Source organism: Peromyscus californicus, unplaced genomic scaffold (genome assembly GCF_007827085.1).
Source record: "Peromyscus californicus insignis strain IS unplaced genomic scaffold, ASM782708v3 Scaffold_8__1_contigs__length_139910024, whole genome shotgun sequence".
In the NCBI taxonomy this organism is placed as follows: Eukaryota; Metazoa; Chordata; class Mammalia; order Rodentia; family Cricetidae; genus Peromyscus; species Peromyscus californicus.
Genome location: NW_026294606.1, coordinates 104,931,105 through 105,162,728, shown reverse-complemented (window position 1 = coordinate 105,162,728; position 231,624 = coordinate 104,931,105). Strand labels below are relative to the sequence as shown.

The 231,624-nt window shown below is 45.4% G+C and overlaps 5 protein-coding genes across 15 annotated transcripts; 3 read left to right on the top strand and 2 right to left on the bottom strand.

Moving 5' to 3' along the window:
- The first annotated feature begins 18,368 nt into the window (after positions 1-18,368).
- On the top strand, positions 18,369-38,810 carry Pla2g15 (phospholipase A2 group XV). 2 transcript variants are annotated; one of them, XM_052728603.1, is made up of 6 exons: positions 18,369-18,604; positions 23,541-23,697; positions 33,337-33,455; positions 33,681-33,779; positions 34,311-34,410; positions 36,967-37,189. In XM_052728603.1, the coding sequence occupies exons 1-6, from the start codon at positions 18,478-18,480 to the stop codon at positions 37,073-37,075; spliced, it is 711 nt and encodes a 236-aa protein (XP_052584563.1). In that variant the 5' UTR covers positions 18,369-18,477; the 3' UTR covers positions 37,076-37,189. The 2 variants fall into 2 exon arrangements, with proteins under 2 accessions (XP_052584563.1, XP_052584562.1); XM_052728602.1 differs by having other exon boundaries at positions 18,372-18,604; positions 34,186-34,410; positions 36,967-38,810.
- Positions 38,811-43,780: 4,970 nt separating this feature from the next.
- Slc7a6 (solute carrier family 7 member 6) lies at positions 43,781-75,454 on the top strand. Of its 6 annotated transcripts, none has more exons than XM_052727678.1 (11): positions 43,781-43,870; positions 45,816-45,857; positions 54,124-54,682; positions 65,065-65,190; positions 67,981-68,029; positions 68,712-68,835; positions 69,080-69,183; positions 69,815-69,911; positions 71,172-71,321; positions 71,995-72,178; positions 72,882-75,454. In XM_052727678.1, the coding sequence occupies exons 3-11, from the start codon at positions 54,160-54,162 to the stop codon at positions 72,974-72,976; spliced, it is 1,452 nt and encodes a 483-aa protein (XP_052583638.1). In that variant the 5' UTR covers positions 43,781-43,870; positions 45,816-45,857; positions 54,124-54,159; the 3' UTR covers positions 72,977-75,454. The 6 variants fall into 6 exon arrangements, with proteins under 6 accessions (XP_052583638.1, XP_052583635.1, XP_052583639.1 ...); XM_052727675.1 differs by having other exon boundaries at positions 67,885-68,029; XM_052727677.1 differs by lacking the exon at positions 43,781-43,870 and adding an exon at positions 44,128-44,149 and having other exon boundaries at positions 67,885-68,029.
- Positions 72,997-132,755, top strand: Prmt7 (protein arginine methyltransferase 7). Of its 3 annotated transcripts, none has more exons than XM_052727669.1 (18): positions 72,997-73,113; positions 90,193-90,387; positions 98,391-98,427; positions 102,423-102,572; positions 105,656-105,764; positions 109,185-109,297; positions 114,173-114,414; positions 114,599-114,779; positions 120,782-120,909; positions 121,504-121,639; positions 122,913-122,996; positions 123,422-123,469; positions 124,304-124,393; positions 126,845-127,006; positions 128,124-128,198; positions 131,372-131,532; positions 132,244-132,340; positions 132,546-132,755. In XM_052727669.1, the coding sequence occupies exons 2-18, from the start codon at positions 90,293-90,295 to the stop codon at positions 132,714-132,716; spliced, it is 2,079 nt and encodes a 692-aa protein (XP_052583629.1). In that variant the 5' UTR covers positions 72,997-73,113; positions 90,193-90,292; the 3' UTR covers positions 132,717-132,755. The 3 variants fall into 3 exon arrangements, with proteins under 3 accessions (XP_052583629.1, XP_052583630.1, XP_052583628.1); XM_052727670.1 differs by lacking the exon at positions 72,997-73,113 and adding an exon at positions 88,197-88,305; XM_052727668.1 differs by lacking the exon at positions 72,997-73,113 and adding an exon at positions 88,218-88,330.
- Positions 77,667-88,248, bottom strand: Slc7a6os (solute carrier family 7 member 6 opposite strand). Its single transcript, XM_052727681.1, has 5 exons — positions 87,938-88,248; positions 87,589-87,855; positions 81,769-81,978; positions 79,137-79,257; positions 77,667-78,365 (listed from the first exon to the last, which is right to left on the bottom strand). The coding sequence occupies exons 1-5, from the start codon at positions 88,127-88,129 to the stop codon at positions 78,238-78,240; spliced, it is 918 nt and encodes a 305-aa protein (XP_052583641.1). The 5' UTR covers positions 88,130-88,248; the 3' UTR covers positions 77,667-78,237.
- Positions 132,756-133,687: 932 nt separating the features above from the next.
- On the bottom strand, positions 133,688-219,047 carry Smpd3 (sphingomyelin phosphodiesterase 3). Of its 3 annotated transcripts, XM_052727672.1 has the most exons (9): positions 218,868-219,047; positions 164,527-164,588; positions 146,383-147,907; positions 141,285-141,360; positions 141,028-141,183; positions 138,985-139,074; positions 138,729-138,792; positions 136,780-136,942; positions 133,688-136,529 (listed from the first exon to the last, which is right to left on the bottom strand). In XM_052727672.1, exons 3-9 carry the CDS (start codon positions 147,697-147,699, stop codon positions 136,428-136,430), a joined length of 1,968 nt encoding a protein of 655 aa, XP_052583632.1. In that variant the 5' UTR covers positions 147,700-147,907; positions 164,527-164,588; positions 218,868-219,047; the 3' UTR covers positions 133,688-136,427. The 3 variants fall into 3 exon arrangements, with proteins under 3 accessions (XP_052583632.1, XP_052583631.1, XP_052583634.1); XM_052727671.1 differs by lacking the exon at positions 164,527-164,588; XM_052727674.1 differs by lacking the exons at positions 164,527-164,588; positions 218,868-219,047 and adding an exon at positions 153,722-153,849.
- Positions 219,048-231,624: the final 12,577 nt, after the last annotated feature.

Sequence of the window (231,624 nt, the reverse complement as noted above, 5' to 3'; positions counted from 1 at the left end):
CCCATGAGTGCAAATGTAACCATCTTATTAAATAAGAAACACAGAGCCAAATGTAGAGTTAAAAGTCCAAGAGGTCAGAGCAGTAGCTAAGAGCTGAGACTAAATCCGCCTTTTACCCCTCGCTGCCTCTGCCGTCCTTCCCCTGAGAAACAGAGCTACTTCCCGTGAGTCTGTCATTTTATTGACTTTCTGTTCTGCCTTCTCATTGGTTGTAAACCCCACCACATGACCTCCTCGTCACTGTCTGTCTATACAGACCTCCAGGTCTTCTATGGCTGGTATTGAGATTAAAGGCGTGTGTTTCCATGGTAGTGGTGTCCTTGAACACACAGAAATGATCTGCCTGTCATGTGATCGGGATTAAGGGAGTGTGCTACCACTGCCAGACTTCTGCAATGGCTTGCTATTAGCTCTGACTCCCAGGCACTTTTATTTATTAACATACAAATAAAATCACATTTTAGCACAAATAAAATATCACCATACATGAGCCCTCCCACTATGACTGAATATTGACAGAGTCCAGTCTGTGAAGGCCTATGCAAGCAACTGTCGCTGCTGTAAGTTCATGAGCACCACAGCTACATCACGTCCCTAAGACAGTGCTTTTAACACTCCTGTCTGCCTTTTCCTTGATGTTCCCTGAGCCTTGGAGGGGGCAGTGTAGGTGTCCTGTTTATGACTAAGCACTCAGTACTCACTTATTCTCAGGAACTTGACCAGCCATGAGCCTGGACAAAGGTTTAAAGTGAAAAATCCATGGAGTCTGCTCAAAGGGCAAAGGGATTTATTTATTAGAAGAGAAAAACTCATGATACAGGACAGAATTGTCGAAGGTTCTGGAGTGCTGGGGCACATTCTCACGTGGTTCCTGCTGTCCAAGTCAGTCCCACATCCAAGTCCCACAAGGGAGTGAAGGGGTGGTGAAACTGTGCATCTCAGACTTATGGGTAGCTGAGAGGCCACACCCCGGTACATACTTCAAGGTCATAGGCAGGTAGAGCAGTTACCTGCTGTGTCTCCAGGGCTGTGCCTCAGGGTCATAGAACAGCTATCCACTACATCACCCTTTTTGTCTAAATAAGAAATTTCTAACCTAATATAAAACTATACACAATAGGAACGATTATCAAGTATTGTCCAGGAGAGGGGAAAGGTAATAGCCTAAACAAAAATAGAAATATAACCAGCAAGAAAAACATCAAACAAGAGACACATACTAAAATCCAGAAATGCCCACAACATAGATAAATGGCATGTTACAGAGATTACTCCAATAGCTGTCCTATTCTAAAAAAATCTAACTTTAGCCAGGCAGCGGTGGCACATGCCTTTAATCCCAGCACTCAGGAGGCAGAGCCAGGCAGATCTCTGTGAGTTCGAGGTCAGCCTGGTCTACAGAGCTAGTCCAGGACAGGCTCCAAAACTACACAGAGAAACCCTGTCTCAAAAAACAAAAACAAAGCCGGCGGTGGTGGCCCACACCTGTAATCCCAGCACTTGGGAGGCAGAGGCAGGCGGATCTCTGTGAGTTCGAGGCCAGCCTGGTCTACAGAGCTAGTCCAGGACAGGCTCCAAAGCTACAGAGAAACCCTGTCTCGAAAAACAAAAAACAAAAAACAAAAAAAAGAAAAACAAAAACAAACAAACAAAATCTAACTTTAGTATCTGAAATGTTCTTAACTAAGATATGGGAGGACTGTAATTGTAACTATCTAGTCTTCAATCCCATCAAAGACCTGAGTAGGAACATAATAATACCTGAGAAAACAGGAAATGCAAGCATGCAATTTTTTAAAAATTTCGGGAATAGACAGAGACAGCTGGCAGCCTGGACAGTCACTTAAAGTTTCTCAGTACCATTGGGGCATCCATTTTGGCTATGGGCCTATAATATCTGATAGACCATTTTCAGAAGCAGGAATTTTGAGAGATCATCTTACCCTGTCTTGACAAGGTTCAGTAGTCTTGTGTCCTGCTCGTCCGGAAAGGACAGGGTGCATACTGTCAGCAGTCAAGGCAAGGGCAGTTCTTTGCCCAGCAGGTCATTTTGTGCCAAGAAGAAGACAAACTTCCAAATGGGGTGTCTTTGGAGTCCAGCATTCTATCAGGAGTAGATTGGTGCTGCCAAGAGCAATCATGTCTCACATCAACAGAATTCTAAGTTATCAAAACATTTAAATACCATATTCTCTAGGTCTATGAAGTGTTTGAAGATTACCTATCCATCTGACATATGTTTCTGTAAATCTGAAAAACCTAACATAACTATAGATATGACAAGCATGGATGACTGTAGTTCTATAAGTCTTATCTACCTAAATAACCTAAGGACTAAGGCTTTACATAACAAGGTAAACAGTCTGTAAATAGATGTACAGTATAAGAACAATGACCTCAAAATTGTGACAATACACAAAACATCTTAAATGGGTAGAAATGTATAGTGCAGTATGATAACAATATTTTTAATATGTATCAATATACAAAATATCCTAAACAGAGGTAGAACATACATACAATATGGTGAATATAATTTTGTATTTGTATCAATATGCAAAATGCAAAATATTTCAAATAGGAGTAGGAACATGTGTACAATATGACGATCATAGTTTTGAATTTGTGTCAATATACAAGTTATCTTTTTTTTTTTTTTTTGAGACAGGGTTTCTCTGCTCTGTGTAGCTTTGCGCCTTTCCTGGAACTTGCTTTAGAGACCAGGCTGGCCTCGAACTCACAGATATCCGCCTGCCTCTGCCTCCGGAGGGCTGGGACTAAAGGCGTGCGCCACCACCGCCCAGCTACATGGCTCAGCCGTTAAAGGCTAGGCTCACAACCAAAAATACAAGTTATCTTATATAGGAATTTAAAAATAGTTTACATTTGTATCAATATACAAGAATCCATATCAGTGCAAATTATCTAGGGCTGATAGTTTGCTAAATTAGTTTATTAGTAGATATAGTAATCTACCTTAATATCCTATACCTATCTATTCCCTTTTTCTTTCTTTTCCAAAAAGAATCCTGAGTCTAAATTTTATTGTTCCATTCCTAACTCTATAACAATTTATTCATAAACCCTGAGGAAATGAAAACTTTGGAGGAGGGGCGCTGTGTTTTGTTTTAATTGTTTCTTGTTGTTTAGGGGGCGACAGTATCTTTATGGGATCCTGTAAGAAAGCTAAATAGTTAAGTTTCAATAGGACTAGCTGTAATGTTTGTAGCTAGTCTCAGAGTAATGGGTAAAGTTATCTGAGGTTCTGGCTAGAAGTATAATAGGATGGACCATCTCATTTTGGAACTGTCCTGAAGAGTTTGCAGTCCAAAGCTGATCACTGAGTAATACCTTAGGCACAATGGCATCATTCTGGACTGGATAGAGTCATTGTTGTGGGGCCCCATCTTCCTTCTGGAAACTTTAGAAATTGCTATTGGAAAGACTAATTTTTCATTGTGGAAAACTTGAACATTATTATCAAAATGGAAAGTTTGGATTTTAGGATGATGTGAGGAACGATTCCCAGAAATCAAGGATAAGCATGGAAAGAAATAGAATCTTGACAACAATGGTCCCTAGATTATTGGTTTTTTTGTTTTTGTTTTTGTTTTTTGTCCCATATCAGTTGGCTCTTCTGATATGAGACAGGATCTCCTATTTTATATTATTTTATTTTTTTAGCAATGTGCTTGGGTTTAGAGAAGGAGAGAGCCATATTCCAACTCCAAAGTCAGCTTGATTTAGAATTGAATTGGGAACATAATTATTCTAGAGTTAAAGAGATATTGACGTTAGTTAGTGAGATATTACCCTGTAGACTATATTGGTACCAATAGGTCCTTTCCTTTTATTGTAGATGTCTGGGTTTCCAAGGTCTTATGATTTCTTCAAGATGGGTATTTCTATTATCCAATAAAGACAAAAAAAAGAACCCTGCCCCAGCCCTTATTTGTTGAGTTTTTCTTACAACTTGTACAGTTGTCATATTGGTGGATGAGCTATTACTTCTCCTCATCAAGGGCTTTCTCCTATTTGAGTTGAATTTTTATTAATTTTGTTGGTATCTATAGTTTTTCTTCTCCTGTAGAAACAAAAGCAAAAATCCCTTTTCCAAAGTAGGATGTATTCTGGCTTCCATTCCGAGATCAACACATCTTTGAAGTAAACCAGTTGGTTTAGCTCAGGAGTTATTTCTGTTGTCCAGTGTCTCTCTGCAGCTGTTGTCCCTTTCTCATCAGCACTGAGAAAATTCAAGCATTATGTAATCTATTTTTAGGATCATTGTTATTTCTTTTTGTTTATTTAGCATATCCTTTAAAGTTCAATTAGAGGGCTGGAGAGATGGCTGAGTGGCTAAAATTCGATTAGATCTTTCTATGACTGGCCTGTGAGATTGTGTAATATGTCTATAATATGCTTTATATTATAATAAACAAAAAATTGCTTCATCTTATTTGAGACATATGCTGGAGCATTGTCAGTCTTAATTTGTACAGGTATTCCAATGATGGCCATAATGTCTAAGAGGTGTGTAACTATAGAATCAGCCTTTTCAGAACTCATAGGAATTGAATAGGTGTCAATGGTATGGTGTACATATTTTAATCTTCCAAATTCTGTGAAATGAAACGTATCCATCTGTTAAATTTCATTTCTTTGTATACCTTTAGGATTGCTTCCTGCAGGTAATAGAGTTTGGTTACAAAAGGAACAAGTAGGACATTATTTTATAATTTCCTTGGCTTGTTGCCAAGTGATGGAAAAGTCCTTTTTTTTTTTTTTTTTTTTTTTGGTTTTTCGAGACAGGGTTTCTCTGTGTAGCTTTGCGCCTTTCCTGGAACTCACTTGGTAGCCCAGGCTGGCCTCGAACTCACAGCGATCCGCCTGGCTCTGCCTCCCAAGTGCTGGGATTAAAGGCGTGAGCCACCACCGCCCGACGGAAAAGTCCTTTTTTAAATCTTTGTTATTTATATGGTGTGTCTTATGAAATGCTGAGGCTTCTAGCACATTACCTATTAATAACTGATCAGTCTCATCATTACCTTTTGCTAGAGGACCTGGCAGACTCATATGGGATCTGATGTGTGTTATATATACAGAATGTTCCCTATTTCTGATGATTTCCTGTAATTGTATAAATAGTGAAGTTAATTCTGTATTATCAGGAATAAATTCAACAGTTTCAATACCTAAAACAACTCTCTGCATATTGAGAGTCAGTAACTATATTGAGAGGTTCTGTGAAGTCCATTAGTACCAGAAGAATGGCATACAGTTCAGTCTTTTGTACAGAATTGTAGGGGGTTTGAACCATTTTATTTAATCTCCTGATTTATATCCTTTTTTATGATTTATTTGCATCAGTATAGAATATGGGGACTCCAGAGATTGGTTTTTGCTCTATAATGTGAGGAAGGACTGACCCATTTAGTTCTTTTTATGAATTCTAGTCTCTTGATTTTGGGATAACAGTTGTTAATCTCTCCCAAAAAATTATTGCAGGTTCTTTGCCAGTATTCATTATCTTTCCTTAAAGAGGGCATTTCTTCACTAGTTAAAGGTACTACAATTTCTGTTGAGTCCATTCCTGTCAATTGACAAAGTCCTAATTTTCCTTTTAGAATCAAATCAGAGATCTTTTCCATATATATCTTTAATTTCTTACTCGGTTTATGTGGTAGAAATATCCATTCCAATATAATATCTTTCCTTTACATCAAAACCCCTGTGGGAGAGTGTCTGGAGGAGAATATGACCAGAATGCTTTGAAGTTCGGGATTCACAGGATCCACATGTGCCTCTCGTATTTTCTTTTCTACTAGAGCCAATTCCTTCTCTGCTTCAGCTGATAATTCTCGTGGACTGTTTAAGTCCTTGTCCCCTTTTAGGGTATTGGCTAAATTTACTAGTTCATTTTTAGGTATTCCAATGATAGTCTGTAAGTTGGAAATGCTTCCTAACAGTTTTTGAAAACCTTTGAGAGTCCACAATTGATCTCCCCTGAGTTGTAACTTTTGGGGTCTAATTTTTTGTATATCTATCTTATATCCTAAGTAATTAATAGAATCTCTTCTTTGTATTTTTTAGGGAGTAATTTCTAATCCCCAGTAAGCTTTATTTCTCTGAATATGTTTTCTAAGATATTTGACTTAAGATCAGCTAATAAGATATCATCCATATAGTCGCGGTAGTGGCGCACACCTTTAATCCCAGCACTTGGGAGGCAGAGCCAGGCAGATCTCTGTGAGTTCGAGGCCAGCCTGGTCTACAAAGCAAGTTCCAGGAAAGGTGCAAAGCTACACAGAGAAACCCTGTCTCGAAAAAAACCAAAAAAAAAAAAAAAAAGATAATCATCCATATAACGGTAAATTATAGATTGTGGAAATTGTGCATGAATTCTTTCCAATGGCTTTTGCAAGAAATATTGGCATAGGGTGGGGCTATTTAACATTCCCTGGGGGAATTCCTTCCATTGATATCTCTTGACTGGCTGAGAATTATTATAAGTAAGTACTGTGAGGGCAAATTTTTCTCTATCCTTTTCATGAAGAGGTATGGAAAAGAAAGTTTTTTAAATCAAATAACTATAATAGGCCATTTTTTGGGTAACAGAGAGGGCAAGGGCATCCCATTCTATAGGGAGCCCATAAGCCGAATTACTTTATTTATGGCCCTCAGATCTTTCAGCATTCTCTGTTTACCAGATTTCTTTTTAATAACAAATACAGGAGAATTCCAAGGGCTGGTAGATTCTTCAATATGTTGAGGATTTCACTGTTCCTGAACCAGCTGTTTTAAGGCTTGTAGTTTCTCTTGTGTCATAGCCCATTGTCTGTAGCTAGAGAGTTTCTCTCCGGGTCCCGCCAAGCCCCAGCAGTCCCGTAGCCCACTTATAAATTAAACACACAGACTCTTATATTATTTAAACTGCTCGGCCATTAGCTCAGGCCTACCATTGTCTAGCTCTTACACTTAAACTCAGCCCATCTATGTTAATCTATATGTTGTCACATGTTCTGTGGCTTTACCTGCTGCCTTTACATGCTGCTCCCTCGATGGCAGGCTGGTATCTCCTTCAGCTTCCACCTCCTAGCCTCTCTTCTCTGTTTGTCCCACCTATCCTATACTTCCTGCCTGGCTACTGGCCAATCAGTGTTTTATTTATCAATCAATCATAGCAACATATATTCACAACATACAGGACATCCCACAGCAATTGTCCAACCCAGAAAGGTTTATCAGTTAGTCATTTTAAAGGTAGGGCCATTGGTACTTCTGAGAGTTCAATGGCAGTTGTGCTCTGTTTATGTACAGCCTGAATGGTTGGTGACTGTTTTTTTAATAGTGTCTTATAATATTATTTTCAGAAACATGGATTGGTCTATATTCCATTTCTGAGACTGGAGGAATGTTTATCTGGGTATTCCATTGCTGTAATGGATCTCAGCCCCAAAGATTCATTGCTATATTAGCCATATGTGGCTTCAGCCTCACTGTCTGTCTTTCTGGCCCTATGTATTTAACCCATCTCATATTTTGTTTTATCTGAGATGGGTTTCAGTCCCTAGAAACTGGACACCTACCTCTTGAAGAGGCCAATTCGGATGCTATGATTTTGGTGTAATTATAGTCATATCTGCATCTGTGTCCATTAAGCCTTCTAGAATATTGTTTTTTGGGGGGGTTTTTTGAGACAGGGTTTCTCTGTGTAGCTTTGGGGCCTGTCCTGGAACTCGATTTGTAGACCAGAATGGTCTGGAACTCACAGAGATCTGCCTGGCTCTGCCTCCCGAGTGCTGGGATTAAAGGTGTGTGCCACCATCGCCTGGGAGGCAGAGGCAGGAGTGAGATCCAGGACAAGCACTAAAGTTACACAGAGAAACCCTGTCGCTAAACAAAACAAACAAACAAACAAACAAAAAAGGCATATGCCACCACCGCCCAGCCTAGAATAATGTTTTTAATTTGTATTCTAAGCTTTGGTCTATGTTCATTTATGGAAGTCTGTCAAAATATTCATTTTATGGTGTTCGTTGGAATTTTTGATCCATCTATCAAAACTGTTCTATCATCCAGTGTAGTATTGTTTTGTATACTAGGGATTGGGTTAATTGTCCTAGGGAGAAATTTCCTCCACAGTGACTGAATATAATTGAACCATGTTCAATTTGGGGGCCTGAGAGAAGCCCCCCTCAAGGTGTTTCCCATCGATAAAGGTTTGCCTTATATGTCTCTTGTTGATCTGTATTCATTGGTCCATTGTTGGCCTTTGCCGCTTCTTCTGCATAAGGTTGGGGTCTCCTGTTTGAGTTATTTCTAGAAAAAGCATTGTTTCTAGGAATGCCCTGTGTACAATTCCTTCTTATATGACCTGGTTTATTACAGTTAAAACATTTGGTATTTTGATGTCTCTTTCCATCTTTGGAAATCGCCTCTCCTATCCAAGCCTCTTCATCATACTTAAGAGACTCAGTATGGTTTGTGTGTTGAATCCATTCCTTTATGGGTGTTGATTTAATCTTTAAAGGTACAAGTATCCTTTTGTATTCTATATTAGCATTATTAAAAGCCAAATATTGAATTAATATTTGTCTTAATTCATGTTCTGATATTGTCTTGTTTATAGCCTTGGTCAGTCTTTGTAAAAAAATCAGTAAATGGTTCTTTTGACCCCTGGAAGACCTTTGTATATAGCTCAGTTGGTCTTTATGATTCTGGAATTTTTTCCCAAGCATTTAAGGCTGCTGTATGGCATATGGATAATGTATGCTTATCAAAGGTAGATTGTGCATTTATATAATCAAAGCGGCACTCATCAAGAATTTGATCTTGGGAGATCTCAAATCTCTAATCTTATCTTGTTGTTCAAGGGTATTTTTAGCTTTTAGATACTTTGTTGTTATTGTTGTTTTTTTTGTTGTTGTTTTTTCAAGACAGAGTTTCTCTGTGTAGCTTTGCACCTTTCCTGGAACTGGCTTTGTAGACCAGGCTAGCCTCGAACTCACAGAGATCCACCTGTCTCTGCCTCCCGAGTGCTGGGATTAAAGGCGTGCACCACCACTGCCCTGCTGATAACTTTTTTTCTATTATTTTATTTTGTGTGTATTGACATTTTGCCTGCATGCATATCTGTGCACCATATGTTTACCTGGTACCCACAGAAGCCTTAAGTCTTAAAGCCATAAGTCACCTAAAACTGGAGTTACAGGCAATTGTGAACTGCCATGTAGGTGATAGGAACTGAGCCCAGGTCCTCTAGAAGAGCAGCCAGTGCTCTTAACCACTGAGGGGTTTGTTGTTGTTTGTTTGTTTGATTGTTTAATACCTGACTGTCCTGGAACTCTATAGACCAGGCTGGCCTCAGACTCACAGAGATCCACCTGTCTTTGCCTCCCAAGTGCTGAAATTAAAGGCATGCATCATCACCACCTGGCACCAGTGAGTTTTTAAAGCTTACTTTTCAGACTCTCAGTCTCTGTCCCACCCTCACCTACCCTATCCCACTTTGCACTCTGAACCCTCTGCTGTAATTCTTTAGCTTTCTGGGCTGCTGGAGCACCAACCCACCTTTTGTCATCTTGGAAAACTACTTCTCTTCAAGTATAACAACCTTCCTTGATGCCTAGTCCAGATTGGATGCTCTGTTCCGGGCCTTTGCCTTCCGTGTTCTGGGTTGAATGGCTAATTGGATTAGAGTTTGTCCCCTCAGTGACTCCAGGAAAGCTCTGGAAGCAGAAGAATAGTGGCCTGCAGAGTCTAGGGTTTAGGGAAAAGTGATTGACATCCAAACGGGCTTAAGTTATGATCACTAAATGCTTTGGAACTCCTGGTTTTGGAAGCCCCATTATCCATTTGGTCTCCATAGGGGATCTAGAAGCACCGGTCTGTGTGAGGAAGTGGGAGGAACTGTGGAGGCTGTTGGCTGTATTCTCGTCCAAGGAAGAGAGCAAAACTGGCCTGGCATCTGCTTCTGCGTTGATTCCTACTCCCTTTGCCCAGGGTGTGCCTGCCCACAAGGATACTCTCTCTCTCTCAGAGCACCAGCTGGACCACTTCACCTCTCAGTCTTTTTTCTCCTCCTCTGAGGCAGACAGGAACTCAGCCTTTCTTGAAAGCTGTGTAGAAGGTACATCACTGATATATTTAGCACCTATATATACACATCTGTTGTGTGCTAGGAGCTTGATTTTGCAGTGACTATGGCCTAGGGGGAGCCAGACAAGGGTGCTTCAGGTGCAGTAGTCATTTCCTGGCTGAAGCCTAAATGAAGAGTTCAGCAGAGACCCCTAAATGGGGAGTTGTAGAGACCCACGGAGGTTTCCTACTAAGAAATTACTCAGGGTCTAAGAATCTGAGCTTGCTTTACCCAGCAGGGCTGCATAAGGGGATGATTTGACCATGGGCATGGTTACCAGGTGTTTGGAAGGGTGGACACTTGGCTGTGCAGTGTACTTTGATCTAGCAAGGGGGAGGTCTTTTGCCCCACCCATTGGCATTGTTATAAAAAGCCCTTTTGAATAAATGGAAAAGGCCGTTGGGTATTGACCCAGGTCCTCCCGAAGCTATCCTGTGTTTCTGTCTTTCTCCTCTTTGCTATCTTTAAATCTAATATTTTCTTATCCCTCTCTCCTCATAGGAACCCTGGAAAAGGTGGGAACTGGCCTCCCACAGGGAAGGCAGGGTGTTGTCACTGCAGCAAGCTCAGAAGTCTCCTAGGATCCTGTTCTAGCCAGCCAGGAAGTCAGACTGGAGATGAGAAGGCTAGATTAACTAGGGGAGCAGAGCCGGGCACTATTCAAGGTCTTCTTCACTCACTGGGAATGGCAGAGACATAGGAGGGCGGTGAGTTAGAGGGACAGTGAGTGGTGGGACCTAACTTCATGATTCGTGATGTCCACCTGGCATATAGAGAATATCCCTCCAGAATAAGAGCATAAATTGGAACACCAGCAGTGAAGCTATTGTGGCGGTTAGGGTAGTTTGGCTTCACAAGAGTAAACTGGAAAGACCTTGTTGACTACCTAGGTTGTAGGTTAGAAGAGCAGGGAGGTGGGGCTGCAGAGTAGTTCAGCAGTTAAGAACATGATGTTTTTGCAGAGGACACAAATTTGCTTCCCAGCATCCATTATGGGTATCTTACAACTGCCTGTAACTCATCTCCAGGGGATCCTATGCCTCTGGCCTCCAAGAGCACCTATATTCATGGGCACATACCTGCCCCCCCCCATGTAATTTAAAATAATAAAAACAAGCTGGGAGTGGTGGTGCATGTCTTTAATGCCAGCATTGGGGATGCAGAAACAGGTGGATCTCTGTGAGTTCCAGGCCAGCCTGGTCTACATGGAGAGCTCCAGGATAGTCACTACTACATAAAGAGACCCTGTCTCATAAAACCACACATATACACATGCACTATACATAACATATAAATATAATTTATAAAAATATTATATTTACATATTGCATATATGTAGATGTTGTTTCTCTGTTCCGCCAGCTGGTTCTCAAATAACTACACAGATAGCCTAGACTTGTTACTAACCAGCTCTTACATCTTAAATTAACTCATTTTTTTGGTTTTTTGAGACAGGGTTTCTCTGTAGCTTTGGAGCCTGCCTCTGCCTCCTGAGTGCTGGGATTACAGGCGTGCACCACCACCGCCCGGCCATATTTCTTATCTACACTCTACCATGTGGCGGTACCTTTTTTCAGCATAGTATAATTCATCTCCTGCTTCCTCTGTATCCTGCTGGCAACTCTCTTTGACCCTGCTCTTCTTCTTCCCAGCATCCTCTCAATTTGATTCTCCCACCTAACCTCTTTTTGCCTAGCTATTGACCATTAGCTCTTTATTAATCCAATCAGAAGGTGCCTTGGCAAAGATACATCTTCACAGTGTACAAAAAGATTATTCCATAACATATATATTCTATATTTACATATAAATAAATAAATATATTTTATTATATATCATATATGCAAATATTATTTTATATTATATATAATTTTATATTAGAATATACTTATATATTTAATATAAATAATATGTTTAGTATATTATATATACCAAAATAAATAATAAAAAAGGAATCAGGTAGTCATCCAGAGTTCAGGATAGTGTCAAGTCTGTAGATAAGAACTGAAGAGAACTGGGCACCATTAATCCCAGCACTCAGGAGGCAGAAGTAGGTGGATCTCTGGGAGTTCAAGGCCATCCTGGTCTACAGAATGAGTTCCAGGACAACCAGGGCTGTTACACAGAGAAACCCTGTCTTGCTGTCTTGAAAAACCAAAACAACAACAACAACAAAACAAAAACAAAAACCTGGCCGGGCGGTGGTGGCACACGCCTTTAATCCCAGCACTTGGGAGGCAGAGCCAGGCGGATCTCTGTGAGTTCGAGGCCAGCCTGGGCTACCAAGTGAGTTCCAGGAAAGGCGCAAAACTACACAGAGAAACCCTGCCTCGAAAAACCGAAAAAACAAAACAAAACAAAAACAAAAACCTAAAGAGATAACAGGGTCATTTATTGTGAAAGGAGGGGATTATTGGTCCTAGTTGCCCATACTAATCCAACTCTGGGGTGGCTGAAGCAGAAGAATAGTCAGCTAGAGGCCACCCTGTGTGAACAGATTTTTCTTTGGGCCACCAGCTCACAAAAAAATGACATGGAGACTTACTATTAATCATGAAAGCTGAGCCTATAGCTTAGGCTTGTCCCACTAGCTTGTGACTTTTTACTTCTCTTTCATCTTACAACTCCTGTTTCCTCTCTCTGTCCTCTGGTATCTCTCCTGCACACCTAGATTCATCTTTTCTCCTCTCCCTCTGCCTGGAAGTCGTGCCTAACCTCTTCCTGCCTAGCTACTGACCATTCAGCTCTTTATTAAACCAATCAGAAGGTACCTTGGCAAAGACACATCTTCATAGCGTACAAAAAAAGATTATTCCACAACATGTCTCCCTTTTTGTTTAAATAAAAAAGAAAGGTTTTAGTTCCAAGACAGTAAAACTATATTCAGTAAGAACAATTATCAGGGCCTGGCAGTGGTGGAGCATGCCTTTAATCCCAGCACTCAGGAGGCAGAGCCAGGCAGATCTCTGTGAGTTCAAGGCCAACCTGGTGGACAGGTACCAAAAACTACACAGAGAAATTTTGTCTCAAAAAAAAAAAAAAAAGAACAATTATTAAGTAAGAATTATATTCACAATGTCCAGTCCATTTGTATTTGGCAAATTTAGAGAAAATACTCCATTTTCTATCATATCTTGGTGAGTCTAAAGTTTTATACTTAATTCACTTTCTATCCTAACTTGTATTACCAACCCAAAACTATTTTTTTTTAGACCTCAAAACATTTTCTTAGACAGGTGGTGGTAGCGAATGCCTTTGATCCCAGCACTCAGGAGGCAAAGGCAGACAGATCTCTGTGAATTTGAGGCCAGTCTGGTCTACAGAATGAGTTCTAGGACAGGCTCCAAAGCTATACAGAGAAACCCTAACTCCAAAAACCAAAAACCAACAAAGAAAAAAATATCTGACAGACTTTTCTATGAAGCAGGAATTTTGAAGGACTGTCTTACCTTGTCTTGGCAAAGTTTAGCAGTTGTTTTCTTTTATGTCTTGATTGTCCAATTTGGATGCATTCTGTCAGCAGTTGAGGCAAAGGGCAGTTTCTTAGCTCAGAGGCTAACTTGCCACAAATGAAAGTAAACTCCATATGGAGGTTTTTCAATGCCTGCAATCCTCTTTTGGAATAAATTGGTGCTGCAAGAAGCAGACGTGACTCACTGTCAAGAAAAACCCTATGTTGTTAAAACATTAAAATGCCATATTCTGTAGGTCTTTGAAATGTTTTAAAGACTATCTATTTAAAATATTTCTCTGATTGACCTTGAAGATATACATAACATGACTATAAGTTTGATTGTTTTGGATGACTAACCACTAACATGTATTTCTTTATTATCCTAAATAGCTTTCAAGGACTAGAACTTTACATCACATTTTTAAATGAGCTGCATAGGTGCAATACCTTAAATAAGAAATAGAAACATATAATACAGTATGATAAAAATAGCCTTAAATTTGTATCAATATACAAAAATATCTTACACAAGAGCAGAAACATATATAGAGTATGTTCTAACAAAAATAACCTTAAATTTGTATCAATACAAAAATCCATACTGATGTAAAATATTTGAGATTAATAGTCCCTTTTTAGTTTAAAATAGATTCAATAATCTGCCCTTTTATCCCATCATTCCTATGCCCCTCTTCTTTTTCTTTTCAGAAAGAGATCCTTGAATGTAATCTCCCTTGCTTAGTTTCCTCCATGATCATGACCAATAACAACTTTTAACCAAGCCCCTTAAATGATGACATCCATAACCTCCTACTGACCAAAAACATCCACCCCACCTCTTGTGTTCTTAAAATTACTTCCTGTTATCTGAGGGCAATTTGGCATCTTTAGGGGACTGTGAGAAAATTAAGATAATTGTCAAGTCCTGGGGGAACTAGCTGTTTTCCAGTCTTGGTGTGATGAGGAACTTCTTGGTCTGAAGTTCTGGCTGGATAGTTTGTGAGGCTGGACCATCTCAGCCAGCAGCCTTGAAGTTGTTCTGGATGTAGAACTCTGAGGAAATTATAACAGAGGCACTCTGACAGGCTGATGATCTGGGCCACTCATTTTCACTGGTGTCTGGTCCCCTTGCTCTAAAAACACATAAACTTTCAAAAGTAACATATATATCTGTATTAATACAAGTATGGACTGTGCATTGTACATAAGCCAGCCAAAAATAATATTTTGTTTTATGTTTGAGCAGGTAAAATATACATTGCCTGTCTTGTAGTTTTTCTAGGTTTATTTCTTTATATCTGTAATCAAGATTTTCAAGCCGGGCGGTGGTGGTGCACGCCTTTAATCCCAGCACGTGGGAGGCAGAGCCAGGTGGATCTCTGTGAGTTTGAGGCCAGCCTCCTGGTCTACAAAGCAAGATCCAGGACAGGTATCAAAACACCATAGAGAAACCCTGTCTCAAAAAAAAAAAAAAAGATTTTCAGGCATGGGCTGGAGAGATGGCTTGAAGGTTAAGAACACTGGCTGCTCTTCCAGAGGTCCTGAGTTCTATTCCCAGCAACCACATGATGGCTCACAACCATCTAAAATAGGATCTGATGGTTTCTCTGGCATTCAGGTAAACATGTAGAACACTCAATACATAAAATATAAGTAAATAAAATAAAATAAAAAGATTTTCAGGCAGTCTCCCCTGATTAAACCTGATTCTCTTTAACCTTGAATGGATCCACAGCCCTTCATTTTCTGTGGAAACAATAGCATAACCTCTTCCCCAGCGCAATACATTTTCTGACTTCCATTTTAAAGTTAAGGCACTCCTAAAGTATCTAGGCTGGTTTAATTCAGCAGTCCCTCTTACAATCCTGTGGCTCTTAGCAGCTGTCATTCACTCATCAGCAATCAAAAAATTCAAAGTCAACAAAACACCATATAGGATCCAGAGTCTCTATGTATTTTCTATCTTTACTTGGCTTATCCTTTGTATTATTTTATTCTTTCTTTAAAGATTTTATCCTATTAGTTCTAAACTATTTTTTTCTATGACTGTCTACCCATTTTCTTTTCTTTTTTAAGCCTATACACATTTTTTAAACACACTGTAACCTGTTTAGTGTCGTGTCCCCCCCCATCCCCCCCCCAATCTGGATCTGTCTTTACTGAGCACCTGCAGCATTCTCTGACCACATGAGACAAATCTTAAACTGTCATGTCATCTACCCTGAGGCTCAGCTTAGCACATGGTACTGGCCCATGGTCCTAGCAGCCAGCCTGCAAGCTGTAGCCCACAGGCAGCAGCAGGAAGCAGCACCTCTATATGCAGAGTACTGGCCCACATGAGAGACCACAGGACTAGAAAGCCACATCTGGCTTCTTGTCCTGAACTTTTCTTAGCTTTCTCAGGCCCTATGTTTGGATATTTGAGGCCCACATTGGGCACCATATGTAGATGAATTTTTCTTTGGGCCACCAGCTCACAAAAAATGATAGACTTATTATTAATTATGAAAGCTTAGCCTGTAACTTAGGCTTGTCCCACCAGCTCTTATAACTTAACCCATTTATATTAATCTATATTTTGCCTCGTGGCTTTTTACCTCTCTTCGATCTTGCACCTCCTCTTTCCTCTCCGTGTCCTCTGGTGTCTCTCCCATGCCTAGATTCATCTCCTCTCCTCTCTCTCTGCCCAGAAATCCTGCCTGTCCTCTCCTGCCTAGCTATTGTCCAATTCAGCTCTTTATTATTTTTCGAGGCAGGGTTTCTCTGTGTAACAGCCCTATGGATCTCACTCATAGACCAGGCTGGCCTCAAACACACAGAAATCCACCTGCCTCTGCTTTCTGAGTGCTGGGATTAAAGGTGTGCACTACCACCGCTGGTTACAGCCAGATCTTATGGAGGCATATTTTTTCAATTGAGGTTCCCTCTTCTCAGATAACTTTTGATTGTGCCAAGTTGACATAAAACTAGCTAAGACACTGGGCTATGTAGTGAGCCTTTGCCTTAAAAAGGGGGCGGGTTTCATCTTCTGATGCTTGTATGAGTAAGGGTTGTTGCTAACAAGCTGGTGCCATCCTTTCCCCAGTAATCCCGACTCTCAACCCTTCAGGGCTTGTGGAGGTGAGACACCAGTCAACCCCAGTTGACAACAGTGACACCCTCCCGGGGGCCTGTGGTCACCTGAGACGGCTAGTTTGGCAAGATGTTTGTACTAGCCAACATCCAAGGCCTTTTCGGATCCCCTCCTCCTCTTGGCTCTGGATTTTGCACTGTCTCTAGCCTTGGCTGAGTGTCTCTATAATCCTCTACTGGGCCTTCACCAGGTTAGTCTGTAGCAACCCTCTGCCGGCGCCAGAGGTTAAGGTGGGGGAGGTGGGGCCTAAGGTTGTGGTTAGTGGGCCTTAAAATTTCCTGTTTTCTGGGGCTAGAGCAACGGCTCAATAGTTATGAGCACTGTTGCTCTTGCAGAGGACTGTAGTTTCGTTCCCAGCACCTATAACCAGCACTCACAACCGCCTGTAACTCTAATCCAGGCCAACTCTATTTGACACCCTCTTCTTCAGGCACCAGGCATGCGTGTGATGAACATACACAGGTGTGGGCAAAAATACTCATATGCGCCGGGCGGTGGTGGCGCACGCCTTTAATCCCAGCACTCGGGAGGCAGAGGCAGACGGATTTCTGTGAGTTCTGTGAGTTCGAGGCCAGCCTGGGCTACAGAGTGAGTTCCAGGAAAGGTGCAAAGCTACACAGAGAAACCCTGTCTCAAAAAACAAAACAACAACAAAAAATACTCATACCCATAAAATGAAACAAGTCTTTTTAAAAACTTCCCATTTTGCTATTAAAAACTAAGAATGACCGACTTTAACACAGGTCAGTTGTTTACCAAGAAGAGGGAAGGAAGAGGTGAAGGGTGGAACAGAAATCTTGGGACTAAGCAGTGTCCCAAGGGTGCAACTGGCGTTCAGAAGGAAGCGTGTGGAGGTTCGATTCTCAAATGCTCGGGTTAACTCTACCCCACAGAGTTGGCTTGTTACCAGTGTTGAGCCTGTGCCCAGGCTGCCTTGGCCCCAGTTCCTGGCTCAAGGCTTGTGCCCTTCTTGAGTCCCCAGGTTTGCATGGACAGGGGGTAAAGTGCCAAGGCAAGCTCCCGAGCCCCGTTCTTGGCAGGGGAAACAATATTAGACCACTTCCAATTCTAATCCGTGTGCCGCACTTACAAACCGAGTGACAGACCCTTCATTTGGAACAGGCTGAGCTAGCTCCTCCCGGACCTAGTTCTTGGGTCCCACCTGCATTTCTACCCAGAAGGCAGACAGTAGAAGTTCTCTGGGCATGGGCGGCCAAAACTGGATGCCCCTGGGGATGCCGGGGTGAAGGCTGTACCAAGGTCCTGGTCAGCTGCTGGTCACCTGAGTTCCCAAAACGAACGAACTCTCAAGGGCTCACTTCCTCTTTCCTTGCTTTTAGAGAGGTTGCTCAGTCACAGCAAATGATGGACCTCTTTTGACTCGACCTCTTTTCGGTCCCTCGAGTGTAGGAGGGCTAGGGTATCAAGGACTGTGTAGGCTACACAGTGAGGTGGGGTTGTCTAGTGGCAGAAGGATAGCTTGGAGCCAGGCGGTGCCCATCCGTCGATCGATGCGTTCGGCGCTCAGCACAGTCTAGCAGCAAGCCCAGGGGTGGGCAAGGACGGGTGGTGAGCTTGAGTGGGAGGAACGCTCCTGGCGGAGAGTTCCAATTGGCAGAGCCTTAGCAAGAGGCGGGTCCTAATTGGCTAGTGGCTGGGAGCGGTGGGGTTAAGAGCTACGCTTCGGCCCCGGCCTAGGCACGATCCCCTATCACTAAAGCAGTCCCTCGGACCTGCTGCCAGTCTCACGCCATGGATCGCCATCTCCTCACTTGTCGCGCGACCCAGCTCCGGAGTGGCCTCCTGGTGCCCCTGCTTCTGTTAATGATGCTAGCAGACCTGGCGTTCCCGGCCCAACGTCACCCCCCGGTGGTGCTGGGTGAGACTTGCGTGCGGCGGGACGGTGGGTGGGTACTGCAGGATCCAGTGCAGTCAGGGTCGGATGGGCTGACTTCCCTGTTGTGCATCTGCTTTAAGTACGATGCCCAGAGCGTTTGGGTCTCTTAACCTGGGTCGGGTCGGTTAACCCACCTCCCTTCATACTGGGCATGGGTGTGGTCAGCCACCCTCTAAAATATGAGAGCAAGGGAAAAAAGATACTGTCGGATTTCCCACTCCACCTATCTGCATCAGCTCCAAACCTTGCCTCAACATGCCCCCATTTCTTATCTGGAAAGACTGAGGCAGTTCAACCCTACTCCAGAGGGCTCCTAAATAGTCTCAGAATTGGTCTGAGTCTGCCTAGAAGGCTCTCACCCTTCTGTATTTCTCAGGGCATGGCTGGTAGCAAGTTCTGTCTTTGCTGGCCACCGAGATAATTTCCCTTTGCTCTCAGATTATGGAATGCATGGCATTGACTTTGGGGGAGAAGGCGGAATGGAGAAAGGACGGCTAAGGGAAGGGAAGACAGAGGAAAGGGTTGGGACAACAGCCATGAACAGGTGTTAGGGAGTCGGAGAGCATGCTCTACGCCCTCCCCTACAAGACCTAGTTACTCCAAGTGGTGTTGAGGCCGGGTGCAATTCCCTGCCTATTCACTCTTTGGTCCTAGACCTGGCAGCTGAACAAGAATCAACAGTGTTTCCTTATGCTAATAGGCCAGGATAAAATCTTTGGGAATCTTGGACTTGACTTGCCGCTCATCTTAAGCTAATGTTTCAGTGGCCAGCCAGGACTCCTGAGAACAGAGACATGCATATGTTACATACTTATTCTGCTGGAACATGCATTTCTGCTGTGAATTTTTTTTTTTTTTTTTGACTTTTCAAGACAGGGTTTCTCTGTGTAACAGCTCTGACGGTTCTGGAATTTACTTTGTAAACCAGGCTGGCCTCAAACTCACAGAGATCTGTTTCTCTTTCCCTCCAAAGTGTTGAGATTAAAGGCGTGTGTCACCACGTCTGCCTGTTTGGAATTTTTTTTTTTTTTTTTTTTTTTTTGGTTTTTTTCGAGACAGGGTTTCTCTGTGTAGCTTTGTGCCTTTTCCTGGAACTCACTTGGTAGCCCAGGCTGGCCTCGAACTCACAGAGATCCGCCTGGCTCTGCCTCCCGAGTGCTGGGATTACAGGCGTGCGCCACCACCGCCCGGCTGTTTGGAATATTTTAATAGGGATACTGCAGATCAGAGAAAGATAGTGTTGATTGTCAAAGTGGTAGCCGGAAAACCTCAATAGGCATTGTCAATTATGCATGGCAGCACATGACTTTAATCCCAGGAGGCAGAGGTAGGCCTATCTCTGAGTCAAGGACAGCCTGGTCTACAACACAAGTTCCAGGACAGCTAGGGCTACACAGAGAAATTCTGTCTCAAAAACAAAACAAAAATTAGGAATTCTAAGTCAGGAAATGGTCTGGGGAATTCTAGGTTCACTTGGAGATTTGCACACACTTGACCCTGCTTTTCCCAAGCTTCCAGGATGGCTCTCAGAGAGGAGGTCTGGGTGAACAGCACAGAGAATCACAGAGTCAGCTTGGGTGAATGGGTGCCTGGGAAGCCCTCTGGGAGCATGCTGGAACTAGGGTTGGTTCAAAGATGGTTCCAGGCTGGTTGGAATGGAACTGGGGGGAGGCATGTATGATGTAGAACTTGTGACTTCTTGGGTCATCTGGACTTTACCCTGGGGACCAGTGTGAAGTCACGAGTGAGCCTAAGGAATTCTAAGAATGAGGGCCTTGGCATTGGGATGACCACATACATGTTTGCCGCTTTTTTTGTTTTTTGTTTTAATTTTTTTGGGTTTTTCGAGACAGGGTTTCTCTGTGTAGTTTTGGAGTCTGTCCTGGAACTCACTCTGTAGCCCAGGCTGGCCTTGAACTCACAGATATCTGCCTGTCTCTGCTTCCCGAGTGCTGGGATTAAATGTGTGCGCCACCACCGCCTGGCTACTTTTTTTTTTTTAGGCAGAGTCTCACTCTGTAGCTCTGTCCTCTCTTTATAGATCACAGGCTGGCTTTGAACTCACAGAGATCCACCTGCCTCTGCCTCCCTAGCGCTGGGATTAAAGGCGTGCACTAGCGTGCCTGGCTTCTTTGCCATGTATTTTTGCCTGGATCGATTGGTACTAACTGTTCTCGTTAATCCATCATAGCAGAGAAGCCTCAGATTCCACAGGGATCTGAATATCTGCTCCCTCAACCTGCTCATCTTTTCAAGGATTGGGGCTGCTGCTGGTAACTCAGAGACTGCAGAGAGCCATTCCTGTTCCTAGGCACAAAGTGTGGGTCCTGAGTTAGTGGCAGAAGCATCAGAAGTCAGAAAATTGACCCCGGACAGGGAGATGGGACCTTAGGCAAACCATTGTGTTCCTCTCAGCCTCGGTTTTCTCATCTGTTAAATGAATATAAAGAGGGCCTGCAAGAGGGCTCAGTGGGCAAAGGGGATTGCCACCAAGCCTGAAGACCGAGTTCCATCCCCAGATGAAACCATTTCTGGCAAGCTGTCCTCAGCCTCCACGCATGCTGTGGTGTGCGCTTGTCTTACTTCTGTTTGTACATACACACTAAGTAAACGTGAATTTAAAATTTATATGAAGATGACCCTTCCCAGTGTTATTTGAAGTAAAAGTTCCGTGTGCAGCTCTTGTCTTGATTTCAGGCAGCAAGTCTCTCAGGAAGGGGCCATCTGCTATTTTTAGAAGCCACAGCCCAACCAGGGCAAGGGGTATCTGGTGGCTTCCTCTTTCACTCATTTTCCCTTTGGTGGATGGAGACAGTGACCAGTCCACATGTCCAGCTCACAGGCATGTCATGCAGTCTCCCATGCCAGGAATGTCCTGCTTTTGCACCCACATCATGAAGCAGGTGTCTTCATCTGCTCCCCACGATTCTGTGAAGACATTGGGGTGACACTCAGGCAAGGACGTGTGCTGTGCTGAGTTCAAAGTCACTGGGGAGGAAGGCCAAGTGGCCTTTCGTAGTGACTGTGGGTTTGAGTTTTTTTGGTTTATTTATTTATTTATATTTATATTTATTTATTTTTTGAAACAGGGTTTCTCTGTGTAAATAAGGGCTTTCCAGTACTTTACATCTCGCTTTTCATGGCGGCGGCTGGCAGTGTCTCTCCGCCTCAGCCTTCCACTTCCCAGAATTCTCCTCTCTCCTTGTCCCGCCTATACTTCCTGCCTGGCTACTGGCCAATCTATGAATCAGTCATCCACAGCAAACAGTCCTGGCTGTTTGTAGACTAGGCTAGCCTCAAATTCACAGAGATTCACCTGCCTCTGCCTCCCAAGTGCTGGGATTAAAGGGGTGTGCCACCACTACCCGGCTTTTTCGTTTGTTTTTGTTTTTTGAGACAGGGTTTCTCTGTGTAGCCTTAGCTGTTCTTGGCTGTCCTGGAACTTGCTCTGTAAGCCAGACTGGCCTCGAACTCATAGAGATCCGCCTGCCTCTGCCTCCTGAGTTCTGGGACTTTTGTGCCACTACTGCCCAGCTGACTATGGGTCTTTAAAAGGAGTTGTTTCTCTGAAGTGTCCAGAGTGTAGCCTATAGGAGGTACATGCGGCTTGTAATGTTAAGGGGAGTAAATAGATTGTGGGGCTTTAAATACTGGGAATTAAAGGAATGAGTGTGGGTTTGGTGTTGCCAGAGCCCGAGGGTCTGTGTGGACCAAAGAGATTGACAAGGTGGTATCCAGTCATGCTTGGAACTTGGTCACACCCCGGCCTGTGGCTGGTATGGCATGTTGTTGCACTTCAGCCTTCTGTAACACACCTCTCCAGCATGCTAAAGCCTTCCACAAAACCTACCCTCTGGAAGGTTCCTGTCTTTAGCAAAGCCTAGGGGCTTTGGTGGGGCCTGCTGGTACCATTGTAAGCTTCTCTCAACTGTGTTATCACGGCCTCCCTCCCACAAGCCTGTAATCCCAGCATCTGGGAGGTTGGAGGCAGGGAAAGCATGCTTTTGATACCAGCAAGACCTTGTTGAAAAAAACAACAAAAAAACGTAAGAATACCACCTCTAGATTTAACTCTTGGCCTAGCACTCTGTCTTGTGTCCCACTGCTTGGGGGTAGAAAAGACCCTGCTTGATTTTCTTTTTAGCTTGGTTTAAGCCTGGAGGGTACATATCTAATCAGGGCTGTAGCATTGGCCAAATTTTGGAGGTTCTGGAAAATTTCCATAAGTCTCAAAATCCCTTCTAGGTAGAGTGTGATCTGGTTCCATTAACCTTCTGTCTATGTAAGGGCAATCCAGGCTGAGATCTCAGTGTTAGGATTCTGTACATGCGCAGCTTGGGTCTAACGTCTTACATCACTCAGGGGAAGGGAACCACAGCTTCTCAAGGAAGTGACTGGCTTGAACCCCTTTCTGAATGGCCTGTGAGGAAGTTCCAATGAAGATCTAGGGAGGTTATTTTTATTACACGTCACCACAGAGAGTGCTCCGGGCCTCCCCACAAGCATATCAGATCAGGCCTCTCTTTAAGCCTCACAGGGTATCTGCTGGCAGGCTTCTTTCCTGTTAATGTGGCTCTTGTTTTTGTTTTGAAACAGGATCTCAGGGTATAGTCCAGATTGTGCTAGCACTCGATTGATCCTCTGGCCTCAGGCCCCTAAATCCTGGAATGACTGTTATTCACCACCATGCCTGGCTAGTAGTAGCTTTTCTATATGAAGGTGGTGTCCTGGCTTCTCTGTCACATTTCCCTATTTTTGATTTTTCCAGCCCTGGAATTGTGTCTCCACTTCGGGAGTGAATTACAAAGATGTGCCGTGGCCTCCATTACTCTGGGTGGCTCTTTTGCAAACTGCAAGGTTCTTGGGGGTCTCCAGCCTGCCAGGGCTCGGACCTATGCCTGTCTTTTTTTTCCTGCAGTGCCTGGTGATTTGGGTAACCAGCTGGAAGCAAAGCTGGACAAGCCAAAGGTCGTACACTACCTTTGCTCCAAGAGGACGGACAGCTACTTCACACTCTGGCTGAACCTTGAGCTGCTTCTGCCTGTTATCATTGACTGCTGGATTGACAATATCAGGTGGGGGCTGGCACACACAGATGGGGGACCACTGGGGGGCCTACAGAGGCCTTCTCATGCCTCAGTAGATGCAGAAGTACCCGTCTCTTCTAGGCTTTGTAGCCCTTGATCTGGTCTGGTCCGCACTAGCTGTACACTCTCAGAGGCATGACTTTCTGCTGCTGCTGCAGCTGCTCCTGTCTCCCTTCTCCAGTTCATCCTAGACTCAGGTTGTTTTGGCTAGCCCCTGCCCACAGACTCATTGTGGCTCCCTCCCTTCCTTTGCCTGAGGCTTGGCCACACCTGCCTCTCTAGCTGCTTGTTCTTCCTGCCATCAGTCTGCATCTTTTCACATTGTAATCTTCCCACATGGGGATTCTGATTTTATAGCCTTAATTGATAAATCCCCTCCCATTCACCCTTTAAAACCTGGCTTTTGAGCTGGCTCAGTGATTAAGAGCACTGGCTGCTCTTGCAGAGAACCCTAGAGCAGTGGTTCTCAACCTTCTTAACGCTGCAACCCTTTAATACAGTTCCTCATGTCTTGGTGACCCTCAACCATAAAATTATTCTATTGCTACTTTGTAACTGTAATTTCGCTCCTGTTATGAAATGTAATGAAGAGCTGATATGTGACCCCTTGGGGTCTCAATGCACAGGTTGAGAACTGCTGCCCTAGAGGTTTTGGTTTCTGGCACCCGCATGGAGGTTCACAACTGTCTGTAACTTCTGTCCCAGAGGATCTGGTGCCCTCTTTTGACTTCTTTGGGCACCAAACACATGCACAGACCATACATTCAGGCAAACACTCATGCACATAAAATAAAAAATATAAAAGTAAAAAAAAAAAAAAAAAACAAAGTAAAAAAACCCCTGGCATTTGCTGAGTGTGGTGTGGACCTGTTATCTTATTACTTTGGGAGGCCAAGGAAGGAGAATTATACTCTGTCTCCAAAAATCACCCTTCCCCAAACAAATGACTTTTTTCCCTATGCAAAATCTTCCCACCATCCCTCCCTCCAGGCCCCATATGTGCTTCCTTTAACTCTCACCAAGTACCAAATTATGTTGGCAAGGAACTGTGTTTACCGAATTCAATATAAGGGATTGCATTTTTTTCTGTTTTTTTGTTTGTTTGTTATTTCAAGATAGGGTTTCCCTGTGTAGCTTTGGAGCCTGTCCTGGAACTCTGTAGATCAGGCTGGCCTCGAACTCACAGAGATCCACTTGCCTCTGCCTCCTGAGTGCCTGGCATTTTTTTCCTGATAGAAACTGAATTTCATTACTAGTGTGGTGGATCAAAAACTAACCATTTTTACTTTGGTTAAACAGTTATAAGCTGTTTTGTGTCCTATGATCTCACTTTTTAAAAACTTGATTGATTGATGATTGACTGTGTATACAGGGGTGTGGGTATAGAGCTCAGAGGACAACTTGTACAAGTCGTTTCTCTTCTTCGACCACGTGGGTCCCAGAGACTTAACTCAGGCTTGGTGGCACGTGTCTTTACCTGCTGAGCCCATGGCGCTTTTCATATTATGCTATAACCAACCCAAACCTCTTCGGTTACTAACCACAGACATGTTTGTCAACAAGAAAGAAGGTGGGTATGGTGGTGTATCTATAATCCCAGCATTTGGGAGGGGGCTGAGGCAGGAGAATTGTCACAGTTGAAGCCAGCTTGGGCGACAGAATGGGTACCAGCCAGGGTTAAGTAGCAAAACACGGTCGCAAGACCCAAACAAACATAGACAGAAGAGATTGATTTCCTACATGTGTGAACATATCAGTGGCGTTCAGAGGATACAAAGTAAACATTTTAGCTGGATGGACTGGTGGTCCTGGTGATTTTTTTTAAATCCTTTATTTTTGACAGTTTCATATTTATGTATCTATATATATACATACAGTGTATCTTTTTTTTCTTTCTTGAAACAAGGTTTCTCTGTGTAACCTGGGCTGTTCTATAACTCACTCTGTAGACCAGGCTGGCTTTGAACTCATAGAGATCTGCCTACCTCTGCCTCCTGAGTGCTGGGATTAAAGGCGTGTGCTACCACTGCCCAGCTACAATGTATCTTTTTAAAAAATTATTTTTAGGTTTATTTACTTTATGTGTATGATTGTTTTGCCAGCATGTGTATAAATGCACTGCATTCATGCCTGCAGAAGTCAGAGGAAGGCATTAATCTACTGGAACTGAAGTTAACTGTTTCTCTTTATTTTATGTTTATGGGTGTTTTGCCTGCAGGCATGACAGTGTGTAATGCCCACAGAAGCCAGAAGAGGGTGTCATCCCCTAGGACTGGAATTACTATACAATGTATCTTCTTGTTTCTTTTTTTCAGAGCAGGGTCTCACTATGTATCTCTGGCTATCTTGGAACTCACTATGTAGAACAGGGTGGCCTGGAACTCACAGAAATCCACCTGCCTCTGCCTCCCAAGTACTGGGACTAAAGGCTTGGACCACTGCATCTGGCCTATACAAAGTATCTTTTTTTTTTTTTTTTTTTGGACAGGGTTTCTCTGTGTAGTTTTGGTGCTTGTCCTGAATCTTAGTCTGTAGACCAGGCTGGCCTCGAACTCACAGAGATCCGCTGGCTCTGCTTCCCGAGTGCTGGGATTAAAGGCCTGCACCACCACTGCCCAGTTGCAGCCAGTGCTCTTAGCCCATGTCCTTTCCTTTATTTATTTATTTATTTATTTATTTATTTATTTAAGAAGATTACATCATTTAGGGTGGGTACACATGTTATGGCATGAGTGTATAGGTCAGGGGACAATCTGAGAGCATTAATTCTTTGCCCCCACCATGTTGGTTCCAGGGATTGAACTCTCAGGTCTTAGGTCTTCAGCCTTGTGAAAAGTATCTTTATCTACTGAGCCAACTTACTAGCCCCATCTTCCTTTTCTTGCTCTCTCTCTCTTTTTTTTTTTTGAGACAGGGTTTCTCTGTTTTGTTTGTTTTGTTTTTTGAGACAGGGTTTCTCCATGTAGTTTTAGTGCCTTTCCTGGAATTCACTCTGTAGACCAGGCTGGCCTCGAACTCACAGAGATCCACCTGCCTCTGCTTTCCAGTGCTGGGATTACAGGCGTGCACCACCACTGCCCAGCAATATGAGACAGGGTTTTTCTGTGTAGCCTTGGCTGTCCTGGAACTTGCTTTCCAGCCCCAAATTTGGGCTGCCGCTGAATCAGACCCATATTCTTAAAAAACAAATTCCACATGTATGTTGTGACACACATCCACACACAATTGAACAAATACATACATTTGATTAAAAAAAATTAAACTTAAAACTTTTTTTGTGCTGGGCGGTGGTGGCGCACGTCTTTAATCCCAGCACTCGGGAGACAGAGGCAGGAGGATCTCTGTGAATCTCTGTGAGTTCGAGGCCAGCCTGGGCTACCAAGTGAGTTCCAGGAAAAGGCGCAAAGCTACACAGAGAAACCCTGTCTCGAAAAACCAAAAAAAAAACCAAACAAACAAAAAAAAATTTTTTTTTGTGGGGCTGGAGAGATGCCTCAGAGATTAAGAGCACTGGCTGCTCTTCTGTAGGATCTGGGTTCAATTCCCAGCACCCACATGGCAGCTCACAACTGTCTGTAACTCCAGTTTCAGGGGATCTCGAATGCTCACATAAATATACATGTAGGCAAAAACCCCAATGCACATAATTATAAACAAAAACAAAACCTTTTTTTTTGTTTTTGAGAGAACCAGTTGTGGTGGTGCATACCTTTAAGAGGCAGAGGGTAGATGGATGGATCTCTGTGAGTTCGAGGCCAGCCTGGTCTACAGAGTGAGTTCTGAGGTGGCCAGGGCTACATAAAAAGACACTGTCTCAAAAAGAAAAAAAAAATTTTTTTTTTTTTTTTGAGATGGATCTCTATAAATTATCAGGCTGGCCTTGAACTTTCAGTTCTTCATCAGCCTCTGGAACAGCTAGGATTTCAAGGGCAGATTAGTCAGACTTTGTGGAACATACCTGGGATTCCAGTGTTTTGGAGGCAGAAGGAGATCACTGAGAGTTCAAGGCTAGCCTGTATACAGAGCAAATTCCTAGGGCTGTATTGTGAGAACCTATCTAAAAACAAACAAAAATAACAAAAAGGAAAAAAGGAACAGTTTACGTGAAGGTGGAGGTGCTCCCTTCAGTATAGGGAAAGGGCTAGACGTGTAGCTCTTGCCTAGCATGTATGGAGTGGGGGGCTGAAGTAATGGCTCTTTCAGCGGGCCCAGGTTGCTACTGAGCACCAGTGTTGAGTGGTTCACAACTGCCTATAACCTCAGCTCCAGGAGAGCTGATGGTTGCTGGATTCCATGGGCACCTGAACACGTGTCATCGAATGTATACTTACATAAACATACAAACATTGCACATAGATTTTAAAAAGGACAGGGAGTTTTGATCCTTAGCCCCCACAAAAAGATAATGCACCCGAACATTTCCTATGGCCTTATATTGTTGTAGCCTGTCTAACCTTTGTAGCAAGTGTTACTCAGATGTGTCAACCCAGTGAATTATGATACATTTAGGGTCTTACTAGGCAGCCCTGTCTGTGCTGGAACTAACTGTGTAGATCAGGCTGGCCTCAAACTCATGGAGATCCATCCACCTGCCATGGAGTGCTGGATTAAATGCGTGCACCTCCATGCTGGGTATATTATGATACTTGATGCTAATAATAAGTGACCAAGTTGCTGGTTTATGTATTTACTAAATTATACATTCTGGTTTTTTTAAATTTTTTTAAATCAATTCTTTTTCTTTTTTTTTAGATTTATTTATTACTTATGTATACAGCATGTATGACTTCAGGCCAGAAGAGGGCACCAGTTCTCATTACAGATGGTTGTGAGCCACCATGTGGTTGCTGGGAATTGAACTCAGGACCTCTGAAAGAGCAGTCAGTGCTCTTAACCTCTAAGCCATCTCTCCAGCCCATACATTCTGTTTTTAAGATAGAATTTTACTGTGTAGACCTGGCTGGCCTGGAACTAAACGCATGTGCTAAAACACCTGACTTTACAATTCTTATTTTTATTTTATTTTATTTGGGGGGGGGCGGCTGTTGAGACAGGGTTTCTCTGTGTAGCCCTGGCTGTCCTGGAACTGCCTTTGTAGACCAAGTGGTCTTGAACTCACAGAGATCCACCTGCCTCTGCCTCCTGAGTGCTGGGATTAAAGGTGTGCGCCACCACCACCAGGCCAAATTTTATATACCATATTTCTATTTATTTTTTATTTTTATTTTATTTTTAAAATTTAGATATTTATTATACTTTTTTTTTTAAAGATTTAGCTATTTATTATATATATATATTCTGCCTGCATGTATACCTGCACGGCCAGAAGAGGGCGCCAGATCTCATTACAGATGGTTGTGAGCCACCATGTGGTTGCTGGGAATTGAACTCAGGACCTCTGGAAGAACAGTCAGTGCTCTTAACCACTGAGCCATCTCTCCAGCCCCCCATATTTTTATTTTTATTTATTTATTTTTTTTAAGATTTATTTATCTATTATGTATACAGTGTTCTGCCTACATGCCAGAAGAGGGCACCAGATCTCACTCACTATAGATGGTTGTGAGCCACCATGTGGTTGCTAGGAATTGAATTCAGGACCTCTTGAAGAGCAGCCAGTGCTCTTAACTGCTGAGCCATCTCTCTAGCCCTAAATGAATTTTTTTTTTTTTTTCAAGACAGGGTTTCTCTTTGTAGCTTTGGAGCCTGTCCTGGAACTTGTTCTGTAGACCAGGCTGGCCTCAAACTCACAGAGATCCACCTGCCTCAGCCTCCCAGTGCTGGAATTAAAGGCGTGAGCCACCACCTCCTGGCTCCATATTTTTATTATTTTGGAATGTTCTACTTACAAAACCAACAGCAATAGCAAAAACCACAAAACCCCCATTACCTGAGGTTGCTTATAACCCTATCAGGTTAAGGAAGGTAGATTTGGGGCTGAGAAAGGTAGATTTTGAGTTAGAGGCTAGCCTGGACTAGCAAGAACCTGTCTCAAAACTAAAACAAAATACAAAGTTTACTCTATTTACTATGTATTATACCAGAAGTCTCTATCCTTCTTTCTCTCAATTTAAAGGAAAAAAATAAAAAGATTTTGAGCCTGTGTTAGTGGTGCAGCCTTTAATCCCAATACTCAGGAGGTAAAAGCAGGTGGAGCTCTGAGTTCAAGGCCAGTCTGGTGTACACAGGGAGTTCCAGGTAAGGTCTTGTAACAACAACAAAGACCAACAAAACAGCAACACAAAAGGGGTTGGTAAGATGGCCCAGTAGATAAAATCACAGCAGAGAACCCAAGTTCGAGTCCCAGAACTCACATAGTGGTTCACAACCATTATAACTTCAGTTCCAAGGGATCTGATGCCATCTTTGACCCCTGCATGCACCAGGCATGCATGTGGTGCACATATGTTCATGTAGGCAAAAAAGTTATACTCATACAATTAAATAAAAAAAGGGTTGTGAGACAGGGTCCACTGTGTAGCCCAGGCTGGAACTGACAGTCTTGGCTCTTCCTCCTGAATGCTGGATCACAGGTGTGTTTTATCAGTCCTGTCTTCTCATGTGTGTATGTCTCTTGATTGCGTATTGTGTCAAGAGCACACTTGAATGAGTGTCTAACACTATCTAGATTTCTACTAGAACACTCTTGAGGGCTGCACCATAAGAAAATTGCCGAATGATGAATTTAATTTAGTCTTGAGGCAGTCCTTGGAACCGGTATTATCTTTAAACCTGTTTCACAGGAGATGAAGGTGTAACTTAGTCTATCATAATAAGACTTAGAATTTGATCCCCAGAATCACAACATTCAAAACAACAAATGTGCTTTGTAGATAAGGAAATCCGGAAGCTCAAAGAATTTATATATTAAATTGACTACAGCTATTTCATTCAGCTGATAAATCACAGAGATGATTCAAACTCAGAATTGTATTATTCTAATGTCCCCTCCCAGACAGAAATCTCTAAAGGCAGAGACTATGTTTCTGGTTTGTTTTTTTTTCTAGATTTATTTTATTATTTTATGTGTATGAGTATTTTGCTTGCATATATGTAAGTGTAGTGTATGCTGGGTGCTGTGAAAGTCAGAAGAGGACATCAGATCCCCTAGGACTGGAAGTTACAGATGGTTATGAGCTGCCATGTGGGTGCTGGGAATTGAACCTAGGTCCTCTGCAAGAGCACCAAGTTCCCCCCCTCCCCCCCCAGATAGGGTCTCTTGATATTCCTGGCCGTCCTGGAACTCACTCTGTAGACCAGGCTGGCCTCGAACTCAAATCTAACTGCCTCTGCCTCCTGAGTGCTGGGATCAAGGGCGTGTGCCACCCACCCACCCCCACTGCCTGCCCCACAACAAGTGTCTTAAAAGCTCAGCTAAATTGCTGGGGGTTGATGACACACGCCTTTAATCCCAGCACTCGGGAGGCAGAGGCAGGCCCCTGGGCTACAGGGTGAGTTCCAGGAAAGTCTCCAAAGCTACACAGAGAAACCCTGTCTCAAAAAAACCAAAAATAAAATTAAAAAAAAAAAAAAAAGAAAAGCTCAGCTGAATCAAAGAACGTAGCTGGTGCCTGGGAAATGTTGGTGCTGATTAGAACTTCATCAATTAAAAGCTTTTCCCAGAGACCCGCTAGCTGACGCCCGGGGACCCAGCCCTTCCCTGCATGTTCCTGCTGCCTCTTCATTGACTTTTCGTGTGTGTGTGTGTGTGTGTGTGTGTGTGTGTGTGTGTGTGTGTGTGTGTGTGTGTGAGACTGCAGCTATTCCTGGGCTGTTGATCTGCATTTCTATTTCTGTCCTGGAGACACGTGGCCTCAGGTGCTGCCAAGGAGGCACAGGTTGATGTTGAAAGGAGCTTTTTTGTCTTGGTTGCTCCTCTGACCTGTTTAGATTTTCATCCTGCACAAAGCTGCCTTGACTTTCCACCAGCGTTTTCTGCACTTTGCGGATTATCCGCCGGTGAGGGCGGCCCCTGGCCCCGCCATTTAGATCAATGTTGGGGTTGACAATCCTGTCAGCTTTCTGTGACTGCTTTTTTTTTTCTGTTTTTAACTATTTTAAATTTTTTTATTTTTTTTGGTTTCTCTGTGTAAAAGTCCTGGCTGTCCTGGAATTCACTTTTGTAGACCAGGCTAGCCTCGAACTCACAGAGATCCACCTGCCTCTGCCTCCTGAGTGCTGGGATTAAAGGTGTGCACCACCACCACTGCCTGGTCTAAATTTTTTTTTTATGTGTATGGATTTTCTGCCTGCCTGAGTATCTGTGTACCAGGTGTGTGCAGTACCTTTGGAGAAGAGGTGGACGAATCCTCTAGAGCTGGAGTTATAGACAGCTGTGAATCACCATGAGGGTACTTGAGAACTGAACTCTGGGTCCTCTGCAACAGCAACAAGTGTTTTTAACCACAGAGCCGTCTCTCCAGGTCTCTCTGTAACTGATCTTTAATGAGAGTAGGACTCGGGACCACCAGAAGCAGCCCTGAGTTTGGTTCTGTTTTTCATTGGAGCCATAGAAGCAATGAAATGATAGTGTCTCGAGTTAGAAGCTGCTGAATCTGTGGTCGTTTGTTACACAGCAACCAAGGACTGCCTAAGCTGGCAGTCTCCACCACTGCATTTAGGAATTGGTGGGCACGCCCTGGATGTTGTGGCTGCTGGCAGGCCGTCTGCCCCTGGAGTCCTGAGCAGGTCATGTTCATTCCCTTCCTCTTTGGATGGCATGGCTTGCGGGAGGCACTCCGGGATCCACCTGGACCCATCTGGATCTGCAGCACAGCTGTTCTCCTGCTTCTCCCCACCTGCCCCCGTCATTCCTCTGGACCTTGTCCGCCCTGGTTCCCGCCCGTTTATACAGCAGCCACAGTGCTCAGGCCCTGAGGTGGCCGTGTCTGATGTGTGCACCACTCACCACAGGCTTTGCGCCGATGTGGTAGGAGGGATGGCAGGCACTGAACCCATAGGGATGGGCCCCAACAAGAGCAGGCTGCCTCCTGAGGTCGAGTATGGTGTTGACATAGCTAGAACTGGTACTGCTTCTGCCTAGTCCAAGACCCCCATTCTAGGTGAGGGGACCCGGGAGAAGGGGATTGCTCTGGCAGGGGCCCCTGTGATTAGTGTCTGGAGTAAGGCTCGGTGCAGTTCTCATTTAGATTTGTTATTCTGTTGGGTTTTTTTTTTTTTTTTTTTGCTTGATCGTTTGAGCCCAGACTGGCCTCAAACTTAGATGTAAATGAGGATAACCTTGACTGCCTAATCTTCCTAACTCTACCTCCCAAGTCTATTTGTTTCGGTTTTTTTCCTTTTGTTTTTTTGCGACAGGGTTTCTCTGTGTAACAGTCTTGGCTGTCCTGGAACTCACTTGGTAGCCCAGGCTGGCCTCGAACTCACAGAGCTCCACCTGCCTCTGCCTCCCGAGTGCTGGGATTAAAGGCGTGCGCCGCCGCCGCCGCCGCCGCCGCCCTGCTAGCTCTGTTTTGTAAGCCTGCGTTGTTACTTTTTCATCCCGTCTATACCTCTGACCAAACCAGGGAGTGAGACTGCAGTGTGGCTAAGGTCACAGGACGGTATTGAGACATACTAAGCCCGGTGGTGCCTCCGAGCTACCAACCGGTTATCTTCTCCTGGCAGGCTGGTTTACAACAGAACAACTCGGGCCACCCAGTTTCCTGATGGCGTGGATGTGCGTGTCCCTGGCTTTGGGGAAACATTCTCTTTGGAGTTCCTAGACCCCAGCAAAAGGAATGTGGGTATGTAGCTCGGGGTCTTCAGGGCATGTCGCTGGGGGCTCTGGGCTCTGCTGGGTTTCTAGAATGTGGGAAGTACTACATTGCTTTCAAGGATTAGCCCTTGATTTGTGGGCACAGATCCCTTTACCTCTTCTTAGGGAGACAGAAGTTACAGTCTCTGTGGGTGTGCTGTGGGTGGCTAACACTGCGTATATTTTATGTAATTCTATGCATTTCTGTCTGTAGGTTCCTATTTCTATACTATGGTAGAGAGCCTTGTGGGCTGGGGCTATACACGGGGCGAAGATCTCCGAGGGGCTCCCTATGATTGGCGCCGAGCTCCAAGTAAGAAATCCCCTCCACCCCTACCCCTCTTCTGTCCCTGAGGGGCTTAGGAGGCAGGGATAAGGTAGTCTCAGCCACTAATAGGCCTTGGGCTCTCCCTCCATCTGGGCCTCTGGCATCCGGTGCAGCGGCCACAGCCACCAGCTCTGACTGGTCTTGCCTTGTCCTTTCCTATCATTCATCCCAGGACCCTCTGAGGCTTGGCAGGGGTAGAGGATAAGACCGAGGGGCAAAATGAGTCTCTTGGTCCTCTCTTCATGAACCTTTGGGGGGAACTAGTGTGCTCCTACTTAGGTTCCGACATTCTCTGCATCCCTAGTCCTGGGTCTGGCCTGTGGATTGGCCAGTGGTCCAGGTCCCAGGACACTTCTTCTAGCCTGACCCCCTGCTTGGCTCTGGCCTGCAGATGAAAATGGGCCCTACTTCTTGGCCCTCCGAGAGACGATCGAGGAGATGTACCAGATGTATGGGGGCCCCGTGGTGCTGGTCGCCCACAGCATGGGCAACATGTACACGCTCTACTTCCTGCAGCGGCAGCCTCAGGCCTGGAAGGACAAGTATATCCATGCCTTCATTTCACTGGGTGCGCCCTGGGGGGGCGTGGCCAAGACCTTGCGTGTCCTGGCCTCAGGTAAGCCCTCCCTGCTCCCTCATGGATGGCGGTTGTTCCCAGGGATGCCTCCTCCTTCTGTGGTCTATGCTGTGCCATCATCCTTCATGTCTCCATCCTGGACTAACACCCTTCTTTCTCCAGAGTGCCTTTCTATTTCATTTTGGGGGGGCCCAGTGGGATGGCTCAGTGGTTAAAGGAACTCACTATGTAAGACCAACGATCTGCGTTCAATCCCCAGAACCAGTATAAAGGTGTAAGGACAGAACAGTTCCACAAATTTGTCATCTGACCTCAACATACAGGCATGACATGTGTGCTCACACATACCGTATGCACACAATAATCAATTAAAAAGAAAAACAAGTATTTTTTCTCCAAAAGAAAATCTAATGCTGTGGCTGGTGAGGAGCCTCAGCAGGCTAAGGCCCTTGTTGCCAAGTCTGAGGACCTGAATCCGGTCCCCAGAACCCTACATGATAGAAGGAGAAAACCAACCCCCAGAGTTGTCTTCTGACCTCCACATGCACACTGTGGCACTCACACACACACTTTAAAAAAAAAAAAAAAACAATTGTGGGGCGGTGGTGTGCACGCCTCTATTCCCAGCACTTGGGAGGCAGAGGCAGGCAGATCCCCGTGAGTTCTAGGTCAGCCTGGTCTACAGAGCCAGTTCCAGGACAGCCAGGGCCACACACAGAGAAATCCTGTCTTGAAACACCACTCACCCAAAGAAAGCAATGTAAGAAAATCTAATAGTATCCTAGTCTCTCCCCTCCAGTTGACAGTCCTTGTAATCTCTGTGATCTGTTGTAATACTGTGTGTAGAGCGGCGTAACTGTTGGTCACACAGTATTTGCTTATGTGCACATACACACAGTGCTGAGGACCTAGCAGAAGGGTTTGACCCACAGTTCTTTGAGGTCCCTTCTCAAGTCTTTTTTTTTTTTTTTTAAAGATCTTTGTTTATTATGTATACAGTGTTCTGCCTGCATGAATGCCTGTAGGCCAGAAGAGGGCACCAGATCTCATTACAGATGGTTGTGAAACACAGTGTGGTTGCTGGGAATTGAACTCAGAACCTTTGGAAGAGCAGCCAGTACTCTTAACCTCTGAGCCATCTCTCCAGCCCCTCAAGTCTTTCTTACCCCATCCCCACTTTCCACCCAGGAGGAAGGCTGACAGTCATTTCCTGTTTATGAGTTTCATCTGCCTCTGCGGGCTGGCAGTACAGGGAGGAAGCAGGTGTGGGTCTGGCTGGGTCTGCTTGCCTGGCAGTTGGGAAAGTCAACCCTCCCTTGGTCCTTCTCCAGTTGTTTTTATGACTGTAGGATCCATCATCTGCAGCCATGGGGCAGGGCCTCCTGGTGCAGGAAGAGGCTACCTCCTTCTACCATGACTGAGTGGTAGCCCTGGGGCCCCCTCACTGGGGGACTGTGAGCCAGGACCATCTCAGGGTTCCTAACTTTTCCCTTTCTGCCTACCCTCACTGGTACTGCCTGACCTGCTTGCTCATATGAACGCTACAGTCAGGTCAGGTTCAAGATTTCTCCTGGTAGTGATCCTGAATTGAGTGGACAATGAGCTCATGGCTCAGACGTTTAGATACAGTGAGGATTCATCACAGTCCTATGCTCTGCTGTTCCTGGGCCTACAGGGAGCCATGTGGGTACCTTCAGAATTTGATGGGGAGTCATGGTAAGATTTCAGGCATTGACCATCTCAAAACTTTCCTGTAAAGCCCCTTAAATCTTTACCTCGGTTGTTAGGAAACTGCTGTCAACCCTAGAAAACCAGGAGTGGGAGAGAGAGAAATCCACAGACTCCTGGGGGGGGTCCCTTTCCCCGAGGATTCTAGAGGCAGCAGGCAAAGCTGAGACCCTGGGGTCAGCCAAAAAGGGCTGCTGCTTTCAGAGTATTGGATAATGGGTGATGGTAGTACTTGAACAAGTAGTAACTCCTTTCTAAGTTGCCTCCGGCCCTACAAGTCTCATTGGCTAATGGGAAGAGCTGACTCCAGCTGCAGATTTCCACCCCATTGCCTTGCTTCCAGCAAATCTGGCCTCCTGGGCCAGTGCCCAGGCTTTTAGATGGGAGGGATGAAACCAGACTGGCTGAATGCTGGTCTGGATCTAGGAAAAGAAAGGCAAGTATACAGTTCAATGTGATCAAACAAAACAAACAAATAAACAAACCCCTACCAGGCCTATTGACCTGCTGCTTCACCTTAGATAAGACTAGTGCCCACAGGTGATAAACGCTGAGCAGGGTGCCCTTTATAGATAAGCAAACATAATAAATAGCTTAAGGGGGGAGGCAAGTGCTGGCTGAATCTCTGGTGTGGAAATACATAAGGAACATGAAGATATGGTTGTATGCTTTCCACATACAGAAAAAAAAAGTAGGAAAGGAAAAAGAAAAGAAAAAGAACTAAAAGCCAGTGGTGCAGAGATGGGGATCATGATGGCGGCCAACAGTCTAAGATTCTGGAGTATTGACCATTGGTGGGTTGATGAACCTGCTGTCCATATCGTTTGCTTCCCTTGGCGCAGGTTGATCTGAGCCCTTCCCTTCCAGGAGACAACAATCGAATCCCTGTTATTGGGCCTCTGAAGATCCGGGAGCAGCAGCGGTCCGCTGTCTCCACCAGCTGGCTACTGCCATACAACTACACCTGGTCACCTGAGAAGGTATTTGTGCACACACCCACAACTAACTACACACTCCGGGACTATCGCCAGTTCTTCCGGGACATTGGATTTGAGGATGGCTGGTTCATGCGGCAGGACACAGAAGGGCTGGTGGCAGCCATGACGCCACCTGGGGTGGAGCTGCACTGCCTCTATGGGACGGGCGTCCCCACACCGGACTCTTTCTACTACGAGAGCTTTCCCGATCGTGACCCGAAGATCTGCTTTGGTGATGGTGACGGCACTGTGAACGTGGAGAATGCCCTGCAGTGCCAGGCCTGGCAGAGCCACCAGGAGCACCGAGTGTCATTGCAGGAGCTGCCAGGAAGTGAACACATTGAGATGTTAGCCAATGCCACCACCTTGGCTTATCTGAAACGCGTGCTTTTTGAGCCTTGAGTCCTGTGCCAAGCAGGGCTGCTGGATGGCTGGACCATGGAGCTGCTCTTGGGCTCTGACTGTTTCATGGCCTAGAAGCCTGGTAAAGTTCGTGACCAATATTTAAGGTCCTAGGTCCTAGGCTGTGAGGCATCTGCCTCAGGGGAATACTGTTTCTCAGCCTTCCTGTGTATCCTGGCAGTGAAGAAGGAAGAGAGAAGTGTGGATTCAAAGGACGTTTGATGGAAAGATTGCTGCTACTGATGGACTTGAGACCTCAGACTGGCTCTGTGGGCTGGCTTGAGTGACTCCTCACCCCAGTCCCCAGCTCGGGCCCTAACCTTACTGTGAGGGATGTTACTGAGCTGAGGTCCTGCCCTGGAAGGTTCCACAGTGACCCTCAGGTGACCTTCCCACACACTGGCTTCAGGTAGCCTACTGGCTGGGGTTGCTAGCTTCCCTGTGACCTCACTTGTGGATATCCTGAGTGTGGCTTCCTGGAGGCAGTCCAGCACCCCTGCAGGCAGGGCGGTTTGTTGTGTTCTCCATAATTCCTCCTGGGATATTTAGACTCCGCTCCTACCTCTCACCTCTGGCGGCATCCTACTCCTAGTACTGGATTGGGCAGCAGAGGGCCCCTCAATTCTGGTGGCCATGCCCTGGGATTTCTGAGCTCCTTGGTTGTGATGTGGATCCCCCCGCTGCAGCTGGCTCTCTTGGTTCTGGGAACTATAGTTTAAGGAGAGCAGGGCCTCCTGTCACGACCTTCTAGCTGGGTACTTGGGAAGAAAGGGAGCTCAAGGGAACAACCGTGGTTACTCAGAGCTTCCCTGAGCCGCCTTCTTGAGAACTCCACCACCATATTGCACCCTGCTGTAGGGTCTTTCTGCCACCCACTTGGGCTGGCACAAGGGTTGAGAGGTGGTAGAGTTCCTGCCCAACACGTGCTCCCACCAGGCAGCTGAATGGGTTTTAGCTTGCAGGAATTTGTCCAGAGACTTGAAAGGGTCCCCGAGAGAGCTAGGAGCATAGCGTCCCAGCTAGGGGTTTTTTGCTTGCCCCAGGGATGCTGCACGATCTCTGTGGGACAGCAGGGCTGGTGAATCTGGGCCTGTCTTAGGGACAGTGAGCCTGACTGTAGGTTGAGACTTGGGTCAGCTTTTAGGTTGGGGTCCCCAAACCACTTTCAGGCTGGACTGCATACACTGCCTTCCCATGATGATTCTGGCACTGGACTTCCCTTGTTAAGCACATTCCCAGCATCTATCCCTCACCCGGGTGGTGTGCCCCTCGCCTGGGCGCTGACCCAGCTGTACCTCGATTTTGGCAATAAAAGTATTCTGGATGCTGTAAGGTGCCCTGTTCTGCGCTGTGCATGGGAGGAGGGAGGTGTGAAGTATGAGGGTGCTATAGAGGTGGGCAGTTGGGCTGCCGCTTGGCTGGGGACTTGCCGGGGTCTCAGCCTTATGCTCTGCCTTTGCTTTACCCTCCTGTCTCCTCTGGAATCCATTTCTCCACTGGGACCAAGAAACAGACCCAGAGCTGTATCTCTTGGAGTTGGGCTCTTGTCCTCACCCTGCTTCTGCCCGATCAGCAGTCCCCAAATGATGTCCCAAAGCTGATGGTGGGGATAAAGGGTGGTCCTGCAGATGAGCGTGGTTGGGCTCTCCAGCCTCTGTCTTCCCTCAGCTTCTGGTCTCAGCGTCTTTTGAACTTGAAGGTCATTTCAGGAAGTCGCCCTTCCTTAGATTCAGCATCTTGTCTCCCTGCCTCCTGAGTCTGGACGGGAGGTCACAGTAAGAGATCAGGCACCGACCAGCTCAGCGTCACCACACGACGGCTTAGAACGTGGCTTCAGATGGTAGGAAACGATTGCTAGCCCTGAAAACCCAGGAGAAAGACACGGAAGTCCGTGGACCCCTGTGAGCCCTCCTGTTCTCAAGGATCCTAGTAGGGGGAGAGGTTAAGACTAGGACGGATGCCGGGCGGTGGTGGCGCACGCCTTTAATCCCAGCACTCGGGAGGCAGAGCCAGGCGGATCTCTGTGAGTTCGAGGCCAGCCTGGACTACCAAGTGAGTCCCAGGAAAGGCACAAAGCTACACAGAGAAACCCTGCCTCGAAAAACCAAAAAAAAAGCCTAGGACGGGCAAAGAGGGATGTGAGGAGATGATGACTAAGACATGGGAGCACGTGGAGATGGACGGATGAAGGGAGTGTCTGAGATGGGGAAGCGTGCAGAGGGATTGGGCCCCAGCCTGAACTTGTGGTGTAGAACCTGGGGCCACTGAAGATGGTTAGTTCCAAGACCAGTTTCCCAATTGAGCTGGTCAGACTAGACTCCAGGTGTTGATATACTCTGGGGCCACTAGAGGGCGATCTAAGCCTCGCTGTACCAGGTACAGACTGCAGAGTTAGCCAGACCTGGAAGGAAGGGGTGGTCAAGAGGGGGGAATGAGCTGAGGACATAGAAGCCCAGCTGTGGCACCAGCCCAAGTGTCATCCCACCTCTTTTGAGCTCTACTGGGGCCTCATTTTCAGAGATGCAGAGAAGGCACTCCACCAGCATCAGCCAATTTTCCTGAGCCTCAGCTTCCTTCCTTACTCCCTCCCTCCCTCTTCCTTCCCTCCCTCCTTCCTTCCTTCCTTCCTTCCTTCCCTCCTTCCTTCACTTATTTATTATGTATACAGTATTCTGCCTGCATGTATCCCTGCAGGCCAGAAGAGGGCACCAGATCTCCTTACAGATGGTTTTGAGCCACCATGTGGTTGCTGAGAATTGAACTCAGGACCTCTGGAAGAGCAGCCAGGGCTCTTAACCTCAGAACCATCTCTCCAGCCCCCCCCCCCCCCAGCCTCAGCTTCCTTATCTGATTAATGAGGATAAATAAATATATCCTGCAGGGATACTCCTGTAGAACAAGAATGCATGCTGATGTTGGAAAACCTCTGATCCTGTGTCTTATACATCGTGAGCTTTCAACTGATGAGCTTTATATGTGAATGTGAGACAGCAAAGCCAGAGATCTGGATGAAAGTCAGCAGGCTTCTCTATGCAGCTACTGCAAGGACAAATGGGTGGCTGTCACTGAATGGAGGGCGTGTTGGATCAAGCTCAACTGACCTAAATATATGCAGATTCACTTACACTTCCAGAGGTGTGTAAGGATGTAAGGGAATCCAGCTGCTGCCCAGGCTTCAATACCTATTGTACACATACCCCCAACACCAACAGGCGTTGTCCTGACACCTTGTCTGTGGAGCTCTAGGTAACAGGGTTTCTCCCATGGGGCAGGGAGTTTACATCAAAGGAGTAATGGTGGCCTCATATCCTGCTGCCCCACCCTCTACCCTGCCTCTTGCCTGGGTATCCGAGGGTCTGGCTGCAGGCTTGTGCTGGGAAACCCCCCTCATCCTCAGAGTGGTGCAAGAGATCACCTGTTGGTTTCTTTAGATATTCTACCATGCTCTTTCTTGATGCTGGAGCCTGAACTCGCCCCAGAGTCCCTGCCAGGCTGTTGTCTGTCTGTCTGTGTTGTCCATGGTGTTAATGACTCTTTTGATAAACTCCACACACCCAACCATCCATCTCAGGGCCCTCTTGAGCCTGCATCAGAGGCCTTTCTAGGGTTCTAAGCAGAGGATACAAAAAGGGATGGCACCAACAAGGGTTTCTCAAGGACTGTCATCCTATAGGTCTATAGGTGTTAAGTCTCAGCTCGGGACAAATGGCTAACTGAGATGCCTTTTGACATACCACATCAGACCCTGACTGCCAGGCTTTCCCAGAACCGTTCCTCCCAGTCAAGAGTCCTGGCACCTCAGCCCTTCTCACCACCCTCCTTGTCCCCTACCCTGATCCCTCCCCCACCAGCTGCTTTCCTTCCCTCAGCTTCTCTTTATAGATAAACCCAGCCATTTTGGCCATGTGCCCTCTTGGCCTCTTAGTCCTCAGCTCGTTTCCTTGTCCATCTGTCTTTCTCTGTTTCTCTCTCTCTCTTGCTCTCCCCCACTCCCTCTCATCTCATGGCCGGGTCTGTTCTGCTGGCCATGTTCAGTCTAGAGTCTTCCAGATCCCTCTGGCTGTGCCCTCCCTTGTATCTACAATAAAAACCTCTTCAGCCATGCCTAGAAGTGGTCATGTCTTCACTTTCATTCATCAGGGAGTAGAAAGGAAGGTTTTAGGAGAGTTTTTTTTTTAAGATTTATGTATTTTATGTATATGAGTGCTGTATCTGCATGTATCCCTGCACACCAGAAGAAGGAAGGCGTCCGATCTCATTATAGATGGCTGTGAGCCACCGTATGGTTTCTGGGAATTGAACTCAGGACCTCTGGAAGAGCAGCCAGCGCTTTTAACCTTTCAGCCATCTCCCCAGCCCAGTCATTACAAATTTTGCACTTAGAACAATCCAATCACGTTACAAAAGTTCACACTTTGTAGAATTTCAAAATCAGTTTACAAAACAAACATGTAAAACCCCCACCAATCTCACAGTATTTTAAGTAATTTTGGGTGGGGAATGGAGTGTGTGTGGCAGGTGCCGCAGGTTGGACTCTGAGGCAGCTGGCTGGGGATTGGCATGTAGATTGGGAAGAGAGAGGTTCAGATGCCGTTCATTTCCAGATTCCCCACGGAGTGAATGGGAGTAAGGGTTTGAGTGCCTGAACCAGGACACCTGGCTAAAATGACCGGGAAGCAGTCAGAGTGTGGTGAATCTTGGACAAGAAGATCATGGTACCACATTTTGGGGTACAGCATGTTCCCCAACCAACTAGTTTAGCCACACATAATAAACTGATAAATGGAGCTAAATTAATAGTGAAAAGCAGAAGGAGATTTATTCAATGTGAATAAATTCACTTTGGGAAGAGGGACAAAAAGATTCAGTGACTCCCCCAAGCCTGGTTTTTGGGAATCCTGATATGAAGATAGGATTTATTTACATTTTTCAAGATAGGTTTTCTCTGTGTAACTGGAACTCACTCAGTAGATCAGGCTGGCCTGAAATACACAGAGGTCTCTGCCTCCCGAACGCTGAGCTTAAAGACTTGTTCCACTTCCGGGGGGGGGGTTAAATTTTTTTATTCTTTGCTTTTGTTTTGAGACGGGGTGGGTGGTGGGTGGGGATGTCTGTGTAACCTTGGCTGACCTTGAATTTAGAGATCCACCTGCCTCTGCCTTCCGGGGGGCTCAGATTAAAGCCAGGTGTCACTAAGCCCTGCTAAATTTGTTTTTTTTTTTTAGATTTATTTTACCTTTTTATGTGTGTATGTTTTTGCCTTCCTGCGTGCATATGTACCACATTCGTGCTTGGATCCCCAAGAATTAGGGTTACAAGTGGTTACATCACGTGGGTGCTGGGAATTAAAATTCCCTCCCTCTGCCAGTGATCTTAACTACTGAGTCATCTCTTCTGCTCCCAGGATAGGGTTTAAATCTTAAACAAGAAGTTCGGAAACCAGATGTAGTCCCTTGTGAATTCCAAGTCTCTCTTTGAAGGTCCATCTGATCAGTGATAAATCTTTCTGCAAGAGGTAAGTCCCTCCTTTGATGCTTCAGACACTTCCTCTCCTAGCAGGAAATTCCTGGAGGAAATAGTGGTTTCTTGGGGTCCATTTTTTTTTTTTTTAAAGTCTGATAGCCTAAGAGGAGAGCACTACTGTCTCTTTGGAATATATTTATCCCTACCAGACAGGTCGGTTAGAGGGTCCAGTGGAATATAAAAGCAGGTCTTAGCCGGAGCGCCCGCGCTAGCAAAGAAGAAGATAACCTAGAGGGAGATAGAGGAGGCGGCTGTTCCCTGAGGGGGTGTCAGCAGGCTTGGGCGAGACCAGGACAAAGCCCCGGGCCTCCCAGGGTCGGAGTGAGTCTGAATGGCAGAGCACAGGTCCCGGGTGTGCATTTCTCCCTCGATTCCATAGGCTGAAGGCTGGGCAGCCCCGCGGGGAGGCGGTCCAGCGGTCTTTGTGTGAACTGGCTGAGGTCCCATTGGATGTGGAGTCCCCACCAAAAGCCAAGAAGGAGACGGAGCGTGGGGACCCTTTAGAGCTCCACGCGGCAGCATCTCCACGGGCTTCAAGTGGCTGCGTGCAGAGTCCGGGAGTGGCCACCCCAGGTGAGGGTGACCGGACCCCAGTCACAGTCCGCGGGGGTCCCCGGCGCGGCCTGCCGGAGGCTGCTCCTAACGGCACGCAGATCGCCTCGGGCCCCGGCGTGCTCTGGTGCCCGGAAGCCACGCCGCCGGAGGCCCCCGCTCCGAGCCGGGTCCCCAGGCGGCGCGCGCTGTCGCGATCCGGTGCGAGTGACGTGGCGTGGGCGGGGCTTGAGCGGCTGGCGGCGGCGGCGGCGGCGGCGCGACCGAGCATCCTGGCAGCGCGGCGACCCGGGGAGCTCACTGGTGGGAGCCAGGAGGTGAGGGGCTGCCTCTGGTTCTGTCCGGGGGCTGGTGCCGGGGCGGTCCGGGCCGTCCGGGGTGCCACCCGAACGCTCTGCCCGGCCGCCGTCGCCGCGGGCTGGATGCGGGCCGGAAACCGCGTGGGGCGGAGGGCGCGGGAGGGACGCGGCGGCCGAGAGGAGGACGCCGGGAGCGGGGAGCCCGGAGCCCGGAGCCGACCGCGGTGTGAGGGAGGCGTGCGCGCGCGCGCGATCGCTCGCTCGCTCGCTCGTGTGGGAAAGACCCTGGGTGGTTTTGTGAGTGTGCAAGACCCTAAGTGTGAGGGGCGCGCGGGGGGGGGGGGGACTTGTGTGTGAAAGAGAAAACTGCGAGACAGCGAGTGTGAGGGAGGGAGATCGTGTGTGTGTGTGTGTGTGTGTGTGTGTGTGTGTGTGTGTGTGTGTGTCTGCGAGTGACGGAAAAAACCCAGAGCGTGAGGAGAAGAACTGTGGGTGGGAGGGTAGGTAACTCTAGAGTGTGTGCGACCCTGGGAGAGACGGAGACGGTGAAGGAGGGCTGAGTGTGAGGGGAACGAAGGGTGGAGAGACGGAAAGACGGGGTCCTTCGCGGTCCGTGCCCGCGTGAGCCTGAGTGACCCCCGGGAGCGTAGAGACGGCGGCGGCGGCGGCGGCGGGCTGGAAGCTGTTGTGAGCGAGACCGCAAGCGAGGAGGAGGGCAGAGATTGCTGCTGGGCGGGTGTGTGAACGCAGGAATGCAGTTTCTTGGGGCTGTTGAAACCTCTGACTCGTGTTGGGACTTAGAGTGGCGAGGTATTGGCGTATGGGAACACGGTGCTCTTGGTGTGGCGCTTTTGAGTGTCTCCATATTTTGTCATCTCATTTGACCATCTCATTGTCACAAATGTCAAGACATATTTGTGAAACATTCTGAAAATTCTGCACTGAGCGCTACAGCCCAAAGGCTGCTCGCCGCGTTGTGTAATGGGTCAGTATAAATAGAAATCAACATCTAATTTAACAAGTCTTGGGGGACCAGTGGTGAACACGGGGCTGTGTGTGGGAAAGAATTCAGTCTCTGCTGTTGATGGGGGGAAAACCGCTCGGATTTGGGCAGCTAATCTTACAGGCTGTGTAGCAGGATGCTCAGCTGTTTGGCGCCTTGTTTTTGAGAGCTGCTGTGGGACTTGAAGGGTTAGCAGGAGCAGATCTGAAGCCTGCAGTCCCTTCCTGAGGTCATTTTTACCTCTTTACCTGGTGAGGCCCATCAGGAAGCTGCCCAGGCTTCCTGCGTGGTTGAGGTTCCGTTGTGGTTTCATACAGATGGCTTTTGCTCCCCGACTTTGGTCTTGGGCTGTTTTACTTGAGTTATATTTGGTTTTCCTTTCTTGGCAAATGTAAAGAAAAATCACAATCCTGATGGGGATATAGTGCCTCGGACAGTACTTTCCTCCTTACTTTGGGGAAAGCTCTGAGTGTCATCTCTAGTTCCTCAAACAAGAGAGAAAAAGACAGGAAGGCAGACGAAGACAGAAAGAAAACCTTAAGCTTGATTCCCCCGCCCCCCCTTCACCCTCTTCCTTTATTTGGCTGTGGACTTTTTTTTTTTTTTTTTTTTGACCAAATATATGTACCAGTTATGTGACTGATCTTGGAGTATCTTGATAGAGGAAATTTCCTGATTTTTATGCATTCTTGCTGTAATGTCTAGGATGTGGAGATGTAAATGATGCTCTTAGAACCTGGGACGCTGGAGCAATAGCTCCCTAGTGACTTGAGGGTAGTTTTCGGACACCAAATTTGGGCTCATCTTGTCTGTCATACCCTCTATGTGGTAGAGTTCAATTGAAGGCCGCCTTTAATGGGTATGTAAAATTTAGATTTTGCAGGAGGAAATATCATCCTGATGCTTTCTGTAAGTTAATTTTTTTTTGATCAGTAACTAAGAACTTATTCTTTGTTACAGAGATTGAATGGCCAAAACAGAGAAGTGGAATTAACCCTTACTGTAAGCATTTATTTTCTTCTTGGTACCTGACTCATTTGTGATGAAGCAACTTAAAAACCTGTGAATTTTCACTTATTTCATGACAGGTGTTACCACTCTGTTCTTCATTTATTTTTATTTATTTATTTATTGTTTTTGGTGATTTATAAAAAAGGAATCGGTTATTTGCATACTTTGTGAATATGATGCTGATAAAAAGGCTTAAAAGGCCAGCTTGGTCTCCAGAGAGCGTTCCAGGACAGCCAGGATTACACAGACAAACCCTGTCTCAATAAAAGAAAAGAGAACAAACAAACAAAATCGTAGTGTTATGAAATATCATAACACATACAGTTTGTTTGTAAATAAATTATGTATTTATGTCTTTAATTTTTTTTCAAGACTGGATTTCAATGTAGCTGGCTCAGGCTGGCCTCAAACTCTTTGTAGATGAGGATGACTTTTAACTTCTCAAGTGCTGGGATTATAAGCCTGAGCTATGATGCCTAGCTCTATTTTATGTGTGTTTTTTGTTTGATTTTGTTTTGTTTTGTTTTTCAAGACAGGGTTTCTCTGTGTAGCCCTGGCTGTCCTGGAACTCACTCTGTAGACCAGGCTGGCCCCAAATTCACAGACCTCTTCTAGTGCTGGGATTAAAGGCATAGACCACCATGCCTGGTAGGAGTCAGAGTATCTTATCCATTGTGATTGAGAGGTAAATTGTATCTCAGTTACTTGATATTCTCCATAAGATAAACATAATTTTTGTTAATTGAAAAAAAGAAGTTACAATAAACGTATTTATAACTTTCTTTGTGATTGTCTTTTTATATTAATTTACTTTTTTCTTAAAAATTGCATATGATCGTTTCCTTGTTAAATTTTCTTGAAGAAATTTTAGGGGTCTGGTAAACTTTACTACCTGCTGCAGGATTCTGGAAAATAGGATGAAATCCTGTTAGAAACTGCTGTGTTTAGCTGCAGGGTGGTAGTTCACGCTTTTAATCCCAGCACTTTGGAGACAGAAGCAGGCCACTCTGTGAGTTCCAGGCCAGCCTGGTCTACAGAGTGAGATCCAGAACAGCTAAGGATACACAGAGAAACCTTGTCTTGAAAACCCAAAAAAAGAAAAAAACAAAAACAAAAAAAAACTGCTGTGTTTTTTCTTTTTTATTAGTGCTGGGGATTCAGCCCAGGGTCTCAAGCCTCAACTCTGCTAAATATGCACTCTACCTATTCAGTCATACTCTCAGCCCCAGGGATGTGTCTTTCCATGTAGGGTGTAACATTCTTTCTTTTTTTAAGATAGATCTTTTGGGGATACATTGAATGATTTATAGAAATTGTTGAAAACAATGATTTTAGAGGTGTCAGCATGTTAGAGACTGAGACTAGTCTCTATGTATGATTTTTAATTATTGTATAAAAATTGAAGGCAGTCAACTCAGATAGGTGATTTGGTAGAATTTTGATAACCCACTTCTAATACCAGGCTTAATATTGGCTTACGATGGGCCCCTTACACCAGCAGTTTTCATCTCACTGTTTCAGAAGGCCTGCAGATCTCCGGGGATGGGATAGATAACGCAAATGAATTAAAAACTATTACTGTAGTCACGGTAACTTTTTTGTCATTATTTTCCTTCATCAGCTTTTACCTGAAAAACAAGCACAATGACAGAGAATGTCTGGTCTAAGTAATGTGTTCTAGGACAGCTTGGCTTCTGATTCAGAGTGAGACATTGTCTCAAAAGGGAAAAAAAAACATATATGTATGTTTATGTGTGTGTGTGTGTATTTTTTTTGAATGGCTGTTAACAAAAGTATCTTTTTGCTTTGTTTTATTTATATATTACTTTTAAAATTCTATTTTTTTTAAGATTTATTTTTATGTGCATTGGTGTTTTGCCTGCATGTATGTCTGTGTGAGGGTGCCAGATCCCCTGGAACTGGAATTACAGTTGTGAGCTGCCATGTGGGTGCTGGGAATTGAACCTGGGTCTTAGCAGCCAGTGCTCTTAACTGCTGAGCCATCTCTCCAGTCCCTCCATTTATTTATTTATGTGTATGTGAGTGTGGGCACAGCAGAGCCATGGATGCATGTGGAGGTCAGAGGACACCTTTAGGGAGTTGGTTCTTACCTTCCACCTTGTTGAGGCAAAATCTCTCTTGCTGATTGTTACTGTGAGCATACTCCAAGGCTACCTAGCCCACAACCTTCCTGCTGGTTCACCTATCTCAGCCTCCCATCTGGCCATCCAGTGCTGGGATTACAGACGAGCATCTGGCCTTTTCATGGATTCTGGGGATTGAACTTGGTCATCAGACTTGTGCAAGTGCTGAGCCATTTTTCTGGCCTCTTTTTTTTGAGACCTGGTCTCTCTGTGTAGTTAAGGGTATCCTTTAGTTTGTTATCTTCCTACCTTAGTCTCTCTAGCTTTTAGGATTATAGGGATGTACCACTGTGCTGGGCTCCCAGCTTTCTTTTGATTTATGCTTATGTTTGTTATTTTTTTAAAAGGAAGACTTAAAAAAAATAATTTATTTAACTTTATTTTATGTTCATTGGTGTGAAGGTGTTAGTTCCCCTGGAACTGGAGTTACAGTTACCCTGGGTTCGGTCCTCAGCTTCAAAAATAAATAAATAAATAAATAAATAAATAAATAAATAAATAAATAAATAAAGTGATTTCCTATAGTTTGCATGTTGGGATTTGCTTTGTAGTCAATCTAACACTATTAGCAGTATCTTTTACGTGGTGTATTTAGATCATTTATATTAAATATAGTTATATAATTTGATTAAAATCTGCTGTCTTAGATAGACTTGATGAATACCTGTAGTCCCAGTCCTCAGGACTCCTGCAGAGGCAGGAAGATTGCTGCAAGTTTGGGGCCAGCCTGGTATATAGACCTGTGTAATCACACCCAGCTCTCTACTGTTGGCTTATTACTTATACCTCTTTAATATTTTTTTATTGTTGCCCTAATTTTACAGTGTAAATACTTTTGCTGGCCTCCAGGATATAGGGCCATAATTATACGTTTGGCAAGTTCTCTACCACTGAGCTATACTTTAGCCTTATGAGTCTTTAATTACAGTCTACCCTTAAATAATATATTCCTTCACTGTAGTGTAAGAACTTTATAACAATATTCTCCCAATTTTTGTCACTTTTGTTTTTGTTTTTTCGAGACAGGGTTTCTCTGTGTAGTTTTGGTGCCTGTCCTGGATCTCTCTCTAGACCAGGCTGGCCTCGAACTCACAAAGATCTGCCTGGATCTGCTGGGATTAAAGGCGTGCGCCACTATTGCCCGGCTTGTCTCCTGTTCTTTATGATAGTATTGTCAGGCATTTTTCTCCTTTGTGCTGTAAACCCACACTACATTTCTGCAATTTTTGCTTCAGGCTTCATTTATAGTCTCCCTCCCCCTGCTTACTTCACATCATTTGATACTGATGTCCTACAGCTTTTATATATTTCTCATAGTTTTCTACCTTTGTTCCCCTTACTGTTGAGCTTTTTCATTAGAGCCTTTAATATATAAATCACAGTTATTTTATTGTTACTATTTGGCAGGTCTAGGATTGAACTCAGGGTCTCATGCAGTCTCTGCAAGCACCCAAACACTGAGCTATATTCCTAGACTCATTGTAGTTCTATGTTCTGCTTTTTGTGCGTATACATATGTGTGTTTGTGTAGAAGTCAGTAGTCATTTTGTGGGTTTTGTTTTTTGAGAAAGAGTCTGTGTAAGTGCTGGCTGGCCTGGTACTCAATCTGCCACCTGAGTGCTAGGACTAAAGGCTACTAGCCACTATGTCTAGCCCCCTTATGTTTTTGAGAAAGTGTCTCTCATGATTATACAGGAAGCATGGAGCTGTCTCCTCAGCTTATTTTTTGCTCTTGCTCTTTTTTTTTTTTTTTTTTTTTGAGATGTTTTGCTGTGTTATACAGACTAGTCATGAACTTCTGGGCTTAAGTGAGCCTCCTTGTCTCAGGGCCCTAAGCAGCCAGGACCACAAGCAACTGGTTGCATCTGACCGCCCCATCATAGTTATTTTGAACAGTCTATTTGATGTTTCTAATATATGGTTCCTTTCTAAGTCTGGTCATGTTGAATACCTTGCCTCTTGATAGTAGGTTGGGTTTTTTTTTTTTTTTTTTTTTTACTTTTTTTTTTTTAATTTATAATTTGTTAGTGATTGCCATAGTTTGTAGAACAGGAGAAATTTGGGGTGTATAATTTTTATTCTGAAAAATAGGCATGACTTTTGCAAGGTTGTTGGTAGAAGAGTTTGAGCCAATTATACAGAAGAATTGCGTAGGGTTTTGTTGTTGCTATGGTGCTTTAGGTAACCTTGCCTTCAAATTCCTCTGGTGTTTCTTTGTGCCTAGGGTTGGTTTGCTTTGCTATAGGGAAGACTTTTTCTCAGTTTCTCTTCTACTCTCAGCTCCAGCCCTTCTCGGTGTCCAGTTTGCTACACTCTGGTTGTCATACTGCTGTTGCTTTTTCTGGGTGCAAACTCCTAGTCGGGGTGCAGAGAGGCGCTCTTTTTGTTCTGGTTCAGCCTCAGTTTCCTTGTGTCTGGGTGGGATTGATTTTTCTGGGTTATTTTGCCGGGCACAGATGTTGTACTTCCTAGTGGTTTTGACCAGAATTTCCTGTCCCTTTCTCAGACACAAAGGATTTTTTTTTTTTTTTTCAAGATAGGGTTTCTCTGTGTAATAGTCCTGGCTGTCCTGGAATTCTCTTTGTAGACCAGGCTGGCCACGAATTCACTGAGATCTGTCTGCCCCTGCCTCCTGAGTGCTGGGATCAAAGGTGTGTGCCACTACTGCTCAGAGACACAAAAGATTTTTTGCTGTTACTTTTCTCTCTTTTGGTTTTTGAGACTGTGTATTAATTATCTCCTAATCTTTCTCAAGAATCTGGCCCAACTTTATCATAATCTGGCCCATCCTTTTATTATGTTTATATATATATATATATATTTGTGTGTGCACATGAATGCATGTGTGTAAAGGTCAGAGACAACTTGTCGTAGTTTGTTCTCTCTACCATGTGGGTTGTGGGGGTCAAAATCAGGTCATCAGGCTTGGTGACAGTGTCTCTAACCACTGGACCATCTCTCTGGCTGAAGCCTTTACATTGTATTGAAGAGTTTTATATTGTTTAGTGTAATACTTAACAGAAGGTCAGCGAGGCTTTTGGAAGAACAGCTGAAGGTCAGAGAATGCTGAGGTACAGCCAGCTGGTGAATTCTCTGACTATGAGATTTCTGCTCTCCATTCTGCCATATCACACTGTTTTGTTCTGAGGACATGATCCATACCCTTATTGATTTTGTTCATTGCTGTCTTTACATACAATTCTAGCGGATGAGGTGCTTGGCAGGTTTTCTAGAGGAATGTGAGATGGGAGTTAGATTTAGAGGAAAGGTAAGGAATGGTCTTGGGTTTTGTGGCCAAGCTAGCCAGGAATTTAGCCATCTGTCCTCAGGGAGTTTGCTGTAGTTATTTCACAATTTTGCTCTTGCGTTAAAAGAGACAGGGGTTTTAATTAACTTAGCAGAAACAGGCTCATAGTGATAATTGGAGCTGGCTATTGAATGAAGAAAAGAGCTTTCTTCTTCCTAAACTGCTTGTCCCTGATTCAGGTGCTGGGACAGCTATTCTAGGCAAGAGGTGTTCTGGGACTGTGACTGATTGTAGCACATTTTCCCAGAACAAACCACTGGGGAGTTTGTCTAGTGTATCCAGACACACTGAATAAAGCCACATCAGACGCACTAGTGCCAAGTTGTACAAGTACAAAAAGGGTACCTGGTAAGCCTCACTCTCATCTAAATTCTAATGGAATAGAAGCTGGAGTAGTCTCTAGGGCCAGGCTTTTCTGCCTATCCATATATTGAATATCGAGACCCTGAAAGTCTCTTTGTACCTCACTCTTACATGAGTGTAGACTCCTAGCTATTTACTGGATTTGTTCCCATGGAAACCTGGACTCACTTGACAGACATGTGAAACAAATATGCTTCCACATGCTTGCATAGGAAAACCTGCATAGAGCTTAGTGCCAAGAATGAGAAGTGTTCTGAAAGTCTAGTCTTATTAAAGTAGAGGTAGGCTGACTCTACTCTTCTCATGTCCCAGACAAGCCTAGGTCCAGACTCTTGGAACACACTGGGACAAGTCAAACAAGAGTTTTGGGTGGGGTCTGTGGAGGTTGGAGTTTTCCCTGAGAAGTTTGCACGCTCAAATGATCTTGGGTTCCTTTGCTTTTAGCCCTGTGAAGCAGGCCTGGTATAGACATTTTGTTTTATTTTTGTTCTTTTTTCCTCCAGCTCCCCGCCCCGCCCCCTTTTTTAGGACAGGGTCTCATTATGTAGTCAGTGCTGACTTTGAACCTGTGATCCCCACTGCTTCAACCTCCCAAGTACTGGAATTACATGTCTGTGCCACTCTGCCTAGCTTTTATTAGGAGAGGATTTTAGAAAGCTGAAGTACTGATTCCATTCTTTTTTTTTTTTAAACTTTTATTCTTCTCTCATACATTGTATCCTGACTGCAGTTTCCCCTCTCCTCCACTCTGCCTAGTCCCTCATTCCCAGATCAACTCCTGTTTCCCTTAAAAAAAAGGGCTGGAGAGATGGCTCAGAGATGAAGAGCACCGACTACTCTTCTAGAGGTCCTGAGTTCAATTCCCAGCACCCACATGGTGGCTCACAACCATCTGTAATGAGATCTGGTGCCCTCTTCTGTATACATAATAAATAAATAAATCTTTAAAAAAAACAAAAAAAGACAGGCCTCCCAGGGCTATCCACTGAACATGGCTTAACAAGATACAGTAAGACTGGACACAGACCCTTATCATAGCTAAAGGTGGCAACCCAGTAGGAGGAAAACGGTCCCAAGTACAGGCAAAAGAGTCAGAGACACCCCCCACTTCCCTTGTTGGGAGTCCAAAAAGAACACCAAGCTACACAACCATAACAAGTTAGGGTGCCCCTGGATGTCCCTTTTCCCTTCTCTCATGTAATCTTGTAATCTCCTGGATTCTTGAGAAAAGAAAAGCATTGAATCAGCCAGCAGTAATATGAGGAGTAAGGTTGTATACATGTGGTATTTGGATATGTGGTGTTTTTTTTTTTTTTTTTTTTTTTTTCTTTTTTTGAGACAAGATTTCACTGCATAGTCCTTGCTGTCCTGGAACTTACTCTATAGATCAGGCTGGCCTCGAACTCAGAGATCTGCTTGCCTCTGCCTCTCAAGTGCAGGGATTAAAGGTGTGCACCACTATGTGGGACTCAGGATCTTCTGATCTTGCCTCAATCTTCTGAGTGCTTTGATTACATTTGTGTGCTACCACACAAAGCTCTGTATTAGTGATGATATAACTCTTCTCTTAGCAGCTTCTTAACCTTCTTTCCATGTAACTGCAGATTTTTCACATGTAGTTGAATGCCTGTAGTAATCTCTATTTACAGGGCTGGAGAGATGGCTCAGTGGTTAAGAGCACCAGCTCTTCCAAAGGACTCTGGTTCAGTTCCCAGCACCTACATGGCAGTTTACAACTATCTGTAACTCCAGTTCCAGGGGATCTGGCATCCTCACACAGACATACATGCAGGCAAAACCCCAGTGTACATTAAAAAAGAAAAAAAAAAGATAGAGAAAGAAATCCCCGTTTATATAGAGCTAAGTGGCAGGATTATCTGGTATGGTCTTTCTAGTCTTTCACCAGGGTCTCACTAGTCTTTCAGGCTAGGAAGTGCCATATATCTGTTATAGGGACTCTGGTTTTTTATGAATGACAGGTTTGAGTTTTAAGCTGTTAAATGGAGGAAGAAGCTGGATGTGGTAGCACATGCCTTTAATAGTTCAGCTTGATCTACATAGTGAGTTACAGGACAGCCAGGGCTACATAGGCAGACCTTGTCTCAAACAAATGAACAAATAGAATTGAGCAAAACTAGGGAGAATCTACTGTGGATAAATACAGTTTTGCTGGCCTCTGCTTAGTAAGACAGATCCTTGTTGGAAGCTGTCATTAGGTTGGGGCTGAGCACTCACGGTGTCTTTCTTAGAAGCATTTGATACTGCCTACCTCCAATTCCCTGTGTCTGAGATTGAAACTGAAACAGGCCTGTTGTGTTGTGTGTTGCATGCTCTGCCTAAGCAGATGGTGGGCAGGGAAATCTATCTGACAGGCAGGTGTTTAACTAAGCCAGAGTCACACTAGCTCCTGCCCTAGACTTGACACACTTGTTTTCTTTGCCAGGCCACAATAAACACAGGTGTCCAGGAACCATTTACCATGGAAGCCAGGGAGATTGGGATTCCCACACCCACCTATCATCTTCTCCCCAAGGCCAACCAGCACACAGTAAAAGAAGATGCCAGCTCACCATCTCAAGGGTCTCCAGAAACTATGCAGCTGAAGAAGGAGATCTCCTTGCTGAATGGGGTCAGCCTGGTGGTGGGCAACATGATTGGCTCAGGGATCTTTGTCTCACCCAAGGGTGTTCTCAAATATACTGCTTCCTATGGGTTGTCACTAATTGTGTGGGCCATTGGTGGGCTCTTCTCTGTTGTGGGTGCCCTTTGTTATGCAGAACTGGGAACCACTATCACCAAGTCAGGGGCCAGCTATGCTTATATTCTAGAGGCCTTTGGGGGCTTCATTGCCTTTATCCGTCTGTGGGTCTCACTTTTAATTGTTGAGCCCACCAGTCAGGCCATCATCGCCATCACCTTCGCCAACTATATCATCAAGCCCTCCTTCCCCACCTGTGATCCTCCATATGCCGCCTGCCGTCTCCTTGCTGCTGCCTGCATATGTAAGTATGGGAGTAGGGCGGGGGCATATGTGGAGGTGTGGGTGCTATATTACTTGTATGGTTACTAATACCTGAATATTATATTTTGCTCTTTTGGGAGTAGGGAAGGTGTGAGGCATCATTCCTTTTGAAAAAATAATTTCATCACTTATTTGGTTCTGAGAGATAAATAAACATAAAGGATGGGGATAGGAGAAGTTTGAATCTGTGCTTTTCCTTTTCTTAGCTGCCCCATATTTCTTTTCTTTTCCTTTTTTTTTTTTTTTTTTGGATTTTTGAGACAAGGGTTCTCCGTGTGTATTCCTGCCTGTCCTGGAACTCTCTGTAGACCAGGCTGGCCTTGAACTCACAGAGATCCAGATCCACCTACCTCTGCTTCCTAAGTGCTGAGATTAAAGGTGAGCACCTCCGCCACCACCTTTATGGGCTAGCTGTCCCATATTTTTTTCTCTTCCTTGCTCTGTATGACAGCTTGGTGTACATGCCTTACCAAGGTTTTTTTTGGGGGGGTGGGGTGGGTGGGGGAGGGCCAGGTTTTTTAATGGTGTCAGTATCACTATTTGTAACTTATCTCAGGGAACAGGTCAGAATTAAGGCCTTGTTGTGCCCTCAGTTTTTCCTAAGAAACTAGTTTAAAGGCATCAATGAGGAAGTAGGCTTCCCTAGATAATGGGGTCCCAAATCCCACAGGCCACCCTCTTTCTTGTCACCGCTGCTCTTTGTGGCCTGTTGTAAGCAGCAGGCACCATCCAGATGGCCTTTCCCGCTGGTGTTTCCGATTTCTTTACACTGACTTTGTAAACAAGCTCTGCCTGCTGCCACCAAAAGGAGGATGGCTTCCATCCTGTGTGAGAGATTCCAGGGGAGCCCTGTTTATTTATTTATTTTTCTTTTAGGGGTGGAGAAAAGGATATTCAGTGTGAAATCATGGAAATGAGAGAAGATTGCTCTGAACTTAGCCAGCCTTGCAGAGCTAGTCAGCTAGCACAGAGTCTTGTGTTTCTTAGCACTGTGCTGCCAGAAGTACTTAATCATGTTCTGTTCTTTATCTCTGCTTGCAAAAACTTCGGAGATATATATATATATATATATATATATATATATATATTATAGTGTATTGACAATTTTAAAAATAGATCAGTAATACCTTTGAGTTAGCAAAAAAGTGTACTATGCCTCCTGGTTTTAAGAGTTTTGTTAAGGGCAAATAATAAAGGTGATCTCTCCATCTCCCTTGAGACAGGAAATAGATACCCCGGGAGGAGGAAGAAAGGTGGAGCTCAGCTATGTGTCCTTTTTCTTTTTTCAGCTGTCTAATAGGCTTTCACCATGGTTTCTGGATTTGCTGAAATCTTTAAAGACCAAAGTTTTAGGCAGATGTAGTGGTGCACACCTTTAATCCCAGTACTTTGAAGGCAGAGGCAGTCATTTGTGTGAGCTGAGGCTAGCCTGGTCTCTACATAGTGAGTTCCAGACTAGCCAGGGCTACATAGTAAGACCCTGTCTCAAAGCAGTCAGACAAACAAAACAAAAAGCCAATCAGTAATTTTATGAACCAGGCTTGGTAGCTCACACCCATAATCCCATTACTTGGGAAGCAGAGGCAAAAGGATTGCCAAGGCCAACTTGGGTTTCATATCAAGTACCAGACCAGCCAGGGTTACCTAGTGAAGCCCTGTCTCAAACAAGCAAATAACAACAAAAATCAGGACTGGTGAGATATCTCAGCAGGTAAAGGCACTCAACTGCTAAGGCTGACAGCCTGAATTCAATCCCTGGGACCCACGTGGTGGAAAGAGAAAACCTACTCCCACAGTTGTGCTCTGACCTCCATAAGTGAGAGTTTTCACACACATACACACACACACACACTCAAATGTAATAAAATTTAAAGATCATTTTAGAGCATCTGCATATTTTGGCATTGAGTTATACAAATTCTAGAACTGTAGAATTGTTCATGTGCTATACAGTTGCTTTTTTTTTTTTTTAAGTTTTATTTATTATGTATGCAGCATTCTGTCTACATGCATGCCTGCAGGCCAGAAGAGGGCACCAGATCTCATTACAGATGGTTGGGAGCCACCATGTGGTTGCTGGGAGTTGAACTCAGGACCCCTGGAAGAACAGCTAGTGCTCTTAACCTCTGAGCCATCTCTCCAGCCCCCTACAGTTGCTTTTTAGAAGGTTTTATACATGTGTGCTCCTGAGCATCAGATAATGAATGCATTGGCTTGACAGCCTCAGTGTGAATTCAGAGAGCAGCCACGTCTAAGGGGACTGGTATATATGATTTGGATTTTTTTTTAATTTAATTTTATTTTTTTATGTTTTGGGTGTTTTGCCTGCATCTGTGTCTATGTACCACATGTGTGTAATGCAGATTCCCTGGAACTGCAGTTACTGATGGTTGTGACCATCAGTTGGTCCTGGGAATTGAACTCGGGTCCTCTGGAAGAGCAGCCACTGCTCTTAACCACTGAACCATCTCTCCAGCTCCATGAGGTTTTTTTGTTTGTTTGTTTTAAGATTTATTTATTTATTTTTTTATCTTATACATGTATATAAGTGTTTTGCCAGAATATATACCTGTGTACCACACACCGTGTACCTGGTACCCTCAGAGGCCAGCCTAGGAGGCCAGACCCCCAGAACTGTACTTACAGATAGTTGGGAGCCACCATGTTTGTGCTGGGAACTGAGCCTGACTCTTGCAAGTGTAACAAGTGCTGTTGAATGCCGAGCCATTTCTCCAGCCCCTATAACTTTAGACACATAGAAGATTATTTTCATTTGCTCACCTCCCCACCCCGTTTTGATTCTTCCCATGTTTTCTTGAATTTATATTTTCCAAGAATTTATATTTTGATTGAAGGAGTGACATCACCTCTTTGAAATATAGCCATGGGGTTTCTGGTCCTCTCTCACTCATGGTGTATTTTCACCCAGATTTCTTAGGACCGGTATTATGAGCTCCCTTTTGCAGAAACTCAGGCATTTCCAGAATTCAGATCTGAGGGCATGAACTTGTCAGAAGTAAGGACAAGTCATAAAACCATATTGCACTCTAACCAATGAGGTGTTAGGATTCTGCTTATTTCCTTCCTTGGAACTTAGGCCATAGACTAAACTTTAAACAGCTTGGATGTGGTGAGGAGAGACTGCTTGGAATGACACTGAGAGCAGCATGATCTCAGGAGACAAAAGTTATGAGGCGAAAAATGAAAGATCTGCATTGGATCCTGCGTGAGGCTTTAGATGGGTTGGAGAATGAAGTTTGGAAATTGAGACGTTAGAGTCTACCTTGTTGGTTGGGAGATTGCACAAAGAATTTCTAGCCAGAGGTTAGAGAGATGGCTCAGCCATAAAGAACACTTAGTGTGGGCTGGAGAGATGGCTCAGAGGTGAAGAGCACTGACTGCTCTTCCAGAGGTCCTGAGTTCAATTCCTAGCAACCACATGGTGGCTCACAACCATCTGTAATGAGATCCTGGTGCCCTCTTCTGGCCTGCAGTCATACATGCTGTATACATAATAAATAAATAAATCTTTAAAAAAAAAAAAAACAAAAACACGTAGTGCTTACTGTTTGTTCTAAGAGGACTTGACTTCAGTTCCAAGTCCCTACATCAGGTGACTCACATCTCAATAACTCTAGCTCCAGGGGTAACCAGTGCCTCTCCTCCATGGTTACCCACACTCAAGTACACATAACCCATATGTAGGCACACATACACATAATTAAAAATAATAAAAATAAGTAGTTTTAAATTTTATTTATTTTTCAGACAAGGTCTCATTGTGTAACTCTGACAGTTCTAGCACTCACTATGTAGACCAGGTGGACCTTAAACTGTTTCTGTGTTCCAGGTGTAGGGATTAAAAGCTTGTGCCACTATACCTGGCTTTAGGTCTTCTTTCTTTAAAAGAAGTTATATCTATGCCAGGCTAGACAAAGTTTCATTTTAGACTATAGGATTCAGGAAGACTTCATATGTTCAGTTGTGGGGCAGAGACTATAAGATAGTTGCTCAAGGGCCAGGCTTGGCCCACAGATAGATTTGTTAGGCCTGCACAGTTTTTATTTATTTATTTAGTTGTTTGTTCATTCATTCATTTATTTATTTCTTACTCTGTAGGTCAGGGTGGCCTGGAACTTGGTAAATAATCCATGTCTACCTCAGTCTACTGAGTGCTGAGATTGCAGGCATGGGCCACCATGCCTGTCTTAATTTTTTATTTTTAAATTAAGAGGCTCAGCTGGGTGGGGGTGGGGGGTGGCACACCCCTTTAATCCCAGGACTGGGGTGGGGAGGGCAGAGGCAGGTGGATCTCTGAGTTGGAGGCTAGACTCGTCTATAGAGTGAGTTCCAGGACGGCCAGGACTACACAGAAATCCTGTCTTCAAAAACAAACAAACAAACAAACAAACAAAAATCATTAAAAAATAATAAATAAATAGGTTCACAATTCCAGCTGAAGGTCAACAGATTACAAATATGATGGCCTTCTTGCCAGTTCAGTCCCAAGACAGCACAGGATTTCACATGGCAAGAGACAGGGAGCACATTGACTCTCATCTTTTCCTATTTTTACTTATTTATTTTGTTTTTTTGAGACAGGGTTTTATTATAAATTTCTGACTTTCCCCATTTTTTTAAAGTATGTAAAGTATATATTGGTACAAAATAATGGGTTTCATTGTGTTTTCATACATGTATGTAATGTACTTCAATTGTATTCAATATTATATTTCTCTTTCTATCCTCCTTACCATTCACTGTGTTTTAAATAATTTTAATTAATTGTCAGCATTTGAAAAATTGGAATTTAGACTGGTGTAGTAACACATTTCTATAATCTCAGCCCTTGGGAGGGTGAGGCAGAAGGATTGCTTTGAGTTCAAGGCCAGTCTGGGTTATATAGTGAGGACTGGGCCAGCACAGCAAGATCATGTCTCTAACATGACAAAGAGAAAACACAATACAAAAAATTAGAGCATGCACTTTCTCTTGAAAAATCAAGAGTTCTGACAATTTGAATCCAAATTCCTGCCTCTCAGGTAGTAACCTGTTTAAACAGCTGTTGCTACTTTTAAATGTAGTATGTGCGCCCCGTCCACTGCTGGAATTTTCTGGTTTCTCACTTCATAACCAGGCTTGTTGGCTTTCCCATTTGTATTTCTTTTTTTCTTTTCTTTTTTTTTTTTTTGAGATGTGGTCTCACTTGGTAGCCCTGGTTGGCCTAGAATTCTCTATATAGACCAGGCTGGCCTGAACTTCACAGAGATCTGCCTGCCTCTGCCTTCTTAGTGCTGGGATTAAAGGCGTGCACTTCTATTCTTGGCTATGTACTACTTTTATTTATTTTTTTTAAAATTTGCGCGCGCGCGCGCGCGCGCGCGCGTGCGTGCGTGCGTGTGTGTGTGTGTGTGTGTGTGTGTGTGTGTGTGTGTGAAGTGTAAATGTGTGCCACATGTATGCCAGTGCCCACAGAGGCCAGAGCGGGTGTTGGAGTCCCTGGAGCCAGTGGTAAAGGCAATTGTAAGCTGCTCACCTTCATGCTGAGAACCAAACTCAGGTTCTCTGCAAGGGCAGCAAGCCCTGCTGTGCTCTCTCTCTAGCCCTCGCATTTGTATGGCTTTGTTGACCTCTGAAGGTATGACCCTTGAATATGTTGCTGCTTCAGCCACTGCCTTCCCATCTGCATCCCACTGCATTCTCATGTTACAGTGAGGGAAGTCTAAGCAATTGGTGGTGGTGGTGGTGGGATTTCAGGTTGTCTTACTTATCCTAAAGTAGTGGTTCTCAGTGGGAGGTTAGTTTTGCTCAAAGGTGTCATTTGGTAGTATCTGGAGACATTTTTGGGATAACAATTTTGGGAAGCAGTGCTTCTGTTATCTACTGGTAGAAGCTAGGAGTGATGTTGAAGGCCAAACAGGATATAGCCTTACTGGCCCAAAATATCAATAGTGCTGCAGATAGGTGATTATCCTAAAGGTCTATCATGAAAATATGATCAAAAGAGGGAAAGCTGGAGGGTTTGAGTTGTATCACTGGAGTCTGAGCACCTGGCCTCCAGACTGTCTGGTGAGCTGGATGGGGCTGGGCGATCTTGGAAGCATAAGGGGTGTGGGTCTGTGGTGAAATTTTGTTTACTAATTAGAAGCAGGCAAGTAGTCAAGGGACTTGGCTTCTGTTTGGTAGACTGTGTTCTTTGGCAGGACTGAGAGCATGAGGCAAGCTAGGTGCCTGGGGCCAGCCTCTGAGGATATACTTACTCTGAGATTCCTGTGCTTGATTTCCTGAGAGAGAGAAAGAAAGGAGTGTTTATAAAATTTTGTGCCCAAGGCACTTGACTTACTTCCTCCTACTGGCCTGCTCCCTCTGGCAAGTGTCTTGTGGCTCATTAACTACTTTCATTGAGAAAGAAGCATATGTGCTTGGTGAATAAATGTAAAAGACTACCATAGAAAAAAGGCTCTTTCCTCTCCAGCTCTTTATTCTTTTTCTCACAGTCAGCTTTACTGGCCAGGTGTGTTGTGTCTATTCAGCTGGCCTTTGGGCCTGCAGGGACTTCCTGAGGCATGCCTTCACTCATTCTGTTAATACAGTCAGCCACTCTCCACCGCAGGATGGATGTCGTTACTTGTGTATAGAAAGGACCGCACCTGTAGAAGACTGCAGAAGAGTAGAGGGAGGTTGGAGGCGCACTTGGGCTGAGGGATGTGAAGCCTATTCAGGGAGTCCAGCTAGGCTTCTGTGTCTCTCCTGTGGTGTCCAGTTTTGGTCTCTCTCCCTTGTTCCCCTTTCTTTGTTTCTATCTCATCTTAGTCTCTTGTCTCTGTCTTCTCATTTCTGTGCATTTCCTTGTATTTCGGTCTTTTTCTCACAAGTTCATGCCTTTTTCTAATTTTGTAGTCCTGCTTCCTTCCTCTGCATGTGGTTTCTGTTCTACTATTAGTTAGGGCTTCTATGGACTTTGACTTGGTATATTTCTAGACTCTTAGAGTACCTTGTTGCTATTAGATAGACTGACTCTCTTGGCATTCTGGGAGGGATAACTTAGAAGCCTAGCTTGAATCCACCTCTGATAGGGGAAAAAGAGCAAGTCCTAAGAAGCAGATGCACAAGTACCTCAAAATGTGCTTATTGTATTGGTGCCTGTGGTTTACTGGTGGCTGTTAACTACGGATGTTAGCTGATCCAGGCTTAGCCAAAGAGAGAACTTTGATCAGCAGTTGATCCCCATGAAGATTTTTCAGCAGCACACATTCCTTTGGGGTACCCCTCTCCTACCAACCCATTTAACCATTGTGTCCCCAACTCCATATAATTGCTTCATTATGTGTCCACCTTAAATGACTGACTGGTGAGCACCTGTACTGTTTGGCAGCACTTACCCCCCACCTTGAGACAGGGTTTCTCTAGGTAGCCCTGGCTGTCCCTGGAACTCACTCTGTAGACCAGGCTAAGCTCGAACTCAGAGATTGCCCTGCCTCTGTCTCCTAAGTACTGGGGATTAAAGGCATGTGCCACCACACCCAGCTATTTTTTTAAATATTTATTTTTATTTTATGTGTATGAGTATATGCTGGCATATATGTGTCTGGTTCTCATCAAGGTCAAGGTCAGAGGGCATCAGTTTTCCTAGAACTAGGAGTTACAGGTGGTTGTGAGTCACCATGTGGGTGCAGAAAATTGAACCCAGGTCCTCCGGAAGAGCAGCTAAGTGCTCTTAACCGCTGAGCCAACTCTTGAGCCCTATTTGACAGCATATTAAGAGAAGCTCTTAAAACACGATGGATGCTGTTCCGTCACATTTGGTCATTTTCACAGCTGGACACTGTTCTTTTGAGTGGCAAATTGCCCCAGGAACTGGCTGTTAACGGAAAGCTGTTACCTTGTCTCCAACTAGAGTTCATCAATTCCCTTCTTTGCTGGACTATGAGCTTTAGACAGACTATATATAAGCTGTTGCCCTTTGAGTTTGTGGTCTTTCAGAAACAAGACTGAGATACCTTAGGGAGAGACCTGGAATCAGATGTTCCCAGGACTGGATACTAAAGTATTATGAAGTGGGAATGTGAAGATGAGAGGGAACTTGGACTAGACTGCCCAGTATAATTGGGGAAGATTTTCAGAGGGAGTAAGGGCTGAGCTAGACCTTGGAAGTAGATGTCGGTGATGGCTGTGGCAAGAGGAGAAAACCTTTTGTGTGTGTATCTGGCATAAGTAAGGGAGAGTACCCTAAAGGAGTAAGTAGGTGAGTACGTGCAAGTGGTTGAGAGAATGGACTGAGAGTTTATAAAAGAAAACATTTAATTGGGAGCTTGCTTACAGTTTCAGAGGAATAGTACATTATCATCATGGCAGGGCCATCGTGGCACTCATGGTGTTGGATGTAGCTGAGAGCTGCATCCTAATCCACAGGCAGAGAGAGAAAGACCATGGCTGGGTTTAGCATAAGCTTTTGAAACCTCAAAACCCACCCCTAGTGACATCCTTCCTCCAACAAGGCCACACTTCTCAATCCTCCTTCTACTCTTCAAAGAGTTCTACTCCCTGATGACTAAGCATTCAAATATATGAGCCTATGGGTGTTGTTTGCATTCAAAATACCACAAGGTATGTAATTTTGTTGTTGTTTTTTCGAGACAGAGTTTCTCCGTGTAGCTTTGGAGGCTGTCCTGGAACTCACTCTGTAGACCAGGCTGGCCTGGAACTCACAGAGATCTGCCTGCCTCTGCCTCCTGAGTGCTGGGACTAAAGGCGTGTGCCACCACTGCTGGGCTCCACAAGGTATATATTTTAAGTTTTTTGTTTTTGTAAGCTTGGGACAGTACTTAGAAGTGTCACTATGTTCCTTCTTGCTGTAGAAGCCCTTGGATGATCTCATGTTCTTCCCTAGATCAAAGCTGTCCTTATTTTTCAGGAACAGAGTTCTCTCTCTGTGAGTTAATCCTCAATCAGCTAGCAGTTCACAGCCATCAGTAATCTGCAGGGTTTAGGTGTTATTGAGGTACTTGAGCATGGAGTTTAAAGGTAGTGGGGATGATGACATGAGCCTAAGCAGCTCTCAGGAAGGCTCATTCTCCATAGGATTTACTGACAGTTAGCAGGTTTACATTGGCATGGGCGTAGGGAGATCACTGGACCTGGGAGTGCAAGCTTAGAAGTGATAGCAGCTCCTTTCAGCCTTAGTCTCCTCATGTGTAAGTGCCACTGGGGAGCAAACATTATACTATAGTTTCCTAGTCTTACTGTATGGGCCTGCTCCCCTCATAATGCTCCTTTAAAGGGAAAGTCCTGAAGATCTTTTCCCCTTATACTTTACCATTCTCATTTCTCTATATTTATTAGCTGAACTCTTGCCCTTAATGGCCTCAGGCTCTGGCTCTGAATTGTAGGCATTTCTTCCTTGGGATCAGGTGTGTTTAGTAAATCTCTTAACTTTCCTGTTTGGTCTAATTAGGAGGGTACATTGAATTCCTGGTTCCAAGGTGAGGGGATTTTTTTTTCCCCCCAAAAGGATTCTTTTTTTTTTTTTTTTTTTTTAGACAGGGTTTCTCTGTAGCTTTGGAGTCTGTCCTGGAACTCGATCTGTAGACCAGGCTGGCCTTGAAATCACAGAGATCCACCTGCCTCTGCCTCTCGAGTGCACCACCACCTCCCAGCTCCAAAGGATTCTTTTGTTTAGAGAGGCTACCATTGTACACACTTTTATCCTTTACTGAAGCCCACACAAAATTTCCCAAAGGAAAAGGCATTAGTATTGAGACTCATTAAAAATGAAAGTAAAAAGGTGCTGGAGAAGTATGGTCTGCAATGTCAAAATGCTGGGACTTTGTCAAGCAACAATTGTCACCATGTAGTCCACACCATGTAAGATGGGGAACAAACATCTATATTTGGGGAACTGTTAGAATTGATAGTGAGGATGCCTCTGAAATTGTCAAGTATATAGCAGACACACACACACACACACACACACACACACACACACACACACAGAGCATGGGTGATTGATCATCAATATTCAAATTTACCTTATTTGTTAATGGGTTTTTTGTGGAATCTGGATGGGAAAGAGTGGGTGAAGTGAGGCCAACCATTCGTGCTGGGGAACATTTCCAAAAATGGTTCTGGCAGTTTAGAGCATATATGTGTTCATGCATGCCCTAGTGTCTTTGGATACAGCGTAGGGCATTTATAGGTGCTGAGCTGGCCTGTGTACTGCTCCTTCTGTTTACCTGTTCTAGTTCTCACTGACCCATTGTTCCTCTAACTTAGGCAGGGAGGGTAGAAAAATGCTTTCTATAGAGAGGTTGGGTCTGTGTGCTCAGCTCAAGCCTGTCAGTGATACTATGGTTTTCCTTCTAGGTCTGCTGACATTTGTGAACTGTGCCTATGTCAAGTGGGGCACACGAGTACAAGACACATTCACGTATGCCAAGGTCCTGGCACTCATTGCCATCATTGTCATGGGCCTTGTTAAACTGTGCCAGGGTAAGAGGGGCTGAGGTGGGAAGAAGGGTCAATGTCTCCTGAAACCTCTTTGGCTCCCTGAGAAGGATATGGGGACTTAGCTAGCTTCATCTCTCAGCACATTTTGAGTATATTCTAGAGTGTTGTCAGTGAACATGAAAGATGGTTCTGAATCTCTTCCTGGGCTTTGTCAGCCAGGCTGATTTGGCCAATTGGACATGTCAAATGTTCGGTTCTGGTCAGGACTTCTTTGGAAATAGCATTTCAGGAAGCTAGCAAAGGTACTAGGAGTTCTTGAAACTTGGAGTATAATTGGGTTAGTCATGGAAGTCATTTAGGGGGATAGATTACTGGCTCCTGGTTATAGTCTGTAAGTGGGAAAACTTGACTTTCCTAGAGGAGGGGCAGTAGGGAAGGGGTGCATGTCATTTTGCAGTATTTTATTGTTTATCTGGACTTGTATTAAACATTGTGTTGAGGAATCTTTCAAAGCCAGCTCTTGACAAAATGTCAGAATGTTGTGAAATGAGCACTGTCTTTCCTATGTTGGCTTTTCTTTTCTCTTTTTTTTTTTTTTTTTTTTGAGACAGGGTTTCTCTGTGTAACAGCTTTGGCTGTTCTGGAACTTGCTCTGTAGACCAGGCTGGCTTCAAACTCAGAGATCCACCTGCCTCTGCTTCCCGAGTGCTGGGATTAAAGGCATGTACCGCCATGCCTGGCTCCCTTTCTTTCTTTCTTTAGTTCTCTTTATTTTTTTTTTTTCTTAATTTTTTTTTCCTATGGATGTTACCAGGACCATGTGCATACTATGTTTTTTGTTTGTTTGGTTTTTTGTGTTTTTTTTTTGTTTTTTTTTTGGTTTTTCAAGACAGGTTTTTTCTGTGTAGCCCTGGCTGTCCTGGAACTCACTCTGTAGACCAGGCCGACATGGAACTCAGATATCCTCCTGCCTCTGCCTCCTGAGGGCTGGGATTAAAGGCGTGCACCACCACCATCCGGCTTGTGTGTGCATACTATGTTAACTCAGCTAGTCAAGATGTCAGTATATTTTGGGTTGGCCTGTAATTTACCACATGGCCCAGTGGCCTTGAATATTTGATTCTCTTGCTGCAGCTTTCCAAGTGCTGGGATTACAGGCATATACTACCACGTTCAGCTACATACTAGCTCTTGAAAGCTTTTTTTCATTCTGGGGTTAGAGTAGACTGAGGCTAATGGGCTTCCCTAGATGTTCTGAAAGGTCTTTATTGAAGAATATCTTCTGCATTTAACAGCCAATTCCCTATTTTATCATTCCCACACCTGGGGGGCTGAATCCTTCATCTCAGACCTATTGATTTGAAATTGAAAAGTATAAAAGTTCTTGTGTGTGCATAGTCCTGAGAACCAGAGACCCAAGTCTACATGCATGCTGGACAAGTGCTTCTTCCAGCCCAAAGCTATGCTTTTATGAAGTGCCCTAAGTAATTCTCAGGCAGCTAGCCCAGGAAATTTGTGTGCACTACTACTGAGTAACTACAGTCAGGCATCTAGATGTCTTTGAAATCTCAAGAGTATCTTAGAGTAAAATTGGGCTACTGAGTAATTTTTCTTCCAAAATGTGTGCCTTAGAGAACCACTGCTGTGTGCAGTGGGTGATACCCCTGGAAGTTCTTGTTGCACACTTACATCTTTTTGCCACATTGAGATCTGGGTGTAGGCTCTCTTTTTAATATTCCCCCCGCCCCCAAGACAGGGTTTCTATATAACAGCCCTTGGCTGTCCTAAACTAGCTTTGTAGACCAGACTGGCCTTGAACTTACAGAGATCCACTGACCTCTGCCTCCCAAGTGCTGGGATTAAAACGGTGCGTCACCACTGCCTGGCCTTTTTAATAATTTTTTATTTGTGTGTATGCCACATGTATGTGGGTCCTGTAGAAGCTAGAAGAGGTGTCAGATTTCCCTGGAGCTGCAGTTATAAGTGATTGGCCATTGAGCCTTCTTTCTACCCCTAAGTCTAGGCTTTTTGCAGCAGGTGATGACAAGCTCCTTAAAAGGCTTACTCTTGCTAAAAACTCCATGCTCCCTGGGTGTCTGTCCTGAGCAGCTAGGTAGGCTTTCAAGTCTGCAGTCTTCAGAGGCCTCTAGGGAAGGTGGCAGTTGCTTTGGCTTGGGTTGGAGCTCCGAAGGCCCAATAAGAGATAAGAAGACATCAGTTACTCTATAGCCTCCGATTTCCTGCCCTATACAACCACACCACAACCACTGCAATAGAGTGATGGGATCTTCCCCAAGAGGCTGATAAACCCACAAGTCCAAACTGTACAGTGATCTGAGCTAAGGCCACCCTCGGGAAGGTCTGGTTGTCAGTAGAAATGACTTCTTTGTGTCAAATGACTAGTGAGATCAAAATAGCAAGAACTGAGGTCCCTTTCCAGAAATGGAAATTCCTCAGGGCCTTGGAAGAAGTGTTAATCGGAGTGCAGTCAGTAATGCTTTTGTTTCACTGAAGAAAACTCAACCTGAGAGAGTAGGTGGGGTGGTGAGTGCAAGGAGTTTCTGATTGTTGTTCTTTTGGTATTAAACGATGTTTTTTGTTTTTTCTTCCCCTGCCCTGTTCCCCTCCTCTCTCTTTTGTTTCATCGTTTTAATTCTCCCTCTAAATCCTTTATCTTCTCCGTATTCCTCCCCTCTCTCCCTTTTACCTGGTCTCCCACCCACTTTTGCCCCACAGGACACACTGAGCACTTTCAGGATGCCTTTGAGGGTTCCTTGTGGGATGTGGGAAACCTCTCTCTTGCCCTCTACTCTGCCCTCTTCTCTTACTCAGGTTGGGACACCCTTAATTTTGTAACAGAAGAAATCGAAAACCCAGAAAGGTAAAGGCGAGATCACACTCTCCATCTTGGCTGGAACTCCTGCTGATGGTGGGCACAATTGCCCTTTTCTCGTACCTCCTCCCTCTGCCTCTCATCCCCTCTTCCTGCTCTCCTTGTCCAGTTAGGAGGCATTAGGGGCTAGGATGGGAGTGAGTGAATGTGGGAAAGCCCTTGGCTTTCATCCTCATGTTCCATTGGAAAAGAACCCAGGGTCCTCCCTAGAGGAGAGGTCTTTAGTGGGCAGCAGCAAACCCAGCTAGGACTGAGGTGGCAGGACTTAGCCCTGTGGTAGTGAGACTGTGGCCTCAGCTGCCTAAGATGTTTCTAGCTTACCGAGTCCCCAGCCTATCTTCTGGTTCCCAGAGGATAGTGCTCTTGCATTTATCCCGAGATCATAGATGCAAGAATGTGATAAAGCCACATGTGACTCATTGAACCTAATCTGGTAGGATAAACTAATCATGTGCCCCCTTTCAGAGAAAGTGCTCTCCCTTCCTCAGTGGAAAGTGCCCAGGAGCACGGGAGCATACCTACCCCAGGGTATGTGGGGAAGAGGAGCCCATCTCAAAGACCTGGCAACAATGAACTGTTTAAATGTTAGAAAATTCCAGTGGGTGCTGAATGAGTTTTCATTCTCGGGGGAGGTTGGTTCTAGGTAGTTTTGTTTCACTTGTCCTGACAGAAATTTGCCCCTGGCCATTGGGATTTCTATGCCAATTGTGACACTCATCTACATTCTGACAAACGTGGCGTATTACACAGTGCTGAATATTCAGGATGTCCATAAGAGTGATGCCGTGGCTGTGGTGAGTCTCTTGGGGGTCCTCATTTGCTCCTGTTCATCTCATGAGGATCACATGGTGCTTAGCTTCTGAATGGTCCAGTTCTTTTCTGCAGCTACTCTAGCTCTACAGTGTGAGGGATTGGTCTGGAGGGGTCAGAGGGTAGGCAGTTAAGCAGTGACTGCCTTTGTCCAGAGATCATCGATATAGGAGGAAGATTACAAAACTCTGTCCTATATTGAGTGTCCCTTCTTTGCTCTGCCTCCAGACATTTGCTGACCAGACATTTGGCATGTTCAGCTGGATCATCCCCATTGCTGTTGCCCTGTCCTGCTTTGGGGGCCTAAATGCATCCATCTTCGCTTCATCAAGGTACTTGGCCTTTCTGATGATAGACTGTTCTTAGCACCTGTGTGGCAGCTCATAACCATTTTTAACTCTAGTTATAGGGGCACCTGTGCAAGAGTAGTACATACCATTAACTGGGTACTATCTCTCCAACCCCCGTGATTGGCTTTTAAAACAAAGACTGTGCAAATACCAGTTGAAACAGGAGGATCTCAAGTTTGAGTCCAATCATACCTACATAGGAGACCTTATCTTTTAAAAAAGGCTATTGTGGAAGCTGTAAATTTGTACTATGGCAGAATAGGTGTACTCCTAGTGGGATGGATTGGAATGTCATTAGGTGGTGGAAACACACAGTGTCTGTGGGATGTTGGTGCATTATCTGGTTCAGAAGCGGGAGTGTTGGTAGGTGGTAGTGAGTTTTGTTGCTGAGGGCCTGGAGTGGTTAATGGATAATGGTGGATGAGCATCCTTGGATAGTGGTGAGGTGCTAATAGTTGAAGACATTTGTGGGTAGTATGAGTAATGGGCTGGGTGTGTATGAAGCATGAAAGGCTGTCCCCTGGCTTTTTTTCTGGGGCTCTGAGCTTAGTTTGTCTGAGGAGTGTGGCTGAGTAAAAGGCTGCTGCTGCTGACACATTTCATACTCTTGCAGGTTGTTTTTCGTCGGCTCTCGTGAGGGCCACCTCCCGAACCTCCTCTCCATGATACATATTGAGCGCTTTACACCTGTGCCTGCTTTATTGTTCAATGTAAGCTTTGCTGGGAGAATGTGGGCTGGGCAGGTTTATGCAGGATTCCTAGTTTACACTATACTTTAGGCTTTGTTCTAAGATTTGAAGTACAATTCATTATCTTTTCAGTAGTATTTGGGATGGAACCCAGAGCCCCATATATGAGACAGGCATTCTACCACTGTCCTATACTCCTAGCCCACTATTTATTAATTTTCCCCTGCCCCAGACAAGGCCTTCTTACATAGCCTAATCTGTTCTTGAGCTTTAGATCAGTGGTTCTTAACTTGTGGGTCGAGACCCCTTTGGGGAAGGGGGATTGAACAACCCTTTCACAGAAGTCACCTAAGACTATCTGCATATTAGATATGTACATTATGATTCATAACGGTGCAAAATTACAGTTAGGAAGTAGCAACAAAAATAATATTATGGTTGAGGGTTACCACAACATGAGGAACTATATTAAAGGGCCACACAGCATTAGTGAGGTTGAGAACCACTGCTTTAGACTTCTTGCCCTCAGCCTCCCTTATATTGCTTCAGAAGGAGCTTTTCTTTTTTTTAATCCTGTATTGATGTGTTGGGGTGAAAAGACAGGTGGGGAAATTGTCTATTTTTTAAGTTTAAGTAAGTCTGACTTTGTCTTAGAAAGCTAGTCCCAGCCAGGTAGTGGTGGCACCTGGGAGGCAGAGACAGGTAGATCTCTGAGTTCCAGGACAGCCAGGATTGTTACACAGAGAAGCCCTGTCTTGAAACAAACAAACAAACAAATAAACAAACAAACAAAGCTAGTCCCTGCAACCCTATCCACTAGGTTATTTTCATACAAGAAAACAAGTAGTTTTCCTTCTCTCAGAGTGGATATAGGTCCATTTTGCTGATCTTCCTTTCAAAAGCTCCAGATCACTATGGTGGTTTTATCATTTTTTCCATTTGCTTGTAGGTAGTTGGGGCCAAGGCCTAAAGGGCTCTAGGTTAATAAGGTAATTCCCACTATGGTTGGTGTGTTGAGGACCTCCCTGTCTGCCATCAGAAAGGAAGAAGAATCTACCTTGTTAACCAAAGTGCTTGCAACAAGGGGGTTGCTGAGTAAAGGTAGAGGTGGAGATGTTGCCTTGAAAGTTAATGTGAATAATGAATCTATCTGATGCCAAGTAAGAGTAACTGAAAACCAGAGCTAATAATGGTAAAGCTATTTCAGATCTGACAGACTGCTGGATAGTGGAGTCTAGAAGTAATGATACTCACTTCTCTTCTCCACCACCTACCCCACAGTGCACCATGACACTTATCTACCTCATCGTGAAAGATGTCTTCCTGCTCATCAACTACTTCAGCTTCAGCTACTGGTTTTTTGTGGGCTTGTCTGTTGTTGGACAGCTCTACCTTCGCTGGAAAGAGCCTGACTGGCCTCGACCTCTCAAGGTCAGCACTTCCCTTTTTAAAAAGGAAAAAAGAAGATAGGGCCTCATGTTGTCCAGATTAGCTTGGAACTATGTAGCCAAGAAGGGCTCAACATGCACAGCTCATGCATACTAGCAGGGGCAGACTCTCTTCTTTAATTGAATTTATTATTTTTTTTAAAGATTTATTTATCTAGTTAATGTACATTGGGGTTTTGCCTGCATGTGTGTCTGTATGAGGGTGTCAGATCCCTTGGAACGAACTGGAGTTACAGAGTTGTGAACTGCTATGTGGGTGCTGAGAATTAAACCCAGGTCCTTTGGAAGAACAGCCAGTGCTTTTAAGCACTGAGCCATCTCTCCAGCCCCCTTTTTAGACTGAATTTTTTTTTTTAAGATTTATGTATTTAGGGTCCTCATCTTTTTTTTTAAAATAATTTATTTTTAATTTTATTTGAATTGGTGCTTTTGCCTGCATGTATGTCTATGTGAAGGTGTCAGATCTTAGAGTTACAGACAGTTGTGAGCTGCCATGTGGGTGCTGGGAATTGAACCTGTGTCCTCTGGAAGAGCAGTCAGTGCTCTTAACCGCTGAGCCATCTCTTCAGCCCCTAGGGTCCTCATCTTAAAGCGTCTTTTGATCAGGCTGTGTTCTTTCATCCCACCCTACTAAATCTCATTTACCTCTATTTCAGCTGAGCCTCTTTTTTCCCATCGTGTTCTGCATATGCTCCTTGTTTTTGGTGGCCATACCCCTCTTCAGTGACACCATCAATTCCTTCATTGGCATTGGGATTGCCCTCTCTGGGGTCCCTGTCTACTTCATGGGTGTTTACCTGCCAGAGTCCCGGAGGCCACTCTTTATTAGGAATGTTCTGGGTGAGTGTTGGCTTTGACTCTGTTGTTCACTGGCTGTATGCTTCTGCTCAGGTACATGCAGAGGCTACCAATGCTTCCTCCTTACTTAATGGCAAGGGGATAAAACCTGGCTGCCCAGCATACTTTTTTTGTCTTCTGTTCTAGTGTTAAAGCACTCTCTGTTTTTTGGTGTTGGGTTTGTTTTTGTTTTTGTTTTTGTTGTTGTTGTTGTTGTTGTTGTTGTTGTTGTTGTTTTTGGTTTTTTGAGACAGGGTTTCTCTGTGTAGTTTTTTTGGTGCCTGCCCTGGAACTCACTCTGTAGACCAGGCTGGCCTCGAACTCACAGAGATCCACCTGGCTCTGCCTCCCGAGTGCTGGGATTAAAGACGTGGGACCACTGCCTGGCTTGTTGTTGTTTTTTTGAGATAGGATTTTGTGTGACCCAAGCTAGTTTTGAACTCACTATATAGCTTAGGATGACTCTGAACTCCTCATCTTCCTGCCCTCTCAAGTGCTAGGATTATAGGTGTGAACCACCACACCTGGGGAGAAAAGTCTGGGTGTGGATAGAGAGGCTTGTTGGTTGTAAAGGACAAAGCTAGGCTTGGTGTGCCAAAGGGATGGGTGGGAAGGAGTCACAGACAAGCTTTCAGCCTTCTGGTATTCAGATTGGAACTGTACCACAGTATGTTTGCTAAATCCTGTGCTTCTTATTTTCATTTAGCTACTGTCACCAGAGTAACCCAGAAGCTTTGCTTTTGCGTCTTGACTGAGCTAGATGTAGCTGAAGAGAAAAATGTTGAGAGGAAAACTGATTAGAAGCCAGAGATGACATTCCCTGAAGCCCAGAGGCTGTGACCAGAGCCACCAAAGACCAGTTACCTAACCCTTCTGAATTAAAGGAGCCTCTTGGCCCACATTCTGTAAGGGGACTCAGGGCCAATGCTCTCTCATTGGTAAGCTATGGGAAGATACCGATCAGGCCAGCCTGAAGATGGGGGACTTCAGTGGGAGGGGAGGTTGGGGTAGGGGATTGATTTAGTTTGCTTCTTCTGGCAGATAGGTGCAGCCCTGTTGGTATGGTACATTGTATGAGCAAATGTTAGGTTGACAGCTATGGCTCACGACGGTTCACAGCTATTTGCATTTTAAACCAGGAGTCTTTACAGTGGAGCTCCTTCATGGGAAGTTTTCCTCTGACCAAGTCCAGCTACTTGATTTTAGAGGCCTGAAATGCTGCCATTTCTTCCTGTGGCTCAAAATTCTTCCTTAGGGAAAACATTGTGTTCCCTTTTTTTGTTTGTTGAGTAGAATGAACAGCAAGGCTTTTATTTAACTGACATGGGATCAATGTGTGCCCCCTTTCTTGAATTCCACAAGAGGAACATCACTCCCTGCCCTGGAACTTAATGTTCAAGTAAATAATAAGCTTGATGGGAAGAAGAGTGTTCAGGGTCTTGGTATGAAAGTCCTCCTGCTGAGGACTTCTCATTTGTGGGTCCGAATGTTGGGATACCCTTGGGATCTCATTGTGTACAGAGAACCCATCTCCTTGAGGAGGTAGGTACTACCTGTCTGATTGACTTTGCTCAGATTATATTAGCACTATGGTCAAAATCCTTAAGCAAGGAGGTGAGCTTCTGGCTCATAAAGAAATTGTCTTGGCCGCTTGATAGCCTCCTTCCTAGCTGAAGCCATGGTGCTGTGGAGCCTTTGAAACAAGGGCTGAAAGAAAACCTCATTACTTTAGCTGAGTGGGAGTATCTCTGCTACTACCTGGACAAGTCACTCCTGTCACCAAATTCAAACTCCTGTATTTCATTATTTATTGATATTTAATCCAGGACACCAATTGTAGCAAACCATTAGTGATTATTTGTCTGCAGGATGCAATAAATGAATTGTTTAAAAAAAAAAAACTACCTTAGCTGGTGTGGTGGTAGACACCTGTAATCTGAGCACTTGGCATGGTGATGCAGGGTGAGTTTGAATTTGAGGCTAGCTTTAGGCTACATAGTAAGTTCCAGGCAGCCACTCTGGGCTCACAGGATCTTGTCTTTAAAGAAAAAAAAAAAAAGTCCAAGTACTCAAAACATTATCTCCTGGCCCTCAGCGATGTCTCAGTGTGATAGTAGGTCACATTCTGACACTGTTTCTCATAATGTGTCGAGCATTATCTATGAAGCTGAAGTTAAAGGGTTTTTAAAGCCGGACATGGTGGTGAACACCTGTGATCCTAGCACTCAATAAGCTGAGACAGGCCAGTTGCTGAAAGTTCAAAGTTAGCCTGGGGTTACAAGTGAGTACCATATTATCTGAGCTTACATAGTAAGACCCTGTTTCAAGAACAAAAACAAAGGGCATTTTAAAACATGTACCTGTTATACTTTAATATATAGATAAGTCACATGTTACTGTCATCTGGCTCAGCTCCAGCAAGGACAGATGAGCAACTTCATGAGCCAGAAGTCTGGTAATATTGTTATTTTGAAGGATAATCCTTCGTTTAATTAAGACCTTTGGCCTTTGTTCTAGTTGATAGAAAGTAAATCTCTGGATTTCTGTTATGAAGTGTAAAAGACCTGGAATGTTTTTGGAATTCAGGTAGATTACCTGATCCATCAGTTGTTAGTGGGCTTGGAGAACATCTCATGGATTCAAGTCGTCACATAGCTTGTTCTGTTAAGGGCCTGTGTGAGGTTTGCTGTGTAGACTCATGCAAGCCCACTCTGGTGCTGGAAGTGGTCGTTAACTTTCTGAAAACCATGTCGACATCAGGCTTTGTTCACACTCTGAACCATTTTGGGTTGTGGGATAGTACACCTGTTTGCCTTCTCTTGTCCAAGAGTTGGTGAGATTGAAATCTCAGGAAGTACTTGGTACTTGTGAATCTGTTATTTTCTCCTTGTGAAGATCAGTGAAGACTGGGAGAAAACAGCTTCAGCCTCAGTCTGACTCCTGGGAAAGGGTCAAAACAGCTAATTTTGGTGATCAGACTAGGCTGCCAGTTGAGGCCAAAATAACAGGCTTGGATCTTTGTGGGGCAGTATGTCTACAGTGGATTGCACAACTGTCTTGGGATGCCCTTAGACACCATCATCTTGGACACAGAAGACCCTGCTGTCTTGGCATTCCCCATGGACATTTCATCTTTAAGTTTTGGAATTCGTGAATCATACAGATAACTACTATGAGGCATTCTCGCCTTCTGATCCTTTTTATTTACCAAACTGGCCCTAGTTGCAAAGAAGTAACTTTGGATATATGTTTGCTCAATAAAGACTTAGGGGAGTGTGATCACAGTTGCCTTTGGTTCTGGGAATGTGTCTGTGAGAGCTTGTGGGTGACATTCTTACTGCCATGGGTTGGGGATTTGTAAATTCCTGCCTGATGATAAGGTATTTTATGCAAAGATGGACTTGCCTAAACCATACAAACATGATTCATGTCTGAGCCAACCTGGCACCCATTCCAACGCTCTTCTAGAGCTAAGTTTTCAAGCAAGGGTCTTTGGCCCTTACCCAGCTAATCCCAGGAATTTGCTGCCCTCCAGTGGTTTCTGGGAGGAGGGACCTCACGCTCAAGATGCTCAAATACTTGCTTAATGAGCCATGTTGTCACTTGACTGTGACAGCATATTTTCCTTTTGAGCTGAACACAGCTTCTCCCAGGAACCCTTTTTTTGTGGGAAAGAAGCCAGACTTCCTACAGCACTCAAGCTTCATGGTGTAATTCTTCCCACCAGGCCTTTGTTTCTTTGAATCCACCTCCTGGTGTGCTAATCCCATTTACAGTGAGTGGTACAGTTTGTTCCCCTTTTGCATTAGGTAGAGTCTGTGAAGTTGTTGGCCCTTTAATGTTAGCAAAACTTAATGAACACATACACAGCAGTGAGCACACTATAGTGGCGAATAGGATTTTAGTCCTGTTTGTATGCCTACAGATCAAGATGACTGGTGTTAGAATATTGCTGCTTATTACTTGCCACACTGAAATGTTTCTTTATTGATACTCAGAATAAAGTAACTGGGATAGTTTGAGTACACAAATAGATCACTTTGACGTTTAATAACTCCTTGTAGGTAGGAACTACCATTTAGGTAAAGGCTTATAGTTAGACAGTGAAAGAATGAGTAGAGAGAGCCGGGAGGTGGTGACTCATGCCTTTAATCCCAGCACTTGGGAGGCAGAGCCAGGCAGATCTCTGAGTTTGAGGCCAGCCTGGTCTACACAGAGAGATCCAGGACAGGCACCAAAACTATATAGAGAAACGCTGTCTCAAAAAACAAACAAAAAAAAAAAAAAAAAAAAAAGAGAGAGAAAAAGAAGAATGAATAGAGACTTATGAACTTGTAAGTAGTGGTAAGAAAGCATCTGTGTAATTTACTTTCCCATGGATCAGCTATCACAGGACGAGAGGGCATTTGCTGAATTGAATGTTCTGAGTGTTATTTCCCTAAACCTATAGTATCTACCACAGTAACTACTAGCCACATGTAGCTATTTGATAGCTTGCACCTGTAATATTAGCACTTGGAAGACAAAGGCAAGATTACTAGTTTTTAAAAAATCAAAATAGTCAGGGGGGTGGTGGCCCATACCTTTAATTCCAGCTCTAGGGAGGCAGAGGCAAATAGATCTGAGTTTGAGGCTAGCCTGGTCTACAGAGTGAGTTCTAGGACAGCCAGGGCTATACTGGGAAACCCTGTCTTGAATCTTCCCCAACCAAAAGAAAAAACAAAACAAAACTCTTAATGTTGGTGGCTCAGACTTTTAATTCCAGTTCTTGGGAGGTAGAGGCAGGTGGATCTCTTCTGGTTCAAGGCCAGTCTGGTCGATACATTGAGTTCCAGGATAGCCAAGGCTAAAAGACTGTCTTACCATCCCTCAAAACAAAAATCCCCAAGGTTTCTCAGTTGCACTAATATTTCAAGTGCTCAGCAGCCATACAATTGCACAGTGCATATATAGAACATGCTGTGGAAAGTTCTGTTGGACAATAATACTACATCTAGGGCTAAGGAAGCTGAGATTTAGAAAATGAGTAGGGGGAATGCTTCTAGGAGTTCTGGCAACAAAAGTGGTCCTATTGATGGTGGGTCTTTCATGTATGTGAGCCCTGTCATCTATGGATTCAATTCATTGGAGATTTTAAAAAATATTTTGGGGAAAATGTGCCTATTCTAAACATGTACATATTCTTGTACTTCCCCACTAGTGGTAAAATTTAGATAGCATTTACATTAGATTTTTATAATCTTAAGACAGAGTACGTGCAAATATTGTGTCATTTTATGTAAGGGATTTGAATAGATGGTGGATTTTGGCAGTGCTGAAACCAATTGGCCACAGTATATTGAACTGTAACTTGTTTTTTATGAGTGCTATAAACAGTTAACTTAGTCCATAGTGTATCAATGAAATGTCTGCCTCACTAACCTCTCCCTGTTCTGTGGGGAAAACACCTAAGATAATTAGATTGTTTAAAAGAATTGCTCGCTTCTGTGTATAAAGTTATTTTTTTATTAAAGAATATCACATAATACTGTTCCTTGGCACCACTGCCAAAAGATGAGAGCAGTCATTACAACCATTATCAGAGTCCAGGGGTGGGGTGGGGTGCGGTGGGATCTCCCATAGCTCAGGCAGGGGAGCCACTGTTGCCCTTGTAGAGATGACCTTCCTCTCACAAGCTCCTTTTAGGCTTGAGCAGAAAAGCAGAATGACAGAAAAACCACCTGAGCTGGAGGTTTTACATCGTTTTATTTTCCAGACGGTAGGATCACTTACTATTTTTGTTCTTTTAATAGAATCTTATTTTGCCCAGGTTAGCCTAGAACTTCCTAGGCTAGCCTGGCATTTTCAGTGCTCCTTTTGCTCCCAGATTCTTGAATGCTGGAAATTACAGGCATGAGCCAGCATTCTTGGCTTCACTTAGCACTTACAAGCAGAAGAGCCCTTAGTTGGTCTTTACTGTGCTGGGGTAGTTTTTCTTTCTACATGTTCAGTTAGGCATCCTAAGATGATGATAGTGTAGTCACTGAGCCCTCAAGGGCTTGTGGAAGAATCTCATGAGACCATCAGTCTGAATCCAGATCATGAGGGTTATCATAGCCAAACTCCTTCTGCACGTCCAAAGGGTACTTGCTCCACACCAAGTGCCTGCTGTCTCTTTCCTCCTCACTGAAGCTGTTGTATTCATTAGAGCCTATAAGGAGATAAGGATTTTATTATCCATTATAAAATACACGCTCAAGCCTATATATATATTGGAAGTTGGTTCTCCTTCCACAGCAAGGGTTCTGGAGATCCAACTTGTATTGCCAGACTTGCTGGCTGATATGTTAATACTCTTTTTTGAGAAAGGGTTTCTCTGTGTAGCCCTGGTTGACCTGGAACTCACTTTGTAGACCAGACTGGCCTTGAACTGAGATTCACCTGTCTGTCTCCCAAGTGCTGGAATTAAAGGCTTTTTCTTACTTTTTAATGTATTTGAGCATTTTTCCTGAATGTATGTATGTGCATCCCATGTAGGCCTGGTGCCCACAAAGGTCAGAAGAGAGTTCCCTGGAATTAAGGATGGTTATGAGCTGCCATGTCAGTACTGGGAACAGAACCCAGATCTTTCTAAAAGCAGCCAGTGTTCTTAGCCACTGAGCATTTCTCCAACCCTGTTAATACTTTCTTGCTTGATGGGAGTAGGGAAAAGAATGGGCTATACCTTTTACTAAATGCTAAAGTTGATCCAATATTGTCTCATTTTTAGAGAGAAACTGATGTTCAAAGAAGTGAAATAACTTCCCATACATAGGCAGTAACAACTAAGAATTAGAACCTAGGACTGAAAAGATAATATACCCTCGAAGTTCCCCTGGAAAAAGAGGGAAAACCAGCCATTTGCAGCATACCCATCAATTAATTACATCTTCATCTCAATCTTGACTCCTATCAGTCCCTCCCCACCTGGGTTGCTACCTACCTCTAGAATCTTCATCTCCATCACTGCTTTTTTCATCTGGGTACTCATTGCGCCAATTATTTTCACTGTTTTCATCATCTTCATCATCATATGTGTCTTCTGGTTGCTGATCATCATTCACCTGAACGTCTCAACATAAACACAAGTTTAAGTCTAAAACCTCTAAGTTATGCTCCTTAGGGGAAGCTACTGGCATACCATCTTGGGGAGATTCAAGTAAAGGAACAATGTAAAAATGGTAGTTCATCTGACTGCTTTACAAGAGACTATGTAATCTTAGGCTATGAAGGGGTTATAAGAGCCTAACTTCACTCAAGAGATATTACATTCCAATGTCATTAGAGGGGAATGAGTAAAAGGTAATGGCATCCATCTACAAATTCCTGAAGGACTATCAGGTGGGAAAAGGATTTTATGACTGGGTAATGCCAAAGGTCAGGATCAAAAACAGTAAATAGTACAGGAAAGCAGGATTAGAGACCACATAGTGGTCTAAGGTGGGTGCCATCTGCAAAATTGGTTAACAGAGGCCCCCAAGGGCACCCAGAGATACATGCACATCCACTCAGACATATACATAGACTTCTTTATACACAAAAATTAAAAAACAAACAAAAAAAACTTCAACATTTGTTTTTTGAGACAGGGTTTCTCTGTGTAACAGCCCTGGCTATCCTAGAACTTGATCTGTAGACCAGACTGGCCTCAAACTCAGAGATCTACCTGCTTCTGCCTCCTGAGTGCTGCCACTACCTCCCAGGAAACACCAGCACCTCCCAGTAAGCACTTGATGTTTTTGAGGAGGACTTAGGTTCAATTCCCAGCACCTACATTATGGCTTACAATTTTCTGTAACTTCACTAATACCCTCTTCTGTCTACTTTGGGCACCAGCATGCAAGTGTTTTGAAAAGTGGTAGGCTGGAGAGATGGCTCAGTGGTTAAGAGCACTGGCTGCTTTTCCAGAGGTTCTGAGTTCAATTCCCAGCAACCATATGGTGGCTCACAACCATCTATAATGAGATCTGGTGCCCTCTTCTGGCCTGTAGACGTAATAAAAGGTTTTTTTTTTTTTTTTCTTTCTTTCTTTTCATTTTTCTTCAAGACAGGTTTCTCTGTGAAGCCATAGCTGTCCTAGAACTCGCTCTGTAGACCAGACTGGCCTGGAACTCACAGACATCAGCCTTCCTCTGCCTCTCAAGTGCTTGGATTCTTGACACCATTGTCCAGCAAGTATTTTTGTTCTTATTCATGTCAATGTCTGGTTTTGACAATTCTGGGAATTGGACCTAGGTCCTTTAAAAAAAACATTAAGACTCAAAAACACCTGAAAATTCATTATGAACAAAACTTTCAATGTAGGTAGCCCAACAAACACATTTGCTAATAAACAAGGGTTTTTACAAAGGATTTAGAATTTTCCTTCTAAGCAAAAATAAGAACTAGAATAATGTTTATTAAGAGTGGAATCCAGCCAGGCAATGGTGGCACACACCTTTAATCCCAGCACTTGGGAGGCAGAGACAGGTGGATCTCTGTGAGTTTGAGCCCAGCCTGCTCTACAAAGTGAGTTCCAGGAACAACCAGAGCTATTACACAAAGAAACCCTATCTTGAAAGCCAAAAACAAAGCAAAAAACTCTCAAATATCAAGAGTGGAGAGTGGAGTTCACAGCCATGTGGTGTTACATGCTTGTAATCCCAATATTGGGGAAGCTGAGGCAGTTTAGACTGCCAAAATTCAAGGCCTGCCTGGACTACATAGTGATACTGTTTCAGAAAAATAGGGGACTAGAAGATGGCTTAGTGGATAAAATACTTGCTGTACAAGCTTAGGCATCAGAGTTTGGATATTCAGAACCCATGTAAAGCTGAGTGGGCTAGGTAGCCTGCCTGAGACCCCCCCCCCCCCCCCAGAAATAGGAATCTCTGGGACAAGCTGTCTTGTTAGTTTAGTTGGAATTGGAGAGCTCTGGCTTCAGTGAGATACCCTGCTTCAAGGAAGACAATGTTAACTTTGGGCTTCTGTGTGCTCCAATAAACAGGAACATGCATTTACACACACATGCCCCACAAACTTTTTAAAGGAGGGGGATGAAGGAAGCAAGAAATGGTGGCATAAATCCCAGCATTTGTGTTTTGGAGATAGAAGAATCAGAAATTTATTCTTAGGTATACGTGAGTTATAGCCTGACCTATATGAGACCTGTCTCAACAAAAAAAGGATAGCAAGATGACTTAGTGGTTAGAGGTGCTTGCCACCAAGCCTGATGACCTAAGTTTGATCCCAGGAACCAACATGGTAGAAAGAGCAAGTTGTCCCCTGACTTCACACATGGACCATGGCAGACACACTAAATAAAATTCATTTAAAAATTTAAGAACAAAACCGCCGGGTGGTGGTGGCGCACGCCTTTAATCCCAGCACTCGGGAGGCAGAGCCAGGCGGATCTCTGTGAGTTCGAGGCCAGCCTGGGCTACCAAGTGAGTTCCAGGAAAGGCGCAAAGCTACACAGAGAAACCCTGTCTCGAAAAACCAAAAAAAAAAAAAAAAAAAGAACAAAACCAAAAAAGAGTAGGGTATAGGAAGTCCAAATACCCTGATACACGTCCTTCTCCTCCTAGACCCCTTACCAGCTCCCACTCCTGGCTGTAGGGCTGCACAGACAAGATGTTTTCAATCCATCCTGGAGGGGCCATCTCCATATAGTAAATGTCATATACATAGTCATCATTATGCTTTGGTTCCTTTTGGTGTTCCACTCGTGGTCCATCTTCAGATACAGTCAGCCTCTCACGGATCAACTCTACCGAATTGCAGAGGATCACATCTGGATCAGATGTCTACAAAGAAGACAGATGATAGCAATAAGACTTAATGTTCGTTCTGCTGGATGGTGGTAATGCACACCTTTAATTTCAGCACTCAAGAGGCAGAGGCAGGCAGATCTCTGTGAGTTCAAGGCCAGCCTGGGCTACAGAGAGAGTTCCAGGACAGGCTCCAAAGCTACACAGAGAAACCCTGCCTGGAAAAACAAAAACAAAAAAACAAAACAACAACAACAACAACAAAAAACCCTTAATGTTCTAAGGATTGGGTAAATGAAGGCCTGTTATTGTTTTTCATGCTGTGTACAAGATACATTTTGTTGTTTTGAGACAGGGTTTCGCTATGTAGCCCTGACTGGCAGGGAACTTGCTATACAGACTAGACCGGCCTCTGCCTCCCAAGTACTGGGACCTCAGGTCTCTTTCTACCTGCTTCTACAGGTCTTTTGAATACTCTTTGCTATTATGTTCTTCCTTGGGGATCCATAGGTCCACATAGGGCCTACTAAATCCGTCATCTGGCTCATCCTAATTGACCAATATCTTAAATTTAATAAAAACTAGACTCATCTATAATCTCTCTGCCAGAAGAAAGAGCTTGAAAACACAAAAATCCCAGAAAAGAACTAGCCCAGGTTAAGATGTTCTCTAGCTGACTACAGGGCCTGGGTCATCTGGAAGCTGCAGGGAAATGATGCAGATGGCCCCTCTGAACAAGTTCATCACAGGAAGCTACACAGCTCAAACCAGTTACCATACAAAAGTAGGAATGTTCCATGACCAAAGCACACAGAGGGAGACTGATATCACATACAAACCAAGGGGAAATTTCCCTTGCTCTAAAGTCACAAAGGAATTAGTGGTACAAGCTTTTGTGTAGGCTTTTGCTCCTCAAAGATTTTTTAAGTGTATGAGTGTTTTGCCTATATGTATGTATATGTACCACATGTATATGTGGTGCCTTCAGAGGTCAGAAGAGAGCGTTGGACTCCCTGATATCCGAGTTACAAATGGTTGTGAGCTGCTATGTGGGTGTTGGGAATTGAACCTAGGTCCTCTGCAAGAGCAACAAGTGCTCTTTATGAGGAGAGTTCTGGCTCCAACTAATAGATCCCCACCTGATCCACTAAATTATGTAGTCATTAAGTTTCTAAGACTAACAAAAGTGCCAAACAATTTTATATTCAGAGTAAATTAACCAGCTTCCTTCTAGTTACTTTCAGGTTGTGGGTAAACTAAATGATTTTTTTTTTCAGTGCTGAAATTTGAATTGAGGGCATTATACAAGCTAGATAAAAGTGCTTTATCACTGATCTTTACCCCTAAATTTCTAGTTTACTTTTAGGTGGCTGTGTTGTTTTTCATGAACTCTTATAACTTTTGTTACTGGTCTGAACTATGTCAGCCCAGACTGGCCTCAAACTCTTGGAAATCCTGCTTCACTTTCCTAAATGCTGGGATTATAGGCATTGAGTCACTATACTTTGTAGAAAAATTAAATTTTTTACTACAGTTGTATGTGTCCTAGTTAGTTTAAACTGTAAACTTCACATAGCTTAGAGTCACCAGAGAAGAGGGATTGTGCAGACTGGCCAGTGGCCCTGTCTGTGAGTGATTACCTTGTTAATTATAGAAGGGCACAGACTATGCTGTACCATTTCCTGAACAGGGGTTTGGCTACAAAAGAAAGCTAAACATAAGCCTGAGAGAGCAAGACACTCAGAAGCACTTTCCAGCATGGCACAGTGGCGCACAACCTTTAATCCCAGCACTCAAATGACAGAGGCAGACATACATCTCTGAGTTCAAAGCCAGCCTGGTCTATATACTGAGTTTTAGGATAGCCAGAGCTACATAGTGAGACCCTGTTGGAGCTTACCTAGGTTTCCTAGTGGCTTTACCCAGCAGGACTGCATAAGAGGATGATTGGACCACAGGCCTGAGTACCAGGTGTTTGGAAGGGTCTACACTTGGCTGTACCTAGCAAGGGGAGGTCCTTTGCCCCTCCCCTTGGCATTGTTATAAAAAGCACTTTTGAATAAAGCTCTGGATCTAATGGACAAGGATTTAGGTCCTTCCGAGGCTATTCTGTGTTTCTGTCTGTCTCTCTAGCTATATTTCTATCTAATATTTCCTGCTGCTCCTGCTCGAGTACCCTGGGGAGAAGTGGGGGTGGGATGGCCCCCCACAAGACCCTGCCTCCAAAAAACCCAAAACTACAAGGAAAGAAGCATTTTACATGGTTTCTGCTACAAGTTCCTGCCTTTCCTAAAACCTTTACTACCCTGTTACTTTTGTACAAAATGCATCACAGCAACAGAAAGGAAACCAGGACAGTACTGCCATGTGCACAATCCTAGGGATTGAACTCAGGTTGTACCTTTACCTGCTGAGCAACCTCACCATTCTTTGGAAAAATTATTTTTTTTTTGGTTTTTCGAGACAGGGTTTCTCTGTGTATCTTTGCGCCTTTCCTGGAACTCACTTGGTAGACCAGGCTGGCCTCGAACTCACAGAGATCCGCCTGGCTCTGCCTCCCGAGTGCTGGGATTAAAGGCGTGCGCCACCACCGCCCGGCGGAAAAATTATTTTTAATGTCTGCATATATGCCCTCATATTTTCAGTTATATACACAGAGCACATTCTACTGCTAAACACATATTTCCCATGTTGTTCTTAAAACTCCAAACGATTGTGTATGTCTATTCCTTTAAAATTTTTGTGTGTTATGCACATATGGCATAGTCTGTGCCCTTCTATAATTAACAAGGTAATCACTCACAGACATATGTATGTCTATATGTATACCACTTGTACACTGTGCCCAGATTCCAAAAGGTACTGGATCCACTTAAACCAGAGCAACAGGAAGTTTTAAGGGGCCTTATGTGGGTGCTTGGGAACCAAACCCAGGTCCTCGTGATGAAACAGCAAAAACTGCTGATCCATCTCTATAGCCCCATGTATATCTATTTATTGAATTAATTATTAGCCTCTATAAGCAGTATCACAATGAATGTGTCCTGCCTTTGAAAAATGGTGATAATCTTGGAGAAAACAAGCCCTTACATAGTTTCACTGCCACTCCATTTAAAAAGTAGAGATGACCCAGAGAAGCACCAACACTTAACACTATCTGAGGGCTGCATATCAATCAACCAATGGAAGGAAAGGAACTTGCTCTGGCCCACTGACTATAGGTACAAATTATCTTTCCTAGGAAAAACAAACACACATGTGGCTACCTGCAATACTAGATTCTGTTTCCTTAGCGTAACACAAAGCTTAATCACCTATGACCTATGGAATGCAGAAGACCTACAGCTTTACCATGCCTTCCTTCTTTCCCAGCTGTTTTATTTCTAATCAGTGGTTCTCAACTTGTGCGTTTTGATCTTCTTGGGGGATGGCATATTAGATATCCTACATATCAGATATTTACATTACGATTCATAACAGTAACAAAATGACACGAAGTAGCAACAATTTTTTTTCTCCCATTTTTCCAGAGACAGGGTTCACTGTGTAGCCTTGGCTATCCTGGAACTAGCTCTGTAGACCAGGCCTGCCTTTACCACCTGAGTGCTGGGATTAAAGGCATGTGCCACCACTACCTGGTTCAACAAAATAACTTTATGGTTGGAGGTCACCACAACGTGAAGAGCTATATTAAAGGGTCAGAGCATTAGGAAGATTGAGAACTACTGCTCTAATGTGGTAACATCTTCACAAATTAAGGTTATCTACTTTTCCAAGTACTATGCTTGCTTTTCATGGGTCACCCTAAGAAACTCCAGGTTTTTTGTTTTTTTTTTGGTTTTTCAAGACAGGGTTTCTCTGTGTAGCTTTGCGCCTTTCCTGGATCTCGCTCAGTAGACCAGGCTGGCCTCGAACTCACAGAGATCCGCCTGGCTCTCCCTCCCGAGTGCTGGGATTAAAAGCGTGCGCCACCACCGCCCGGCGAAACTCCAGTTTTTTAAGTTTATGCGATCAAACTAATTTTTATCAAGCACACAAAGCAGCTAGTGGCTACTAGCCTTCCAGGCACACCAGTACCAATACTTAACATTTAACAAGTATTTATCATATATTCATCAGGAAGCACTGTTCTAAGCCTTCCTATATATTAAATTATTCACCTCTCCAGAAAGGAAGCATGTGGTCAGACATTCATAAAATATACAAAGCCAGGTGTAGAAGTGTACGCCTTTAATCCCAGTACGTGGGAGGCAGAGGCAGGCAGCTCTCTGTAAGAACTTGGTCTTCATAGTGAGACCCTATCTCAGAAAGAAAGAAACTGACACAAAAGTCCAGGTAACACAGCTAGAAACATCTCACCCATGCTTCTGTAAGCAATCCCAAATAAATTCATGGGAACACAGACAAATACAAACGAAGACCACAGTAATAACAGTAGAGTAATCAGGGTTCATTGAGAAGAGGGGTTCAGAAGTGAGTGGAACAACAAAGGGTAGAGGGAATGAATGTGATCAAAAAAGACAGTATAGATGTACAGAAATGTCCTAATGAAATCTACTATTTTGAAAGAGTAAAAACAAAATGGTGATAAAGTATCTAATTCATAGTATTTGTGAAGATAAAACAAATTAAAGGGAAATACAGAATTAGGCATCTAGTTTGGTGGAAGAACACTTGCCCCAAGTTTGCTCCTTAAGCAATGCAAAACAAAGCCCAAACAAAAACTTGGCGAAGTATATAGCACAATAACTTAGGAAATCAACAGTATCTTTTGTTAATGCCACAGTTGTGTACTTTTGTTGAATTATTTATCTAGGTTGAATCCTGGAAATATGATTATTAGGAAAACATAAACTTTAATTTTTTTCAATCTGCTTGCTGGCCACTATAGGGTGATTGCTCTGCTACATACTTCTGTTGCCATAGTATTCTGCTACAATACAGATCCATAGCAATTGAGGCTGACCATGAACCAAAACCTCTACAGTTCTGAGCTAAAAAACAAAACAAAACAAAAACAAGAAAACCAAAACATTCCTTCCTTCCTTTACTTCATTTGTCAGAGCAACAAAAGTCTAACATAATCTCTAAGTAATAATGTATATATTTTAAATAGGCTCAAATCTACTTTTCAAAAGGCCTTACAACAATTTTATTTGGAGACAGGGTCTCACTGTGTAGCCCTAGCTGGCCTTGAACACAAAGAGATATTAATATTAATGCCTCTGCCTCCTGAGTGTGTTGGTATTAAAGGCCTGGACAACCACACCCAACTTTTTTTTTTTTTTTTTTTGAGACAAGGTCTCACTGTGTAGTCTTGGCTGGCCTGGAAACCCCCTCCCTCCCACCCCACTGACTAAGAGACAAAGGGGGGTGGGGGAAAGGAGAGAGAAAGAAAGAACCAATCGTGAGAGGTGTGGTGGTCCACACCTGTAATCCCAGTGCTGGGGCCGCTGAAGCAGGACTGCGGTGTGTCAGAGGCCTGCTTGGGCTACATAGTACATACTTGGTCAACCAGGACTACACAGCAAAACTCTAACTCAACAAAATAAAAAACCAAACAGGTAATATAAAGCTATCTTTTAGAGTGGACTAGCCATCCTTAAGCTTATCGTGTAGAGCAGAGCAGAGACGTTCAGCACTCACTTGGCAGCAGTCTGTGGCAGCCGCCTCTGGGTCTCCCTCCTCGTGGACCAGGTCCAACAGCTGGAAGCCTGCATCCCCGACAGCTTCTGACACACACTGGGGCTCCAAACTACTAGAGATCCCCGAAGATCGGTGGCTGGAGACTACCTTGTAGCGGCCCTCTTTACGGACCTCGCGAACTGAGGCACGAAGATCGCGGCGAATACGCAGCTGGCTGCTCCGGGACGGGCGCAGGGCAGCCCGCACAAGCTGCTGGATTGGCTCTTCCTGAGGGGAGACAGGAAAACTGTTTGTATACGGGCAGCGTTCAAAGATCCTTTCCACACATGGAGACACCCCCATCTCCTACCTGGGAGCGCACGGTAGCAACCAACTGGAAAACATTACTCTCAGCCGCTGTCTCCGGACCCTCTGGCGTCTCCGGAGCAGACGACGCGACCTCGCCGCTCCGGAGGCGTTTACAGGCCAGCACGAGAGCCTCGGCGGGCTCCGCGCTACGCTTCCGCTTCACGCGCAACACCGCGGTCCTGCCGGCCTCCATAGCGACTCTCGTGGAGCACTGTGGGAAGGCGCGGGGTGCGACGGGAGATCTCTCCAGTCCCGCAGAGGGCCGCGCCGCGGGGACGTCACGCCTACGCACGGAGGCCCCGCCCCCGGGTGGTGGGCGAGGCAAAATGGCCGCAGCGTTGGCGGCGAGTGGAGTGCTTCCCCCAGCGGGTGATCTGTTGGCGGTGCCGAGGAGGTAGGGCCGTGGCTGGTCCTGGGTGCAGCCAGCTTTCGGACCTCATTTCTGGGGCTCTGGCGGAGGGCCCTGGCGTGGGTATATTCGGGTTTCCGGTATACTTCTGGACTTTTCCAGAGGCCACGTGGAGTTGTTCAGACACCCTGGCGGACAGGTCTGCCCAGACACAGCAGTCCGCTTGGGTGATTGTCCTTTCTCAAAATGTGGCTGAGCACAGAGCAGGGTGTGGGGCACAAGGGAGCCTCGCTTCAGCCGCAAACCCGGACCTCAGTTGTACGAAGCCCCAGCCTTCGGTCCCCGAACCGTTCAGCCGTTCCTCTTACTCCGGATGGCTGACACAGGGTTTCGCTGTAGCTTTGGAGCCTGTCCTGGAACTTGCTCTGTAGACCAGGCTGGCCTCGAACTCACACAGACATCCTTCTGCCTGAGCCTGTCCTGGAACTTGCTCTGTAGACCAGGCTGGCCTCGAACTCACACAGACATCCTCCTGCCTGTGCCTCCCGAGTGCTGGGATTAAGGGAGCACGCCACCCCCGCTCGGCCGGGATGGCTTTTTTAGTCTGTGTTCTTAGTAGTTGGAAACCGTTCGATAGTTCACAACACTTGCCCGCAGTAGTGTAGTCAAAGGTGTGTACCCTACGTAGACATGCTTTTAATTAAAACTCCGGAGTGGACCTCAGTGCGTTTCTAAGTATTCTTAGTTAAACCCCAGTGACACCACAGAGAAGTGTGTTTAATATGCTGAGGAATATCCACTTCGGCGCTCTTGCTCTCCTCTGTTAGCTCGTTGCTTGGCTCACTTTGCCTTCTCACTTGCCTCACCTGAGGGCTGGACCTGGATGAACTTGTGAGGCACTTCTGATCCTGTTGGAATTTCTGAAGAGTGCCAAAATTTCCAGACAGTATTATATATTTACTATGGGATTCCCCCCCCCCCTTTTTTAAAAAAAAAAAAATAAGACAAGGTCTCACTGTGTAGTTCTGACATGCGTGGAACTCAGAGTTCCTCCTGCCCCTCTCTACCTTTCTTTTTTCTTTTGTTTTTTTGAGACAGGGTTTCTCTGTGTAGTTTTGGAGCTTGTCCTGGAACTCACTCTGTAGACCAGGCTGGCCTCGAACTCAGAGATCCGCCTGCCTCTGCCTCCCAAGTGCTGGGATTAAAGGCGTGCACCACCACCACCACCACCACCACCACTCAGCTTTGCTTCTACTTTTTTTTTTTTTTTTTTTTTTTTTTTTGGTTTTTCGAGACAGGGCTTCTCTGTGTAGCTTTGCGCCTTTCCTGGAACTCACTTGGTAGTCCAGGCTGGCCTCGAACTCACAGAGATCCGCCTGGCTCTGCCTCCCGAGTGCTGGGATTAAAGGCGTGCACCACCACCGCCCGGCTGCTTCTACTTTTCTAATGCTGGAATTAAAGACATGTACCGTCACGTATTTTGTTCTGGTTTTTGTGACAAGGTCTCACAACATTGCCCAAGCTGGCATCAAACTTCAGATACTTATATCTACCTCAGCCTCCTAAGTGCTGAAATTGTAGACATGTGCTACCACACCTGACTTTTATTATAGTTCTTGATAGTATATGCTGTATATAAAATGAGATCACCCTTGCTGGAAATATTAAAATACTGATTAATATATTTTTTGAGATGGGCTATCACTGTAGTTCTTGCTGGCCTAGAACTTCCTGTGTAGACCCTGCTGGCCTTGAACTTAACAGAAATCCCCCTGCCTCTCCTCCCCAGAGCTGAGATTGAAGACCTTGTCATCATTAATAAAATTTTTAAGTGACTTTGACATTTTTGTCTGTTTCTTGATTTTTTTTTCTCCTTTTTGTTTTCTTGTCCCTTGCCTTCACCATAGGCATTATAATTGATTAGGTTTCTGATATCCAGATCTGTTCCTAAGAAGTAAATTGACAAGGCCACATTTCTGTGTAAACATTGCGGAAACAGTTGGCACCATGAAGGTCTTCTGTGGTCGTGCCAATCCAACCACGGGATCCCTGGAATGGCTGGAGGAGGATGAACACTATGATTACCACCAGGAAATTGCCAGGTAACAAGGGATGCTTCTCAGTTGGCTGCAGGTAGATAGGGCTCAGTGATGTTAATTTTGTTTTGTGGAAGATTTTGGACATTGTTTTCTGAGCTGTTGAGATGTTAAATAGGAGAAGAAAACATTTGCTGAAAGCAGTGTGGGAAGTGGGTTAGAGAGAAAGGGGGGTGGGTGGTTACTGTAATCCTAAAGTAGAAACAGTGAAGGTGAGAGGAAAAAATAGCTCGGAGGAGCTTGAGTTTAGTACCTCACTGTATGCAGTAAGGGCACGAAAGTTCAAGAAGGACCAAGATGTCTTCTGATTAGAGTGACGAGGTGGATGGAGACATTATTCCCTGAGAGGAGGGATCATTGGAAGATTGGCAGTGTTCTAGAGGGAAAGGTATTGGACATGAGATGTTAAGGTTTGGGCATTCAGATGATGATGCCAGTAGGTAGAAGCATGGGTCTTGAGACAGAATTTGTAGAACTTGGGAAAGTTGAAATTGAGAAAAGTTGCAGGATCTCAACAAAGGAGGGTATGGAATGTCAAATCAGGATTAGCTGAGGAGGCAGAAGCAAAACCAGAAGGAAAGTTAGGATGGAAAGAAAAGGGAAGTTTAGGAAAGAGGGAGTAATTGTTAGGGACAGGCTGCTAAGAAGTCCTGAGTGCTGATGACCATTAGCAACAGCAGTGAGCAGGTGGTGATGAGGGTGAGTTATGTCAGTGGAGTGGTGAGAGAGAAGTGAGTGGCTGATAAAGCCAGGAATCTGGTGAGTGGACATAACTTTCTGGCTCAGCAGTTAAGAGGATAGACAGTTCAACCTCTTGTAACTAGCTCTGAAAGATCTGATGCCCCCTTCTGGACTCTGTGGGTACTTGGACTCACAGGTGCATGTATACTCACACAGATAGACTCATACATATATAATTAAAATAACTAGCTTTTAAATTTTATTTACTTGCCGGGCGGTGGTGGCGCAGCCGGGCGGTGGTGGCGCACGCCTTTAATCCCAGCACTCGGGAGGCAGAGCCAGGTGGATCTCTGTGAGTTCGAGGCCAGCCTGGTCTCCAAAGCGAGTACCAGGAAAGGCGCAAAGCTACACAGAGAAACCCTGTCTCGAAAAACCAAAAAAAAAAAAAAAAAAAAAAAAAAAAAATTTATTTACTTATTTTTTTAAAGATTTACTTAAGTATTTTATGCGTATGAGTGCTCTATTTGCATGTATTCCTGCTGGACAGAAGAGGGCATCAGACAGAAGAGGATAGTGGATCCCATTATAGGTGCTTGTGAGCTACCATGTATGTGGTTGCTGGGAATTGAATTGAGTGCTCCTAACCACTGAGCCATGTCTCCAGCCCCAAGATTTTATTTATTTTAAAGACAGGATCTTACTATGTACCATTGGTATGTAGAGTTCTGCTAGTCTCTGCTTCCCAAGTGCCACACCATCTGGCTCTTAATTTTATGTGTATGCCTGAATGTATGTCTGTGCATCACATGTGTACAGTGACCACAGAAGTCAGAAGAAGGTGTCAGATCCCCTGGTACTAGAGTTAGACAGTTCTGAGCCATATGTCGGTGCTGGGAATCAAACCTTGGTCCTCTGGAAGAGCAGCCAGTTCTCTTAACCATTGAGCCATTTCTCCAGTTCCTAAAATAAACTAAAAAGGAAAAAAACAAAAACAAAAAAAACCTGGGTAGGGAGGCTGCAGTCATAGCTCATAGCTCAGTTGGTAGAGTGGTGGTAGGACCTTAGTTTAGTTTCTAGGACTTTTTTTTTTTTTTAGATGGGATCTCACTATATAGCCCTGGCTGTTCGAGAATTCACTATATAGACCAGGTTGGCCTTGAACTCATAGTGATCCACTTGTTTCTGCCTCCCAAGTACCAGGATTAAAGGCTTGTGACACCATGTCTTGCCTTTTTTTTTTTTTTTTTTTTTTAATGTGTGAATGTTTTACATGCATGTAGATATGTGCCTGGTACCCACAAAGGCCAGAATAGGTATTCATATTTCCTGGAACCAGAGCCACAGAATGATTGTGAACCACTATGTGGTTGCTGGGAATCAAACCCAGGTCCTTTGTAAGAACAGCCAGTGCTCTTAACTGCTGAATCATTTCTTTAGCCCCCAGAATCTACATAAAAACAAACAAACAAAAAATGGGTGTGGTGACACCTGCTGGTAATGTCAGCACTGCAGAAGTGGAGACAGAAGGATCCCTGGGACTTGCTGATCAGCTAGTCTGTTCTAATCGGTGAACTTGGCCAGTGAGAGACCCAGACTCAAAGGAGGTGCACAGTATAAATGAAGATGACTGGAGATTTTCCTGTGGTTTCCACATGCTTGTACAAACTTGTGCTTGTGCACACATACACACATGAATGTGCACACAACATATAAAGTGGGCAGGGAGCACATTTTCAATAGTGCATGAATTTATCTTAGGCTGAAATCCTAATTAGCTCCAAATAGATGTAGTTTTCTTTATTCTTGGCTTGGTTGGTTTTATTCTGAGTCAGAATAAATATTGAAAATAACATGTCTATCAACATTGTTAGGCAAACCTGTGGTGTATCTGTATTGCAAAATGCAATCCAACTGGGAAAACAGAAACGAAGTTCTTTATATCATCCTCCACTGGTAGAGTGATCTTCAGAGTATATTACATGAAAAGAGCAAGTGTAGAGTTATACTGCGTTTGTGTCAGAAATCAGGTGCTGCTTAGTTTTTGTAAAAAGCAGCACTGGAAGAGGAAATGGAAATTGAAAGCTGCCTGTAGACAATGCAGATGGGACTGGGTGGCTGTTTGTTATGGTTGGTTTTAGCGTTACCTTGCCACAGTTAGACTCACCTGAGTAGGGAGCTGCACCTGAAGAATTTTCCATGTTGTCTTGGGTGAGGTGGGAAGAAGCACCCTGGTTGCAGTGGCACCTTCTGGCAGACCCAGATGAAAAGGGGTTTTCAGAAGGAAGCTTCCCCGTTTACTGGCTTGGCCTTCGTCTTGCCAGTGAGTCAGTTTGCTCTGCTGCTGCTGCTGCGTCCTTCTCCTGCAGCAAACCAGTTTCCAAGCTTTCAGGGTGGAATAGGAACCAACCACTTTGCAGCAACCACTCCAGGTGCCAGACTGGGACTACAGGGGCGCCCTACCCTGTGGCCTAAGTAATTACTGGCCCTCGCCCCCGTGAGTGACAGCTATTCCAGGACTACCCTAACTTTTGAGACACCCAACTTTAAGGGCCAGGTAGCTTCTGGTTCTCAACATCTCAGGTGTGACTTAGCTATTGTTACTATTTTGGGTTTTTTTTTTTTCCTTTTCTTTTCTTTCCTTTTCTTTTCTTTTCTTTTCTTTCCTTTCCTTTTCTTTTCTTTTCTTTTTTGAGACAGGGTTTCTCTGTGTAGCTTTGGTGCCTGTCCTGGAACTCACTCTGTAGCCCAGGCTGGCCTCAAACTAACAGAGTGCTTGTTGTTACTATTTTTTTTTTTTTTAAAGATTTATTTATTTATTATATATGCAATGTTCTACCTGCACGTATGCCTGCAGGCCAGAAGAGGGCACCAGATCTTATTACAGATGGTTGTGAGCCACCATGTGGTTGCTGGGAATTGAACTCAGGACCTCTGGAAGAGCAAGCAGTGCTCTTAACCTCTGAGCCATCTCTCCAGCCCCCTGTTGTTACTATTTTGTAGCTCACTCACTTAATGAATTTTTTCGGGCGGGGGGGGGGGGGGGGGGGGGGGGGGTGTGTCCAGAGGATTTTCTTCAAGTGCACACTTACAAACCTTTAGATTGTTTATGTGCATCTGGAGCCAATCAATTTTATTACCCAGCTCGTTTTTGTCTTTTGTAACTTTGTCCAAAGGTGCTTAAAGGAATGAACCAGCATCACTGTTTTTATTTTTTCACAAATGTTCAAAGGTCTCATACACAGAATCACTAAATTTCCTATACCTCACAAGAGGAGACTTGGGAATCAAATGCATTTATCTCGATAAGTTCTTTAAATAGTGCACACCAGCCGGGCGGTGGTGGCGCACGCCTTTAATCCCAGCACTCGGGAGGCAGAGCCAGGCGGATCTCTGTGAGTTCGAGGCCAGCCTGGGCTACCAAGTGAGTTCCAGGAGAGGCGCAAAGCTACACAGAGAAACCCTGTCTCGAAAAACCAAAAAAAAAAAAAAAAAAAAGTGCACACCGTGGATTTTCAGTGCTCTCAATATATCTAAGGAATTTTTTGTTTGTTTTTCAAGACAGTATTTCTCTTTGTAGCCCTGGCTGTCCTGGAACTTGCTCTATAGGCCAGACTGGCCTCCAGCTCAGAGATCTGCCCGCCTTTGCCACCCAAGTGCTGGGATTAAAGATGTGCACCACCATGCCCAGCTATCTGAGGAGTTTTTAGTGACTGTAGATTCTATTCAGCTGAAGAACCTGTTCTAGACACCGCTAAGCCTACAATTCTGTTTCTCCAGAACCACAATTTGTTTTAGTCAGGGTCCTCTAGATCAACAGACTCAAAGGCATGAAAAAATTAATTATATAAGAATATCTGTATATCTCAGAATTAAAATTTTTTTTAAAATTTATTTTATGTATATGGTCCTCTATCTGCATATACACCTGAATGCCAGAAGAGGGCATCAGATCTCATTATAGATGGCCGTGAGCCACCGAGTGGTTGCTGGGAATTGAACTCAGGACCTCTGGAAGAGCCGCCAGTGCTCTTAACCTATGAGCCATCCCTCCAGTCCCTATCTCAGAATTTATTAGGGAAATTCTTCAGGTGCAGCTACTCAGGTGATTCTAACTGTGGCAAGACATGCCCCCACAGAGTACCTATAGGCCACTGATCTGGATGATTCCACGCTTAGATTCCTTTTCAGGTGCTTCTAGCTTGTATCAAGTTGACAGTTAAAATCAGTCCAAGCTGATGGTGGCATATACTTTGAAGATGAGCACTTGAGAGGTAGAGGCAGGTGGATCTCTTTATGTTCAAGAACAGCTTGGTCTATGTATCATGTTCCAGGCTAGCCAGGGATACATAGTTGGGGACCTGTCTCAAAACTAAGAGAGACTTTGAAAAAAACTAACCAACACAGTGGGGTAGATGGGGAATGAAGTAAGGATTCTTAGGATTATACCCTCGTCTTCATTTAAAGCATGCTAGGCAAGTAAGTATTCTATCACTGAGTGGCACCTGTAGCTCCTTCCTAAGCTTGGGGAGAATAAAGCACAGGAAGGACTGTAGGTGGTTCTGAGGAAAAGTGTTCTTTCAGTGTAGTGTTCTGCAAGTGTAGAGTATATACAGCCAGTGTTGAAACTGCCTGCGGTAGAGTTGGTTCAAATGCAGCTCTCCAGACTCCATTTTGACCTGACTTGGTGTATGTAGAGAATCTGCATTTCAGATAAACTTTCCCAGCCAGCTGGCAGAAAGCTGGAGGCCTCTTTAGTGCCTCAGCTTCCCGTGGAGTTCCCAGAGAGCATCTTCGGGGTATGGCCTGAGTCCTGGGTATTCATCTTGACCTTGCACAGGGTTTCCAGCTTTTTACTTTTCTTTATTTATGTACCTCTGTATGTTGTGTTGGGGATCTAATTAAGGGCTTTACACATGCTAGATGCTGGGCACGTGTTATGCCACTGAGTTCCACCCCTGGCCCCGGTTTCCAGAATTTTTTTTAAATTTATATATATAATGTTCTGTCTGCATGTATGCCTGCAGGCCAGAAGAGGGCACCAGATCTCATTATAGGTGGCTGTGAGCCACCATGTGGTTGCTGGGAATTGAACTCAGGACCTCTGGAAGAGCAGCCAATGATCTTAATCTCTGAGCCATCTCTCCAGCCCCCAAGTTTCCAGAACTTTTAGTTGCTGTAGTAGAAAATATGGATGTGATTTTCTCACTTTTTTTTTAATTCATCTAAGCTGGGTAGTGGTGGCACATGCTTTTAATTCCAGCACTCAGGAGGCAAAGGCAGGCGGATCTCTGTGAGTTCGAGGCCAGCCTGGTCTACAGAGTGAGTTCCAGGACAGGCTCCAAAGCTGCACAGAGAAACCCTGTCTCGAAAAAACCAAAAAAACAAAACAAAACAAAAAAACCACAACAACAGCAACAAAAACCCAAAATTTATCTATTTATTTTACATCCCTGCTACAGCTCCCCTCCCCACTACATCTTCCCCTCCCAGTCCCTGTCTTCCATCCCCCCCACCCACCCCCACAAATCCCCTCCTTTTCTGTCTCCATCCAGGAAAGGGCAGGTCTCCTAGGAGTATCAGTAAAACATGGCATATTAAGTTGCAGTAAAACAAAGCACCACCCCATGTGTTAAGGCTGGGCAAGGTGACCCAGTATGAGGAGTAGGGTCCTAAAAGCCAGTAAAAGAGTCGGAAAGAGCCCCTGTTGCCACTGTTAGGAGTCCCATAAGAGGAACAAGCTACACAACTGTAACATATGCAGAGTACCTAGGTCGGTCTCATGCAGGCTCCTTAGTTGTCGGTTCAGTCTCTGCGAGCCCCTATGAACCCAGGTTAGTTGATTGTGTGGGCCTTCCTGTGGTGTCCTTGACCCCTCTTGTTCCTGCTCTCCTCCGAACTCTGCATAATGTTTGGCTGTGGGTCTGCATCTGCCTCATCAGTTGCTCCATGAAGTCTCTCTGATGATAATTGGGCCAGGCACCAATCTGGTCACAGGAGATGGCCAGTTCAGGCTACTTATCCACTATTGCTAGGAGTCTAACCTGGGGTCCTTTTCATAGACTCCTGGGAGAGTCCCCTGCTCCAGCCTTCTACCTCAGCCTGAAATGCCCCCATGATTGCTCATGTTCCCATTCCCGTCTGCCCTTAGTCCACTCAAGAAATCTCTTGTATTTGATTCTCTTCCTTTTATACACCATATTTAGCTTCTTGTTTCTCCTGATGATGTGCTGTGAACTAAAGTATGGATGTTACTTTCTTCTCTTTACACAGTGCATTTAGGCAGTCATTTCCCCCGATGGGATGTGAACTTCTGAGCCTGATGACCCTCACATAGACAGGAGCCTGGGCTCTCCCTTTCCCATTCCTCTTCCCAGTGTGAATGTATGGGGTTGTTCTAAGGTGTATAAGGGTTATTCGAGGATAGGTCAAGGGTTAGGATTATTGAGTTCTAATATGATCAGGACGTTCATAGTTACAGGTTTCTATTACAGGCTAACTGGTGGGCCAGTGAAATGGGTCAGCATGTTAAAGGTGTTCACTACCAACACTAACAACTTGAGTTCCATCCCCAGGGCCCATGTGAAGGTGGAAGGCAAGAATTGATTCCTGCAAATTGACCTTTGCTCTCCGGATGCACACATAAATAAACAAACACTTAAAAATTACTTCTCTAGGTTAACTACTAGAGCATTTTTGGGTGTGAGAAGAACATCTGCTCTGAGATGATTTTTTGCAATAGCAGAGAATGATAGTAACTGACCATATTAAAATAAATTTTGTGGCTGACAAGATGGCTCAGTGGGTATAGGGGCTTGCTGCCAAGCCTAAAGACTTGAGCTCAATCCTTGCAACCCACATGGTTTAAGGAGAGCACTACCTTCCACAAAATTGTTCTCTGACATCCACACTTATGCCATGGTGTATGCATTTCTTGCCCCAAATAACTAAAATTTTCATTTATTTATTTATTTGAGACAAAGCCGTACTGTATAGACCAGGCTGGCCTTGAACTCACAGAGATCCACCTGCTTTTGCCTCCCAAGTCCTAGGAGTAAAGGTAAGCGATACCATGCCCAGTTTAAATTTTTTTTTTCTTGAGACTGTGTTTTGCTGTTCTTAAACTCATTCTCTTTCCTCAGCCTTGAAATGCTTGAGATTATAGGTTTGAGCTACCACACTAGGCTATTAAAATATTTTAAAGTGGATGACACACTTGTTCCATCCATTTGAAGACTACATTTATATGTGGGAACTCTTTGATATGTTCATGTATGTCTTTATTAGCAAAGGTTTCTGACTTACCTTTTCTTTCTTTTTTATCTTTTAAGGTCATCTTATGCAGATATGCTACATGACAAAGACAGAGTAAGTGTAAAATGAACCATATTTAACACAGGGTTTCACTGTATGGCCATGGTTGGATGGGAACTTGCTATGTAGACCATACTGACCTCCAGCTTGGAGATGCCACCTTTCTCTGCCTTCTTAGTACTGGGATTAAAAGGTGGTGTACCACCATGACTGGTAGAAACCATAATCTGGATGTGGACTTCAGAATCTTAGATTTTAGGTCAGAAACTCTCCCAGGAATCAGGATGTTCAGTGATACTGAGAGATGTATGGTAAATAGATAGAAAATCTTTCAGGATGCTGGGTTCTACCTCTGGCTGTTTTTCTCCCCCTCAGCTTTATTAAGGTGCAGTAGACAAGGGCTGGGTAGATGGTTCAGTGGATAAAAATACTTGGTTCATAAGCATGAGGACCTGAGTTTGAATCAGCCAGCACCCGTGTAAAATCTGGGCATAACAGTGTGTCTCTAACCTCAGTAGGAGTGGCAGAGACAGGTAGACTGTGGGGGCTTGCTTGAGACTTGGTCTCAGATACCCTGGAATTTGATAGAAGACGACACCCAGCTTCTGGCTTCCACATGGATACACATGAAAGCAGGCACATGCATACCTATACATATATACAGTACAATTAATTGAACATCTTGTATATTTATTGGTACAATGTAATGTTTTAACTGTGTGTGTGTGTGTGCAGATACATACTGTGTGCAGGTGATTTCAGAGGCTGGAAGAGGGTGTCATACCACTGGAGCTGAAGTTGTGTTGTAACTGCCCAGTGTGGGATCAGCAAGCATCCTTAACTGCTGAGCCATCTCTCTAGCCTTAAAAGGACATTCTTGAGCACCTTCAATGTACAGACTATACTAAAGGTCTTCTAATTTTTAATCAAATATCTGAGTGTGTTTGCTAAGCTCTTTGGGAAAAAGCAGCCCTGTTTTTGTTTTTTGGTTTTTTGTTTTTCTAGACAGGGTTTCTCTATGTAGCTTTGGAGCCTCTCCTGGAACTCACTTTGTAGACCAGGCTGGCCTTGAACTCACAGAGATTCACTGGATCTGCCTCCCAAGTGCTGGAATTAAAGGTGTGCACCACCACCGCCTGGTTGCAGTCCTGGTTTTTTACTAGACTAAGAACATCTTATTATTGAGTCTTGTGCTTATAAGATTTTTCTGATTTTAGTGTGACCCATATAGAAAGGGTCCTTCTTACTTCAGAGGGAAGTTGGCCAGATGACATTCCATCCAAGCCAGAAAGATGGCTCTCCCCTCTTTTTGTGAGCCTGTAATCTGTCATCAAATTCTGCTGATCTTCCAACTGCAAATCCTTGCTCAGCCCTCATTTGCTTGCATTGTGCTCCTCTTCTCATTCCTCAGCATGATAACCCAAGGGTCAGTCTGACTGTGTGAGCTGCCATGTGGATACTAGCACTTGAATCAGGTATAAAAGTAGTAAGTGCTCTTAACTGATGAGCCATGGTTCTAGTCCCTAGTAAGTAGATATTTGTCACTTTAAGAAATTGTTGAAACTTTTTTAGGATGACTGTGTAATCTTATGTTCCTGTTACTGATGTATGGAATTTCTAGTTTTTTCAAATTTTTGTCAACATTTATTATTTTAAAGACTGGTATATAGCTCAGTAGTACGTTTGACTAGTATATGTGAGGTCATGAGTGATACCCAGCATTGGAAAAAGAAAAGAAATCAACACGTGGTGTTTTAAACTTAAAAACAGACGAACAAACAAACAAAAACCAACCACCAAACCAAAAAAACCCTTTTTAATCATTGGGTTGACAGGATGGCTCCTCAGGTAAGGGTACTTATCTCTAAACCTGAGGACCTCAGTTTAGTCCGTAGAACTTAACATGGTACAAGGAGAGAACTGGCTCCTGCAAATCCTATTTTGAGGTGCACATGTGCATGCACATACATTCCTCAAGCCACACAAATAAGTAAATAAATGAGAAAACAATTTAAAAATATTTATTGGGGCTATAGAGATGGCTCAGTGGTTAAGTCTCGAATATTATTAAGGACTCGCCTTAATAATATTCTTCCCAGGAGCCTAGAAGAGAAGCTATGAACAGTGAGAATTATTTTCGGGAAAAGAATCTAAGTACACCAAGCTCTTTTGTCTGTCTACTTTATTCCTCTGGGATAAAATCCTATCTACCCTGGATGGTGGTGGCGCATGCCTTTAATCCCAGCACTTGGGAGGCAGAGCCAGGCGGATCTCTGTGAGTTCAAGGCCAGCCTGGTCTACAGAGCAAGATTCAGGATAAGCACCAAAACTACACAGAGAAATCCTGTCTCGGTGTGTGTGTGTGTGTAATCCTATCTACACAACTTCAGTTCTGTTCTCATGCCTAGCTTCTTTCTTGCCTGATTTTTCTTTAGCTTTATCTGCTGTCCCCTCAAAGTTCTATCTTAATTCTCTCATCTCAGTTCTGCCCCATCTTGGTCTTTCTCATCTTGTTCTTACCCATCTGGCTCTTCTCCATCTTCCATCTCATTCTTCTAGTTCTCTATCCAGTTCTCCAGTCAAAATCCTCAGAAATCCTCTCTAAGTCTCTGAGGTTTATAATTCTATACCCATGCAATAGCAGTGCTCTAACTAAAGCAGGGCCACCAGGCTTGAAAGGCAGACAAGAGTTTTCCTCAGGCAGTAACTGTCAGGCTTTCTTTTATAACCCAAAGGGGGAGTGGTAAAGGAGGAGGTCAACTAAGAGCTAAAATCGGTTAATATATCAGAAGAAGGCCGGGCGGTGGTGGCGCATGCCTTTAATCCCAGCACTCAAGAGGCAGAGGCAGGCGGATCTCTGAGTTTGAGGCCAGCCTGGTCTACAGAGTGAGTTCCAGGCCAGGTGCAAAGCTACACAGAGAAAAACCCTGTCTCAGAAAACCAAAAAATATATGTGTGTGTGTGTGTGTGTGTGTGTGTGTGTGTGTGTATGTATATACATACATATATATATGTGTGTGTGTGTGTGTGTGTGTATCAGGAGAAGGGAATTTATGTGTTCGAACTACATTCCTAGAGGTGGTTAGGTAAATGTTAGGAGTCTATAATGTTAGTATAAATACCACTAAGGCTGTATAAGAAAGGAGGGTCTGAGCTTAACTTGCCTTAATTCAGCAGATCGTTTGGCCTTGGATACTTGATAGGTATTTCAGATAAAATACACTGTTATGAGTTCTTGGAAGCATACATAGCATACAAGAAAATTATTTCAGGAATCGGCTAATATATATACAAAAGTTAAAATATCACCAAGACTTCTTAAGCCATGGCTTGACATTCTTAAAAGTCAAAGTCCTTGACTTTTGCAAGTAGTAGCTTTTGTGATAGTAGCTGGATTCCATTACATTTTCCTGCAGCCTGCAGCAGTTAAGAGCACTCCAAGGACCTAGGTTTGCTGGAGTATTTAATGAGAACATACCAAAATAAGTAGGAAGCCCTGATCTAGGACTGACAGAAACTTCCAGAAGTTGACAAGGAGGCCCTGTGGGCTGGTGCTTTCTGAGATCAATGAACTTGAGTTTGGGTGCTTCTCTGAGGCACCAGAGGAGGCTGGTTGTAGGGTCCTGGGAGAAGAGGGGGCCTGGAACCAGCTGCCATTTCTGAAAGGAAACAGATTAGAACAGTGTTCCTTAGGAAGGACATACTTTCTCGCTGTTCGTACCTGCCATTCACCCTCTTAATTTCCCTATTGGCTATACCTGTCAGCTAAGAAGGACAGTGGTTTGCAGTCTCCAGCATTCCTCAATAGGGAATAGAAGATTATGGCAGACAGAGAATCACTTAATACAGGGCAGGAAGCTGAGTCAGTGATCTCGGAGTCTTGCAGTACCTATCTAGCTCAGCTGGAAGTGCTGCTGATCTAGGGGCTAGAAAGGATATAGGGTCCTGACTTAAACTGGTGCTGTCAACCATGACTCCAATTCTGTAGCGCACCTTTTCACTTAATTATAACAACACGTGACATGACAGTTATTTTCCCTTTCTCTTAGAATATAAAATACTACCAGGGTATCCGGGCAGCTGTGAGTAGGGTGAAAGACAGAGGAGAGAAGGCTTTGGTCCTTGACATTGGCACTGGCACGGGTCTCTTGTCAATGATGGCAGTTACTGCAGGTGCTGACTTCTGCTATGCTGTTGAGGTAAGCCGTACTGTTCAGGTGTGCATCCTGTATCTTAAATGGGAAAGCCCTTAGGTCCTTTGGTTCTCCCCGTCTGTTGACAAACACATGCCAAGCACATGACCAGCTTCTTCATACATAGACATGAGTCAGACAGGGTTCCTTTCTCCAGGAGCTTTTTTCTGCTCTGAAACAGTGATTCTCAGACTTGGCTGTGTCAGATTCCCTGAGGAGCTTTCAAAAATTGTTATGTGGGCTGGAAAGGTTGCATAGTGGTTAAGAGCACTGGCTGCTCTTGCAGAGAATCCAGGTTTGATTTCCAGCACCCACATGGTGGCTTATAACTCCAGTTCCATCCCCTTCAGACCTCCTCAGGCACCAGGTACACCTATGATACACAGATTAATATACTGGCAAAACAATCATTCACATAGAAATAAATTTAAAAAAAAAAAACTTTAAGAGATGCTTCTGCTTTGCACTGAGATTTACATTACAGTGTTTGTCGGGGATATAGATGTAGCTAGAGTTTTCCTGCCTGGCCCACAGTCAGGACAAATCTCTGCCACCCGCCAGTTCCACAACCGCTCAGACCCGATCAAGTAAACACAGAGACTTATATTGGTTTCAAACTGTATGGCCGTGGCAGGCTTCTTGCTAACTGTTCTTACAGCTTAAATTAATCCATTTCTATTAATCTATACCTTGCCACGTGGCTTGTGGCTTACCGGTACTTTACATCTTCCTTGTCCTGATGGCGGCTGGCAGCGTCTCCTCACTCCGCCTTCCACTTCCCAGCTCTATTCTCCTCCTTGTCCCGCCTATACTTCCTGCCTGGCCACGGGCCAATCAGTGATTTATTTATTGACCAATCAGCAACACATTTGACATACAGACCATCCCACAGTATATAGATTAGTCTGTAGAGTATCAACCTGCCATATAGACCTGGATTCAATCCCTAGCACTCCATAAACTGGCTGTTGATACTCCAGAGGTAGACGTAGGGAAGTCAGGGTTCAGGGTCATGCTGGCTCTCCAGCAGGCCCTGTCCAGTCTGAGCTACCACAGTCTTAAGACAACAGTTTTAAATTAATCAGGGTTCAGGGTCATGCTGGCTCTCCAGCAGGCCCTGTCCAGTCTGAGCTGCCACAGTCTTAAGACAACAGTTTTAAATTAATCAGGGTTCAGGGTCATGCTGGCTCTCCAGCAGACCCTGTCCAGTCTGAGCTGCCACAGTCTTAAGACAACAGTTTAATTAATGCTGTTGTAGTGCATTTCCCGGAGTGTGACCTGACCTTTCGATCTAATGTGTAACGAGGTTCAGTGTCCCTGGAGAACTAGCTGCTTTTTACATCCTGACTTTTTCTTTCTTTTGGTTTTTTTTGAGACATGGTTGCTCTATGTAGTCTTGGTGCTCCATATTCAGACAAGACTGGCCTTAAACTCACAGAGATACGACTGCCTCTGCCTCCCAAGTGCTGAGATTAAAAGGTGTGCTCCATATTCAGACAAGACTGGCCTTAAACTTACAGAGATACGACTGCCTCTGCCTCCCAAGTGCTGAGATTAAAAGGTGTGCCACCAGGCCTGTTCTTTTTTTTTTTTTTTTTTTTTTTTGACACAGGTCTATCTACATGTCCTTAGCTGGCTTAGAGCTCACTATGTAGACCAGGTTGGCCTCTAATTCATAGACATCCATTGTTTCTGTCTCCCAAATGCTAGGACTAAAGGTGTCCACTACCATACCCTTAAATTTTTCTTTAGTCACATTTTTATTTATTTGTTTTGTATGTGGGGGGGGGCATTTGTGTGGTGGTTTTCAGGACAAGTCACACCTCTACACCTCTGCCCACTGATCCATCTATCACACTATCCCAAATGCTCATCCTTCTAGACTTTGAGATTAGGGCCACACTGTAGAGATGACAAGGTGGGCAACTCTCAGGAGCCTAAGTAGAATACATTCTACTGTTGACCTTTAGGAGTTTGTTTTCTTTTTCCACTATTCAGACCTCAGGGATTGAATTCAGGTCATTTCATCAGGCTCTGCAGCAGGCTCCCTTACCCACTGAGCCATCTTGTCATCCTTACCATTTATTTCATTAATAAAACATTAGACATGTTACTATTTTTTTTTTCTAAGATTTATTTATTTATTATGTATACCATGTGTTCTGCCTACTTGTGTCCCTGAAGGCCATAAGAGGGCACCAGATCTCATTATAGATGATTGTGAGCCACCATGTGGTTGCTGAGAATTGAACTCAGGACCTCTGGGAGAGCAGTCAGTATTCTTAACCACTGAGTCATCTCTCCAGCCCCAAGCATGTTATTTTTATTGTAATGTAAATAGTATACACTATAACAGGAAATGTGGTAAATGAATAATAACAGTATCTTAAATAAGATAAAAAAAATTTTAATCACATAAAATCCTGAGGTCAACAGTAGAAACCCTGTCTCGAAAAAACCAAAAAGAAAAAAGAAAAGGGGTATGACTGGGAGAGTAAAGTGGTCTACTTTGTTTCATAAGGAAATACAGACTGTGCTTTTAGTCTGGGTCAGTTCTGAAAATGAAGGTGGTCTCACCATACTTTAGCTGTGTTTCTTATCTCTGGAGACTAAAGCACATTTTTCCAGGTCTGTGGAACAGCACTGCTCTTAGCATATTTAGTAAGGGCAGCGACACCTAGTGCCCTTACTAAGTAGTACAAAATTCCTTCATTTTCACTTAGTGGGCATGAAATGGGAAGTTGTAAATAGTACCTTGAATTTAAACTTATTTTTGTGCAGGTGGGGGCGATTGAGACAGGGTTTCACTCTATAGCTCAGGCTTTCCTCTAACTCATGATGATTGTCCTGCCTCTTGAATTCTGGGATTAGACACAAGCTAACCACACCTAGCTGAATTTCATCCTTTGATGTTCATTTTCACACATTTGGAGACTAAAACATTTTTAGCATCAAATTATGGGACCAGAGTCAGGTACTATCTTGCTAGCTATGAGTCCTTGAGTGGTAAGTGGGTTTTTGTTTTGTTTTAGTACATTGCTCATTCTCCCCCCTTTCATCGCTCCTCTCACCCCTTCTCCGACTTACAGGTTTTTAAGCCTATGGCTGATGCTGCTGTGAAGATTGTGGAGAAAAATGGCTTCAGTGATAAGATTAAAGTTATTAACAAGCATTCCACTGAGGTGACAGTCGGACCAGGTGAGGGGTGTGAGGACCTTTGTGTGAAAAGTAGAGCTAATGAAATGTCACAGCAGTCACACACAGCAAAGAAACTTATTGCTTTAATCAAACTTACAGTAGTAAGAAAAGTCTTCATAGTCAGGAGTTTGAACTTAGAAAATTCTACATGCTCTTTGAAACTTGGAGAACACAGCTAAAACATTTGGGGAAGGGGAAAGACAAGCTTTTCTTTATGGCCATTACCACTTTTTAAGATGCAGTATTTTAGGATTGAAGGATCTACATATTTTAAGCTTAATTTTGCCATTATCATCATCAGGATCTAATATAGTCCAGGCTGGTATTGAATTCACTTTGTAGCTGAGGTTGGCCTTGGTCCTCTTGGGTACTGGAATTACAGGCAGATAACAGATTACCATACCTGGTTTTTTTTTTTCTCACATTAAAAAAAATTACTTTGAGGATAGAGAGGTAGCCATTGGTAGAGTACTTGTCTTGGATATATAAGGCCCTGGGTTTGATCCCTAAGACCCTAAAGCTAGGAGGTGTGGACAATCCCAAACATTTGGAAAGCTGAGGCAGAAGGAAGAGCATGAGTTTCAAGTCAGCCTGAACTACATAGCAAGGCTGTTTCTAAAAACAATCCAAATATAGGGTTGAAGAGATGGCTCAAAGGTTAAGAGCACTGTTAAGTTCCCAGCACCCATGTGGTGGTTCACAATGACCCATAACTCTGGTTCCAGGGCATTCTGTGCCCTCTTCTGACCTCAGTGGGCACAAAGCCTGTATATCATGCACAGGCATATATGCAGGCAAAACATTCAAACATAAAGTGATTATATTTAAATCTAACTTTTAAAAAATTTTTTTTATGTGCATTATTCTATGTATTTCTATGTGAAGGTGTCAGATCTTGGAGTTACAGACAGTTTTTAGCTGCCATGTGGGTGCTGGGAATTGAACCAGATCCTCTGGAAGAGCAGTCAGTGCTCTTAACCACTGAGCCATCTCTCCAGCCCCTTAATCTAGTCTAAAAAAAAAAAAATCTGTGTGTGTGTGTGTATTTGTGTGCATGTGTGTTGTATGTGTTGTGTACATATGTATGTGTTTACATGTGTATGTGTAAACAACACACAGTTTAGGCTGGCCTCAAACAAACTCCTAACTATAAAGATTCTTTTAGCCAGGGAAGTGGTAATCCCAGCACTCAGGAGGCAGAGGCAGGTGAATCTCTGAATTCTTCAGTGCTGGGGTTAAAGGTATGCACCACCACACCAGGCCCAACAAAGAAATAAAAGCCCACTTGAGAAACTGGCACCCTCTTTTCTCTTCTTTTTTTTTTTTTTTTTTTTGGTTTTTTTCGAGACAGGGTTTCTCTGTGTAGCTTTGCGCCTTTCCTGGAACTCTCTCTGTAGCCCAGGCTGGCCTCGAACTCACAGAGATCCTCCTGCCTCTGCCTCCCGAGTGCTGGGATTAAAGGCATGCGCCACCACCGCCCGGCCTCTTTTCTCTTCTTACACACCATTCTCTCTCTTTCAACACTTGTTTGTTTTGTTTTGTTTTAAAAGACAGGGTTTCTCTGTGTAACAGCTCTAGCTGTCCTGGAACTCACTCTGTAGACCAGGCTGGCCTTGAACTCACAGAGATCTACCTGCCTCTTCCCTCTTGATTAAACTGCCCAGTACTAGTTCCCCATCTTAACAGATGCCTTGGCAAGGTTTTTGTTTTATTGGGACAGAGTCTCTTTATGTAACCCAGGCTAACCTCAAACACATTGGCCTCCTGCTTCTGCCTCCCAGGTGATGGGACTACAGGTGTGCACTGCCATATCCTACCACAAGTGGTGGTCTCATTACTAAGTTAGAAGTCTTCTGTTTCCCCACTCCAGATGCCACAGTGTTGGTGCTTCTGCATTCCATCCTTCCTGAAACTTTCAAGTTCCTGGTGATGTTTCCTAATACTAGTTCTCCTTTTTCACTTCTTTTGTTTTTGTTTTTTGAGAAAAGATCTGTTCTGTAGGCCTGGCTAGCCTGGTACTTACTAGGTATGGCCTATTGAACGTTAGGATTAGGCATATACCTTTGTTAATTTATTACTTTCCTTCTTATTCCAAATGTGAGTTCCCCAAGGGTCTGTTCTGAGGCCTTAAAATTAGTATCTAAGTTTGGAGTCTGTTCCTTAGATGGATTACCCTGAGTATGTGTGGCAACAGTTGTTCAACTATCCATTGCATTCACGTGATAAATTAGGACACACTCAGTATAATTGCCTTTCTTCAGGCTCCTATACATCACCCTCTCATAAATTCACACTCACTTGATAATACTAGGCTCTAAGAAGTATTTATTAAAATTCACTGGGTCATAAAGCTTTGTTTTTATTTTAATGAAGCAAACTTAGATGGTAAATCATTTCAAGTCTCATCACCTTAAAATTTATTTAGGAGGTAGAATTGGCAAGGTTTGATGGTGATTGACAGGGAAGAATCAGGAATTCAGCTGGTGTTTGCTGACTCTTCTTACTGGTTGTAAGGCATTGTTGTAGTCATTGAGATATGGTGACTAGGACAGTCCTAGACCTGACAAATGATGCCCCTGTGTGTGCTGTGTGACAGGTGCTGTTCACTAAGGCAGAGGCTAGCGAGTGTGTGGTAGTGCAGTGGGATGGGTCAGGTGGGACAGTGTGTTGCAGCTGGAATTTAAGGTATTACAGACAATGAACACTTTCTAAGCCAGGAGATGGAGTTTGCTCTTAACTTCCATTTACTTACACTCACTTCCACTTTACCAACGTTTAAGTAAAATGGGCACATGGAGCCCATGTGTGTGTCATAGGAGAGGTACTTTGCTAACCCTTGTTCTGGTCCTCGTTTTACAGTTGAGGTGCCTAACTGGATGGTAAAAACCCAGGCTCCAGGCTAGAAAGTGGTATCCAGACCAGGTCTACAAGACTCCAGGACTCCTTGCACTGTACTTAACTCTAAACCACTTTAACACATCTCCTTTTCAATGTCATCTGTGAAATTTGTCCTCTGTGTAGGGAAGATGAGTGGGCCTTGTCTAATGTAATTCATCAGCTGTTAGAAATGTTTACAGTTAATTCTCCATGATAAATAGCTCTTTCCAAGGTCTATTGGCTCATTAAAAATAATTGTAGCAGTATATTATGTTTTAGAGGTTTAGAAAACAGTTGACAAAAGAACTCCTCAAAACCCAGAAGAGGGTGTCAGATATCTTGGAGCTGGAGTTAACAGGGGGTACTGAGCTGCCTGATATGGGTGCTGGGAACTGAGCTTGGGTCTTCTGCAAGAGCAGCACATGCTATTACCATTGAGTCATTTCTCTATCCCCTACTTTTTGATGTGGTGTCTTTAACGTATTTGTCATAAATATATTTTCTAGTCTGGGCACGTTTCTGACTCTATTCACTTGTTTTCAGATGGTGACTTGCCATGTCGTGCTAACATCCTGGTCACAGAGCTGTTTGACACGGAACTGATTGGGGAGGGAGCACTGCCCTCTTATGAGCATGCACATAGGCATCTTGTGCAGGTAAGTGGCTCAGAGCCTTCAGGAGTTATGATTGAAGCCATTGTACACAGTCACTGCTACACCATGCTCCGTACAGCCCTTCAGAATCTCTCCATATACCCTGGGCCTCCCTTCAGTTCCTGGTAGGCATCTAGCTCAGGTGGCAGTAGTGAGGAGATAGAGAAACTTTTGTTTAAATTCTGAGCTGTGAAAATTCTCTTCACTGCTGGGTTTCCAGGACCTGGTGATGGACACAGAATGAAAGGATGAATGAGGTAGGAGGACCATTAGACACGGAGGTAGAACCACAGCCAGCCAGGTGAGGGGGACCCTGCAGGTGTCCATGCAGGTAGTGATCTGTGAAGAAGGGATGGGAATGCTTCTGCCTTACTCAGCAGCTTCCCACTCAAATGAAAACCAGTTCTCTTCATTCTGTTTTCTTTAGGGGAACTGGACCCCATGGGCAAGGTGCAAATCAGTGGAGGATGTAGGTACATGAATATTTCTTCCAGTACACATATACAGACAAACATAAACAACACAGACACTACATATAAAGTTACACCCATGCTTGCAAACATCCATGCTCCCATAGATTCCCTGACATTCATAAGCAGGACAGATAGTTATATCTGTATTTCAGGGAAATTGCCCTTTTCAATTTCGAAATGCTTTTCATATCCCAACAGGGAGACTTCCCCTTGCTTAGGACTGAGCCTGCAGAGGCTACCTCCTCACTATTGAGGTCTTTGGTGATAGCCAGAGAAAAAGACCTCTCACTCTGGGACTTGAAGACATCCTATTCTCCCTCTGTACTAAGTAGAATCTGTAGAGCTAATTTGTTACTGACAACTGAGGTCACTGCATATTGACATGTTCTGAGTTCTCTCCAAGAGCAAATTATGTATTTCAGTGAACTGAACAGCTGCTATCCACAAGTTTGCCAGCTTTTGGTCTTCTCTGCCCTCACACAGTAGACAACTACCCTGACAAAAGTAGATGCCTCTCCTCTGTGATCCCTGCACACCTGGGTCAACTTGAGATTTTTTTGAGGATTGTGTCTGTATGGGGATTCCACCATAGAACAATTTTCATTCTTTGTTTAAACTTTGAGAGGGCAAGGAGTAGATGTGCTGTCCTACATCTATTACATATATAACACACTGCCAGTAATTCTGCACCTGTTGAAGATTGGCTTCGTCTCTAGGCAGCAAACACAGAGTGCATGCTTGTTCACCATTTCATGGGCTTTCTGAACCCTACCCCCATCTAGTTTACAATTAGACCCTTTGCAACCCATTCTTCCATCTGTGATCAGGGAGTATCTCGCCAAGGAGGACTGTCTAGACTTGGAACAGGGTGGCTAGAAGGCTTTCTCAACCTTGATCCTGACAGTTCTCCAGGGGATCATGACCAAAGTGGAATGAAGTGCCACCATATTAAAAAAAAGTCAGCTGTTACAGGATGTGGGTTTGTAACATAAGGCACAAAGGGAGTAAAACCTGGACACATGAAAATCTTCCTGTTTGACTGGTTTTAAGCAGCATTCTGTCCCTGCATGGTAGTCTCTGCTTCTGGTCATTTTCGCCATGAGGAAAGACTCAGATTCTGCCACTTGATGCTACACATCCACTAGCTATATGTGATGCCCAGTCTGTATATTATACTACAGTGCTCACAACACTTTGTATTAGTGATAGGGATGAGGTTCTTTTGCAGAAACATTGTCTGACAAGTACAAAGAAGAGAGGAAGGAAAGAAAGAAGAAGGAAGGGAGGGAGAAAGAGAAAGATGAAACAAAAGAGGCAGAAGGAATAATAAAAGATAAAGGATGGGAAGTGTGTAGGGAGGCAGGTAGGTTGGGAAGAAGAACCAATGGAGAAAGGATGAAATGAAAGAAGGACAGCTAACCAGGAAGGTTGTATTTCTTTAGTTAAGGGTGTATATTCTTATATATATATACATAGGTGTATATAACAACATTTTTTTGTGTCATACCTCTAATTATGATGTCATATTTACATTGATGTCATACCCTTCCAATTACGATATCTATTTACATTGATGATGTCGTGTCCCAACATTAATGATGTCATAGTTTTCCAATTGTAATGTCATGCCAGTCCATTTATGGTGTCATAACCTTCCAGTTGTGATGCCATATATTGACACTGATGATGTATACGCTCCCCAATTATGATGTCATAATTCCAACCATGATGTCATGCCATCCCATTTATTTATTTATTTATTTTTGGTTTTTCGAGACAGGGTTTCTCTGTGTAGCTTTGTGCCTTTCCTGGATCTCGCGCTGTAGACCAGGCTGGCCTCGAACTCACAGAGATCCGCCTGCTTCTGCCTCCCGAGTGCTGGGATTAAAGGCGTGTGCCACCACCGCCCGGCGCCATCCCATTTATTATGCATACTCTGAATTGTGATATCATAAATTTACGCTTATGCTGTCATATCTTCCTGTTATGATGTCATAGTCATCCAATTACGGTGTCATGTCATATTTGTGGTGTTATACCTTTCCAATTATATATTTACATTGATGATGTCATATCCTGACAATAATGGTATCATAGCCTTCCAATTATGCTGTCATATATTTATAATGATGATATTATAATCATTATATGCCATTATGATATCATGGTATCATACCCTTCCAAGTATGATGTCATATTTACATCGAAGATGTCATATTCTTCCAATTATGATGTCATACCTTCTACTTATAGTCCCATACCCTTCTGACTATGGTGTCATATGTTCACATTGATGATGTTATATCCTTCCAAGCATGATGTGACATTCTTCACATTATTTTTTTATTTTTTTAAGGCTTATTTATTTATTATGTATACAGTGTTCTGCCTGCATGTATCCTTGCAGGCCAGAAGAGGGAACCAGATCTCATTACAGATGGTTGTGAGCCACCCTGTGGTTGCTGGGAATTGAACTCAGAACCTTTGGAAGGACAGCTAGTGCTCTTAACCTCTGAGCCATCTCTCCAGCCCCCATTCTTCACATTATAATATCATGCATTTTCTATTTATAGTGTAATAACTTTCCAATTATAATGTTATATATTTACACTGATGATATCATATGACAATTTAATATAATTTTCAAATAATGATGTCATATATTTACATTGATATCATATCCTATCTAAAATGATATCATAGTCTTTTAATTATGATGTCATATATTTACATTAATGATGCTATATCCTTGCAATTATGATGTCATATCCTTCTAATCATGATGTCTTCCCATTATTCAAAGAGTCTAATGCCAGGTGGTTCATTGTCAGCATATTTAAAACATGACAGTTTGGGAAAATTTTTTTTTTTCCAGTAATCATTCCCATTCCAAGTTTCCAGGTAACAATTATTCCAATTCCAGGTGCACAATAAAGCTTAAGTTGTGACTACATAGAAACTTGTTTGCAAAGTACATGTGACCATGAGGATAGGTTCTATAGCTAAAATCTAATGTGGTCTCTAATGATAACATAAAGGTCAGCAGGCTATAAAATACATGTGACATCTCCCCTAAGGATGGGTTCTATTAAAGATAAAGGAGGGAGGGAGAGTCTGGGACAAGCATTCTGGTGAGGTCTGCCTCTAGAGCAAAAGGGGGAGTACAGTCTGCCCCCACAAATAACAGAAAGATCACCAGGTCATTAACAATATCCACTCTCAGCCTTCTGAGCAGGAAAACAGTTATTTTATCTCCTCCATTGAGGAGAGGCCCCTGTGTGTGATCTGTGGGTAAAAAGACTTTTGTACCTCCTACAGGTAGGGAGAATGATCAGCAGTGCTGGATAAACCCAGCAGGCCAGTCAGATGAGGATGGGCAACTGTACATTGGGATTTTGTCCTGGTGTGCTAGGCAGGGGTTTTCCTGAAGGGTCATTCTGAGGCTAAAGTGGCTACTTGTCAGGAAGACTCTTCTAGGTCTATGTGGTAGTTCATGTCAATAAGGTTTTTTTTGAAATATTTAATAATTCTAGGTAACTAGGAACTCAGCTTAAATCATCTTAGCACTCAAGGCCGAGGCAAGAAGACTCTAAGGTTAGCCTAGACTATATAACAAGACATTGTCTTTAAAAATAATGGTCATTTTAGCCATGATGTACTTTCTTAAGACACAGGGCAGGGAACAGTTCACTCTTCTTACATGTGGAAGGTGTTGAAGTTACTAAATCAGCCAAATATTTGTAGCAAGTCATTTTCTTTTTTCTTTTTTTTTTTTTTAAAGATTTATTTATTTATTATGTATACAGTGTTCTGCCTGCATGTATGCCTGCAGGCCAGAAGAGGGAGCCAGATCTCATTACAGATGGTTGTGAGCCACCATGTGGGTGCTGGGAATTGAACTCAGGACCTCTGGAAGAACAGCCAGTGTTCTTAACCTCTTGAGCCATCTCTCCAGCCCGCAAGTCATTTTCTATCCTGCCAGCCAGCTCCCAAATAATGACATGGAGACATCAATTATGAAAGCTTGGCCTATAGCTTAGGCTTGTTCCTAACTAGCTCTTATAACTTAAATTAACCCATATTTTTTAATCTACATTCAGTAGCATGGCTTGATATCTCATTTCTCTGTACTGCCCATTCTCTTTCCTCCCAGCTGGCTGGCAGCTCTGCCTTTCTTCTTCCTAGAGTCCTCTCTGTCCCTGGAAGTCCCCAACCTCTTTGTACCTGGCTATTGGCCATTCACCTCTTTACTAAACCAATCAGAAGGCACCTTGGCAAAGACACAGCTTTACAGTGTAAACAAATATTCTGCAACAAATACTAAAGCCTTTGGTGAGTGTGAGTCCCTGTAGATGAGGTGCCTGACTCACTGTTATTGTTGTTGTTTGTTTTGATATAATCTTAGGAACACTGTGAAGCAGTGCCTCACAGAGCAACCGTCTATGCCCAGCTGGTGGAGTCCAGAAGGATGTGGTCCTGGAACAAGCTTTTTCCTGTCCGTGTTCAGACTAGTCTCGGAGAGCAGGTCATTGTCCCTCCCTCAGAATTGGAGAAGTGTCCTGGTGCACCTTCAGTCTATGACATTCAGCTGAACCAGGTGTCATCTGCTGACTTCACCATCCTCAGTGATGTGCTGCCAATGTTCAGGTACTGGGGAACCTCCCTGGGTGGCAGTTTTTTGAGACATTTGATCAGATTTCTTCTTTTATGGAATGGAAACCTACCTGAATCCTCTCCACATCAGTACCATTGTTGGTCAGGTCTCTGTAGAAGTTTAACAGTGGAGTGTGTGAGTTAAATTATGCCTCAGTTCCTGAATATTCTTCCACAGCGTGGACTTCAGCAAGCAAGTCAGTAGCTCGGCAGCCTGTCATAGCAGGCAGTTTGTACCCCTGGCATCTGGCCAAGCACAGGTGGTTCTGTCCTGGTGGGACATTGAAATGGACCCTGAGGGGAAGATCAGATGTACCATGGCACCCTTTTGGGCACAGACAGACCCACAAGAGCTTCAGGTAAGAGACAGGAGCTGAGCACATTTCATGTAAGTCAGGAAACTTCTACTTTTGTTTCTTTTTACCCCAGATCACTATATCAGTCAAAGGCAAAGAAGCAGTTTTCTTTTGGGAAAACACACATGCATACACACAAGCACAAGGGACTAGAGATGTAACTCAGTGATAGAGCACTTTCCTAGCATGCATGAATCCCTATACTATATCACCAACACTACACAGAAAAATAATAATAAAAAATAAAAATTAGAAAGCACTCCAGGCGGTGGTGGTGCACGCCTTTAATCCCAGCACTCGGAGGCTGAGGCAGGATGATCTCTGTGAGTTCAAGGCCAACCTGGTCCACAAAATAAATCCCAGGACAGTTAGGGCTGTTATATTGAGAAACCCTGTCTCAAAAAACAAAAATCACAACCTGCCAGTGAATAGTAGATCTCTCTGCGGATGAGTTCATGGTTGACACCAGTGGCCATAGTGAACAACAGAAGTCTTAGTGAATTAGTTCTCCTTTTCTCCTTTGTCCTGGCATAGTCCCTCCCCTCACCACCTTCTGCCATAAGTGATCCAGGGGGCTCAGGTCAACTTGGAATGGAGAACTACTACAACCTCACTTCCTTTGGTTCAAAATCCACCTTCTCCAGCTCAGGGAAAAGGGGCAGAGGAAGTCCAGATTATTATTCAGCATATGATAAGTTTTTACCTTTAAACTGCTATGAAATAAAAGAAAACAACGTAAATGAACTTCAATGAAATACTGTCTTTACCTGTAAGTAAATAAAATTCAGAAAGTTTGGTGACACACTGTTGGTCAAGCTTGAGTATTAACTGTCAGAACATTCATGGAACACCGCATAGCTCAGCCCAACCTGGTAGAAAGTGATAGATGCTGGAGCCCTGGCTTAAGGCACACATGCAAAGTGACTCACATGTAGGATAATCATATCTTTAATTTAATAAAAAAGAACAACAGAAAGACCACCTGTAAGGACTCAAGTCATCCTGTGTCTTTCAGTAAACAAGGTAGCTCTATGCAGAGTAGTCAGTGTTGATGTATTGTATTAATTTTTCTTGGATTATGAGGATTAGACCAGTGGTTCTCAAACTTCCTAAAACTGGGACCCCTTAATACAGTTCTGGTGACATCAACCATAAAATTATTTTCATTGCTATTTCATAACTAATTTTGCTACTGTTATGAATTATAATGTAAATATCTGCTATGCAGATGGTCTTAGGTGACCCCCGTGAAAGGGTTGTTCAACCCCCAGGTTGAGAACCACTGGATTAGACATTTGGCCTCACATGTTCCAGGCAGGCATACTACCACTGCATTACAGATATACCTAAGTGCCTTAAGTACTCCTTCATTTTTAGTCAGGGTCTTACTGTGAACTCAAGGTAATCCTCATGTCTCAGTCTCTCATTCCTGCTATTAGAAGCATGTGTCACCATCTGCAGTTGCCAGGCCTCCTTTTGCTTTTGTTTGTTTGCTTGAGACTGTCTCATATAGTCCATGCTGGCCTCAGACTACCTATGTAGCCAAGGCTAACCTTGAACTCTGATCCTCCTGCTTCCACCTTCTGGTTCTGGGATTACAGATTATATATCATTGTGGCTGGCTTCTTCATTTTACTTTTTGAGACAGGATCATACTAAATTGACCAGGTTGGCCTTGAACATTAGATCTTTCTGCCTCGCCTCAGCCTCTTTAGTAGCTGGGAATACAGACCTGCACCATTTGACTTAGCTATCTGGTATGTTTTCTTCTTGAATATAATGTTGACTCAAGGAAAAATATATATGTAGTAGCTCCCATGCTCTGGTTCCTGATTTACTGCCTAGGCCAAAGGCTCTCGCTGCTGTGGGGCTGCTGTTACTAGCCAGATCTATGAGCTCCTCAGTCTACCTCTTCTTTCTAAGTGTTTGACCCATGGCATGTGTGGGTCAGTCAGTACATACCGGCTTCCTTCTGCAGTCTTGGTCCTCATAGGCTGTGTTTGTGAGATTTCAAAAATTAAATATTAATACATTTTAGTTGCATGTCTTCAGAGCGCTACAGTGTATATTTTCTCCTTGAGTCTACACATAGATGTACCAGGTAACTGTACCAATGCCCAGACGCAGGGTCTTGTGTCCAGGAAGTGGAAGGGTAGGTGTGAATCCTAGATCTTCTCACAGTGGATCATATGTCCTTTCTAAACCCCTGATAACTTTTATAGTATTAGGAATTTGAAAGCTGAAGGAATCTCCCTGATGAACTCACAAAACCACTTTGATCCCATTTAGCCTGCTTCACTTTGAGACAGAGGTACTGTCTCTAGCTCTTTAGCATCAGAACTCAGAAACCTCCTTGTATAGGGTTCATGGGAGGGGCAGATGTTAGGGAAGCACCCTGGAGCACTCAAATTCCTCCAGTATAGGAAGGAATAATAGGGAAAACGTAACCTGTTTTATCCTTTGTTACTATATATGTGGCTTTTGGACTTTAACTTTTTTTTTTTTTTTTTCGAGACAGGGTTTCTCTGTGTAGCTTTGTGCCTTTCCTGGGACTCACTTGGTAGCCCAAGTTGGCCTCGAACTCACAGAGATCCGCCTGGCTCTGCCTCCCGAGTGCTGGAATTAAAGGCGTGTGCCACCACCGCCCGGCGACTTTAACTTTTTTAAAAAAATATTTATTTATTTGTTTGTTTTATGTATATGAATGCTTTGTCTTCATCCATACCAGAAGAGGGAATCAGATCCCATTACAGATGGTTGAGAGCCACCACGTGGTTGCTGGGAATTGAACTCAGGACCTCTGAAAGAGCAGCCAGTGCTCTATAACCACTGAGCCATCTCTCCAGCCCGGACTTTTACTTTTTAACCTTTATATTTGAATAGACATCTTAGGTACCTGCCTTTATGCTAAATTCAGGATCAAGTGGATGAGTTATGTCCCAGGCAAGTGGAACAAGCCTTGTCTTCATTTGCATATATGCTATTGGAGTCTGACAAAACCTAGTTTCTTTGGTTTCTGGAAATTGCAATAAACAGGTGGTCGCCCCATCAGAGTTGAGCCAGATTTTTTTTTTTTTTGAAAGAAGATCTTGCTATAGAGCAAGCTGGCCCAAACTCAGAAGGTAACCCAGGCTGGCCTCAAACTCATGATCCTCCTACCTCAGCTTCCTCAGTGCTGGGATTACAGGTATATGCTACACATTTAACTCAGGCACCAACTTTTTAGAATAATTATTCTTCTTAATTTTTTCAAATACTATCACCTTATTTTCTAAAAAAAATACATAAAGGTTATAAGAATAATGTGCCAGCCAGGTGTGGTGGCATAGGACTTTAATCCCAGTACTTAGGAGATAGAGGCAGGTGGATCTTTTTGTGAGTTCTAGATCTGCCTAGTTTACATAACAAGTTCCAGGCTAGCCAGGGCTATATAGTGAGACCCTGCCTCAGGGGGAAAAAATGTACTTCCTTTGGTAAAATAAAAGTGTATAAAATTTACATTGGGCCCTACCACCCAAAATAACTACCTTTCTTGTGTCTCTTTTCAAATATGAGTTTTTACTAATGCTTAACCTGTTTTGTTTTTGTTTTTGTTTTTTTTTTTGGTTTGTTGTATTTTTATGCTGTATCATAGTCTTTGTCATTTTTCATGTCTTTGAGTACTCTTCATAAATATTTAACCTATTTCTGAGCTGGACATTTGTGTTGGTTTTGGGTTTTTGTTACTATAAATCTTTTATACACATATTTATGTGAATATAGCTTCTTTATCTTTTCTTTTCCTTATATGTAGGATTTTTAGTAAGCTTTAATCACAATTTATTAAAGATTACCTTGTGCTCAAGTGAGCTCAGTGATAGAGTAGTTGCCTAACATGTATAATGCTCTGGGTTTTTAATCCCCAGTCAGAATCACTGTAAATCATGTTTCACACTTTAGAATATTCTAGTTCTTAAAAAAACAAACAAACAAACAAACAAAACCCAACAACAACAGAAAAACTCCATTTAATTCAAAAGAGTAAGCCAAACAACCTTTCTCTGCTAAACTTTTGGGTGTGTGTGATATAATGTGGTATGTGTATGAGTTTGGTGTATGTAGTATATGTATTTGTTAGTATTCATATATGCATATGTGCCTGTAGGTGGGCCTGTGCATGTATATATGGAGGCCAGAGGTCACCATCCATCTTTATGTTTTAGACAAGGTCTCTCTCTGAGCCTGAAACTCATTGATTTGGCTCGGCCACTCAGGGATACATCTGTGTCTGCCCCCTCCCTCAAGTTATAGACACTCAGCTTTTCACCTTTTTACATGGGTGCTGGACATTCAAACTCAGGACCTCATGCCATGCAGCAGTCACCTGACTGATTAAGCCATCTTCCCTGGCTCCAATTTTCTCAACTTTTGTTTTGAAAAACTGTAGAATCACAAGGTGAAAATGGACACTTTTACTTCAATTTACTAATGGTTAATATTTTCCACACTTGCTGTATGTATCTTTGTTTCCTCTCTCACTGCACACACAGTTTCTGCTTAATCATTTGATAGTAAGCTACAAACACCTGACTCTTGACTCTTTGATATTTATAAGAATAAAACAGGGGGGCTGGAGAGATGGCTCAGAGGTTAAGAGCACTGGCTGCTCTTCCTAGAGGTCCTGAGTTCAATTCCCAGCAACCACATGGTGACTCACAACCACCTGTAATGAGATCTGGTGCCCTCTTCTGGCCTGCAGTCATACATGCTATATACATAATAAATAAATCTTGAAAAAAAAAAAGAATAAAACAGTTTCTTCATAAGCAAAATATCATCATAACTAAGAAAATTAACAGTATACTATTTCATAACATCTAACATGTTTCAAAATAAAATTTCCTTAATTGTCTCCAAATGTCTTTGATAACTTTTGTTTTCCTAGTCTAGGATCCAGTTAGATATTATGTATTCTATTTGGCCTTTTTGTGTTTTGAAGCCACTTAAAGACAAAAGAAATTCCGTATTTATAGTAAAGCCTTGGAATATGTCCCAAGAGGCTCATAGAGGAGAATTTCCCCCAGACTACTAGGTCAGCCTTGGTTGTGAGCCAGAGCATTTTTCCTTCCAATGAAAGATGGTTTATAGTCCAACAGGTGAAGGAAAGAGCATTGGCACTTGTGCTGACTAGTTTTATGTCAACTTGACACAGGCTAGAGTTGTCTGAAAAGAGGGAGCCTCAATTGAGAAAATGCTCCCCCCCCATAAGATCCAGCTATAGGGCATTTTCTTAATTAGGGACTGATGGGGGAGGGCCCAGCCATTGTTCATGGTTCCATCCCTGGGCTGGTGGTCCTGGGTTCTATAAAAAAAAGCAGGCTGAGCAAGTCATGATGAGCAAGCCAGTAAGCAACACTCTTTCATGGCCTCTGCATCAGCTCCTGCCTCCAGGTTCCTGTCCTGACTTCCTTCAGTGGTGAACAGCAATGTGGAAGTGTAAGACAAATAAACCCTTTCCTCCCCAAGTTGTTTTTTTATTTTGTTTTGTTTCTCAAGACAGGGCTTCTCTGTGTAGCCCTGACTCTCCTAGAACTCTCTTTGTAGACCAGTCTGGCCTCAGACTCAGAACTACACCTGCCTTTGCCTCCTGAGTGCTGGGGTTAAATACATGAGCCACCACACCCGGCACCCAGTTGTTCTTGGTCATAGTGTTTCAATCTCAGCAGTAGTAACTCTAACTATGATGGCACTTCTCTGTGAGGAGAGAGCAGAGTTTGCACTTGTCCCTTCTTCTAAAGCTACCTCAGAAGACTGTTGCCCCAACGATGTCTTCTAAAGTCAGCAGGGTTCCAGAAAGCTTTTTGGGACATGGCTTCTCTGATTAGAATTGTTTTCTTTATCTTATGGCCATTATAGGCACTTGCTATGCCATGTGTCTATGCAACTAATATTTGGTTTTGGGCCTTTCGATGGGAAGTGTTGTTGTCATAGCTTAGTGAAAACTGATTCTCTAATCCTCATTTCAGTGGCGGGACCACTGGATGCAGTGTGTATACTTCTTGCCGCAGGAGGAGCCCATTGTTCAGGGCTCACCCCGATGCCTGGTAGCCCACCATGATGACTACTGTGTGTGGTACAGCCTTCAGAGGACCAGGTATGCCTTTTTGTTGTTGAGGTGGAGGACCAGCCTTCAGAGACTGCACTGATGTAAATTCTCCATTGGACAGCCCTTGTAGAGATTTGAATGGGTAGATTTATATCAGAACAGAATAAAATAAGAGCAAGGGCCAGTAAGATGTCTCTATGGGTAAAGGTGCTTTTAGTCAAGCCTGATGACCTGTGTTCAGTCCCAGAATCCACATAGTGGAAGGAGAGAGAACCTCTTCCACAAAGCTGTCCTCTAATGTCTACATTTTTTCCACACACATGCAAAAAAACCTAATAATAATAATAATTTAAAAAGTGGAAGTTTGTAGCAGGATATATCAATGTGTTTGTGTATAATTAGAAACTGTTATGGATTGGTAAGTTCTATTCAAAACAAATATATGAAAAGTGTGGAATCACAGGGCTCTGTAATGTGCTGGTGTCCAGAGTCATCTAAACTCTTCTAGAGATCTATGCATGTATCTTTCAGGGCCCAGGCTCAGTTCTGGTATTCTAGTCCCCTGTGCCATGCCCTCATGCTCTCTAGTTTCCAGTGTGGGATATTTATCACTTATGTTTGGCTTTTCACTTCCTTGATCAGCACTGATGAGAATGAGAAAGTCTACCAAGTGCGCCCTGTGTGTGATTGTCAGGCTCACTTGCTCTGGAACCGGCCTCGGTTTGGAGAGATCAACGATCAGGACAGAACTGACCAGTATGTCCAAGCCCTGCAGACTGTAAGTGCCCTGTCTTTGTGTTTAGGTCTCACTGCTCTGCTTGTGGTTTCTCTTACTGGTTTGTCTTTCCTTGTCAATAGCTCCAACTGGCTCCACCTGGAGCAGACACTGGAGAGCCTGAGAACCTGTCTTGGACTCTCCTTGTTCTCTGCTCTGTGAGAGGTTCCCTGGGTGTTCACTGTTCCCGTAAGAGCTCCCCTGAGAGCCTTTTCCCAACCCAAACTTGTTCTGCTGGATACCTTTACCTCTGTAATCACCAGCAATTGATGTGGGTGATCACACCGTAAGCTACACCTCTCCTGTTTTCACCTGTTGTAAATCTGACTGTGGAACTCTCTGACCTGGGGTTCAGCCTGAAATCCCCAGATGGGGTTTAGAAGGAGTCTTCTGGACCCATTGGAGTTGTGTATAGAAATATATCTGCACATGCATGCAATTTGTGGGGGAAGAAGACCCCAAGCTGCCATAAGTTCCTCTCCAATAGATCTGTGACCCATAAAGGCATCCTACCTTTGGGGAGCCACTTGAAGGGCACATGGGCCAGATGGGGATGACATTTGCCACAGTAGATTAGAAGGTACCTTCCTGCTAGTGGAGCATGTCTGTCTTTAGCTGGGCCTTCTGGAAGGGTGGTGGTGGGGGGTCTTTCCTAGCAGTGGGTTCTGGTGGGAAGGGTGAGTGAGGGCCATAGCTGCTTAGTGTGTGTGCTGAGAAGTCATATGTGGCAGTGTGGGGGCAGGAAGGAAGATAGGATGAGAACTGGTGTATTCAGAGATTTGTCGGGTCTAGAGAGAGATGGCTTACTGGTTAAGGGTACTTTTTGCTCTTCCCTAGGACCTGGGTTTGATTCCTAGTACTCACAGTCTGTGACTCCAGTTCTAAAATATCTGATGCCCCCTTCTGGCCTCAGTGGGTTACAAACCCCACAGGATACAAAACACCTATACACATACTTAAAAAAAAAAAAAAAAAAAAGATTATTTATTATGTATACAGTATTCTGCCTGCATGTGTCCTTGCAGGCTAGAAGAGGGCACCAGATGTCATTATGGGTGAATGTGAGCCACCGTATGGTTGCTAGGAATTGAACTCAGGACCTCTGGAAGAGAAGTCAGTGCTCTTAACCTCTGAGCCATCTCTCCAGCCCAAACTTTTTTAAAAAAGGAGAATGAAGTTGTGAGTGAAACTAGGGGAAAGGCAGCATGTCTGTGAGCTTGTCAGGAGGAAGCTCCTGGACAAAGGTAACCTGTGCTGATCCTGCTCTTTTCCACAGGTGCTGATGCCAGGCACCATCTGTCTGTGTGTCAGTGATGGCAGTCTGCTCTCTGTGCTGGCCCATCACCTGGGGGCAGAGCAGGTACTGGGTCATGCTTCTCTGTTGTCTCTGTAAGGGTCGTTCTTCTCCTTTAATTTTAAAATTTATTTTTCTTTTCTATTTTGTTGTTTTTCACTTTAAAAAAAAAAAAAAAAGTTGGCATGGTGTGGTCCAGGCATGAGTTTCTATGATCAAAACATTTTGTTGATGTAGCTTTTGTTGGTGGAATGGCCTTGGTTTGGGGGCAGAGGAACTTTACTGTTTCCATTCATGGTCAGGAACCCAGTCATGGCTACCACTGCCAGGTAGCTGCAGCATAGGTTCTGAGTTGGCCCCCTATATACTGAATACCCAGTACAGTTGCTGCCCCAGGGAGGTAGTAAGGCCAGGCATTGTTTCAGTCCTCTTGACAGGTTTCCATTTGGAGTGTCTACCTTCTTTAAGTCCATCTCCTGTGTTCTCTTCAGGTGTTTACAGTTGAGAGTTCGGTAGCTTCCTATAGACTGATGAAAAGGGTAAGTGACAGTTGTTACTGAATTCATGAGGGACTGTTGGGCCTGCCTTCTTGAGGTTGGGAGGTGACTTTACAGCAGCATCACAACCAGGAGCTAGTAGAAATGCCCTGCTTCATGACTGTAGCTCCTACCTGGAAAGCAGGCCTTTTGGCTTTGGGGCAGACATCAATTAGTAGAGTTTTTGTTTGTTTGTTTGTTTGTTTGTTTGTTTGTTTGTTTGTTTTTGAGACAGAGACTCACTGTGTAGCCTTGGCTGGCCTGTAACTCACTTGGCTGGCCCTCAAGCTCATAGAGATCTGCCTGCCTCTACCTCCCAAGTGCTGGGATTAAAGTTGTGCACCACCTTGCCAGGCTTCTGACATCCAATCAGAAGCAAGTGTTAGCACTCTGGTTTTGGTTTTTGTAGTTGAAGAAATTTAGCTTTTTCTCATTTCATGCAAGACTAAGAAACTAGCATCTCTGTGTAAACAGAACTGAGTGATTTGTTCCTGGGAGTAACCTGCTCCACCCAAACTGCAAGACCTGTGTAATAGGTCCTGCCTGATAGAGATTATTTCTTCATGGCCTCTTTCGAGGTCTATAGGAGTGCTCAAAGAGATGTTTTCACAAGCAGAGAAAGTGGTGTCCTAGAGCCATTTGGCCAGAGAACTCAGCAGAGGAGGTAACTTTGAGAGGTGTTAGTTTTTAACTTTTTATGATGCCACGGATTGAACCCAGGCCTCAAGCACACCAGGCAAGCACTCTGCTATGGAGCTATACCTTCTGCTCAGTGGTTGTTTTTCCCTGGTCTGAAACAATATGTGAGTATAAACAGTTATATTCTTTCTTTTGAAGATCTTCAAGGCTAACCACTTGGAAGATAAAATTAGTATCATCAAGAAACGGCCTGAGTTGCTGACATCTGCAGACCTGGAGGGTAAGAAGGTAAGGAATGGGACTTTGTTGTGCACTGGGGCTGTGTGAGTGTGGACAGAGTAGCACTAAGGTAACCTAAGCTCCTTCTTGTCACCTTGGCTAAATGCTATGTGATATCATTCATGCAACTTGGCCAGGAGAGACCTCACTACTCTGAGGGTGGGTGAGTGTTTGAATAAAGGCCCAGTGAGCATAGTACTGGGCTCCTGTGCCTCTCAGATGAGAGCAGAATGGTTTGTTGAGGTTAAGGAACTTGGTGGACTGCCTCTCCTCTTCCCCTTCAGTAAAGTCTTTGAAGAATTCTTCCTGCTCAGATCTTTTTACCCCCTCAGAGCTGCTCACCAGGAACCCTGGGGTTACTAAGCACCAGCTCCCTGCAGGCTTTTGTTTGTTTTGAGAAAGGGTTGTTATGTAGACTAGGTTGACCTTGATCTCACAGAGATCTGCCTACCTCTGCCTCCTGAGTGCTGGAATTCAAAGCATGTGCGGCCTTGACTAGCTGCCTTTAACTTCTTCAGAAAGCATTGAACTGTTGTCCATAGGTGCTGGGTTGTTCCTCTCCAGTGTGTGAGGTTCGTTTTGTGCTTTCTCTCCTTTTCAGTGTAGCCATTTTAGTGGGAACGCACTGGCATATCATTGTAGTTTTCATTGGTATTTTCATGACTGCTAATGATATTGAACATCTTTTCATGTACTCATGAGCTAGTTATAAGTCTTATCTGAATACCTGTTCAAATCTCTTGCCTATTTTCCCTCATGCCTTTTATAAAATGACAGCTTGAGATGTAATTCATTGTACAAAGCACTCGTTTAAAGTACATGGTTGAGTGTAAAGTAGGCAACCATCACCAGGTCAACTTCAGGGCATTTTTATTACCCTAAAAGACATTCTTTTTGTTGGTGGTCACACTCATGTGCTCCCAGGCCCTAGACCACCACTAGTTTACTTTCTGTCTGTGTGGGTTGCCTATTCTGGGCAAATCATGTAAATGAAATTATACACTATATGGTCCTTTGTAACTGACTTCTTTCATTTACCGTAATATTTTCAAGGACCATCCATTTTGTAACCTAAGTCAGTGCTTCATCTCTTTTTATTGTTGAACAATACTCCATTCTATGGATATACCACATTTTATTTTTTCATTTACCAGTTGATGGACATTTGTGCTATCGGTATTTCTTGGCTATTTTGAATAGTGCTACTTTGAACGTTCAGGTACCAGTTACGTTTTCTTCCTCTTTTCTCTTCCTTTCTCATTCTCTTATTTTTTAAATTTATTTACTCATGTATTTTATATATATGGGTCCTCTGTCTTCCTGCACACCAGAAAAAGGAAACTAATCCCATTACAGATGGTTGTGAGCCATCCGGTGGTTGCTGGGAATTGAACACAGGACTTCTGGAAGAACAGTCAAGTGTATCTAACCGCTGAGCCATCTCTCCAGCCCCTCCTCTATCATTCTTAATGCAGGTTTAGAACATAGTTAAACTTATAAGGCATTTCTGTGGTGTTGTGGCCAGAGTCCAGGTTCCTTTGGGTAGAAATGATGAAACGGTAAGAGAAGGCATCTGTGTGATGTTCTTGATGCTGGGGGAGGAGTGAAGGGCAGGGCAATTTCAGGGCCAACCCTGGTCTCGCTTTCATTGTACCTATTGCATGTCCTCTGGTTCCCATCTACTGAGGCCCTCGAGAGTCTCCTCAGACTGTGCCCCAGTGTCCCCAACCTGCATATCAGCCTGAATGCTGTGGCTCCCCTTCGAATACCTCTAGCCACCACTTCCACTTGCAGGGTTGCCTGCATGCTTCGTGGTCCTCAGAAGGATCTCTGCAAACACACGTACATCTTCTATCTTTTGAGTCCCTGATTAAAGCGTTTAGGCGCCCCTCTTGCCTTCAGGGCAAGTGGACCTGCTTAGCTATTTGGCCATTTAGATTCTGGCTGGTCTGGCCTCCTCATCCTCTCCTGACAAGAAGGCCTTGCTCTCACTTCCACCCTCACTTAGCCTCTGTCCATCTATCTGTCTGACTTCTAGTCACACAGCTCTTTGCTTAGTCCACAAATGTGGACTGAAATGTAGGCTGCCAGTGTCCACATTGGTTTAGTGCAGTGAAGGTGACATGGTCATCTGGTCCTGATCGCTGGGGTGAAACAACTTGATTTTGGGGTTGGAAGATCCATTTTGGAAGACCTTTCTGAAGCCCCTGCATGCACCTATTCCCTGCTTCTTTCACACGAAGACCATCCTCTCCCTTGTTTGTGGTGTTCTTCATCCTTTGTGTCTTCAGGGGCATGTTCTTCTGTTGACTGAGTGATGAATGAATGAGTGATCGATGAATGAATGAAAGTGAGTGAGTGAGTGAATGGCCTGTTACATGCTCCTGTGAAATTGCTGAACTTCCCTTCACTTGTTAGCTTCACTCCTGATACCTGGCTTCTTCCTGTTCTGGTTGCCAGGTCTCCCTCCTCCTGGGTGAACCCTTCTTCACCACCAGCCTACTGCCATGGCACAACCTATATTTCTGGTACGTCCGTACCTCCGTGGACCAGCACCTGGAACCTGGAGCTGTGGTGATGCCCCAGGCTGCCTCACTGCATGCCATGATCGTGGAGTTCAGGGTAGGCCATCCAGGACTTGGCAAGACACCAGATCAACGGGAGGGTGGGGAAGCTGTGTTCTTCAGAGTCCTTGAGTGTCGGTGGAACAGCCTGTTGGGTCCTGGTGATGGGCCTTTCTTTTCTGCATCAGTGGCTGCAGGGTGGACTAGAGGAAGGCTGCGTTTTTTAAAAAGCAGTACTTTGACATGTGAAATGGAAATGACTGTGTGTTGTCATTTTACAATTGTGGCTTATCAGAATAATTAAAAACATAAATTAAGCGTTTCAGGAGGCATGCTGTGCAGCTAGCCGTGCTCTTGTAGAGAATGGAGGCTGCGTTTGTTAGAGCATTCTGAGATGGGGACTGCTCTTTTTTGTGCACGAAGAAATAGAAAAGCTTCATTTTAATTCTCTCATCGAAGCAGAACCACAATCACCAAGTCATTTTGGAAAAAGCATTTTTTATTGAAAGGATTTTGAAGTGCTTTGAACTTGAAGAGTGAATCACATTTGATATTCCTTTTACGAGGATGGCTCTCTGTTTGTTGGTAGCCTCATGGCTTCATCACTTAATTTCTGGGCATTTTTTTCTGTGTTATTTACCTGATGGAATTGCAGTATGGGTTGTGGCTCTCATGACTAGAGAGTGGCTATAGAAAAGGATGCTTATTCCCAGGCCCAAGGGGCAGGGGGTAGAAGATGGACTGGTCAGACAGTGCTCTGGGGCCTTCTCCTGTCCTTTTATGCAGTATTCACAGGCCCCAGAAGGCTACTTACAGAAACCTCAGCCTCATGGTTGGGAACTTTGTGTCATGTCACTTTACACAGTCTTATACCAATCTGTTACACAAACCATTCTGGCTCTTCAGTGTCTTTGTCACTTTTTCCTGGGGCTGGGTGTGTGTGTCTGTGGGGTACAGGAACAGCAAGCTATGCTTGTGATCTCTGTGTTTGTTTTGAGTCAGTGCTGGCCTGGAACTCACCGTGTAGCCTCAGTTCACAGAGATCCACCTGCCTTTGCCTCCCAAGCACGGGGATTAAGGTTTTGTGTCACCTCGACCAGGATCCCTCCTGACCTGTATTCATGTAGCCATTTTTTGTGGCCTAGCTGTAACATGGGACTGTTCTTCCTTCATAGGATCTGTGGCGGATCCGAAGCCCTTGTGGTGACTGCGAAGGCTTTGATGTGCATATCATGGATGATATGATTAAGGTAAGCAGGACTGACTAGACCTGCTGCTTGTAATACTACTTGGAGCTGAGATGAGAGGATTAAAAGTTCAACAGCCCAGGGTACTTAACAAGACTGCCTCAAAATTTAAAAAAAATTAAAAAGCAAAACAAAACAAAACAACCCTCAAAGGGCTGGAGAGATGGCTCACAGGCTAGGAGCACTGGCTGCTCTTCCAGAGGACTGATGTTCAATTCGCAGCTACCACATGGAGGCTCACAGTCATCTGTAACTCCAGCTCCAGGGGGTGTGATGTTCTCTTCCAGCCTCCCTGAGCACCAGGCATGCAAATGCTAAACAGACATACATGTAGACAAAACACCCATACACATAAAATAAATATTAAAAAAATCTCAAAACCAAAGTCCATGTGATAGAGGATGTGGGGGACTAAGAATATAGCTTAGTGATGGAATACACGCCTAGCGTCTGTGTAGTCTTGGGCGTTCAATCTCCAGTGTCACTAAAAACACAGATAGGCAGGAGTACAGCTCTGAGTCCTGTTCCAACCAACAGCTCATGAAAGCCATAAACCTCTGGCAGGGACCTGATGTATAGTATAGAGAGAAAGAGCTTCTGTTTTGGATGGTGAGGCCAGTGCTGCCATTTTGTTTGGCCCACTGTGAGCATTAACCTGAATACCATTGCATGGTACCAGCCCCATTCATAGCTCCGTGCTCTAATGTCTGGACTGGAAGAGTCAGTTCAGACTTGAATGTCACTGGACTGTGGACTAGATCTACCCTGCTAGTGCCCAGAAGCTTGTTTTCTGTTGGGACAGCCTTTCCCGAGGGACTGACTGATCCCTTTCTGTGGCAGCCGTTTTCACCGGGGCACCGTGCTCCAGAGAAGAGTGCTAGAGGAAGCTATAAGGAGGTTTCTGCAAGGTGGTTTTATGTAACAGATGCCACCAGTTCCCTGAATGTTCAACCAGAGTGGGTGACCTGCAGGGCCTATGTCCCCTGGAAACATTTCATGACAGCGACTGTGGTCAAAAAGGGATTGAGTTGAAAAGTCACAGGCTGAGTTCATAGGATGAGGGCAGAAACATGGACCCATTTTTATGCTTGAAAATTCATATGCACACAGAAAAGAGAGTGGAACTCATAGTTTGTGTTAGATGGAGACCTTGCTCCTTTTTGCTTATCTTCTAGATTACATTTTTCTGTGTCAATGTAGGTTGCTTTTTTACATTTTTAAAGTTAGCCCCATAGGTATTTTCCATTTGTATCTTGCTTTCCCTACAGTAGACCACTGACTATTGATGCTCCCAGACATTTTGTGTTGAGACACTCCTCTGGGTCCTCCTGCTACATCTGGCCACTCATCAGACCCATTGTTGGCCTCTCTCACTCTGCCATCCTCTGAGGTGTCATGTCTGGTCTCTTTCAGCCCTTATTCCTGACCCTGTATTTCCAGTCTACTGCCTGGCTAATGGGCCCATTTCTCCTGAGTGGAGAGCTGCCTCTTTCAGAGGACCCTAATTCAATTTCTAGCACCCACATAGGGTGGTTCACAATTACCTGTAACTCTAGCTCCAGAGGAATCTGACATCTCTGGCCTCTGTGGGCACCTACCCCCAACACCATACAATTTAAACTATTCAAAATAAATCTCGAAGAAGATAGCTGCAGGGCATGGTGGCCCCTGCCTTTAATCCTAGCACACTGGAGGCAGAGGCAGGAGGATCTCTGTGAGTTCAAGGCCAGCCTGGTCTACAGAGTGAGTTCTGAGACAGGCAGAGCTGTATAGAGACCTGTCTCTGGGTGTCATCAGGCCTTGTGAGTTTCCTGCTTCCCCAGCACTCAGCCCTGCCACTCCCCAGACCCGACACCCTCCCTTCCACTCCCCAGACCCGACACCCTCCCTTCCACTCCCCAGACCCGACACCCTCCCTTCCACTTGTGCTTTCTCTGTAGTGCCTCCTCTCAGCTTCCCAGGGAGTCTCCAGTTCAGGTTTCTGCTGCCAACCTCATCAGAAACACTCTGGTCTGTGGCTTCCTACCTCTTCCACCTCAGCCTTCCTCTACGTGGTGTCCAAGGAAATGCACATCCTGTAGGGCTCCATCCTCCTGCACGCAACCTCTTGACGTCCCGTGTGGCCGCTGCTTCTCTTCCTGCTTGACTCTTGTCTGTGTCCCACCTCCAGCCCTCTGGGCTCCAGTTTTCTGCCTAGAGTCACCTCTAGGCAGCTTCCCTCTCCTGCTTCTGCCCACACAGCCTATTCTCACATAGGTACTAGTGCTTGTCCCAGGCACTGGACTTGCTTATTTACGTGTCCATTTCCCTTGCTTCTCAGCCCCCTGTCAGAGTGGTATCATGGTAGCCCGTGAAGACCGGAATCACCAAGACCAAGTTCTCAGCACAAAGGAGATTTATTTGTCCTAGAGGGACAAAGGGCAGGGAATATGAGAGAGACAACGTAGGACAGGGGATAGAGGGGGAAGATCGGGAAGGGACAAGGGAGAGGAGGAAGGGATATTTGCCCTGGAGGGACAGAGCTGCCTCTGGATTGAGAGGAAAAAAATGTGACCCATAGGCAAAGGCAGTTTATAAAGGGGAAAAGGGAAACCCCCATGTTCGGATGAGTTGGTTAATTTTGATTGGGCATGTTAATGGGGATAGCCTAAGGGGGGACTTTTGACTGTTGGACGAAAATGCTTTGATAGCTGAACCTTGGTGGTCAGCCCCAGGAGGAGGCAGTGAGTGGCCTTGGTGGCTCGCTTTAGGAATGTAATCTAATGGTTTAGCAAGGCAGAGGGACTAGGGGAAGGGCAAGGCCTGCCAGAGCCCTGTTTGCCGTGTTGGGGCCTGTGTGGCCGTGCTTGGGCCTGCTGTAGCCCTTCAGTGGGCAGTATCAGTGAGAGGTAGAATGCCTACCTTTTTATTTTTATTTTTTCTTCCCCAACAAAGACATTTGGTCCTCAGAATAGGTCAAGAGTAGACATTGTCATCCCTGTTAAAGGGTGCTGGGGCTTGGGGAAGTGAAGTGGCCTTCTAATGGGTGGACAGGGAAGGGAGAAGCTGGTGCCCAGTGTTAGTGACAACATGCTGCTCCCTATGACTGCAGTTTCACAGGAAGACTGGGCCACAGAAATGAGGGTGACCCTGGCTGGCTGCAGTTCCTCTCTATGAGCTGTTCTCTTCTTCTCTAGCATTCCCTGGATTTTCGAGAGAGCAGGGAGGCAGAGCCCCACCCATTGTGGGAGTACCCCTGCCGAAGCCTCTCTGAGCCTCAGCAGATTCTGACCTTTGATTTCCAGCAGCCTGTCCCCCAGCAGCCTGTGCATGCTGCGGGCTCCATGGAACTGAGAAGGTGAGTGGAAACGGAAATGAGTGAAGACAGTCGAGGGCTTGCCGACCACACAGTTGTGACGGACAAACAGCCTGGAGACTCTTACTCTTGGCTCAGGATGTGTCCTTTCATCCCGCCCATCTTTTGCATTATGGAGGGTCCCACAGCCTCTGGATATGTGCTGGTGAAGGACAACTGGAGTGGGCCTTGCTTACCTCCCTACCTGCGGCTCCTTATATCAATCTGCACACAAACATGAGTTTGGTTACTATGGTTACCCACTGGCCCATTTTCCTGAATTCTCTTGGAAGTTATAGCAGGTCAGGATTGGTGAGGGCCGCTTGCTGCAAGGTGTGTGAGACCCCACCCAGCTCTAGCTCCCTTCACAGTAGCGTGTTGCCTCCTACCTACGTAAGGGAGCCATAGGTCCAGAGCTCTTTTTACACCAGGGACAAGCAGCAAGGGCAGGGTAGATGCCACTGCCCTAGGGAATCTTCATTGTCAGTCCCTGGGAGCAGCTGTGCTCAGAGGTTTCTGTGCTCAGGCTGTGAGGAGTATGGAGTTAAAGAGCTCTGGCTCAACCTTTTCTGTCTAGGCTTTACCTACATGGGTGAGGAGTACATAAACTCCTGACTGGGAGGGATGGGAGTGGTAGAGGTTTCAGGAAAGCAGAAAGATGTGTTGGTTGAACTCACCCGTATCTGTGTGACTGTTTGACTCTATACTCTCCAGACCTGGCAAGAGCCATGGGGCTGTCCTGTGGATGGAATATCACCTGACTGCAGACAGCACAGTCAGCACCGGCCTCATGAACCCTTTGGAAGACAAGGTAGTACTGTGGGCACCAGACCCAGAGTATGTGCCTGCCCTAGAGCCACGTACACCCCCTTGTGCTTTGAATATCCCTGTTCTGTGCCCTTCAGGTCACATAACTCCCAGGTGGTCCAGGTTACTTCCCACCGTTAGTTACATGGGCTGGAAAGGTAGCTTGCGTGCCCGGGACCCTTCCCATCCTTCTGCTATTCATCCTGCAGGGGGACTGCTGCTGGAACCCCCACTGCAAGCAAGCTGTGTACTTCCTCAGCGCCACACTGGATCCGAGAGTGCGTCTGGATGGCCCTCAGTCAGTCAGCTATGCTGTGGAGTTTCACCCCCTCACTGGAGACATCACCATGGAGTTTAGGCTTGCAGACACCTTGAACTAATCTTCCCTTGTTGAGAAATTAAATGGCCAACAGACTGCAGACTCTGAATGGCTTGGGGCTCAATGGGGAAAGAAGGCCAAAGAACTTACTTCCTTGCATGCACCTGCTTGGCATCTGCACAGGAGACCTCTTTTATTTTTGTAACTTAGTGCTGCTGGCTCCCAGCATCAGGTGTGGCAGGCAGCATAGGCTGGTGACTAATCGAAGAGTTCTGAATCAACCAGCGAGAATGGTCTGTGGTTCACGGTTCAGGAAGCTCTGCTATAGTAATGCTTTCTGTCCTACCTGGAGGAGCACTGAGGAACAACCTTCACTGGGACTAAGGTAGGACTACCCACTCAGCTGGAAGCTACCCAGCCTGTCTGCTTTCTAGGAGTTTCCAGGTCTCTGCTTAGAGAGCGGCCTTCTAGGGAGGTCCTTGAGGCTTCATAACCCTGGTAAGGAAGACTGGGTTGAGAGGACCAGGCTCCCTGCTAAGTAACTTTACCAAGTCACATTCATAAACATTTGGGTATCTGGCCTCAGTGCACACCAGCAGGTGGCCTGATAAGCCATGAGACCTGGACGTCAGGGTGCTGCTCACAAGCCAGGGAAGAGGCCATCTTCAAGCAGTTCCCTGTGGAAAGCCACTACAAAGAAAACTAGGAATAGCCGTCTCCTGTATCTGTCTGAAGGCCCTTGCTTTGGTGGCCTATCCTTGTTGAAACAGGAAGTGCAGAGATTCCCCAGTTGGCCACAGCCTTGTCCACCTCTCACTTCTCACCCACACTCTTGCTAATGACCTCTCGGGTCTGAAGGATCTGAGAGGGGCCCAGTAGTAGAACCTTGGCCAAATCCCTAGCATTTTGGGGCAGACATGGGCTGTGTCCCCATAGTCGTTCCCCAAAGCCCCTAGGCTGGGATCAACTCTGGAAATCCATGGGCCCTCCCCAGTTTGTCATGCAAATAAGTACAGAACCAGAACACCAGCCTGGAGCCTCACAGTTTTATTTTCTCTTCATTTTCCATCCTTCCTTTCAGCACCATAAAGGAAAAATCCACCTCTTTTTTAACATTTTTTTTTTTAAATCAGCCGTAAAGATTGTTTTTCTTCTAGGGAAGAATCGTCTGGATATATATTTGATAATGTTTTACCAAAACCTTAGGTATCTTACCATATAAAACCCCTAATGTCCCATGAGGATACAATACAGAAATTAAAAAAGTTTCTTCTTTTTCTTTTAAAACAGTATTTCTAAATCTGAGCAAGTTAATACAATAGTTAAAAAGCATCAAGGTTAATATTCATACTTAAAACTCCAGGTGGTTTTGGACAAATAAAGATGAATGAATGGTCCTTCCTAAGCTAATGCACTTACCTAGCGCTTCCCTTGAGGGGTCCCGGGCAGGCAGAGCTGCGGTTGGGATTCCAGTGGTCCCTGTGATTACCCCCGTCTAGGCCTTAGTTGTCATAGACTCTGGAATCCTGGCAATGTCTCTTCTTTTTTAATTAGAAAGACCTGGCAGTACATGTCTTGAGTCCATAAGCAAACCACAATGAAATTTGGGCAGATAGTCATGGCCTCAGTGCTGAGGGATGTGTGGGGAGCTGGAAGGCAGGCTATCCCTCCTCTGGACTCCAGACCTGCCTATGTAGAGGTGACCTTGTAATAACAGAAGATGACAGAGGCACAGGGCGGTACAACTTGCCTAAGGCCGCCCTGGAGTTGGGAAGGAGAGAAGCATGTGGCTCTGACTCCAAACATGTTACCCTAACCCAGGTTTAGGGACCTGGCCTTGACGTCATCTACTCTCCATGTCCACAGTGCTATTGGTATAGGGATTGGGCTTGCCCAGTGGTACCCTGCATGAACAAAATCCTGGTTCTTCCCAGGAGTGGGACCTTTCATTCCATGAGGCCTTCCCAGATTGTTGGGAGGCCAGGCCCTGCCAGGAGAGGCCACAGCAGAGAAGCCACCAAGGCTGCCCTAGCTCTGGACACTGGGGCATGGGGCCAGGGCTCTCCAGGCCAAAAGGTTCAGACAGACCAGTGTTACCAGCTATACACGCCCTAATGCCAAGCTGCCTGTGCTCTGAAGGATCACCCCCCCATGCAGGGCCTGGCATCTTGGACATGTGCCCCTCTTCTTGATCCCTTTTGCTACTTAATGGGTGACAAGGCACAGCTTCAGAGCACCAGCAGTTGGAGGTCCCAACAGCAGGGGCCTGATGCTTCCTCCATCCTTACCAGGCAGAATTGGCCTTGAGTTGGGCTGGATACAAGATAGGGCACTTTGAAGAGACCAGTGGGGTTGTCAGAAACAGTCCCTCAAATTGGAGCTCAGCACCCTAATACAGACATCTTCCCTTTGTAGTCAGGGATCAGCCTCTGCTCCCTGAAGGTAGGTGGGCAGTCAGTGCTGTCTTGGGCCCCTAAACAGCAAGTGGAGAACAGTGGGCCTCCAGCAGCCTTTCTGTGCTGAGCTTGGGGCTGGCTCTTGTCACACAGTGGCAAGAATGGCTTCTGGATGCAGTCTGGAATCACCCCTGCCCTAGACAAGCAGTAGCTGGTGGCTAGCCACCTGAGCTTAACTGGTGAAGAAGCCATTCTCTACACCTTGGTTTCCTGGCACTTTATCCAGGGTACCCTCCTAGACATGGCATTGGCTGAAGTAGCTATTGAGGGAGAGTGGGCCTGGGAGTCCAGAGCTGCAGCCCAACTTGGGGGCAGGCAAGTGGTTCCTGAGCTCAGCCACACATGGATGAGGGAAGTCCTCAGGAAAAGGTTGAACCCAAGGGGCTGGTAGAAGAAGAGGACATATTGGCTTGGATAAAAGAAGCTACAAACCTTTCATTTTCAAAATCAACCCCCCCCTTTATGTTCTGAGTCCCCTTTGTGTAAAAAAAGTGATGCCCTCTTCTTGGATTTCCTGTTACGGCCCCAAGGCTGGCATCAGACTCCTATAGGAGCTGCTGGGGTGGCCAGAGCCAGCTGGACCCTGCTGTGTGGGCTGGGGAAGAGCACAGTTCTACCCAGTGACTTACAGACCCTAAGTGAAGGGTGAGTTTGTATTTAACATTTTCTGTTTTCTTTTTAAAATGTAATCGCCCTTGAATGCAAGACCCTGGGAAGAGCCCTGGGCTGGCAGGTAATGACAGCCTTCACATCCCCATCAAGCTGGAGGTGGAGAGCTGGCAGCTGTGCCCAGAAAGTGCTTCTTTGGCTGTTTCTGATTGTGTTTGGAGTTTGGCCTTGGGTGAGGCCCGAGCAAGGGGTCTGGGTGCTACAGTGTGGCACATGGCATGCGGGCAGCGTGCATGCGAGGGTGCAAGCATGCGAGACAACATTGGCAGCAGACAAAAGTAATGAACCCTGGACAAAGCTGGAGAAGAAATACAAAGAGTACATAAACCCGGTCCTCATACTAACCCTCGGGTTACAAACTATGTTGTGCTGTGTAGATCTGTAGAAAATCGTGATTGGAAAGAATGGCACTGGTTAGGCAGCCAGAGGCTCCCAGACTGGCCTGAGTCCTCTGTTCTTAGAGATGGCCCAGAGGCACAGAGCAGCCTGGCTTCCAGGCTCCCAGGGGACTGACAGGCTCTTCCCTGTCCCCTGCCCTCCTATCCCCAGCACTGGGTGCTCAATGGAGGGGACACAGCCCAGACATGGGCTGTGGCTTGAAGGGCTGGCAGAGGCCCACTTCTTGAGATGCCAGTGGCATGGTTGGTCTATGCCTCCTCTTCCCCTGCAGATACCATCAGCCGCATGGCCACAGGGAGGTGGTCGGTCAGGCCAGATAGCTGGGTGATAAAACTGAATTCTTCCACCTCCTAGGTTGGGGGAAAGGAGTGGAAAACAGAATGTTCTGATTAGATCCAGAGAGAGGGTGTTCTGTAAAGGGGAGTTTTGGGGGCAGAAAATGACAATCTGGGGTGAAGGTTCCAGATGGGGGGCCAACTCGGCTAGGGTATGTGGAGGGTTTCAGGTTGTAAAAATGATGGCTCTCATTTTAAGGGAGCGGGGACTAGGGTTTGGGTTCAAAGTACTATACGGGGTTATAAGGCCCAGCCTCAGACTCACAGCCTTCCAGTCAGGGCATAGCCCCTCCTCAGCGTGCAACATATAGTCGATGCGTCGGCCATTGCCCTTCAGCAGATCCTTCCGCCCCTTCTGCCCAGCCCCTGGGCTCTTGCTGGTAGGGAAGGCCAGATACTCCCTGCGGCCTTCCTCACTCTCCAAAACCCTGTTAGGCAGAAAGGAAACAAGGCAAAGTCTTACGCCAGCCCTGGCCTGTGGAGCCATACTCTCCACAACATAAGAGGGAAACGGAGACCAAACCTGGGTTTAAGATCTGCCTGTCGGCCGGGCGGTGGTGGCGCACGCCTTTAATCCCAGCACTCGGGAGGCAGAGCCAGGCGGATCTCTGTGAGTTCGAGGCCAGCCTGGGCTACCAAGTGAGTTCCAGGACAGGCGCAAAGCTACACAGAGAAACCCTGTCTCGAAAAAACCAAAAAAAAAAAAAAAAAAAAAAGAAAGAAAGAAAAAAAAAAGATCTGCCTGTCTTGTGGCTCCACAAAGGGCCTAGCTAGAAGGAAGAGTTCCTAGTGAGCAGAGCCCTTCTTCCATCTGTCACAGGCTGACTCCACCTTGGGCCAACCAGTTCCCATTTCCCTTTCTATACTCTGATACTGGTCATGGCATTCCTGGCTGTGGCCACGTTGGGACTGTACCTCTTCTGATCTCTTCTTCCATGTTTGAGCCTGGCAAGGCTATTGAAGATTGGCAGGGCTAAGAGAACCAAGAGAGGACTACATTGGAGGTCTGTTATTTTGTCTCTGTCTTTAAGCAGTGATGTGATCCAGCTTGTGCTATCATCTGAGTGCTGTTTCCTTTGTAAAATGAGTGGTCGATGTGGCCCCTGACTTGGGGGAATGGGCTGTTGTCCCATTTCTCAGAGTCATCCCAGGAGACTCATGGGGGCCCTAAATGCCTAACATAATTCCTGTTAGCCTTCCCCGAGAGCCCAAGTAACCCTGGGAGAGCTGAGGAACCCTGTAGGCCACCTTCCCCCAGTTACTGAGAGCAGACTCAGGCCAGGAGCTGGCATGAGAGACACTGCCCAGGCCTCCAGATGGTTAGCACTGGAGAGATTTAGTGTCTGGAGAGACCAGGATGGCAAACACGGTTTTCTACAGGTTTTTATCAGCCTTAAGATAAATACACTAATGACATTCAGAGCATTGCTAACGGCTCAGAGATGTAATCCATTACTGTCTGTTGCTTTGATAATTAATTCTAGCATCAGTGATCTGAGAGTTACTGGTAGTCATTTTTTAATCATCATCTCATGAAAAGATAATTTTCTCTGCATAGGATGATGTTTCAAATTTAGTCTATAATCTAATTAATTGGCTCAAATTAGCTGCAAGGAGCCAGGGCAGTGGCTCTGCAGTCTCGGGCTGTGAATTATAAATCCATTCTGCTGTTGGCCTTTCCACTGTGTCCTTTATGGAAGCCTCGCTAGGTTCAAGGATGAAGCTGGGCTGGGGTAGAGCTGCCTTTGAAGACAGTCAGCCTGTGTTCTTCACCTTCTAATTGGTGGATAGAGGCCATGGGCTCCCTCCTCTTCCACAGACCCCTTACCCAGCAGCTCTCTAGGTCTTGACCCGTGACCTGATCCTGGAAATTCTGGCTTCTTTTCCTGTGTAAACTATACTTAACAAGAGCCTTTTTCAAAGTGAGTCTAGATCCTGACTGCTGGCTTAGCATTTGTCCCTTCCAGACTCCATGAGCCTCTGAAATGTCTAGACTATGAAGATGGTGACAGCCTCCATCCAGCTGTCCTCTCCTGTGTAAGAGCTTCCTGATAACACAAAAGTCCTTAGTGGCTCCAGTGAGTTGGCCCTGCTGGAACCTGCCCAGTCCCCATCTCTACAACCTAGTAAGGGCTCGATGCCTCCTGAAGGCCTGGGAGCTTGTTAGGCCCAGGGGTCCCTGTCATCCTGCAGTCGTATGGTCTGGGCACTCACTTTTGAAGATTGTCAGGGGTACACACATCCTCATCATAGAGACCGTTTGTGTCCAGCAGGGTTCCTGGGGGCAGAAGAGGAGAGTGGTGACTGAAGTAGGGTCCAGCCAGCCTGAAGGGTGGCCCCCATGGAAAGATTAGGGAAACACCAGGACTTGGGGAGCCTCCAGACAGCTGCCTAGGGCATGTCCCCTTCGTCAGGAATCAGGTTCTGTTGGCCTCTTGGGAAGTCCCTGGTGAGCCCAGGCCCTGCTTACCAATGGCCCACGGCTTCTCCTCTCCAGGCCCCAGGCGGCAGGGGTCCTTGTAGCGAGTAAACAGTGAGTGCTGCTGCTCCAGTTTGTCATCTGTGTGGGAGGAATGAAGAGAGGAGTGCTGTGTGGCAATCACCTGGCCTGGTTCATGCCAGTTACTCCTACCATGTGCCACTATGTTCCTGTCTCTTTGGTAAGCACTCTGGGTTTATGGTTCTTTCGATGGTCCTATGGTTGGTACTGTGGTCAAATGTCACTGGTTCTCTATGCCCTCAGGATGTGCCCCAACACACTGATCTCTGTCCTCTAAGCCTTTCCAGATTCCATGGCAAACTGGGGGTGAGGACCGATGATGCTGCAGCTGAGATCTGCTCTCGTCACAGATCTGGCTACTTGGCCCTTGGGGAGGAGTGGCTACCACATGGCTCCTGCCTACTCACTGGACCAGTAAAGTCTTTGTTTGACCCCTGAGCTGGAGGAAGAGTGCTGGGTTAGGGCTTCCTGGTGGGATCTTCTCCAAAAGCCTCTTCCTGTATGTGTTGTGCCAAGAGTGTCATGACCAGAACAGAAAGACTGTGCTGGGCAGAAGCTGGTGTGTTGAATTTGACAGCCTTGCTATCCCACACAGTTGTAGAGGAAAATCATTCTGTGTTGGTGACTGTGTGTTCTATGCTGGGCACTGCATTCTCCTTGCCATGCTGGAACTGCTATTCTTATCAGAAATGCCTTCCTGGCCATGAAATTAAAACAGCTTTTACCGTCTGCCATCAGGTGAGGGTACCATTGTGGACTCTAGGTAAGACCTTGAGATTTCCTGTTCTGAGGGTGAGGCCTGAACTCAAGGCTCCAGGTTCCACCCTACCTATAGTCTGCTGCGGGAGCTGTGGCTCCTGCAGGAGTGTTAGAACCTTGAAGCTCCCAGGCCAAGAAAGGCTCAAAACTACTCCTACCCCAAAGGAGGTCTTCATAAGTGCATATTCAAATCTGTTTAAAACTTCACAGATGATTGGCTTTTAGTCTTCTATCTAAAAGGTTTGTTTGCCTGTGTCTTGAGACAAAGACTCATGTATCCCTGGCTGGCCTAGAAGTCACTGTGTAAACCAAGCTGGTCTCACACTTGCAGCAGGCCTGTCTGCCTCCTGAGTGCTGAAACTGCAGACATGGGCCACCAAACCGAGCACAGTCCAATAGTTTAAGCCAGTAGTTTTTTGTATTTAAAATATTTATGAGGGGCTGGAGAGAAGGCAGTGGTTAAGAGCACTGGCTGCTCTTCTAAGGACCGGGGTTCAATTCTCAGCACCCACATGGCAGCTCATAGCTGTCTGTAACTTCAGTTCTGGGGACCTGACACCCTCACACCGACATACTTGTAGGCAAAATACCAATGCATATAAAATAAAAATAAATAATAAAATATTTTTGAGTGTGGGAGTGGGTGGGGTGGCTACTTATGCCACAGCAGAGACAGGGGGGTCACAAGACAACTTTTGGAAGTTGTCTCTCCTGGGGATGAAATGCAGGTCATCAGGCTAGTGCCTTTACCTGCTGAGCCTGTTTTTTTAAATGTTTTGATATTTTATTTCATGTGTATGATTGTTTTGTCTGCATGTACATTTGTGCACCACTGTGCCCTCAGAGGCCAAAAGAGGTCATTGGATCCCTGAAACTGGAATTACAGACAGTTGTGGACTACCATGTGGGTGGTAGGCATGGAATATGGATCCTCTGCAAGAGCAGCCAGTGCTCTTAACCCCTGAGCCACCATGGAGCCATCTTCCTGGCCCAATTTAAGCCAGTGTTACTGGAAGTTTCTCCCTTGTCCTGGGTTCATTTTTAGGGTCTCTTTTTCTCCAGCTAGAGGCCTCTGTACTTGTTTTGGCACTGTACGGGTTGGTCCATGCTAGGACTTAAGTGTGGGGCAGACACATCAGTCTTGCTAAATTTCCTACACACATTCATGAGGAACTGGCAGTTCTTCAAACTACCCAGCTATAGTCTATGACTGTGCCTGGAGCTTCACACCTGAGGGGAGGAGTGTGGCCTCACCAGAAGAACAGTTATCGAAGTTCAGATCTCCACAGATGACGTCAAACACCACCAGCTCCTCTGGGTTGGCTGTGCTGGACGAGGAGGTAGATTTTCGGAAATCAGCCAGCCAGTCCTGAAGCAGGTCCAGCTGCTCACACCGGATGGCACTGTCCTCTGCAGACAGGACAAGAGACCAGACTATGAAGCTTGACCTGGACCCCAGCCAAGGCCCAGATATTGAACCAATCCCCAGAAAACCCCAGGCTGTAGCCTACCTGGTGGGGCGTGCAGGTGTGTGCAGGCGATGTACCCAACAATTCTTTGGTCCTGAGGTGTGCTTCCCACCTGCACCTGGGGGAAACCAGCAGAGTGTCAGTGTTGCTACCAGCCAACCATTGCTGCTCCAGGTGCAAAGGGACCCTGGCAACATCTAGAGCCCTCTGCTCAAGCTCTCACCATCCTGCTCTGTGCCAGGCTCCTGACTAGACTCGGGCCCACGAAGAGATAGGGCATTCCCTGTCTAGAAGTGTGTGGCTCGTTCTAGAAGCAGATATGTAAAGAAAACATCAGCCTACAATGTTACATTGTTGGCCATAGTCTATGCAAGGCTTTATGGAGGAGAAACAAGTCACAGGCAAGTTCCTCCCCAGTCCCTGGCATCTCCTACTCACCTACATGACTTCAGGTTGTTTTGAGACAGAATCTTGGTATGTAGCCCTGACCGGCCCGGGAATTGTTACATAAATCAGGATGACCTCAAACTTACAGCAATCCTCCTGCCTCTCGTTTTCAAGTGCTGGGATCACAGTTAGGTACCACCATGCCCAGCCTAACATTCAGTCTTTTAAATATTTGTTTATCATCATCATCATCATCATCATCTGTGAGAGAGTGTGTGAGTGTGTGTGAGTGTGTGTGTGTGAGAGAGAGAGAGAGGAGAGAGAATCCACAAAAGCCAGAATTGGAGCTGCTTAATGAGGATGCTGGGACCTATCTCTGGTCCTCATGATAAAGCAGTAGATGCTCTTAACTATGGAGCCATATTCTTTATCCCCCTTTTAGTCTTGTCCATTCTCATTTAGTGACTCTTTCCTTTCTCGTTTGGCTACACTCTCCACCTGACCTCCTATTGACCCTCCAATTTGAAATCACAACTAGAACCCACTGGAGGGACCTTGGACACTGCCAGCCTCCTGCTAGTCTGTCTTTGCCCCATCTGGCTGCATGGCCCATTGCTTCATGAGTTTTTGTTGGTTTGTTTTTCAAGACAGGTTTTCTCTGTGTAGCCCTTGGCTGTCCTGGAACTTCTCTGTAGACCAGGCTGGCCTTGAACTCAGAGATTCACCTGCCTTGCCTCCCGAGTGCAGGGATTAAAGATGTGTGCCACTACCGCCCAGTGCTTCATGAGTTTTTATAGGACAAGGTCTCCTGCAGTCCCTCAGTCTTAGACCAGAGTTCTGGCCTGTGTCCCTGGTTCTGGGCCCCTGGCCACAACTTTATGCCTCCACTTTCCCCACACCTGACCCTTCTTTACTAGGGCACAGTTACTGGGTGGGCCTGGCTCAACAAGCAGTTGACTCAGGCAGGTCATCTCTAATGCTGGCTTTATAAAAATGGGCATCTTAATTTATCTTAACTTATCAAAGATAACTCAGCACAAGAATGAGCCCTTGTTTGTGCTGTGGCTCTGGAGGTGAGACAGACCACACATCCCCTCCCCTCCCCCACCCAAGGCCTCTCCCAGGCCCACTTATCACTGTCCAACTGCTGGAGGCCACTCGAAAAAGTCTTTAGGGACGATTATGGGCCCCTGTCCTCAGAGGTCCCTATCAATAGCACATCTTCCTATGTGAGCACTAACTGCCCTCCCCAGATAATCATTAATCCAATCCAGCTGGTTTCCTGCGTTGCTGAACCCCAGACCAGGCACTCCCAGAGAGGTGGGCCACAGAAGGAAGCCAAGCTTCTTGTTCCACCTTGTGGCAAAGGACACAACAGTTACCTCTCAGTGTTCTTTCTCTTTGCTGCTGAAATTGAGTGGGTCTTCTCAGTCCTGTCCCCTGGACTTTTGCAACTCCATCCTCCCCTCAGCATGCCTGCCTGTCCTCCTCAGTGCCTATGGGTGAATGTCTGGCTATTTGGTAATAGGCTCCATGGCCCAGACTGGGCTGTTTCTAGACTCACACATTAAGTTCAGACCCAAGGTGCAGCCATCTAGCACCCCTGTTCTGGGAATTAGCCCTGTAAAACCATGGACCACTAATGCATCTTGTTATAAAAGCACATTTTCAAAGAATGCAGTGCTCAGAGGGCACATGACATGGCTGACCCTGTGTTCCTCAGGCAACAGGCTTCTCCCACTGTAATCTTACTTCAGCTTAGTGCGTCCTCACATGCTCAGTGTGTGCCATTTTATAGATGGGTACCTACCTGTTAGTCCTGTTGGCCTCCACATGGTGTTTTTTGCCCCTTTCTAGGCTGTTGGTGTCTTTGTCAAGATGTTAACAGCCACCCATTTGTCAGACTCTCCCTTACTATCACTTGCCCTGTGCTGAGTTCTAGACAAAGACAAAGGCATCCCTGCTGGCCCTGCTGCCAAGAAGAGGGAGGACACCACAGCAAGTCCACAGTTGCCTCCTCCTTAACACGTGTGTGATCTTGACAGTATCCACTTTATTATTTGCTGGGACTTAGTGATTCCTACCGTGTGTCTTCAGGACCTGCAGAGTTGTGTGTGTTTCTCTTATAAAAACAAACAATCATACTGAGAGGCTGAGCCCTTTAGTCCTGCTGGCACAGAGTATCAGTAAAAAAGGTGCTCAGAGATTAGCTCTACTGTGCTGAGGCCAAAGGGAATCTAGCCCCTTTCTTCATGGAGAGGCCCATTTCTTCAGGAATCCATGGAATAAACTAGAAGAGCAGGACCCAGTGAGGGAGGTGGCAAAGAGAGGGACTGCTGGCCTTGTCCTCCCATGTCCACAGCTGCTCTCCAGATGGACCTCGCCCACTTCTGTGGCAGGAGAACCGTCATACCCTAATCCAGCAGGGCACAGCTCTGCTCTCAAAGGCAGCATCTGACCGGACAAGCAGTCCAAAAAAATACCTGAGCACAGAGTCAAGGAGCCCGCAAAGGGAGAACTGGCTTGTGCTTAGCAAAACTGAGACTGGCAGAGCATGGGTTAAGGAGGACCCTCAGGGTGGTCTAGCAAGGGCAGTAAAGGGAATCAGATCTAGTGAGGAGGCGGCCTCCCTGGAAGAAGTCAGACAGCCACATCTACCGTGGGCAAATGTGGAGAGGAGGTTCACCAAGATGGTGAAGTTGGAACCAAGGGCATTTTGAAAATGAAAAACCTGGGATAAACTGAGCAGGCACAACCAAGGTGGCTGATCTGGCTTCAGGATGGGAGAACCTGAGTATGGCTGGCAGGGCAGATGCTGAGCTTGCTCAGAAGTAAATCAGATGTACCCAGGCAGGAGTCAGCCAGATTCAGGGATAAGCTCTGGGGAGAGATCTGGGCTGGAACAAGGATGAGGGTTACCAACAAGAGCAGAAATGGAGGCTGTAGGATACTAGGCCCTGGGGGGGACAGAGTTGACAGGGGGAACCCTGAGAAGCAGAGAGAGCTGGCTACATGGCTTATCCCAACCTTCAGGTATAAGAAAATGAGATTGCCGGGTGACACACCTTTAATCCCAGCACTCGGGAGGCAGAAGCAGGCAGATCTCTGTGAGTTCCAGGTCAGCCTGGTCTATATCATGAGTTCCAGAATAGCCAGGGCTATGAAGAGAAACTCTTGTCTGGAAAACCAAAACAAAACAAAACAAAAAAAAAAAAAAAACTGAGACAAGCTGGTACTGTCAGACCTATCAGGGTGTTTAAGAAATGTTGCAAATGAAGTTTGATATGAAAAATACTGGCCAGCTCAAGAAAAGTTTTGGAATGGCATGAGTCAACATATTTGCCACGATATAAAGGGAGACAAAAAACATGAATGATAGAGCCACAGAGGAGAGGCTGTCCCAAGAAGGCAGTTGCCGCCCTTAAAACTGTTTCAGGGGATCAGATGGAGGAAGGTCAGGGTCATGTGGGTTCTTTGCACAGCAGTGGTCTGGCAGGGGGAGGTAGACATCTCTAGGCTTACAGCCGTCTGTATCAGGCCAAGGGTGAGAGGATACACCTTTCCACTGATGACATATCTCCTTCCTTCCCAGAAGGCCACTCTGGCTACCAAGACAGAAATATACTCACGAATGCAACACAAATGAGCAACATGTCAGAATAGGAAGGCTGGAGCTGCGTGTCAGAGACAGGAAAGCTGGGGACCCTAACTCTGGCAGAGCCATGCAAGGGGCCAGGAGCACCCCAGGGTGGGGCCTATGAGTGCCTGCCTTGTCCTTAACCGGCTCAGATGGAGTCAATGTGCCCTTACCTCCAGTAGGCACCGGCTCAGTATTTTCCTGCACAGGTTGGACTCAGTTAAGACTGGAACGGAGAAGTGAGAGAAACCTGCCCTGAGCCATAGTCAGGGTCCTCCACTAAAGCAGCCTTTCAGTCAAATCTCACTTTTAAGGGGAGAACCACAGGCAAAACAGCTGCTGCCCCTGGGGACAGAAAGCCCCATCAGCATCAGATGGCCAAATGATGCTTCAGAAAACTGGATTCACTAGCAGTGGCTTTTAGATAGAGAACAAAAACTTGACACTGAGTATCTCAGGCTCCGTCGAAGATCATGTGTAATGACCAAATAACTATGGTCTAAAACCTCCTCCAACTGCATCCAAATTAGCAGAAATAATCATGATTCACTTTAATTAGTGACTATGGAAATGAAGCCAAGGGCTGGTGGGCAGAGAGCCTGGCGTGGCAGCTGCTGGCAACAGGAAGGGGGCCTGTGCTGGCCAACGAAGCTAGAGGCCTCGGTGGCTGAGTGTGGTCTTTAGCCTGGGGACCTGAGAGCCCATATGCTGGCCTGCACTTGGGTTCTACTCTGGTCTCTGCCACGTGTGAATGGAGATGGGCCTTGTTTCCTCTTCTGTCCCTTATCACAGCAATCAGTACCACCATGGTCACCACATGCAGTACAAGAGGCTCTGGATCACAACCTACTGGGTCACCCTCACCCCACTTTACAGATGAGTAAATGTGACTCAGATCTGAGAAACTGGCCATATCACTCAGTGTGAGCCCATGTGTTTCCTGTGCTTGAGCTGGGGGTCCTGAGTTCGGTTCCATGAAAAGCTTTGTCTGGCTCCCAATTCACCCCATCAAGGGGGTGAGGATTCCCAGGGAATATGGGTTGGTAGGGGCTATGGCCCATTTTGTCATGTGGTTTGGGGACAATTGGTTTGTAGCCCTCAGCTGAGGATGCCTACCTTGAGAAACAGAGCTCCCTTAGAGGCCAGGGCATCGAAGCTGCACCCGTTAGGGTAACAGTGATAGGCCACGTCCATGACAGGGTAGCGGCTGGCAAAGAAGAGACCGCTGTTGAGACACTTGAAATTGCAGCAGCCATGGCAGCCATAGACCCCGACGTCATACAGGATGTACTCAAAGTAGCCATGTAGCTGCTCTTTCAACTTAGCAGCTGCACGCTTGTCAAACACCTCCTGCAGGCACAGGAAGTCCAGATTGGCCGGGAAGAAGGCCGAGACCTCGTGGTCAAAGGCTTCATCAGGGTGTCGCCTCCTGCGGGCTGCTGCCTTCTTCACCACTGATGTCTTATACAAGAGCTTGCTGTTGACTCCCGGCTCTCCGCTGCCACTGCCATCTTGCCCAGCCCGTGCCTTCACCAGGGACTCCCTGGAGGCTGAGGGGCTGCCCAGGCTCCCAGAATCCCCATCTCGCTGATTGTGGTTGGGCGTCTGGCCCTTTGGGGTCCCACCAGCCCCATTCCTAATTTGGCTCCCAGTAGCAGGGTCATCAGCTTCCGGGGGACGGCCTCCTTCATCACCTCCAATGCGCACAATGCAGCTGTCCTCAAGGCTGCCATCAGCCGGGTCCCCAGAGGCTGGGCCATTGGCAGCCTCATCACTGGGGTGACGCCCACCATCCCCCTTGTATTCCACAGAGGCCGTCCTCTTAATGCTACCAGGGACAGCTCTGGCTCCATCACTGCCCTGTGGAGACACCAGGCTGCTGAAGCTGGCTGCACTGATGGAGGTGTTGGTGGGAGAATCAATGTAGATTTTGATCTGAGGCCTGGCGGCCCCATTGCGGATTCTCTGCCCAATCTCTTTGGCCCGCGCTTGGGTGTTGAAAACATTGTTGAGCCTCGCGAGTGAGTCAGGAAGGAGGCAGACATTGGCTGTGGCAAAACAAAAGCTTTTGCCAGCCCCCGTGCCCTTCCATTCACTGAGCAGGGCTGCCCCTCCAGCTGGGCTCTTGTCCTCTAACCGGGAGTAGCAGTAGGGCCGGCGGGCAGACTGCAGTGGAGACCAGAAGATGAACCCAAGGAAGGCAAAAGGCAATGCAGCCACGAGCAGAGCCAGGTAGACTGGCGTGAAGAGCACAGTGCAGAACAGCTGCAGGCAGCAAGGGTCATCTGCCCTCTGACGCTTCTCATAGGTGGTGGGGATGAAGGAGGCCACCAGCCGGTCCACTAGCCAGTAACATGGGAAGATGAGGGCCCAGGACACAGCGTGGAGGGCAGACAGACAGCTGTTAGGAAAGGGGGTCGTGTACAAAACCATCGCAGCTCACTGGGCCAGCCGGCCCTACTACATGGTGTCCGTGGCAGCTGCAGCACTTTTCCAGGCAGGGGTGGGCAAGCTGGGGACAGGTGGAGGATGGGTCACCTCCTGGAAAGATGCGACTCTGGATAGTTAGTGCTAAGTGTTCTGCAGGCATTCATGGTTCACCTCAAGGGGCCATGCTGGGACACCAAAGCTTGTTGAGAACCTGTAGAAACAGTGAGAGAGGCCGTTACTAAATTGGACTGTTCTGAAAACAAGGGAATCAGTTTTACATGGAGTGTTTGGGGGCCAGAAGAATGCCCCAGCACATTCCATTTGCCTATGTAGTTTTGTTTTTGTGGAATAAACAGCTTTGTATATGGTTGTCCCTAACAGAATGTCTTGATTCTGTAACTTAATTGCTTAAAAACTGGCTCATGTTTACAGAAGGGCATAGCTTCGTTGGTACAAAGAGGTGTGTTAGGATTCGAGTGTGCCTGGACTGACGCTGGTTGGAATCAGGTGAAGCCATTTGGTTAGGCAGTGGCCTAGGTTAGAGGAGCTGCAAACATGCTCACCTTTTATCTAGTGCCAACCAGGCCAGGAAAGACAAAAGGGGCCAAAGGTTACAGGGCAGAGGGCAGTGTGGCTAGCTGGGCAGAAGAGCAGGGAAGCCTCATTCACATGCAGCCCTGCTCTAACCATGGTCCAGCTTCCTGAGCGACAGACTAAGCTCTATGTTCTACCCCACGGTAGAACTCTAGCCAGTGTGTGTGTGCAGGGGGGACCCAGACAGATAGTTTCACCAGCTTCTAGAATGAATAGTTTACCCAGTTGCCCTGACAGTCCCCTGGACACTTAGAGAAGCTTCCTGGGGCTCTGTGGGTCCGGGCCAAAGCTTTATTAGTTCTCCAGCTTGTCCTCCAAGGTGCAACTTCAGGCAAAGCCAACAACTACCTACATCCATCCGTCCTGGGTCCCCGGCCTACAATGTACTGAGTCACAGTAGTTTTCAGAGCAGGCGTGACCACACCCAGGCAGGTGCATTGACTGTCCTGATTACCCAGTCAATAAAGACAAGAGTCTCGTGTTTACCCAGCCTCCAGGGACCCACACCGCTCTCGTCCTGAGGGGAAAGTCCTGGATGTATCACCTGTATTTTGATTACTAGGCCAGGCAGCTAAGTTTAATGTTGGTTCCTCTCACCGATCTACACCCCTTCTGCCTGTGACACCTCGTTGGTCTGAACCCAGGCTGCCATCATTCATCCTGGCCCCACATTCCCTCCTCCCTCCTGAGACGACAGTCACCCAAACTAGAGACCTAGATACCATTCATACTACCCTCCCTCAGTCCTCCTGTCCCATCTGTCCTTCTGTCCCCGATGAAACAGCTCAGTATGGACTGAGAACAGTGTCACAATTGGTCAGCTTTGGCTGGAGGGACGTTTCCTCAGCCAGTCTACAGGCTCTGCAGCCTGTCCACCCACCCCACTATGCTCGGCCCCTGCTCGCTCTGACAGTGGTGCCAGGACCTCACCCTGAGGAGCTCCCATAGCGCTACGTCCTGCTCCCTCGCCCTCTCCACAGCTCAGACTAGACATCGGCTTTCTAGGGAGGACTCTTCACCTCCTTGCCTGGGTAGCTTAGGAACTTCCACTGGGGTGCTTGTCCCCCAGAACAGCAGCCTGGTCTTTGCAGTTTGTGTTACTTGCACTTGGGGATATGTCTACCTCCCCAGAAAATGAGGGGCTTCACGAGAGAAGGGTCCACACAAGAGTCCCAGGGAGTCTCAAGGCGAAAGGCAGGTAGGTGCCTTAGAGACAGGATAAATCAGCAGAGGCGGATCATGATGCTAGTACCAGAAAGGAGACAGCCATCTCCTCCAGCCGTCGGGGAGGTGGGGTTTTCCACACAGTTGTCAGAGGCCCAAGAGTCCTGCAGACACCATCCCCAAGGCTGATGAAGGAGGACCAGGGATTCACGTCCAAAGGAGCTTAAGCTGGTGGCTGTGTCTAGTTCTGATGAACAAGAAGCACGAAGATTTTTACTTTCCTCAAGGGAAGTCACTTTGAAGCTAACACTGAAAGGTCACAGTTTGGAGCATCAAGTGTGTCTACACAAGCGCAGCCAAGTGAGGACTTCTCAATGAATGCCACAGCCTGGTCTGAGGACGTCCAGCAACCTCCCACACCTGCTGACTGGCTTGGGCGATGCCAGAGCACCGTGCTTCTTGTTTACTATCCCAACCACTCACCAGAGGGAGGACTCCAGCTTGGAGCCAGAGCCATGGCTCACTCCTTATCACACTTGGCTGGATGTGCTCAGCCAATTTATGGCTCTCAAGGAGGAGCCGGCAGAACCCCTCCTGGCTAGAGGGGGAAATACAGGATACGGAGCTGCCCATACCAACCCATCTCTGCCAGATCTACTGGGGCCAGAGGCAGACCCTGCAGGAGCAATGGGCAATGCGGTGAGGTCTTCTGAGGCATCCCAGACACCAGTGGTCCCTGAATTCAACACCAAGACCCTAGGGGATGCCCCAGCCATATTCCTTGGGCCACTTGAATGTCAACCGAGAGTTTTAAGCAGACCCACTTCCAAGTCTCCCTTCCTCTTTTCCTTCTTATCCCCGTTGTCTAAGGTCACTAGTGCCCCCTCTCACGTCTGTGCAGTACTCGGAAGGATCCACTTAACATCTCTCTCTTCTTTATTCCTTCTCTCCCTTCCTCTCTCCCTCTACTGACCCCACTGTTTTGGGAGACAAAGTCCAGGCTCATAATCTCTGTCTGGGCCCTCTGTGCTCTTGTCTCTGTGCTCCTTTCCCCCTCTCCTCCTGGCTCCAGCCACAGCCTCCTTTCCAGCTGCAGCTTCTGCCGGACCCCTCTGCACCTGCTTGTGGCTGTTTCCTGCAACCGCTCCCCTCTTGACTCCAGCCATCCCCTCTCCCTTCTGTACCTTTCAGGGCTCAGTTGAGACTTCTCTCCTTCAGGGGAATCTTCCTTGACCCTGTCAAGGTATTCTGTGACCACAGCCCCTCCCTACACCAGGCTATCACTAGGCCTGGAGCTGGGGCTGTTTCTAGGATTCCCTCCAGCATAAGCTCCATGAAGAGTGTCTGAGGCCAAGCCCTGGCTCTTGGCCACCCTGCTTGGGGAGGGAAGTAACAAATGTAAGAATAAACAGACTGCTGGGTTGAGTGCCCACTCAGGTGGGGAAGCTCTTATGAAGTCAGTCTTTCTGCAGTAAGGGTCAGGTTTGATCTGTGGACAGTAATGTGGGCTACATGGATGACATTGGAGAAAGTATCAGGGAGGAGGTTTGTTTGTACCTCCAAAAGCCACTGCGGTGTCTACAGCACCCCTGTGAGTCAGGCTTTCCTTCATCAAAGGCTTCCTGAGAAAAATGACCCATTCTGTCATCCCATGTGGCTCAACCCCGACATTGGCTTATCAGATTGGAATCAGCTATTGGCTGGGATGGGGCTTTAAGGGATGAGGAGAGAGAATCCATCTTCAGATGCCCCCACTCTTGTGGCAAACCCTTCTGGCAAAGTCTCTAGTTTGCAGTGACCTTTCTTTCTGCCTGCCCTGGGCAGGCATGGGCATGTTTTTGGTCTCCACTGTAGGGCTGATGGACGGGAGGATCTGGGGTGGCAGCTCCAGGGGCTAGTGGGAGCTGTGCTACCACAATGACCCTCTAAGATGAGGCAGCTTTGAGTCCCTTGGCCCTCCATGGTGCCACTCCAAATCCTTCACAGCTACCCCAGGTCTCCTCTCCAGCGGTGCCATGGATAGGAGGAGGACCCTCCTGTGTGCTGCCACCTGCTCTGCTCTGCCCTGCGCAGGCTCCCTTGTCTACACGTGGAAGCTGCTGCTGCAGAAGACACAGGAGGGACTGCCACGGACGAGGCTGTTTCTAAAGCTCTGGATAATTATTTTGTCTCAGGGAAATGAAAGGAGGGTAAACAAACAGCACACATTAATTAGTCTGATCTACACTTTCTTCATGAAAGAGGAGCGCTGCAGTTAAACATGAGAGGCTGGTAACTTCCCAGAGTTTTCCAGTGCTCCGAGGAGAGGCCATGGAAGGGTGTGGCTTCTCGGGTTTGCTCACCACAGACAGGTGCTCAGTGGCACCTGCTTATCTCCCTTTCTCTTGTCTGCACTGTTAAATGGGGTCAGACATGTGTCTGGCTTTGGACATGGGACCCCATTCTCCCTAATATTCCTTCTTCTCTTTTCCATGTCCTTGATCTGATAGCTTTGCAAGCAAGGCCTTTCATGGACACCCTTAAAGGGTTGGCAGGTCCCTCTAAGGCCATGCATGCTGAGCTTCTTTCCTCACCTCTTTTTTTTGGGGGGGGGTTCGAGACAGGGTTTCTCTGCGTAGTTTTGCGCCTTTCCTGGAACTCGCTTTGTAGCCCAGGCTGGCCTGGAACTCACAGAGATCCGCCTGGCTCTGCCTCCCGAGTGCTGGGATTAAAGGCGTGCGCCACCACCGCCCGGCTACCTCACCTCTTAGATTGAGTGGATCATTCAAGGTTTCTTATGTTAAGACCAACAGTCGCCCTTGGGTTGGTCCCCTTTGCAAATCCTAATGTACAGTTTCCAGGGTTACTAGAAGCCACATCATACCACAATGATACTATGGTCTACATAGCTGACTTGGAGTCCTGGATACTCTCAGGTCCTCAGTCCTCAGGGATTCCAGCACTGTGAGCTGTGGAGTTGTGACTGGGGGCTATAAGGTGCCCCAAGGCAGGACTCCTGGGAGCCAACCTCTCAGTCCTAGATACTGAGACCAGGCTTTCCTTCTCACCTGAGCTTCGTGGTCTTGCACTCAGCCTGGGAGGCAGGCTAGCCCAAGTGACATCCTAGCACTGGTCATGGCATGGGGTAGCAGTGCCTACCTCGAGTGTTTCTATGAGGACTAGAGGGAGCCAGGCCTGGTCACCTTTACTTCCTCCTCTCCATTTCCGGAAGCCACTCCCCAGCTTTAGTTTCTGAATGTTAAGGGGCTGACTTGAGCTCACCCACAGGACTTCCAGGATCCTGGCTGAACCAGAGGGCCTTCTGGATCCTCACAGATGCCACTCACACTTTGGGCCAAAGCCAAAGCCTTCACTAACTTGCCCCTCCCCTCTGCAGTGAGGACTGGGCTGGGCTGTACATGAAGAGGGGACAGAGAGCGCCGTGGGTCACAGACGGGTGCAGGTGGAAGAGGAGCTTGCCCCAGGGATGTTTGGGAGCCCAGAGAACCCTTAGTCCATATGGAAGAGGGAAAGGTGGACAACTCCTCTGCAGGACCTTAAGAATATAGTCCCAGGCATTCATGGGCAGCGCAGGGCATCAATAGCAAGCAGCTTCCGTGTGGCCATTCATACAAGTTAACCTGAAGGCACCTGACTCCTAATCAGTAATCTGTGTGACCACAGCATGGGAAGGGGACTATGGCTGCTCAGAAGTCTGAGTTAAACCAAGGTCTCACCCTAGATATGTGCATGTGGGCCCAGGGTGGCTGATCTTCCCTCACCAGTGAGGGCACTCCTTAGGAATGGTTCTGTCAGGGCAGACAGTGGGAAGTAGGACTGTTCCTATTGAGCATCCAATGACTAGGATTGCCAGACCCGAGAGATGACCTGGTTGGTATGCTGATTCGGAGAACACACCTTCACAGTAGCCCCCAGGGACCTGTGTGGATGTTGACTTGGAATCTGAATTTCTCCTGCAGTGGGAAGGTAAGAACGCCATCAGTTTTGCTGAGCAAAGCAAGTCCTGACGCCCGTGTTGAAGCCCATGCATCTCTGACAGCTCTCTGAACTTAGAGGGCTGGTAATTGCTCCATGTGGCATTGTCTGGGGCTCGTCCCTCCTTTACTGCCCTGTCTTCTGATCGTCAGGCCTGCTGAACTCTCTCTTTCCCTCTGTTAGCTTGGAGTCTTGGAGCAAAATGTCCTCCAAGTCTTTGATTCTAAACAGGAGTTGGACCAAGCTCCAGGTTTCCACAGGAAAGGCCTGTGGACTGCTCCAATCCAATTACCTGAATGTGTCTGCATTCACCAGCGGCTGTGAGATCAGGCCAGCCCATTCTGCCTAGATGCTGCTGCGGAGGAGTTGGCATGGCAACGTGTGCTCTGAGCTGCTGAAACTTGGAGTCAGTTCATCGCTAGGAGGACAGAAAGACTGACGAGAGACAGATGCTTTTCTGAGTTGGGGGAGGGGTTGAAAGAGCCATATACCAGACAGAATTGGGGTTTAGGGTCTACCATAGATACATAGTCTGTAGCAGTGATGCTCTACCATAGATACATAGTCTGTAGCAGTGATGTGCACCCCCCCCCCCCACACACACACACAGACACAGGCAAATGCCTATTCATATTTCTCAATCCAAAGCACCCCAGCTCCACTTACATCCTCCTGCTTGACTTCAGTTCTCTGGCAGTGGCCGACACTGCCCTGCTCCACTCCAAGGTGATATAACAGCCAGCCACAGTGAGCAGCACCATAGTCCCCTGACACCGCTGGGACCATTCTAAGTGTTCCCTGGAACTCCTATCAGACCACTTAGGAAAGAAGTCTACATTTTTTCTGAGCTAGAAGACCACAACGAGAGCCCGCAGCTTCTAGAGCCTTCCTTGAGAATGAATCCAGCTCAGGGAGAAACAGACCTTAGGGCTAGAATGGAGAATAGGCCAAGTCTTCATAATCTATTTGAGCTCTGATCTGTCTGTCTGAAGCCACACAGCCTGTAGACTTCCTAGTTTGTGAGCCAAAAAATCTCTTTTCTTTGCTCCAGTCGCCTTTGAGTGTTTCTGTCACTTAGCACTAAAGAGGCTTTGTTTTATCTGTGTCCACCAGGTACATGATGTTTCTAAAGCTACATTTTTCTCAGATGTGCACTAACTCCTGTGCTGCCCTGGCAGAGAGTAGAGCCATCCTCCTGAGTCAAGGCCCTAGAGGTCTGTGTGCCTCAAGGCATCCCTTGGAGACAGCAATCTGAGCAGACAGAAGCTGCACTCACAAGCTCTGAGTGCAGGTGTGTGGAGTCAGGGGTCCTGATGAGTATTAGACAAGTTGACCGAGGGATGCTCTGAGCCTTAGTTTCCTTTTGTTTTAGATGTGGATGAGAATTCCTTGGGTTGGTTTAGTGGTTCTCAACCTTCCTAATGCTGCGACCCTTTAATACAGTTCCTCATGCTGTGGTGACCCCCAACCATAAAATTATTTTTGTTGCTACTTCATAACTGTAATTTTGCTACTGTTATGAATTGTAATGTAAATATCTGTTTTCTGATGGTCTTAGGCGACTCTTGTGGAAGGGTCATTCGACCCCCAAAGGGTTCGCTACCCATAGGTTGAGAACTTCTGAGCTAGTTGGAGATGGCAAGATTTTCAGCACTTAGTACAGAGCCTGCCTTGTTTCTGTTATCACGAGCACTACCACTACTGTGACCCCGGGCCTCAAAGGCCCTGAAAGAGCTGGGCTGCAGGCCCTGAGTTTAGTTCTAAGAACCAAAAAGAAAAGAAAGGGAAGGAAGGGGAGAAGAGGGGAAGGTTGGGGGAGGGGAGGGAGGAGGGAGGGGGTGGGGAGGAGAGACTCAAAAGCCTTCGAAGATTTCTCATGAGGCTGGCTGGCCCTACAAAAGGCACCTGCTCTCCTGGATGATGGGGTAAAGACACGGGGAGATAGATGCGCAGGCTTCCCTCCCGGCATGGCTGCACCAGAGCTGTCTGTCGTGGGCTGCTCATATAAGCCAGAGTCATCGGCTTCTGTAGAAGCCAGGTGCAGGCCAAGGGGCCATAAAATTTTCAAAAAGAAACTTTCCGTGGGAGCTATTAATTCATGGTGTGGTTTCTGAGAATAGGAATGGGCTGAGAGCAGCTCTGAGGTGTTCTTTCCACCAGCCAGCCGGGCATTTCCATGGCAGAATTCAGAAAGCCCAAATGAAGCCAACTAGTGTGTGCTTGGAAGGCACATCTCAAGCTAGGTCAGAGGAGAGGTGCGAGGGTGCTCAGCCAGCCTGGCCACTCCAATCCCTGCTGCTTACCCTTCCAGATTTTGCAGTTAATGACAAAGAACACTGTTAGGGAAGCTGAGATGTAGCTGGGTCCTAAAGCTTTGCCTGAGCCTCCTCTTTCCCATGGTTCCTGATATTATGCTCAAGAACCTACCTGATAGCCGGGTGGCGGCGGCGGCGGCACACACCTTTAATCCCAGCACCCGGGAGGCAGAGGCAGGCGGATCTCTGTGAGTTCGAGGCCAGCCTGGGCTACAGAGTGAGATCCAGGACAGATGCCAAAATAACACAGAGAAATCCTGTCTCCAAAAAAAAAAAAAAAAAAAAAAAAAAAAAAAAAACCTGCCTGCTCCAGATCCATCTGATAAAGTTGGCTGAAGTAGAAGCCAAAGGGCTTCTTCTACCAGTCCTATGACCTTGTGGAGGCTGAGACCAGTACAGCAGAGGAGACTTAGGGTGAAGGCTTTCTCTATGATGAGGATGGGCTCTAAGACCACCTGATCCCAGGCCTTTCACTACATGGGCAATTAGCGGGCAGAACTGGAGCGGACATGATTCAGGGGTAAACAGCTGAGCACAGAGCCAAGCCTGAGCCTGTGCCTTCTAGAGTTCTGAGCCTGCTGGACACTGGAGTCTGGGTCTGAGTCCAAGCCTAAGAACAGCCACAGCAGGTGCTCTTGGAACTCCCCAGGGGATCATGTTATGGCCTCTGGTGAGTTCTGGGGAATCCAGTGTGTGAGAGGGGCTGCCTAGCTGGCCAAGTGCCAAAGAAGCAGCACTGGCCCTAGGACGCCCCACCACTACCAGGAATCTCTTCTTGGGGACAAGAGGAGCCTCGAGTCTCTCAGACCCAGGGGTTGAGGCCTCTCTCTCAGCAAAGCTGCTGATCCCTGACACAGAGGCTGATGTCAGTGGTGTAAAAGCAAAGAACATGCTTTGCTTGAGAAGAGACAGCAGCATACTTTCTGGAGGAGGAAAAATTTAAAAACAAGTCCATACAAATGCTAGAATTATGCAGACCCTGTGTTCAGCTCAAGTTCAAGAACAGAATTTATTCCTGGAATGGGTTAGCTGACTGAGCAGCGTACAGGCATTTCAGGCACTATGGAGCACAGATGAAGACCATAACCCTTCCTGAAACAGAACAGACTTGCTGACAGTCTTCTGAAGGATCACTACCTATCCAGCCTGAAATTTTCTTTTCTTTTTTTTTTTTTTTTTTTTTTGGTTTTTTTTTTCGAGACAGGGTTTCTCTGTGTAGCTTTGCGCCTTTCCTGAAACTCGCTTTGGAGACCAGGATGGCCTCGAACTCACAGAGATCCGCCTGGCTCTGCCTCCCAAGTGCTGGGATTAAAGGCGTGTACCACCACCGCCCGGCTTAGCCTGAAATTTTCTATGCAAAGAACATTTAACAAACTGTGTCCCAGAGAATGTATGCAGAGATTAACCAGTGAGTGAATTAAATCAGTTATGCAGCATACTACCAACCTTGCTACAGCCCTAGGCAGCTGAATCTGGGTTTTCCAGACTGAGGTCAGGTGTCACTCCCTGCTAAGGGTCAATGAGGCCTTTCATCTTGGGCTCTTCCAAAGACCTCCGACCCCTGGCCACAACACTCAGGTACTCCTGCATACACCACTATAGAAGCCCTCGGCTCCAAGAGAACCAGCCATAATTCCCTCCCCTTAAGAAAGGGACGCACAGAACAGGCAAGGGCCTCTGCATAGGAAGTCCTCCGACCCATGTGTGAGCCTGCCCAGGCACTAGTCTATCCACTTGGGAGGGAGTCGAGGGCTGCTGGAGTCTGTTGTCTTAAGACTGCAAACCAATCTTTTGTCCACATCAAAATGGAGAGGAGCTTTTGGGGTTCTGTGGTTTTTCCTGTTCTTTTTTTTTTTTTTTCCTTCGGTTTTTCGAGACAGGGTTTCTCTGTGTAGTTTTGCGCCTTTCCTGGAACTCACTTTGTAGACCAGGCTGGCCTCGAACTCACAGAGATCCTCCTGCCTCTGCCTCCCGAGTGCTGGGATTAAAGGTGTGCACCACCACCGCCCGGCTCTTCCTGTTCTTTTAAGTACTGCCACCTTTGCTATTCTCAACACTAAGGTCTTTAGGGGCTCTGGTTTTCAACTATGTCAACTGGTCAACTGCTGGCAGTGACCCTATCTATACCTGCTTTTGGCTGTTGAATTCTGTAGTTCATTTTTTGATTATTGCTTTACTTATACATGTTTGTATGTGCGCATGGTATGTGTGTACTGTGGTGTATGTGGGGCGGGGGACTTGCCCTGAGGATAGGTAAGTATGGAGGCCAGAGGCTGATATCAAGATTTCTTCCTCTAGTCTTAACTTTTTGAGATAAAGTTTCTTACTGAACCTAGAGTTCACAGTTTTGGCCATGACTGCTGGCCAGTGAGCCCCTAGGATCCACCTGTCTCTATCTCCCAGCACTGGAGTTACAGATGTGTGTTGCCACATCTGGCTTTTACATGGTGTATTGGCTAGTTTGATGTCAATTTGACACAAGCTAGAGTCATCTGAGAGATGGGAACCCGAATGAGAAAATGCCTCCATAAGATCCAGCCATTGACAGGCCTGTAGAGTGAGTTCTAGGGCAGCTGGGGCTACACAAAGAAGGTCTCTCTTAAAAAAACAGTAGTAATATAGGGGCTGGAGAGATGGCTCAGAGATTAAGAGCCACTAACTGCCCTTCCAGAGGTTCTGAGTTCAATTTCCAGCACCCACATGGTGGCTCTCAACCATCTGTGATGAAGTCTAGTGCCCTCTTCTGGCATGAAGGTTTACATGTAAGCAGAACATTGTATACATAATGAATACATAATTTTAACAGATCATACACCTAGCATTTGCTGAACATCCATTCTTTAAGAGACACTTTTCCAACTGGGTGGTAGTGACACACACCAGCCTGGTCCACAGAGCTAGTTCTAGACAGCCAAGGAAGGCCTTTTCTTAATTAGTAATTGATTGTGGAGAGCCCAGACCATCATGGGTGGTGAGACCTCTGGACTGGTGGTCCCGGATTCTGTAAGAAAGCAGGCTGAACAAGCCATAAGGAGCAAGCCAGTAAACAACACTCCTCCATTGCTTGTGCATTAGCTCATGCCTCCAGGTGTCCCATGTCAAACACCCCCAACCCCATCCCTGGTTTGAGCTCCTGTCTTGGCCTCCCACAATGGACTGTGACTCAGGATATTTAAGCCAATTAAACCCTTTTCTCCCCAACTTGCTCTTGGTCATGTGTTTCATCACAGCAACAGTAACCCTAAGGCACATGGGTTCTGGAGTTCCAAATTCAGGTCCGAATGCTAGCACACCAATCACTTTACACACTGAGCTACCACCCCAGCCCTGCTCGTTTGTTTTTTGAGACTAGGTTTTGATGTTCTGGAGTTTATTGTGTAGCCTAGGCTGGCCTCCACCTCACAATCCTCTTGCCTCCCTACTGAGTACTGGGCTTCAAATCTTGTACTCCTGAAAGGATGCAGGGACTCTTGGCTCTGGTTGCACCAGTTACATGTACCCAGATTGCTAGTGTGGACAGAGATACATTTCTACACAGCAGTGACTTCTTAAAGGGATGAGCATGCTTTACTTGGGTGAAAATCTGGGCAGACTTTTCCCTTTTGTCTCCAAAGCTAGGCTAGGACTTTTTATCTCTAGATCAGCTAGAAAAAGCAGGCAAAGTAAGGTTGCATTTCCTAGTCCCTCTGGGAGACAAAGCACTCAACAGCAGGCATGAGAACTTCCATAGAGTTCTCTCTTTCTTCCACAGGACCCACAGTTTGAGATTATAGCTATTCCATCATCCAGCGCCCCAGATTACTCCCCTGCAATGGGACTAACAAGACATCTTTAATTTTTAGCTAGCGTTTCCTATTTCCCAGTTTGGCTTTGAACTGACTGTGTATGGGAGGATGACCTTGAACTTCCTGCTCTCACATCTCAGATATGGGATTACAGGCATGAGCCGTCACAGTTGGTTTATATAATTGTAGGGACTGAACCCAGGCCTTCATGCCTGTTAGACTAGCACTCTACCAACCGACCTACATCCATAACCCCGGACAGCTTCTAGTTATGGCCACAGCATTGGCCATCCAGTCTTGGCCAACGGAGGAAGGTAAGGTTTGCTGTAGAATCAGTCTCCTTGCTTGATTGCAGAACGCAGCCTTAATGAGTGACAGCCTTTGGTTTCTAGAACAACAGCCAGATCTACCTCTGGAAGCTACTTTCTTAGTCTCCATTTCAGTACTGATGGTAATGTTGCTCTGCCCAGACTCCAGGCTAGTTAGGAGGCTCACTCCTCACCTCTTCACAAAGTCCACGCCTGCTCTTTGTACCCAGACCTTTTGGGATCACGAGGCACTCGGACTTCTGAGCACGAATCTTTTCATTTTTAGTGGAAACTTTTGCTCAGGGAGAAACAGTTTGACACCAGTAGACAGTCAATCTACAGACACGGAGAAGAAAACCCATCTGAATGGACAGGAACCTCTAGCCTCTGTGAGGGGTGTGAGAGGCTGGACTAGGGACCACCAGGGCCTGCAGAAGACAGGCAGGAGACAGGATCAGGTTCTCCCAGGTGGACACATGTGGAGACAGAGCCAAGAGCCTATGCTTCAGACTTGGAATCAGAGCCAAGATGTTGGGTATGGTCAGATACTATGGGGTCAGTACTGTTGGACAGCAGACAGGGCTGACGCAGAGAACTTAAACAGGGAACTTGGATGTCAGAAAGTCAGATACGATTTCTTGGTGGGGGGCATTTCTCTGTAAGGGCATGAGAAATACTGGTGATCATGTATGTACTGAGGGTACCAGTGTCCTCTACAGGGTGTGGGGACAGCAGGGTGTTGGGTATTGGGTAGGGCAGGTAGAGCAGAGAGATAGTCAGGGAACTGAGAGTAGACACAAGAGGGATGGAGCCACTCAGGAAGTCCTGCCTGCCAGGGCCATCCCTTAGTGACCACAGTGACTGCTTACAGGCAAGAAGGAGACAGACACAGAGAAACATCTTCATACTGTGGGTATGAAAGGGGGCTTCTGTACTCAGTTTCCTCTAGATGGTTTGTTTAGCTTAATTTTATTTGCTGTCTATCTATCTATCTATCTATCTATCTATCTATCTATCTATCATCCATCCATCCATCCATCCATCTATCTATCTATCTATCTATCTATCTATCTATCTATCTATCTATCTATCTATCGAGACAGGATTTCTCTGTGTATCCCTGGCTGTCCTACAGTTCATTTTGTAGACCATGCTAGTTTCAAACTCACAGAGATCTGCCTGTCTCTGCTTCCCGAGTGCTGGTATTAAGGCATGAATCACCACGCCTGGCTTATTTTTTTAATTTATTTTATATGTATAGGTGTTTTGCCTACATATATGTCTATGTACAATATACATACCTAGTGCCCTTGGAGGCCAGAAGAGGCAATGGATCCCCTAGAGCTGAAGTTACAGATGGTTGTGAGCTGCCATGTGGGTGCTGGGAACTAAACCCAGGTCCTTTGGAAGAATAACCAATGCTCTTAACTGCTGAGCCATCTCTCCAAGCCTGTTTTATTTAGTTTAAAGATAGTATCCAGATAGTACACTCACCATGCATCTCATGCCAACCAACATAACCATTCACAGCATGCTGGTGGTATCTGGAAACTGCCCTCTGGACAGCTCAGCTTGAGGCTGCACTCCCATTCATAGAGAAAAAGTGGGCAATGTATTTTGGTGGACTTGCTGGTAAGTTTTGAAAAGAAAATCTCCATAAAGATGTCAGCACTAATGAAAACACAGTTCATGCAATTTTGATGAGAATTGCTTTAAGAAATAACCCCAGGAAGCTGGGTGTAGTGATGCACACAATCGCAACACTGGAAAGTCTGAGGCAGGGCAGTTTCAGGCTAGCCTCAGCTACACAGTGGTGAGACCTTGTCTCACACAAACAGCAATAACAATTAACTCCAGGAGCTGGGGATGTGGCCCAGTGGTTGAGTGCTTAGCATGCTCAAGACCCTGGATTCAGTACCCTGCACAGGAGGGCAGGAAGAGAAAAGAAGGGAGAGGGGAAGAAAGGGATAGACTCCAGGACTCTCAGCTGCTTGATTTCTAGTTCCCTACTCTCTGCCCTGGTCCTCTGTCACCATACTTCTCGCCCTCCCTTGTCCTGCTCTCACAACTGTTCCTTCTCAAAGCTCTTTGATGCTGTTACCCTCCCCCCTCTTAATGCCAAACTTGCCCCTGTCTTCCCTCAACCCCCATCAGGTGATTCCTCATAGGATATCTGTTCCCAAGTAACAGCCAGCCCAGATGCCTCATGACTTTTGACCCCATGTATTTGACTGACAAGTTCCCCTTCAGGTTCGTTACTCCTCTTCTATTTTATTCCACCACCAGCTCTATCTCACCAGAGCAATGGGCCTCTTCCATATCCACCTGCTCTCAGCAGCCTGCAGTTCTGCCTCTGGAGCCCTTGGCCTGGATTCCCACAGCCATGCCCCAGCTCAGGCCGTCTCCTCTCCCACCCACCACAAACTACAGCAGCCTCACTCGACTTCCTCTGGTTCACCTGGTCACTGGTGGGATCTTCCCAAACTACACAAAAGACTACACTGCTTCTTCTCAAGTCCTTTGGTGGCTCTTGCTGATGCTCCATCAACTTAGCCCAGCAGCCTGGCTTCTATGTTTCGTACTTCTGGCACCCCAAGAGCTCAGACCTGAGCAGTTTCCCATGGAACCTCTGCAGCAGCAGTTGCCTTGGCCCTCATCTGTGCAGAAGGATTTGGCTTCAGCAGAGGAGCTCAGCTTCCAGAGCACAGTGATGATTCTTTTGTCAAGTTTCAGCCAATCCCACCCATGGCTCCCAAGATCACTGCAGCCCTTTGGCCTGCCTAAAATAGACACATAGGTCTTGGCAACTTTGCAGTCCGTACACCAGACACCAGAAAGGTGACCAGCTCCTGTCACATAGATTTGCCCAAATGGCTCTGGGAAGGAGCAGACTTGAGAGCAAGAGGACAAGAAGGATGGTGACACAGGACCAGGGCCAACGAGCAGGGAAACAGGAATGAAATGAACCAAAGCTCTTTGTGAGTCTCTCCTTTCCTCCCCTGATTCCTTTCTTCCTTCTTCCTCTTCTTTTTTCCCTGACTGGAGGCTCAACTCTGTCAGCACATCCCATACTTTAAGTGGGGCCTGGTGGATTGTCTCTCAGGAGCATTCTTCCATTCCTCCCAGAGAATGAGGGCACTGTTTCCCTCCGAGGCCTGATGAGGAACGAGGTCGATGTCACCTCACTGCCCATAGGCCCTCACTGTTTAATTCTACCGTCTGCCCCTAGCTTAGAAAGGTAACAGGAAGTGCACAAGGTGGCAGCCTTGTGCACTAAGGACCTTGAACCACAGCCAGAATGGCTTCAGGAAGCCAGCTCCCTGAGTCCACCTGCAGCCACCCAGGGCCTCAGACTTCTTCCCCTTTGCTTTCTTTCTCTCTCTGTGTTGAGACGGGACACAGCCAAGAACCAGGGCATGGCAAAGACATGGGAAGACTGAAATGAGCATAGAAAAGCAGAAATAATGGATCTGCCTTTGGGACCATGTAAACAGTTGTCAAGCTCCTTCAGGAAATATGTTCTCATCACTAAGGGTGCACTTAATACTTCACAGCCACCCCAAATGGGTACAGTTGACCCCCCTGTATAATGAGGAAACCGTGATTCAGAGAAATAAATGGCAGATTCTGAGAAGTGGCATGTGACTCCAGTTTTGCTTTTCTCTCTACTTTTCTTCCAAAGACTAAGTATAAATGATAAGCAAACATATTCACCCAGCACCAGGCCCCTGTCTTGGGGCAGAGGAACACAGTTCCTATCCTGTCTGTCTTGTCCTCACTGCTTTGTTTTAGTCTCCTAAAGGTTATATCCATCACCTGCTGCCCTAGTGTAGACTGCAATGATCTTCTCCTTTCGGGGGGCCTGGCTTCACCATTCCCACTTTCATTTTCTCATACAGTCACCCCTACCTTGGATCCCAAGTCTCCTTGCTCCTGGCCTGGTGACCTCCCTGGCAGCCCAGAAAACATTCGTTCTGCCAGGATGGGAAGGGTTCTTACAGTGGCCTTGAGGTTAGTTACATAGCGGGTCACTTTGTGTTCCTATGTCTGCTCTTACCCCTGGATTCTGAATGTTCCGTAGTTTGAATCCTTTCCCTGGTGCGATCAAGAGCATGAGTGAACTTTAAAGCTTCTGATAAATATTGCCAAACAGCTTTCCACCAATGTTGTGTCAGCTCACCACTTATTTGAGAATGATCATTTCGCAATACTCTTACCATTTCTGGGTTTTAGAGTAAAAAACATTATTTTTTTTATAGTTTACTGAGCAATGTTAATCTGGTTCATTAGTACATTGCTCGGGATACTTGTTACTCTGAAATACTTTTCTTCTTCACACTTTCTCCACAGCTGTGGGAGTGCAGCCACTCCCGCTTTGTGCTCCCACTACCTTCCACAGGAGGGCAAGCCCACATAGATTTCTTACCCCAGAGCCATCAATTTCAAACTTCTTTAGAGAATCTTTCTTAAATGATTTCATTTAGCACCTCTTTATATAAAAAAAATTACTAACACACAACCCACTGCTAAGCATGATGCCTGTAAATTCCAGGTCAGCCTGGGCTACACACTAAGACTGCATCTAAAAACCCAAAACTAAAGAGAGCAAGCAACAATACAAAGCAAAACAAGTAGCCCATAAGGCAAAGCCTAAAGTCCACTTCCTGTAGTTCCAGAAGTCTGTCTTACCTAAGGAGGGGCCTTTTGGGTCCTGTGTCCTTGCCTCTGGAGAAGAGACGGGCATTCAGGACCTGAAAGGAGATGAGCCATTCACAGTAGTGACTGGAACAAGACAGCTACACAGGTGAGCCGGTACAAAGACCTCAGTGCGCCGCCTCCCTTGGAGGCACTGCCACACCCTCCCTGTCGCCAGGACTGGAGTTTGAGGTCTGCCTATCCTAGCAGAAGTGAAGCCAGAGGGGATGAGGGCGGGGTTTATGCAACAGAAAGTGAAGATTGACAGGTGGGAAGGGCTCCGCGGGAGAGGGACGACCCTTCCACGTGGACTGCTGCACCCAGGCAGGCCCTCCGTGTGCAGGTTGAAAGGGGCGCAGCAAACAGGCAAATTCCAAGCCCTGTTGTGGACCCGGATCTGATCTTGTAGGCGAAGCCCGAACAATCAGAGTGCTCTCTGGTAGCTTTGTGTAATCTCTGCCTCTTACAGATTGGGGGGTGGGGTGGGGGGAAGGTCCGCTGAGGCCGAATCCGATCGGGAAAGACAGTTGGTGGCCACCTTGGCTGGAGTTCAGGAAGGAAGCAGTTGCGAGGAAGAACCAGAGGGATATTTGTAGCAGTTAAGAAGGAAAGATGGGCAGAACAGCGGGAGGAAGGCTGAGCGGGGACATTTCATGAACCCCACGGTCTCGTCGGAGGGGAGAGTTGGGAGGGTATTCGTGTGAGTGGAGGCCTTTAGGCATGATGCGACAGACTCCCTATATCCCTCCAGCTTCCACAGCCCAGGGATGCTGGCCTGATGCCCTAGAGAAGTTGTCCTCTCCTGTAGGTCCCGCCCCTGCCCTCTAGCTCCGCCTCTGGCCTCGTGTGAGGGCCACGCCCCCTAATCACCGGCCAATCCTTGGCTGTCGCCACTTGCCTCTTGATAGACACTGGTCTGTCAAGCTCAGCCCCAACCCCACACAGCCAGAGAGACTCTCCTCTTGCCCTCCTCCTTCTCCAACTCCACTGTCCTGCACTGTCTTAAGCCCTTGTATCATCCGCGCTTCCTGAGTAAGGCTACCTACCACTCTCCTTAGAAACACACCCTGCCCCCAAGACCATACTCTGTCATTGAATGAATCTGAAATCTGAGACTGAATTCATCTTTATCCCATGACCAAGTACATCACTTGGAAGCACTGGTGCGAGTGTCTTTTCTCATAGCTTGGCTCCCTCAGGTTGAGACGTTGACTCCAGGAAAGCCTGGTTCTAGTCTAGCGGTCCTCCAACATCCCTCCCCTGGAACACTGGGGGATAATGCAGGATCTTGGCTCACCATGGCTAGCACCAAAGGAGCATCAGTCCTTGGTACTCTCAGATCAGGGTGGGTAGAAGGAGGCCCATAGGTCTAGGTTCTATTCAAGGTGACTGAATTACCCAGAGGCCCTAGTTCCATGTGGTACCTTGGCCTTTCCTCTCAGAGAGAAGATCCTGCCCCACCCCCTAACCTTGGGACTCCAGTCCAATGGAAGTTGAGAGGTTATCTTGCTGACCTGGCCTTCTAGAGATGGGGTGGGGGGAATCCTAATTCCTATCCTCGGAATCTCACCTCCTTACTCTTGATAGGTGGGTGATTCAAGAATACAGACTAGCCCCTGGAAGTAAACTTTAAGGAGGCAGGCCCCACCCCACCCTCCTGAGCCTGTGTGCCTCTCGGTCTCCACTGCCCTTTGTGCAGTCCTTCCTGCTGGAGAGGGGACATCAAGGCAGTCAGGACCTGAAGGGAGATGAGCAAATCACAGTGGTGACCAGAACGATGGTCTCTGGAACTCAAGACAGCCACAGTACAGGCGCTCACTCCAGTCCCTCAGTAAGATGTCAGCCAAGCAGTCTCTGACCTCCTCCACTTTACCAAACTGTCCCCACCAACTGCATGGCTCCCTAACTCCCAAATTCCCAGCATGTATTTTCCAAGTAGAACTAAATGACAGGAACTGGCTCTAGGGAGGAGTTCCTGAAGGGAAATGGAATCTTGGTAACCTTGACATTCTAGGCCCCCTTTTCAAAGAAAAAAAATATGATAATTGATATTCTGAGCCAGACCTTGTTTTGAAATATGTTCTCTTTTATCCCTTCACAAACTACAGTCTTTCTTCCTCTTTGAAAATAGGGTCATATTAAGTCAGGTAATAGAAATGGGGAAAATCCAATCAGAGCCTCCCTCTGCCAACTACACATCTCAATATACCCCCAGTAGCGGTAGAATCAGTTCTTGCCACAACCCCCCTCATTGACATCATTTAGTACACACCGGTTGGAAATGGCATCAGTTGGAAATGGTGAAACAGAAGGATCTTTCATCCCTGGGTGAACGGAGCAGCTGCATTACTCTCCTGGTTCTGGAAACTGGCTGTGTCTGGCTGGAGTCAGGGCCTCTAGCTTAAATAGGCAGTGGGAGTGGGGCAGGGCAGGCCTGTGGGGCGGGCATGGAAAGTGGGCCATTTACCCAGCACAGCAAAGCAGTGTCTGAGGAGCCAGCAGTGGTCTAGACACATGCCTTTCTGACTGTCTGCCTGTCCACCAGGTGGCCAGGAGCCCACAAGCCCTTAGACCACAGACCAGCACCTGGGGTGACCCTTGATGGCTGTGTAGCTCCAAGTGACACTACAGTCCTTGGATGCTCCAAGTGTAGTCAGGTTCCTGGATGCCTCTGCCTCTCATGGATAACAGAACCAACTGGAGTAGAATGGACTGTTCCTCTGAACCACCAGCAGCTCAGGCAGAGTACCTCTCCAAACACATCTGTACTTTTTTGAAACCAAGATAACTCTGATTTCATGTCTGCAGAAATAATGCCTTCAACACCCAGGCAAGAAGAAAGGCGAGAACACTCAGGCTGCCTGTGTGTGTATTTGTTTGAGACTGTGAGTGCTGAGTGTGCAGAAGTGCCCAGAGCAACTGCTAGCACGATGCTGGAGGAATGCCCCTTCAGATCTCAGCAGTGTCTAAAGGATTCTGGGTGGAACTGAGTGGTTCACCTGGTTGGTTCAATTTGACCTTCTGGTGAATTGAGGCAGTACCACTGCTTCAGCAAATGGAAGCTAGATCATCAGCTAGCAGGAAATTAAGATGAAATAGTAGTTCATTTGTTATTTCATGCTGGTAAAATTTCTACCCTTAAAAGTAAAAGTAAATTTATTAATGCATAATTGAAGTCACATATAAGAACTCTTCCTTAACAGGAAAATACAGATTTTCAGTTTGAGTTTAAAAAATATTTACTTATCATTTGCAAAGAGGTAGCAACTCAGTGGTCCTGGGATTCTTGATGGAATCAGAAAATAAATCAGCTTCGCCATAAATACTAATGAAGGAGAAGCTGAGGTTACATTATATACAAATTCATCTGCCCATCATTAATTGTCCTGGGTATTTGGGTCTTGAACCCTTTCAGGTGCTTGGACTGCACTCACGGCAAGAACATGCATTTCAGAGCTCAGTTTGGGTTCAGATCTGACCCTGAGTAACACTAGGCCTTCACTTAGCCTCTCTGAGCCATCCTTGGCTTACTATCACTTTGCTGGGTTGTTGGGGAGAATGTAGAGATGATATATTAGGAGAAATGCTTAATAGATATCCAATGATCTGTTGTTTACTTTGGAAAGATAATTCTACAGGGGGAGGGGCAGGAAGGGCAATGATCAAGAAGGCCAGTGCAGGAGCTGAAGTAGGGAGACAACAGAACAAAGAGTGGTCTGCTATAGGTGTTATATGATATATATATATATGGGACATCTAAGAGAGTAGAATGACGTCATAGACCGAATGTGTCCCTCTCCCCTAGGTTGAAGTCCTAGGCCTCCAGTGTGACTGTGATTGAATGATTGAAGACAGGGCTTGTAAGGAAGTAATTACAGTTAAATGAGATCATAAGGGTAGGGCCCGAATCAGATAAGATTAGTGTTTCTTTAAGAAGAGAGATACTGCAGAATATTCACACCCAGTAAAGGCCTGTGGAGACTTAGAGAAAGTGCTGTCTATAAGCCATGGAGGGAATCCTCACTGGAATCCGGCAGACCTTGATCTCAGGACTATGAGAAAACAAATGCCATTTGTTTAAGCCACCCAATCTGTGGCACTTTCATGTCAGGAGAAGCAGACTGATACCAGTGGGTGGGATTAAGGGGTAGCTAGCTGGATAGCTAGGAGGACATTCTGAGGTAGTTCAGCCAACTACTGATGGTGCAGTCACTCCCCACCCAGGGAGTGGGTCAACAGTGTGTAGCATTCATGTGTATGGCAGGTGGCAATAAGACTCAGAGCTGAAGCCCAGTGGTGGTGGCACACACCTTTAATCCCAGCACTCGGGAGGCAGAGGCAGGCCGATCTCTATGAGTTCGAGACCAGCCTGGTCTACAGAGTGAGTTCCAGGACAGCCAGAGCCATAACACAGAGAAACCCTATCTTGAAAAAACAAAACAAAACAAACAAACAAACAGAACAAAAAAAGACTCAGAGCTGAGGTCTGGGCTGGAGCAGAAATTGGGAATTCTTAGAGTGTAGAGGGAGTCTTTGGAGTGACAACATTTTGTCAGATCATTTATTCTTTCTTCTTCAGCTGGTTCATTCTAATTCTAATTCTTGTTACATAAGACAGCTTTTGTCTTTTACACCTTTATAAAAAAAGCAGACATCCACCTTGGCTTTTAAAAAGCTTAACTGTGTACTAATTCATCCTGGTCCCTCTACATGACTATTTTCTTCCTACTTTACAGCTCTGATCTTGTTTAGGATCGTAACTGAGTTAAAACCCACGTTTGGTTAGAATCACCCTTTCCCCGGAGCTCACTGTTTATTCAATATCTGTGATGTCAACTCTTCTGTCATTGTTATCCAGTTTCACAAAAGCGTACCTTCTTTTCATTTCAACTTAGTGGATAATTTACAATTCAAGATTTTAGCTAGCAAATGCTCACTTCTTCTGCTCCGAGTTAAACTTGAAAGGCACCATGTATGTTCTTTAGCTGGGGTGGAGGTGTGCTGGTTACTTCCCTCTGCCGCTCTTCCCCTCGGGGAGGCTGCATCCCTTCGCCTCCCTCCATGCTCATTTTAGCCCCGTGGTGCCACTTACCCCTTTCCAGATCAGTTATTGCTCCTGTTTTCTTTCCTGCATTTCTGGTTTCATGTCTGATTTCACTCCCAGCACCACAGGCTCCTTTGTTCTATTGTTTAATTTTCTGTCAATTACTCCTTCCAGGTGTTTCTGCTCTTTTGTGTTTTCAAGTTGGAATTACAGCCATTATCTGTTCTGATCTATTCCTCTTCGGACCTTTTTTGAGGAGGGGTTCATTTGAGACTTTTTAAGTTATTACCAAGTTTTTCTACTTGTTCCTTAGACCTCTAAGAACCATCTTTTTGGTTATTTGGGGGTTGGTGTTTTGAGACAGTCTCATTCTTTGGCTCAGGTTAGCCTTGAATTCAAGGCAGTCTTCCTGCCTCAGCCTCCCAAGTGCTGAGATTACAGGTGTAAACTGCCACGCCTCCCTCAGGCTCCATCACTCAAAAGGTAAATTAATGGATGTTACTATATATAGATGCTGCTGCTCACTAGTTAGCATTTATAGTCATCTGTTTCTCTTCCAAGTTTAGGGCAGTAACATCAGAGTCTTCAGTTAGGGCTGCTTTGGGGGCCATTTCTGACTAAATCATTCATTTGTTCTATCTTGTTCCTAAAAAGAATGGAAAGGATTTCAGCTATGCTCTGTGTGCAAACGTCATGTTTTCTTTTCCCCCCTTTCCTTCCCCCCTTCATTTCCTCTGCTTTCCCCTCCCCTCAATAAAGACAGAAGCCCCTAGAGGCCTCCAGGCAGAGTTAGAAACAGAGAATGAGGGAGTTAGGGGGCCTCAGGCAGACACATAGGTGATTTGTCTTATGACTGAGGCCTGTCCTATTGATCTTCTGCTGGTGGTTTTGAAATGACCCTTTGTTTTAAGTTCCTGCTTGAATGGCTGGAACACAGAAGAGGCCACTGGGGTGTGACTCACTCCATCAGCCCTGAGAGGGAAAGCTTTTGTTGTTGTTGCTCACTGGGGATGGAATTGAAAAGGCTGAGAGACACAGGTGATAGTGTCGGCAGGCTGAAAGTAGACAGTTCTGCTTCCCCGGCCTCCCCACACACTCTTCATCCTCCCAAAGTCAGGACTGAGTGAGCAACTCCTTACAAGTGTCTCCTGGTTTCTGAATCTGAGATCTCCCTGTTTGGAGGGCAAATGGAGTCTGGAGAGAGGAAGGTTTCTCTGGCCCTCTGTTCCCAAAGAACTCCAGAGTGGCCTCATTTCACACTTCTTGGGAGCCAGGTTTTGGAGTGACAGATTGATTGCTGTATGGGTGGTTACCAAAAAAGAATCTATTTTATTAGCTGTTTGTCTTGCAAAGTGAAATCGTTTTTTTAAAACCTTATCAAAATGTCATCATCCCAGGGATTAGAACATTGTCCTCCAGCTCTGAGGGAAAAGTTGAGTCCTGCAGGTAAGGAGCTGTCATGTCATGGTCTAGCTCAAGCCCCTGAGTGACAAGCTAGTTAGGACAGGTGAGCTTAGGCCTGGCTTCCTGAACCAATGGCTGTCATGCTGATACTTTTTAATTGTTTTTTTTTTTTTTTTTTCAACACAAGGGAAACAAAAGTCTAGAGACTTATATACAGGAGAGACCATGTATAGGTAACTTTGTCTTTTCTGTTTAAGGAAGAAAAATAAAATATCTCACTTACTGATTTTTTTCAGATAAAAATTAGAAACTATATTAAGAAATTAAAAAGTATTTTGTGCTAGGTGGTGGTGACGCACGCCTTTAATCCCAGCACTCAACACAGGAGGCAGAGGCAGGTGGATCTCTGAGTTCAAGGCCAGCCTGGTCTACAAAGTGAGTTCCAGGACAGCCAAGGCTACACAGAGAGTCCCCACATGATAGGGAAGGGGGTGAGGGATTGTCCTTCTGTCCTTGATCAGCCTTTTCAGATCTCCCACCACCCACAGGGGGTGAGGGATTGTCCTTCTGTCCTTGATCAGCTTCTTCAGATCTCCCACCACCCACAGGATAACTTCTCTACCTGGCCTCCTGGTGATCAGGTCATGTCCTCTCCAGCATCATTTCTACCCTTTTTTCCTCCCACTGACTCATTGTGAGAACCCACCCTCTAGCCCTCCTCTTTCCTAGAAACATCATGTTCTTCATGATCATGTTCTTCTGTATCTATGCTGTCCCTTGTGTCTGGAACACCCTTCTTGGTTGGTCCACTTGGCATCTGTTAGGAAAATAAGTGAAATCATTTTGTGTAACTTGAAAACCATTTTGTGTGACATGGAATAATTTAATGACTGCAAGATAGGAGCCAGACACAAGGTAGCTCAGATATGAGCCAAAACTAAGGCAGGCTTTGATATGGTAATGAACCAGCCTGGAGGTGGCATTGCTCTGTTAGTGAACTAGCCCTAAGCCATGAATCCCAATAGTGCAAAACTAACACACATTGGAATAATACAAAAACTGAAACTTTGGAGACGGCCCCTAGGATTGTCCACTGTGCTCCCAGACACATCTCAAGACTCTGGGCTGATACACATCAGCAAGGGGACATTGAGGCTGGCCTCTGTGTGGCTCTGGTTTCCAGCACTGATGCTGTTTACACATGCTTGCCTGTGAACGCTAGCTGTGGGCTGACATTCTCCACAACAACAGTGCCATCCTCCCAGCCTGCCATAGCTGAAGGAGTTCATGGCAGATGCAGGTAGAGTGTGCAAGCTCCTGAAGGATTCTCACTGCAGAGGATTCCTCCAGCAGTTTCTGTTCCACCAACAGTCCCCAATCAGTGAGATTACCGTAACCTTTATAATAGCATGGTATTGTAAGGAATGTTTGTGTGACTAAACCGAGCACACTGGAAAGACAAGCATCATGCAGACATCCTAATTATTGAATGCTTCACTGTCCAGCAGCAGTGCTCTCTACAGCACCCATCCCCCAAAGCTTAAATCGGAGGCTGTCAATCCCTCCTTAGACTGGCATCTCTAAGCTTTGTTTTTTTTAAGCTTTATTTTTATTTTATGAGTATGAATGTTTGCCTGAAGTGTGTCTATGCACCATGTGTGTGCCTGCTGCTCACAGAGGCCAGAAGAGTGCATTGGATCCCCTGGAGCTGGACCTCTGGGTCCTCTGCAAGAGGAGCAAGCACTCTTAATCCTGAGCCATCTCTCTAGCTCTATGTTTAAGCTTTTTATGAGAGCCAAGAGTGTGAGTACCAAACCCAGCAGGGCTCAGTCCCTGAGAAATGATTGGGGAACCTTAATGGAAAAAATAAAATGATTTCTAGCCAGGCTGGCATGTCAGTCACCAAAATGTTAAATTCTCTCTGTATACACCAGGAGCACAATGGGAACCATGAGTGACTGCTCCTGACTGCTTGAACTAATGCATCTATTAGGCTGCTTGTCATCAAGAAAGACTTGCCAAAGAGGAGCCTTGAAGACTCGAGGTCTTGTGTGAACTCATGTAGGTGGTATTGGCACTGGCAGCCTGCTGGGATCACTGCCATCCTCATCCTCATCATCAAGAATATTTTGGGAGTACTTACCATGTGCCAGGCATTGTGCTAAGAACATTGCATGTGTACTTTCTTGCTTTAGAACCTGAAATGGTTTGGGAGTTTTGTCCCTCTCCTCAGAGGAGAAAATTGATAGAGTGGTGTAGAGACTTAAGTGGCTTGTCCAAAGTCGTATGACTATGAGTGGCCCAGTCTAGATTCTATGGGATAAACTTCTCTGAGGCCCTATTCAGGTGACTCTGAATGGTTAACAAATATACGATGGTCACAGGAAAGGGAGAAACACCCCGGAGCAGTGGGAAAGCTTGCTGGTAACTACCTTCCCTTCCTTCTTGCCACTCTGGTCTGTCTAAAAGAGATATGAGGTAGACACTCTATACTTTGTTGTTAGTACTTGAATGTGAACATGTCTATCATCTGCTGTCCCGGGTGTCTAACCAGAGAGCTGAAGGGGATACCTCAGAAGGTGTAAATCATGTAGAGCTATTGCTGTGGCTGTGGGATAGGAAGGGATACCTGGCCAAGCCCCACATCACTTACCAAGTCTGTCGACCTTGCCTCCTGAGACCCACCTCTGTATGCACAAGCCAGCGTGACCTTTCCATACACTGCTGAGCACACTTCCAATTGAACCACTCTCATGGCCTCAAGCAAGATCCATGCCCTGTGCCCACTTGCCTCTCCTGGCTGTTCCTTGGCGATCTTATTATCATCTGCTTGTTCCCAGAGTCATCTGTGTCTTTCTAAGGTCCCTTCTTCAGCTTGAAATTGACACCTTGTCTAGCTAGTGTATACTCACTTGAATTTCAGCTCATCACTCTCTTGAGGAGAGGCCCTATGAAGGGGTAAGCTGTGGTAGGGTTAGTCCCAGATTAGTCCGAGGTCAAATAATCCCACCGACCTGCAGACAGGTAAAGCTGTAGGGATAATGACTGCAGAGTAATGCTTGCGCCTCAAGCATGCCTCTCCACAGGTTCTGGGATGTGAGGGCCTTGTTGGGGAAAGAGATCATACAAGGGTGCTGTGCTGGACAGTGTCAGGGTTGTGATCACTTAGATGTCTGCTAAAGCTGTTGATGTGGATACTTATTCTCAAGTCCAGCAGGTAGAAAAAAACGGGGGTGGTGGTCAAGGACAGGACGTTAGGGATCGTCCATTTTGGTTTAGTGTGGAAAGAAGAGCCAAAAAGAGCACTGAGGAAGGGGGAAGATCTCAGGACGGTGGCTAAAAGGTAGCACTGTTCTTATTTAGTTCTCAAATTTTTTCTTTCTCCTTAGAATAGCTGAAAAGGAGGGCCCTGTGTGGCAATCCTTGGGATGAGAGAACCATGTGTCAAAGCTGTAGCTGAATCCCTTACTCTATTTTTGCCTCCCCACACTACCTCTTGGAGCCTGGAGGAGGGAGGGAGCCTGACCTGAGGTGGCTTGCGCTGGCATCTCCAAGGCAGTTGTGGCTAGCCCTTGTCTCCTTCTCCAGAAACCACCCAAACACTGGCTCTTTACTTCTCTTGACCAGAAATAAATGCACCAGACCTGTGTTCTCAGGCCATTCCGAGGGAAGTGAACACAAAATTGCTTTTGTTTCTTTTCCTCAGTTCAAAGTTGTGGGTTTTTTTTCATGCTAACTACATTAAAATTGAACAGCAATTATCATTCTTAAAATAGAATCCCCATATTCCCAAGTTGGGAAAGAAAACTACCACCTAGGAATAAAAAGACATAGCCATATGTGAAATGCCATTCCATTAGCCACAGAATCTTTTTATGAGCCTCGGTGGGCAGTGCCTGTCAAGTGAGATTTGTGGCAGAGCACACCATGGCGATGGTGTCTGTGGCTGCTTTTCATTTTGTCCCTCCAAGTTAAGGAAGCCTTTGACATCTGTGGCCAGGAACACTGGGGCTTCACCAAACTCTAATTACAGTTCTTTTTTTAAATATTGGTAAACAGTCTCTCTGTTGTTGTTTCAAACATTTGAAAATACTGAGTCTGTAGTTGTTGGCTCTGGACAAGGAGAGCAGATCCTAGGCCTGTTCTGGCCAAACCTTTGCCTGCTCCTCTGGGTTTTTAGATTTGATTTCAAATGCTGAAGCCAGAGAAGTATCCCCCAGGTCAAAGCATGGGAGGGTCACTTTAGGATTCAAAATCAGGCCTGACAAGCTAAAGCATGAGGCCCTGCCTCCCCAGATGAGGATGTCGAGCCTCTCCTATTGCCTGGCCCTTCATCTAGTTTCAAAGTGGAGGTCAGGGTATTAGGGGCAGAAAGAATCACCCTTGACTTCCACTGACCTTCTGCCTAATGGCCCACTGCACATCTTTGCAGTGGTCACCACTTGGCTGCTTGTAAAATGAAGGCACAGGGTCCACAAGCTATAGACGTGAACGAGTAACACTGTTTGCTGTGCATGCCCTGCATCACAATCGCTGCCTGGGATGGAAGTGAGCAGGAATTGGAGGCATTACTTCTCGGCCTTTGGAAACAAGAAAAGAGTGTATCTATCTCCTCACATGGATACATACATAGAAAGACCTTTCAGTACCTCTCCTTCAGAGGCAGTACATATAATGTAGGGTGGATGCATAGTGGTCTTTCTCCCTGCATGGTTCAGAACCAATTAGCCACTTATTACTAAGACTGCCAGGGGTTCCTATCCTCACTGACCAGAAGATATGACCAGTGGTTAGGTATTAACATTACTTCTGTTGTAGTCACACCCAGGGAGGAGCTCCATGTTACAAATATAGCATACCAGTGATGTCATGATGATCCTGAGCCCTATATCATCTCAGGGATAATGACAAATCAGCCGGCGCCTAGCTTCTCCTACCCTAGTTTCCTGCTCTTTGGGCATCAGTGTGAAGGTCACCAACATCTCATCAACACCATAGCAGGGCAGCTACTATCTATCATTTTGTAGATGAAGAACCTGAAAGGCCAGAGCGATCAAATATGATATTCAAGATCACAGTGGAGGATCTGGGATTTGAACCTGACTCCATCTGACTCCTAAACCAGTGCTGTTTTTAACCTACTCTGACACAGACTCTTCTGGTTCTACTTCCTGCTTCTGACAGATAGTCTCTAGAAGGAGCCTAAGGATCAAAAGCTCTGATGAGATGCCAGCAACTGTGGTGCCTATTACCAAGCCCTGCCAGCCCTGTTGGGTTGTCCCTTTTGGGTGAAGGCCCTTGTCAGCATGACCGATTTGGACTGTAATTTTAAAAGATGATTATGGATGAGCTTGGTGACCATTAGACCTTTCTGTTACATCCCAGGAAATGGACCTAACCTTGTTACAGGGTAAATCAGATATAATGGGTTTCTAATTTGATATGGTGGCTCTAAGTAACATTTATCAAGGTACAGAGGCTGTTCTGTGGCTAGACAGCTGTGGAGGTAGGATTGGACCCAGACAAGAAGACTAAGCCTGCATTTCCTGACAGCTTTCTCAAACTTGAGTGGAAATGATCTTTTTCAGTACCATATCCTATAGGTACATGAATCCATAGGTCCTAGTCCCAGGTGGGAGCATCTTTTAGATAGCCACGTGTATATCTGGTAGCCTCATTCTGCCATGGTTATCTTCCACAAACCATGACAAAAGTATTTAGATGTCTGGATTTGATGCTGTGCTTAAAACTGAACCCAGATGGGCATGGTGGCTCATATCTATAATCCCAGTACTCAGGAGTCTGAGGCAGGAGAATCACAGTTGAGTTCAAGGCCACCCTGGGCCACACAGTGAGTTTCAGCAGCCTGGGCTTCAGAGTTAGATCTTGCCTCAAAACACTAAAGCACAAACAACCCTCACAAAACTGAAACAAACCAACTCCCCAAAACCTGAACCTAAAAGATCAGCCAATGTATGGGGCCTCCTGTGTGTATGTAAGGACATAACTGAGCACATGTACATAGAAAACTACTGACCAGCTCTGAGTGGGAGAGTCTTCTAACTTGTCATGGAATGGGGTGTCACAGAAGTCAAATGATAATCAGATTATTTGATGGTTGTGACTGGATCTGTTACTTTTTAAAAAGTGCGCAAGGGTATATGTGTATGTGCATATTTGGGTGCAATTGGAGGCTATAGGTTGATGTTGGGTCTCTCTCTATTGCCTTCCACTTTAATTTCTGAGACAGGGTCTCTCACTGAACCTGAAGTTCACTGATTTGGCTAGGGCGGCCGGCATATGGGATCCAGTCATTTCTTGCTGAGCATTGAGATTACAGGTGTGTGCTGTCACACTTTTTAGGTGGGGTCTGAATTCAGGTCCTCATGCTTGCGAAGCAAACACTTCACTGAACCGTATCTCCAGCCCTGTGAGTCTCTTGCTTTTGCACTGGACTGAACTTGTGTGCCTACTTCCCTGTCTCCTGCCTTCATAGTAATGCCAAGAATATGAACAGATGGGACCCATAGCTGAGCCCCAGTCCAGCCCTGGCTGCCATCACAGGTGGCAGCTGTACAAGGACGGGAGGTTAGAGAAGTATCTCATCCCTGGGTCTAAGGAAGCACTGAGATGAGTGTGGAAGGGGATAGGGAAGAGGACTCGAGGATAGGGTGACAGGCAGAACAGAGAGGCAGTTTGGAGAGGCCTGTCTTAGGGCCTTGTCCAGTGCTGCTCATCTCTGCTCTGTCCCATTGGTTGTACTCACTGGGCCCACTCTGTCTCAATAGATAGTGCTGGGCACTGAAGAGACAGGAGCTGGGATCCCTGCAATCTTCCTATATCACATGGACAGTGACACAGAAGCTCATTCTCGGCTGGAGCACCCAGGTCAGTGGGTGTCAGAACTGAGACTGGAATTCTAAATTGTCATGCTTCAGATTCTGAGTACTTTCAGAGTCTCTGTGTATCACCTGTTTTCTGACCAGTTCACTTGTGATATGGTAGTGGCTGGTAGAGATATCTACTGCTGAGGGGTGGGGGTCCCTTCAGCTTGTAGCTGACTCACTTACTCTTGGAGTAAATGATAGGGTGTTCTCAGCAGCCAGTCATCAGTGGTGGTTACATGTCAATGCCTTTGGTTTGTACTAAACATCAGTGGCAATGTCCAATAGAGAGGCAGACACATGGAGACACCAGGAGGATAATGCCAGAAGGTGTAGTCTTGGTACTGCCTGGGAGTTTCAGGGAAGATTTCAGAGGCAAAGTTGCTGAGCCAGATAGTTTTTTAGATATCTAGAACCATATAATTGCTCCCCAAAGACCTTTAGCATTTCAGCAGGTTTCAGTTTAACTCTGCTGTCCTTCCTGATTGCTGTCCCAGCTGACCCACAGCAAGCCCAGGCCTACACCAGACATGGCCCTCCTAACTCACAGGTGGGAGCAACAGATGGGTAGCAAGGTTTCATGGACTCCTCTCCCAGCATCATCCCATATTGGGACACACAATCTTCTAGACCTCCCTGCAGGCAGTGACTCCTTCCCCCGCACAGGGTTGGATATGGATCTCTTCTAATGTGCCATGTCTCCCTTTCAGATTTGTTTCCTTAGTGACTCACATTGTTGATGAGGTCTAATTTCTACAACAAGTTCCCAGTTCCATCATGCTTTTAGTGGCTCTTGTTCCACTGTTGAACCTTGAATGCCAAGCATCCCACCTCTTCAGGTTTTATGTTCTTTCTCCTGTAAAATGGGGACAGTACATGATATCCTGGGGCTCCCTTTAAGTGCTAAGGTCTACCAGTCTGGGATTGGTTCTGTGGAATGTTTATTGGGCATAATCAAGGGACAAGCTCCAGGCCAGAATCACGACACAGCTGGGATTTTTACTTTGGAACCGGCTGAAGGAGTCTTACCAAACAGACCCATTAGAGCCAGAGGATCCATTTACTCTGGTGATGGAAGGAGCAGGGGAGTCAGTGATTCCATTGGTAATGATGGGTTACACAGTATGGTAGATACAGGGACTGAGTATCTGAGGTTCAGCTGATCACAGCTTTTCCTGATTGGATACTGTATTTCAGTCAGAAGGGTAACCCCCAAGTGTAATGTTGTTCCCTTGGGAAGGGGTATGCTGAGTGAGATGGCTTCCAGGAAGATGCTGAGAAGGGCTAGAATGACTCCTGGGGATTGAGATGTGCTCGTCTGACTTGCTGGAGAGGCAGTGTTCCTGTAATGATGATGAGCTAGTCTGTCTCCTGAGCTTATACAGTGAATTTGCAGATGCTGTGTCAGAGTGTAGTACACAGAGCCCTCTTTGGCCCCAGTCCCTTGCTTTTGTTGTAATATTCTATCCTTGGATATCCATGTAACTCAACCCTTCCTTGCCAGGTCCATTCCTACCCCACCCCACTGCCAGAAGCCCTGCTGTCTGGGAACTCACTTCACCACTGGGGAGGGCCCTAGTCTCAGACCTTCCCAAAGGCCTTGGACAAGCATCCTTCCTGTGGCCCCACTGACAGTCTTCCCTCAGCCCAACTCACTCCCTTAGGTTATGTAAGTCACTTTTCCTGTTACTTCCTTGGTATAGCCTTCCCTGGATCACCCTCTACACCCAATGACCCCCAGGTCACCCTCTGACCCCTTCCCTGCTTCATTTTTCTTTCCCAGCATCACCACTGAACACATTCTGCATCTTCACATTATCTTTTTTCTTTTACCGGAATGTGAAGCAAGGCCATGTCTGTTTTGTTGCTGGATACATGACTCCCAGAACTTTGCCTGCCTCAGAGCACACAATACAAATTAGTTGCAGGTCAGAACTGATCCCTGATGAAAAGCAGTGACTTGCCCTGGTCTCGACCTCTATCTCCATCTTCATTTGTGTATGACAATGCTGATGAACATGTCCCAGCTCCAGAAGTGGATGACTCTCAGTGTCTGGAAGAGCAGTTTGATAACTATGTACCTAACAAGAGTCTCAGCATCCGGGAGTGTTCAGTCTTTTCTTCTAATCACTCTTCTCGATCCTGGATCTGTAACTATTTTGAAAGTGGATTTGCTCTGATTAAATTCTTTCTTAGTTTAATCCTTTATGGAAAACAAAAGTTTTAAATGAAGTGAATTAGGATGGATTTGCTGAGGTTTGATTGTTTGCACAATGATTTAACTCTGAATCATTTCCAAACCAGGTCCCTGAAGATCACTCTGATGGACTTCTTGTGACAGAGGGGAGCAGATCTCCATTATCATGTGACAGCACTTACTCAGTGCCTGGGACTAGAGGATGACCACATACACTAGAGTCACAGGGACCAAGGCTATTGAGAGGAGCTGTCAAAAAAGCCCATGTCACTGTGTTTTACAGGGAACCAGGTTCTGGCAAGGCTGCACTGTAGATGGAGTCTGGGCAGAATTACCTTTGGCTTTGTTCTTTTCTCCTGGAATCCCTGTGGGCTGCATCTTAGCAATTGCAAAAGTGGGTGTTCAGGAGTTGGGGCACAAGGAGTTTCTGGCATGCAAACTTTAGAAGCAGGGCTGAAAGGATGTGTTTGAGGTCCTTCTGTGCTTAAATCTACTTGCCACTGAGGTACTAACACCCACACTTTCCAGGCTACTGTTGGCAGCCCAGCTTAATACAAAACATGGGGGCAAGGTGATGGCCAGCAATGCCATTTCTGGGAGTATGTTGTTGTAAAGGCTTCCACTCAAACCAGAAAGGGAAAGGTATTGGGGACTAACTGACCTACCATATTGACTTAAAACACTGTAAAGGGCCGGGCGGTGGTGGCGCACGCCTTTAATCCCAGCACTCGGGAGGCAGAGCCAGGCGGATCTCTGTGAGTTCGAGGCCAGCCTGGACTACCAAGTGAGTTCCAGGAAAGGTGCAAAGCTACACAGAGAAACCCTGTCTCGAAAAACCAAAAAAAAAAAAAAAAAAAAAAAAACACTGTAAAGGACCCCAATCTTGGAAACCCCAGAAACTGACCTGAGTTTGCACTCTGAAATCTCAGTTTTAGGGTGTTCAAACTTGCCAGGCCCCATGGGATGCTGGAACAGAATCTGGGTCTTACCCATTTGCTAACTCCCTAATGGGAATTTCTTCTGCTGCCGACTGGATTAACTCTGAGACTGTATGGCTTGTAGAATTTGTTTTTTGGGATCTGCTAATATCTGCTAATAGAGGCCTCTGCTTAAATACAGACAGTTTCTTTTCTAAGCAGTCATTTTGAGGAGAACTTGAGATCACAGCGTTGGGACTTGTGGCTATCTCAAATTTTCTCATCTACCTGGATTACTCAGTCCACCTGGCTCTGCTGGCCTCCTTAAGAGAGATGCACAGAAAAATTGGCTGGGAGGTGACCATGAACTCACCAAACTCAGATGAAAATGGTGGCTTCTTTGGATGAAATTTGTGGCCCCAAAGTTCCTTTTCTGTCAGAAATGAAAGTTGTCATGTTGTGGGCCTTGGAGAGATGCCAGTTGAGCTACAGGATGGCATGCCACAGGTGCTGCCCTTTCACTGCTGGATGTGAAACATCTAGAACAGCCTAGCTTGGAGTAGACACAGCACCAATTTTTGGCTGCAGGTTGCAGGTCAGATGTGACCTGAGGAATAGCAGTTTCCTGCTCCGCCTCATCTCTGCCCCTCTTTATTCATGCATGACAACACCGAAGAAAGGGTTCAGTGCCAGTAAAACCCTGACTTCATTGCCATCCTCACCATTGGGTGCTGTTTGGAGGGTGATGGGGACACATGTTCCTCACTCAGCAGGGCCTGGCCCCTGGAGTGACAACTTACGCAGGTGGAGAAAATTATTCATGCTAGACAGTGTTAAGTAGTTAGCTCACTAATCCTCAGCTTTGTCACTGTCTGGGAAGCCCTTTAATATTGTTTTCCTAAGCGGGGTGGTGGCAGCACGCACCTTTAATCCCAGCAGAGGCAGAGGCAGGCAGATCTCTGTGAGTTTGAGGCCTGCCTGTCCTGGTCTACAGAGTGAGTTCCAGGACAGCCAAGGCTACACAGAGAAACCCTGTCTCAAAAACAAACAAACAAACAAACAAACAAAAAACCCCAACCAACCAAAGAAAAAATTGTGTTCCTTTTTTCATTTTTATTTTTATTTTGTATGTATATGGGTGTTTTGCCTGCATGTATGTCTGTGTACCAATATGTGCACCGCCTGCAGAAGCTAGAAGAGGACATCAGATCCCCTAGGACAGTCATAAGCTGCCATGTGGGTGTTGGAAATTGAACCTGGATCCTCTAGATAAGTGTTTTTTTTTTTTTTTTTCCAAGACAGGGTCTCTCCGAGTAGTTTTGGTGCCTGTCCTGGGTCTCGCTCTATAGACCAGGCTGGCCTCAAACTCACAGAGATCCGCCTCTCTCTGCCTCCCGGGTGCTGGGATTAAAGGCATGTGCCACCACCACCCGGCCTGCAGCCAGTGCTCTTAACTGCATCTCTCCTGCCCTACTTCCTTAAAAAAGATTATTTTATATTATTGGTACAAAATAAAGGGGTTTGTCATGACATTTCACACATGTACACAATGTACTTCTATCAAACTCACCCCTTTCACCCTTTCTTGCTCCCTGGTCTCTTAGTATTGGCAGCTTTTGTCATGGCCTTGAACCCTCAAGGGTCTGACACTAAGAGCCTATGCTCTTAACAGTCTTCCCGCGGGACCTGTTTGATGATTCATTTCTTATTCTATACCCAGAGACAATGAGGCATAAACCAGAATAAAAAGATGCTATTATGATATGACTATTTGCCATTTATCTAAATTAGATAATAAATCATGGAGCTACTTGAAACAATATCCATGTCAACCTCCTGAACATTTAGTTATCACTTGATGCATTTAATGGTGTCTGTGGTATAATTGATGCTTTCTTATAGAAAGTATGATATATGATATTTGTTTGAAATGAAAAAGTGAAGGAGAAAATAAACTTAGCTAGCCTTCCTCATCCTCAGGTGTGAGGCTTATGGCAGTGGTCATTTGGGAGGCAGGTGGGCAGACAAACAGTTGTTCCCAGTACTCTAGGCCAGGATTATGCCAAGAGAAGGGGAGGCCGGTTGCCTGTAGCAGCAGCAGCAGCAGCAGCAACCACAACAGCAGCGGCAGCAGGCAAAGCTGAGCAATACTATGGAGTTCCAAATAACGCCCGGCCATGTGCCAAGCTCAGCATAATTGGGCATCTGCCACTGGCATCTCCAGATGTTTGCCTTTATCAGACATGGATGTGGCTCAGGGTTTTCATTGAGAGCCTTGTAAAAAGCTCGAGCTGGTTGGGATGCTTATTGTTCATTTTATTTGCGTTCCTTATCATGTGCAAAATGTTCCAGGCACCATTAGGAGACACAAAAGACTCCGAAAACATAGTTTCAGGGGGTGGAAGCTCACTGTAGTGTGGAGGAGACACGGCCATCGACATTTACAAACATTTGCTGAACACAATCAGCTGGTAGGAAAGAAAGTTGCTCTTAGCAAATCACTAAGGCATTGGGGGTAGGGTGTGGAGGCTGAGGATTTAATGCTTGCCAGGGGAGTCTTCTAAAATTGGATGGGTGTTCCAGGCTGTTTCTACATTAATATCTTTAGATTACTACCCAGTAGTGGAGACCAGAAATAGAGCAAGAGCTTGACCAGGAGAATATTAAAGGGGACTCACATCTTGCTTGAGGCAAACATTTGAGGCCTCCATCTGAGCACATTATAATTATGGCTTAACCATAAATGTAGCTTGGTGAGGTGCATTGATTTATCTATAGATTGCCTAAGGGCATTTAGGGAAAGTCCAACATAAGCAACCAGAGCTATCCCCATCAATTTACAAAAATCATGTCTGAGACAACATCATGGAAGGGCAGCAAGCCTGCTCGTGGCCGTAAGTTAAAGTAATCTTTTTGGAAAAAGGATAATTTAAGTGACTAATAGCCTCTTTTGAAAGACTACTTGGAGTCTTTTTTTCAAAGATTCATTTATTCTCATCCTCTTATCAAAACTGGGTTAGTAGAAGCTTGTAACAAAAGATGTGACAGTGAGATTATTAAGATAGAAGTGGAAAATTAGAACCTGATTCCAAAGGGAAAGGAGAATGTAAGTTTCTAAACATAATGGCCATTTTTTGTTTTGTTTTGGAGACAAAGTCTACATAGCCCTGGTTGTCCTGGAACTTGATATCTAGACCAGGCTGGCATCAAACTCACAGAGACCTCTGCCTTTTGAGTGCTGGGATTAAAGGCATGGAATCCAAAACAAAAAGGAAAAAATAACCAATTACAGTGCTCCAGCAACTAACAGGGACAAAGTGTGCTAATCTGGGGCAATTGGATTATTTGTCAGTTTATAAAAAATGAAGCAGTGGTAAGTTCATGGGAAATGGAGGAAAGGTCTAAAAAATTTTTAGAAAAGACAGATTTTGAATTTTTTTAGTGGGAGGCAAAGCTATAATGAGGATAGACACACTCACTATTTGAGTGAACACGGGACAGCTCCAGATTAGTCAGTTTATTGCTGAATGAATGAATCACTTCAGATGGTGACTGCATCAAATCCACTGACCTGGATCTCAGCATTCAAAGCATCTGGTCTACCCTAACGTGCTCAATGTCACTGGTCTGTCCAGACAGTGCCTGGTACATTTGGCACCTAAAGAACTCAGTCATGACTGTCTCCATAGGTTGAGAACTCCAGGGAGGAAGAACACCATTCCCAGCATGCCTGGGGTACTGGCCTGGGACTAGTCAGGACTCAATTAGAGTTGAATCATGACGTCTCACAAACTAAAGGCAGGAATAGTATCCACAACACAATAAACAGCAGTTATACCTTAATAGGGGCCATTTTTGGATTGTTTGATGATAGCAATCAAATCTGCCAGCATTTTTACCAAAACAAATACTTCAATGGACCTTCTCAGTAGGACCCAGGCAGTTATAAAATGCCCAATAAGTGGGACATGATGTTGGACTTTGACTACAAAGGATCTATCATGGCTCTTGTGATGATATGCTCACTGAGGGCCTCTGCTCAGGTGGCTAAGTGTGGGCTTACTAAGGTCTTGAAAAGGTAGCAGGGAAGGAGCCTCAGTGACAGTGCTGACCTGTTCCTAGCTGCCTCCCTGTACACGTGAAGAGTGGGATTCCCCACAAACATGATGGAGGGAAAGGGAAAGATTGGAGAGGTGCAGGCAAACAGAAGGACCAATCTAGTGCTGATGATGGCAAATTGCCCATAGGACTTGAACCTGAGCAGGTGGAAATAATGGCCACAGTGATCAAACATGAGGCTCACAAGCAGTGAGTGAAGAACCAACAGGCAGTCTGTTGAGCATCCTTGTTGAGCCAGGTCCCTAAAGCAAGCCTTGGATAATGTCTTTGGACTCACCTACTCCCCTGGGCCGGAGGAAAGAGGCTGAGCTGGGATGGCTGGGAGGGCAGCAGAAAGATGGGTATGAGAGAAGCAAATACACTTGTGACACACTGAGTTTGAGAAGGCAATAATCAGCTGGAAATGTGGGCCTGGACCTGGAGAGCTGAGGCAGGATGCCAGAGAGGGTCAATACACTAGGAAATGAGTGGCCTGGTGAGGGGGTTGCTGAGAGAGGAACTAGTCAGAGATGGAGCTGTGAGGAGGGTCTGAATTTAGAAACGGTATGACAGGAAGGAGGCATGAAGGAAAAATGCAGTAGAGAATGCCCGGGAGGCAGACGATTGTGTTCAGCAGATGAGGCTAGGGTGGGCCTGGCTCCCCCTGGGAAAGGAATAAAGAGGGAAGGGCATGAAGGAGAAATGAGTGGGTGGTGAGGACAGTCAAGGTTCTTAAACAGCAGTTTGCTAGCTAAGAGTGCCCACTGGCCAATAACCAGCACCAGCCTCCAGTGTCATTCCTGACTGCCAGCTACGATCCTTGAGAGCGCCAGGGAGGGAACCACAGTCAGCCGGCAGTCCTGGAGTCCCACAGGTGACCCAACCATCTATCAAACACAGCAAAAGTCAAGATGAGGAAATTCTGGATATCCAGCCATCTACCTCCCCAGACAGAGACCGAGTCTAGAAGCAAGGGGAAAGCGTCTCTGCAGCTTTAAGCTGCCGCAGCACCTCTCGTCCTAGCAGGCTGGCTTTGTAAGGAGAGCCCTTGTTCACTCTCTGCCTGCATGCATTAACACACGGCTCTGATAAACATTTTTTTCCTGGTTTTCATTTAAAAACAAAACACGAAAAACAACACACAAATCCAAAAGAAAAGCCATAAGGCAAATGGCCCTGCAAATTTCAAATGGGCAAGGTCACAGTGAGAAATCGGCCTGGATAGGCTCCTAACTCTCACTTAGACCATAGTCCATGATTCCCATGTTTTTGTAATAAAGATTCTGGTGTCAATAAGACATTATAAAATAATGTTCCAGCCATCTTTAATCCCAGCACTCGGGAGGCAGAGCCAGGCAGATCTCTGTGAATTTGAGGCCAGTCTGGTCTACAAAGCGAGTTCCAGAAAAGGCGCAAAGCTACACAGAGAAACCCTGTCTCGAAAACCAAAAATAAAATAAAATAAAATAACATTCCAAGAAGCAGGGTGGTACATGATATATGCTTTGAAAAATTACAAATTTCAAGAGGAGATGAGAATACCTTCGTTAAATACCAACTACATAACCATTATCTTAAACTCACTGATTTCCTTACAGTCTTTTAAGGAACCATTATCTTTACTGATCTCAGAAAAGGAAGTAGACTTAGAGAGCTGACGGAGAGCACTTCACTTCATGCTGCTAAGCTGATTTTTTTTTTCACCCTTGGCTTGCCCCTAGTCCTTGGTGAATGGATATGAGCAAAGAAAAGCATAGAAAATTGCTTTGTTATATATTCATTTGTGCACTTCAAAGCAGAGCCTTACTATAGTTGTCTAGGTTGGCCCTAAACTTCTGGACTTAAGAAATCCTCCTGTCGGGGCTGGAGAGATGGCTCAGTGGTTAGTCTTCCAGAGGACTTCTACCTCTGTATCCAGGATATAGCTACCATCTTCTCTATGGCAAGAATGGAAAATAAACAAATGTTTGACCAGATCTCTGCCAGGAGGAAGGGTTTGGCTCACCTGGAAGGTAGTTTTGCGAACCTCATCTTTCAAGAGAAATTACTTCCAGAGGAGTTGGGTGATGGTAGACTTGGATTTTCACTCTTTAATCATCCAGAAAAACATATCCATTTCCATTTATTCAAAATAGTGGGAAATCATTGAGATTTTTCCTGTGCAAAGGTCAAACTATAAAAAGCTAAGTGGACTCAGAGAATTCTAGGCTAGTCATAGAACACGGCCGCACAATAGGAGGAGTCCAAATAAAGATTTAATCCCCTTTGGAAGCAGCTGGTGATAATCTTCTCTGTACTTTCCCCTATGTGTGTTAAATTCAGGTACAAGGACAGAAAGTAAGTGCTTTTCAATAAGTAGAATGAGTGGGCTGTACTGATAGGGAGTCTTGGATCAGAATCCTTACCAGCTTGCTACACACCAAGTATAAAGCCTAAGCAAGTTCCTCACCTGTGAGCCTCAGTTCCTTTGTATGATCAAATGGGCACATTCCCCCAGGTGTTCTTCAGAAGGACCTGAGCATTCTCTACCATCTTACCTGGGACTTTCCACCTGGAACTCACCTGCAGACAGATGAATTCAGACTAAGAAGGGCACTGGCAGAGGCACATGAAGACAGAACTCCTGTTCTGGCCTCCTTCCCCACCTGGCCACCCGACTATGTTCCCAGACTCAGATAGAGCTCTGCCAGTGCGTGGACTTGGGTGACCTGTGAAGTCCCTGCCATTGGAAGATAAACAAGTAACTGTGAGATCCACATCACCAAGCCATTTTAAAAGGGCACTTGGCAATTTAACAGCTTTTGTGAAGCTGAGCAAGTGGTGGGTTGATGATAGAGTATTTGGAAAACACTTAAGAACATGGAGAAAATCTTTACGAGTGTCTTTGGGAAGATAAGAAATGGCCATATCTCCTCCACTTTATCAAATGAAGGTTTTATCCATACCCTGTGTCAGCCTCGCCCCATGGTGACTGGCCAGCTCTACCACATTGGCCAATTCACTGATAGACAGTTGAGAGATGGAGTCAGGTCTAAGGCTGGGTCTGGCAGCTTGGTTTCCTAGGAGGAATGACAGGTGGGAGTTGGCCTTCATTCCCTGACACCTATGTAGGAACAGAAGGAATGGCATGTTTTGGGGAAGCCAGAGATTGAAGAGTGGCCAATAACAGCTAACAGAAGCATGTAGATGTACTCAGCAGGGATCATTTAGAGTAAGACCAAAGAGGGCCAAAAAGAGGCTCCAGGAATCACTGACATAGAGTTTGAAGCAGAACAAGGCTATGGAGTGGGCAGAGGCGTGACTGGGAGTGTCGAGTGAGGACACTGAGATGGTAGTCGGCAGGGTTTGGGCAGCTGGTGTGTGTGTTGGGAGTGGGGCAGAGGCCTTTGAGGCTGGGTGGCTGCTGTGTTAACCTGCAGGAAACTGAAAGCACTCCTGCTCCACAGCAGTGCAAGTCCAGCTGCGGCTTGAACCAGGCTCTGCAACTTTGCAGGTGCTGTGTTTTCCTGGACTGAGGTTCAGAGTGGGCTGCCTGGGGGTTCGAGGTGATCTGCCTGTGGACACTATCCTGAGGCTTAAATTTTTCCCTGCTGGGTCTATTTAAAGTTAACCTGAAAAGTGTAACTGTGACTGTTGTATTTATATTATTCTAATTTTGGCTTTAAGAAACATAGCAGATGTTTGTTTTAAATGTTAACATGAGATTCTACTTTACTGTCCTTTATGTTCTCTGAATGAAGAGACCCAAGGCATAGAGCAGAGGAGAGGGGCTGGCTCTGAGCCATGTTGCCGGAGCACTTTCATTCACAGACACCAAGAGTTCTCCCTGCTGTGTCCTGCCCAACAGGAGGCAGCTTGTACATGCCTGGTTACCAAGCCCAGTGGCCCAGCAACCTGTAACTTTCCTTCCTGAAACTTTAGTGTCCGTGTCCCACAGAAGGCAGAGCCAACAGCTCTGACCCGAAGCCTTTCGGGTCTGCCTGGTTTCGCCTAGCTGCCCTTGCAGTACAGATATTGTCAGTTTGAATCTGCGGCAATGAACTCTTTAAATAGCTTCCCTAATGGATAATCAATCATTTCAGAGCTTTAATACTGAATCAGCCTGCTGGACACATTTGGGGGCAAAGCTGTTTGTATCTGATCCAAAAAACTGCCCTTTCTCTTTTACTTTGCAAAGCAGAGTATGTCACATTAAATACCTAACGATCTAAGACAGGTCTCTCATGACCTAAAAAGAAAAGCTGAAGACAGAGACTATCCAAGACGATACAAATTACAAGTAATTTGTAAATCTTTTCAAAGTTAGGCTGTTCATTCAAAGAACATAAAGGACAGTAAAGTAGAATCTCATGTTAACATTTAAAATAAACATCTGCTATGTTTCTTAAAGCCAAAATTAGAATAATATAAATACAACAGTCACAGTTACACTTTTCAGGTTAACTTTAAATAGACCCAGCAGGGAAAAATTTAAGCCTCAGGATAGTGTCCACAGGCAGATCACCTCGAACCCCCAGGCAGCCCACTCTGAACCTCAGTCCAGGAAAACACAGCACCTGCAAAGTTGCAGAGCTGGTTCAAGCCGCAGCTGGAGCCTTGCACTGCTGTGGAGCAGGAATGCTTTCAGTTTCCTGCAGGTTAACACAGCAGCCCTTCCCATCTCCTTCCCTGGGGCCTCCAGTCCTCAGACACACCAGGCCCCCACTTGCCCACCTCTCCCCTCCACAAGTCATTTAGGGCTCCACCCTAAATCCCCCCGACCCTCTCATCTAACCCTGTTGCTGGCAAACTTTACAAAGTCCAGGTTTAAGGCTGTTATCATCTTCTAACCTCTGCAGATTTCCTGTTAACAGCACCACCCAACTGTCCCAATTCTGCCTTGTCCTTGTATGCTCAGCAAACAGTTTACTTTGGCATGTTCACCAGGAAGTAGTTATACTGCTAAAGCTAGATGCTTTCTGGAGCTTTTATTTCAGGAGTGTGTGTGTGTGTGTGTGTGTGTGTGTGTGTGTGTGTGTGTAGGTAAGTGTTTAACACAATTTAACAGGCTAAGGTTACTGTTATTTGTAACAAAAGGAACAGCTTTAGGGCTTTAGAGCAGAAGCATTATGCTCTATATTCCAAGGTACTTTGGCTGGTCCAAGGGCCTTCCTCCTTGGCTAGTCCAGGTGTAATGCCTGGTACTGGAGGATACCTAGGTCTCATTGAGTTCTGTGCTAGAAGGTTGTTTACTGATTACTGGGCAATGGTCATGAATGCTGAACCCAAAGGCCCATTGGCAATATCTCACAGCTGTGTCCCTCCATGGCTTAACTCAGGGCTTAGCTCCTCCTCAAGGTTGGCTAGTGGCCAATGACAGGCAGATGGGGAGGGAACACAAGGCTAGGCCCCTTGGGTTCTCCTTAGGACAATTCTAAAGAGCCACTTCAGCTACCAGTCTCCCTAAAGAACCATTGCCTCTGCCCAATTCTACCTTCATTTCCTCAAATTCACTACAAATCTACACAGGCTCAAGAAATCCAGTCTAGAACAGTTGCATGGCTCAGCTGAAAGAGGCTAGACTGACTGCAGTCCTCCACATCCTCCAGAGCTGCCCTGGCCAAGCTGTGTTGGGGCTGCTGAATGGGGAGATAGTACAATGAAGCCCCTTTAATTATTCTGCTACAATCTTTCTTTACATTCAAGCTTCTCTAATATGCCACCTGTGGGGGGCATTTGTTTGGGAGACCTGAAATTAGGAAAAACTTACACTTTTAAAGGTCTTTTGACCTTTAAAATCAAAAGCTATTTTGATTTATGTTTATGTGACAAACACCAACAATGGGAAGAAATCCATGTGTCCTTCTCCTCCCCACATGGCTGTAGAAAGCTTGGAGCCCAGTCAGAGGCCTGGAGCTTGTAGAACAATGATCTTAACATCTTCTGAGTTTCCTTAGCCTGTCTTCCTCACTGTGTCTTTTTGTATCTTGATGTCACACAGCTCCCTCTTTACCCCAAATGCTATTTGGTATAAGGTAGGGTATAGATGAATAAACACATATAGCTGTGGGGGTGTAGTGTCAGACAGACATGTGTGCTTGGTATGAGTTAGGGACATTTGCCAAGACATAGCTACTCTAAATCTGTTGACTCAGCCGTGTGTGTGTGTGTGTGTGTGTGTGTGTGTGTGTGTGTGTGTGTGTGCATGCTACAATGGGGTTGTTTTGAAGAGAAATATAACATGTACTGCTTTAAACCTAATCAAGTAATTAATTAATAAATGGTTGATATTCATAATTGTTTATAAATCATGTTCTCAAGAAACTGCCCTACTATGTAGGAGGGTCTCCCTCCTTCTTTCCTGTCCTGTACAGTGCTTGCTGTCTGCTAAGATGCATTTCTGGCCTGTTTGGTTTCACTTTCTCTTAAGGGAAAGACGTCCAGGCACTGCAGCAGAAAGGCCAGTGGCGATGCTTGGACAAGATCTGAGCTTGGACACATTCAAAATACCAACAGGAGAGCTAGGCATGATAGCACTCGTCCCAATACTTGGTAGGGTGAGGTCTAAGAAACTGATTATCAGCTTGGTTGGAGGAAACTTAAACTCTATGTAAACAGAGACTTCATAGAATGAGAAGAGGGTTGTACATAAGAGATGGATGATGAATAATTTGACTAAGTCAAATACAGTTGATGCAAATCTAGGCCTTTGAATGCTTTAAATATAACCCACTGATATAAAAAGCATTGCACTAAATTTTTTAAAGCTGAGATCTTTCCTAGGGTGAAAGACTCTCTTGATAGAGACACGATCCCCATAAGGCAAGCAGAGAAGGCACAGAAAAACATGATATCACATTCCCCTATAGGCAACAGAGAATTTTATGCATTTTATAGTCTACAATAGCAGCCCATGTGCCTACTACACATTACCTTATGAGCCAGTTCAGAATCATAGTAGTGACTTGAGAAGGCCATTTCAACGGGCAGGTGGTTCACGAAGGGTTTTCTTTTGTTTATTTTGAAAGTCAATCTATCTCTGGCTCTGTCCCCTTGTGTCCCAGATAAACCTGAACTATATAGTCTTTAATTTATACAAGGATGGGTTTAGAACTGGATTCCCTTTTGTTTGTTTGAGACGGGGATTCACTATATAATGTAAGCTGGTCCTGAACTTCCCATCCTTCTCTTTCAGCCTCCTGAGTGCTGGGATTGCAGATGTGTACCACCATACCCAGATTCTTTTTTGTCTTTTCAGGGGTGGGTCCAGACCAGGGAACAAACCCTATGTTGGGTCTAGAATGGGTTTGCTGTTACACCTTTCTTGTGTAGAGAGATGGATGGTGGGGGTGCAGAATGCTGAGGATGAGGTCAAGGACAGGATGAAGGAGAGGTATCAGGACAGGATGGGGAGGGGGTAGCATGTGGGCAAATCTGAGCTCAGTCTGGTCTGGGGCCTCAATATAGGTGAGAGGAGCAAAGAACGGGGATGTGGCTAGGGGATACAGCAATTATCTGGCCCTGGGCCATTTAGTTATGCCTAGCCTCCTTAACTCCTCTGGGGCTGGTTTAGGATGGGACAGATGGGTATTGGAGGAGCTAATAAGATATTTTATGGCTACCAATGAGATAAGAAGTGACTCAAAAGGTTGATAGCTCTTGAGTTAGGGTCCTGATCCAGATACTGGTTGAAGTTCTAAGATACACATAGAGCACAGGAATCAGACTGAGGATTTGGGGTTGGGCCTCGTTCTTCCTTTGGGAGAAATCAATCAGTGCAGGAAATTGGGAAATGCCTAGGTAACCAGGGTAACAGGTAACTTCTTGTCTCCCAGATGTGGGGATACTGTCCCTTAAGCACAGGTAGAGGGAAGGGATAGAATGAGGCTGTATTTTAATATCTTTTAGCATCTATTGACAGCTTTTCTCTAGAAAGCCAGCTACCTACAATTTCCTTGCACCTCCAGAATTTTGATGGTTTTTATAGCAATAACTTCCTTTTCTTTCTATCAAAGATGTCCAGAGACTATTCCCTGTTCCTGACCCAAGCACAGAGGCCCTAGAGCCATGTAATGTAATAAGGGCCATGATAATGACCATTGTAATGAAGTCTGATTGCTAAAATGGGTGACAATACTAACAGAGGCAGCAAAGAGTGGGGGAAAGAGGGGACTGGAGTCCATAAAGCACCTATAGCTCTTGCAGAGGATTTGAGTTTGTTTCCCAGCACCCATGTCTGGTGGCTCACAATCACCTGTAACTCCAATTCCAGGGGCTCTGACTCCCTCTTCTGGCTTCTGCAGGTAACTTCACTCACAGGCACATAATACAATCACACAAGCATACACATAATTAAAAGCAAAAATAAATCTCGAAGTAGCTAACTATTGGAATATATTTAGAAGAGTGCCTGACACAGGTCAGTATGTATACCTGCTATTGCTATTATTATTGTTATTCTGGTTACTGGTGTTATTATTACTGTAATTATTCTTATTATTGATATCATTACCACTTTATTGTCTTACTATTACCATTACTGTATGCACAGTTATTATTTGAATATGAACTATCCCCCATGGGCTTATGTATTGAATACCTGGTCCCCAACTGATGTCACTGTCTTGGGAGTCTCTGTCTTTGGGAGGTGGGTTTTAGTTGAAGGATATAGGTCCTAGGAGGCCTGTCTACCTGGTTCTCACAGTTCTGTGTTCCCTTGGACCATGAAGTGAAGAACCCCCTCTGCCTTATTCCTGCCACTGAGAAGTTCCACCTAAGCATGTGGAGCCATACAGTTTAGGGAGCCCCCTATAGCCATGAACCTAAATAAATAATTCTTCCCTTCAGTTATGCTGGATATTTTGGTCTCAGCAATGCAAAGATAACTAACAGAGGGACCAAGGCCATTTCATCTGAAGATCATTTTAATCTCATAATCCTGTACAGAAACAAGTATGCTTATTGTTATTTTTCTTTCCAGATGAAGAACTGGAGCTCAGAGAGATTGGGGGATGTGCCTAAAGATACCTAGCCTGATGCTGAGTCTGTAAGTTTCTCTACTTGGCCTACCTGGAAAGGCTTAGAAGAGATGCTTCACTACTACCTAACAGTCCTTCCATTATCCATGAACAGCAGGGATGGAGGTTTAATTCCTCTACTTAATGCATGGCTGATAAGGACCAGGTGAGTTAAGTGGCCCCCAGAAGGGCCTGCCTCCTCTGAGCTAAGCTGCTTTCCAGCCAGCTGATCAGAACTGCTCTTCAAAATCACAATTTAACCATCCATTGTTCTGTGCATGAGGCAGCTGCCCCCTAGGCCTCCCCACTTGGTGCTGCCACAGTGATTAATAAGGATCTTTTGTGTTCACGTGAAGCCTCTCAGTCAAGGCCCCAGAGTGCTTTGCAAGCATTAATTAAGCCTTGTGGTGGTGACTCAGCTAGGTGGTAGCCCTAGGCTCACTCTATATGTCTTCAGCTGGTGCAAATAGCGAACAAATCACTCCCTCAGCAAATCATGGCCTTCTGCCCAGTCAGATCCAGGGGGCATTCCCCATTCCTGCTCATGATCATTTGCAGAGTGGACTTCCTTCTTGTCCTTTCATTTGTATAGCAACCAGTTCTCAGAAGCCATTTTCTATCTGACTTACAATCATACCAATGGTCCTATCTGTTGCCCACATGCTGGCCCAATTGCACTTTGGGGGCTGATATAGCTCTAGGCCTGTGCCCATCAAATGTCAAGGCCAAATGCATTTGTATACATGAGTTACTGGTGTCAACTCATCCCTGAAACACCATCTACATCCTACCCATCTCCCCCCCACCCCCCACCCCATTCTTCCCTCATCCTCAGATCTGCCCTCTGTCATCTTCTACTTACTTAATGTGGCTCTGACTGCTTGAGGTTTAATTGGAAGGTGAGCAGAGAATTCTTAACTCAGGATAAAGAACTTAAGCCTCTACCTGAGGATGTAGGGAGTCTGAAAAGGGAAAGAGGATATAGTCACAGATGTGCTTCAGCATGATACAAGCAAATAGGTATGTGGGATGAATAATGGGAAGACAGAGGTGGTGGGGCCTGACAGTGAGACTAGGAAGTAGAGATAGGTTTCCAACAGAGCCGTGGCAATGAAGCAGAGAGAAAGGATTCTAATTTAGAAAGGAGAGCTATAGGACTTGGTGACTATCTGGAGGTAATCCAACAGAGATTTTTACTTCCCGACCATGAGGCAGATCCAATCTGCTTTGGAAGGCAGAGCCAGGTGATTTCTGTGAGTTCAAGACCAGCCTGGTCTACATAGCAAGTTCCAGGACCGCTAGAGTTATATTACACAATGAAACCTTGTCTTAAAACAGATATCAAAACCAAACCAAAAAACCTGGGCAGTGATACACAATTATAATACCACCACTCATCAGATGGAGGCAGGAGGATTAGAAATTCAAGGTCATTCTTGTTGAGAATCCAGTTTTAGACCAGCTTGGGTCTCAATACATGAGACCCTGTGAAAAAAAATTAAATGAATAAAGACCAGGTTTCTAGCCTCTGAAATGGTAAGATGAAAAAATTTCTCAGCATCATTAAACCCCAGCAGAAATTCTCAGCAGAAGGAGGAATTTATTTTGTGCTAGAGAGGAGGTTTATTTTGATTTCTACAGAACCAGAATTGATCCCTCCCTTTCCCCAGAACCATGGAAGCCACATATGTTGGGCCAGGTGCTAAGAGCCAGGTTGAGGGATAGACCTCCTGAAAGTCAGGAGCTGGAAAAGTGTTCAGGAGGAAAATAAGACAGGACTCAGAGAAGGAAAATGCATTTGTTGTTGAAAGAAAAATATGGTCCAGCTGTTTGAGGGCCCTGCCCAGGGGAAGAACTGGCAGAGAGGAAGCTCACCTCCTACTCAGGAGTTCTTTGCAGTCTGCTGAGGGTTTGAGAAGAAATGAAGGGAAAATTTTCTCCTTGGCTACAGATCTGAGAGGGCTGAAATCTGCCTCCTATACATATATATGCTTCTTATTTGTTTTGACCTCCAGGGAGCTCTGGGAAAGCTTCTGACTTCCCAGGAGTTACCAGAGTCTGGCTGTCCAGCAATGGTTCTCCCATTGAAGAGAAATTTAAAGTGAAGGTCCTTAGTGATCTCTTTGAGCTTAAAAAGTCTCCTTGAAGAGGACAAACTTCTTCACCATTGTCCCTTGTCATGGCCCTACCCTGCTTTCTAGGATTTTAGTTAGATTCATTAACAGGGCTTTGCACTGGTATTCAAAGTTATTATCTCGTTGATTTTTCACAACAACCCATAAGCAGATACTGAGATCTTCCCAACTTATAGTTGAGGAAACAGGCTTATTGAAGTGAAGTGATTGATTCAAGTTAGTATGAGGGCCAAGATTTTGACTCAGGTTTTCTCTCCTTCTCTCAAGGCCCAATCTTTGGCACAAAAGAGATCTCAGAGATCATCTGTTCACCCCCATCCTGTGACCTGACCCACAAGGCTGAAGACTTTTCCAAGACTTCTACAAACAGACAGGGTTTGGCTTTTCTCCCTTGGGGCCTTAGTCTTATACGTTAGACCTCTGCTTCTGGCTTAGTCAAGGGACCTTGGGCCAGCTCTGTTTACCCACTGCAGGTGTTTTCTAAGCTTGACACTTTTGTATGGCCCAGGTACACTGAGCATGGAAGAAGAGCAGCACAAATGAAGCTATTCAGGGGGGAATCTGGCAGCTCTGGAGCCTGAAAGTGACTGAAGTGGCTGAAGGAATTGATGGGACAATGTCAAGCCATGGCAAGTCTCAAAGTTAACCTTAAGTTTTTCAGATTTCAACTAACGAAGTTGTTAGTATTGCAAGGAGATGGATGAGTGAATCTGCAGGGTAAGGGGCAGTAGGTAAATGGCCAAGCCAGAGCAGGTTGGAACTAGGTGGTGGAAACATGGAGAACAAGTATTTCCACTGTAAGAGAAGTGGAGGAACAGTATTCTGAAGAGCTAGGACCTGGGTTTCCCAACTCTCTCCTTTGTGCTCTGCTGTAGAGAAGTCAGCCAAACATACAGACTTCCAGCTTCTCCCACAGAGCTTGTCGATGTAAAGGTGCTCAGGGGTGCTGAGTGAGTGGGTTTAGCTAGAAGGAGCAGGGATCTCTGGTGTTGATTGTGGGCCATATTTTCCTCAAGAAAGATAAACTTCAGGTTTAAGACAGAACAAAAGTAAAAATAAAATAAAGTCTCAATAGATCATCTTAACTATTGCAATATTAATCCTGCTTCATGTTTGCAAAGACAAATCTCAGTTCAAAATAGAACCTTTACATGTATCAGGACATTTGCCCAGCATCTAACCAGACTGCATGGATGTCAGACATGAGTACATCACCAGGAAAGTGAATATTGATTTGATAACCCCGTTTGATCTTTGACAACCCCATGTGCTATGTCATTATAAAGACTGGACACAAAGGAAAAGTGGTGTACTGGCTGACCCAGGTCATGCTGACAACCAGTTCCTGACTATGCCTAGAAGTTTCTACGAGTGTCCCTAGGGCAGCTTGAAGTTGATCCCTGCTTGGTCTAGTAGCTCACCCCTGCAACTTGGCCCCTACACAAGTAACTCATTGATGGAAGTTGGCAGTAGTAACTACTGAATATTTGAGAGAGACATGCTTTAAAAAGCTGTGAAACAATGAAAAGCTCCTAACAATTGATTTAAAATCAATATGGCGAGAGAAAGAACTGCTCAGAATAGAAACATCCCCAAGAGGCCAAGGGACACAGCTACTTTCTTCACTGCTGTTCCATCAGTGTACTAAATTTCCACCCTGACAATGTGCACACATTTAAATGTTTCATACAGGCTCACTGTCAACCTCAGGCCGCTGGAGTTTATTAACAACAGAAACAACAATAATAACTATGTTTATAGGTTGCTTATCTCTGTCAAATACCTTCAGTGTTTTTAATATGTCCTCTCATCAATCCACATGTTGATACAATTACTCCCGCTTTACAGGTGGGGAGGCTGAGGTATCCTAGGTTCACTCAGCAACCAAATTTCAAAGCCAAGATTGGATGGGGAATTGAAAATGATTGGGGTGGGGGGTGTTGATGGACTGTGAGCAGTCACCTTCAAATGTGGGAGCTGAGACATTAAATCAGAGAAAGGAAAGAGAGAGGTGTGGGCAGGACAGAAGGGAGGAAGAAGGGCTTAGAAAGTGGGGGCAGGTATAAGATGGGTTCACTTGAGGATCCCTGTGTTCCCCAGACTCAAGGCTCAGAAATACAATGGAAAGATAGGCCTTCAAAGAGGGGACACAAGGCCCCAGAGGGACTCACTTCCAGTCCTCCTGCCAGGTTCCCTGGGTTTCCTGTACTGGTATCCACTTTCACCACATCCCATTTCCTTGTTTGCCTTGGTGCATCTGAGTAGCCTAAGTCTCATCCCAAGAGCAAGAAAATAAACATCACCGTGGAGACAAACTCACTAGACTCCACTTACATCAGCTAATGGCCCAAGATTTTCCAGCTTGAAGGCCCTTTCGCTTCTGTGAGCATTGCCCGGGAAGATTTGGCCATGGAAAAAAAGCATTAGGAGGCAGCAGGCAATAAACTGTGTCTGATCGGAAAGACTTGGACTAGTGCTTGATGGGTATGTTAGAGGCAACACTTCCAGTAGAACAGCAATGCAGACCACTTCAAGCAGCCACTGGCACTCTGGTTTGCAAACTGAATACATTTCCCTCTCCCTTCCCTGCACATCTGCAGGGAGCAGGTGCAATAACAGAAGGGGCTGGCTGGCTGGCTCCAGAAAGGACTTGTTGCTTGGACTTTCAAAGGGGAGCAGGGATTATCCTTTGTCCCCAGATGATCCTGAGTCTGAGCTTTAAAGGTCAGGAGGAAAACAGCAAACATGGTCACAGAGAGCAAAGGACTTTCCAGGAAGTCATGCTGGGAAGTGACATCTCAACCCCTGCTTTTTCTTGCCTGACTATGGGAGGAAAATCAAGAGCTTGATTGTTTCTATAAAAGGCAAGCCTGAGGTCTCCATGTTGTAGAACCTTCCACCTGTGCCAGGGTCTGGACTAGGAGAGAGAGACAACCTGGACACAGATAACTATGCCACATAAGGGTGTCCAGAGCTCAAAAAAGGCTACGATCCATCAGTTTCTAGAGTCTGAATACTACAGTAACATCAAAAGTTCCCAGCAGAGGGCAGAGGGTTCTTGTGGCTATGTGGTGGAGTACTTACTTAGCATGTGAGACCCTGGGTTCAATCTTTACCATTGGAAAAAAAATCTGAGTGGCCAATGTTGAAATGGGCAAAGCAGGCCAGCCTGACTAGGTAGGGGGAGTCTCAGTGATATAACCAAACTTGGCAATCACGTGGGGATAATGATCTGATGGCTATGCTCTGTGTGTAAAAGACAGGGTAGACTTGTGAGGGTCTAAATAACTGCAACTATGGATCTAGAGTTGGTCCTGGCCTACCAGATATGCAGAGGTGGATGTAGAAACCCTGGAGTTTGATTGCTGGTGATTGGGCTCCAAGATATGAAAGCCAAAACCTGCCAGCTTTCTTGCTGGGCTCAGTAGGATCCAGTCCTATCATGTTAGATACTTTGAAGCTGTGAATAATCAGTACTTCCAGACAAGGAACTAGACAGGGCTTCAGGTCTGCTTAGCACTCTTTCCTTTAGCAATGTGCTGGGCTGCATTTCCAGAGAAGGTCTGGGGAGGCCCAAGGGCACTGGGCCTCAAGACTCCTGCACATTCAGGAACACAGTAGTTTCTGTTTGAGTAAGGCTTGGGGATCAGCAGTTTTCACCATGGCCCTGTCATCTGGGCCTGGGGGAGTAGCACGATCAGATGTAGCCTAGCTAGGAAGAAATGGTACAGGGTTGATGCTGGTCTGTCCTAGTCATCCTTGCTAGCAATGAGTGTCTGTATAAGACCTCTATTCTTTTCCAAGGGAGCAAATTGCTCTTGGAACCAACAAGTGGGTTTGTCTTAGGAGAGAGGAGTAAATTTAGATCTCTAGTGAGGAAAAGAACTTAACATGGAGCTGGAAATCTAGCAACAAGTGTAGAGGAGGCAACATACCCAAGGTCAGCTTTGATCTGACAACAGCAGAAGCTGTCCCCCTTTCCTACTCCCCACTACCAATATCTATTCTCCGCTGTGGTTTGAACATCTCCACCAACACACATTTGAAATGTAATCTCCATTGTGAAAGGTGGAAACTTGATTCAAATGAGATGGGCCTTTGGGAGGTAATTAAGATTAAATGAGGCCATAAGGGTGGGGCCCTAATCCAATGGGACTGTGGCTTTTATAAGAAGAGTAAGTGATGGAAGCAGATGCAGAGATCCACAGCCAAGCACTGGGCTGAGCTCCAGGAGTCCTGTTGAAAAGAGGGAGGAAGGATTGTAGGAGTCAGGGGGCAGTCAAGATCATAACAAAGAAACCCACAGAGACAGTTGACCTGAGCTCATGGGAGCTCACAGACTCTAAACCAGCAGCTAGGGAGCCTGCATTGGACTGACCTAGGCTCTCTGTATGTGGGTGACAGTTGTGTAGCTTGGTCTCTGTGTGGAGCCCCTAGCAGTGGGACCAGATCTGTCCTGATGCATGAGCTGGCTTTTTGGAACCTATTCCCCGTGGTGTGTGTGATACCTCGCTCAGTCTTGATGTAGGGAGGAGGAACTTAGTTCTGCCTCAACTTGATATGCCATGCATTGTTGACTCCCTTGGGATGCCTTACCCTTTCTGAGGAGTGGATGCCGGCTGAGGTGGGTTGAGGGGTGGGGTGTAGAAGGAATGTAGGAAGAGGGAACAGGAGGAGAGGAGGAAGGGGAAACTGTGGTTGGTATGTAAAATAATTTAAAAAAATAATAATTAAAAAAAAAAAGAAGAGAAAAGGCCTAAACTAGAATTGTCTGTCTTGCCATATGCTGCCCCAGGACTCTTCAGAAAGTGCCTCCATCTCTGCACGTCCTCCCATCATGATCTCGATGTCCTTCGCCTGCAGTATCTCTCCTCTCTCTCATCAATTGGATTCCTGGAGTTCAGCCTGGTGCCTGGCCGTGGATCTCTGTATCTGCCTCCATCAGTCACTGGACAAAGGCTCTATGATGACAGCTAGGTTATTTGCTAGGCTGGTCACCAGAGTAGACTGGTCCAGGCACCCTCTGGACCACTGCCAGCAGACCAAGGTGGGGTCAACCTTATGGATTCCTGAGAGCCTCCCCAGCACCCTGCCTCTTCCTATTCCCATGATGTCCTCATCTATCATGGTATCTTCCTCCCTGCCCTCCCACTGTCCCTGTTCCATTTCCCTATGTTCTCATCCCCCACTCCTCACCCTCTGCCACCCCCCCCCCCACACACACACCTAGTCCACTCATGTAGATCTCATCCACTTCTCCTTCACAGGGTGATCCATCCCTCCTAGGGTCCTAGTGGAAGCCCATGAACTGTGGATTGGTGGCTGTGGAGCCCCCATGGGACTGGACTAGGCTCTCTGGATATGGAAGACGGTTGTTTGGCTTGAACTGTTTGGGGGGTACCCATGCAGGGGGATCAGGATCTGTCCCTGGTCTATGGGCAGGCTTCTGGAACCCAGTACCTGTGGTGTGACACCTTGCACAGCCTTGGTGCAGTGGGAAGGGGCTTGGACCTGCCTAGGCTCAGTGTGCTGGGCTCTGCTGACTCCCCATGGGAGACCTCGATTTGGGGGATGTAGGGATGCGGGGTGGCTTGGGAAAGAGGGCTGGGGGGTGGGTGGAGGAAGGAGGGGGGATCTGTGGATAGTATGTGGAGTGAGTAGAAAATTTCTTAATAAAGAAAAATGAAAGAAAAAAAAGTGCCTCCAAACAAGGACCTCATCAGATATGGCCAACTGATTCTGAACTTCCCAACCTTCAGCACCATAAGCCAAATAAACCTTTATTCTTGATAAATTACTTGCTCTCTGGTATTCAGTTACAGCACCAGTGGAGGCATGAAGACATCCCCCCCATCTCTTACCCCTCCCTGCCATGCTAATTGTAATTTCTTTTCATCTCTAGTAATGTATAGGAACACTTCTCAGAGATAAAACATAAACAGAGAAAAGGCCACTGTGGTCCCCTTTGTACATATTTGGTGCAAATGCTTTTCCCTGCCTCCCTGGTCATGCTTTTTATTGACTGCAGTGCTGGGGCCACGAGTTGTGATTCTGTGGTGAGAATCAATTTCATAGGCACCAATAAACTAAGAGGAAGATTAATTCAGACACCGAAACTGAGCATGGCAGCTATTCTGGGTCAAGTCTACTTTTCATTCCTGAATGGACTGTGGCTCACCTATCCTTCCTCTATCTGGCACCTCAGCCTTCATTCTGAGTTTTGTACATTGAATTTGGGCACATGCCTATGAGGAAGCCCTAGGCTAATGTTCATTTTTGCCCCCCAGCCCATTCTACTGTTACTGTAAAAACAATACAGAAGAGAATTTGGAAACATCTCATGTAGAATCCTCATCCTTCTCACAGTGCATGCTCTGTTTGGCCTTCCCCTTCAATCTGGGTCCATGTGCGTAATGGCTATACCAGGACACTCTTTATGGTCTATTTACTCAATTAATGTTAGATGTGTCTCCATGTGGCCTTTGAGTCTTCGAGAGCATCATTTCCAGTGGCTGCGGAATGTCGTGTCGAGTGGATAGACATGCATTATTTAATCATTTGCCTTCTGTGCACATTATTGCTGGACGCCAGGTCATCTGACCCGATTTGGCTCATAATGCACATTTGCCAGTCCCGGTACAGGGAGGGAGCATTTATTCATAAAACATTTACTAACTGTCAGCCAAAAGCAAAGCATTGTACCAATGAGAAGATGGGTTTGAGGGAGTAAGAAAATGTGGTCTGTAGTACCCAGTTGCTTGAGAGTCTGACTGTAGGAAGGAGGCAGCCCCCCAGGTATCACCTAGTGAGGGGGGCTGATAGGACTGCTGATCTAAGTTATCCAAGACCTATTTTAATGAAAATAGACTCTTGAGTAATTGGGACTTGTCTTTTAGACATTAGACATTTATTTGTTACTGATGATAAAGCAATGAAGTTTGGAAGTAATTTAATCAAAATGAATAAGCAGATTCTTGGGATTTTTCCTACAGTTACATCAATTATAGTCAAAATTAGTGCCTTTGGATGCTTCCTGAGAGCGGAAGGGACTTGGAGCTGTCCTGATGGGGGAAAACCTGGGCTTTCCCTACACGGATTCTCAATTATCACATACAGAGGCTGGAGTGGGGAGACTGGAAACTACCCTTTGATGTAAGAATACCCACTGTTTACTGAGCTCCTGCAGAAGCCAGTAGCTGTGGCAGAGTCTTTACTGAGAAATATGGTTTTTGTGTTAAGTCTTTTATGGTAGGTACTATTTTCTCCATGTTTAAGGAGGAGGCTGTGAATTAGAAAAGCCAAGCGACGTGCTAGAGGTTTCTTAGCAACATCTCTTCTCTGAAACCAGATAGCTGTATAGGATTTCATGAAACCATTTTCCCAAAGAGTGGTCTCATGAACATTGTGTCTTCCAAAATAAAATGCTTAACTGGATAACAATCCAGTCTAGGGAAGAGAAATTATATATAATAATTTTAGAAAGCTCTCAAAGTAATTTACATTTCAATGAGAGTATTTACTTTGAGCTGAAATTGATAAGAATATATGTTTAGAATTAGTAAAGTTTATTTTTGCTCTTTCCAAAGAGACTGTACCTTGTAGTTATAAAAGCTTTTGAATTAACATGCCACATAATCCTCACTCATTTTATTGGTAGATTAAAAACCTTAAGAGTATTTACTGACTTTGTGTCTGCCTTGAAATGTCAGGAGGCCAGACCAGAAACCACTGACCAGTGAATCTCAACAGTGAGGCACAGTGTGTCTTTTGAACTGCCAGCTGGATGTGTATGGTCGGCAGAAGGAAACTCAGAGTCTCTCCAGTACCGGGGCAGCTTTTAAAATCCAACCTTGCTGCTTTTCCTGGTTACTTCAATAACCTAGTTCATCTAATCATGCAAGTCAAATAGAGCCATAGGTTTCATTTTTGGATGGCATAGAGTGGGCGATGATTTATTCTGATTCATTTGTGGGAACCTTCTTTTCCACCTGACTGGGAATGCCTAAATGTTCTCATCGCCCACCCACGGGGCATCCCTGTCTCATGTTCAATCCCTTTTTCCACCATTAGTTTCTCAAAGAGACCTATCTGCAGGCATGTCCACCATCCCTGCCCATCTATGGGCGTTTCTAATCTACAGGCTGATGTATAATACACCCTTGAAGCTCTGTAATGCGTTTGGAGCTAGAGATGAATTCAGGAGTCCTTAGCATATAGAGAAGAGCTACATCCCTGTATATGAATGAGTGAGGTCATCTGGAGCACAGGCAGAGGGGTCAAGTGAGGCAACCTACATATGTCTTATCTTAGAAAAATCATGTGAGCTACTACTGTGCAGGATGCAGGGGTGGAAAACATACACTGAGGTATGAGGACAAAGTTGGGGGAATGAAGCATTTAGGGCAAAGAAAACGGCATTTCAAACAGAGAGTGACCCGAGGGCCTGCCAAGAGGGTTAGGTATATTAGCCTGCCCAGACTTCTTTCTAATGACCTTGTTTGTTACATTTTTACCCAATCTTCCATGAATATATTTTCTCACCTATTGAAAATTATAACCTTGTGCTATGAGAGTAAGCCTCTTCTAATTTAAGGTCATAGAATATTATATGATCATTAAAGAACACTAGAAGAAAAAGTGAAAAGAAAAAAAATAAGTATTTCAATTCTAATCTTCCAAACACACCAAATGTTAATTTTGGTATAGTTTCTTTCAGTGGCTCTTTGGTGGTTTAGGGTTTTTAAATGCAATTATAATTACACTGTATGTAAAATGTGCACTAAATTTAACATTCAGATCACAAGTATCAATTTACGGCAGTCTCCTGAAACATGGCAAATATCATTCCAACCACATCAAACTCAGTACCACCTTTTAATTCACTCTTAATTATACCACTCCTTTCTATTTTCATGTATGTTTTGGCTACTTGATGTTAGGCTCCCAGAGTAGTATGTAAATTTATACCCACAACTATCAACTGGCCAGCTTCTTGTATTTCTTGTGACAGATTTTTGACTCACGTATCTTGATGTTAAGGTACTGAGTGTACAAATGTTCTGAACAGCAATGCCTTCACAATTGCCTCCATGAATATGAAATTACCCTTTTATTCTGCTTGGCGCTGCTTATTGCCTTAAATTGTGCTTTGTCTGATCCAGCCACTCACGCTTTTCTTTTGTTTGCATTTACCTGCTATGGCTTTTCCTACCCCGCAGCCCTTTTATTTTAGGTAAGCCTCTCGCATTCATTTAATCTAGGGACCTTTGTCTTCCACCAGGGGAGTGTTAAATGCTTATACTGATTGTTGTAACCATTCTGGGTGGCTTCCTGCCAGTGTGTTTTGTGTTTCCTGCATTTGCTTTCTTTTGTGACTTTTGAGCCATAGCTGGTGATTTCTCTTTTCTTTGCTGCAGTGATGTGGAAGGGAGACATCTTGTCTCTCACTTCACTGATCTGCCTTCTGTTGCCGCCAATGAGTGTTTTCATTTGTCTCTGTGTTCAGTTTCTAACCAGCTCAGCTTCTCTCAGCCTGCCCTTCTCATCCCTACAGAAAGGTTCTGAAGGTTTGATGTTGATTTTTGATTGTGCCAAGACCAGGATGGGAGTCCTGTGTGTCTGAAGCAGGAGAGAACAGGCCACTTCCAGGAGGTGCCCTCATTGCTTCTTGAGAGATGAGGGACACCAAACCCTCTCCAGAGGTTGTATGCATCTGGCAATGGTGGGCACTGGCATTATCAGTTGTGTGTGAGAGCCCCTCCTTCAGGCTATTCTGGCCCTGGAGTGATAAAAGTAGCCTGAGTAGATCTGATCTCAGCTGGCAAAGATGAGCTCTGTCAGGAAGAGGGTCTCAGGGCAGAGGAACAGAGGAAGGGTATGTAGGGAACCTGATCTGGCTCTTGCCTAGATAGGTGGTGCAGGGCATATCAGTCTCAGGTGTGACATTTCCTGGGCACACCAATTATTTTAAAAGGTACTTTAAATGGGATTTCAGTGAGGGCTTTTCTGGTATCTCCATTTGTCTTTTGTCTTTGAAAGGTAGTACATGAAAACTCTCTATAGTGCATTAGCAGCCTTAAATGGTTTGTTTAAATTTCAACACTAGAATTGTTCAATTTAGTCTAATAGTTGCTCTTCTGTATTCCCTATCACAGAGGTGCTGATTGTGGGGAGGCCACTGCTACACCCACATACAAGGAGGTCTGAGGTCTGCAAAAGGCAGGCAGGCTAGCTGAGTTGGAAAAACCTGCTTCACACCCTAGAAGGTCTTTAGAGGAAGCACAAATGAGGCAGTCCTGTCTTCTAGGGACTCTGAGCAGCAGGTCTTGTGACTGACTTGCCATCACTGATCCTGTTTGACTGGGCCAAAGTTTTTCCAAGAATGTCCTCAGAGACAGGCAATATGCCAGAGATCTGCTGGTGAGAAGAGGGAGGAAGATAGCATGTGAAGTGGTTAGTGCTTTGGTAGGCCAATATAACTTTCGGATAAGGATGATGAAGGCAAGTAGCACCCCAGGAGGGCAGATGTACTTTCACTGGACTCCACAGGCTGGTGTCTTATACATACAGAATTTCTCTGGTACCAAGATTAAGAGGTAACATCACCAGAGTCTAGACAATCAGGAGACAAGGAAGCCTTGGGGCTGGGACAAGGCCAGGCTTGGTCCTGGGAGATAAAAATCACAACTCTAACCTTCATGATGCTCCAGCCTATATAGTTAGGATGACCATTGCCAGACCCTCAGAGCACCCAATTGGGAAATTGAGGTCCAGAGATATAGGTGATATATCCAAAGTCACTCAACAAACTCACCCAAATGTCTTATCTCATCTCAGAGTATTTCAGTGTGTTGGTCTTTCCTCCTACATGTGCTGGTGTGTATTCTCTAACTCAGGTTTTAACACCTAGACCCAACACATGAGTGTGTGTATATGTGTTTCCCCCAGTAGAATTAGCCACTCCTCTATGGCCTCTGCCCATCCCTAATCTTGCCACACTATAATTATCTGTCTCTGTATGTCCCTAAGAGCAGGACTGTTGGGCTATGTTCTATATACACAGTCAGTACACAGTGGATTTTATTTTTTTTTAAAGTTGATGAATTTACAACCCTCCATTCATGCATAGATTACCAGGGCTTGGTCCTATTAAATGTGTAGTCTCTTTACACTGGAAATGCTAATTGCTTTGATTTGATTGTTACAAATTACAAGCATGTATCAAATTATCATACTGTACCTCATAAATATGTATAAACACTGTGTCAATTAAACTAAATGAATAAATAATAATACTTTAAAAATCAATTATTTTGAAATTATGTTCTTTAAAAAAAAGACTTATTTATTTTTATGTGTGTAGGTGTTTTTGCCTACATGTTTGTCTATGCATGTCTGATGCCCATAGAGGCCAGATAAGGGCATTGGATGCTCTGGAAGTAAACTATCATGCAGGTTCTGAGAATCAACCTGGGTCCTCTGGAAGAGTAGCCAGGGGCTCTTAATTGCTGAACCATCTTTCCAGCCACTAAAGTTATGTTCTTTGTAAGGCTAAGAACTATAAAACTATGGCTGCTCAGATCCCATTGCTTTGTGCTGCCCCTTGTCGAGAATGCTTCTTCATAGCATATGTGCTTCTCCCAGAACTCAGAGGCAGAGGTTTGTTTGTTCTGCATAGCAAGTTCCAGCTAGGGCTACATGGTGAGATCCATGTCTCAAAAAATAAAAAAGAATTGACTAACTCACTTAAGCCAGAGACTGTCTCCTTTACTTCTATTTCTTCTATGTCTGCCATAGGGCTTATTACAGAATAGGAGTGAGGTATGTGAGAAAACTGTGAACACTTGCTGAGCATTTACTGTGTCTGTATGTTTTGAGGCTGATCATAGGAACCTCTAAGAATTGGCATATCAGAGCTGTTGTTTCGGAATGACAGGTAAAAAGGCTGCTGCTGTTGCAGCCATGAGGTAACCATAAGTCCAACTTTCCAAGGCCTAGCCATTGCAAATGTCCATGCCTTTACTGTTCAGATCATTTCCCAATCTGATTTTCTTCATCAGAAGTCATCATTCAACCCTGTGGCATTCAACATATGTTGGTAGACATTGTTGCTGGAATTGATACCCTGATAAGTCCATAACATTCTATTAGTAAAACATTTGTAAATGCTAGGGGGCCTATCAATGGACAACTTGGCAAAATCTTTGTGGCCTTGCCCACCCTATGTCTAGCCTTCCAGTACTGTAGAGGGTGTCTGGAAGCCTAGCACAACTTTTCAAAGAAAATACAGTGAGACACCATGATCTCTTTCGTTGTCTATCATCTTGTACATCAAACTCCTCTTTTACTCATCAAAGAATTCTCTCATAGCTGTGAAAGCTACTCCCCCATTCCACCCCGTGCATTCTCCACAGAGCTGCAGGTGCCTCTTGGAAGAAGTGCCACATTTCTACCCTTTTCCTTTCCTGCCTTTGTTTTCCATTGTTATTAGCAGCGTAGCTATGGAGAGAAATCTGGTGCAGATTGTGACTGCAGCCATTTCTGATCTTTCTTCTACAGTGTAAAGAGGATAGGATTTGGTTTCTTTGCTGTCTAGAGAAAAATAAGCAGGATGAATTTAAGATAGCAAGTCCTGAAAAATCTCCTTTTGTGAAACAAACTCTCTGCACGGGAGGGGTTGCCAATGATGGGGGCTACATTCAGAAAGGGGTATGGGATTTTCAGTGACCTTGACTTAGATCCTCACAGCAACTACTCTGGGAGGCAACCATTTGGAAGTGTCACTGGGAAATCATGAACCAAATGACAAAGGCTGCCTGTCTTCTAGAGCAAACGGCAAAGGCCTTAGCCCAGGGCACAAACATTCTGCCTCCTCTGTCACAGAGAAGGCCTTTCCTTAGCTTTGGTTTGGGGTTGGGCTCCACAGCTGTTCGAGGCATCGCAGCTTTTTGGCAGCCTCTGCTGCCTACCTATCCTGCCTAGCGCTTTTGTGAAGAGCAAATGAGAGAAGCGGTAGTATAAACTGGATGTGGTGGGATTATGCCTGAAATCCTAACATTTGAAAAGTGGGATGAAGAGTTCAAGGCCAGACTTGGTTATGTAAGGAGTCAGCTGAAGCTACATAAGACCCTATCTCAAAAGAAGAAAAAGGGGAGAAAAAACAGGAAAGAAAGTAGCCATGTGAATTCTTTGGAAACTGAAGAGTGCTAGTAGGCATGTTGGATGGTGGTTACTATCTGCCTACACCTTCCACAAGTTCTGGCCTTGGATATGCTTGATTCATGCACTCAATGCTGCCACAAAATGAGCACATCCAGTGGGATGCTCCAAGCTGGTGGTTTTGTATCTTATGTTCCTTTGCCTAGGAATGTGTTTAGTTCTTGTAGCTACTTTTCTTGTTACTGTGACAAAATACCCAACAAGAAGCAACTTTAGAAAAGAAAGGAGTCTGCAAGATGCTTCAGTGGGTAGACTCCTGACAATATAATTTCAGTTTCCAGGATCCACAAAGTAGATCAACTCTCAAAAGTTGTCCTTTGACTTCCATTTGCCAGCTATAGCATGGGCTACACACATACCACACACACACACACACACACACACACACACACACACACACACACACACACGCATGCACGCACACACGCACGCACGCACGCACGCACACGTACACACACAATTTTAAATGTACTTAAAAGCATATTTTTGTATATTAAAACAACTAAGGAAGGGTATATTTTGGCTCACAGTTGAAAGTATGGTCTATTATAGTAGGAAGCCATGGCAGGAGGAGCTTGAGTAGTTGGTCACATTGTGTCTATCCACAATTAAGAAGCAGAGAGAAATAAAGGCTAGTGTTCAGCTTGTTTTTCTTTTCTATTTAGTTCAGGACCCTAGTTCATGAATGGTGCTACCCGTAGTCAAGAGGGGTCTTTACCCTTCTTTTAAGCTAATCCAGTTAAACAGTCCCTCGAAGGTGTGCTCAGAGGCTTGTCTCCTAGGAGTTTCTAGTTTCTGTGAAGTTGACAGCCAATATTGTCCATATCATCACAGTTCTTTAACACTTGTTATGCAAATGTTCCAAGCTTCTCAAACATCTACTTTCTATAGAAATTCCAATCCAGTACACTGGAGCACATGGTTGGCATTCCTACCATTGTCCATTTGATCACAGCCTTTCTGCCCCCCACCTGCCCCCTGCTCCCTATTGCACTAACCCTTGATGACCAAACAGAAGACCTCTTTACAAACTAACCACGAAGCTTCGCTCCCTCCTTCAAACAGTTCTTGAGTTCCTGCTGATGTGTATTTAGAGAGGCCATGATCACTATGATTAAGAGCAGGCCCTGCAGCCTGATGGTCTCGGTGGGATCCTGGTTATACCTCTTACTGACTGCATGATCTTGGGCAAGTTACTTAAAGTCACTGAACATTGCTTCCCTGAGCTTAAAATATAGACATAATGCTGTCATTTACACATAATAGCTGAGCCACTATAAGCATTTGATAAAGGAGGGATAGCATTATCCTAAAGCATTTTTTGTTTTTGTTTTTTTTTTGTATGCTGCCATGTAATTGCCATGGCAGCAAGAGAAACTTTGTTTTATTGTACTAGATGAGGAAAATGAGGCTCAGAAAGGTTAAAACTCAGGCTGGAGTGATAGCTTAGTTGGTAAAAATGCTTAGCTTGCAAGTCTGAGGACCTGAATTATATCCCCTTGGACCCAAATTTTAAAAGGTGGGCATGGGCTGGGGAGGCAGAGACAGGTGGATCTGTAAGACTCACAGGCCAGTCAGCCTAACCTACTAGGCAAGTACCAGACCAATGAGAGAAGCTATCTGAAAGACCAAGATGGAATAGCCTCTGAAGAAAAATAGCTAAGGTTGTCCTGTGACGTCTACATATATGCATAAGCACGTGCGCGCACGCGCGCGCGCGCGCGCGCGCGCACACACACACACACACACACACACACACAGAGTTAAAATACATTTGCATGAGGTCACATATTTGGTGGCAAAAATTAGATTCAAGATGAAGTCTCTTAGTGGAAAGCACAGCTTTCTCACTGCTAGCCAACCTGCACTAATGCAGCTTTGTTCCTTAGTCTACCCTGTGTGGGCCCGTTTCCTTCCCATTGGGAAAAACATGCAGTTTAAGGCCTAGCTGCCCCTCAAACTTAGCATCAGCACTTTGTTCCTGTAAGTCGGGGTCTTCCAACAGAACCAGGGGATAGCTTGTCCCCAGGCTCTTCTACCTCAATCTACCAATCACATGTTGACCTATGAAATTTGACATTCATATACTTCCTATGAGACCAATCTGAATACTTTCTTCATAGTCCAATACTCTCTGTTAACATAATTCTTCACTGAGCTTCACATATATTCTTTCCTTTCCTCCCTCCCTTCCCCATCCCCCCCCCCTCTCTGATTTTTCTTTATTTTTTAAGATAGTTCACACTGTAGCCTTGGCTGGTCTGGAACTCATAGTCATACTCATGAATCAACTTCCAAAGTAGCCGGGTAGTGGTGGTGCACGCCTTTAATCCCAGCATTCGGGAGCCAGAGGCAGGCAGATCTCTGTGAGTTTGAGGCCATCCTGGTCTATAGTGTGAGTACCTGATTTTTATTTATTTATTTTTTCTAATTTCCTCCTCAGCATAACCTGCAAGAAAGTTGGAACTACCTCCATTTTACAGAAGAGGAATTGGGACTCTTGCCAAAGCCAAGAGCATGGGAGAACAGCCTTGATCTTGAGTGTGTTTGATTCCTGTCTAGGAATTTCCTCCCAGAGCACAAGGATCTTATTCTCTTGAGGAACCCTAGTGACCAAGAGACTTAGAGCTCTTAAGTCATCTGGTACGGGCTCCTCTAACCATCCTCTTCCTCAACTCATTGACAGAAGATATGTGCACAATGTGGTTAATCTGTTTATTTATTGTATGCTTATAGAGATGGCTCTAAATTTTTCCTCAGCATCATCAGCCACCAGAAAACAGGGGGCCAAATCCCAGCAACTCATGAGTTATACAGAAGTTTTCAATCTTGTTTTAGCAACCAATAAACCTTTGATCTATCTGAAAACTGCCTGCTTGCTTTACTCCCGTTGTTCCTGGCCTTTAATATTCTATATGTCCACATTATTCAGAACAGTTAATATTTAGTAAATGTTAACTGTAGAGAAGTTACTGTTCTAAGTAATTTAACTCATAATCAAAGAGACAGACTGTTATTCTCTCATTTGATAAATGAGGATACAGAAGTTTAAGGGCACACAGCCTAAATGATAGAGCCAGGATTCAATCACAGGCCAAAGTTATAAAAACTACTTTGCTAATTATCTATTTATAAAGAAAATGTCCCCCAAAAGGGAGCATGATAGCATAGTGCTAATCCAGTACAAGTATAACACAGCTACAAATGTAAGCAATATATAATTATATTCATATGTACACATACATATATACTTAGATAAATTTTTGCAGAACTGGAGACTGAACCCAGCCTCAACTATATGCCTCAACACTCACATATATTGTTACAATTTTTAAAAATTAGATTTATTTATTTTTAGTTTATGTGTATTAATGTTTTGCCTGCATGCATGTATGTGCACCACATGCATACCTGTTGGATCCCCTGAAACTGGGGTTACAGATGGTCATTGAACCACCATGTATGTGAATCAAACTTGGATCCCAGCACTCGGGAGGCAGAGCCAGGTGGATCTCTGTGAGTTCGAGGCCAGCCTGGGCTACCAAGTGAGTTCCAGGAAAAGGCGCAAAGCTACACAGAGAAACCCTGTCTCGAAAAACCAAAAAAAAAAAAAAAAAAAGGTGTGCGCCACTACCGCCCGGCGCACTCAATATTTCTTAATGTCAGGACTTGTGCCAAGTCGGAGGTTGAGTTCTATGAGCCCAGATATGTACCTGGTACATTGCAGGCAGTAGAACTATTTGTTGAATGATTGTAAACCCAGTCTTCCTTTGAGGGAGCTTTGAGTTCTTGCCAGAATAATTACAACAGTCTTAGGAATTAATTATATATTTTGTTTCCTTTCTTATATTGGATTTAAATCTTCATAGTATATGCTTTCTGGAGGAGATACCTGGGATTTAAAACTATTTCCTGATCCTATTAGCAAAGAGGGTGGTGCTCAGGCATAGTCATGGCTGTCTAGAGACCTCCACAAATGGTCTCTTATTACATGCTGTTCTGATGCTGCAGAGAACTAAGACTCTAAATAAGACAACAATCAAATCTGTCTGTGGTCCTATGAATCAGAGCAGACCCAGATGGGAAACCAGATCCTTAGCCTCCAAATGCCCTCAGAAACCACGTCTCGTGTCAGAGCTCTGTAAAGCCCCAGCATGTAGAGAAAAGGAATCACTCAGAAATGGGATGGAGACCTAGCTTAATGAAAAGCATCTTATTAAGAGAATAGGCCTGCTATTTCTGAGCGATATGTAAACCAAAACCCAGGGAGAAGAGAAAAAGGACAAGTCTATTCCTCTTTCCCCATTTTAGACATCTAAGGCTACAGCTACCAAACAGAGAGTTCCTGGGCACAAGACCCTATGTGTGTGGAAAGATGGGGACAGTTGAAACTGCTACCCTGGGAAAACCAGAACATGTGACATTGAGTTCACCAAGCTCCAAGCTGCCCACCTCCAGGAGTCTTGAGCCACATCTGAAGGTAGAGCATTAGCTGTGATGGTGTGAGGGCAGGAACATGTTGTTTGCCTAAGACTGGCTGAGGTCCACAACAATGAAAAGTTTTCTTTAGGTGTTAAGAACTTTGATGTGAAAATCGGAGAATGGGAATAGATGAAAGGACTCTCCTAACAACATCCCTATTTTGTCCGCTCTGAATGCACTTGGTATTTGGGGGGAAAAAGCAGAGGCTTTTTTTCTTCTTCCTTTCTTAAAAAAATCCACTTTATTGCTAACCAGGCTTAAATTCCTGTGAAAATTTTCCACTCTGGAAAGAAAACCCTGTTATTACACTCTCTTCTTTGGTAACTAGGTCCAAGCAACAAACCTTAATAGAATAAGAATGACAGTATATTTGCTGAACTTGAAGGACTCTATGACTTGTGTTCGAATTCTAGTTTGCCCCTAACTTCATTCCTCTAAAATTAGATATACCTTTACATAGGACAGTCCAATACTTCAATTTTTGCTTCAGCAGTAGAAAAAGGTATGTGGCAAAGATGGATTCTGACTTTAGTAGATCCTGATGGACCCTAAACACTGCTCCCTCTGTGTGAACACTAGCACCCCTTTCCTCTGAAAGCTTTGTTTGTTCACCTTGAAAGTGGGAATAACACTACCTCATAGGACTGTCAGGATTAAATGCATTCTTGCATGCAAACAGCCTGATTTAGAAAATGTTTCCTCTTATTATTAGATTGTAATTCTTTAAATAGGGATTGCCGATGGGCCTATTCAAGACGATGCAGTGAAAACCTCTACATCTCTGTTTTCTTCCATTCTCTTCTGTGATTTAGGGAAATCCTCACAGAAGCGGTAGCCCTCGGCTCTGTTCTATTCCCTGCTCATTGAAGGAGGCAGGCAGAGGCCTGTATTCCAGAACCTTGGATAGATCCACGCCTTCGCTCAGCCACTCCTCCACCAAGGAGCTGCTTCGGAGAAGGAGCTACAGCAACCTGGGAAAATTTTTCCAGCAAGGCTGCGTTAAGCAGGGGTACTCCCAATATGAATGCTGTCTCTTGCATGCACACTCACTGTCATCCATTCTCACAGTCTTCAACATGGCCAGCCTGCCCTCCTGGGTGTTTTTAAGGAGTCTCTTCTCAGAAAGCCATAACTCCACCCATAAGAATTTTCTAATTTAGAGTCCTTTACTTTTTTCCTAAGAGCTTCAAGGATTTTTTGAGCCCCCAAAGAACAAAAATAACATCCACATTTTCCTATATCTGCTGGTATTTAATTTGTTGGCTTCAGTACAAGGGATAAACTTTTGTTTTGTTTTTTGGTTTTTTTGAGACAGGGTTTCTCTGTGTAGCCCTAGTTGTCCCGAAACTCAATACATAGACCAGGCTGGCCTTTAACTCAGAGATCCACCTGCCTCTGCCTCCCAAGTGCTGAGATTAAAGGCATGCATCGCCACTGCCCGGCTGGATTAAACATTCTTGACTAACCTCAAGTAAAAGCAATAATGCATGAGCATGAGGAAATGTTTTACAATACAAAGATTCAGGTGTGAATGAAAAGGAATATAAAATAATTTTATCACTGGTGGGTAATGTTAAGCCCTCTTCTCTAATCGGGATGATCAGGTGGTTCAATTTATGAGGTGATTTAGCTTTTCACTCACCAATGCAGAACACAACACACACTATATGCAGTCACCTTCTGAACAGGCAAGGAAGAAATTAAGTCCTATTTTTACTTTATGATACTGAGTCACGTAGTTCAATGCAAATCACATGGATGCCAAAGTAAGAACAATGCCAGGTATTTAAATGCCTTTCCTTTGAGGAGCTCCAACAATTTTGTGACAGTGTGAAATCCTTTCAGAGCAACTCCAGAAGAGACACATGTCACCAGGCAGGCATTTAGGACTGAGTATGTCTCATCCATCTCCCCCACTCCAGTTCTTAGGAAAAACCAGTGCTCAAAGGGCCTTTTGTATTTAGTAATAGCCTCCAGATGTCTGAAGTTTTTAAGCCACAATGTCATTGAGGAAAATAAGGTTTGGTTTTGAAAATGTGTTACTGACTGCTTTAATAAGAAGAAAGAGAAAAAGATTAAAAAATGGGATATGAGAGGAAGGGAAGAGTAAAGAAAGATAGGAGAGAGACCAGAAAGGTACCCAAACTTCCCTGATCTTGATAACTGTTTTCTATTTCTCAACTGTACAGAGACATAAAGGCCTTCAGAGCCACTTTTCCATGTGGCTGAAGACAGCAGCAGTTTTACTGCTTGATGCCATTTGAAAGAACATAGACAAGAACAGCATCTTGGGGAAAGAAGGTGCCTCAGTGGGAGGAGCTTAATTGGTATCCTCACCACTATGAAACAAACAACCAAACCAAAACAAGAACATCTACTCCAAAGGTAAACAGGAAATTAGCACCAACAGAAAGGTGTGTGGTTCTACCTAATAATGCCCACACCAACTCTGAGCCTCTCTATACTACAGGGGAGTAGTGGTTGTCAAATTGTGCCTTGGTTTGACTTCCTTCCAGCAGAGGTCACTGTGGATGCTGGCAGTGGATACTTAAGGGAAAAGGACCAGGTAGGCTTGACTGGCTGGTGGCTCCACTGTCTGGTTCTTCCACAGTTCATAATATATCCCCTTAATTTATGTGAAGGAGATTATCTTGAAGCTACATAAAAACCTTTGGCATAAAAGTGATGGTGGAAGTGAAACTGGGGTCAATTCCTGGGACTGATCCGTCCTGAGAGGGTGTGTAATTAGGAGTATCAAGACAGAGTCTCATTATATAGTCCAGGCTGACCTCTACCTCATGACAATCCTCCTACCTCAGCCTTTGAGTGTTAGGATTACAGGTATGTGGCTGCCATGCCTGGTTTGCACCTGGTATTTCTGAGACTTCATTTGTGATTACTAGTAATCCTAGCTCTATAATCCTTCCAGACTCTACTGATAGGCCTCCCAAACTTTACTTGGCAGTCATGGTAGTGGTAGGGCAGATTCTGGTCATTAGGGTAGCCCACTACAGCATGATAAGGCAGGCGCTCCAGGGGATGAGGACTGATGATGATGTCAGGCTCAGATTTGGGTTCCCAAAGGGATGAAGAGGTGGCCACATCCTTGTGAAGTTTCACTGACTGGAATGTATCCAGTCCTTTAGGCTAGACCCTGAGCAGTTTTAAGCTGCCTCCATCCTGAAGGCACACATTTGAACCTTGGGTCAGCAGTGTGGCTTGAGAGTTGAAAGGATGACTCTTGCTCCCCTCTACCTCCAAGCTTGGTTCCTCTTCTTTCTCCTTCTCTCCATCCCTCCCCCTGCCATATGTATAGGCTCACCACAGCACGGCACACACGTGAACACTGAAGCACGGACCGACACATTCACCCAGTCACACACATTTGCACTCACACTCTGGCCCACACTATTACCAATAAAAATACACCCAGTCACAGAACCAAATTTGACCTATTGTAGCTAATAGGGCATGAGGTTGAGTAGCATGCCTCTTTAGACCTGGCTCACGCATGTCCCCTAAACCCCTACCCTTCCCGTAAGGTAGAGCCCCTGGTCATCCCAGTCCTCGTGGTCACAAGTCCTGGCTCTGGTATCCATCGCGTACACCGCATTCTTGGGGCAGGACCAACAGTGGGGTTCAAGAGTGGGCGGGGGAACTAGAGAAGAGTGCATGGTACAGGACCCAGCATAGCACAACCACCTCCTCCCTCGGGATTTTCCATCCCGGCTCGCGCGGGCCCGCGAGGAGCGAGCGCGCTTTGTCTCTCTCTCTCTCTCTGCTCCTGGCACGTTTCCGTGGAAGCTACCCGTGCCGCGCCCGAAGCCCCCCTTCCTCAGCCGCGCCCCTCGCACAGCCCAGCCATGCACGCCTGTCAGTGCCGCGATCGCCGCTTTGTCCTCCGGCGAATGCCTGGGCAGAGCGCGAAAGCCGGGCACCTGAGAGCAGCCGCTGCACGCCTGGTACCAGATCCCCGCGGCCAGATCTGGGGCGCGCTCGGCATGCAGCGGAGCATCCCTCCAGGATCCGCGAACGCGGAGGGCATCGCCTGGAGCTGCAGGTTGCTGGAGAGGGAGACCACTGGGTCCTGCCCCTCAGGTGCCCATCTAGATCTGACTCCTCGTTTAGGTGCTAGAGCTCTAATCCCCGGGGTGTGGCGGGGCAGGGAGGATGATCTCCACTCTGTACTGCCTGAGACCTGGATCTAGGTGCAGAGGGCCCGGGAGATAAGACCTAGGTAAGGGGGGATCCCTTAGACTCTCACTTCACCCACCTCCCGCATCCAGTCTATTTAGACCTTAGGCGCGGCTCCATCACAGAGGACCGGAGCATCCATCAGTGCTTTCCTTTATGGGAGCCCGGAGCAAGATGGGGAGGGGTCCTCCAGCCCTTCACTTTCTCCATTCCTCAAAAGCAAATGCCCCACAAAGAACTGGGCGCAAAAGGGAAGAGTCCAGGTTTAGCCATTTCCTAGGATGCAAAGGAGGGCAAGGGGAAGGGTCTCCCCAACAACTCGAAACCTAGGAGTCTAAGGGGAGGGGAGGAGTCTCATCCATCACATTCCAATCCCCGTTTGCAACCTCAAGCCGCTGGGGTGTTGTGGGGAAGGGTTCCCCTGTCTCCAAACCTCTCCTCCCAGAACACTCTCTCCCTCCTCAATAACCCAAGAAGCTTCGACTTGAGGCACAGGGAAAGGGAGACTCAAGCCTTTTTCATGCTCTCCCAGGAGAGACGAGAGAGGGTCTTCCAGCCCTCATCCCTTACACTCAAGAAACCCTTTCACCACACGACAAAACCCAGCCTAGGCTGCTCCGACCTCAGGCACTGGGCCACGAAGAGGCCCGCAGTCAGTCCTCAAGCTCCACGGACAGATGGTGTTGAGTGCGGCGAGGACACGTCCCGTCAACTCCCCAGACCCCGCTCTCCTCAATAAAACAAAAGCGAGTCCTGCAGCACCCACCTCAGACGGCGCTCAGGAGGGCGCTCGGCGCGGGGCAGCGCACGCGACGCCTCCCAGCTCCCCGCGACCCGGGCTTCCCCGCGGCGGCTCTCGCGGCTGCAGCGGCCGCGGCTTTGGCATCCGGAGCCTCCCTCGGACTCAGCACCTGGAGCGGCGAACAGCTCCGCGCCTCATTCCGCTGACCCCGCCTCCCCCGCGCCGCCGTAGCCAATGGCGATGCAGGCTCCGCCCAGGAGGCTGCCCATTGGGAGGTTCCGGCCCCTCTGTGGAGACCTTGTCCCTAGAGACCGCCCGAGTGTTTGCTCTGCCTACTGGAACATGTAGTCTCTTAGGGCCTTGGAGCGGACTCGTGCCGCGGGCTGGTAAGCAACGATGGACTGCATTTCCCAGAGTGCATTGAGAAGCCCTAGGCGCGGAGAAGGGTGGGAGGACTGTTTCCATAGCAAAATCGGCCCCTTAGGGATGGATGGGGAAGTGGGGCAGGCCCCGGACCCTCGCAGGAATACACGTGACCTGGGATAGCTTCTATGGCGGGGTCGGGTCTCTTTTTCTCTCTGTTCCTACCTGGAGACCCTGGGCCTCAGTTTTCCTAGGCCTCAGTTTCCCTGTCTAGGAAGAAGGGTAACGAGACGGCCTCGCTCCCATACTCGGTGGACCCAAACGAGAGCAAGCCGCTTTTGGTTCTTGCCCACCAGAGATGAAGAAGGATACAGGAGGAGACCTTCACACGGCATTCTGAACTTTATTTTTTTTTCCTTAATCCTGACAGCGAAGGGTTTTACTTCTTGGTCACATTCCTTGCGCCACTAAGACCTTTCCACCTTGTCCCCACATTCTCGCCAACCGATGCTGCAGCATCCTCAGTGCTTTCTGATAGAGTGAGCTACTTCTGCTTAAAACTCTTCACGGGCTTCCTGGGGACCCTGGGATTAAATCCACATTCTCAGCAAAGCTGGAAAGTCCCTTGAGCATTGGACTCCACCCTCTTTTGCATTGTTCTTAACTTTGGAAACTGTCAAGCCTTGAGCACCCATTTTCTCTTACTCCTGCGGTCCCCTCCATCTTGCCTTCTTCCAACTCCTCAACACCCTTAAAGCCTCAGCTTAGATGTTGCCTTAATGTGTGAAGAGTTCCTTGATGTTCTGCCCAGTGTTGCACATCTCTTTGTGTTTGAGTTTCAGCCTCTACTTCCTCTATTTTGTTTGCATGTCCACACACACCTTCCTCATGAAATTGCAAGCTCACAAAGCAGAGGCAAGACCTGCATTATTTATATTCACAGTTCCATGTCTACAACATCTTACATATAGTAGGCATTCAAATGTTGAGATTTACCTATTTTTACTGAAAATGAACAGCAGTTTAACAGACTTCTGCATATACCTCCAAATTCTTTATTTCCTAAGATTAGGTGTTTCCCATTGCTAGAGATGTTACAAGAAGGATGTCACCAGTTTGAAAAAAAAATGTTTAAATGACATTTATACTGTTAGAATTGGTTGGAATTTTGCCTGAATGTCCTGAGGGTTCTTCTACTCATGGTGATATGCCTACTATTCCTGTCAATTCCCCACTAAATGTCATCAGTGTTTCATGTTCCTCTGTTTGTAGCCGTTGGCCCTACTTTCTGTGTCTAAATGCATACCTCCCACTCCCTTTCTGGGAAGATCTTCTCTCACCTGTCACTCATGAAATAAGATGCCGGTTGTCCTTTAAACCCTCTGCTCAGCATCATAGGACTCCATGGTGATTTCCTTCCTACCTTGCTAGGTAACATTTCCCCCTGAATCCCCACTAAAGATTCTGTTATTGACTAGATGTCCCATTAATTCCATGCATATTTTGTCACCATCCCAGAAGTTTAGAGTGTATGACAACAAAACCATTCTGAAAAGAATGTCTTAATATACAAATGTAACTAATTCATGGTGGGAAAGGAAGCAACTAGAAAGACTACTACTCTTAATGGAGCCTGAGAGAAAGGAAGCCTGCCATCCTTGCACCAGTGATAACTGTGGAGCAAAGACTAGGACAGAGGAATGAATAGAATGTCAGTTTTCCCCTAACAGGACTTCTAGGAAGCATTGCAGAGGGGTCTTGATCTTGGCTGGATCGTGAAGGAGGGCCATTGGAACTGATTTAACAGATGGGGCCTCACTACCAAGGATGAGAAGGGAAATGTTGAATCTCAGTGCCCACGTCTGTGGGTACAGTAAGAGCAAAGACTGTTGGGAAGTTAGGTAAAAGGATTATGCCACAGTAGGCATCAACAGAAGGCTTTCGAAGTCCACCCAGAGCCAGAGATGAAACCCTTTGGAGATCAGTTGAGCCCTTCAGAAGTAGTGCTAGGGCAGGAAATTAGATTAATGGCAGAGCACCTTCCTACCATGTACAAGGCCCCGTGTCTAACTCCTGGCATCAACCCTCCAGCAAGTTATGCTAATTTTCAGAAATGGTTACAAATAGGGAAAAGTTAAGGTTCCTGGGTTCTACCCAGCACCCATAGGGCTGCTAAAATAGAATCTGCTAGAGGCAGGAAGCTGGATTCTATCCTGATTTGCCTCTGATTAGGTCCATGACCGTAGGCTGGATCTGTTTCTTCAGCTATAAAATGCTGTTTATGGTGTTGTGTAGAAGCTAATAAGGGTATAGGTAGGGAAATTCAAACTCATTTACCAGCTGTGTGAACTCCTAGAAACTACCTTCTGGGGCTTGTAGTTTGCTTATTTGAAAATGTTGCAAGAAATAGGTAAGTTGCCTTATGTAAAGTATTTCACCCACATTAAGCCTCAGTGAATGTTTGTCTACTTTCAGATTTTCTATCCTGTATTGTCAGATATTGGTTTGACTGGAGAAACGGGAAGATGGTGCCCAGGACAATTAGGGCTTGCCTCCCTACCCTCTCTTAGTACTTGTATGACTTGCTCAGGTTATTTAATCTTTAATCCTCTGCATCTCAGTTTTCTCGTTTGAGAAATGGAGATGATGATACCTCAGAGTTGAGAGGATGAACTGGATGTATTAAAATGCCTGACTTGCCGGGCGGTGGTGGCGCACGCCTTTAATCCCAGCACTCGGGAGGCAGAGCCAGGTGGATCTCTGTGAGTTCGAGGCCAGCCTGGGCTACCAAGTGAGTTCCAGGAGAGGCGCAAAGCTACACAGAGGAACCCTGTCTCGAAAAACCAAAAAAAAAAAAAAAAAAAAAAAAAAAAAAAAGCCTGACTCATGAAAAAAATGTTCAATATATTTACTTTCTCATTTTAGGATATAGAATCCTAAAAAAATGTAATTCCGGGTACCTAGCAGCTAGAGTTGTAGAAGATTCCAGAAAAATGTCATGCTAGCCTCCTCTTCCTTAAAGAGGAAAACAGAGTTTAGGGGAGTGCCATAGTGTTTCAATCAAGCAAGGAGATGAGGTAGAATCCTGAATTTTAGACACTGGGCATTAGAGCAATTGACCAGGGCTGTGTCCTAAAATGTCTACCAGAGTAGCCTGACGGTCAAACTTTGCTCTAAAGATAATGAAAGTTTTTAAGGAGATGCGCATTTTAAAAATGTCCAGGGGCTGTGTGGAGAATAACCAGAAGAAGATGAGGGTAGGATGTAAATTGAGAAGCTGCCTCGGTGATCTAGCATAATGTGGGAAAAAGTAGATAGTGTTTCTGAGCTATAGTAAAGAAGCAAAAATTCAGAGGACTTCAGGGGTTTTGTGCAGTTGGATTTATTTTTATTTGTTAATTATTATGCCATGGAGCACATGTGGAGGTCCGAGGACAACTTTTGGGAGTTGATTCTCACCTTCTACCTTTTTTTGAGGCAGGGTCTCTCTTGTTTCTGCAGCTGCACTCCATACTCCAAGCTAGCTGGCCTGTGCGCTCCTAGAGGATTCTCCTGTTTATGCTTCCCACCTCACTGCAGGAGTGCTGGAATTAGAGATGCACATCACTGTGTTGGGCGTTTTATATGAACCCTGAGACCAAAACCCACGCTGAGATTGCGTGACTAGCACTTTTACCCACTGAGTCAGCCCCCTGCCCCCTTGGTTTGTGTTTTTTTGAGACAAGGTTATTTTATATAGTCCAGGCTGGCCCCATACTTGTACTCCTCCTGCCTCAACCCCCTGAGTACAGAGGACTTTGTGAGTGAGGAACTGAGGGCATGGAGGAGAGAGACACTGATGAGGCCCAGGTTTGTGCCCAGTAGGTGGAAGAATGGTAGTGCTTTTCACCAGAGTGGTGGAGCCATAAGTTTAGGTGAAAAGAGGAGGTAAAGGGGCTGGAGAGATGGCTCAGTGGTTACAAGTACTTGTTGCTCTTGCAGAGGACCCAGTTTCAATTCGCAGTACCCACCTGGTAGCTCAAAACCTGCAATTCCAGGGTATCGAATATTCTCTTCTGGCCTCTTTGGGCACCAGGCACACACGTACAGGCAAAATACCCATACACATAACTAAATAAATTTAAATGTTTGGGGTAAATCTTTAAAAATAATAAAAAAAAGAGACCAGGAAGTGATTGTGTACACCTTTGATCCCAGCACTTAGGAGGCAGAGGCAAGCAGATCACTGTGAGTCCAGTCTGGTCTACAGAGCTAGTTTTAGGACAACCAAGGCTACACAAAGAAACCCTGCTTTGAAAAAAACAAAAATAAACATACATACATACATACATACATACATACATACATACATACATACATGAAGGCTGAAGAGATGGCTCAGTGGTTGAGGATATTGGCTGCCCTTCTAGAGAACCAGGGTTCAATTCCTCCCACCCATATGGCAGTTTACAACTGTTTGTGACTCCAGTTCCTGGGGATCTGACACCTTCACAAAGGCATACAAGCAGGCAAAACACCAATCAACGCTCATTAAATAAGTTGTAAAAAAATAAATAAAATTAAAAAGAGGAGATAAATTTGAGTTACATGTGGTATGTCCATGTGAGATGCCTAGGAGGTGGTCTGGAGCTTATGAGATCTAATAAGGAGATAGAATGATAAATGATCAACTTATTAGCAGATAGGTCCTCATTAAAGCTATGGAAATGAATTGAACTATTCACTAGAGAGGGTCAAAGAGAAGGCCCAAATTCCTCATGAGTTATCAACAATTAAGGAACAAGCAGAGGAAGAGGATTCCAAATGAGGGGTGAAAATAACAGAGAGACTTGGGGAAAATCAAAGCGTGGTGTGCCACAGAAGCCGAAGTGGGAGTGGGATGACACAGTGCAGTCAGCGTTAGTAAAGCCAAGCTCTGAACTGTCCCCACCCCCAATTCAGCAACGAAGAGTCACTGGTGGCCTTGGAGAGAGTCGCTTGATGACTTGATGAGTTAGTTCATTCTCTGGGAACCACAGGATAGGAGACAGAGAACTCCAGCAAGCTGTACTCTGACCCAAACATGTGCCAACTACATCATGAGAATACACATATGCAAGCACACACGCATGAATCAAAATACAATTTTTGAAAGGTGTGAATGGAGATACCTTAGTAGAGGGACAGAATAAAGAAGAGTGCGGGGGTTGAAGGATGGAATGAACTCAGCAAGAGGTGACAGGTGAAGTCTGGAGTGAGGCTCAGATGGCAGAAAAACACTGTCCTGTAACAAGGGAGGGAAAGAGAGAGGAACTGGAAAGAGAGAGGAACTGGAGGTGGTCCCGTGGAGTATGCAGCTTGGCCACTCTTTCTGCTTTAATACTGGAATCAAGGATGTGTACTCAGGAGCTCAGTGGTAGGGGCTGAGTAGAACAGGAAATTTGAAGTGAAGAAATGCTCAAGGTAGCTGTTGTGGAAAAGAAGAGAAACTAATAGTGATCTCCAGAGGCTTCAGGGCAGTAAGAGCACCATCATAGGTCAGGGACCATGGGCTTGTGGGACTCTTTGGAAACATGAGCTTTCTCTAGCCTCCCATCAGTGCTGGGAAAGGTATAATGAGGCTGGTCCAGGACTAGGCTCTGTTAGACCAGAAAGAGAATCAAGGGATTTAGAGGCACAAGAGAGGTGGAAGACACAGTTCACCGAGTGGAAGCAGAGCAGGATGGAGTGGACAGATGGGGCAATGGGGTTGTTGGTGAGCGGGGCCACAGATGTGGTCATAACAGGGAAGAGCATGCTATGCTGGCCAGAGGTGGAGTAGCTCTGGGCAGGGAAAGGGGCAGGGTGGCCAGCATGGGCAGAAGTGATGGTGGGATTGAAAACCAAGCTTGTTTGATTACTGCAAGTCTGTGTCAAGATAATTAATTGCTTTGAAGGAGACATCTCTGTTCCAAACCTTACAATGAGTGGGAAGTTAACTGATAACAAGGAGCGTGGATGGAGTGCAGAGCCCTCTGAGGCGAGCTTCACAGAAACCAAGAGACAGTAAGAGGAAGTCCTCTTATCTAACGCTTGTGAGTGTGGAGAAAGAGAAGCAGTGAGCTTCTGAAGATATTTCACAGAATTATGGTGTCAACATCATCTACACATGAGCAGTTTTATGCACACCTAAAAGGCAGAATGACGAGGAATAAAATTAGCCAGTTGAAAATGCAGCTCTAGACTTCGTGGTGATGCTGTATCAACCAAGTTCAGTGATCGTGATTCCTATAATTTATGTTTCAGGATAGTTTGTAGATTTAAGTTATGTGCATATCAACTAGAAAATGTGTTTAAGAAACAAATTTAATTTTTTTTTGCAAATTTCATTTCTTAGCAACGATTTGTTTTCTCAGTTTAGAACATAAATTAGAGAACTCGTGTTGATTTTTTCCCAAATGTAGAGCTTAGAGCTTAATTCATGCTTTTGAAATGCCGTGAATTTGAAATGCAGCCATTTTCTTCTCTACATCCTTGAAAGGGATTACAAAGACTTTATTAGTTTTTCAAATAATCTTGCCAGCACATTCAGACTTCCCACGAGGGTCTCCTTCAGTAATGTTGAACTGTGAGTGATGGTGCTACAGATGTGGGATTTCTAAGAGCAGTCTAACAAGCAGCCAACTTTAGGATTTCCCAAACAGCAGCTTGGTCTGAAATCATATAACTTGATACAGCATATGAAACATGCATCTAAATATGAACTGAAAAACACATTCCTATAATGTCTACAGAAATAAGAGAAAGATCAGTTAATTGCTTTGAAGAATCTCTTTTAAAAACATTATTTTTAAATGGTTACTTAAAGTTTTATTTTATATTGTTTTTACATGCATGCAAGGGTTGTGTATGTCACATGTGTGCAGGTGCCTCCAGAGCGTACACACACACACACAATTTTGTTATTGTCTATCTTCTCTCCAATCTTAACAATTCTAGGGACCCACTAGAATGAGCACATTTCATCTACTTTCTCCCCCGTTGCAATCATAGTATATGGAACAGTACAAGTGCATAATAGGTGTTCAGCAAAACATGCTGAATGACTAAGAATAACAATACATTATCACAATACATGATATTAACATCTGTTTTTAATTTTTCCAATTTATAATTCACATCTAAAACACATGTACAGCCCTTCATATTCTGAAAATCATGGCTTACACATATTATTAGTGCTGGTTTTTTGTTATGGAAGCATTTTTTCCATTGCTTGAATTTGCTGCATCAGATGCTATGTGTTCACTCAGGCATTCAAAGAGATGTCCTTGTGCCCTGGACAGTGCAAGACTGCCTTGAGGAACAATTCTTTACAGATATTATTTGTAATGGTGGCCTACAGATCCATTATATATCTTCCTATACTTACTTCTCCCTTATTTAAGACTTTTATCTATTATCAATGAATAATGTTATTAATAAATTATTGTTATTAATAAATAAACACCTATAATCTCATAGTAATGACTTTTCCCTAAGTCTTTTTTGTTTTTTTTTTTTTGGTTTTCAAGACAGGGTTTCTCTGTGTAACAGCCCTGGCTGTCCTGGAACTCATTTTGTAGATCAGGCTGGCCTCAAACTCAGAGCTCTGCCTGCCTCTGCCTCCCAAGTGTTGGGAATAAAGGCATGAGCCACCATTGCCTGGCTTCTGCAAATTACTCTTTAAAAAAAATTATTTATTCTTATTTACATTTGTGTTTTGCCTGTATGTATGTCTGTGTGAGGATGTCAGATCTTGGAGTTACAGACAGTAGTTAGCTGCCATGTGGGTGCTGGGAATTGAACCTGGGTCCTCTCAAAGAACAGTCAGTGCTCTTAACTGCTTAGCTATCTCTCCAGTCCTCCCCAAGTCATTCTTTATGGTAAATAAAGTACCTAAGCAGAGAGTTGCTAAGTCAAAGAACTAATGGTAGTTTGAATTTTTTTTTTTGGTGCTGTTTGTATTGTTTTTTAAAAAGGCAATACCCAACTTAACCAATCAGCAGTATGAATACTTCAGTTCTCTCACAGCACACATTAGGCATAACTTACACTTTTTGCTAATATACAGGATAAAGCAGTCCTTTTTATCTTTGCATGCAATTTATACCCAATAAGCACATACATTTTCTCTTGTGTGTGTGTATGTGCATGTGTGAGTGTTCATATGCACATGTCAACGCGTGTTCGTGTGTGGCTCGAGACCAATGTCAGAGTTTTCCTCTGTCACTTTCCACCTTATCTTTTTCTGAGACAGGAGCTCTCACTGAACTTGGACTTTCCTGTTTGAGCTAGACTGGCTGGCCAGGGAGTCTTTCCTTCCCCATCAACTATCTCTACTCTAGTGGCTTTTACGTGGGTGCTGGGGATCCGAACCCAGGTCCTCACGCTTGCACAGCAAGCACCTTACCCGCTGAGCCATCTCCCCAACCCCGAGGATGCACATCTTAGATTTTCTTGTCAGTGGTTGGTTCAGTATTTCCCCAGATGGTTCTTGGAGGGCTCTTAAAGATCATGACACCACATCACGAAAGCTTTACAAATCATCTTAGACTTAGGAGAGATTGAATTAATCATTTATATCAACTAAAATTTTTGACAAATGGTTTTCTAACCTCTGCTTGCATGCCCATGCGAATGGGGACTAATGGGGACCTCAGTGCTCTACGAGCATTGAGCTGGCATCAGCTCCCTGTGGCTTTTATGCAGCCCCAATTCTGCCTTCAGAAGCAGTAGGATCTATACACCAGACAGTCCAGCACCTTCCACCTTGATTACCCATCTCTGCAAGTATGTGACCAGGCTAGAATACCCAACTGCTGGAGAGGTCTGGCTGGCCCAGAGTCCTTCCGCCCTTTACGTAGGTTTCCACAAGGTGCAGAATCAAGTCCCTTCGGCTGGTTTATGTGAAGTTTGTGGTCAGCTGAGAGTCCACCATCTTCTGTATGTTTCCTGCAGCCCAATCTAGTCCCTGTTACCCCATACTTCGGCACTTGGTCTTTGTGGCCTTGAAAGCAAGGCTTTGTTTTCCTGAGTAGTTCACCCTGGTGGTGGATCAGCTCCTGTCACACTTGTGTCTGAAACAGAGGGATGGGGTAGAAGTCATTCTGACAATGTGTGTTGATATAATGATGAAATGAGATGCAAGGATAGGCATTTGTCGTTCCCCCTTGTTGCTTAGCATCTGAGTCTCCTCTTTGTGTTTGAGGAATTAACTTCATGTCTCATGGGACAGAGACTTCTTCCTTAGCAGCTAGAATGTGGCTATAGGCTGGAAGCCCTGGTTCCTCCAGATATACCCTCCACACACACTCACACTTTTGTTTTGAATTGAGCTTAAAAATTGTTTTCCAGAAAATGTTACCTCCCCATGCCCTCTGCGGGGGAATTGCCTTTCTCTAGCTCTCCTAGTCCTCCGGGGAAACACAAGAGTTCACTATCTTCTCTCATTCCCCAGCAGGGAAGATACCTTTAATGTCTTAAACATTAACTGCAGAGTTAGCTGTATCTGGGAAAGGAACTAAAAAGACACGATTTATAAAGCTTTCTCACTTTTGGAGGGTAGGTGGGAATTTAGCCCAAGGCTTATGTGCATGTACCACTAAGCTACATCCTCAGCCCAAGGCTTTCCGAGAAGTAACTTTTCCTTAGATTTACAGAACTGGGGATATTTGACAACTTGTAGATAACAGGAGCCCATGCATTTGAAAAGCTGACCACTGAACATTTTAACTACATGGGCACTCATCTATCTGATATATCTCCCCCAAATCCCTACATAATATTTGCAATCTAAAACCCTTAAGTAGGATAGCCATTTAAACATTTTTATCTTCTTGTGTGTGCACACAGGTATTCATGTGCCACAGCATGTGTGTGAAAGTCAAAAGACATTTTCCAAGAGTTGGGTCCTTTTCACTGGGGGTTCTGCCAGTCAAACTCAAGTTATTAGGCTTGTGTGGTAAGGTAAGCACTTTTGTGTCCTGAGCCATCTCACTGGCCCAAGATGATCTTTTTGTTGTTGTTGTTATTTTTTGTTTTTTCAAGACAGGGTTTCTAAGAGTAACAGCTCTGACTGTCCTGGAATTCACTTTGTAGATCACCAGGCTGGCCTCAAACTCACAGAGATCTGCCTGCCTCTGCCTCTGCCTCCTGAGTGCTGGGATTAAAGGTGCGCACCCCCACCCCCTGGCCAAGATGACCTTTTTTAAAAGATGGAAGTCCCCTTCTTCTTGCTGACAAAGCTCTATTCTCTCTCATCGCTCTGTCTCTGCTTCTCCTGTCCTGGGCTTCATCAGGAAGCAGCAGATCCAGATTGTTCTTTCAGCTACAGATGGAAATAATGGCAAAGGAGTACGGCCTGTTCAGTGACCCCCCCCTCCCCCTTTTCAGGGTCCAGGTCTCACTATGTGGCTCAGTTGGAACCCCTGACTCAGGTGGTCCTCAGCCTCCAGAGTGGCTGGGATGACAGAGGCGTGTCACCACCCCTGGCCTGAGCCACCCTTTTTGGAACTCAGTGGGTACAATTTCAGTTGCCAATGAATGCAGTTTCTTGGGCAACATCCAACAAGGAATGTCTGTGATGTAGGTGGCAGAGACAGAATGTCAGCAGTCACAGTGATGTCACTTACCTCAGTATTGAGTGGGAGTTGAGGGCTTCCAAACCTGATTCTCCTGCCTTGATGGAGATTCTGTGAACTACTCACTACCATTTAAATAAACTCATTGGCTGTAAATGGTAGCCAAAATGAGTTATTTTCGATTGCATCCTAACCAAATGCATCCAAGATTCGTATGTGCATAGCAAGGTGCTAAATGCCACACATACATGATATTACTGTTTGGGGTGAAATAATCAGGCAGAAATTGGCCTGAGTGCTGTACCTGCATAGAGTTTAGACAGATCTAGGTCTACTAAAAAAACCTCTGGTGAGTGGAAGGGGGTGACAGGAAGAACTTGTGGGCTGGACCTTGGCTTGATGGTTAAAGGCAGGACGCTAATCCCGAGGCAGGTGTGAGCAGATTTCCACTTGCTAGTGTGGGTATGGCAGGGCTCAGGGGACCTTCTGACCACACACAAACAGGCTGGCTATCTTCTCTTACCTTTTAACCATTAGCAGCAGCCAGGAGGAGGGGCTAGGCATTAAAACAGATTATCCTGTCCCTAGGTGTTCCCACTGGGGAGGAAGCAGAAACCTGCCTAACCTGAACCCTAACTGGCTCTTGCCCCTCGAACTCAGGAGCATCATGAAAGGGAGGAATCCAGCCGGGCGGTGGTGGTGCATGCCTTTAATCCCAGCACTCAGGAGGCAGAGCCAGGCGGATCTCTGTGAGTTCGAGGCCAGCCTGGGCTACCAAGTAAGTTCCAGGAAAGGCACAAAGCTACACAGAGAAACCCTGTCTCAAAAAACCAAAAAAAAAAGAAAGGGAGGAATCCATCCCATGTTGCCCTTCAGCCTACAAGCCATGTGTATTGTACATCCAGTCCTGACTGACAGGCTGCCATTCAGGTGCATCAGTCCTGATTGGGGCTGGCTTTGCTGCTCTGTCTCAAGACAGAAGCCCAGAGGCCTTCCTGTCTCCCTGCTTTGGGCATGGTGGAGTTGACAGGGTCAGAGTACTCTTCCTCATGGCATTCCCTGAGCTGGATTTACTTGGAACGCTGGCACTGGCATGATCCAGGTACTTTTTAGGGAGACTTGAGACCCAAATCAGCCAGGGTTACACTGGTCATTACATTGCCCAGAGAAATCCCCTAGGGAACTGCAGCTCCAGTCCCTGACATAGCCTCTAATTTTTCATGATGTTCATACAAAATATACATGTTGCACCTGTATATTTTAATACTTTTGCAAAATATGGCTGTATCTCCATTAAAATAAAATCCACTATAAAGCATAAGTTCTGAAATCTCGTCTCATCTATACAGCCTGGGCTGGCAGTGCCCTAAGAGTTTCATAATTCCTCTCCTTCAATCTTTACCACAAATCTATTAGCATGGTGATGCTCTTTTCTTTTCCTTTAATTTTTTCCCTGGTCTTGTTTTGTTTTCTGAAACATGATCTCACTGTGTAGTCCAGGCTGGCCTTGAATCTTCTTGCTTCAGCCTCCTGAGTGCTGGGTCACAGGTGTGCATGACCACACCCGGCTCTAGGTATCATTGTACGCTTCATTTTTATAAGTAAGGAAATTGGGGTTCATAGAGAGTAAAGGACTAGCCTAAGGTCATGCGACTGGTCTCCTTCTCCCCTAGAGCTGGGGAAATGTTCTTCCCTCAGCTGTGGGGAAAGTCTAGCTACTGAAATGTTGTCCCTTACATGCAAAGCTAATGCTGCTCCTGTTTCTGCTCCTCCCGGTAACCCTGAGGCCAGTCTCCTTGTCTCCCAGTCTCCTGACTCAGTTGTGAACTCCATCATGA

What these genes read in the sequence shown, in the direction of transcription:
- Smpd3 (XM_052727672.1), bottom strand. Translation starts at nt 147,699, where the DNA reads ATGGTTTTGTACACGACCCCCTTTCCTAACAGCTGTCTGTCTGCCCTC. An exon ending in CTTCGATAACTGTTCTTCTG is followed by an intron (nt 139,075 to 141,027) that starts GTGAGGCCACAC and finishes CCTCCCACACAG; the next exon opens with ATGACAAACTGGAGCAGCAG. An exon ending in GGAGAAGCCGTGGGCCATTG is followed by an intron (nt 138,793 to 138,984) that starts GTAAGCAGGGCC and finishes TTCTGCCCCCAG; the next exon opens with GAACCCTGCTGGACACAAAC.
- Pla2g15 (XM_052728602.1), top strand. Translation starts at nt 18,478, where the DNA reads ATGGATCGCCATCTCCTCACTTGTCGCGCGACCCAGCTCCGGAGTGGC. An exon ending in TGCTGGATTGACAATATCAG is followed by an intron (nt 23,698 to 33,336) that starts GTGGGGGCTGGC and finishes TTCTCCTGGCAG; the next exon opens with GCTGGTTTACAACAGAACAA. An exon ending in CTTGCGTGTCCTGGCCTCAG is followed by an intron (nt 34,411 to 36,966) that starts GTAAGCCCTCCC and finishes CTTCCCTTCCAG; the next exon opens with GAGACAACAATCGAATCCCT.
- Slc7a6 (XM_052727675.1), top strand. Translation starts at nt 54,160, where the DNA reads ATGGAAGCCAGGGAGATTGGGATTCCCACACCCACCTATCATCTTCTC. An exon ending in TCCATCTTCGCTTCATCAAG is followed by an intron (nt 69,184 to 69,814) that starts GTACTTGGCCTT and finishes ATACTCTTGCAG; the next exon opens with GTTGTTTTTCGTCGGCTCTC. An exon ending in ACTGGCCTCGACCTCTCAAG is followed by an intron (nt 71,322 to 71,994) that starts GTCAGCACTTCC and finishes CCTCTATTTCAG; the next exon opens with CTGAGCCTCTTTTTTCCCAT.
- Prmt7 (XM_052727669.1), top strand. Translation starts at nt 90,293, where the DNA reads ATGAAGGTCTTCTGTGGTCGTGCCAATCCAACCACGGGATCCCTGGAA. An exon ending in TGAGGTGACAGTCGGACCAG is followed by an intron (nt 105,765 to 109,184) that starts GTGAGGGGTGTG and finishes ACTTGTTTTCAG; the next exon opens with ATGGTGACTTGCCATGTCGT. An exon ending in CCTATAGACTGATGAAAAGG is followed by an intron (nt 123,470 to 124,303) that starts GTAAGTGACAGT and finishes TTTCTTTTGAAG; the next exon opens with ATCTTCAAGGCTAACCACTT.
- Slc7a6os (XM_052727681.1), bottom strand. Translation starts at nt 88,129, where the DNA reads ATGGAGGCCGGCAGGACCGCGGTGTTGCGCGTGAAGCGGAAGCGTAGC. An exon ending in CTGCCACAGACTGCTGCCAA is followed by an intron (nt 81,979 to 87,588) that starts GTGAGTGCTGAA and finishes TCTTCTTTGTAG; the next exon opens with ACATCTGATCCAGATGTGAT. An exon ending in ACAGCCAGGAGTGGGAGCTG is followed by an intron (nt 79,258 to 81,768) that starts GTAAGGGGTCTA and finishes TGAGACGTTCAG; the next exon opens with GTGAATGATGATCAGCAACC.